General features: G+C 35.7%; 2 protein-coding genes across 2 annotated transcripts; one reads left to right on the forward strand and one right to left on the reverse strand.

Annotated features, from left to right (window-relative positions):
* The first annotated feature begins 41,347 nt into the window (after positions 1 to 41,347).
* Positions 41,348 to 101,562, forward strand: LOC150102457 (uncharacterized). Its single transcript, XM_090399281.1, has 5 exons — positions 41,348 to 41,742; positions 50,013 to 50,550; positions 69,945 to 69,979; positions 79,376 to 79,516; positions 101,065 to 101,562. Exons 2-5 carry the CDS (start codon positions 50,034 to 50,036, stop codon positions 101,134 to 101,136), a joined length of 765 nt encoding a protein of 254 aa, XP_090255407.1. The 5' UTR covers positions 41,348 to 41,742; positions 50,013 to 50,033; the 3' UTR covers positions 101,137 to 101,562.
* A 9,667-nt stretch (positions 101,563 to 111,229) lies between these two features.
* Positions 111,230 to 242,355, reverse strand: LOC150102458 (V-type proton ATPase subunit D-like). Its single transcript, XM_090399750.1, has 7 exons — positions 242,066 to 242,355; positions 205,532 to 205,649; positions 195,540 to 195,687; positions 165,457 to 165,501; positions 139,487 to 139,657; positions 123,058 to 123,136; positions 111,230 to 111,882 (listed from the first exon to the last, which is right to left on the reverse strand). Exons 1-7 carry the CDS (start codon positions 242,104 to 242,106, stop codon positions 111,741 to 111,743), a joined length of 744 nt encoding a protein of 247 aa, XP_090255876.1. The 5' UTR covers positions 242,107 to 242,355; the 3' UTR covers positions 111,230 to 111,740.
* Between the last annotated feature and the right edge of the window lie 1,438 nt (positions 242,356 to 243,793).

The raw sequence follows: 243,793 nt of genomic DNA on the forward strand, positions 1-243,793 counted from the left end.
CCTTTACTGATATGAAAACTGTTCTAACATCCTACTACTACTCTTTGGCATTACAGTCCATTTAGGACCTGGGCCTGTCTCAGGATAGCCTTCCATTCTTCACGATTCTGCGCCTTGCTCCTCCAGTTCTTTACTTTCATTTTCTTTAAATCATCCTGCACATCGTCAAGCCATCTCCTTTTTTGGTCGTCCTCTGGACCTAGATCTACCTGGTCCAGACATGAAGACCTTTTTTACGGCTCTATCATCTCCCATTTCACTGAACATGTCCTATCCATCTCAGTCTTCTTACCTTTATTTCAGTAATAATATCCACTTCATTGAATTTCTCCATTATTTCTTTGTTATTCCTCACTCTCCAAAGTTCATTCTCATTAATTGGGCCAGAGATCTTTCTTAATACCTTTCGTTCCCATATTTGTAATTGGTTTTGATTCTCTGGAACATTGTTCATGTTTCGCAGCCATGCAAAAGCACAGGTTTGAGGATTACTTTATATAGCTGGATTTTACTTTTTATCGAAATCAAATTCGATTTGATTTCGATAAAAAGTAAAATACTATAATAAGTTCTATTTGCAGCAGCTATTCTATAGGTAATTTCAACTGACATATCATTACTTTCTGTTATTACTGAACCCAGATATTTAAAATGCTGGACTCGTTCAAAGGTTTCTTCATCTACTGTGAAACTTTGGCTGTTTCCCAATTTTTGTTTATCTCTGTTCTAACATCCAGAGACATTAATATAGACACAAGAAAAAGATTAATAAAATACTATATCTGGTCAAGCCTTCTCTACAACAGTGAAACTTGGACTCTAAATAAAGAAGCAGAGAAAAAATTAGAAGCTTTCAAAATGTGGACCATCAGAAGAATGTTGAAAATACCATGGACAGAGAAAATGAAAAACAAAGGTGTTTTAGAGAAAGCAAAAATGAAAAGAACATTAATGAAAATATTAAAGAGCGAAACTTAAATATTTTGAACATCTAACTAGACAAGAAGGCATTCAGAAATTGATATTAGAAGGGAAATTGGATGGAAAAAGAGGGAGAGGTAGACCCAGGAGAATGTGGTTTGAAGACATTAAGGACTGGACTGGCTTGAATTACCATAAATGTTATAGAGCAGCAAAAGAAAGAAAAAAGTTCCATGACATGGTTGCCAACCTTCTTCTAGGAGATGACACTTGAAGTCATTATATGATTGCTCCCTATAGTGACTACAGGGTGTTACAAAAATATAACAGTAATTAATTTTTGAGTTTTGATGGCCAATTATTCCAGGTCCATTCTACTATGTCAGTTGCATGTCGGATCACTAGTATAGCCCAGAGTTTATTGCTCAAATTGTATTCAGTCCATTAAGTTTTGTTCTCAGAATACTCCTGACTCTTTGCTGTATTCATCTGCTGCTTGTTGTTTTACTCTCAAGTGGAGAATATCACTGGAAATTCCTTTTTTACATTTCTTGTTGTCAAAATTAACATTGCTACAGTCAGTAATTTTTCCTCATTTAATAGCTAAAATTGCACATTTATCCCAAGCAAATTCCATTTTGATGTTCTGACTTAAAAATATGAACCATGTTCAGTGCTGATTTTCCTTATAACAACAAGTCATCCGTGCACAGTAGATGGGAAATATTTATATTTTTAGGAATTTCATACCTAAGTCATGATTTTCTTCATAGACAAAGGTATTACAAAGAAATGTTGAAGAGTAATGGTGAAATGAATTACCTTGGAAAATTCATCTAATGCTGCATCTCCAGATTGTTCATTGTTGAATTATTAAAGTTGTTTACCATAATTTTTATAGCAGCAGCCAGAAACAAATGTATATGTTTTTGCTAATCCTGAATATTTCTATTGATTTTAGGACCTAAGAATGTAAGAGAGAGTTGAATGCTCTCTTGTAGTCTATCCATGCTATGTTTAAGTTTGATTTTGAATTTCTGAAGATCATTTTACTGATAAGGAGTAGTTGTTGTTGTTGGTGTTTTGCCATGATTGCAGTGAACAGCTTAAACATAGTTCACAGGCATATTATCAGACAATAGTTACTTGGATCTACATCCTTATCTTTCATGAAGAGAAATGTACATCCAGATATCATCCAGTCTTTCATTGAGCTTGGTTGTAACAAATGATTAAACTATTCTGCATTCAGTTGTGAACTGAATTAAATGTAATAATTCAATTTACAACTAATAATTAATGGAATAATTAAATGGAATAAATGTAAACTAAACTAGTTGTAAACTGCTAGAATCTAGCAGTTTACAACTAGTTTGGTTTAAAGCAGCTAGATGCCTTAACCAAAATCCATGTAATTTATCTTTACCAGGTGTGACCCAGTTTTTTAATTTTTTTTTTTATCTTGTACTTTACCATTTCTTTAGTAATAATGATATTTCGGGTTTGTTTTTCTTTCATTTTTGATTGGATTTCCAAAAAAACGTTTTTATTATAATCAGCAGGACTGTCCTAAATTGACTTCCAAAATTGAAATGTTTCTTTTTCTGGTGATGGATGGATGGATTGATTGATTGTATTTGTATTATCCTGTAGAGCAGTGTTTCTCAAACTTCAGATATCTGATCCCTTCTTAAATTTTCATTATTATCAAGTACCCCCCCCCCCTATCAAAATAATAATAATAAATAAAGTATATTTCATTGTAAATGTCTATTTTATTTGAATTTATATGTTCATGTAAACAAAAAACTATGATTTATGTTTGATAGAACAAAATTTGGAATAGGTTCCTTTTCATTTCCTGTCCATGAAAATTCACATTTCAAGTAATTCACATCGTACTTACGAAGATTTTTCATCTTCTTAGTTGGGTCTCTAGAGATGTCAGACGACACACTCTTATCAATTTCATTTGATCCAAATACAATATCAACGTTTTCTTATTGCTTACAGCTACTTGTATTTGCTATATTGCTCTCTTTTGTGCGTTTTATAAATCCAGTCTTAACCAATGATCCATACTTAAGAATTTGAAAATGCACTTCTTCATAGAGCATCTATGAAGAAGTGTATATGATTGGTGTGGTATTAACAAAAGATCTCATGAAACAAAGACAAAGGCAAGCCAACAGTTGATTTGAAATGCTAATTCTCTTCAACCGAATTCCATAATATCTGAAACACATTCACTATATATTTCTTAGTTTTAACACGTTGACGACAGGGTGGTGTCAAGCAAAACCATATGTTGCACTGACAACATATGGTTTTATTATTATTATTATGTGACACCTCCAGGGAGTCCAAAGACTCATCGAAGGAGAGTGTGCCAACAGCATCGAACAATTGAACCCCTTCCAACTACTAACCGCGCTCAAACTCGCTTACCATTTTGCGTGAGCCATTAGTAGCAGAGGCTCTACCAATCGACCAACCTTTGTTTTGCTTGAGTCTATACAGCAGTTTCTGTTGGAGGGGAAGATGTGATTCATTAGTTAGTGCCATTTTTATCCCTCTAATTGTACTATTTGTTGAGAAATATATTACACAGATTGCAAATGTCTCTGTACCTTATTCAGTGATACAGTAAAACTACTTGTTTTTCTTGAGTCTTCAGTATAGTGATGCTCTTGGGGAGGGCATGTTTGTTTAACGCACGGAGTGAGTTACTATCACCAGGACGTGGATGTCGTGGCGATAGGAACTCTCAATTTGAGTAGGAGAATTCATACATAATATATAATTTGAGAAATGTATATGTTTAAAATCATTTTTTTTTTCTTAATAATGATTCCATGCGTTAATGATGCATAGCCAAAAATTGTCACATACCCCTGGGAGTACGTATACCACACTTTGAGAAACACTGCTGTAGAGATTAGAAAAAACGATGGTGGTTTGGTTGAAATGGAATGTTTTGTATTGGTTATTTCTTGCTTCATATCTTTTATTTTTCTGTGCATTTGCTACAGTTCTTTGTGTTAGCTCTTAACTTCAGTAATTGTTTTGTGATGGTAAGTTGCTAAGATCATCAAGTAGTTTGACTTTTTCAGCTGGATTTGCCATGTAGCAGATTACTCTATCTTTGGCTTCTGCTCTTGAAATTTGCAACCAAACTTCACTGTAATGATACAAGCTGTGCTATATAGAAGCTGATTTTTTTTTCCTTTAAAATTTTAATTCTAGTTGCTTCTACAGCTTTTTGCATCTAATGGAAGCTGTTTTAGCTTACATTTATGTTAGGGTTTTTAATACTAGTAGTTTTAGATGCTCATTTATGGAGTTCATATTCATATGTTTCAATATAGCTGACTTCAGGTTACACTGCATTTCTGTGAACACATTCTGAAGTATGTTGTCAGCTTGATGATCACTGAGTTGTTCAAAACTAGATTCAGCTACCTCCTGATAGTCCATTTTTTACATTATTTGGTTTCTTCCAATCAGTTTGCAGCTTTCTCTTTTGGTAGCAAGAAGAGCCTGGTCCTGTAGCCCATTTATCACCCAATGCAATCCTTGATGAACTTGGTTCTGGCTGATCTGATATGAATTTTTTTCTGGTTTTTCACCATTAAGATGGGAATAGAACACTGTTAGTCTACTTCCTCTGTTGAGACCTGTCTGACTTATGTGGCCTTTCTAGTAGCTATGCTATCGCCAGCATACACGACACTATTGAATCACACATATACTTCTCCCTTGCCACAACAAGGCTGTGCTCTTTGGGGATAGATTATTATTATTATTACAGGAGACCTCCATGGATTCATTGAGGTAGGCTACATTATCACTCACACCACCTATCATACCCTCTCTTGAATTCATTTGCACTATCTATACTCATCACCTCCCAAGGCAGGCAGTAAACAGATAGCGAATGGGTATCCTGAAACCAGTTTGATTCTTTCTTCTTTTATTCTGTGGAAAATACATTAGTTTGTAACTTGTTTAATAAGCAAACAGCAAAACAAGACAATTCATCCTTGTCCAAAATGTGTCAGATGCCTTAAAAATGTATCTGGGCCATGGGAGACCAAATAGCAAATGCATTGTCAGACTAAAGGCTTGAGAGCAGATGTGTTGATGACTTTGGTCTCTGTGTTTTGTTATAGTGGAGTGCATTGTGTGTTCTATTACTATTATTTTTCTAGTACTCCAAAGATGCTAGTTTTGAAATCCATGAAAATATGAGCAGTTTAATAAATTATCACATATATTTTGTTTTTGTGTGGTATTGTGAGTCAATACCACAAAAATTTAACATTGATTTACTTGCCAGGAACTTTTTATGATTTTTTATTTTCCTGGACTGCTTTTTAGTTTCTTGAATTTGTGGTGATACAGTTCTAATTTATCTGTTCTTGCTGGCTGAGTCACTGAATGCTTTTTGGTGACTGATTGATTATATTATCCTGCAGAGATTAGAAAAAATGATTGTGATTTGGTTGAAATAGAATATTTTGTATTGATTAATTCTTGCCTCATATCTTTTAATTTTCTGTGAATTTGCTATAGTTCTTTGAGGAACTTTTTTGTTTTTTTTATTTTCCTGGACTGCTTCTTGAATTTGTGGTGATACAGTTCTAATTTATCTAATCCTTGTAACTTCGTCATATACTTCCTTGCTGGCTTAGTCGCTGAATGTTTTCTTGATTTTAGCACTGATTTTCTAGGTGGTTTTTTTTTTGTAATTAAATGAAAACACTTAATTAATTTCTAATTAAATAAAAGAATCAGCCTCAACTTTGATTCTTTTTAACAACAAAATGTAATCAGTAAAGTGTTGCATGTTTCTTATGTGTTCTCCTTGTGAATTTTTACATACCTTTATGTTGGAGCATGATATTAGTAATATTATGTATTACTTTCTAATGACTTTTACTTATTTGCTACCAACATGTTCAGTCAGACCACGGACAGAAGCTGCATTTTTCAATTTCCTTTGAATTTTAGCCACATCGCTGTATTTGAAATTTTTTGTCATTAAAAAAAAGTTTATAATTTTGTTTTGTGCTATATGCTGTAGCTACTTCTTCCTTTCCCTAATCGCTGTTGCCTGATTATATCATCTTATATTTGGGAAGAGCTAAACAGGATTTCACCTGTTTTGTCCTTTTTGCCATAGTAACATGAGTTATGTCAAGTGTTATTTCTGCAATTTCAATGTTAGTCCCTATTATTTTCTGTTGATATTTCTTATGTTGATAGTCTGTTTTCAATTCTACTGAGATTGTTCCTCTTGCAGACTTTTTTTAAGTGTCTCAGATAGAATGACATACGTTCGATTGTTATACCATTGTAATAAATGCCATTAAAAGCAATTTGGTCAGCTAAGTTCCAATTCCTTAACTGATGATTCATTCATCAATAATAAATCAGTCACGGATTGTAGGAAACAAACTTTTTTTTTTCCTATGGTCTATGCCTTTAAAAAAAAAAAAAAAAAAAAATCAGCCGATTGATCTCTGGAAATAGAGCAAAGCAACTCCAAAATTACTTTTTTTGGAAAAATACATTCTATTGAACTATCAAGTTTCTTACATTTGAGTTCTCGCTTAAAATCCAAATGGAACCTCTGAGAACAAAAGTAGAAAGTTTCAAACAATCAACTATTAAATGAATTAAATAAATCAGATATATTGGAATAAGCTTACTTTTTATGCTATCTGACAGCAGTAAAGACTTCTTGATAAAGAATACATGAAAAGAAGAAGAAAAAAATCTAGCCTTTTGACTTTTAAAATTTGTCTTCTTTGCAAATTTTAAGCCATGAGTGATTAATGCTCACTTAGTTATTGTTTTGTTTAGAGTATGCTTGACTGCCAATAGGGATAAGGTTAGGAAGCATTAAGAGAAACATATCTAACTATATAATATTGAAGCAACAAAATATATAGTAAAACATAAATAAAAATAGAAAAAATGGATTTAGGAACATATTAGTTTGACTTAAATTTTTTTTTTAAACTTAAATCTCAACTAGAGTTGCTTGTATAGTTTATAATTTCCTTTGTAAGTCAGCAGTTAGAATTGAAGGAAATAAAGGAAGATAGTTTGATGTAAAATCAGGGGTAAGACAAGGATGCACATTATCTCCACTCTTATTCATTAACTATATGGATCACATTATAAAAGACAGTGGCATCAAGCCTGGTATTAGAATTAGAGATGTGAGACTTAGTGCTTTGCTTTTTGCACATTTTGTACTCCTAAACACTTCTAGTGAGTCTCCAGGATTCTCAGACAACAGAATAAGCAAAGCTTGTATGGTGGGTAGCCAGCTGAGTAAATTTATATGGAATAAGAAAGAAATTAGCCAACACACCAAACTAGTAGTATACAAGACAGTGTTCAAACCAGTTTTAAGCTATGGATCTGAGACGTTGTGTTAGAAATAAAGCACTTGATCAAAGACTAGAGACCATAGATATGAGGGTTCTGAGAAAAATTAGTAATGTGAACCAATGGCAGATACATATTAAAAACGAAAATATTAGAAAGGAACTTGACACTATTAGCATTCAAGAATGCATCAGCAAAATAAATCTAAGGTGGTATGGCTACTTAAATAGAATGGGTGAAGAAAGTTTGGCAAAACAGGGATTTGATGCCAAGATGGCAATAAAGAGACCCACGGGAAGCTAAGACTAGATGGATTAATATCAGGAAATTGATGTTGAATGCTAGGCACATGCCTGATTGCTTCCTCCCTGTTATCTGCAGTTGATGGTAGTTGTGTGTAGTAGGGGGAGACATTGAGATATGTGTAGCCAAGTGGAGTAGAGTGCCCTCCTGTGATGAGTCCTTTGATTTCTTGAAGGTATCAAGTAATAATAATATATATATATATATATATATATATATATATGTGTGTGTGTGTGTGTGTAACTTTTCCTTTTTTTTTTTTTTTTATGAGAATGCTAGTGATTAGATAAGCCTAATCAATATTATCTTATGTTTCTTTCTTGTAACAGTTTTCAACAGTAATAATTCTATGGAGTAATCATGATGATATCACTTCATTGGTTAGAATGCCAGAGGTTGACTGCTTCCATTCAAAAACATAAAGGACGTTTAGGCCTTTTCAGTGACTAAGTTAACCACCTAGATGGGGCAGCAGGTTGTTTCTCCCTCTCCCTGCAAAAAAAAAAAAAAAAAACATTAACTTTTTCTGAATAAGCTAAATAATACACAGATTTTCTGTGGTCTTGGTCCTAACTTTAGAATACAACAGCAGTTTTATTTTAAAACCAAAATTTATGAGAAGTCATGTTTGTAATTCTCTTCAAAATCAAAAAGATTTGTCATAATGGCAGTAATCAGATACAAAGACTGTAAAGTTGAATATTTTATTGGATCCATCATGTTATACACATATGCTCAGGCTCATATTATACCATGTAGCCATTCAAAGCCAATCTAATGGAATAGGATAGCTAGGCTTTACAGTTTAATGTTATGCTGGATGAAAAAAAACTGACTGGACTACAGAGGTGGTGGCTGTACCACCACCTCTGTAGTCCAGTCGGTCATTTCTATACAGTGTGTAACCTCTTACTTTTGGATTGGCTGCAGGTCTTAGATGAGTTTCCAAATTTCTGGGAGCGAAACCTATCTTTTTTTTATGAAACCATCTAATTCAGTTGATTCTGTGAAGTTCTATGAAGAATCTTTGCACTATTAAGAGTAGATAGCCAGATACCTTCATCATGAGATCCTCATGGCTGAAGTGTGGAGGCTCTCATTGATTAGATTCAAGAATATTATTATTCAGGTCTCCATGGAGGCTTGAATAATAATAATATTAAGATGAGTCTTTTGACTACATGGAGTCAAAAGACTTGTTGTGGGAGGTCCTTCTTAGGAAACAGTCTATCATACCACTCATTGACCATTCTTGCTCTAACACTCTCTCTCTCTCAGGCAATGCATTCCATGGTTCAACCACCCTCCACACAAAGAAGCCACTCCTCGCCCTCTTGCTCACAACTTCCTTTCATAACTTCCATGGATGCCCCCCCCCCCTTGTCATCACTCCTTCCTGCTATTCCACCAAGTGAAAGAACTCTCTAGTGTCAACCCTGTAACTACCTCTCAACAGTTTAAAAGTCTCAATCATATCACCTCTCCTTCTATCTACCAAACTCTGCAGTCCACATTCCCTCAGTCGATCCTTGTAACTGACACTGTACAGTCCTAAAACATCTTTTGTTATCTGCCTCTGTAACCCCTTCCACAGTTAATTTATCCCTTTCAAATCCTGGGGACCAAATTTGAAAACAGTAGTCTGTGTGGTCTGATCAAGGTCTTATACAACAGAATGATAACTCTTTTATCTCTGCAGATAAGCATCCTTCTCAGTATTGCAGCAATCCTCTGGGTTACCTTCATCACCTTTGCAATATGCTCTCTGAATTTCAGTTTTCCAACAATCATCATCCCCAGATCTTCTCTTGTCTCCACTGAGGGAATGTGGACTGCAGAGTTTGGTAGATAGAAGGAGAGGTGATATGATTGAGACTTTTAAACTGTTGAGAGGTAGTTACAGGGTTGACACTAGAGAGTTCTTTCACTTGGTGGACAGTGTCAGTTACAAGGATCGACTGAGGGAATGTGGACTGCAGAGTTTGGTAGATAGAAGGAGAGGTGATATGATTGAGACTTTTAAACTGTTGAGTATGGGGGGGGGGGGAATATGCAGGTGTTGCATGTAAGGCATATCTGTGAACCAGGTAGGCACAGCCTACATAGTTTTATCTGGTTATAGATTCATTTGACATAGGTCCTTGAGTATCATAAAACTTTATAAATGTATCTGCAATTCAGGAGAAAATGACAGTGTTTCATTTCAGCTCATGAATCATGTCTGAAATAATCAAGAATGGTTTAATTCTGTAGACATACTCTTTACTATATTTAAATAGAGCACACCACTGAGCTGCATAAAGAATTAAAGACAAAAATCAGTGATATTTCACTAGATGACTTTCATAAGAAATGTTGACCACACTGCAGGTGTAAAAATTGCTTGTGTTAAGGAGCAATTGATTGCATTTAGCAGTGCTTATGTGCTTAGGCAATTTTAAGAATGTAGTTCATGAAATTAATATTAGTGCATAAATAGAATTCATATATACGAGAATTGCACTTGATAGTAAAGCCTAATTTAGAAAATACTCAAACATGTGGCATTGTTTCCTCTGAAGTCAGTCATCTTATGAGAGCTCACAATTTTATTGACTATATATGATTACTTAAGTATAACTCATGTTTTTTCATTAATTGTATTTCAGAGCATTTTTATATTAAAGAAATAAATTTTAACATCTCATTTGATGAATACTCAATATCCTTTCTACACTAATGGCTGAAATTTTTTTTTTGCTTTAGAAAGAGCATCAGCTTCACATTAGCATCTCACAGCATAGCCTATGAGTAGATATGAAGTGCCTGTGAAAAACACATTTAGTAATGGTTTGATCTACACTACATATTTTTCACATTCCTTCTGCTAAGTAAGAATTTTTATTTTCTTATGCAGTTAGGAACTTCAGAATATGAGACTTGCAGTCATAATCTTTTGAATGATTTTCAGAAACAAATATGAAATACATTGAAATATATAAATTGTGTGCTAATAAGTCATGAAATCAGTGGATTATTTTTTGAACTTAAGTAGTATATTTGCATTTGTTTTATCATAAATATGTTTCTAAAATTTCTAAATGATTATTTAATTTCCTATTACATATTATCAAATGATTACATAATTTGCAAACAGATATTCAAAATAGAATCAAAGTCCCCACACATGTTTTTTTAACTTGTGTACACTATTATAGGTTATTATGACATGCACACACCTGTGTGTGTGTATGTATGTATGTATATATATATATATATATATATATGAAGGGTGCAGGGGAAAAACAACTTCAGTCCATGATATTGAATTCTGAAAAAAACGTAATTAAATTTTCCTTGTTGTCAGAATGCAAGTAAACAGCATAACAAAATACTTAAATATAAAGAGCTAATAAGCTTCATTTCGGCATCAAAAACATTATTTAAATTAAGGGGATATTAAATCCCACATTGTTTTAAAACCGAATAAGAAACTCAAAGATTGGAATCAGAGAGTTTCTTGCCGAATATAGTATAGTAAACTATAAAGTATCGGCGATCACTAAGCGTCCGCTAAATGCAAGTGGCCCAGCACGTAGTGCAATACCGGAAAACTCGCAGCAAAGTCGGTAAAGTTCTGATCACTATTCTTAGGTATTTACCATAATGTAAAAACACATTTCCTAGGAAATGTATGCTGTTATTACATTATGGTGGTGAGGTCACTACCCAGACCGGAAAGTATCGGCGACGCTTAGTGATCGCCGATACTTTATAGTTTACTATACTATATTCGGCAAGAAACTCTCTGATTCCAATCTTTGAGTTTCTTATTCGGTTTTAAAACAATGTGGGATTTAATATCCCCTTAATTTAAATAACAAAATAAAAAAATAATAGATATGGTACATTCATGTATATTAAGCATAATTAATTTAAATAGTACTTAAAAATTAAAAAAACAAATGGCAAATAATGGCCTTTTTGTCGAAATGGCCGGACTGAAGTGGTTTTTCCCCAAGTAAATCCTATATAAAAAAAAATTGTTATGCACATTTTTTTATTAATCGGATTGGTAATATCTGATTTTTTAATTAATTATTTAATTTATAAATAATGATCAAATCGCATCCCTTGTTTTAAAGATAATAGGTACTAAGGGAATTATTATACTAACAAAGGTTGGTAAGTGCTTCTTTATTAAGTGAGCAATAATACACAAAAAATGAAATATGGTAAAAAGTAATAAAAATTTAAGTAGTTAAAATATTGTAATTTTAAAATAATCATTTATTTCAATCATCTATTGGATGGTCATCAATGTTGTCGTTATCGCTTTTAATAAAACTTTTAACTTTGTTCTTAGTCTCTTCTGAAATTTTGTGGGGGTCTGTTTTTTAGGTGTTTACTACGCCCATCTTTAGGTTACTGACCAGTATTTATCAAACAGTTTTTAATCCTTTTCACTCGTTCTTCAGATGTACCATGCAAAGAAATAAATGCTTTACGGCAAATTCTGACATAGCTGCCTTGCAGTAATCTGACACGAAAACCAATGAAGCCGTGTTCACCCTCACATCAACTCCTTTTCTAGGATGCTTTCTCATTACGGGAAGGATTGTAATTAGTCCACTTAAATAAGAGTTTTGGTCATTATTGTTCCCTAATAAGTTAAAATCACGAATAGTTATTTTTCGTTCAGCATCAGGAATAGTTTCAAAACAACGATACCTTTTGCATAAACAGTCAGGACCAACTTCGTGCATTGTTGCACGAAGAATTTTCATTACATCTCTAGTCCTACCTGTCTTTTTTGTTTCTTTGCGAGTTTTTCTTTAGTATCAGCTTCACTTTCATTAGAACTATTAGAATAATCACTTATCATTTTCACACTACTTTTTATTATTAAAAAACAATTAAAATACTCGTAAAACCAAAACAGTAAAACTATAATCAAAACTAGTAGTGATTCAACAAACCACTGATAACAAAATAATGGCTGATGCAATAGTGATAATAGTTGATGTGATTGGACTAAAGTTGTTTTTCCATACAACCACTCGGACTGAGGGTGTTCTTCCCAAGTTTAAGAAATGTTCTCCGTTCATTTGTCTGCACTGAGGTTGTTTATGCAGCAAGTTGTATTTATGAGATGAAACCTTCCTTTAATCCCCAACAGATGGCAGCATTGGGTTGAATTCACAAAAATTGGACTAAAGTTGTTTTTCCCCTGTACCCTTCATATATTAAATATTATCCAGTCTTATCAGAGCAAGATTCCAAAATGCTTCTTTGTATAAAATAATTAAGTAATTTCCTGTTCTCTATCCTTTGAAATATTCCTGTTCTTTTAAATTAGTTTTAAACAAATTAATCTTTAAATCATCATAATACCTCCTTTTTCACTGACATGTTTAGTTTGCATTTCAGTTTTTAAAGTGAGAGATTTTTTTTTTTAAATCATGTTCATTTAAATATATATATATATCAAAGACTAGATATTATATATATAATTTCTTAAGTGCTTTATTTCCTATAAAAATCAATGTTTCCAATAATATATTTAGTATTAGTGCAACACATTCCATAAGATCTGCAGATAAATCTTTCTTAATCCTAAAATATTGTTGTCCAAATAGAGATAACTAATGTAGATTACAACATGAAATAGAATAGTTGTCTCCTTTAGAGTAATGGAAGTAGGGTGTATTAGTATGTACCTACCTACTGTAACAGTGCCTTTAGTGTTTATGTCACAAATGTAGAATGCCAATTACTCTTGACCATTTTAATTCTACCTTAAAATGTGGCTAGATGTCAGTGCATATTCCATGTCATAAACAATAATTAAACATACAGAATTTGTGATAAATACATTGTATTTGTATTGCTTTGTATTTTACATAGAATAATTTAAATATTGCAGCTGTTCAGGGTGCAATTCATGAATACGTAGGTTTTTATGTCAGGAGAATCTTTTCATGGTGTGTATTCTATATGTAGTCCTGAGAATATAGCTAAACTTGTAAGCACTTTTTACACTGTTCATTATGTGCTACATAATTAAGATTAACATCAGACAACATGGTGTTGTATTTGCATATCACATAAGATTAAGGAAAAAAATTGAAGTTGCTTTTATTTGTACTCAGCATATCGAGTTGTCAGTACGTGTTTTCTTTTTTTTTTAATTAGAAGTCTGTCGCAAACATTTATTTATAGCAAATATATTTAAATTATGTAAATTATATGAATGATTTTTTGTTAAGATGTATTAACTGTGAACGTGTTCTGTTCTCTGTGTTGTAAACTTTTTGACTGACAGACTTATTTTGCCTTGATACTGTTTTCCAATTTGTAAAATGACTGTATATTTCAGAAATTGTGTACATGTGGTTTTAAAGTCTTCAGTTTTTTTTATATGTATGGTGAATGCCATATTTTAAAACTTGGATTACCATTATTTTTAAATGTTCCAAAATGGTTCAGGTTCAGACAAAGGATTAAAATTGATTAAAAGTGCTCTTTTAAATGTTATGAGGAGGTAATACTTTAATCAAATTTAAGTAGAAAAAGATAGTGTGCTTGAAGATTGTAGAATGAAAACTAAGTTTTATGTTATTCTTAGGTATGGTGCCCAGTCATTGTAGTTTCAAATGTTTAATGAAGCCTAAAGGTTCATAGCTACCAGAGGAAAAGTGCCTTACTTTGTATAATACTCATTTATTTGATATTAAATATTATTGATATGAAACAGAGAATATGTACATGTATTTTCATGCGTTTACCATAAAGTTTAGTGTTTCTTTCAAAAGTTTTAATATTAGCTTTTGGCTTACCTTCAAGTATGTATTTATATGCATCGGTATATGGAGTTAGCTTTTAGCAGCTTTTCTTTAAATACAGACATGCACTTATGTAATGGATACTCAGTTTTTCTTTCATAACATAAATATTTTTTAAAATAAGCTCTAGTATATATGATAAATAAAAAGGTTAAATACAAATTGAATCTATAAAGCATAGTGGTCAAATTTATAGTTGTCACTTTAATTATAATATTTTTATTTTAATAGTTCTTTCATGATCTTAACACGTATGTAAAAGTTAAGTTTAATGATTTTGCTTGTGCATATATGTATATCTAAATACACTCATTTCATATAAAACATTACTTCTACAAGAAGTATAATAAGATCCTGTTCATACCATTTGCAATGTTGCATGTGTGTGTAATAAAATTCCCAGTAGCATCTTATAGAATTATGCTACTAAGTTTTACCGAGACAATTAATTCTTAAATTTTGATTATTGCATGTAAATAAGAAACTTGTTTTTGTCTAGTGTATGAAGTAGCATTTATAAATAACTTATTTTGGAAACAATGACCAAAAAAAAAAAATCTCATTTGAAATTTAATTTAAAAGAAATTTTCTTAAAAATTTCTGATCTATGTAACATTCCATCCTGCATCATAACTGATAAGATAGCTTGCTCCGTTTACTGCTTTTCTGTACAATTAATTAAAAAGTTCCAAAATTCTGCATATAGAGCACCTTCCTAAAGAGCTTAGTCATAATGTAAAAAAATGTAAAATATACTAAAGAAATTCTATATTCTGAAATTAAAAAAAAAAAAAAAAATAGTGTAGTATTGTATATTAAAGTTATTTAAATGCCCATGGCAGTGTGTTGTTATTTACAAACTTGAAACTATGAAATAGTATTATAATTTAAGATATATGAATGGGCAAGTATCAATTGATTGGTTTTTACAGTTTAAATGTATTCAAATGTCAAAGCACATTCACATTGATATTACAGAATAGATAAATAAATGGTCCAAAGGAGACTGACTAAGGTAGTTTCTGACCTCTGGAATGTCGAGTATGAGGAAAGATTGAGAAGATGTAATTTGCAGAGTCTTGTGGACAGGAGGAAGAGGGGAGATATGATAGAGACCTACAAGTTGGTAAGGGGTTGTTATAGGATCAATGCTAGAGAAGTTTTACAGAGAATAGTGGGAGATCAGGGGAAAACCAGAGGTCATCCCTGGAAACTGTATAAAGAGGGTGTGAGTAGGGGAGTGAGAGTCAGGTTTTTTCGTGCAGAGTTGTGAATGATTGGAATGCCTTGCCTGAGAATGTGGTGTCTGAAAGAGTTTCAACGTGTTTAAAACACGGTGTGATGAGCTGTGTGTGTGATAAAAGGACCTCCCAGACGAGTCTTTGACTCCGTGAGGTCTTGGGGTGGTAATAATAATATTCCAACATACATATATGTTGGAATCCTTTAGCAGGAATTCAGCTATGTGTCCAAAGAATAGGTGCAGATTTCATTTTCACCTATTCTTCGGACATTTAGAAATTATATAAAACAGTAAGGTCTAGCTGGGTGAAATTAAATGTTACACAATAAAGTATCAAGTTTCAAGATCTATCTTATGTTTGAATATTGCTCTCCTCACAGTTCTCAAGTGGGAATCAAGATAAGCTAGCAACTTTTCATGCTATCAAAAGTATGGTTCTCTTATTTCACTCTCCCTTGCTTTTGATAATATTCCAATCTCTAGTCACAAATATTTAGTAAACAAGTATTTAGGCTTAGATACTGGTTTACACTATTATTATTATTATTATTATTATTATTATTAGACACCTCCAGGGAGTCCAAAGACTTTACAGTTTAATGGAATAACTACAGCAAAAAGAAATAATTAAACAGCAGGTTTAATCTTTATAATATTTCATCTGTCACAGAGACATCTTCAGGAATACAAAGTTAAAATTGTAATTAACACACACACACACAAGAAACCATAAGTGGAAGATATAATATAGACTCATGAAGACTAAAGTTCTGCAAGGCACACCCTCTGTTTTATCTTTTTCTTAATGATATTATATAGATTATTATATATATAATATATATCATACATAATATGATATCATATCATATTATATAGCAATTATCTTAATGAGTACAGCACTTTCCTCTAATCATGTAAGAACACAGGTAGCTACTGTGACATCTATAACACAAGTCAACTCTGAACTTATCAAATCTTATTCTCTTATTTTATCTACTTCCATTCTTTGGAACAGCCTTCACCATACCATTTTTCACAATGAATACAATTTCCACTGCTTCAAGAAGCACATAGTATTCGTTCTTTCTCACTAATCACTTGCTTATACATGGCACTGTTATAGGTTTTGTGGGTAGGGGGTATAATAACTTTCATTACATAAATCATTGACAGAACAATTCAAAATGATAATATTCTGCCACTGGGTGGATAGAATTTAATAAAATTTAGTATCTGTTAAAGCTGTCTCTGTTTTGTCAATAGTACATAAGCAAAAAAAAAAACAGCCAGGTGTTCAGTTCTGATAATAAATATCACTATACAAGAATAATGCTAAGAAGCATACCTTTTTATGATATTGTTCATAACTTCTCACAAATCAGCTTCCTTATTACACTAGTGTACCACCATCTATTGTTAAACTAGTAATTATGTCCAAAGAAACAAATTACTGGTAGTGATTTCATCATCACAAACCATGGGCACAGTGTTGCAGTTTCTGTAACCCCATTCCACACCAATCCTTTGTTGTCGCTCATTCTGCAGATGCGTCCAAATAATTGGAGCTTCCATTGTATAATTTTCTGCCTTAAATTCTCCTTTGGTTGTATCTTCTGACAGAGCTCTTATCATTTATGATTTTCTGTACCCATCCTATTCTTGGAATCTTCCTATAACAAGTTCTTTCTCTTGATTCCTTATTTATTAGCCAGGTTTCAGATCCATACAGCACACACAACTAAAGATGCATGTTTCTAGTACACAATCCTGATCTTTATTTTTTTTACAGTCCAATTCATATGCCATTTTACTTCCCAAATATGCAAATTGTTCTACATTTTCTATATCAATTCCATCCACTTGTTTTATGTTCTTCTCACCAAATATCATTGTCTTTGTTTTTTCCAAGTTCATAAGTCCAAATCTCTTCCCTTTATCATTTAGCTGTTTCAGTGTTTTTTTTTTTTAGTGATTTGCCAAATGGTAAAGACTCAATTCAATGAATAAGTATTCACAACTGTGCATTTTGTGTTATAAATGCTTCTGTTCATTGCAAGAGTACATAATGATTTTTTAACCTTAACTGCAGATAAAATAAACTGGGCCAAGTTTGGAATGCTTTGCAATTACTATAGGTGCTTGTGGAAATGACATTGTCTTCCATAGTACTAGATCACAACTCAAGAGAATCCACCATAGAACTTAATTCAGACACAATATACAGTGGTAGCAACCATGAAATAGCAGTAGTTGTCTGCTGCAATCTCCTTCCTTGATGCATGCGAAGATCATTGACAGTTTTGACCCAGCTATCTGTGATGGTTAAAGATGGAAATAAACTGCATATCAGTCTTCAAAAATTTAGGTTTAAATGACAAAGCTATTTAGTCTTCCCATTCCCTTTAAGAAATGCCAGTGGATTTTTCTCTAAGTTTTATTTTGCAAATGTTTAAGATCATCTATAACTGTCAGATTTTTCAGGAAAGACAATGTCTACAATTAAAAAAACTTTAATACTTCCTATATTTCAGTAATGTTACATTACCATCTTCAGGGAACATAAAAATATGTGCATGCAGTCACAGGAAGTATTAGGAATAATATTTAAATAAATAAAATTAATTAGGAAGTATTAATTAAAATTTAATTAATTTAGAACGTATTAATTGAAGTTTTTTAATTAATATTTTAGTATTATTGTCTTTCCCAAAAAATCTGACCAACATAAGTTGATCTACAAGAATTTAAGATTATCTGTCTTAAATTTCTTTTCTGGGCATGCTTATTATAATATTAATATGTAGATTAATTATTCACTCCAGTATTTGCAGACAACACATGCTTACTAATAAATGACTAATATTATTTTCAAAATTTTTAATAATTTGAAAGGAAAATATATATATATATTGAATGAAATTTTGGGATTGCTTAGCATTGGGTATTACTAAGCTTGGGGGGGGGGGGGGATCTCCTACTTGTGTTCTTTCTAGAAATGCATATATACATTATATAACCAAGTCACCTGCACAATTGCATGACTTTTGCAGGACTGCTTGAAGATCACACAAATATTTTTTTAGTTTTTCTATTATCGTCAAAATTATTCAGACTGCAGATTTGTTGGGATATTTGGTTTCTAAAATCAGATTATCTATTCCAAATTCATCTTGCCAGTAAGTCTATTGACTAGCAATCAGTAATTGGAATTCATAATATAAAAAGATTCAGCATGCCTAGCAGAAATTATCTCTAACAGAATGATATAATTTTTTGACTATCACTCAACCATGTTTTTATCTCAAAATCAGGATTATCACTCAGATTCAGAAACCTGCTAAAGTTTAGTAGCCCACAGAGCAAGTAATTCTGTTGCATGCTTGTTATGACACTTTCATAGTACAATGTTGTTTCTGTTGAATTCAAGTTTCCATTTATTTTTGGAAGTTGGGTGGGGCAAGAATGGTAGGAGGATTCATCTAAGCATGGCATAGCATAGCATCATCAAGTGTTAGAAAGCTGACTGAGTGTTTAAAGAAAGGAAATGGTCAATAGTTATTTATCAGTGCAGTCTGGAACTCCTTGTATAGATTAAATGTATACAAGGTGCTCCAAGAGGAGATGCCAAATTTCAAGTATAGAGTTCTTGAAATTTGGAGTGCTTTTAAGCAAAAAAATTTTATATCATCATGAGTCCAATTTCTAATTGCCATATGAAGATATAATTGTAACACAGAAACAGATCATTGCTCTCTTAAATGTTTATTTTAAAGCATTTGTATCATCTTGAAACTTTTTAGTTGCATCATTAAAACTCATAATAGTTACTGAAATATCTACCTTGTGTACACATTTCCACACACATAATCTCTTTTGTTTGTTAATGGTTTGTCATTTTGAATGTAGTCAGCAGTATCTAAAATTAATGGTGAAGTATACTCTTATTACATTTTCCACATACACTAAAGCTTTAACTATGACTTCCTTCTCCCTCTTTCAGATATAGTAGCCTGAATTGGTTGAGGGTGGTAGACTTAGCTGGCTAAGCTATATTTAGCCAAATAGACCAGCATTTGGGACAGTTCTGGTAAGTTAGAGACCTGCTTGAAAAAAAATTCTGTGGAGCTCCCTATTAGGGAAATGCATAACATCCTCCAAAAAAAAAAGTGACCTTTTCAGAGGCAAAACATGTACAGTTGTCTTCTGAATATGCAGTGCTCTTGATAAAATGGACTCAGTCAAGCCAGTCCCATCTTTCATTTGTGTTTCTTCAAATGGAGATATGGCAAAGCTGCCACTTCAAAAGTATGCCTTCCCTGGTTGGGAAAAAATTCCAACAAGCCTCTTTGCAATGACTTTCGTTTCCTGCAAAATACTGTTGCCTTGCCTATTGGAAGCCTGTGTATTTAGTCTGGAGATTAGTTTCTGATTTCTGTCTGCTACCTTCTATGCAGTGCAGATGAAGTGCATACCTCACACAAAGTAGGCACTTTAACTAGGAAGCACTCTCCTTTCCAAGGATAGTAAAGCAACTGGAAGATCCATGAAGTACTAATCAGCAAAAAGTGAATTTTTCTCCCAGCATACTAGATGGTACACATGACCAAGCATGATGGTAATGCAATAAGCTTTCATTCATCTAGTGAATAACCCTGCTGCCTCTTAACTCTATCTGGAGAGAGAGACTAAGTATAACCGTATGTAGGAATGGGCACTGTACACAAAAGGTGGCACAGGCTGGGTACTTATGTGGAAAATGTTCATTGTTCATCCCACACTTTGCACCTTGACTGTAATTAACTTTCTGATAACTAACAAAGAATACCTTCAAAATATACAGTAATACTGTTAATGTGTTTTTTCACCTATCTGTGTAATCCTGGCTCACAGATGCCTAGGAACCAGGTTCCACAAGGAGTTGAACTTCCACCTGTAACCATACTCTTTTGGTAATTAAATTAGAATGCGTGTTTGAAAAAAGATAACACGATAATTGTCACAAATAATGAAGGTAATATAACATTTATATAATATTTTTGATTAATATTTTGTTCTTTTTAGTACAAAATGTGACATAATTAGGAAGTAACTACAAATTACAAATCTTTCAAAATGGAGTGGACAGTGATATTTTCACTTGAAAAACAACTACCTGTTCAACTACGCAGTTTTACTAACATTCAAAGCTAAAAATTCACTTTTTGCTGATTAGTACATTGTGGGACTTCCTTTCGCTTTTATACAACTTGGCATTGTCAAAATCAAAATGAATGCAACTCAATTCATGATTCCATACCTTTATAATGGCTTCTTTTGTATTTCAGTCTCCATTTGGTAGACTGAAGACTACCACAAATTCTCAATGGGATCTGTGCTGTTTGCTGGCCATGGTAGTTGCTGAATCGAGTGTTCATTGAGCCACTTGTTAACCAGCAACAAAAATAAAGCTTTTTAAGTACTAAATTCAATTTGTATGGCACATTTTAGGGTTATAATAGCATTACACTCTCGCCCTATGGCAAGAGGCAGTTGGTCATTATCATAAAGTGGTCTCAAATAGTAGGTAATAATGGTGAAATTTTCTGGTGCACTTATGTATTCATCAAACCTTTTGTGAAATGCAAGCAACCATCACCATGATGTGACATGCAGCCCCAGATCATCTGATGGGCTAAGAATTTGTTGATACCAGACAGGGATGAATTTTTCCCCTGATCATCTTCGAATTGTCTGTCTACCGTTGGTAAAAATAAATTCCATGGGATGATACAGCATTCCCCCTTTATACGGGAGTTCAACGGTACCATCTATCCCCCCCCCCCCCCCCCAAATTTTATCCAGCCTCTGAAACCGGCATAGGCTGACGAATCAGACTTATGGCTGGGTCAGTATTCCTGACTAATCCGTGTGTGTGTGTCTTCAGACCAGTTTGCCTGCTTGCAGGGTGGAAAAAATCCTGCTGTCCACGCCCAAGACTGGCTAACTTGGCTATGGCTGAGGAAGATCCTTGAGCTCCTCACGTTGTTGACGGGAATCGAACCTAGGACACTCCTTCCCTAGGCATATGGTTGCAAAAACGCAAAGCCACTAGACTAACCGTGAAGACTACCGTTGGTGACCTGAGATCAGGAAAAAAAAAAAGTTGCCCTTTATTACGGATCCACGTACCCTTTACACCAGTTTTACCGAGCGAATCTTTTTTTTTTTGGTTAACAAGGGCTTTTCAGGGCGCCTGGCTATTAGTCCCTATCGCATAAGTCTTCTGACAGTTACAGAGCTTGCCACAACTCCCATTTCTTCCCAGTCCCGTTTCAGTTCACTGGACGACGCATGTTTATATTACTTTCATAGAACCTCAACCAGCAGCATCAGCTATTGTATATGTCAACTGACCAAAATACACTTTACAATTTCTTCTGCCATAGTGGGAGTACAGCAAAATTTAGAAATCCCTGGCTCCTTACAGCTATGTTTGTTGAATTCAGCTGTTGCTGTTATTGTTATCCAAATTCTGATAACTTTTTTAAATAAATATATATATGTATATACAATATACATACAAGACCGTTGCCATATTAGATCGCGCCCTGAGGCAAACAAATATCGCCCCTGATGGATTATAAGACAAAAACATAAGAAAATCTCCAATTGCTATTTTGTTTTTATTACAAGAGAAACGTTAATATTAGTTAATTTTAGAATGTATGACTGTTCTTTTTTATTATTAAAATATAAGCGCATAAACTATAACTAAACGCCGTATATTTGTAAAATATCTTATTGCCGTAATACGGCGCCTACAATATGGCTGAACGAGCGTCTTGGGCTAGGCTGCCTCTATATACTACACCCTTCTAACTTCTATGGCTGGATGGACATCAACCCCTTGGATTTTTATGACGTAATCGTTTTTTTTTTTTTTTTTTTTTTTTTTTTTTTTTTTTTTTTTTTTAACTGTTTAAAGAAAGTTTTGAGCACTTGGTTCGCTCTAATCAAGGCTGTGATTGAAATATTTCTTTGGGCGTTTATGCTTCCATCTGTTTTTCATTGTAATCTGATGACTTGCGAATGAGTAGGTTGGGATGGAGTGATGCCTGCACAAAGTACTTGGTTGCTATCTGGAGGAGAAACGTAGGTATGTCTCGCAGGTTTCCTTCATGGTGGAGGATAGTGTTCCATACAAACCACGGGGCATAGAAGATCATTCGGAGGCATTTGGTTTGGATTATTTGTAATCTTTTGATGTTGCTAGGGGAGGTGTCGCTCCATGCTGGTGAACCATAAGTTAGTATGGGTCTGATGATTGCTTTGTATATTCTTAATTTGTTTTCTGGACTGACTTTGGTTCTAAGGTTGAGTAGAGGGTAGAGTTGAGCTGTTGCTTTGTTGCAGGCATGAGAGATGTGGGAGTTGAAGCTGAGATGGTTATCTAGAGTAAAATACCTGGGAATTTAGTTTGATTCCCAGGTATTTTATTTCTTTTTGCCATGGGATATCAGTATTGAACATCGTGATTGCTCTATGATGGTCTGCTTTTTTCCTTGTAAATAGTATGGCTGTGCTTTTGTCTGCATTGACATCAGTTCTCCATTTCCGAAACCATTTTTCAAGATTCATTGCTGTGTTTTGTAGTCGTTGTGTGGATAGGTGTGGTCTGAGCGATCTGGTCAGTATCGGCATGTCATCTGCAATGAAAGCCATGGTGGTTAATGCTGTGCTTGGGACGTCTGAGATAAAAATGTTGAAGAGTAGCGGCGATAATAGGGCCCCCTGTGGGACACCTGCTGTGATACTTCTTGTAGTGGATCTGAGCCCACGGAGTTTCACTTGAAATTTTCGGTCTTTCAGGTAAGAGTATGATTTGGATGAGGTTTAGTGACTATTTTGCAGTTATTGGTTTGTGAATGAGACCTTTGTGCCACACTTTATCGAAAGCTTTCGCCACATCCAGGAAGATTGCACCTGTATGTTGTTTCCAATTAAATCCGATAGTTATGTATTCGATAAGTCTGTGGATTTGTTGAGTTGTGCAGTGACCAGTTCAAAAACCAAATTGCTCTTTTGGGATTAGGTCTAGATTGTCCGTTTCGTTTTGTAGGCATTTTAGTATTACTTTTTCAGCTATTTTCCCAAGACTTGACAAGAGGCTGATAGGTCTAATTCTGGGGGAACTGTGGTGCTTTCCCCAGTTTGTGGACGAGGATTATATCTGCCTGCTTCCAGTGAGTGGAGAAATAGTTGAGTCTTAGCATCGCATTGATGATAGCCACTAGATGCATTATTGCTTTGTGAGGGAGTGCTTTTATAATTTTGTTTGAAATCTGATCAGGAGCTGGTGCTTTTCTGTTATTGAGGTTCTTGATGATTTGGTGTAGTATAACTTGTGTTGTCACGGCTGGTGGTATGATGAAGTGCATAGTGTACTTGCCTGTGGATTTTTTCAATGAAGCGCAAGTGCGCATGAGTGTAGTTTGGTTGAAATTGCAGCTCCACGGTGTCTGCAAAAGCTGCTTTTTCATCATCCCAGTAGACTATACCTCTTTCTCCATGGATTAGTTGTATGTTGGGGCGATTGCTGCGAAGGGCTTTAGTCATTTTCCATAATGAGTTATCTACAGTGTTTAAGGAGCTTAGTTTCCTCTCCCATAGTTGATTCTTATAGTCTTTGATTGCATATCGGACTAGGTTTGTTGCCCTGTTAAGCTCTTGTTTATCCCGGGGTGATAGTGTTGCATGGTATCGTCTAATCCTTTTTTTGTTGCGAATGAGCTTTAAAATCTCTTCTGGGAGCAGGTTAGTTTGAGCTGGAGCGGTAAAGCAGAGGCTGTTGCAAGGCAAGGCTAGTTTGGATTGTGCTTTCCAGTTTATTGATCGCTGTGTCTACTTCTTTGGGTGACGAGATGGTTGGGACAGGGCCTGTGATGTTGAAGAGAGATGCACTGAGCTTCTTGAGATTTGTTTGGGACTGTCTGGAGATGGTTTCTGCTTCCCTGCCTAGGCTAAGCAGAACTGGATTGTGGTCGGAGCTAAGATCATTAAGAACCTGTTACTGGAATTGGTGTGGGGTGTTCCTGAAAATGGCTATATCCAGTACGTCAAGTTTGCCCAGTGGTCCGTAGTGTTTTGGTTCAACAGGACCTGCTATAGTGATGTTTCTCTCATAGCGAATTTGTATAGGCTCTTCCCATTATTATTGGTGTTTCTACTGTTCCACGCAGGATGTTTTGAGTTTAGGTCTCCTGCCACTATTGTTGCTTCGTTTGTGTCAAGGAGCTGGGAGAGGTCTGAGGCTAGGAGTGGTTTGCCTGGAGGGTTGTAGACTGAATATAGTTTTAGACTACCTGTTGTTGGTATGTATTTCAATTCCAGTTTCTTCCAGGTTTGTAGTTGTTTTCTTCATCTCATTGTATCTAATGCTTTTTTAACAAATATAGCCATTCCGCCCCCTCTGGCATTGAGTCTATCTGTCCTACGTAGTGTGTAGCACCTTATTTTGGGGTTGTCGCAAGGCTGAAGATGCGTCTCGTTGACTAAAAGGATGTCTATCTTACATCTTTCAGCAAATTCTTTTAGTTCTAGGAGGTTGTTGTTTAGTCCGTTAGCATTCCAATAAGCAATCTGTATTGAGTTAGTTATGGTAACTGTGTTATCCATTAATCATGGAGAAGATGACGTGTGTTTTTGAGGAATTTATTGGTGTCGGCCTGATTGGGATTTGTTTTGCGTTAACATCTCTCCTAGAGTAGCAGCTAGGATTGCTGTGGAGGTATGATTGCAAGAAGCCAGTTTGTTACTAGTAGAGACCACAGATGCGTATGATTTCTCGGGAGTAACAGCCCGCGTTCTGATTTCTGGTGTAGTTCGCTTCTGATTGGGCAGGGGTAGTGCCTTCTAGCCTTCTGCAGGTTGGATGTGTGGAGTGAACATCCCTTGTGGTTGGCTGGGTGTGGGCCGCCACAGTTCGCATACTTAGCGGGTGTGGTTCGTGGTTTCACGCAAGTGTGCGAGGGATGGTTGTCACCGCACTTGTAATCTGCTTTACATTGCTTTTGTGTATGCCCACTTTTGGCAGCAATGGCATTGACCAGCTGAAGCCTTTCTTCTGAGAGGTTCGGTCTTGATGACTAAGCTACAGACTATTTTAAGGTCGTAAATTTCTCTATGGTCTTTACTGATCTCGACCAAGACCAGAGGCATGGGGGCACTTGTCTGCTCGGTACATGTGCGATATGTTAATTGGCTCTAGGCCTTGTAATCTGAGGTCAGTAGCAATTTCTTCAGCTGGTATGGTTTCAGCCAGACCTCTGATGACCACTATTAGATTTTTTCACTCTTAAGCTGAAATGTGTGAAATGGAACTTTCAAATTCATCCATAAGTCTGGTGAGCTGGTGGTAATCCGAAGTTCTTTCTGGTTGAATCCGAATTCCTCCATGTGTACTCTTGGCTGATGTAAATTTGATATTTGCGTTCTTCATCGTTTCTGTAATTAAAGACCATTTTTCTTTTGTTCTTACAATTACTGGTGGAACCCTCTCTTTGGGTTGTGCCCTGGAGTCGGTCTCTATTCTCTCATTAGGTTGTGCTGTTAAGTCCATTGGAGTTGTTCTTTCCAAGGGTTGAGGTATTATTTCAGGTTCTGCAACTGGCGACCCTTTCTTGCGCTTCTTTCTGATGACAACCTGATAGTCTGTAGAGTTATTTGAGTCCACTAGGGACTGGTCGTTAACCGGCGATATAATCTCTCTGGTGTTATCTTGAGAAGTGCTCGGGAGAAGGTCAGGGGATTGATAGTCCTCTGTTTCAACCTCTTCTATTTGGTGGATTGCTACCTTTCCTGGCCATTTCCTTTGCAGCAGACCTCCTACATGTTTAAAGATGGCCAATAGCTGCTTGAAGTCGAGCTCATCATATGGAGAGTCCATAATTTGGCATAAGAGAAAATAGCAGTTGCTCGGGTTTCCCGAGTGATCCTGTAGACTTTTGAGAGTCCACTAGCAGCTAATCCCGTAAACAGCTTAGAGTAAGCGTCTACCAGCAAAAAGTTAGTTTATTATAGGTGACTATCCTAAAAACAAGGAAAAAGGAGTTTCGGGAACTTACTTGGACACAGTGCAGAGACCTACCTCCCTAATGGCCAGCAGGCCCCTCCCAGCGGGTGGGGCCTGCTGGCCATTAGACCTCTGCATATTTCAAACAGAGGGGGGGGGAGATAGTAGGTCTCGAACTGTTAGTTCCAGTGCAATGCGAGCTTCCCGAAAAACATTATATAAAATTCAACTAGGCAGAGTCTAAAGGAATACGTCCGATCACAACGACACTAATCAGCATTCTCAATCTATACTACACCCTGTCGACGGTACAGAATATATATATATTTCAGCTAACGACGCCTTTTTATTCCCGTATATATACGGGAGTAGGCGAGGCCATTTAGCCCTATCTAACTTTTGGAGACTGAGTGGGCAGTTCAATCTCCACTGGTACCCAATCAGAGACAGATGGCCCAAGGCTATCTGTTTAAGCGGTACGCAGTGAAGAGAGACGGCTCGAATGTGCCGCCATCTCGTGGTCCCTAACCCTAACACAATATATTTAATGTCTGAAATAATGTGGGTTCTACGGTCGATTTTCTTGAGTTTACAGGACGAAAAACCCGAGTTTCCGGGAGGAAAAACCTGCTTGCCCGTGCCAGATATATATATATATATATATATATATATATATATATACACACACACATACACACACATAGAGAGAGAGCCATTGTACATCTTGTGTATAGAAGTGAGACATATATCACTCCTACACCCACAAGATGCTGATAATCCAACTTCAAATGAAGGAATGATGGCAATTTGCTGAGAAGCTTCAATTCCGAACACTCAAATGTTTTGGAAATATAAAGCATAACAGACCGAATTTCTCCAAACCTTTCCATTGCATGTGTCTAGGGTTCGTGATATTGATGAGAGCTGCTTTGAATCTCGACTGCTGAAATAAATTTTATCAATACAATGTGTATTATGATATTACGACATGACAAAGTTACATCATTACTAACTTTCTATCTACAATTTTCTTCAAAAATCTTATCAAGACTCCAGTATTTTCAGATCAGGTGTATATTTCTCTCTTCTAAGACCTTTTTACTGTATCAATCTACCCAGATGTTGGTATTTTTCCTGCCATCCTAGCAAAGAGAACATTTCTCTACTAACATTTCCTCTCCCATTCTGTTTAAGTGATCATACCACCTGAGATGAGCTCTGTTAACAATGTGAAGCTCTTTCCTAATATTTCCACTTTTAATGTGATGCTGTCATTAATGCCACGTGTTTACTCTCCTAATCTTGGAACTCTTATCTGTGGTCTCCAGTCTCTGATCAGTGTTTTATTTCTAACCCAGCTCCCAAATCCGGAAGTCAAAATTCGTTTGAATTTCTTGTATACAACTAGTTTATTGTTTTGACTAATTTCTCTCTTATTCCATATAAATTTATTCAGTTGACTTCCTATTATACCAGGTTTGCTAATTTCTGCTGTCTATATTTCCGTATTTAATTTGCTATCTTCACTAAAATTTGTGCCTAAATGGCTGAAATATTTTTACTTGTTCTATAGGTTCTCCATTCAAGATGCAGTTAATGTTTTCAATAGTTCTACCTATTTTCATTGTTTTGTCTTTTTTTCTGAGATTAATATATCCATTTTGATATCAGATTTACCACCACTTTCCTTCATAATGTGATCCATATAGGTGATGAATAACAGTCGAGATAATATACATACACACTTGTCTCGCACCGTCTTTCTGTACCTCCTATTATAATTGCTGACTAGCAATTAGAACACACTCACTACCTTTCCTATCACACTCCTCTTTTATCCTTCTCAAGAACTTCCTGATATCTAATCTTGTATTCTCCTTGTTCCCAGTCAAGTCAAGTCATCTGTCCCTACTACCACTACTAATCCTTTGCTCGTTTACTCATATCCAAATCCGTTATATTCCTATGACTTCTCATTATTTGTCTTAAAGTGAAAATTTATTCCTGACAACCTGTATTTCGTATCAATCCATTTTATTTTCCTTCAAGCTTCCCTTCCACAATTTTTCTTAGCCGTTTTTCAAGTATAATTCCATAAATCTGACACGTGTTCCTGATTGCATCCCTGTAGAGTATTTTTTATGAGTGACAGAGATGCTGTCACTACTTGCTAGATTTAATAATTTTTCTAAAGTAATTACTCCATACATGTGGAACATCTTTATCTTCAGTTTTCATGTGACCTTTATCATTTCTGGTTTTTTATAGTACTGTTTTCTACATTTTTCAACTTTTTCAATAGCCTCCAGAATATTAAGCACTTTCTGATATTTATTTTCTATATCCTTAACAAAGTTCCAATTACCATACTTTTGTTTGGCTAATATTATATAGTACTTTGCTTTCTTACATTTTTCTCTGTATTCTCTAAGAGCACAAACTTACTTATTTTCCAGGAACTTTCAACAGATTTTTTTTCTTTCCTTGACTGCCTCTTTAACTTCCTGTGTCCACTAGAGTTTTGATTTTTCTATCAAGTTATAATCAGCTATTGGTTGAATATTAGTAGAAAAACCACCATAATATCCAACCAATAACCGAGTCTGCCTGTAACAACTGGGTTATAGATTTAACAATAGACCTAAAAATTAAGCAAATAAAAATCCTATGTTGTTATATAGCCAGTAAATGAAACTCAAGATCTCGATCTTGAGTTTCATTTACTGGCTATATAACAACATAGGATTTTTATCCGCTTAATTTCTATTAAGTTGCCAGAAAACTAGCCGTTTGGCTTTTCATTTTAATTAACAATAGACCGTCAACAAAAGAACTGAATATTTTGTCTAAAGGTCCAAATTTTGGCTCCTCTTCGACGTATACCTTATTTAAAAATTATGGTAAATGTAGAAAAAGTTATCAGAAAATAACATGCGGAAGAAGCGAATAAATTATTCTATATAGAGCAAAACCACTTTTAAATATACCTTTCTCAGAAGTACAAGCTCTTCGTTCCCTACTCCAGAATACTAATATTGTTTTCACAAAAAAAAGGTAAAACCACTGTTGTCATGAATATCACTGAGAATAATCGTAAGTTAATATCTTATTGAGATATAGGTCAACCTACAATGTGATCAGCAGAGATCCAACAAAAAATCAAATCTATAAAGTATTAGACAATGTATAATTGTCTAATACTTTATGGATTTGACTTTTTGGGATACCACTAAGATTAAGAGGAATTCATGCTAGTCCTCGTCTCTATGGTTTACCATAAGGACAGCAACTCACTATGCTCAATAATGGACTGTATTGGCTCGCCCACTTACTGTCTTGCAAAACATATCTTTTGGAATATCACTGGCCACACTTGCTCTAATATTAAAAACACTTGATTTTAAATAGAAAATTTAGAAGATTTATGTCTAATAATGAGATTATGGTTTCGTTTGATATAGTCTTCCTATTCACCAACTTACCACTACAAGAGATTCTTCTGTTTTTTCAAGATGATTTCCTATCAGAGACATTGTTAACTTATTTAAATGAACTATCAGTACTGACTGTTTTACATAGCGTAATAAGTTGTTCAAGCAGATCAAAGGAACGGCAATGAAGAATCCTATCACACCAGCTTTGGCTGATTATTTTATGGAGCAACTAGAAAAATAACTCTTTGTCACTGCATTTCCTCAACTTCCAATATGATTACGTTTTGTTAATGATATATATATATGCCTGGAAAGAAGTCAACGGACACCATAATGTAAGGAACAAACAGTCATAGCACCCGCCTTATTAAGTTGTAGAACCCCCCCCCCCTTTCGCTGCGATGACTAGCAACCCTAAGGGGATATACTTTCCACAAGCGTAAGATTGCGATCATTGGGGAATTTCGACCATTCTTTCTCTAGGCATATATAATGAGGGCCTAGACTGTTGTGTGTGTGTGGGGGGGGGGGGGTGCATCCCTTGACCTCACCCGATGCTCCCGTTCATCCCACATATGTTCAATAGAGTTATGATCAGGGCTCTGTGAAGGCCAGTCAAGCTTGGTGACGTTCATGGCCACAAACCACGCAATTACAGCAGCATCTTTATGACATGGTACATTGTCTTGCTGAAAGAGCCAATGGTCAGTTCTGTAGAAACTGAACAAAGTAGGAACCATTGCATCGTCCAGAACATTTAACTCTCAAAGTTAAAAGTTCGTGGCACCATAAAGAGAAGTCTGAGGCCAAACCAGGAAAACCACGTCCATACTATTATACCGCTACCTGCAAATTCATAGTTGGGGTTCCACACTCTGGGAAGAGACGTTCACTGAGCATCTTCAACATTCACACCCGTCCATCTGCTCGGTAGAGGGTGTAGCCTGATTCGTCGCTCCATAGCACAGTTTTTCTAGCTTCCAAGTCCCACTGTACACGCTTTTTGCACCACTGAAGACTGAATGTCGGTTCGGATAATGTGGGGCTTGCATATTATGGTCCTATCATTGAAGCAATGTTGTGAGCCTCGGATCTGAATGTTTTTGCGGAGATTTCTGTTCCATTCGATGCTCAGAACTCTGTATTCAACGTCGACTGACGACTAGTGATTTTTACATATTATCCTTCATAGCACCCTGCGGTCACTTGCGATGAGTGTGGTGGATCGATCACTGCGGCAGCACTTCCAGTTGACTCCCTGCGGTTCCATCTCAGCATTATATCGCTGATTGTTGACCTGGGATGGCCAAATTTGTCAACAATTTGCTGAACAGATACTTGCACTGACTTGGGAGCATCACGTTCCTCCAAGTTATACTCGACTACAAACACTTGAGTTGTTAAATGGCCCGATGCACCTTGCCCATCGGAGTTTTACTTGACTTCTTTCCAAGCAGTGTATAACACCCACTGATGCCATTTGTTCCCTCCCTAAATTTTTCTCAGAGGCGTTATACCTGTGGTCTCTAATGAGACCACCGATATGACATGCTTTATTTCTATCATTTTCTATCACTAACATGATCTATTTCTATCACATCATATCATATTAGATATGATATGATATGATATGATATGATATGATATGATATGATATGATATGATATGATATGATATGCTTTATTTCTTACTCAGATCCATAAGTTTAAATTGGCTTGAACACTATTTGTATGCTGCTAGCTTAGGATTTTTACTAATTTCTCTCATATTTCATATAAATTTATTTATTTCATTTCCTACCATACCAGCATTGCTAATTAAATTCTCCGTTTCCACATTTAATTTGCTATCTTCATTAAAAATTGTACCTAAATAGCTGAAACCCTTTACTTGTTCTATAGGTTCTTCATTAAAGATGCAGCTGATATTTTTAATGTTCCTGCCTCTGTCATTTTTATTGCTGAATTTCATACTCAATTTATTACAGTAGTAATTTAATTTATTCAAGGATCCTGCAGACTTTCAATGGATTTCATTAGAAGTATAGTAATCTCAACTGCATATGAAGTACAGCTGAGATTAATATCTTCAGTTTTTATAACAGGTTTAATGTCACTCACCTTCATAATGTGATCTATACAGACGATGAAAATTGCAGAGATAATGTGCACCTTTTTCTCATACCTGCAGAAAAGCGTAGGAATTTTTCTTTTTCAGATCTATAAAGCTTAGATGCAGATCACTGTTATATTCGCATTATTTCTCGTCTATTTGTTTAAAATTGAACAGCTGATTTTGACATTTTCTATCTGACTTGAAACCTCAGCTTGTACTTCTTCTTCTAGCTTCCCTTCCACAATTTTTCTTAGCCCTTGCATAAATTTTACAAAGAACGCCCAGTAGGGAAATTCTCATGTTGTTTTGTTTTTCTCTTTTTATAGATGAGTACTATGAGAGATCATCTAGAATTCCTACTCTCTCACCAAGTCTTTTGAATTATGCAGTGTGGCCATTGTAAAAATCAGCTAATGCCTTTTATTTTTATTCCCTTAAAGGGAGTAGGTGAGGATCTTTTACTCCTATCTTTTTGGAGGCTGAGGGGGGGGGGAGTAATAGCTTAATGGAAGTGGCATTTGCTGTCCTAGCTCAGCACTAGGGTGCCTAAAGAAAGACCTAGGTCCAATTCTATTCGCGACGAGTACCTCGCCTACTGCCGGTTCCAGAGTTAGTCAATCTCTGGCACCAACAAGCATGTTTTTTATCCCAGAAATTCGGTTTTTGTGTCCCATAAACGCAAGAAAATCAAATGTAGAACTCACACTATTTCAGACAGTAACATATCATGTTAGAGTTTGGATTAATAGATGGCAGCACTTGTTTTCCAGCCTCTTCACTGGATGCCACTGAAAATTAGTGAGAGTCTTGAGCCAGCTATCTCTGATTGGCTACTGATTGGCTACTGGAGATTGAACTGCCCATTCAGTCTCCAAAAGTTAAATTGGGCTAAAACAGCCTTGCCTACTGTTTATAAAGGAAATGAAAAAGGCGTTAGCGAATTAATGAGTGTGTGCTTGTTATCTTAGAGGTGATTGCCTATTGTGTGCTTGTTGATTATGATCTCGAAAAAATGATATTATAGATATGTTAATGTGTAAATATATATTATATTATACGCGAGTTTTGATCTGTCCTGTAGTGTCAGCAGCATACTCGTTCAGCAGAGCAGGTAAGACTTGTTTTCGGTAACGCAATTTTTCCAGAGTGGTCAGAAGGGACAAGGCAGGTCTTTTCCCCCACATTAAAGCTTTCACCTTGACATGGATTTTCCTTTTGACGATCTCAGTTTTAAAGAACTGCCCCCCCCTAAGTCCTGCTATGCTGCTTGACCGTGATGGGGGGGACGGCCCTGGGCGAAGCACGTCGGGAGTATCATTACTCTTGATAGGACCTCCCAAGGCGTGAAGGCCATCCCACTATGCCCAGCTAAATGCTAGCAGGCGAAGACAAAAGAGGAGATTGGCACCATCTGTCTTAATTTACTGCCCATTAGACATTCATGGTGAAGGATTTAACACAGCACAACATGCCAGCTTGGACGTCACCCGGTTCAACAAGGTCCGCGTTGCCATTTGGTAGCAGCTCCAGGGGTGACAATGCGAAGTTAGCGACTGGCGCTACCACTATCACTGACAAAAATAATGGAAAAACTGGATCCAAATTCAGACTCCGCAACCATTTAATGACCGGAACTTGAAATATTAGGACTCTACTACAATCAGGTCAACTCAAATTACTACAACACGAACTAAAAAGATATAAATGGACTGTTATGGGACTTTGTGAAATTCGATGGCCCAAAACAGGAGAGCTAACAACAGATGAAGGATATTTGCTTTTTTACTCTGGATGTGACAGCAGCAGAAAGGAAGATGTCAGGTTTTTGATACACAAATCATCACAAAATTCTGTCATGGAATTCAACCCTATCAATAGTAGAATTGCTCTAGTCCGTCTGAGAGGAAAACCACTCGATATCACCATCATACAGGTCTATGCCCCAACCACAGATCATGAGGACTCCGAAGTAGAGGAGTTTTATGGTCAACTTAATTCAACAATCACCAGAGTGAATAGAAAAGACCTTTTGATTGTATAGGGCGATTGGAATGCCAAAATTGGAACATACATCGGCAAGGATTATCTCCCATTTGTCGGACCATGTGGCTATGGGAAGACAAACGAAAGAGGTTTTGAACTGATCAATTTTGCCTCACAAAATGAACTTACCATTATTAACACTCTATTTCCCCATAAACCTTCCAGATGATGGACATGGACTTCCCCTGATGGTAAAACACACACCAAATTGACTTTATCCTTGTAAGCACAAGATTTAAAAACTCCATCAACCTCACAAGAACCAGATCATTTCCTGGAGCCGACATTGGCAGTGACCACAATATGGTCATTGCAACTGTGAATATGAAAATGAGGGAAAGATTACCTACAAAATCAACTCGTAAAAGATATAATATAGAAAAATTAAAAGATCCCCAAATAAATACACTATATAAATACAAATTAAAACAAATTTTTGACACAAGCTTCAAGAAACATAATAGTATCGAATCTAAAACCAAATTCTCACAAAAGATAACTGAGACAGCTGAAGAAATCCTTGGATACAAAAGGAAAATAAATAAACCATGGATAGCCAACAATATTTTGGACCTATGCGACGAAAGAAGATATATGAAATCTTATATTAATAGTGGTGATAATAGAGAACAGTATAAAAATATTACTAAGATTATTAAAAAAGAAATCAAACATGCAAGAAACTTATGGATATTGGATGAATGCAAAAATATAGAAGAGGACTTAAATAAAAATAATTCTAAAAGTGCTTTTCGAATTATCAATAAGCTAACCAAACCTTTTACCACAATTAATTAGAGCATAGAAGATGAAGATGGAACTCCTATTACGGATAACCAGAAAATAATTGATAGATGGAAATGTTATGCAACCAAGCTTTTTCAAAACGACCCTCAACTGACCGATGATATTTTGGACGGAATTTTGCCAGGAGGTGCGGAGGAAGGAGATTACCCGATATTAAAAAAAGAAGTTATTGTAGCAGTTAGCTCCTCAAAAATTGGAAAATCACCGGGAAGTGATGGTGTCACAGTGGAACTGATACGTGAAGGAGGTGACATCATCATAAACACCGTGCTAAATTTATTCTAGGACGTATGGAACACAGAGACTTGGCCTTCTGATTGGTGGACTTCTGTCCTTGTACCTATCCCTAAAAAGGGAAACAGCAATAAATGTAGCAACTATAGAAAATAAGCCTTGTTAGTCATCCAAGCAAAATCCTGTTAAAAATACTATTGTCAAGAATCGAAAAGAAAACAGAAAGCAGACTATCAGATGAACAAGCAGGTTTCCGGAAGTCCAGAAATACAATCGACCATATTTTTATAATGCACATACTAGGCGAAAAATACATAGAACATAACAAAATAATCTGTCACAACTTCTTAGACCTTCAAAAAGCTTTTGATTCAATATGGCACGAGGTATTATGGAAAATTTTAGAACATTGTGGTATTGACAACAAAATCATTAGGATTATTAAATCTCTTTATTCCTCATCTGATAGGAGAATTGAAATTAAAAATTACAGCAGTGAACCGTTCTGGGCAGAAAGGGGGGTAAGACAGGGATGCATCTTGTCCCCTCTTCTTTTTAACTGTTTTCTGGAATATGTCATAGATGAAGCTCTTTATGAATATGACACTGGAATAGTAGTTGGCGGACTAAGAATAAATAACTTACGTTTCGCTAACGATATCGATCTTCTGGCAGAAAGTGAAGAAGAATTACAAGAGATAACCAGCCGTGTTTTCGGAACATTAAACAAATGTGGATTATACATAAACCTACAAAAAACAAAAACAATGATAACCTCAAAATCAGACATTGAATTCTTAAAGATAAAATTGTCAATAAGCAAATTGAGAATGTAAAGAAGTTCACTTATCTAGGAAGCACGTTGAGTCAAGATGGTCGTTCAAAACCCGACATTAAATACCGAATTGCTAAGGCAACCGTGGCCCTACAGAAGTTAAAACCATTGTGGAGAAATAACAGAATAGCAATCACAACCAGACTAAGACTAATTGACACCTTGGTGAATTCTATCCTCTTGTATGGTTGTGAGGCCTGGACTTTATTGAAGGAAGATGAGAGGAGACTCCTGTCTTTCGAAATGAAAACTTACAGAAGACTTTTGAGAATTCCCTATACCGCTCACAAAACCAATGAAAATGTCCGAAAACTGATTGAATCAATAGATGGGAGAAAAACGGAAAATATTCTGACAGTCATCAGAAGAAGACAGATGAAATGGTTCGGACATGTGGAGAGGGCTAATGGCATTCCAAAGCAAATCCTAGAAGGAATCGTTCCGGGATCAAGGGTTAGGGGATGACCTCGATTAAAATGGACCAATAACATCAAAAAATGGACAAATTCCTCCCTTTCTCAACTGACATCAAGAACAAGAGACCGAGATGACTGGAGGAGGGTAGCAAAGAGTATCATCTACCAGCCATGAATGACCGAACGGTTCATTTAGGACTATGGGAGAAGAAGAAGCTCTTTTCAGGCATTTAGGCAACATACTAAACACAAAATGGCCCGATAAAATTGGAAAACACCAGGTTCTTGAAGTGGAGACAAAGGACCTCCAGTCCTCTGAACTTCCTCCCTCTTCACATGACAATGCCAGCGAGCAAGCAACAACAACTGAAGACATCACTAATTCAAACTCCAGTGGCTTTCAGGAGGTCAGAAGGAAGAAGAGAAAGAAAAAGTCCCCCACAGCAGATCCTGAAATATTACCCCAGCCCTTGGAAAGTACAGCTCCAATGGACACAACAGCACAACCTGTTGAAGAAAGAGCGACGGACTCAGGGGCACAGCCCAAAGAGAGGATTCCTCCAGTTATTCTAAGATCAAAGAAAAATGGTCATCAATCGTGGAGACAATGAAGAACAGCAACATCTAATTTATATCAGATAAGAACACAGATGACGAAATCCGAATTCAACCAGAAGGGACGTTGGACTACCGCCGGATCACCAGACTTATGGACGAACTGAATGTCTCATATTACACATTTCAACTCAAGAGTGAAAAAAACCTAAATGTAGTCATCAGAATCCATTACATCTGATGAAATAGCTACTGACCTCAAATCACAAGGCCTTAAACCAATTAAGATCTTCTGCATGTACCGCGCAGACAAGTGCCCCATGCCTCTGATCTTAGTGGAGATCACTAAAGACCACAGAGAAATTTAGGGCCTTAAGATATTCTGCAGCTTATCATCAAGAGCGAACCACTCAGAAGAAAGGCATCCGCCGGTCAATGTCACGCTGCCAAAAATTTGGGCATGCACAAAAGTTATGTAAAGCAGATTACAAGTGTGTAAAGTGCGGTGACAGCCATCCCTCACACAAAACCACGGTCTACACCTGCTAAATGCACGAATTGTGGCGGCCCACAACCAGCCATCTATAAGGGCTGCTCAATTTATCCTTCTAACCTACAGAAGACAAGAGCAGCGTTAGCCCCCGCCCACTCAGAATCAAGCCATGAAACCTGCGCCATATTTCACAGCGTGGGGTGTTACAGCCGATAAAACTTTCGCTTCTACGGTTTCCCCGCGAATTTTACCCGGAGCCTCGGCAGCTTATAGCCAAAACTCAGCACTGATTCTTGCTGCCTCACTAGGGAGAGATGCTAACTAACAGCCTTTAGCAAAATGAATCCTGGCCAAGCTGACACCAACAAATTCCTCAGGAATACCCAAGTCATCTTCTCCATGATCAACAAGTGACATGCTCTCCTACATATCGTTGCTGATATCTCAGATATTTCCTCGTTGCTCCGTAACACTATTTATTCACCTAAGCGGCTTTTCATCCCAAGCAACTCATTCATGAGTTTTCTAAGCGCCCGAAAGCTGCTCTGCTTTTCGGTTCAGGCGCTTCTGCACCGCCCTGAATAGGGTGAGCCAAATGCTCGTCAATCTTTAATACAAATCTATTTCCTAGCGATGAAGGGATAATAATCCATGGGATTGAGGTCCATCAAACCACAGAAGTTAACAGTTAACATTAGCGAATTATTATTTTATTCTTTTGATAACTGGTTCCTACATGGGGACCAGGGCGATACTTATGCACAGGCATGCGAGGATTTAGCTGGGGACCCAAACAATGAGGAAGGGCCCTGAGCAACTTAGCGCCTCGGGCCCAGTCAGACTTGGAAAAAGCGTAAGTATGGCCCTGATGGGGACATCAATTAGACTATTAAAATCTTGCAGTAACACAAATAATAAAAAGTTTAGTTTTACAAGCCTGCATAACTTGATAACTTCCATGACACTAAATCGCCAGATTACAAGCCGAATAGGTTCAGTTGGTCTTAAGAGAAACTTTTAATGCTTTTGTTTCAGCTTCTTCCAAAGTTTCTTGCATTTTTGGTAAGGTAAGTATCCTTTTTTTTTTCTAAAAAAGAAACGCACATTTTTGTTTCTGCAACTCAGATATGTTAACCATAGAATACACCGAATTATTCGGAAATTGCCTGCTATTAACACAAAAGTGTTAATATTTTTCCCTCTTAGAAACTTTTTTTTTTTTTTAATTCCGTATACAGGAAATCTGCTAAAGAACACGCAATTTACAGACAAAATGTCGATAGTGGACAATAGATGAAGATGGTGGATTAAATTAGTGTGAGCAAGGTGTTGTGTGGAGTGGATTGCTGCTCCGAGATGAGTCCAACATGAACTCTTTGGAGGTGTCACGTAATAATAATAATAATATAAGGATTGAGATTAAGGTTTCCACTGATCTATCAACTCTTTTTGGTTCGTACATCATGCCCAAAAAAAAGTGCATTTTCTAAGATAATGTCAGAAAAGTAATAGTAGGAAGGCCAAGCATATAGTGCAAAGAGCCCAGAAAGCGGACGCTTGATCTTATCAAGTCTTACATTCCATCCTGATATACTTGAATTATTCAAATTCATTACTCATGTTGATTATTTCATGAAAACAGAAAATGTAGAAACAATTAAGTCTGGATAAATTTTGATGTGTTTGTGATTTTTAGCATCTAAACAGGCAGAATCCAAAAATACACTTTAATGAAAAAAAAAAAAAAAAGAAAGAAAGAATTTGCTTTTCCTGGTTGCTTTAACAGTTACACTTCTTACAAATGGGTCACTATGTTTTTTTTTTTTTCTATTTATAAAATAGCATATATATATATATATATCCATCTACCCACTGGTTAGATGGGTATATATGTATAACCCCCCCCACACACACACACACTGGTAGATACATAAAAAATCCCAAACCTAACAAGTATTCTAAAAACATTAACACATATAGCTAAATCTATCTGCCTCAATACTATGCTCGTAGTTCTGCTGTCAGTAACTTCAATTAGTTTGCTATCCCCTTTTCAGCCAACAGCGCCAAATCATTGTCAAACTGATAACATTCTAATATCTGATGTAATGCATTAAGAAGAGTATCAGATATTATGACAGCCTGAAGCAGTTAAGATTTCATGAGTAGTTTCCTATCAACTTTTTTTACAAACTTATTTATTTGTCACGTCGCTAATTTAATGACCTCTCACATTTCGATATTCTGAAACACTCCGAACTCATCAACGCCTTGATCTGCCTGTGTGTAGTTCCCCAATCATTTTTGCTTCAGGTCACTTGTTTCAATTATCTTACTTTAATTATTATTATTTTCATTATTATTATTACGTGACACCTCCAAGGAGTCCGAAGACTCATCGAGGGAGGGCACCTAATCCACAACTCTCCATCTCCACCACTCAATCCACCAACTACAGCAAATCGCAACTTCCATCATGATTTATACCAACGCCATCTACTGCCCAGCACCATCACTAGTATTTGCACAGACAATCACAAATCCATGCCCACGGCGGGATTCGAACCCGCATCCTTTTTGCCTGGAGAGCGGACACGCTAACCACGCCTTTAATTTTCTTTAATATTATTTTTTTAAATTTAATATCAAAAAATTAATATTAATATTAATATTTTAATATTAAAAATTCCTTTAATTTTCCACAAAACTCCATACTAAAATCCAAAATTATTCTCATACTTATATAATGCACGGTACTTTTCATAACACAACCATAACTCTTTTAAACAGCACACAGAACAAAAAAAAAAAGGACGAAATCCCTCATTTGAATATCCAGGAGTGCATATAGACTAAATCTGGCGAAGAGCTATAGCAATTCAGATCTGGTAAACCATACTTTGAATATTCCTGCACTTAGGTCAGAGTAAAGAAACAACAATGCCGCATTAAAACTTTTAGAAATCTGAAATGGTATTTTTTCCAAAATTTGGAAGATTTTCCTTTTCTCCTCCCGTGCTCCTTAAAATTTCTAATTGGTTTTGCTTGGTTAAAGTACTTCGCGTTTCTCTCAAGTTTATTATTATTATTATTATTATTATTGGGGGGGCTTGAATCTAGCAAATCAGCAGATTTAATGACTTTATTCTTTCATAATGTAATTACTGATTGTATTGATACGACTTGAAAATATAATAGTAGTGAGGATATTATTTATCTATAAATTTAAAATTGCAAAAATACAAATAAGTTTATCTAAAAATTTCAAAGAATATTTGGATTTAGTATATGTGACATACAACATAGAAGAAAATAAAAAGGAGGGGTCAAAATTAATTATAACCATATGTGTAAATGTCGGTAAATTTCTACAATATTAGTACAATAGCTTATGTATGCAAATTCAATTAGCTTTTTTAAAGAAATTTTCTAGTTCACATAAAATTTTAAACATTCTGTAAAGAAAACAATCGATCCTAAAAGAGAAATAAATGTCTTATTCATTACCATTTCGCTTTTTGCACTGGACTCGCCTCTTCCTCTTTCCTTTACTCTCTCTCCCTCCTTTTTCCGGAATAATGGAATGAGATAATTGCTGCTATTGCCATTGGCTGTGTGCTTTTTGGAAAGCAATTGGCAGCGGCTTCTTCCTTTAACGTAAGGCACGTGGATTCTTGAATCGCCCGGCATAAATATACAGATGTTAGTGAATGTATTATCAACAGGTGTTGCATTTATACGGGCACATGACAGGTGGGAGAGTGACGCCACCCTGATGTCTGCTGTAAGTGTAGCATCTACAGTAACACTGTTGCTGAGCCAACCTCGTCGATGCATGAAATGCAAAACATATCGACGAATTTTATTAAAGTGAAATATCTGACATAGGTTTAAATTCAATATTCGATGACCGGAACTGCAAATGACTTCTGTGAACTTGCAACCAGTTGAAACAGATAATTTGTTTCATATATTTTAATCCTAATACTACAGAAGTGTGGTTTCGATATTTAGCAATATCACTGCATATATTAGTTCTCGCTTTTACAGTAGTGCAGCAACAAACAGTAAGTATACATGTACTTTAATGATTCGTATTCAATAAGTATGTGCGCTCTAAGCAACGGATGTGAATAGATCAATTGTTGAATGAAACTTTTATTTTTCGGAGAGCAGAGTTACCAAGAGTATGTAAGAAGTTGTAATCTTTACAATTCGTAAAGATTTACATATTAAGATAGTATTAGAACATGAAAGAACTTGTTTTATTATGGTATTCATAATGAACTAGTGCGTGGAATAATGTAACTAAGCGTATTCTTCCACAGTGTCAGATTTCCAGACTGAAGGACGCATGGGGGGGGGATTTTCGATTTAAATAATTTGTTTAATTATTTTCATTCGACGTTTTTAGGTTTTTTAATCACTTTTTCAGCAATACTATTGCAAAATAAACACCCGTTAATTATTAAACACATAAAAATGGAAGCACTAAGTTTTGAAATCTTAATGTTAGACTCCCTTGTGCAACTAGTTCCTTTTTAAAGCCAAATATTGTTTTGCTTCTGAGAAAGCGTTATATGTAAATGTTATTTATGCTCATATTTAGCTTACTTTCAAGTCAATGCAGTATTTTAATTAATTTCTTTCCAACACTTAATGTTTGATAAGATTTTTCGAAAACGCCATTCGAAGTGGATGTAGAGTTCTTTCCCTTACTAAAGATATCCAAGCAAATTGTGGTGAGACTGTGAAAATCAAATAAGTGCAATTAGTTATTGGGATAAACATTTCAAATATGTTGCGTTAATGGTTAAGCTGAATATACTGAAATGTATTTTTTCAGTATATTCAGCTAAATAATGATGTTAGATAAATAATGGAAAATCTCTCTCTCTCTCTCTCTCTCGTTGAATATTCCGGAGCAGAATTAAAATGATATTCGTTTTTGTCTTATCTCTGTAATGTGCAAATATGATCGCAGAAAAGTATATTTCTTGATAATTCCATGGTTCAATGTATGCAGTATATTATCTGCGAAACTATAAGTGTTATAGCTACTATAATTCTCTTAAGTGGCATCTGAATGACCAGATTCAAACCATCCTCCCCCCCCCTCCCAACGTAGCTTATTAATAAATGAGGTGCTACGTCTTCTCATTCCAGCAGTCTAAACTTCCCCAATGACAAAATGACGTCAATTCTAAATACAGTATTAAGTTTCTGGATGGAGATTTAACGTTTAATACATGATGTAGAGATAACACAGACACTCTGGCCACCTTTTGAATACTTCATAAGCAATAATACTGCAAGACACTACTCTGCTCCCTGAAATGCAGAACCCACCCTCTCTCCCCCACTTTCTATCTGTTTGAACCTTGGAAGGATTTTCCTAGTGAACTTCACACCGAAGATAATGAGGATGAAGATGGATAGGTAATTTGCCTATGCTCATAAAATCAATGCAGAGTGAATCGTAATAACTGCCAGTAGTGATATAATGATCTGAATTCAACGTTTTTATTTCGAACAGGAGTAAGCACCACTGACTTTTGGAAATCGGTTTGCAGACAGCCTCCGTTTTCGTCATGGTCAGAATATTAGTGCATCTAGAATCTGAAGTGAACTCTAGATGAAAGAGATACAACCGCCAAAACTTTTCCTAATTATGATTTTGAAATTGCAATTTCTATATCGATTTTTTTTCTTGAGTTCTGGGGGATAAAAACCAGTTTCACCTGAAAAGAAGGAAAACTCAACCCAGATCGTAAATCAAAATCCACAGGTGATACCGAGCTCAAAACATAACCACATTGACGAAAATACTGTCAAAGGTCGTCTCTTCTTTAGACTCATGGTTACTACATCTCTGTGTGAAAGAGACAGATGCCGGCAGCATCTGTATGCCAAGAATTTTTTTAAGACTAGTCTAAGCTTTTGTTATACTGTATATCTTGATTCACATGGCACACACTTGGACCGTGAAATAATGAAAATGAGTCTTTTGTAGCAATAAATAACACTACATACTCTTTTAGTGTGGGAAATGTTTTGGGTATGAAGGATATCTCCAGAGAAGGCTTTTTACCTCTATATTGTCCTAACAATTAAGTTTGAAGTTCGAAGTGTAATGATAGGGCATGTTTAATTTTTTTTTTTTAAATTATAAAATAATATGTCACACACTGCCATTTATTAACTTATCAAAGTATGGTAGCTGATGTAAAAGAATTACGTGAAAATCACTTTTTAATTTAGGATTCACAAAATTAAGTTGTGGCTTTATTATAAAAATACAAATTGTTTATAAATAATGAGTAATATCAAATTTTTAATACAGCAAAGTATACTAGTTTGAATACTAGTTTCACCCTGGGTCTTAATCAAAGCTCATTCATTACATTCACCTCCCTTGGTCTCAAAAATAACACAAGAGACTTGTAATAAAGTTTAATATAAAATATACACATTTAATTGCATCTCTTTTTTTTTTTTCTTTTTACTCTTATACACACGTTTGTATTCAGAATAAAAATAAAATGAAATCTGACAGACAAAACAAAAATCCTTGTCAATTCCTTCAGTTTACAAAATGAACTTTGCAGTGCACTCGTGCTGCATGAATTGATTTTCAAAATGCAAGTTCTTTTGCTCTGATTCAGTCTTTGCATCCATCTTCCAAAAATGAGTCTCCTTTTTCTTAAATTGAAATAAACATGACTCGCTTCGGTATGAAAGTCATATAGATTTACCTTGCTTCAAAAAACATCAAGTAAATTTTAGGCATAAAATTCTTGATATATTTAACCAGTTCAACTGATGAGTTGTTCTTAAATTCTGTCTCCAGAATACTGATCGAGAACAATTCTTAAAGCAATTGTTCTCGATCTGCAGCTTAAATTATTGGCCAGCATTGGCGCACCCAGGGAGGGGGTCAAGCCTCCCCCCCCCAAAAAAAAGAAAAAACACTAGAAAATTTTCTAAAAAATCTTTTACTAATTAAAATTATTTTTTTCATTTATATTGTGTCGTGTCTTCTATTTCTATGCTACTTATGAATTAGCGGTCACATAAGGTGGGAATTACCTTTTAGCATTCGAGAATCCTGGCCACTGTGAACGCAAAGCGAATGAAGTAGGGCTCGGGCGCTACTTCGTTTGCCCTAGCCTGGTCAGAGAAGATCACGGGTATCATGTATTGGAGATCACTGCAGATGCTCAGTCATAGCTCGTATGCAATGCGTAGTGTGTGTATTCTCAAATCGTCTACTCAACTTCCCCTCCAAGATTAAATCCTGAGTGAGCCACTGTTGGCCAGAACATCAGTATAGAGAAAAATAATAGTCCCGTTAGCACAGGAGAATAAATCGACATCCGTGAAGTTGACTCATCGTGAGAAGTCCCACTGGCACGCGCGCACACAGCATAGCACATCATACAGTGCCCTAAATACATGTATCATCTCTGCACTCGCCTCACTCTCATGCAATGCATTTCAATCGCATACCACACTCCATGTGCAATTCCTGCTCTCCACTTCCCCCCTGTTTAGACCCTCCTTATACGAATTCCAGGGATGGCCTCTTGTTCTCCCCTTCCCAGTTCTATGAAAATTCTCATCCATATTAATCTAGTAATAACGCATTACCAGCTTATGTCTCAATCATATATTCCCCCTTCTTCCTATCTGCAAGATTCTGCAAACTGTATTTCCTCTGCTTTTGTACTCGATACTTCAAAGACCTGAAACCACCTTAGCCAATTTTCTCTGAACCTTTCATAGTGTTTTTTCATACTTTTGAAAACTAAGCAATTAAATCTCTGCATAAGTAATCCATATGTGAACGTATCGAATCTCTCTTTCAATATTTCATTAGAATCTACATTTCTCAAGTGCTCTGTTTTACTAAAAGTACATACGTAATTTGCTTCGAACTGCTAAGTAAAGTAATAAGTTTTTTTCACAAATATAAAAGAAAAGAGTAAAATATGAACTTCGAGGTAGGAAAAATAGTTCTATTATTCAATTCATCCTGTTGAAGTAGAAAGTGAAAAGTTCTTAATATTTGCTAACCGAAATAGTCAATTTTTTGGAAATCTGAACACAATTCCGTGCGTTAGAACTCTCTATGGGCATTACGAAATGTTAACTTTCGCGATACTGTGTAAAAGTTTTAGATTTAACTGCCTACTCAGTCTCCAAGCCTTTTATGGTTAAAAAGGCTTTGGTTAGCCGATTTAGTTTATTTTTATAAACTTCAAGTTTACATGTTGTAACATAATTTTATACCATTCTCTTTGTGGAGACATGAATTTAATTATTCCTAGAAATTCACAGAGCAATTGGTAGGACGAGGGTACATTGCACCCTTTGATTGGAAAAGAACTGAAGTGCGTTTCTCTTATAGGACGAATCTTTATGGACCTTTTCAGTTGATGAGTTAGCTGATCTCATACGGTGGTATTGTTCGCCCACCGATTAGAGATCCTTCGACACTTCTGCGCATGTCAGAAAAAGGAGAATCCATTCCGACAATAGGGTAATCAGTCCGTATTGCGGGATGAGTTGTTTATTATTACCGGTCGGAAAATTAACTTCTCTTTTATGATTATTGTAGTTAACTATGTTGCTTGTATAACAGTTGGAAAATTTTACCTATAAAGCACGTGATTTCGCGTGTTCGCGACCAATTCGTACGTCCTTCATTTCTTTCTCCCCTTCAGCATGAATCGACTATTCTTGGCAAGACGCCAAGCAGAGACCTACAAACGGCGGGCGAACTATAGCAGAGTTGTTTTTTTTTTCCTTCTCGGAAACTTGGGTTTTTCATCCTGCATACAAGCTAATCGTCCATGAGAACACAAATTTACCGACATCATATACTACTAGTGGTGGTGGTGGTAGATGGCGCTGTGTGTTGAAGTGGAAGTTGTAGGATTAAGAGAGAGACGGCGAGTTGCAGTATGTAGTGTGCTCTCCCACAATGCGTCGTTGGACTCTTTGGAGGTGTCATATAATAATAAACTATATTACTGTAACCGAGGGATCATGCACGTAATTATCTTAAAATCTATTTTCCGAATTTATTTAATTTTTTTAAATAAAAGTAAGAATTATTAAAACTTGTACCTGAATGATATTCCACAGTGACTTCATTTGTGTGGTAAGTAATGCAGTGCTGCCCTTACAGACCCCCGCGTTTTGGAGGGCCAGCAAATTACAAACACAAAAAATTAAAAGGACGAAATGCAAATATTCAGAATCAATCTGATGATAAAATTTCGTGGAATAAATAATTTATGAATTATTATGTATTTCTATTTTATTACTCATCCTAACATAGCCGGTTCATCCAAGAACGCCCAGACATGTGCAATAATTAAAAATAATATTTAGTATTATTTTTAATTATTGCACATGTTTAATTTATTTAATTTAAAAATAAATTTAATTTAAAATGTAGCAGATCTATTGGTTTCACCGCATGGAATTATGACTGACAAGTACTAAACTTATGAAAATTAAGTGGATATTAAATCCAGTATTTATTTTAGTAAATACTAAACTTATGTTTCCAATACATTGGCGTAGCTAGCAAAGGGGAGAAGTCTGCTCCGGGCGGCACTTTTCACGCGACACAATTTTATTTTTCGACGATTCTTTTATTTGTTAACTTAGTAATCTTTATTACTTAATTTTTAACAACTATACTTGCATCTAAAAACAAACATAAACATAGTGTTTTAATTTATTTCCCTATACGTCGTTTTGACTTTTTGTAGTATTTTTGGTGCGTATTGAGAAGAGCGGCAAACTCAAACCGTCCCAGCTGACAAAAGCTACGCCACTGTTCCAGTAGTTACATTTGAGTCCAACACTGCGCCAGTTTCGTGTTACTGTCCACTCCGTGCTACAAAGCAATAATTAACCAGGTGGTTTGAAAAGAATAACAACGGAATATTTGGAATCGTCAGCATGGAACCGCGGTCTGAACTAGACAGAACGATTATGGGAACGCAGAATTGGAGTACTGTGCGACCACAGATGCGAGACCCCCTCGACTTGTACGCATGGCAGAAGGCGGTGAATCCATTCCGATAATAGGGTTATTATTATACGTCGGAAAATTAACTTTTCTTTTTATGAAAATTCTAGTTTAAAGTGGTAACTATTTTACTTGTGCAACAGTTGGAAAATGTTATGTATAAAGCACGCGATTTCGCGTGTTGGTGACGAATTCGTACATCGCCTTATTTCTTTCTCTCCTTGAATATGAATTGACTCTATTTGGCACATTGCCAGCTGAGGTTTTCGTATCTGTGATCGGACAGTACAATCAAGACTCGTGTCTTCGTTAGTGGAATTTGCCGATGACTTAAAGGAGAGAAGCACAATACTATTAACTTTGTACCAGAAAATATAATTTTTTTTTTCTACAAATGCTTAACAGTTATTAGGATTAGTGCTTAATTTTATCCAAGTCATATTTTGTTTATATTTTTATTTTATGTTACTCCCGCCCACAAAAAAGTTTATATGCAAGTGGGCTAAGACTTTTCCCATTTTTTGTATCTTTTATTTATATTTGTTGTATTTTTAAAAATTAAACCTATATTTTACATTGTCCGGAAACCCACTCTAGACACGAAACACGGACTTTTTCAAGCCACTTGTTTTTAGGCCTCCAGTAAGCATAAAGTGGTGGGCTCGCATCGGGCAATAAAATTCATCTCCCACCTAATATCTTAATCTATTTTCCGAATTTATGTAATTTTAAATTGCATTTTTTTAAAGTAAGCTAATTATGAAAACACATGTAGTGTATCTGAATGATGATCATCAGGTATTTGCACCTGTCTCCTAACTGTTGGTAGGATAGTGTGTATAACATCACAATACAGGTCATCCCATGACTTTTTTTAGCGGTGGGATCCTCAGTCTTTCGAGAAACTGATATTACAAAATTTTTAACATCCTACATACGATGTGTTGCAAGCTTCCTTTACATCAGATTACCGGTACTGACTTCTATTTGTCGGGTTCGATGAAAGATGAGCAATATGACTCTACATTCGTCTATTATAAATACCCATGAACAGAAATATCTAGCTGTTCATGAATGATGAGCAATGCTGCCTCTTTATCTCAATGAGAACCACGTTAGCTTATAGAAAAATTTTTAACATCTAACAAGTAGACACATGACAGGTGGTTTAATTCTCCTACTGTTCGCAGATAGAGATGTCGCTTACAAAATTAAGTAAATATTTTCTTTCTTCATTTATCAGAAATAGCGTAGCTCAAGATATCTCAAAGGGCAGTCGAACCTTTCAGTTTGACTGTGATATTAACAGGTGTCATTCTTTGTGAATTAGAGATAACGTGTAATTTTCTCTGTTAGACAAACTTCACTGGTATATTTAAAAGATTTAATGAATTGCAAATTGATGAGGATAATGGAGAAAAATTCAAAGATACTCTGACATTACCTCGGTTCTTATTTTCATCTTTTAATTTAAGAGAAGTGATATATTATTCGTCAACTTCTGATGTCTGTCTTCGGCATCCTTAACGTCAGCAAGAATTGAAACATTCAGCATTTAATCTGCTTCGAAATGAAAAGTTGCCAATGATTATCATATTCATTTACAGAACCCTCGATGTTAAACAATACTATTTCCATCCCCGGTAATATGATATGCTTTTGCACGTTTAGGTGGACGCAACCATGAGTTTATTGTAAACTATGTACAGAATCAGGTCAATATCCAGTGAATTAGTGAAGTGGGGGTGTGGACCCCGCAACAATCCACGACCTCGCTCATATCCAAATTCTCTGGTTAGTGATTGCTTACCAGAGAATTTAGAAATGAGCTAGGTCATGGATTGCTGCGAGGTTCACACCCCACTTCACTTCAGACACAAAACCAGTTCAACTGTCCATCGAGCTGTCGTATTTTCTATGCTTTTTTTTATGCAAATTATTTACAAACAAAGAGCATATCGCGTCATCCATCCGACTGTACTACTTATGCATGCTGACTATTTTGTAGGGGCTTTTCATAAGCCACAATTTCAATTATTGAAAAATACGTTTTTATTGTGCGTATGCCAATAACGGAGAATTTCAGAAGACGCATATTTCCTCAACCATCAAGGATGCGCCAACTTTAAAATGGGGGGGGGTCGGGGTTCTAACATTCCTAGGTGATAATTTTAAGTACGGTTAAACAACGTAGAGAATTTTTAATATATTGTAGATGTTCTTTTGCGTATAATATGCTTACACGTAACTGTTTTTATATTATCTGATTTGTTTTATATTTTGTTCCAGAAAGAAAAGTTTGAGATCAAAATGTTTGTCACCATCAAATACCAAATGTTTGGAATACTCGTACTTCATTTTTCTCTGATAGCTCAATTTCAATTTACGAAAGGAGATGATTCAATTAGCAACAACTCCACGGGAGAGTTCACGTTAGCGTCGTCATCATCACTACCACCATCAGATTTTAATACGTCGTCGCCGAATTCGGCAACATTACCCAATGATATTGATGTCGAACAGAGGTACATAGATACCTTTAAAAACAATGCTAATCAAAATAATGAAACTCAAGAAACAACGACTGAACCCGAAAAGTTAGAGGATACTGTCGCACTTAAGTCTTCCACCGAAACAAACTTTGCTGTTAATAAAAGTTTTTCAGAGTCTGTTGTCAGTCAGCCTGCTTTAAACCTTACTGGTACAACAACTGAAAATACTATTTACAGCTCAAAAGCAAATTCCAAGAATAGTGAAGCAACACGCACACCACTTGCAAATGAAGTCGACTTCCTTCCCAGTTCCTTAGAAAAACATCTGAAATCAGGTAGGTGTTAGAAATTAAACTTTTTTTTTCTTTTTTTTTTTCATGTGAAATATGTAAAAATATTTTAAAAAATATAATTAACTAAAATGTTCAGAACTAAGCACATCTAAAACATAAAACGTTTTATGTCCTGTGTACATTTCGCATGGAAACTGTTAAAATAATTATTCAGCGCAATTTTAATGATGTTCTGACAAGCGCATCTCTGCTGATCGGCCTGTTCTTTCAGCACAGCAAATTTTACATATCCACTATATTCCTGTTTGTTTTCCATTCATCTGTTAGAACATTCTTTAGGATGTCGTAATCATTTTTGCATGAATAAGACTGAAATATTCGAATTCTAGGCGTCTCTTCTCCGCACTGGAAATCAAAAATGATTCCATAAGGAGGATGGTTAAAAGCAGATAGTAGGAAGCCCATCGGTAGGCCTTCTTTTTGCTCGTAGAATTTGTCTTGTAATTGGACCAAGGTATTGTTGAAGGTACACTGGCGAACTGCTTGATGTCGAGGCTCGCTAGTAGGTCAAACGTTTAACTACCAGTTATGCGAAATTCGGAGAGAAAGAGGCCGATGAACACTTCTCCAATACACACAACTCTTTATGTGAAAGATTCTGAACCTGTCCTACATTAATAACGTAGGCTACCTTCTTATTTTACGCCTATGCGTAAACCAGTCAGGTTTTCGAAACTAGATTTGACGGAATGAGGTGGTCAATTCCTGTTCCCGTAATATTAAATGTAACTTGTTGTATTCTAACTACTTTGTCTGTTTTGCGAGACAAAAAAACCCGAGTTCCCGTGAAAGGAAACTCTGCCATCTCCTTCTGAGACTGGATAATTCACCTTCAATTGAAAAAACTTCAAAGTTCTTCGCATCCTAGATGGGATTCGAACCCAGGTCTTTCTTAGCCAAGGGCGTAGTGGAAACCTATTGAACTATAGATGCTCGACTGTGGATGGGTTGCTAACGTTTAGATAAACCAGAAAGCTTGCTCCAGACTAAAAATTGTTTCAAGCCAGTTCAGGCATTCATTATCCAGAGTGGTAGTCTCATACTGGCAGATGATATTCATTCGTTACATTGTTTTCTTTTTCCTTGCTTTTTTTTTTTTGCAATTATGATTGCAAAAAAAGTATTAAAATTAATTATGAAAAGGGAAAAAAATTTGAATATTCAGTTACATCTAATTTTGTTATCCACAGTGGCGTTACAATCGGAGAGTACTGTACTTTTTTTTCATCCACGAGAAGTAGGTCAACCTATAGTACGTTAGTACCGTAGATGGGCGACCTCTTGCCTTTTTTAGCCATGTATAAGAATTTATCTTTCCATATAAAATGCGTATCTTAGAGGCAATGAAAATGTTATAGAATTAGGGAACGAGACCACCGTTACATTAAGTTAGAAATGACTGCAGTAGAAACAAGTCTAGCCAATTCGACTTTGTATCTATCTACTTCAAGTGCGAAAGTGAAAACGTGTGAATGAATAGTTTATCTCTTTCTCCCTTCCTCCCCACTGACAATGCAGTTCACAAAGCTAAAACCCTATTCGTCTTCACAAGCGACGGACTGCAATGACATTTATTATCCTATTAGCATGTGGAGTAGGTAGTGGCACATTTTCTTTTAGAATTTGTCATTGCCAATTCTGTTTAACCGGCTCCAGTAAAACCCTAAGCGGATATCATACTTTATTTTATTTTTAGTTTTTGAACTGCTAATTGTAGTAAAAACTACACGATATTTGTTTTAATTTTCACTGCTTTTTTGATCGCTAAAATTGTATTTCATGTTTCATCATTTCGTCATTAAAAGCATCGAGCCCTTCCAATGTGGAGGAGTTAAGTCCAGAAGAGGACAGGTGGCTAGTGGTATATATACCGCGGAGCTCAGTACTTGGTCCTCTGTTGTTTAATTTGTACGTTAATGATGATAGAAGGATTAATTTGACGGAAAATATTCAGTTGTTTGCTGATACAAAACTGGAAAGAGCAATGGCAAAAAAAGGTGATGTAGAGGTCCTGCAGAATATAGACTAGCAGTATGGACAAAGGTAAATCCAAAAAAATGGATGCCGGTTTAATGTTAAGTGATGAACTTGGAGAAGAGATCGCAACCTATGTACGATAATGATGGAACTGAATTCAGGTACTTATGGGAGGAGATTGTGGACATGGAATTGAAGTTTAGAGGGCAGATTGCAAACGTAACCAAAACAGCACATCAGATTACGTGGTTATTGAATACACTAGCAAGTACGGATAGAGAAATTATTATTATTCACCTGTATAAGGCTTTAATAAAGCAGCATCTAGACTACTTCGTGCAGATCTGGTCAGTCGGATCAGGTGTGGGATGAAGTGGTAGAGGATCCACAGGCGAGTGCCAAAGATTGTGACAAGTCTATGAGATACTTCCTGTGAGAATAGATTGAGGAAAAGAGACGACATGATAGAGGCATAAGTTATTAAATGGGTCTTATAGGATTGACACTGAAGACATTTTTCAGTACATCTCAATAAGTTAGAGAGGTCACCCGTGGAAATTGTGTAAGAGTGTAGTTAGCAAAGGTTAGTGTTAAGACTAGATTTTTTGTTTGGAGGGTGGTGAATGGGTTGCCAAAGGTTGACTGTCTTCGTCAGCGAATTAGTTTAAGGAAAGGCATTATGTGCATAGTGGGTATTGCAACCTTCTTCAATCTTTTTACCCTGGAGGAACCCTTGAATAATTTTCCGGTCCTAGTGAACCCCATGCGTAAAAATTGTATCTATTTATTTATGCTATACGACACACACACTTATTTATTACTGTTTTTCAATCGTGATCTCTCGCAGAACCGCGGCTGAGAAACTCTGGACTAGTGTCGGAATAACGAATCTCCCGCGATGAGTCTTCTGACTCCATGGAGATAGCGGTATAATTTTGAAATTACGTTAAGCTAATTTAAATGATTTATCAAATGACTTTAATCCCAAATAAGCAGAATAAAATGTTCTCATTTACACATGAAATGTACTGTTTTATCACACTCATAGTGCTTTCTCACAGACATCTCATCATAGTTTAACTAATAGACTAATCATAATAAACTATCATAGGTAAGTGAATCTTTGTGGAAGATTAACTTACCTAGCAATGTCATCAAAATCAGTTCCACTATGAGTTGAAAAATTACGGATCCGCGTATTTGCATGCAGTGACAGCTATCGTCATACAGCGTTTCAAAAAAAAAAAAAAGAAAAAAAAAAGTTTCATGTGCTTATTAGGCCAGTGAAAGTACACTGGAAGCCATGAATAGGAAGGAATTAAGTGAACACTCGGTAGGTCTGGGTTGAAATAATTAGTGCTATATACATAGTTACTTCTTTTCAGCTTGGTCATATAGTTGTCAGCAGTGGCACTCGTACATAAACACTGCAGCACTGCCAAGGAAAAAATTAAATTTAGTTTGTATTTATAAATAATAACAATGTTTACAACATTATATAAATGCAGTACAACATGTTAAAGGTTACAGCCAGTGGTGTGTTGGAACCGGCTCGTGCGAGCCGGTTGCTAAAATTTTGAAATTTAGCGAGCCGGTTATTAAAATTCTTTATGAAAGAATAGATGATGAATGTTGGTATATACTTTTTCTCGTAAATATTTTTGAAATTGTATAATAAACACATTATTATTATTATTATTATTATTATTATTATTAGCAAAAATAAATGCATAAAGGAGAATTCACAAACTCGATTTACGAACGGGAATTTGGAAACGATTTTATTTACTAGACAATGTCTGTATTCATTAAAACACAAACACGTTATCAAAACTCCCGAACTGGGTATTTGAATAAACAATGCCTTATTTTTCGGCGAATTTCCAAGAACTTGCAATATTAAGTTCTTGGAAATGCAACATTGTTGCACTATCGATAAATACAAAAATTCGTCGCGATGGCTACAGTCTGGTCATTTGATCGACTACGAATGGTAATAATAGTGTAAATTTTTTTTGTTCAGGATTTCATTTGATAATAGGTAAGTTGTAGGTAATATAGGAAAATTTTCTTTAATGTTTTTATTTCGGTTTGTCTTTTTTTTTTTAATAATTAAAATAATTTTAATCAGTGTTAGAGTTTTGCGGTCGAAAAAGTGGATATCCGTTAGTTGAAAAAATGAAATAGAACGAAACTTCTTAAACGTTAAAAGGACAAAATTTGAAGAAGCAGAAACAAAGACATCTGAAGATACAATAGAACTTTCTGAAGAATCAAATTTTTCATAAAGCGAGCCGGTTGTTAAAAATTTACGAACATACCACTGGTTACAGCTTATGTTTAGACATTGATTGAATAATTGGAATTGTTCGATTAACGCTTTCGATTACGAAACAAATGCACTGCGATCTAACGCCGATATTCGTTTGCTCTTGTCATTGCACACTACGTCATTACCAACTGTAACTGCTCAAACGGCAGTGTATTTTTAGTAAGCTTACGCGCCTTATTTCTGTGAGATATGAAACGTTTATTATTGGTGTGTGCGCCTGGTGAACTATTTTTTTGTAAATTTTATTTTGTTAAAATAACATAATTATTTATTATAGATACAAGGCTGAATTATGGCGAGTGTCACTATTGAAAATATGAAAAGAATAATATTTTTTAAATTTTCGTTACACGAAACAAATGCGCTGCGATCTAACGCAGATATTCGCTTGCACTTGTCATTACTATTGATACGAAACTTTTTTATTATTGATGTTTTGTTCATGGTGAGAATGAAATATTTTTAATAAAGCAATTTTTAATATGTAAATTTATTTATTAATAAATTTGTTACTGATTAGGGAAAAAAAATGTTTATTTGTGTATGCAGCATCCCCACTTAAAATTTTCACCGGCTGCCACTGGTTGTCAGTCTCCAAATGTGCGATTACAGAAACCTATCGCTTCTCAACGAATGCGAACAAATAACTATCTTCTTATTACATCATATTGATTAACTTTTTTTGCTGATTAGTTTTCGAAAACAACATTGAATTAAAATAGGGGATATTATGAATCTATATTTCCTAGTCAGATGCAAAAAGAAACTTAAAGTTTTGGAATTTACTGAGAACTTAAGAGAATATAACCTTCGGCATTGGACTGCCTCCGTATGCTTACATTCTCGTCAGCTCTTGATAGATTTCGAAACTAAGTTTCTTTCTTCATTATTACATTTAGCTACAAAATATGGATAGGTCAATCATATCTGCTAATTTAATATCTTACTTATGCCAAACTGAAGCTTTTCGGCTTTATACTTTGTGACAGTAAAATTTTCATCCATATTAGCAAGATAATATAAATAGGATTATTCAACTTTCTGGAAGTAACGTTCATGTTGCTTCTTTGCTATAACATTAGATGGCATGCTTAAAAGGCAAGACGTCATGGTTTAGAGATAATTTAATAATTTCAGCAGTAGGTTACATTTCCTAATGAAACATGAAAAAGTGAATTCTATTATTTGGTAATCCGACGCTAACCAGATTTAACAACTTTAACACTCAAATCAATTGGAAAACTTACCTAAAAAATATGGGTTTAATTGAGGGTCATTAATGGACTGGTGACGAGCAATATTATTCGTGACACCTCCAATATATATATAGCGTCTCCCAGCCAAATCAACGCCCCCCGGTCCCTTTTATGCACACCATATTCCTGTGGGATGGCCTGTTTCCACAAACGGAACTCTGGCGAGAACGAGCATTAACGTCTTAAAAGCACACTCTTGTTAACTAGAAGAAATGCCAACTAGACCTAGGTGGTAGATGGCTTTCATTGTCGGGTGAAAAGCTATAACTGTTAACTGGCGGTAACCTTTCGGGAGGCCTCTCGATCAGCTGGCAGTCATACTTGGATTGGGATCTGAGCACTCCTTGTGTGAGATTCGTGTCCACAAGACAAATGTTCCTAGTATTCCACTGACATGAAAGGCAATAAAAAAAAATAGTTACCGTGGTTAAATTTACCAAAAAAAAAAAAAAAAAAATTGCAATAAACATTAAAAATATCCATGTTTATACTTTCCACGTCTGTGCGGTTAGCCTAGTGGCTTTGCGCTTCGCAACCATATACCTGGGGAAGGAGAGCCTGGGTTCGATTCCCGTTGACGATGTGAGGAGCTTAAGGATCTTCCTCAGCCATAGCCAAGTTAGCCAGTCTTGGGCGTGGACAGCAGGGTTTTTTCCGCCGGTTTATCTGGGGTTTTTTCATCCGCAAGCAGGCAAACCGGACCCATGAACACACAGGCTACTGCCATAAAAATACGGCAAGGAAGGCAACGGGAAACCACCTTGCGTCACTATCTCCCTAGTAATCAGCTGCAACCTTCTCAAAGAGAAGAAACTACAGGATCAGATCAGATACCTTCTATTCATACAGAATACCAGCAGCCGATTGTTCCATATACCATTCAGTTCCAAATTCATCGAACCAACTTCTCAACCTCTTCTGGTCCATATACCTATGTTCTGTGGAACAGTCTTCGTACCACTTTGCTTTTCCCAAAGCAAATGCAGTATGAGGACGACAGTAAGAAACCCATTAACAAATTCCTTCTTTCCAATCACCCCCCCCGCCAAAAAAAAAATGCACTATCATATTACAGGTCTCGACTTCTTTTTTTAAATATCTACATCGCAAACAAAGTCTGAGGACGACTGCTCGAATCGGTCCAAATACCACAATGCGCATTCATTGCCATATTACATCGTCTCCTGAATCTAATCCACTCATCGGCTTTGGAAATATCAAGTGTCCATATGCAAATTCCATCACTTATTTATCATATGGGTAAAAATACAAGAAATTAATGATCAAAACTGTCTATTTGTATAGATTGACAGTTCGGTTAATCAATCGATGGCACTATTTTATTTCGCCATAATCCGTTTTCGAAATAGTAACTTTTTCTTGAGACGGGTAGACGCCCTTAATTAGAGGTCACGGCGAATTAATGCAGCCAGCAAGCCACTCTTCTGCTGCATTCCCTAATGGGCAAGTTTTATGACTGTAGGTCACGGACCGGTTTGCTGTTTTGAGGGACTAAAACCCATCTTCGTATGAGACGGCTAACTCACGATTTGATTGAAAATAAAATGCCTCCCGTCATAGTTGATTCGAACCATGGTCTTTCCAGCCAAACGGCTTGTCTTCCCCAATTGCGCTACAGTGGCTCTCAAAATAGTATATAGGTTTTACATATACAGTACTTGAGTATTATTTGCTGAATTGTTTATTCTAGTTTACACATTTTATACATTCGGATGAATTTCATATTCAATTTGAAATCAACGAAACTGATCTGCTCAACTTGCTCTCACGATTGTCTGTTATCGATCTTCAAACAGAAGAACCAATAAGGCAAATGATCATTTAACCTCATCGCCTACAATCTTTTAGTGTTTTTACTTAACTATGCTGCATGTCGATGCTTTCGGTATCAACTATCACAATCGCAGTTCATTTACACTCAGCTATAACTTATTCCTTTTGCCATAAGTTACAGCTGAATGTTAATGAACAAAAGAAAGTAGCTTGACCACTAAATTACCGAACTTCATTCATTCTAGTGAATGAAATGTAGTAAATATTGGATAATGAATGAGGTATCCAGTAGTTACCATATTGAATGCTTTATCTTAAGCAACATACAGCATTACTAAATCCAGAAGCTTATAAAATGAGATCAACAGATCGTTACAGTCGCTTGACTCATCGTGGAAGATTTTACTACAGTCATCAGCTGCAACACCTTTTCCTTGTCTGTGTGAAGCACTTATAAGAATAGCATCTTGGTTTTTTTTTTTTGTCTGTTACCGGATACTAGTAATATAGTTATTTTTAATACAAACGTTGAACTTTGGTCTGTGGGCTGCTTGCTGTGCAAGGTTGGGAACATATAGCCTAAAAGTTAGGTTCACTTAAACCTAATAAGTCCAATGCGAGTGGAATTCTCTGGAAAAATGTGACGTTAAGTAGAATTTATATTGGTGCGAAGTAAGTATTTTTCCGATATTAAATCAGTACAGCCATATCGCACACTTTCACGATATAAACTATATAACACATCAGTATTGTGGATCTGGTTCCTACTGAAGAGATGTTAATGAAGGTCGAAACCGGTCTGGGTAGTGATTGAGCCTTCCCATAATTCATAGCATTATACATCTTTGCAAGGAGATGTGCTTTACATTATGGGATACTAAGGCAAGTGATGTGAATTAAGGTTCCAACTTTGTTTTCGTGCACTTGGATAAAGGATTAAACCAAGTATATAATTTCTTGGTATCTTTAATTTAGAGATATAGAAATGTTTTTGAAGTTTGGAAATAAAACACCTTTTTAAATGAAATTTTAAAACTATTTATTGAAATCAACAAAAGAAATATAAATTGCATGAATATAAGACAAAAACACCCATATATGGTACTAACGTACTATAGGTTGACCAGCCAACCTCTCGTATATGGGCCCAACAATAAAAAATGCATGAACTGATTAGATAAACTCGCCAGATAATCCTGTCCTAAAAACTAAACGTGTTCTTTTATGCCACTTCAGGCCTCTAGTAAACAAGGTATTGATCTTGTACTAGACAAACCCATCTACCACTTAAAGATAAATCCATATCACAATGGGATTTGGTCTATAGATAGCAAACAGAAGATGCTGTCCAGTTTGTGTCAAGGTGTGCATTTGAAATGAAATTAAGTGTCGCCAATTCGATTCAAAACTTGATTTCAGATAAAGGATCGTGGCAGTGACTCTTAAGCCAAGTTCTGTAGGATCACTGAAGAATAAGCTTGCTATAATTTTCAGGAGGAATACTCGAATAATGTCGAGCTCGGGGTCAGCAGTCACCATTGCAAATAACAGAACGCAGAAGACTTTGTTTGACCTTGACTATTCGCATATTTATAGTCCGTGTTTTAGTTTTGTCCTCACATTTATCTTTCTTTTACCTATTTATTGGCAAAAAATATTTTTTTTATAAAAAGTCGCAACTAAATAAATAAAACCATCGTTAATTCATAGAATATGAAATCAAACTGAAAGAAACATCGCGTAGCCAAAGAGCGAAGTAAGCTGTATTAGCAAATGACTTAAGAAGGAATCGATCATAACTTGTTGCGCTTGGACATACTAAACATATAAAATGCAGGGCCCTTAATGAAGGGAATTTGGAATTCTGGTTTGAAATCTGAACAGAATTCCGACTACTGAAACCCTGAAGTCAGGGAAGGACTTAAATTTGCTGTGATTTAAGAGGCCGCCTCTGCAGAGTGAACTGAACCTAGAGTTGCTTTTATTGCTTTCGCAAAATGGGTAAGTACGTATTTAAGAGTGGTTTTGTTCATCCTGAACTCAAGATTCAGAACTTCTGGCTAGACCGATTTTTGTCAAATCTGATATTTGGAATTCACACACAAATTATCAAGGTAATTCTATTTTTGTTTCAGACTTTGTAGGTGCACAACGTATCGAAATATCAAAACTCAGTTCTAGCTAGGTGGATTTTAAATAAAATTTAGGGAACACAAGATGTCCATGTTGTTCGATTTAGATTTCAATCTACACAATTTTCATTGGCAAAATGATCATAACCGATGTCAATAATTGCAATTCATGAAATAGGGCATTTAAGATCTCATTTAGAATTTGTAAAAATCGTTTTAACTTCTGTTAACCAGCCTACTTGTTGTGGCAAAATAAATATAGATCTAGAGTACATAAACTGAAAACAAGTAAAATAAAAAAAAAAAAAAGCATTTGGCCCATTCGCAGAATTTTTTGCGGAAGTACCACCACTCCCCCCAAACATCTTTTTAATAACAATTTTCACAGACATAATTTTTGCGAATTGCTGAATTATCGACAATAGATAATTCAGTAAAGAACTATAAGAGATGCTAATGTAGTGTAATGGGCACTCTAGTTGTAGCAATTTTTGTTTTTAAACTTCTTCAGTTGTTGCTTGAAGAAAGAATTATAATACTGTACGCCTCTAGACAATTCATTAATGTTAATGCATTGTCACTATGCAAGAAAGCGAAAGATCATGTGCGAGTTAATGTTAATCAGACACATGAGAGGTCATAAAACCTGTAAGAAAACGGTGCCGAATACATTCTGGTTAAGGAGAAAGAATGAATATATTAAGATTTTTCTTGAACAGCTAGAGAGTTGTACTCCTTTGGGTCACACACGCTCGCATCCAAATAGACTCACTGCGGAACATGGGGAAATACTATACGCCAACAGATGCGAGACCCTTCGACACTTCTGCGCATATCAAAAGGAGAATCCATTCCGAATAATAATAGCGTAATCAATGCGTATTGTGGGATGAGTTGTTTATTATTACACGTCGGAAAATTAACTTCTCTTTTATTTATGATCATTGTAGTTTTTAAAGTGGTAATTTTTCCACTTTAAATAAGTAAATTTTCCAACTGTTATACAAGCAAAATAGTTATTATAACAGTTGGAAAATTTGACGTATCAAGCATGTGATTTCGCGTGTTTGTGACCAATCCGTGCATGCCTCATTTCTTTCTCCTCTTACATGAATTGACTCTTCTTGGCAGTCTTCCAACGAAGCTCTCGCTTGTGGTCGGACAGTAATCGAATACTCAATTTTCGCCGAAATCGAGGTGTGGACAAATTTTAGTATAGGTTCTAAATCCCAGTCTAGCACATGGAAAAATTACTATATCGCTTATCGTTCTACCATTTTTTTTTTTTTAATAAAAAGTGAGCAGAGAAATTATATGCATAAACGCGTAAAACTAATCCTTTCTTTTAGGCTTACACGGTGATCCGAATGCATTTTTGAAAATTATGGAGACAACCACCGTGTTTGAATAAAAACTTTAGTTTAATATAACTAAAATCTACATTCGACGTTTCGACCTTTATGTCGAAGTCATCTTCTGGAGCGTACAAATATACACAGGAAACAAGCTATACTACAATCAAACTGGTTCGTTAAAGACACTGACCAACCGCTACCACAATTATTGGGTAAAACTAATCTTATGTACTTACGTAGCTTGTGAAATGCACCTAAACATACCTTACCTGATTATTTTATTTACTTATATATTCTGAAATTATACTGACAACGAACACGGCAAATGAGAAGAAATGCTCGTTTATTATTTAGCAGCGCAGAATTAATCTCAGCTCATTTGAATGGTTACTTTATCTATTATAAAGACCTGTTTATGAATTTCTACACATACGCTGCTCTGATAATACAAGCGTTAGCCAAGTTCAGTTACACGTACGCGAAGAATGTGTAACTGTACAAAAATAAGATTCCATTTATTTGCACTATACATATATCTAAAATATTTACTAATATATGGAAGCTAAAGCAGTAGTAATTTATCGCAATCTATATATTCCGAACTTTTTATTTAAAAGTAATAAATATATATTTAAAATTAAGAATTTTTATTGCTAAAAGACCATAAGATAAAATAAAATAAAATATACAAAGAGCCAACAAGTTTCACTAGCCACTGTCTAGCATTTTCAAGGTGTGAAAACAAATGCATCAAGTGACATGAAAAACATACACTTTAGTAACTGCTAGGCCGTTACATTTGATAATTCGTGTTTAATGGCGTGCATGCGTTCGAATGCTTCAGCCAGAATCCTGTATATGACCACGTGTTGTGTAGTTTTTTGCATATTGTAGTTCTGTTGAACTGAGAGAAATAAGATTTTTCCATATGTCTTTAATACCTTGATTTCTATATAAATTATTGCCTGTGCGTAGCACCACAGCTGCTTCTTTGAAAGTTAAATAAAAGTTCTTAATTTTAATACATTAGACCAAATATGTACAATTTAAATATATATTTAATTGTATTTATTTACAAAACTAGATTTTTTTTCCCCCTTTTCATAATGGTATGCTTAACGGGAATGTAACCTACACTGAGATTAGGAAAATTAAAAGAAATTAAATACGGCTGATAACATTATTTTTATACAGACACCTAGAGTCGAGACTCATCAAAGGAGGCAATAGTAAGATGCGTTCGTACTATTTTATAAACATTATCATACCTCATCTTAAAAATTGGTTTAATGTTTGTGACTCACCCACCTCATTCAGCAATATTTCACTCTCCATGCAAAAAAAAAAGTCATGCAGCACTCATATGCACCACACCATTTTATACAACTTCGAAGAATGACCTCTTGTCTCTCTCTCTCTTTCCCTTTTTCAACCCTTCTAAAATATCCTGGGTGTCTATTTGATAATCACCTCTTAATAATTTATTTCAATCATATGCCCCCCCCCTTTCGCTTATTTACCAGCTCTGCAATTTATATTCGCTTGACCTGTCATCATAGTCAGTATTCCACAAACCCGATACTGCTTTTGTTATCCGCCTCTGAACTTTTACCAGGGCTTCCTTCTCACCTAGGAACTCAGGTGACCAAATCGGTGTGCAGTAGTTCAGGCGTGATCTAATCAAAGCTTTGTACAGCGGAGTGACCACATCCTTATCTCTACTTCTAATTGTTCTTAGAATTTCTTTGCTGTTTTTTCTCTCTCTTTCAATATGTTGAACTTCAATTCTCTATCCACGAAGATTCCTCGCTTCTTCGAAGTCCTTTAATGCAACACCTCCAATATGATACACCGCTTTAGAATTTTGAGATCCAAGTGCAAAACCTGGTGTTATATTGATGTCCCCACTTGTCAACCCACATAACCACTTTATTCAAATTGCTCTGAAGCACCAGTATATCTGCATCGTTCCTAATAACTTTTCCTTACTTTGCATCTGCAAATAGCTGAATATCTGCTCGCGAACCACTCGCAATATCATTAATAAACAAATTAAACAGCAGTGTTCCTAGAACAGAACCCTGTAGGACTCTACTGGTAACTCTTCTCCTCAGAGATATAGCCCCTGTATACACTACTTCGATATCTATTAAAAAGCCAGTTTCTTATCCAATCAACCAACTGATTATCTATTCTCATTTGCTGTTAACATAACACCAATTCATTATGTGGAAGTCTGTCAAATGCGTTTGCAAAATTCTTAAGTATCCGTATATGAATCACCCATATCCAATACTTTAATCACCTTTATTTAAAATGTAAATTAGTAAAACAGGACTTCCCCTTTAACAAACCCATGTTGATGTCTATACGGAATATTTTCCTTATGTACCCAATCCTGTATTATATTCCTAACCAGTCTCTCCAAAACCTTAATCACTCCAGAAATGCAAGCATTTCTGTAATTGACAGTTTTGTTTCCACCATTTTATCCAATGGAACAATTTTGCCCTTGCCACTCATTAGGGATTCTTGATGACACGATTCTGATAAAATAACCAAGTCAACGAAAGTGTCAGTTGTTTATTACATTCTTTCACAACACGTAGTGAAATTCTATCCACTCCAATAGCCTTATTCACATCAAGATGACTTAAACAATTATGGACTTCTACCACATTCACCTTCAAAAAATTGGTATTGATTCCTCAACTTCTGCTTCCTTAGAATAGTATCGTTGCCACCAATATGAGAAACCTTAGTAAAATGGTTACTTTGGCCACTCTTTGCGCCATCTCGATCCAGCAGTTATTATTACATCACACCTCCAGGGAGTCCAAGGACTCATCGAGGGAGGGATGCATCTACTGTACAACTCTTCGTCTCACTACTCCACCAACCTTCATCTAATGTCATCTACCACCACTAGTACTTTCAGACAATTGCAAACATCCGTACCCATGGCGGGATTCCAACCCGCAGCCTTTTGGCTGGAGAGCGGATACGCTAACCACTCGGCGAACCAGGCCTTATCCTCCAATAATCAATCTTTCTTTTGCTAGCTTGATAACGGAAACTCCCTTGGATTTTTCTTAGCCTGTTTCGTGAGTCACCTCTCATAATCTAATTTCGCTCTTGTTATACTTGTCACTCTTCTTGCCTGCACTCTAGAGGTTTCATACAACTATTCACTTCTAAGTTTATTTTCTCCATAATCTTCTGTTCTGCAATTCCTACTTAATTCCCCCACTCAACACCCATTTTATTAATAGTTTCTGATTTAGGCATACAGTCTGTTCTTGCTATCATCACATCGTCACCAAATACTTAACTATGATCCACTCCATATTAATTATTTTCCTTCAAGCTGTTTTCTGAGGTTTTTCCATAATCTCCTGCCCTATCGTTCCACATGTATTCTCTCGTTCTAGATACCATTGCATGCCTTCGTACTACTCAGATTAGGACTGCATGATCACTGTCACTAACTGGTGATAATGTTGATATGTGACACACATATATATAAAAAATGTAAATTAGCTTTTTTACCTTGGGTGATGTATATTAGGGTTACTAAGTAATTTTATAAACTTAGTTATTTTACTCCTAATCCCAAGTAAGCAAACAGTTAAGTTTGCGCCTGAACGTAGTTCAAGTCTAAAGGTGGGAAAAGCTCTGATCACTATTCTTAGTATTTTCCATACTAAGAATAGTGCATTTGCACCACCTTTAGACTTGAACTACGTTCAGGCGCAAACTTAACTGTTTGCTTACTTGGGATTAGGAGTAAAATAACTAAGTTTATAAAATTACTTAGTAATACACACACACACACATATATATAAAATCTCCTCTAGTTCCACAAACGCATGGACACAGCTCGCTTGCCATCGTCAGTAATACAACCTCCTCCTTTTTTATAATTTGTCTTCTCTAAAAATACTATACCCTTTAACTTCAAATCCAATCAAGTCAACCACGTTTATATCTATTATGTGAGGCCTCACTGTAATAACATATATGGCGGTGACTTTATCCATGAAAGTAACAACTTTCCACCCTTCAAACATGCTCTTGCATGTATATCGTTAATTTGCGCTGGTAGAATATTATAATAGAACTTAAATATTACTCTTATTTATTACTTAACACGACTGCTTTCGACTTCCCTGGGTATGCAGACAACGAAGAGGGCAGGGGGATGATCGAGTAATAGACAAGAACAAATTATTGAACACGTGTAGAGAAGTTGATAGGTCCCCACCTGGATTACTGTGCTCAGGTCTCGTCTCCTGTAGTCCTTGGAGATGAGAAAGTGGCAGAAAAGATTGAGGTGAGTGACCAAGTTGGTGAGTGGGGGTAAGGAATGCTCCCTACTTTGAGAGATTGAATTTGTCGTTGCAGAAGTAGGTGGATAGGCAGAGAAGAGAGGTTGTGGTAGAAACATTATGTTACTAAAAGAGTTTTTTATAAAATTGATGCAGGGGAAATATTTTAACTCGTGGTGGAAGAATAAGGTCATCCCAGGAAATTAAGAGTGTGGTTAGCAAGGGCATGACGACTAGATTTGATGGGAGAGTGGTAAACGAATGGAATGCATTGCCTGACCAGTTGCGAGTGCTTCATCAGTTAATGAGTTCAATGAGAGGTATGATAGATGTTGCGTGAATAGTTTAGCCTCTCCCGCGATGCCTGACAATATCGATATTGTCAGGCTCGTGTTGCATGCGTACTTTGCTTATGTTATTTAGTCATGATGTAGTAATTATATAATGGCTAAATAGTATAAGTCAAGAGCAAAGTCTAGATTATTGAAGGTTGAATAAAATTATTGTACAATCGCAAATTTTCGACATGATAAAATGTCTCAGAAGTGGCAATAATTCCAAATAACTCGTAGTAAACAAGTTTATGAAGGGGGGAAGGAATCTGATTTTTAAATTTTTTGTAAACATAGCCAGATCTCTGGAATACAACCTCCCTCTCTCTCTCTCCTATAGAACTGAAGAGTGTGAGATAATATTAAAAATAATTATTTATCCTGCAGACAAATGTAACATTAACATCAACCTGATCCTCGATCTGAGAACTCGTAAAAAAATAAAATAAAAATGCTCGAGTCAAAACACTTGTTACGAACGTCTTCTAAAACTACACTGATTATCCCTCAGGGCTACAGAATTCAAAGGAAAAAAATCGCAATTTTCGGTTCTTTGGTCTCAAACTTTATTCAGCTTTTTAGAGAGTGCGAAAACCTAAAAAAAAAAAAAAAAAAAAAAAAGCAATACACCATAGATGCACCTTTTCTAAAATATCTCGATTCCTCAGTACAAGTTATCGAAACATCTAGCCCGACTACTGAAATTAATGACTTGCAGGTTGCTCTCTTGCAAAAAGAATTTGTAGCATTTTATCTCATATGATGGACATATCAAGAAATAGAGAAAAAATAATCAGTTTTGGTGTAATTTGCTGTTTGTTAATCTTCCTACAGAAGAACAGATGATCGTTTTACAAGACCAAGTTTCCAACAAAGTAATAAACCTACTGTAACATGGTATAAAAGACGGACTACCTAAAATATAAGCATATCTACGAACAATTCCCATTTGGCAATGGGCATAATTTTATTTCCCAATACTCGCTAATATTTGTATAAAAGCTTTTAAGCTTTTGACGAGGAAAAAGTTTATTTCCTCGTCAAAGAAGCTACAATTGTGGAAAAAGAAATGCATCGATGACACTCATAAGTCCACATACACCAGCCTGTAGATTCATGCTCGTTCTCACATTAAATCACAGTAACGACATAATTTTCACCCCGGGAGTTTGAGTCAAGCATTTTGAGGGAGCTTTTAGGAGCCCCACTCCAAATGTTGAGGGCAGTATTCGATAGCTGGGCGGATTTGCGATTTGTATAAGGTTAACAGCTGTTTAGAGGTCAAGTAACGTTTTGAGCGAAAAAGAAATCCTAGTTTTTGGGAGCTAAGAATGCAGTGGTTGTGATGTGTTTATGGCAGGAGAGGCCTGGTGTGATGGTAATTCCAAGAAGAAAAATCTCATCTTGTCTGGAAATTTGATTGTTATCAAAAATAATATTGGGGGGGGGGTTGTGCGAAATAACAGAACTGGGTTTTTCTAGCATTGAAATTGAGGTTATCTGAGCCCAAAGTCCTCCCCTGGATGGAGGATGGCTTTGGAGATCAGAATTAAGGGCAGTGGTGGTTGATGTTCTGCAGGTTGAAATGAGTTGTGTAAAGTAAGGTTTGTCAAATGAAAGGGAGCAGTGCAATGTGCTCATCTGCAAAACTGTGTATTGAGTTGGAGATCAGCTGAAGTAGGTCATTGATATATACAGAAAGAAGGTTGGCGAGAGAACAGAACCTTGTGGAGCTCTGGCATTAGTTAGATGGTGAGAGGATAAGGAACCATTTACCATCGCACAGTGTGCGTCCAGACACAGGACCGCCCCTAGGAATTTTGCTCCCCGTGCAGTAGCATATTTTGGCGCCCCTTCTCCCTTATTTTTCGTATAGTTTATGCCAACTTTGCCGCCCCAAAAAATTTATCGCCCCGTGCAAATGCACGTCTTGCACCGTCGGTAGAGTCGGCTCTTTCCAGACAGGAAGCTGTCAATCCAACTACCTTGAGACAGTCTAAACGATAGGAGTTTGCTTATTAATCATTTGTGCCAGACCCGGTCACAAGCTTTGGAGATATCAAGTGCAACCACTTGAGATTCGCCGAATTTCTCCAGACATTTGTCCAGAGATGGGTGATATATGAGAGTAGATCTCCTGTTGATCGGTAGCGACGGAATCCGTACAGGTGGTCGTTTAATAGCTGGGTGCCTTCAAGGTAGTGTAAAAGTTGAATTAATGGTTTTCTCCATCACTTTAGATAGGACTGAGGTGAGTGAGATAGAGCAGTAGTTAGATGGCAGTGATTTATCGCCCTTCTTAGGAATGGGTTTGAATACAGCCTGGAATATAGAATTTCCAGGCTGTGGGATAGATACAGGTGGAGTATGTACAGGCAACATAGGATAGGAGTCATTTCTGGTGCACAAAAACCTTCAGGACAATTGGGAAAATCCCACCAGGGCCAGGAGACTTTTTTTTGTTTCTACTTTAGGCAATAGGTTTCTGATCTTTTCCTGGCAAAATGATATAGGGAGCATTGATATAGGGAATGATATATATTGATATATAGAATGATTGCGGGACATTTACTATTGCCAGTTATGCATGCATTGGAGGCAAAGTGTGAAGCCAGGAGATTAGCTGTTTCTGTGGGTGATGCAATAGTCATCTGGGTATGATAAGGGTGGGGATAGTGTTGGGCAAAAGTTACGACCAATTGCTTTGGCAAGAGACCAAAAGGCACAGCTGCCCATTTGGGCAAGCTGCAAGTTTCCTGCTTTTTTGCCCATTCAAATTCTGTTTTGGAAGTATTGATTAGTTTTCTTCCATCTATTTCAGGCTTTGGTATAAGCATTGAAGGAGGATGGAATTCTTGATTTCAGCTAGTTGTGTGCTTCATTTTTACAGCCTTGATACATCTTTTAGAGAACCAGGGTTTAGTTGGGCGATGGCAGTCCAGAGAAGTGTGGGGAATGTGTATTTTCATACCAGTAAGAATTACTTTGGTGATACGTTCGGTGCATATGTTTCCATGGTTGGACTATTGTTTTCGGTCTTCCGGAAACAATAGTCCAACCATGGGAATGAAGCATAGAAGTCACAGAGGCTGTCCCGCTTGGCACTGTTATAATACTAAACTACTTTTGCGTGGGAGTAGCTGCGTAAGTTGTTGCATGGGGGAGGAGATGAGCACTGGATTGTGGAATTGCACAATATACTTTTTTTTCCGGTAACTTCCGGTTTCACAACTACGGCACTTCATATTTTCATTGGGTTTGTCGGCGATACGCTGACGAGACTCGAGGTGCTCTTTCGTTGTTGGCCTTTATTGCCGCCATCTTTACTTCGTACGGTAGGCATTGTGTGCGCTTTCACGTGGCTTTTTTTTTTTTTTTTTTTTTAATTGTAAGGATGACTGATTTGATGGATGGGTACTTAGTACCCTCTGTTTTCCGTTTACTGATTATTTTGCACGAAAAACAATTACAATAACGATAAAATTTGGAAACACGAGTTTAACCTAGTTTATTCACAGGCGCCACCTATCGAAGGTACCTAATTAACAATGAAGAGTTACTATTAGAACTAAATGAGATAATGATGACTACAAAAGAACTGTTTCTACACTTCTTTATAATCCTTGAACCAACCAGCCAGCCAATGATTTTCCACTCCCTTGGGATTTTTGTAAAATAGTTGACTAATTATTTAAAAATTTCCTTTTGGAATCATTATTTAATCTTTGTATCGATAATAATACTATTGATATTGGGACTCAAGATACTAATTGCATATAATGAAGTATTTAAAACCTAATTTTAATGATTAATTTAAAGATCTATTGCCACACTTTATAAACATTTATTTATGACTTTGTTTATTTATAGATGACGGCTTCCTCGGTGGAATATTCAAATGGATGGTAAAGTTGTTCTTTATATTATTACTGTATTTATATAAAATTGGGATTTTATAGATACACATAATTAAGGTGTTTTTCTTTTCTCTGAAACATCTTCGAGGAGTGATTTTTTTTTTTTTTTTTTTTTTTCTGTAATAATGGTGATATTCAACTGAATATGCGCATATGGTTCATTATAATTGTCGAATCAAATGATTCCTTAAAAAGAAACTCTGGCTATATTCCGTTTCGTTACTTAGCTGAAGTGTAGACTGCGATTGAGTATTCAAATGTGTGGAAGTGAGAAAGTTGGTTTCGGGTTTAGTTTTGGGGTTTTCTCTTCCGAACACAAAATCGGTCACTAACATGTTTTTCTAACATGATTACTTCAGTACGTAAAAGGAATTCGAAATCGAGTAACCGATGAAAGATTGAACTAATATTCATAATAGTTGGGTGTAAATTGGCTAGAAATATTCTTACTTCTTCTCCGGAAGAGGGCTTTCGGACTACGTAAACAATAAATTTTAAAAGAAATAAAAACTCAAATGATTTTTAAAAAATCTTTATCCTCTCAGTACTAATGTGCCATATGTTTTGAAACCTTTCGTGGGTGAGAGGTTTACATTAAAATAAACTGGAATATTGATTTCCTGTAAATGAGTGTATATAGAAAACTGCCAGTTTCCTAATGACTTCATATTTAATTCAGAATAAATAGTTTTCACAGATCAGCTACGGAATTGTTTTTTTAAAAAAATTACAATTAACACGGTATTCTGAATACTTGTTACTAATTTAAACACACAATACAATCTGACTTTTGCAAATTATTCTATAGTATTTTAATTGTGTTCCATCGTGTTTTGCTGGGTCATGTTTATTGCACCTTTTTTAAAGTGTTTAGAAAAAATGGCAGATTTATTCGTGACGTATGACCATCCTGGTTTTTTGACCAAATTAGAATTTAACATTTTAAACTTTACCTTTCTTTACCAGTGTATGCGAAAAGAATGGAGACCTAGGAATCTTTTTTTCCTCCCTCGCCCCATTTTGAAGTAATATGCATAAGTTTGTCTTAAATCGAAATGAGTGATAGTATGAAGTCAATTTTTTTCCTCCCCTCCAAAGCGCTTAATGTTGCTCTGTTTCTATGCTAACCTCTTATGACAGACATTTCGTAAGTTAACAGAAGCTTCAAAATATTAGGATTTGTGTGATAACATTCTTTTGTTCCTATTTTTTTATTATTATTTCTTAAAAAATGTTTGTAGCGAACTTATAAAACAAAGCTCCTTGTGCACGTTCATATTTTATTTTCTATATCTAAATAATTTTTATTTTTAGGTTTAAAGTTTAAGTCACGTTTGTCTAATGCTGCATGTGGAAGTTTCATTACAAACCATTACGAAATTCTACATCTCAACATTATTTTTAAATATTTTGAAGAAAACGTTTTCTACAAAAAATCATCCTCCTTATCGAAATACAGTAATGAACTTCATAGCGCCAGAAGCGTTTATCCCACAGGATTTCCTGGTATTTCTGTGCTTCTAGCACTTCCGTTCGATAGTAAGTCTTCCAGTGCCTGTTTCTCGAAACAGTGTATTCATAATATTTTTCAAATCTCATGAGAACTGTCACTGTGTCTATAGAATAAAAATTGCTTTGCTGGAGTAAAACAGCTTGAAAATGTGCTGAAAATATTCATTTAAATGTATCGTATTTATTTCTCTACTTATTTAGAGAAAAAGATGCGGATTATATTTTCATAAGTACAACAAAAATTATATACTCGAAGTTTAATTTTCTAGTGAACGAACTGTCTCTTACAAAATCTACGACAAACTCGATAACAATTTAACACGAGCGCGCGCACACACACACAAGAGAATCGTGCGATTTTTTTTTTACAGTCGCCGGCTGTTAACTGAGATAAATGGTCCGTAACGATATGAAATTAATGAATCATTTTAGTCGAAGATAAATCCATATTTCCGGTTAGGAAATCGGTTACAAAAACGAACCGTTTTAAACTCTAACAGGAAGGCCTTGAACACTGGCCTGTTAATTATAAGATGCGAAGCTAGCGCTCGAATTGTGCGGTTGAAGTCTGCGATTAATTCTTTATGCAGATAAATGTATTTTATAATATAATATAATTATCATTAAGAATAGCAAGCCTACGATTTAAAGAACTGCCAATTTTCCGAAATATCTGAGTTGCTATGTTTTTAGAAAAGTTTAAGATAGAAAAATATTTCACAACTGAATTTATAGAATTGTTGGCCAAACGGTTAGCGTATCCTCTCTCCAGCCAAAAAGGCTACGGGTTCGAATCCCGCCGTGGGCATGGATGTTTGTGATTGTCTGTGGAAATACTAGTGATAGTGGGCAGTAGATGGCGTTAATGTAGTGGAGACAGACGTAGAGTAGGTGTCCTCCCTCGATGAGTCTTTGGACTCCCTAAAGGTGTCACATAATAATATCCTAAATGGTATCCAATTACTGATTTAAAATGTTTCTGAAATTGAGTAACACGGCGTTTAGTTCGGTAGTTGGCTATAAATTCAAAAATGCTAAACCAATTAATTTTCCTTTTCATCCGTTGCCTAGGGTAGAGCAACTCCGAGAAGGAAAATGTTTTTTTTTTCTCCTAAAGTATTAAATGACACACATACTTAATAAAATAAATATTTATGACTAACGGAACAAGCCAAGAGGCTAAATAAAGATAATTTTCATTACCTGATTACATACAATAGTAATTCCATCTAGTTTTAATAGAATCATCATGTGTCGGTTCTGCCCTAATGTTAAAATAAAATTAAATTTAATTACATTAAAGTTAAAATTACTTGTGAAATTAAGCATGTAACTAAATTTGATTGAAACTAGTCTTTCAAGTAATGCTCAATGAAATATGCGCGAGAGAGCAAACAAATCCATCCGAATCTTGAAGTTGGACCATCAAACTGATTATCCCAAAACTATCTGGCGCTTACCTATACCAGACAAGTAGTTTTTCCACACTCCTAATAGGTGTGTGTGTGTGTATTAGATGGCAACATTTCTGTGCCATAATCTCGCCCTCTGACATCTTGAGCTCGCTATCCGTGATGGTAGTGGAGGCGGTCTTCCCACTCGTGATCTTCAGAAAGTTAGTTGGAGTTCAGGATACAAGAGTATAAAAGATATTTGAAATCGGAAATAATAGATGCTTATTTTTTACCAGGATGAAAAATGACTCGCAATGAAAAGAAAACCGTTTATCAAAACAATCGAAGCTGGAAGAAACTGCAATTATTTATTTTCAGAATGCTGAAATCGGACTACACTGCTCAGAAACTATTACAGGCTGCACTACCCTCGTGTTCCCAGAAACTAGATGAAATATCTCTTCTTTTCTCACAATGTAGATATCTCTTAAGAAACAATACAACACTAGTGTTTTGCTTGACGACTGATAACAAGTCCATCGAAACTGCCACGCAACGTATGAAATTACAGTAACTGGGTTTTTAGTATTGTATATTTGTCTGTTTTTATCGATTTTCCATAGTATCCCCAATGTTCAATTGGATCCTTTACCTTTTTATATTTATTTCTTTTTCTCCTGTTTTTTTTAATATTTTACAAAATTTCTCTTGCATAAAAGAACGTGTAATAATTGTTTTTTTATTGATTTGTAATTTTCAGTTTTGATTACTATATTCCCAGCATATGAATAATTTTTGAGAAATAGCGTAAAATATGGAGAAAAATTACTTAGTTTATCACATTTCGCAAAGAATTTAGTATTTTCAAGTAGAGAAATTGCAAAATAAAAAGTACCTACCGTTTTTCGTTTTTGATAAAAAGAACTAAATTAGGGGATGGTATTTTCCCCTGCCCACACTGTATGTGGGCAGAGTAAAATAGTGAACCCTTGACATAAGTAACTAATAAAGTTTTATGCTTTGAGATTATAATGTTTTAAGAATACTTCGGACAAGACGATATTACAATTAATCGATGCACGTATTAAACAGAGCTAAGGGATGGGCAGAGAGAAGAGAGGATTGGACAATTGTATCCTTTATGTATATCTTAATGTGAATTTTCAATTAAATAAGGAAACTATACTTTTTTTAATTACCGCACTTTAAAAAAATATGGGTTGAAGAAAGTCGCTTAAATTATATTTAAAAAACGAAAAACAAACTACTTTTCTTTAAAAAAAAAAAAATTAAATTAAATAAAAAATACAGTATGTTCAGTCATCTTTTTTCTTTCATTCACCTAGCAAGCTTAACAGACACCAAGGATCGATTTCGCAAGGTTTGGAAATATCTAATTCGATCACGTGACTTTTTCATACCAGTTATCCTGAAGGTTATCACTGCGAAACAGTTGACAACCTATTACAACACCGTTGCCATTATTCTCACGTTCGTTATTCTGGCAGTTTTATAATTGTTTATGTTTAAATCTTTTGCATTTGCAATTTTCTGTAATTACTCTAAATAGGTAACGATAAAATGTAAGTTTCATTTCAAAAAAAATATTCTGACAAACATCCTCTAATATTCATTATAATGTGAAACACTTGTTAACAGGAAACAATATTTATTTTCTTTTGCGAAATATAAGACCTGAGTTTCAAAATTTTCCAGGTTTGGATTTTATTCTCATTTTTAATTCAAATAAAAATGCGTATATCCCTCAGTTTCACGGTTGAATTTAAGAAAAAAAAAAAATTGCTTAGTGATCTTCGTAAGATGCTGCAGTTTCAACTAAAGGGTCTCGGCAAAGTAACTTCCGTATTTGATTTGACGGATTAAGATAAGACACTTTAGTCTTGTTAAAGATGTGATGAGGGAGTTGACATTAGCAAAATTTATGGCCACTTGGGTTAGTGAACTTTTCTTAGGAAGTATTTTATGCATCTGAAATTTATTGCCGTCAAAACACATCAACGAACAAAACATTATTTAAAATAATAATAAATAAATAAAGCTCAAATTATAACTTGTGTAGTTTGAGAACTTCAGGTAATTATTGGCAAACATTAATGAAACTGCTCAAAGTATTAAGATATTCGTTATAACAAATGCTTCCCAACCATTTCCTATTTTTTTAATTTCTTTTTTGCATAATATTTACTGCCTACATAGGTGAAAAGCGGCACATTCCTGGTGGTGATGTGTTTATGTGGAAGGGGGACTACTTTTGTTTTTGCATCTGTTCTTACTTTTTATGTACTAAAAAAAAGCTAAGAGCAGGCGCAGAAACTTTTTAAAATATGTTAAAAGACGCTTAGGCCTATTTGAAAAAATTTTTTCCACTTAATCAATTTTCATATCGCACTCTTTATAGGTTTTTCAGAATATTCAAATGAATATCATCCAACCCGTGGACCAAAACCGTAACACTATGTAATTGTACGTTAAAGATATCAAGTAATTTTATAAACTTGGTTTTAATCCTTTTTTCCCAAGTAAGCAAACAGACAAGTAAGTAAAGTTTGCTCCTGAACATAGTTCCGGTCTGAGGCAACTCTTGGTAAAGGTGGAGTAAGTTCTGATCATTTTCCCTTTAGTATCTCTCCTAATGCAAAGCACATCCCCTTCCGAAGATGTATGATACTATGGATTAAAGGAAAGGGCCACTACCCAGACCGGTTTCGACTTTTATTGAATGTTCAAGTACAGGTCAAACTCCAAAAACTCAGCGTTGTTCCCCTCAGTAACAGGCTCACTCTGCCACTGAGAACAACTCTCAGAACCAGTTGTCTCTACACCGAGCAGAGCCACTCATATCTCATCTGAGGGGTAACAGTAACAGCCGTGCCTCAGTTAACTTCATGGGGTACAGCATTGTTATTCATTACCCCTCCACAGACACAGGACCTGGGTGACAGCAACAGCCGAGCCTCAGTTAAAATTTTATGGGCTACAGCATTGCCATTCATCACCACTACCCAGACCGGTTTCAACCTTTGTTGAGGTCTCATTAGTGAGTAGGCAGACCCAAATTGTTGGTCTCGTTAGTGGAAGCCAGACCCAGAGATGCCAAGGTTGAAGTAATGCAGAGCTTATAAATTTTACCTAAACAATTTCCCACGAGGTTCTTTGATCTTATTAAATAAAAATCATCTCAGAATGAGAGAAAGATGAAGAAAAGTCTTTTACCTTGGGTATGCTATACGTTAAAGATACCAAGTAATTTTATAAACTTGGTTTTAATCCTTTTTCCCAAGTAAGTCAAGTTTGTTATAACTTGACTTACTTTGCGCCTGAACATAGTTCAAGTCTGAGGTAACTCGTGGTAAAGGTGCAGTAGCTCTGATCACTTTCCCTTAATGCAAAGCACGTCCCCTTGCGGAGATGTGCTCAATAAAAGTCGAAACAAGTCTGGTAGTGGTCCTTTCCTTTAATGCATAGCATCATGCATCTCCGCAAGGGGATGTGCTTTGCATTAAGGCAGATACTAAGGGAAAGTGATCAGATCTTACTTCACCTTTACCACGAGTTGCCTCAGACTTACCTGAACTATGTTCAGGCACAAACTTGACTTGTCTGTTTGCTTACTTGGGAAAAAGGATTAAAATCAAGTTTATAAAATTACTCGGTATCTTTTAACGTATAGTATATCCAAGGTATAAAAAACTTCCTACACTATGTAATTGTATTCTGAAATAGCTGAGTTCTATGACGGGTTTTCTTTTGTTGTTGTTTTGAGAGGGATAGTTAAAAACTTCTTTAAAATATCTAATCATCTATGCAAATTATATTTCTTGAAAATTACGCTCATCGGTTCGTCCCTAACGAGTGAGAATTTTTTAGTTGACTAGTGAAAGTTATTAGGCGAGAAATTTCAGTGTAATGGTCATTTTCGTTTATACAATGCCGATTTTGTGACATGTTATGACATAATTGGATTTCTTTTATTTATTTTTTTACTTATTGCGCTCAATAATCACTTGTTATCGCTGTTTTGTCAAAAAAAAAAAAAAAACGCACGCATCATTTTATCTTTCAAGGGCATACCACGAAGTGACCACCTAATTGCTACACGGTAACATGAAATGAATGTATAGCAAACAATGGCTAAGCTTATTTGGTATCCAATGATGAATAATATAGAAGGCTGGGAAGTTCGGAAAGTTGATAAAGAATTTTTTTCTTCAAATTAATTTTTCATATTGATTCAAAAAACGTAACCGACATCATTTTTCAGTTACTATCGCGTCATTAGACATCACTGGCCTTGTCCATTCGCCAAATGTTTTGGAACCAACCTGAATTCATAGTCTGCTAATGCAGTTAATGTATAGACCTAATAGTTTTATTTTAATTATTTTATGATTTTGATTTTTTACTCTCAATATTTGTTTATAATGGAAGAAAAATTGACTGTTTTTCCAATAAGAGTAAAGATATACTATAAATATTCTAATTGAAAACGTATGGAAATAATCATGCTCGTTAATAAATCTCATCCTCTATACCTCTGCTCTATCGAACATTTTTCCTCATTCTTTTTTCCTCAATGATTACAATCCTCAGCTCTTGAAGAAACACGTCAAATTCCTTTATCATCCCTAACCACTTGTAGCTCAGTAGGTTTCGATAATGCTCTTCAGTCAGAAAGATCCGGGTGCGAATCCCATCTAGGACACAAAGAATCTTTGTAGAAAGTTTTTTTTTTTACCTTGGGTAATATACTATGTTAAATATACCAACAATTTTATAAGCTAGGTTTTAATCCTTTTCCCAAGTAAACAAATAGACAACTAAGTCACGTTTGCGCCTGAACATAGTTCAAGTCTGAGGCAACTCGTAGTAAAGGTGGAGTAAGGTCTGATCACTTTCCTTAGCATTTCCTGCAATGCAAAGCACATCCCCTCCCGGAGATGTATGATACTATGGGAAAAGGATTAAAACCTAGCTTATAAAATTGTTTGGTATCTTTCACACAAAGAATCTTTATCACGACTTTTCAACTGAAGGTGAATTAGCTGGAAACGCGGGTTTTTTCACCCCGCATATAAGCAAACCGGCTAGGAAAACGCGCAATTTACATACAAGTATACTTACAAACAACTAGTTTCGTTTACATAGACTTCATCGGGTGTATAACTTAAAAATAAATGCAAAAGATATGACAAGAGAACGACAGCTATAAATCAAGTTGCAAGCGGATCGCTGATATTTGAAGGAGGATGCTTTGTTATTGTTGAACACGTTAACACGCGAGCATGATCTCGCGTATGCGAAAGTTGGATAGTGGAGGAGTGATAGAAGTTACAGTTGAGGTTAGCATTAAGGCTGACTGGAATGAGGATAATTTATTATTATACTGGCATCTCCATGGAGTCAGACTCATGTCATCTCCATGGAGTTCAAAGCACATCCGAACTATCCACACAATACACATATTGTGTGGATAGTTGGGAGACCCAAACTATCCACACAATATTTGTATCTTTCTTTAACTCATTGATGGACGGACGCACTCCCATGTTAGGCAACACATTCCATTCATTCACAACTCCGAGCAAAAAATCTTGTTCTCGCATCCTTCCATCACTATCCCACTGCTTAATTATTTCCCCTGCATCAATCTTGTAAAAAAAAAAAAAAAAAAAAACCTTTTTAGTATCTTGCATGTTTCTGTCATATCCCCTCTTCTCCGTCCATCAACCAATTTCTCTAACCTGCAATCTATCAGCGTAGGGAAGCATTCCTTACACCACTCGCCTCTAAATCATTTTCATCACTTCATCTACAAGGAATACAGGCGTCCAGACCTGATCACAGTAATCCAGATATCGAAGAAGACACAACTAGTTGTGCGTTTAAATAATTTCTATTTTGCTTTCTCTCGGCTTAGTCATATAGCGGAGCGAATCCGTTATATCAAGTGTATGCGTGCGTGTGAGGTGCACGCGCACATACAGGGCTTAACAAGTTATGCAAGATCTTATTCACCACAAGAGAAATGTACTCGTCCAAGATCCTTCCCGCATTCTCTTTATTTTTTAATGGTATGTTCCAATAAATGAATACGAGTTCCCGTGACTGATTGGTGAGGGCTTTATAGTTTGCAAAATATATCCTATGTCTGAGAACCCATTTCAAGAAGAAATCGATAAATAAGAATAGGAAGGACTGTAAAAATAGTTGCTTTTGGAATATATAATTTTTTACATTAATTTTTGTTTCTAGAATAGTCCTTTATATTACATACTTCAATTTTATTTCGAGTTTTAAAAAATTGAGTAGAAGGTTACTTTCATAAACAAAAATTTTAAATTTTCTGCAGCTGCTCGCCAAGGGCGATTGTATTTGTCAAGTGTGCGTGTGATTTTAATATGCTTGTGGACGTTCAATCATTTTTGTGTATATGTACTTTTTTTTTTTTCTTTTTCAGAATAACGCTTATACCCTGAGTATTCTTATGCCAGTGATAGCTGGGTTTGTTTCTGCTATTACGATTGTAATTCTCATAGCAATATTTCTTGCAATCAGGAAGCGTTGTTATAGGCGTCGCATTCGAACACGGAGGCTCCCGGTAAGTGACTTTAAAAAATCAATAGTTAAGTGTCTTCCACTCGGCTCTTCTTGTTGAGTCAAGTAGAATAAAATCGCTACCAATAGAAATAATTTAAATTTTCGCCCAGTAATGATAATAAATTACTAGTTCAAAAACTTATTAATAAAATTGTTGTTTACCATGTCAGAAGAATATTCAGTGTAAAAATCGGAACAAAAGCACAAACCTATAAATAAAAGGAAGTCAATAACGCCTTCTGTTCCCCAACCGATTAAGCGAGGCCATTTTAGCCCTAACCGACTTTCTGAAGACTGACTGGGCAGCTCACTCCATCCTTAGCCAATCACTAGCAGCTTGTCCTGGGTTACTGAAATCTGGCAGAGGAGTATGGCAGACAACTGCCGCCATCTTTGTCCCCTAATGCTAACAATCATAATTGCCTGCTACCTCCATGGAGACTCGGAGCTCTTAGAGGGAAAGCTCACTTTGCGCTAAGCAGCCTATTCCACAAACGTATTTCCCCCAGCTGTAGATTTTTATTTTCTGTTTGGCCTTTTTTCTTAAAGAAAAAAATTCCGTTAATAGACACAAGGATTAACAAATGTAGACATGAAAGCATGAGTTTAGTGGACAAGCACATTCTAATATGTAAATCCTAAGGAGGTGGGCAATTAACTTTTATTAGCCTGTTATATCCCACTGCTGGACAAAAGCCTCTGCCAATTTTTTCCACTTCTCCCTCTCCTCTCTCATGGGCCATTCTCAGTTATTTCTTGTTATTCCTACAATCTCATTTCTCACTTCAGTGACTTCCTCAGAGGATGGAGGGGGGGGGGGAGGGGAGAAGAGTTGTCCAACTCTCTTTTAGTTTGGCTTTGTGAATAACATCAATTTTTTGAGAAGTACAATGTCCAGTTTTCTTACCTTCTGTGCTCTTTTCATTCCTAACTTTGCTGTCTGGTATGTTGTGTTTTTGTGTCAAGGACCAGTGAATTCCAATATTTTATACTTTGGTTATTCTAGACTGTATTTCTAGGTCTCATGTATTGTTGAAAGATATAATGGTATATTCTGTCATATAATCAATGTTGATACTATTCAGCGCCAATTTTGAGCTATTAGTCATATTTTTTTTGTCTTTGTACAATTCATTTCAAGCCCAAGCAATTTGCTTTTGTTCAGTTCATTTATCGCTTATATCACTTTCTTCTTTTGAGAAGACGGCAATATCATTAACAAATTGGTGGCTGGTTAGTTTCATTCCTAGGATATTGATACATCGTTTTCTGAACACATGTTCAAGTGTAGCTGTTAAAATGTCTATCGGATGTTGGGTGTCATCTTTTTAATACTTCAGTGAAAAGAAGTATTTTCTCCTATTATAATCTCATAGCGATACTTGCAATCAGGAAGCGTTGTTACATGTAAGCATCTCATTCGAACATGGCACATAGACTATATAATCAAATGCTTTGTTATAGTTAATAAAGAATTTATAGATATTTGATGTATTATGTGGAAATGGCGTTCACTATCATAGTGCTAGGCCACTTCAAGAAAGACCATTACAGGCTGGTTCGATTCCAAAAAAGTCAGGGCTAACTTTTTGAAGATAGACAGGCAGTCTTCAAAGAGCGCCTTTACTCTCGCCTACATTCCAAAGAGAGCAGAGTATGTAGTGCTAAGAGAGCCTCACATACTTTCTTGGGGAATAAAAAGCGTTGAAGGGTGTCTTATTTTTTTATTTGTGTAAAAGTGCTGTCGAAAAGTTTTCCCATCTCTCCTAAATGTTGATTGCTTATAACTGGCTTACTGTTAGATTCTCTTTTGAATAACTCTAATAAACAACTTGTAGCTATGGAAAATAAACTGATTAGTATATAGCTAATTATGTGATTCACAATTTTGATTTTCAAATACTTCCCAGGCATTGCTAACTGTATTGCACATTCCTTAAGAATATGTGGTGATATGTCATCCATTCCCATAGCCTTGTTAACATCTAACTCTTGCAAGTCTAATTTTCCTCATCCTTGCTTCCTTTCTACATGTTGCACAGCATCAGTATGATATAAACTGAAGTGCCCACTAAATAATTCTCCTACATCCTTTGCAGTGGTTATTCTAATACCATAACTATTCACAAGTGTCACCCTGTCATAAAGCAAAAGAATTCCTTTGATTGGCAAACTTTCTAGTGATAGGACGCTTGTATTCGTACCACCTTTCGGACCTTTTCGCCAAACGTCTCAGCTGTGCAGTGTGTGGGATGGCCCGTGTAGTGTAACCTTTTCGGCCAGCAACTAACAACTGGCTCAGACCAGGGAAATTCAACTGCCAAATTAAAAGAAAGCATTAATATAGCCGTTGAGAAGTATGGGACTCAATGCGAGTTTCTCCTAGTATTCTGGATGTTGAAGTAAATGAATATCAATTGAGCAGCGGGCAGGTCTTTGATAGTGAGATTTCAGAAAGATAACCTAGAAGTGAAGATGTAGGTGAATTGATTCGATCAAAAGTGCTCTAGAAGACTGAAATATTAGATATGACAATATTAGAGTGCTGATAAATAATAGACAAGATCAATAATAATGTGAATTTAATCATGTAGTACTGTTATAGTAGACTGTACATCCCTTGAAAGTATATATCAGGAAAGCTAGCCAAAGCCAACTATTTGGGAATTATACCAGTTTCCGTTCATACAAACCAAAACTGGTATAATTCCAAAGGTAGGACATCTTCCTCATATGACTCTTCTGTGCGGTAGTGAGATCCACGGCGACTTTCAGGAAACTTAGGGGTGGTCGCTCACACTGTGCAGCTACGCACATATCCGTAGAAAACTCGTTGAGTGCCTCTCAAATAATAGTGCGCGTTAAGCCAAGTTGGGAGACTCGATGGATCATACATATGATTGTCGTCTGTAGAGCCTATGCATATAGGCTCTACAGACGACAAATTGGGGATATTGGTAAATGGACATTGAATGTGAACATCGGTGAGTGCACAGTTGTATCTAGATAATGTTAAATTTGGCATCTGAAGACGAGTTATCCAGTTTCATCCGGTAGTGGTATTTTACTTCCCGGTAAACTCGGGGTTTTTCATCCTGCAAAACAAACTGGCCAGAACACACGCAATATATAACAAAAGGACGCTAAGTGAATAAGGATTAAGTACGTCGGGTTTGGTTTCGAATGCCTACTTGGTATGATGTGGGACTACGCCATAGCGTAAGTTAATGATACGAGTACTTGTTGCTTGAGCAAGCACGGAACGATATATGGCTTAGAAGGAAGTAGCCTAATCTTAATAGTGATATTGTAACTGATCGCATGTAAGTTGCATTAAAACGGTTTAGGACTGAACGCATTTAAGTTCATCATCCGAACAATTAACTCCTCTAAGGCAGACTCTTTGCACCTATTGCAATGATACAGTTCGTGCCTTGCTCGTTGAAAGGCAGCAGTAGTCGATTTCTTTCCTCTTCTACGTTGCACCCAGTCTGGTGATAAGACAGCTGTTGAGACTATATCGCAGCTGCTTCCTATGCAGCATAATTCAAGCGTGACTGCAGGCACCAAATCATCCATAGATGAAATTATGATCTGGTGTTGAGAATAGCAATCCATACTGCGACCTTTTAAGACGTCCTCTGATTTCTTTTCTTTCTTTTTAAACCATTGTGCTTCTGTTTTTGGTAAGGAGTATTGAAATGCAGATTTAACTAATCCTATAAAATGTATTCAAGTTAAAACTACTTATCCCTGTCTTCTATACAGATTTTCCATTTCGAAGTAGTTATGTAATTTTTTCATATTTTCGTTTATATGAGCAACATGAAAGTTCTTTTAGGTTTCCTTTTGAAGAAGAATGTGTCTGCAGGGACAATGCATATTGAACTAACTTTTCTCCTTTGGAATTTCGAGATTCCAAGTGATATTGTTTAATTGAGGCCAGAGGCATAGGAATGCTTCGACAGTGGAATAGATGCAGAGGTGATAGTGGATGCATATTTTACCAACTATCGAAATTTTCCTTTTCATACTATAAGAGGCGCTTAGCTAAGAATTTGCCAAACGAGCTAAAAACCCCAGCTATGGTACTGATTGAGGCCTTTTCAAGTCGAAGCCTTCTGAATCACTGAAATCCGTTATAACTATTAATTGTGCGCGATTGCATTTATTTATTGAAGCAGCCATGTTATAGAGGTCAGCTTTATCACTGTGAGCTTGTTGGTGCAAAGATCTGGGTATTATTATCAGTACTGTGCATTCTGGTTTTTTAATGTGGCTACGCATTAGATATCCCTTCAGTTCTATTATGCTTAGTTATCATTTCGGTTTGTATGTGAACTGCATTTCATATTGCCCTTAGTTTTTCCATTAAATTTCCCTTCTAAAATCAGTCATCTCTTCTGATGATTTTTCCTTATTTCTTCGACGCTTAAAATGGATTTCCCATTTCTTGTAATAATAAGAAACGGTAATAATATGAAATGAGATTAACCCACACATGTTTGCCTTGACAATTCAAGTAAGTTTCTCACCACTGTGGCCACTGAATTTGGAAACCGATTCATATTTTTCATGACTTTTCTTCCGCTTAAACTACTCGTCTTTGATATCCTGGCACTGTGTGGACTTCATTTTGACCAGCCTAATTGGAGTGGCCATATCAGAACCTTAAACTCTGCCAATATAATATTCCTGGCCATCGGAGCACACTCAGATCTCCTCTCCAAGAGGATTTAAAATGTCTCGTGAAGCAAAACACTCAGCGGCAGAACCGAAGTTTAAATGTTTCGGGAAGGATTATATTAAGAGTAGTAGCTGATATACGGGGAAATGCTGATAGCAGAATGTTTATTTCATATCATCAGTGGAGTTCAATGATCATCGCGCAGGCCACTCGAACCACACAATAATTCATCAAGTGGTTCATAATAATCTTAACGTGTGTGATGTCTGTAAAAGCCTGCTCTGGAGGAATTTATAAAGCTATTTGAGTTTCTTTCTTAACACTTTCATTGCCAAGCTGAAAATTGGAATTTCGTGTGGTGGCCAAATTTTTTATTTTTTTTATTTAGTTAGCGACGTCCACGCGATAACGCGTGATCAGCCGTTTGAGAACTCGCATTGCGTGATTGGCAATGAACGTTTTAAATACAAATTACAAAAGCAAATGCCACGCTTTCTGATTCCAAGAACCACCATCATGGGGGAGGGGGAATAAAAACCGTTAAAGGAATTTTTATTTTTAGCACCATCACATCATCAAATACTCTCTCTGGCTTTGGGTCCTTTAAAGTCAGTAAAATTAACATACTATCACTTCAAACATGAAAACTTTAAGAGTGTTACAATCTCCAATACCAAAAACCATCATTACATCCTCCTACAGCATATTGGGCCAGTGACTCTAGATCAGTGGTTCCCAACCTTTTTCCACTTGTGTACCCCTTTTAAACCCATTTCTATAAATTGTACCCTTTGCTTTTAAAATAGCGATGATTCAAAATTAACATTTATTGTTTCATCTTGTTTTTCCGCCATTACTGATTATTTTTCGTGTACCCCTGAACGACCCCCCGATGGTACGCGTACCAGCGGTTGGGAACCGATGCTCTAGATCATAGGTTCCCAAAGTGGCCGCTGAAGCCTTCTAGGGGGGGTTGTAGGACCGCCCCAAAGGCTTCTGTGGGATCAGAAGCATTTGGGGCGGTCTAGGGGGTCGGTGGCGCTTTATAGAAGAAATTAATAATATATATTTAAAAATTAATTATTTTCGTGATTTTGCGAATAGATAATCATTTAAAATTTAAATATTACATTTTAATTCATCTTATGCCTGTCTTACACGATCAATTTTTTTATCAATTTTCTATTTCAACTATTTAATCATTTGAAAATTTACCATGTCATATAGAAATAGATCTCAATTTTCTATGTCAATGAGAAAATAGAGCATGTATATATGTGTGTATAATAGGTTATGTTTACAGTAGCAAATATATTCGTTATATTTCATTTCAAAATATATATAAAATATACATAAAACCACTTTTGTGTATTATACTGTTTTCTGTGGTTATGGTTTGTAGGTTTGCTTATATCTTGTGTAATTATTTTATTTATTAATTATTATAATTATTCGGACAAAACACGGAAAACTGTTATAATGGGGGGGCGTTACAAAATTTGTCTTGCAAAGTGGGTGGTGACCCGAAAAAGTTTGTGAACCTATGCTCTAGATAACTGACCAGGATTTTATTATTATGTTAAAGTTGGTAAAATAACAATACCTCCACTTCTAACATAATTACAAAACGGTTCGCGTAAAAGTCATCGCAAGAAAAACTCACTGCAGAAAATGTTAGATTGAAATGATATTGTATTGATTCCTATAAGTAAATGCAGTACAAGATGTTTCACAAAATGTAGTTTTTCAATGGGGCTAGGAGACTTCTGCACTTTAATGCACTCATGCCAGGAGTATTTGAAATAATGAAGAGGAATTTTTGGCCTTGGTTAGTTCTTCCTGGCCACAGGTTATTGGCATTATTGAGACATGGCTAACAGAAGATGATATAGTTAGCGGGATAGAATGTGAGGGGTATAGTGTGTTGAGGGAAGACAGAGAAAATAATGGTGGGAGGAGTGTTATTGATGAACTGCAGCCAAAGAGAATAGAAGTTCAACTTCAGGATAGTGAAAATAGCACATTTGAGGCTATCTGGTGTGAGATTGAGGTCAGCAGAACAAAATTTACAGTTGGGTGCTGCTAATAGACCAGGCGATGGAATAGATGGAGATAGTATGCATAGGCAAATAAACTCAATGGAGGACAGGTAATTATTATGGGGGATTTCAACTATGGTCACATTTGATTGGAGTGAGGAGAAGACAATGGTAGAAAAGAAATGAATTTTATGCAGTTACTCAAGATAACTACCTGAGATAGCATGTAATGTAATATACTAGGGGTTCGAAAGTGCTTGACCTAGTAATTGCATCTGAGAAATTGACTATTATGGATATGACCAGAGCCTGTGTAGTTCAGTGGATGTGGCTTTTGCACACCAAGGCGCTTGCCTGCATGAAGGATGACTTCTTGGTTTCGAATCTAGTCGGCAATTAGAAGAAAATTTTCTAAGCCTTTTTTCGACCGGTTCCAGAATTCGATCACTGGCAAGTGGGTTTTTTCTCCCTGTAAACGCAAGAAAATCGACCGTAGAACCCGCATTATTTCATACATTAAATATGAGTGTTAGGGTTAGGGACCACGAGATGGAGGCACTTGTTGAGCCGTCTCTCTTCACTGCGTGCCACTTAATTAGTGATAGCCTTGTGCCAGCTATCTCTGATTGGGTACCAGTGGAGATTGAACTTCCCACTCAGTCTCCAAAAGTTAGATAGGGCTAAAACGGCCTCGCCTACTCCCTATATACGGGAATAAACAAGGTATTAGCTGGGTTTTTTTATTTTATTTTTGCCAGCAATTGGTGAGAGTGATTAATAAGGTCTTGACTTGGGAAGTGGCTAAATGTGTGGAATTCTCAATTAATACACGGTACATGTGAAATTACTGGACTGGTAAGTATGACAAGCTTAGGAGATTGTTGGATCAGTGCCATGGCATGTTAAACTAAAAGGGCTGGATGTTGATAGTGCAAGGCATGTGGTAAAGGGCCGTTTGAGGGAGGTAATGACTGACTGCATACCTAGAGTCCAGAGGGTAAATGAAGTGGAAGTTAAATGGATGAATAACACCATTAAGCTTGAGCTGCAAAAAAAAGAAACAATTATGGATGAAATTTAAGGAGAAATGTGACCTGCAGGCACACGAACAGTACAAAACACAGGCCAGATGGGTAAACAGTGTGGTAAGGAAAGCAAAAGTAGATTATGAAAGGAAATTAGCAATGCAAGCTAAAGTGAATCCCAAGCAGTTCTTTCGATGTGTTGCAAGCAAAAGAAAAAATGTATATGGCAAAATGATTTTAAGTAATGCCGATGACAGAGTGGTAACTGAATTAGCTGAAATAGTAGAATTAATAAGCGAGCACTTAGCAAGAGTATATCATCCAGGCTGTAATATTGCAAGAATGAGAGAACGAATGGCTGATACAGGAATTGAAGTGAATAAAATCGAGGTGAATAGTATATTACAGAATCTTAATGTAAATATATCTGTGGGATGGTATACCAGCTTGAGTCTTACTTGAAGTGGCAAAGGAATTGTCAGTTCCCTTGAACATATTGTTTAATTTAAGTCTCAGCTCTGGGTTAGTCCTGAGGGGGTGGAAAGAGAGGAAAATTGTTCCATTGAATAAAGGAGGATCCAAGACTGCTGTTGCAGATTACCGACCGATCAGCGTATCGGGAATCGTTGCCAAGGTTTTGGATATATTAGTCGAGAACAAAATACAGGAATGGATAAATGAAAATTGGATACTGTATTGAGGACAGCATGGTTTTGTGAAGGATGGATCATGCCTGAGTAACTTGCTCACGTTTTATAATATAGTGACGGCTGAACTGGATAAGGGTAATGAATTTACAGTGATACTGCTGAAATTTGCTAAGGCCTTTGACAGGATACCACTTGGAATTCTAATCAGTAAACTGCAGCACATCGGGATGGATATAAGGTTGGTGAGATGGATAGGAGGGTGGTTGATGGAGAGATCAGAGTTTATTCAGGAATGGAGTTAAAAAGAAGGCCTGTGACTAGTAGCATGCCACAGGGTTCTGTTCTTGGACCATTGCTATTTAACAGTATAGGAAAGGATCTGAGAGGAACTGTTCATTTATTTGCTGATGATGCAAAGTTGGGTAGAGCAATAGTGAATGCACATGATGTCAAAATTTTGCAGAATGATTTGGATAGATTGGCAGTCTAGGCTAATGAGAATGGATGTCAGTTTAATGTTGTAAAGTGTAAGGTTATGCATTTTGGCGTGAAATAAAATTTAGCAGCAATATATCACATTGGAACTGTACTCCAGAAGGTTGACGAAGCCAGAGATTGGGTTCTGTTGGTGGATAGGGAGTTGAAGTTTAGTGGGCATATAGCAGAAGTGGCTAACTCATCAGATCACTTGGATGCTGAAGAATACTTTGACGAGCAGAGATAAACAAGTTATTGTACCTCTTTATCGTGCCTTAATAAGACCTTATCTTGACTACTGTGCTCAGATCTGTGCCCCTGAGTTTCTTCTTGATGGAGAGGAGGTAGAGAGGATCCAGAGGTGGATGACCAACATGATAGCTGGTCTATGGAATGAACCTTACAAGAACAGGTTGAAGATCTGTGGGTTACAGAAATTGGTTGGTAAGCGGAAAAGGAGTGATATGATTGAGACATTTAAATTACCGAAGGGTTTTTACAAGATTAATTCAGAGGAAATTTTTCATAACAGGTCTGGTGATGGGAGAACTAGGGGCCATCCATGGAAACTGAGCAAGAGTGTTAGAAGTAGGTTTTTTGCTTGGAGAGTGGTAAACGAGTGGAATAAGCTACCAGAGTTTGTTGTGGGTGCCATGACTGTAAATGAGCTCAGAGCAAAGTATGATGGATACCGTGCAAATGCCAAATAGTCGTTCTTGATGTTTAGGTCCTCCCTCGATGAGTTTGACTCCTTGGAGTTGCCCGTAATAATAATTGTTTATTTAAATTTTAATTTTCATGATAGTTTTATTCTTATAAAGAAAAATATTATTTTGATCGGTCAGTTTTCTTAATCTCAGTTTCGTCTTGAAAAGTTATATTCTTTCTTAGATACTACAGGTTCTGTTGATGGAATATTAATTTTTACAAAAATATGGTGCTCTAGGCAGAAAGGGTACCATATTTAAGAATACGTATTCTTCTAACCGTAAACTATTTTTCTGTGCACTTAAATACCCATCCAGATCCGATTATATATTTTCTCATTCAGAAGATGAGATGTCAGTTATTCAATACACATGTGCATTTTGAAAGTAACTCCACTTTTCCTGCATAGGAAAGATATTGTATGCTGTTATCGTTTACTGAGATAGTTTAAGATCATTTAATTTAATCTAGCATCCTTATTTATATTGTATGTCTGACAATATTGTTCAAATTTATTTGCTATTTAATTGGGTTACTTTTTGGTCTGAATTTTCTACATTGAAAATAATTAATTTGTTTTATTTTTAGCATAATCCACTACTTCTATAAGCTTTATCTGCTACTTTTCCTAACGTCTATTTCACAACCCTGGTTTGTTGTTAACATCTAGCCCGTGATATCGTGTGGGCACTTTCTTGATATTGTGAAGCCCATTAAAATGAGTGAAAAAAGTCTTCAATATTCAAGTGGATATTTAAAATATGGGGCTATTCTCTCTATAAATAATGAGCAGCTACTAATGTGCTTAATATGTGAAAAAAACTTTCTCAAACGAAGCCTTCAAGAACAAAGCATCCAAATAAAACAAAAAAGGATGTGGAGTACTTTCGCGAATTAAAGACTAAATTTAAAAATCGTCCGGGACAAAAAAGGTTGGTGACAAAACAAAGTAACCAACAAGAGACGGTACTTGTTCTGTCTTACAAACATTCAAAATTAATTGCGAAGTGTGGAAAGCCATATAATATTGGCGAAAATCTCATCTTCCCGGCTATAAATGAAGTTTTAGATACGATGATTAGCCAAGGTAAAAGTAATATGACGTCGTCAGTTCCTCTCAGCAATAGTTCAGTATCAACAAGAATTGACGAAATGGCAAAGGACATTGAATAAATAAAAAAAACAAAAAAAACTTTGATTTAAAACCACAGAATATTCTTTGCAACTCAATGAGAGAACTTTGTGACAATGAAGCTTTGTTAATGACCTACGTGTTATAAATAATGAAGAAATTATTGAAGAGCTTCTATTTGCTCAACAACTGAAAATTGATATAAAAGGTTCTACAATTTTTAAGGTTGTTAAAGACTTTTTAATACTAAAAGCATTCCTTTCACAAATATTATTGCGTGTGAACTGATGGAGTAACAGCTGTGATTGGTCGTCACCGTGGGTTTACAGCACATTTAAAAGCAGTTCCAAAACAAAATTGTAAAGATTTCTAATTGAAATATTAATAATTCAATGCATTCTTCATAGACGGCACTGAATAATGCGTGGCGTTTTGCCTAGTGCTCATACATATGATTCGCGATTCCGATATTTGATATAAAATGTGATTTAATGAACTCAACAAATATTTTTACTGGCAGTGAATAGTCCTACTGATATAGTCAACCGGTTTGGTTCTTGAATAGGCTCATAAAAACTAGTTCAGTAGGTAAGTTAACCTTTTTTCGAAACAACGGCAATACGCTAGGCTTACTGCCATCAGCATCGCCATTGTTTCATTGCATCAGTTATTATTTTAGAAACTATCTATTATCACAATACGGTAGAAATGGAAAGCATGTCCTGTTCTCCAGAACAAAACGTGGGTCCAACCACAGACCTGCCGTACAAGGAACTCACCTTCAAACAGCTCCTGGCTATTTTTAAGCATATTGGAAATCTGCTACACACAAAATGGCCAGGTAAGGTAGTAGTTCATGAAATCCAAGAAGTTGATACGGACGACGTTCAACTTCTTGAACTATTCCAAGACAACGCTACTGGAAAAACAACGGCTGAAGATCATTCCCGTACTGACCACACTGATTTTCAGGAGGTTCGCGCAAGCAAAAAGCGCAAAACTGCGACCTCCGAATCACCAATTATAGATGTCATGGAAGAAGATGGCTCTGCCCCAGACTCGCCTACCTCCGCAAGGGAAAAGATCCCCCCGATTATCCTGCGCGAGAGGAACAAATGGATGACTCTAAAGAACATAATGAACAACCTAAAGATCTCATATAACAATGCAAAGAATATCACAGATGGTGTAAAAATTCACCCTAAAACTCGCAGACTATCGTAGGTTAACAACAGTACTAAATTTCAGAGGAATTCAGCACCATACTTTTTCACTCGGTTCGGAAAAAAATCTCAAGGTTGTGATTAGAGGCGTACCTGAGGATGTCTCCACTGACGAAATCATCACAGACCTACACTCGAGATTTACCACCAATCGAGGTCAGCAGGATGACCAGGAGGACAAGACTCCAATGCCATTAGTGCTGATCGAGATCAGTCAAACCTATAAGCACATATGACTTGACAACCATCTGTGGATTGAAAATCTCGGTAGAACCGTTAAGGAAGAGAGCTTCTACTGGGCGATGCCATAGATGTCAAAAGTTTGGGCATGCCCAGAAAATATGTAGCGCCGAATTTAAATGTTTGAAGTGTGGGGTTGGTCACCCAACGAACACCTGTTCTAAACCAAAATCTACCCCGGCCACATGTGCCAATTGTGGCGGTCCTCACACATCCAACTACAGAGGATGTTTGTACAATCCATATAACAGGAAATCTGAAGAGGGATCATTCTCTCCTTCCATCAGCTCGCCTACATCTGCAGCTACTTCACAGCCTCCTAAAGTTCAGAATAAAGACTCAGAAGCCCATCTGCTGAAAACTGAGGTCCCTCAAAAAACGACTCTAAATTGGCAGTCCAGGACATATGCAGATGTAACCTGCCCTAAACAGACATCCTTAGAACAGTCACCATCACGCCCAAATTTGACAGCTATCATTACCGCGTCCCTGGCAAATATGCTATTAGATTTCAGCAGATCTAATCCGTCACAAAGTTCTACTAACAGATTTCTAAAAGACACTCAAGTTATCATTTCAGCGCTCACTAATGAACGGTCAAAAATTAAAACCAGAAGCCCTAGAGATAATAGCCTGGAATGCAAACGGCTTAAGAAATAAGATCCTAGAACTCCAAAATTTTGCCCACAGACATCGGCCAGATCTATTAATAAATGAAACGCATCTAAGACCAGCAGACAATCCCAAAATTTATGGATATTAGTCATATAGAACTGACAGATCAACCCACAGAAGTGGAGGCACGGCAATTTTCATCAAAAATTTTATCTCTCATCACTCCATAAACATTCCTACTACCTCCAATCTAGAGATCACTGGCATCGAGATTCTCACGAGCTCAGTAGACAAATTAAAAATTTTTGCAGCATACCATCCACCTCAAAAAGCATTACTACCTTCTGATTTGAACGCCATATTTGACACTGGAGAGCCTACCATTTGTGGCAGGTGATTTAAATGCCAAGCATTCTACCTGGAATAGCCACTCCACTAACAAAAATGGACAGATACTACAGAACTATGCTGATTTCAACAACCTTCACGTAATAGGCCCTGCTGAATCCCACCCATCACAACACCTATGGTTGGGCCGATGTATTGGACATAGCCATACTGCAGCACATCAGACTCCAATACAATTTAATAACAATCAATGATTTATCATCAGATCATAATCCAATACGGTTAAAATTAGGAAATCTTGAAAAATTTTCCCCACCCCCTCACTCATTTATTCCTTGGGAAAGGCTCTCCAAGGTGCTCCCAAAATATATTGGTCCTGTTCCCATCATTAAATCAAAAGAGGAAATTGACATAGCTGTCAAAAATCTAACAGAGCAGATTACAGCAGCCTGTGCAGCAGTTACTACCCCTGCAACCACCTGCCTGAAGATACTATGAATCTGATTAGGCAAAAAAATAAGGCTAGAAAAAGATACCATAACACTAGGGCGCCACAAGATAAACGAATCTTAAATAGGTTAAATTCTGCAGTGAGAGATGCACTCGCAGCTCATAGAACTCAACTCTGGGAAGAAAAGCTGACCATCTCCACTGACAGCCACTCTGTATGGAATCTTATCCGAAAGATCAAGAACAAAAATAAACCTCTTCCCCCTCTGCAAACAGATTCAGGTCTCATCCACACTGATGCTGATAAAGCTGAGGCAATAGCGAATCATCTTGAAAATCAATGCAAACCTGCATATGGTCACCTTGACATTAGTCATATCTACGAGATACACCATAATGTCAGATATTCGCTCAAGTCTGCTCCCATACATTCTACTCAAATCACACCCACCTCACCTGCTGAAATATATGCTATTATTCAGAAATTCAAAAATAAAAAGGCTCCTGGACCCGACGCATCCTAACAGGCTCCTGGACCCGACGGTATCTCCAACAAAGTTATAAAACTTCTACCTCGCAAAGCTATTGTTCATTTGGCAAACATAATCAACTCCATACTTCACTACAAGTATTTCTCTTCCTACTGGAAATTGGTGTACATTGTTCCAACTCATAAACCTGGAAAGGATCCCACTTTGCCACAGAATTACAGACCAATCAGTCTAATCTCGGAAAAATAGCTGAGAAGGTAATTCTTACTAGGCTTCAAGATTCTGTACTCCGGTTAAACATCCTGCCTGAGGAGCAGTTTGGTTTCAGACAGTTGCATAGTACCACACAACAAATACACAGATTGGTGGAACATATCATTACAGTTTTTAACTGGCGCAAATGCACTGGGGCTGTTTTCCTAGACTTAGCCAGTGCATTTGACAAGGTTTGGCATTATGGTTTACTATACAAGCTTATATCATCCGGTGTCCCAATCGGAATCATTCAACTCATCAAGACGTACCTCTGCGATAGGTGCATGCAAGTGAGACTAAATGGAGTAGTGTCCTCACAGAAACGCATCTTGGCTGGAGTTCCACAAGGGTCCTTACTAGCACCAATCCTATTCTCCTTGTACCTGCATGATATACCACACAACCCATTATCTTCAATTAAAGCTCTTTACGCTGATGACACAGCAATATTGGCCAGATCATTAAAGCCTCACTTAGCCATCAAGAAACTGCAAGAAAACCTACTGCAAATAGAGCAATATTTTGCCAAATGGCGACTTTAGGTGAATCCTCAGAAGAGCATAGCAGTCTTATTCTCTAGAAGATCAGTACTCCCCAAATAAGATATTCTCCTCTTTAACACAAAAATTCAGTGGAAAACCGAGATCAAGTATCTCGGTGTAGTAATGGACAGTAAACTGACTTTCAACTCCCATATCAAGACTCTCTGTGCAAACACATCCAAAACCATAGCCCAGTTCTATCCGCTAATAAACAAACAGTAAACTGAGCACCAGAATCAAACTTCTCATATACAAACTGATGGTTCGTCCAATACTCACCGGCCTGGAGCTATACTTCAAACTCAAATATCATTAAATTACAACGCATTCAGAACAAGTGTCTTAGAATGATCCTGGGTGCTCCATGGTTCATCCGAACTGTCCAATTGCACTGCGACACGGAGGTCCCCTATATTTACACCTTCATGCAGACTATAGCAACCAAATTCTTTTCAAAGGCAACTGTGCATCCTAACAGACTGATCCAACTGGCCGCTGACTATGATGCAACGGACTATTCTAAGCACAAAAGACCTAAAGCCATCCTAAACCCCCTCACTGAGGATTAATCTCCTAGCCCGCTCAGGGCGAGCAATATAGCTCATAAACCCTTTCTACTCAGTCTCTGTTAAGATAGCCGGGAATATGAAAAGCTTTTGCTTCACCCGTTAAGCCAGTAATGTTACTAGTATAGACTTAGCTGCAAAACATTTTCGCGGTCGACTACAAAAGACTTTGGATGATGTTATTAAAGATAAATAAAATAAAATCCGTCATTGAATGTTCGTATTTTTCGGGAACTTTGCCATGAAAACGAATTATTTGAACGTCTTTTGCTTCAGACTGAAGTTAGTTTCTATTTCAGAAATCATCTATCTGCAACACTGTTTTGGAATTTCTTAATTCATATGTAATGTTCTAAAAAAAGGAAAAGGATGACATCGCATATCTTTCCAATATTTTCACCAAAGTGGAGGGAAGCAAAGGTTGGCAACCAATGATATTTAAAAACTTTGCTTGGACGAAAAATATTTTGAATTGTTTCTGTGAAATCTCCGGGCTTGTCAGTGATTAAATTTACTTCATATTCTTCTGGATCTTCCTGCTGTGCATTTAAATTTAGCAGGTTAATCACCCAATTTCTCAGAATGAGACTTAATACTGTGTATTAAGTCTCATTCTGAGACTTAGTAATGTACTGTGTAGCTCAGTGGAAGTGGTGCTTGGTCGCTCTAAGTCAGACTTAAGTTAAAGTTTAGTTGCCGACTGGAAGAACTTTTTCTAAGCCTTTCTCTTCGACCGATTCCAGAGTTAGTCGATCTCTGGCACGGGACAGCAGGTTTTTAATCCCATAAACTCCAGAAAATCGACCGTAGTACCCATATTATTTCAGACAGTAGCATCTTGTTAGGGGTAGGTACCAAGAGATGGCAGCACCTGTTTGCCAGCCTCTTAATCGGTGGCTGCTATAATTAGTGATAGACATGGGCCAGCTATCTCTGATTGGCTACCGGTGGAGACTGAACTGCCCACTCAGTCTCCAAAAGCTAGATAGGGTATAAAGGCCTCGCCTATTCAATAAGGGAACAAAAGGTGTTAGCTGACTTTTTTTATCATTTGAAAAGCCTATAAAATCATTTGCACATTGTGGAAGAATGTGACTCTCATATTGCTAGCAGTAAGTTCATTCGACTTTGCACCTTTATAACCAGGTTGAGATTTCTTTGATTTGGCCAGAAGTCTTGGAAAGCATTCACTCCCAAAAACAGTCAGTTTCATCGACATTAAATATTTGTTGGTTACAATAGCCCCTTCTTGCACAATTTTCTTCAAAATCTCTGGATAATTTGCAACCACCTCCTTATCTACAATTGCATCTTTGCCTGTGATTAGAACATTATGTAGGCTATTTCTTTTTGAAATGCTCAAACCACCCAGCACTAGCATGGAATTCTTCTTTTCCATCATTGATAGCCCTGTCTGTGTGGTTAGCCTAGTGGCTTTGTGCTTCGTAACCATATGACTGGGGGAGTGTCCTGGGTTCGATTCCCGTCACCGACGTGAGGAGCTTCCACAGCTATAGCTAAGTTAGCTGGTCTGGGGCGTGGACAGCAGGGTTTTTCATCCCACAAGCAGGCAAACTGACCCCATGAACACAGATCTACAGCCATAAATACTTAACCCCCCATGAGGGGGGGCTCAACTCGCCCCAATAGGGACAGGGGAGAAAACTCCATGACGGGTTCGATTCCCATCACCGACGTGAGGAGCTTCCACAGCTATAGCTAAGTTAGCTGGTCTGGGGCGTGGACAGCAGGGTTTTTCCCTGTTTATCTGGGGGTTTTCATCCCACAAGCAGGCAAACTGGCCCCATGAACACACGGATCTACAGCCATAAATACTTAACCCCCCCATGAGGGGGCTCAACTCGCCCCAATAGGGACAGGGGAGAAAACTCCATATGAATAACTTGATAGCCCTTTCTTTCAAAGTTACAAAGAGACGATGCTTTTGATTTAATGTCAGTCTTTGTGGGATGTTTTTGGTAAAGCTTCGATCCATGTAGAAAGAAGTCTCTTTAATTAGCATTATAATACTTTGATTTCGAGTGCATGCATGAACTTGATGCAGCCTTACCTTTCTCTTTGTATTCAGCAGCTTTGCTTAAAATTGCTCTTATAGTTGATTCATCCATTTTGTGTTCTTGTTTTATCTTTGCTCTGAACTCATCTTGTTCATTTCTTTATTTAAAGTTTTTCTTCCAATGAGATTATTTTATGAATCATTTTCACATTTCCACTTTTTTGCTCACTAATTTTTTCTCATGAAAGCTTGGAAAATACTTTAAAATAAAAAAAAGTAAGGAAAACAACTGCATGAGATATGATCAGCAAAATGCTATGTAATTAGCAGAAGACAATTTTGGAAATAAATTCTGAACATAGTGTAAATGGAAATTGTGTAGTACTGTATGCCATTAAAAAAAAAATAACTGTAAAATGTTTTGAATCGGTAACTAAATTATTTCATCCTGGTGAGTGATTTTTAAAAATAGTTAAAATGAATTTTAACTAATCAGGGATTGCTGTATTAAAAATAGGTTAGGTTATAATACTGAATGAACCAGGAGGTACTCCATATTTCATTTCTGCTGTTATTGAGTTTCCCTTAGCTGATAATTGTATTCTATTATTTAAAAAAGATCTGAATCGATCATTAGTAAGATTGACATATGTAGACAATTTTAAAGCAGTAAATCATGATCTACACAGTGAAATGCTTCAGAAATATCAAGAAAAACAGTTGCCATATACATTCCTCTATTTATTCTACTATAAATTGCTTCATGAAACTCCAGTAGTATTTTCTCAGTATTTAAGTCTGGATCTTTAATACTGATTAGGTGCATAGAAAGTGATGGAATTTAGATAATTATTTAATTGATTTTATTAACATTTCAATAACCTTTGAGACAATATATAATGTTGATATGGGTCTGTAATTTCTAATTTGATTTCTGTTCCTCCTTTAAATAGCAGAACTGAAGCAACCTTTAAGTGATCTATAAATTTCCCATGTGCAAGATTTATGCATAATAATATGTAGCTTTTGGACATTTATTATCATATCTAGTTGACTTTTTTAAATCCCACCACTACATTCTTTACTTTATCTTCCATCTTCATTAAAAATGAACAAATTTTGAATTAATCTGGGTAAGGCAATCTACAGATGTTTTTTCCACACACAGACTATTTTCAGCAATTAAGAATCTTATGCTATCATTAAAAGAAACATTCTATTTAAAAAAAAAAAAAACAACTATTGCATTTTAAAATTAAAAGGTGAAAGAAAGGTCAATGTTTTGAAATTTTACTGAACACAAATTTTTGATATTTTAAAAAAAGTCTCAAAATCAGAAATTAATAATGCAATAAAGGAAGTAATGCAGGTGTGGTCGACAGTGGTTGGTGTATCCACTTCTAAACTAAGAGGACAATGGCTAAGATCCTGCACAGACATTTGATTTTCTTTTGGTTGATACTATCACTACTTATTGCAGGCCTGAATTTGCTTGCTTTCATGTTTTGGTCAGCAAAGCAGTGTTTCTAGCAGGGGTGAATGCTGGTCTTGAAATTCACTCTTGCTCTTGTGATCATTCATGGAGTGAGAGGTGTGATTGAAGTCTAATTAGGGGAATAATGAATTAGACCATTTAAAATTATATTTAGAAATTTATGTACATTTAATCATACAAATGATATTCTATCTTTTTCAATTTAGCTACTTGAATACAAAGTCTATCCTTTGGTTCTTCTTTATGAACTGGTCAATAACATTGTCATAAAAATTGGTTGTAACTTAATTTTTCAAAGCAACATGCCCACTTGTAAAGGCTGGCTAGAGCTACATACAACAGACTGCGTATGGCTCGTGTTTAAGCAACAGAGTGAGACTACGTGAAATGGCTATGCACGCGCATGAAATCGCAGTGCTGCTGCGAGAACCTGGAAGCTCCTACAACCGAGCAAGCCAAGGTAGCTTTGACTAGATGCGCAAGCATTGACCTTCGATACACAATGCAAAGCTTAAGGTGTATTCTGTCTACAAAAATAAAAGCTTAAATGGAATGCTAATATATGCATGCATTTATTAACAAAGAAATATTTCTTTCTCAATTAATGAGCTTGCACAGCAAGAATGGAGAATTCGCCCCTGGTTTCTAGAATAGGTAATACATAAATCTTCTTCCTTGTCCTCCTCAAGAATTAGGCATTTGACTATTCTGGTCACACTGGTCTTTATTTATGCACTTCTTTTGGTAGCTATCTTTCCATTTTACTCTATATTCTTTGATCTTTTCATTTACAGATGTCTACATTTCTCATATTTTCTGCATCCTTCAATTGCTCTTGAAAACTCCATTTCTGCAGCTTGTATTTTACTTTAGTCTTTCTTTTTAAATCCATATTTCTGACCCACATAACAGTTGAATTTCTCTTTTTTGTGATTTCCTTGTCTGTCTGTTCTAACTTACTTTATTAACAAGCAAATTTTTTTTTCTTTTGCAGATAGCACTACTACAATGTTGAAATATTTCTCTTCCTTTTACGCACCAACCTTCTTCTCAATGTGGGATTCTTTCTTTTGCAAGTACTACTTGTAAGAGAATCCGAAGGCCTCCGTGCTTTTACTGGCTAGTCGTGAAAATCTTTCAGGAATGAAAAAAGGTCTTTTTATTTTTAAGCAGAGCATATGAGTATCCTTCTGTCTCTCCAATTCAAAACCCTTGGGTTTGATTTTATCAGTAAAATGAAATTAAAGACTTTGTACCAGACTGTTGTGAAAGATCTTACAAGATGCAAATTACTTTCAACTTTTATATGCAAGATCAACTAGTTACCAATATGATAACCGGAAGTCAGGTATGGACATAAAAAAAATTCTGAGGTCATTTATGAAATTTTCTCTAAATAGGGTACAATCAAACACCTTTGAAGAGAAGAATGCCTTGAAGAAAAGGAATGTAAATCAGGAAGTGTTTCATTTTCCATGGAAATGAAACAGGAAGTACAGACTGGTATACGCAGGGTCAGCCAAAGTGCTAGTTAATTCCCCCCCCCCGAGTTTGTTGACAGTGTCTGGTCATTAGACTGTCCCAAAGCAAAATTCTTCTGCTGCTTAGGAATGGGTCATATTTCAGGACAATACTGTGGACCAACACAAGTAATATTTGCTTTGACAGACCTGTGCAGAAAAAAAAGTAGGTGCAGTAGAACCCAACTGCATAGTTCTAAAGAAAGTACAATTCTTGTCCTCACATCTGCTAACAGTGAGCATTCTGAATTAGAAAAACAAAAGAAAACACTTCCTGAAGACCATGACAAACTTTCCCAGTATTTCAAACCACAATAAACTTGGCAGTTCCTAACAAAGAGGAGGACGGTCCTCTGTTGATGATATGGGAATAAAAACAAAACATGTACTTGCAAACCTGACACAGATACAAAATGAACAGTGTAAAAGGGATGTGAGTACTAGAGAAACAGATTTCAAGAGTCAGCAAAATGAGGAGTCAATGAAAACAAAAAAAAATTACTCGACAGAAGATAAAAATTTTCCTCTAAAAAAAAGATTAAATATGTAGTCCTAGAAGGTGCTAAGGAAGGTTTTCAGAAATCTCTGATATCTGAACATTTAACCATCAGAGGAACAGTAGAGTTAAAAAGGACATAAGTCATCATCCTAACCTTATGTTTACTAGTATTAATAGTTTAATTCTGAAAACAGGAAACTCAATACATTTCATCTTGCACATCTGCCCTTTCATCAAAAGCTCATCTCACAGTGATCCTGCATCCCAACTCCACTTTGCACTCAGTCTATTGCCATATAAATCAAAATATCCAACGTATTATAGCACACTTCCTTATGGAAACAAGGAAAGCATATAGCAAGCTGTGTTCTAATGACGATCTACCAGCTTCATTATAGCGTATCTTTGCCACCTGTGGAAATGTCTGAATATGTCTATGACATCGCATCATTTTTGCAACTCTTAATAATAAAAAGAAGCAGTAAGTTAATGTATATTTACAGTAGCCACGTATTACTGACTTCAAATTTAATAATTTGAATAACAAATTACCATTCTGTTTTATTTTAGGAATCAGTTAAAAATATGGCAGCAGCTGATCGTAAAGTGCTATTAGCAGCAAGTTCTGATGATGAGTTCTGAAGAATTTTTAAAAAAAATCAATAACAGAAACTAACACCAACAATAAGTGTTTAGATGATCAGATAATCCTTAATCTCAAAAAATCTAGGATTAATCAGAGGTTTCCAATGGACATAAATTTTGTTTTAAAGGTCTTTGTGTTAAAATTAGAAACGTTTTGTTTTCTAATATTCTAAAAGTTATATCATGGTAACTTGGCAAACAGTATTTGTATTAAGCATATCAATAATTTCTTCCTTTTGCCAGCCATTTACCTTCCAACACCAGAAATGTTGATTGTGGGAAAATTAAGGCTATATGTAAATGAAGTTCTTTTGATTCATGATATGTGCAGCACAAATGTGGCTATACTGTATGAGGTAGACTCTATAGAACAATTAAAAGGTGTTTTTTACTTTTATTAGGAATAAAATAAATAAAAGTTGATTTTTTTTTTATATATATATATATTTGGTGTGTATTTCTCATCTACCTACACACAATTACTGAATAAGCAGTAACTTTTGTAAGTATGGGGGAAAAAGTTGATCGCTAGCATGTTCAAATGTATTTAATCTAAAAATCAGGCTTCTGTGCTGTTATGTTGAAACCTGTGTCTGGCAGACACAGCATGTTGAACAAGACATAATTTATCAGACTATAGGTATCTGATTTAATCAAGATATTCTTTTGTGTGAAAGAACACCAACCTTCTTATGTTTTTACACTGTTTAATTCCATTGCTTCAGTAGACTTAACTCTTTAGTGAATTTATTATGAAGCAAGGAGAAAAATGCAGTCAAATTAATGATAATTATAAACCACTGTGAAAATCACTACATTTCATTCCTTTGAAATAATTTGAGTATAAAGGGGAAAAAAAAAAGATATATTTTCTAACAAATACGTGTGCCATCTGCATCGGCCACTAGAGCAAAATTCTAAGAAACAAACTGCTGATACACAATGAAGTAATTTTAAAGCACTTGTGTATTTTACTTTAAATACACAAATGCTCGTGTATTTAAAATATCAAAACAGGCAAAAAAGATATTCTTTAAAATACAATCCCATGCATAAGATATCTCAAAATAAATATGACAGTTTCCATATTGCACTTCTGAGTGAGGTCATTGAGTATTGGAAGACTTAGCAGTTACTGTTTTCCTAATTTCTGATTCTCATTTTTAAAGTTAATCTTTCATCAATTTGGGAAAAAAAAACGTACATGAAGCAAAAGCAAGTATAGTTCAGGAATTGCTTTTATAGTATTATATAAACCAATAATTTCAGTAATTAAATTAAGAGGAAATGTCAATCCTATAAAATAAGTATACAGAATAAAAATATGACCATTGAAAGGAAAGTAATGTGAAAGAAGATGGGATGGGCAAACACTTTACTGGATACAAGAGATGAAATCTTACCATTTTACGGTGATGTTTCAGGTTGATCAAAAATGAATAATTTCCCACAACTTTCTAGGGATGCAGTTATCATTTAATACATAAAAGAAAATAATTTACATGTCAAAATTTAGTCAAGTGACCTTCACCAGTGGGAAAAACCTACTTTACCTATCACAATAAATTACATAGTATATTATTACTGAAGGATAATGAAAGTGCCAGTTTTTACTTTGTTTCCTGTCGATAACTGGCCATTAATCTTTCCAAAACATTGAAGTTTCACAATAACTACTGTTGAGTACACCAATCCATCTATGCTATAGGTACTGCAAATTTGAAGTTTATTCTGATGTTGGATTACTCCTAGTTGAGTGAGTTCTTATGGATAACTGAAATAGCTTTACCTAACAATGATCAGTGGTGGATTAAGACAATTGCAACAATCACAAAATCAAGCTTGGCCAAATATTGCTAATGTAGTAATTTGTAATATGTGAAAATCACAAGCAAGAAGATTAATGACATGCTCCTGAGAATGCACAAAAGGCCACAATTTTGTGTTTTATATATATAAAAACAGTTGGCCTTTTCCTGGATATTGCAATGCCCCCTCCCCATGATAGTGACATGCAGAGCAGAACCAGACAGGTGCAAAGGACGGGGTGAAGGGCACACTGAACCACACAATCAAAATAAAGAATTGTAGATTAATCCGCTAAACTTGCAAAATTATTCTACTGCATAATACACATGTTATTTCTTTCACTTTTTAATTACTTTACTCAAATATAAATAATTAAAAAATTTGCTCCATGCTCTGATGGGTGTGACATAAGTGAATGTTTATGCTCTGACATTTAAAAAAAATAAAAAAAAAAATCATTAATGAACTTCATTGTTGTACTGTTTTCAATTTATTTCTATAAAAAAAAAAAAAATTACGGGGCCCCAAAAAATAAAACATTACACAGGGTACAAGAAACACTAGTTACAGCTCTGGTAAGCACATGAAAGTGCCACTAAACTACTGCACCAAAAAACTAAAGGGGGGGGGAAAGGAGCATTTAAGTCGAGCAAAATTTTTAGATACCATAGTTGTCAAATTCCAATGTCTAAAAATAAAATATTTATTGAAAGTTTATTTTTCACTTGGTTAGAATATAATAAATTTAGTTTAATCCTTTATCCAAGTGTGAGCAAACAAAGTTTGTGCCTGAAAGTATCTTCAGGACTGGGGTAAGGTGGTAGTACAACACCAGGGCAACTCTTTGCAAAGGTGGAGCAAGATACTATCATCCTATCTCAGTATCTCCCACAATGCAAAACACATCTCCTTGCAGATATGTCTAATGTTATGCATTAAGGGAAGGGCCACTACCTAGACTAGTTTCGACCTTTATTGAAGTCTCTTCAGTGGGAGCCATGCCCAAGTGGAGATACCAGCCAGAAGCGTTAGCAAGGTCATCTCTACCTATAGGAGTTGCCAAATGATGTGCCACCTTTTTAATAAATTACTCTGGATTTAGAGAAAGATGTTGAAAGTTTATTTTCCCTGGTGTTGCACCAGGGAAATTATCGCCCTGGTGTTGCACCACCTTACCCCAGTCCTGAAGATACTTTCAGGTGCTAACTTTGTTTGCTCACGCTTGGATAAAGGATTAAACTAAATTTATTAAAATAACATTTAATTAAATAATTATCTGAATGTTCCAAATAATACCTGCTTTAATGTTAGATTCCATTTCAAATGGAACTAACTTTTTTTTTTGTACTGGTTTAAGTAGAAATGCTATGCATTAGAGTAGTCACCAAGGCATCCAGTGACAGGATATTCTATGACTTATCAAAACTGCCACACTAAGGGGAAAGAGAGAGAGAAAAAGAACTTAACTTCAAATTTGCCAAGGGCACCAAAAACCTACCTATGCTATGGCTTTTTATTGATAAAGTAACATAATAATAGTAGCATGTTCTCTTCCCTTTTAAAGCAATTCTACACAAGTTCAATTCATACATAATTTGGCACTTCCCAAATAAAGGCTTTCCCTTCTCACATAATATCTATCTCTCTTGAAACAGCAACCAGAAATGTCTTTAAAAATCTCTTATTGGTCTGCATTTTTTCATTAGAAGAAAGAAAAAATAAATTCAATCAACTGTTATGGTAAATCAAATTAATGGCAGCACATTGGTAACATGTCCTGGGCTCTTTAAAACAGGGTACCATAATAGCTAAAAACTGTAGCATTGTACTATATATGCTAATGCCCCCACGTGATTAGTATCTCATGTTATCAAATACTGCACATCGGACTCCCAGACCTAGTTATGACAGCGTTCAAGTCACATCCAGTAATGTAGCCTACTGCCTGGGCTAGACAAAGCAACATGGACAAAGTCCACTTGCATGCTTAAGTGCTTCAAAAGAAATATATAATTATCATCAGCCATTGTCAATCCACAGCTGGATGAAGGCCTTTGCAGATCATTCCAAAAGTATCTGTCAATGGCTTTCGTTCCCCATGTCACTTCTGCAAATCTGATACCATCAATCCACTGTGATTTGAGTCAGTGTTGTGGTTATTTTTCCTCCCATGGAATTCAATCTAGTACTTTTGTCCATTGTGATCTTGTTATCAAGCAATATGCCTATTCCACTGCACTTCAGATATTTTAATCTGCTCTGATTTCTTATCCACACAGATCTTTTGTGATCTAGTCTTGTGATACCAGGCATACTTTTTTCCATATTAAATTGTGTTCTTAATTTTCTTTTGTATTTAGTCTGTTTTACAGCCACATGCCAATATAGGAAGAATACATTTGGTTAAAAATTTCTTTTTAGTGGTAATGGTAATTGGCTTTTGAATCTTGACTAATTTTCCAAATGCTTTACCCAAGCACTGAATGTCTTTTAATTTCATCCATGATATTTTGTTCCATTGATATGTTGTTCTAAGTACAGCAATCTCAGATTATATTCAGAATATAAATTTTATTATTTTGCCTCTTAACAAAGAATTGAACTAACATAGTTTGGAGGGCATTCTGTTTCTTTTTTTTCTATCTTTGCTTATTTTTTTTCCATTGATATATCATGATATATCATCCATGATATTTTGTTCCATTGATATGTTGTTCTAAGTACAGCAATCTCAGATTATATTCAGAATATAAATTTTATTATTTTGCCTCTTAACAAAGAATTGAACTAACATAGTTTGGAGGGCATTCTGTTTCTTTTTTTTCTATCTTTGCTTATTTTTTTTCCATCTTTCTTGTCCTATCTTTGCTCTGGATTCACCTTGTTCATTTTTCTTTATTGTTTCAAGTTTTTCTTCCAATCAGATTACTTTACGAATCATTTTCAATGATTAAAGGTTAGGAAAATAATTTAAAATAAAAAGTATGGAAAACCATTGCATGTGATATGATCAGGAAAATGCTATGTAAAGCAGATGACATAAATTTTGGGGGCAAATTTGGAACATGGCGTACATGGAAATAGTGTAGTATGCCATTAAAAAATAACTAAAATGTTTCAAATCGGTAACTAAATTATTTCATCCTGGTGAGTGATTTTTTAAAATAGTTAGCCATAAAAAAATGTATAATCTAAAATTTTTAAAATCTAATATTTATTTTTAAGATATATATATATATATATAGGAGATATATATAGGCATGCTAATCAAATTTGGGTATCGAAAAAAATGATGCATTAATTGAGGGATTGCTGTATATGAATGATCTACTTGTTTAATTTCATCATTACTGATTTTGATTAATTCTGGTTGGACAGCTACTGAACATAACTTGGTCTTCTTTAGTCCAGCTGTTTTGCTAGCAATTTGGAGTTCATGGATACTAGTGTGTAATTCATGCACAGTTGAAATAAAGAACTGTCATTTGCAAAGTTTAATGGCTTTAAATAAATATCTTCCATTTATTTTGACTTTTTTCTTCCCTTATTAGTTAAATATTTCTTCTAGGCATGCTGTGAATAGTTTGAGATGTGTCACCTTGTCTTATACCTCTGTGTTTCCATTGAAATGAAATGCTATCATTGTAGTGCTATATGCTGATTTGATGGTCCTGACATATGGCTTTTCCACCTGCTGGTTTCATAATGCTTTAAGTATTGCACCAGCTTTTAATGAATCAAAGGCTTTCTCATAATAAAACCAAGATATAATGGTGGTTGACATTCATCACACCATTCAATAATATGTTGTAGAACTTGAATATGGTCATTGTACTAAAGCCACTTTGAAAGCTTGCCTGTTCTTTTAGTTGTGTTAGGTCTAGAATTGCACAAAGCCTATAATCCAAGACTTTGTAAACCACCGATAGTAGAGTGTGATGGATCTGTAGTTCATTGTCTTCTACTTCATCTTTTTTTTTTTTTTGTGTGTATTAGAATTAGGGTAGCCTTTTTCCACATTCTTGGTATATCATTTTTCTTTAAGCATTGGGAAAATCTTGTAGATCATTTTCTCGCCTATAACTCCACCCTCAAGAATCTTTTCCATTTTGCACGTTTTGGATGCTCCACATAACTTTATCTGATAGAATCTGTGGAACTTCAGTTATTTTGTAGTTGTCTTCATTTGATTCATCCTAATATAATACTGAGTAAAATTCAATTTGTTTTGCCATAGCATATCTATCTCTGGTTATGGTACCATCTCATAATTTGACTGCAACCATTTGTTTATTGCTATTCAGCTTTTTGGAGATTACAGTTGTCAATTGTTTGTTGTATGAATTTACAGTTGAATTTTATTTATTTCTTCTTTCATATGTTTTCTGATTGTTTTGCACAATTCAGTGTATTCAATTTTATTCTGTGGGTTATCTGCTTGTTTTGCACAATTCAGTGTATTCAATTTTATTCTGTGGGTTATCTGCTTGTTTCTTCAGAAATTTTGTCTTGTTCTATTATAGTACCAGCTATTTCCAGTAAGCATTGTAAAAGGTTTTGGGTAACAATATTACTTTCTGATAGATTAACATTGTCTATATAATAAGATTTTTAAATCTATTGTTTAGTTCATGTTGGAATTTTTTTTTTTTTTAAATGTAAATGTGTACATCTGTTTTGCTTTGATCTTAGAAATATTTTTCTTCTTTCTTTTTGGCAATTTATTTGAATCTTCTGCATACTACATGATGGTCGCTTCCAATGTTGAAGGTGTTCATAACAGAACAGTGCTGAGAGATGTTTTCTTTGTTGCTGAAGATAGTCAATTTTACTAGTTTTTTTATTTGGACATTTTCAATGTCTACTTTTTTTTTTTGGCATGCCTATTGACTAAAGTGGAGGATGAAAAGACAGATGGAGAGTAGAAGCTCAGCAGGAGGAGACAGGGATGAAGAAGACAGTACATTCAAAATTATCTGGTATGAGCTAGAGATCAACAGGATGAAATACAGCCATAGGCTTATAAGCAAGCAGGTAGACAGCATGAATCAGCAAGCAAACTAGCATAGTGATTGTGGAAAACTTCAAAACTGGGGGGGGGGGGGGTGTTACAGAAAGAAGAAAAGTCACATGGAGAAAATAGAATTCATACAGCTGATAACCAAATACTGATACACATGAAACACCAGGAAGTTAAGACATTTGGAAAGCATTAAGAAGCACTCAAAAATATTTGACAATTGTATACATTTGGTTATGATATATAGAAATAAAACACTGATTCTAATTAAAAAAATTGACCAACAAGTTGAGGACTACCCAGAAAGAAGTGAATCATTGCTTGGTATTACCATTAAAGATACGCCAGGGTCCAACCTTGTCTCTATTGCTTAAATCCGACATGGTTCTCTGTTTCATGGTTTACTATGGAAAATTACGTGGTGAGATTCTAGTCTCTTCCACAGTGACTGGCCACATCTGTTTTGTCTTGGAGTGTGCCCAGACTATGTCACATAGTTTGCTGTCATGCCTTCATTGTCAAATTAAATTTTGGTCATCTGCTAACTTTGCCATTCCAGCCTTCAAGTGCAACAAGGAGGAGATACTCTCCTTCACTACAGCATAAAATGCTAATACCCTCACTTAGTTTTGCATGCCAGTTGAGGTACGGTCCCAGGGTGTGGCCGCTGGTGCATCGTACCAGCTACTTGAAGCCATAAGTGAGAGTTACATGAGCAGTGGGGACTAATTCCACTCAGGCACTAAGTAATTTGATGCGACTGCTGAGTAAGCAGAGGTACTACCCCTACTGAATAGCAATGCACAGGTCATGTTGCAAGAAGTAACAGTCGAAAATGGACAAAGTTTATCTGAATGATTTCCCAAAGATGGAAAGAGCTACAGAAGACCATGTGAGTTCCAACCATCTCTTTAATCTCATTCTTCCCTAATAAGGGAAGAATGAGATTAAAGAGATGGTTGGAACTCAGTAGCAGAAAAAGCTCAAGATGTCTGAATGGAGACGTTGGGAGAGGTCTTTGTTCAACAGTGGCAAAATGGCTGATAATGAAGATAAGAGATTATTACATATAATGCAGTGAAATCAGAAGTTCAGAATGCTGATCTGGTGATAGCATCAGAGAAAAGGAGAGCAAACAGGCAAAACATTCTACAAAAATATTTTTTTTCTTTTCTCAAAATAATGCAGTGAAATCAGAAGTTCAGAATGCTGATCTGGTGATAGCATCAGAGAAAAGGAGAGCAAACACAATGGCAAAACATTCTACAAAAATAATTTTTTCTTTTCTCAAAAAAGAGACAGATGAGAAGTCACTTTACATGTCCGGCATAATTTCTATTTGCCTTGAAGTTCAATGGAACATAGAACAGATTTCAACACTTTCATTTCTGATTCCTGAAGGCTAAAAATTTCATGCTTCTCTTCTAAATAAATGTTAATACTTTTAAACTTCTTTAAAGATTTTGTATTCTCTAACTAATTTTCTTCTTTTCAGATATTTCTAAGGGCTTAAACATGTACTGCACGGTAAATTACAACAGTACGCTTTAACTGTAGGCTTGCATCTGATCCACCCACAGTGCCTTTTTTTTTTAATATGAAAAAATGTATGCTATATTTTGTGGCACAAAACTCACTCATTGGATAAAAAAAAATGTTGATTCAGTTATTAGAACTCATCCATATTAATTAAATGTTTTATTTGTGGTTGTAATTTGTTAGTCAGCAACCATGGATAGAAGGATATAACATTCGGAGTGCCTTGCTTCTATGGTACAGCATTTCATATATTCATAATGGAAAATTTTTACCAGTTGCAAAAACTAAGGGGGCGGGTTCTCAACAAGTGAATAGTCTATTTTACATCTTAAAAAAGGAGAAATGAAGTCATGCCAGTATTTTTCATTTCAAAAGGAACTGAAATAATTACTGAAATATTTTTCTTTTTTACCGATTAATAAATGATTAAATGAGAAACTTGACAACTTAGTATAAAAGCCTGAACATTCCTTGAGGATACATATCAGGAAATTAATGATGACTTTACAACATGTTGTATGAACATCTCTAAAGAGGCTTTGTGCAAAACTCAAAAAATAACTCATAAAAGTGAACTAAGTACTGAAGATGCAGAAAGTGGGCTGCAATTTAGAAGATACTACTTTACTGATATTTTCAATAATTTGTTCTGGTGTTAAGAGTACAGCATGTAGCACAGAGGGGAATTGATATCCAATGATGTCAAAGTAACTGCTGCTTCTAAACTGCAGCTAACCTGCTTTCTCAGTAATTTGCTCATTTACCTATGAGATGCCCTTTCCCCTTTAGATAAAGTATGTAAAACATTCGAGGAATAAATTGGTAAATCAGTTGAATGGTGTAACCTAAAACGTCTGTGGCATTTTTCTTCTTTTTCAAATGAAGGGTGAAATAGTCAGTCTTACATGGAGGCAGCAGTTTCCTCGCAGACATTTTTTTTCATCCTGCAAAACTGATCAAAACAACATGTGCTATCAACAAATGTTATATCAGCCTGAAACTTTACTTACTTTGGCTGTAATTACAACCAAATATTCTTCTTCATGAATTCTCTCCATTTTGGTTAATGTCAATAGATGATGGGTTGTGTATATAAGAAGGAAGCCATCTCTGCACCCAACATCATTTTAGTCTAATTAGACTGAATTTTCCACAGGACTTGAGTAACAGGAGAAATAACTACTGTACATGCCAAATTTGATCATTGTGAGGCCCCTACTTTATTTTTTTCTTTTTTGTCTGAAATTTTCATGGGTGGATAAACAATAGAAGGAATAATTAGTCTAGAATCAGCTGAATGATATGTGGAGAAAGCAATCGTTCCCTCTTTTCACTTTATTTTGATAAGGCTGGATTTGTCAGGGGAGTTTCAGCAAAGTAAGAAACAGTTATATTCCAAATTTGATGAAAGTCAGTGGAAGAGAAAAGGAAGAAAAATAGTGGTTTCATTATTTATTTGGTCATTTGCACTATTTTCAATGCTCAGCTTAGGCTGTATACTATTGAATACGTGTTAAATAAAAATGGCGATTGATAATACTCAATTCAGAAATGGAGTTACAAATTATTTGGGCCCTAATGATTCTTGTAATAAGAGTAATCAGTGATTCATAGTAGTACTTGTCTTAAGAGACACTGAATAACTCAATTATTCAAAGAAGAAAATAAAATTCTAACTTAGAAGTAATGTAATTCTATCCCATGAAATGAAACAAATATTCATTATCTAAAAATCAATTATAACATTTATTTATCAAGATACTTAGAGACACCTAGTAATAAATCTGATATAAATATATGCCAAGTTTTTTTCTCTCAAATATTATAATGATAAAACATAATCTGATTAGAAGTTATACTTTTCATGGGCCTAGCATTTAATTATCTGGCAGTTCTAAATTTACAATAAACTTATAAAATAAGTTGAAAACATATTCCTCTTAATAAAAGTGGTTCTTATGCTCAACCTAAAAAAAAAAATGAACATAGTACTGCAAATTTCCATTTATGAGCACTGTTATCCTCTAGATAAGAAAAGATAATCTTCAGTCATCTACTGAAAACTACTGACAAATAATTTAAATATACATGACTTAAACAAATATTAATAAATTTATATACAGTGACTATTCAACATACCACACTGATCTCATCAGTAATTAATGTTTATTTTACAGATAATAATTTCCTATAATGATTCCATCTCTGAGTATTAACAAAAAAAAACTATATATTAAAATAATATATCTTCATCAGATTCCTCATCCAGGAGATTTGGTACAGCATCCACTTCAATCCCAGAGGCCCGCAGTTCAGCTTTCTTTTGTTCTTGCTTTTCCTTCAACTGTTTTTTCTTTTCTTGTATTTTTTTCAACCTAAGGACAAAAAAAAAAAAAAAAAAACTATGAAAAATTTTAATTATCATTAGACTTCCATGGAGCAAAAAGACTCATTGTGCAAGGCCTCTGCACTTACCACACACTCAGACAATACATTCCAATCGCATACCACTCTCCATGCTCATGCTGTCCTTACTTAGCCTCTTTTTCTTCCCCCAATTCTATGATACATCTCATTTTCTACATTAATGTGGTAATAACTCCTTACCAACTTATGTCTCAATCTCATCCATCCCTTTTCCCCTAACCACTAGACTACATATGGTCAGTAAATTCCTAATTAAATAAGATAAGGTTACACAAGATTGATACAGTAATATTTCTGATATAAGATAAGGTTACACAAGATTGATACAGTAATATTTCTGATAAAGAGGATAACCAAAAAACCCTATGTTTTGGTGAGATAGTATGTTCTACTAGGCTGGACTGTTCAGGTTCATGATACTGGATAAAAACATTACTAAATGGAAAATCAAATTTATTTTCATTAATCACTTTCTCTATTTCAAACTGAACAATCAGTTAATTATCAACTTCAAACAAATAAAATGTTAGGTTTGTCAGAGGAACTTTGTTTCCTCTGTTCAGATCCTAATACTTCAATTATTTAAAAAAAACAAAAAAACATTAAATGACTGTAAACAGAGAGACAGGTGTAAAATACTGTTTTTAATTCAGCACACAACTAGTTTCATCATCAAGAAGACTTCTTCGGGTACACAATAAGAGAGAAAACAAAAAAATTGAGAAAGAATAAAATAGTCTAAACATCACAAAGCATTGGTGTAAAAAGTCTAAACATTAAAACATTGGTGTATGAACATATGAAGCTATTCTCTCTATCTCCTCATTGTTGGGAGTGTGCATGCGTTCAAAATCATGTGGATGGCAGCATAATGGCAGTCCGAGAGATTATAGTTGAGGTTAAGATGTATTTCATTAAGGACTATTTCTTTCGATTCCACAATTCTTCTTTCTAGTCCAAGTAGCGAAAGATATTTTCAGATTTGTCCCATAAGACTGGATGAATGAGGTTTTCCTCATTAGTATTAGCAGAATTCAGAACATGGTTCGACAAAGCACTATCGCTTCTTCTGCCGTACGTGATGTCTCCTTTATGTTCTTCAAGATGTAATTCGATGGATTTCTCCTTCTGGCCAAAATCAGGTTTATCGCAGATGCACCAAATTCGGTAAACGCCGGGATATTTAAGGTTGTCATGTCTTTGTTTGGGCCTACTTGGCAGGAACGAAGTTTCAGAAGAGGTATAATAAATTTACTTTAATCCTTTTATCCCAGTGAGAGCAAACAAAGTTTGCACCTGAAAATATCTTCAGGACTGAATATAGTGTTGTACTATCTTACCTGGGTAAGTAGTGCAACATCTTTCAGAAGAGGAGTGAATGAAGTCCGCATGTTATATTTCTTAAGATTTTTAAGACTGGCCAATTTTGACGAAACAGAGCTGATATATGGTAAGGAAATGTGGCTTCTTTCACTATTTGTATGGAGAGGAGGTGGACTGAAAAGTAACCTTACACACACACACTGTCTCCATTAATATTAAAGTTATCAATTAATTCAAATGAAAGTGTCAAGTAGAGTGATTTGGGCAAATTTCAGAATGGGGAACTGGACAATGAGACTTATTTGTGCCTATGAGTTGAACAGAAGGTTCTACTAAGGTAGAAGTAGAGGAATTTTTGAGGCTCCAGAGAAAGCTACTGACACAATGAAAAAGGAAAAGTTGGTCCTTGTTGGGGATCTAAATAGCAGAGTAGGAAGTGATTGTCAGACATACAAAAATATTTTGGGAAAATTTGGAGAAAAGAGCAAAGCTAATAATAATGGCAAATACCTGTTGGATTTCTGTTCAGGACATGGACTGGTTATTACTAACACCATGTTCCAACATAAAAATGTGCACAAATTCACATGGAGAGAAGAGGCAAGGAATAAGAAAAGTCTCATTGACTATGTTATTGTTGATAGTGACGTTTTCTCCCTGGTGTAGGACACCAGCATGTACAGAGGATTTGAAATTGGAAGTGATCACTATTTAGTCTTAAGCAGGATAAAATTGAATTTCATATTGAAAAGAATGACATGTAAGAAAGTTTTAAAGCGAATAAAAGTTGAGCAGCTCTCATATGTGAACTGTAGACTAAAATACACAAAGATTATTGAAGGAAAAATGAAAGAGTTTGAGAACAGGAACCAAACATTGAAGATTCAGTGGCAAGTCTTGAAGAAAACCATGATTGATTCAGCTAGAGAGGCATGTGGTGAAGTTGTCTAAAAGGATAGAAAAATTAGAACTCCATGGTGGACACAAGAAGTTAAAGAGGCAGTGGAGGAAAAGAAGAAACCATATCACAAGTTCCTGGCAAATAAGTCAGCTTGTGCTCTTAGAGAATACAGAGACAATTGTAAGAAAGCTAAACAGTATGTAAAACTAGCTAAACAAAAGTCATGGGAGGACTTTGGCAAGAACATAGAAAATAAATATATATAGAAGGTGGCAAAAATATTCTGGAGATTGTTGAAGAAGTTAGGAATGGAGGAAAGAGTGCTGTAATAGGAGTTAGAGATGATAAAGGTGAAATGAAAATGGGAGAAAAAGATATCCTTGAAGTATGGAGTAATTACTTTGAAAATTTGCTAAATGAAGCAAGCAGTGATGACAGCACAGTGATTAAAAAACACTGACCAGGCATGCAGTCAGGAATACATATCCATACTTGAAGTAGAAAAAGCCATCAAAGGCTTGAAATGTGGAAAGGCAGCAGGAGTAAATGATATTTGACCAGAAATGCTGAAGTATGGTGGTATAAAAGTCTTACAGTGGCTGCACTGCATAGTTCAGAAAGCCTGGACAGAGGGACGAATTCCCGATGATTGGAGTAGAGCTCTCATAGTACCCACATATAAAAAGGGAAATAAAACTGCATGCGAGAATTACAGAGGTATTTCCCTACTGAGTGTTCCTGGCAAGATCTATGCAAGTATACTTGAGAAACGGTTGAGAAGAATTTTGGAAGAAAAGCTTGGTGAAGAACAAGCTGGATTCAGGTCAAATAGAGGCTGTCAGGATTAGATCTTCACTTTACGACAAATAGTGGAGAAATCATGGGAATATAACAAAGATCTGTATTTAAGTTTTGTTGATGTGGAAAAGGCATATGACAAGGTTCCAAGAGAGAAGCTATTCAATACGCTACAGTTATATGGTGTCAATTGGATATTATATCAAGCAATACTTTGTCTTTATTTGAGTTGTAAGTCAGCAATTAGAATTCAAGGAAGTACAGGAAGATGGTTTAATGTTAAATCTGGTGTGAGACAAGGATGTACATTATCCCCTCTGTTATTCATTATCTATATGGATCACATTATGAAGGAAAGTGGTATTAAACATGATATCAAAATTGGAGATATTAATGTCAGCTCTTTGCTTTATGCGGATGATATTATATACTTCTAAATAAATCCACTACAAGTCTGCACGATTCTTTGACTAAATTGAATAACTATTGTAATAGATATGGTATGAAGGTCAGCACTACAAAGACAATGAAAATAGGCAGAATCATTGAAAATGTCAACTGTATTGTGAATGGAGAACCTGTGGAATAAGTAAAACATTTCAGCTACTTAGGCACGATTTTTAGTGAAGATGGTAAATTAAATATGGAAATAGACAACAGAATCAATAAAGCTGGTATGGTTGGAAGTCAACTGAATAAATTCATATGGAATAAGAGAGAAATTAGCTGGAACACTAAATTAGCTGTATACAAGACAGTGTTCAAACCAGTTTTAACTTATGGATCTGAGAGCTGGGTCAGAAGTAAAACACTTGACCAAAGACTAGAGACCGCAGATATGAGAGTCCTGAGAAAAATTAGAGATGGCATCAATGGCAATATCATATTAAAAACGAGAATATTAGGAAAGAACTTGACATTGTCAGCATCCAGGAATGCGTTAGCTAATCTCAGGTGGTATGGTCACTCAAACAGAATGGGTGAGGAAAGATTAGCAAAACAAGTGTTCTCTGCCAAGTTGGCAGGAAAACGACCCAGAGGAAGACCAAGATATAGGTGGATTGATACGGTACAAAGTGCCTTAGATGATAGAAATATAAGTTCTGGTAATGTTGGAGTCTTGACAAGTAACAGACTGATTTGGAGGAAAATTGTAGATAGGAAGTTAGTAATGATGTAAATTTTTCATGTAGTACTATCCTATCCTGTACTGTACACCCCTTGGTGGGTACATGGCAGGAATTTGATGTTGATGATGATTAATTCTAAGAGTTTCGTGTCGAATATAGAAAACTATAAAAGTTCGGCGAGTCCAAGCGTACACCAACAGGTGGTACATGCTGGGACAACTCGTAGTAAAGGTGGAGTAAGCTCCGATCACTCTCCTTAGTATTTTCCCATAATGTAAAACATAACTCCTAGGAGATGTATGCTCTTATACATTATGGAAGAAGGTCACTACCCAGACCGGTTTCAATCTTTTTTGAGATCTCGTCAGTGAGTTGGTAGACCAAGATGTAAATACTGAGGTTGCAAATGTAAATACAAAGCTAATTTCTTTACTGTACGAGTCACCAAAAGGTGCACTAATAAATTACTGAGATAAAGAGCCAATAGGCTTCACTTCAGCAAAGTAAATTTATTCAAATTAAGTGGATATTTACTTTGCCGAAGTGAAGCCTATTGGCTCTTTATCTCAGTAATTTATTAGTGCACCTTTTGGTGACTCGTACAGTAAAGAAAAGGTGCACTAATAAATTATCTAAAACTATTTAATAAATTATCTAACTACCCAATTACCAATTGCAATCAAAAAAAGATCGAAACCAGTCTGGGTTGCGACCTTCTCCCATAATGTATAAGAGCATACATCTCCTAGGAGTTATGTTTTACATTATGGGAAAATACTAAGGACAGTGATCAGATCTTACTCCACCTTTACTACGAGTTGTCCCAGCATGTACCACCTGTTGGCTTACACTTGGTCTCACCGAACTTTTATAGTTTTCTATATTCAGCATGAAACACTTAGATAGATTTTCTATCTTTGAGTTTCTTATTCGGCTAAGAAATAATGTTGAGTTCAATATCCACTTAATTTGAATAAATTTACTTCGCTGAAGTGAAGCATATTGGTTCTTTATCTCAGTTATCTTTAATTTTATAATAAATCCTTGTTCAGAAAACTGTCGGGGAAAAAAGGATTCCTGACAGTAATGCCTATTATGCCAATCTAGTACTTATCCAATTCTTCCACTAGTTCCATTTCTTTACAGTTGGTACCAATCTTGAACTCACTCTACTGATGTCCATTTGGAGTTTACACTTATCAGCTGAGTTTTCTTTTCATTTCTTCAGTTTTACACATTTTGCAACAGGTACATAAAGCAACTTTCACAACATATCCAGGAACAGGCCAATTACCAATGTGATCTGTAAGCTGAAATATTTTGTAATTCTGACTTATATTTGCCATTTTAAAGAATTCTTACCTCCAATTAGAATTATGATTTGCTTAAAAATACATTAAATAATAAAGTAACACATAAAAACCACAGTGAAATCTTTAATTAGTAAAAAGACAGATATTTCATACTAAAATTAATAGTACATCTTCAGTGTCTGTAACAGTAATAGGAATGGAATGCAGGCAAACGTTCGGTGGATCACCTATTTAAAATACAATTGTTACTGTGTGCTAGGAAATAATAGAAATAACAAATTTAATCTATTGAGATAAATGGTTTTTTACATAAGATAAAAGTCTCCCAGATCTTTGGGAGAGAGACATACAGTCATTTCTATTTAAATTCGGTCAGTGTAAGATAGTTTCACAACTTTCTTTGAATAAGCATTCATATTTGAATCTGCATCTATGGAGGAGAACTGCTTTATCCCACTGGACACTATGAGTAGAGTCAATACTGTGCTGCGCCAGACCAGACTTCAGAGGTTTGTTATAATCAATATAATATTGATGTTCTTTTATTCTTTTTTCCAAAGAACAGCCAGTTTGTCCAAAATAAGAGACATCACATTCGCAAGGTATTGGTAAATGCCCGCCAAAGATAGAGAAGACAGTTTATCCTTTGTAGAAGGTAATAAAGAAGAAATTTTGTTGATAGGAATATATGTTGGAATCAGAATTCCTGGAATGTACGGAATAGGAACTCTGCGGACTGTTGAAGAAACTGTAGGTGTTTGAACATAAGAGTCAAGTATCTGTTGGATTTGATTGGAGTTGTAATCATTTGATTCCATTAACTTTTTAATGATGGAAAGTTCTTGTTGTAAGATTATTGGGGAAGAGCAAACTTTATGTGCTGTATGAATTAGAGATTTAAGAATGCCAAATTTTTGGGATATGTGATGCACAGACTTTTTGTGAATGTATCTGCCAGTAAAAGTGGGTTTTTGAAAGACGCTTGTAGATAAGGTACCAGAAGATGTTCTAGTAAGGAGGATGTCCAAAAATGGTAAAGTACCAGAGTTTTCTTTTTCCATAGTGAATTGGATGCGTGGGTGAAGGTTATTTATCCATTGTAGAAAAGTGGAAATTTCATCTTCAGTGTGTGGCCAAACAACAAAAATATCATAGACGTAACGATACCAAAGGGATGGTTGAGGATGAATGGATGAGAACATAGTATCTTCAAATTGTTTCAAATAGCCATGGGTAGCCCTCTGTCTCCACCTTTGGCAAACTACTATTTGAAACAATTCGAAAATACTATGTTCTCATCCATTCATCCTCGACCATCCCTTTGGTACCGTTACGTCGATGATGTTTTTATTGTTTGGCCAGACTCCAACATTATCAGATCTTATATTTCTATCATCTCAGGCACTTTTTACCATATCAATCCACCTACATCTTGGTCGTCCTCTGGGTCGTTTTCCTGCCAACCTGGCAGATAACACTTGTTTTGCTAATCTTTCCTTGCCCATTCTGTTTAAGTGACCATACCACCTGATATTCTGCTAATCTCAGGTAGTATGGTCAAAATGCAAAATGATGGTACAACATGACAGAATTCTAAAGTCCTCTCATATTGAAATTTTCTTCTGGTCTTGTTCTGGTTGCTATAAAGGTTGCAGATGGGTCCTCCATATTCTCAGAATGATTAATCTGTCATTTTTGTTCAGGTTTGGATATTGTTTTAGCATTTCATAAGCTTCTTTGAATTTTCTCTCGAAACCTGGTTTTGATAGGGACTTAGTGCCTTTCCAATCAATTCTGTGGCATGTTTGGAGTGCATGGTCTGATAGGCCTGTTTTACCATAGTGGAGGTATTTAATGTGTCGTTTGTATTCGTCTTTTCTGATTGGGATAGTGTGTCCTGTTTCCCCTATGTCAGGTGTAAAAAGAGTTTCATGCTGAATATAGAAAACTATAAAAGTTCAGTGAGTCCAAGTGTAAGCCAACAGGTGGTACATGCCGGGACAACTCGTAATAAAGGTGGTTTCTTAATTAAATTCTTGTAAATTTCTTAACAAAATTAAGAAATTTTCTTAGCTTTTCCAGAGATCCTCTTCCATACCTGGCTCACCTAGGGGTTTACAAAATCCAATGTATAGTCTATTGTGTATTATATAAGCTTTCCCAATATGGACAAAAAATATTTATCCATGTGGGATGACCTGGCAGAGATTTTATTTTGGTTGAATATTGCATAAATAGTTCTATCATTTGAAACGAGATAGTGCTTCATATACTTTGACATAAAAACCAGGAACAGATGATATCCAGAATGCTCCAGCTGCAATTCTGATTGCTTGGTGGTCGACATATCTAACTACTGCAGCATACTTTCTTGGGCAGAAGTGTAGACTTAGACTTATAATCTAGTCTTGATTGGATAAGTGCTCAGTGGAGACAGAGCATAGAACATCAGTCAGCATCTCATGAAGTGAAAGATAGAGTGCAAATAATGTCCATTTCTCTTCAGCACTTATTTGAATTTAGTTATTAAAGCAGTATTAAGGCAAGAATTGCAAAGGCGTGGAGACAAGTAAGAGAGAAAATAATGATCAGGTGCTGAAACAATATGAGATGCTGATTAGAAAAGCGGAAGGTACAGTGTGAAAAGCAAAATTAAATAATCAATGGAAACTAGCATATGAAAAGGAATATTTCTGTTGAATGCAAACAAAGTGAATGTCTCGAAAACATATTATTTCCCAGCAGAAATAATTTGTCTATCAAATTATTTCTGCTGGGAAATAATGTGATAAACAGGATAGTAATAAACCATTTTGTCACCATAATGGTAGGAGATCACCAAATAACTTTAACCTGGAACTATGGCCAAAGCAATTAAGGCTTTCAGGCCAATGTATTATGTCTGTCAAGCATTGATTCTCAACCAGTATGTTTCACAGAATGAAAAACCTTACCATTTCTAAACTGAATGAATGACAGCTGCAAAGACCTTAAAGCTTCCATACATCCATGATGGGATTCAAATGCAGATGTTTTTAATTTTTGGAAGTTTTTTCCCTCCTGGTTATGATAAATTAAAGATACCAAGAAATTCTATACTTGGTTTAGTCCTTTATCCAAGTGTAAGCAAACAAAGTTTACACCTGAAGTATTTTCAGGACAACTCGTGTAAAGAAGCTAAGACTTCACACCACTTGCCTCCCATAATGCAAAGCACATCTCCTTGAAGACATGTATAATACTATGCATTATGGGAGGTACCCAGACCAGTTTCAATCTTTATTGAGGTCCCTTCAGTGGGAGCCAGACCCAGAGGTGATACTAAGGTTGAAATAATGCAGAAGTCATATTTTCATATACGAATTGCCAAAATGTGTCACACCTTATTATTAAATTACTCTGGATTAGAGAAAGTTGTTCAAAATTTTTTTTCACTTGATTATACCATAAATTAAAGATATCAAGAAATTATATACTCGGTTTAATCCTTTATCCAAGTGCAAGCAAACAACTTCAGCTGCATTACTTCAACCTTAGTATCACCCCTGGATCTGGCTCCCACTGAAGAGAACTCAATAAAGGTCGAAAACGGTCTGGGTAGTGACCTTCCCATAATGCATAGCATTATACATGTCTGTAAGGAGATGTGCTTTGCATTATGGGATACTAAGGCAAGTGATGTGAAGTCTTAGCTTCTTTATACGAGTTGTCCCAGTCCCGAAAATACTCCAGGCAAAAACTTGTTTGCTTACACTTGAATAAAGGATTAAACCAAGTATATAATTTCTTGGTATCTTTAATTTATATTTGCAGATGTTTTTAAATGACAGGTGAATGCTGCACAGTGCTACAGAGATGCTACAAAATGCAAGTACATGAGTTGGAGGTCAGAGATGAAAACACTTGGTGTAAATGCAGTGATGGGATCAGATCAGATGATACATCATCTTGTGTTGTATCGGAACATGAACAGATCTGGCAGTGACTTTAAGCTTGTTATTTGAGTTTTAAACTAGTAGTCCCAAAGTAGTAGGAAGATGATAAATTGACATGAGTGCAGAAGAGTGATACAAATAAACTAGCAATTATAAGCTAATTACTATTTATAAAGTAGGTAGTTAGGGTTTTGGAGAGTATGCTTAGGATAAGATTCAGAACTCAGTAGATAGCAATATCTTATTTTATTAATCTAAATACATTCTATAGTAAAAGTAACAATCACACCAAATAAAGGAATTAGCTACATGGTAATATTACCTCATTCTGTGAAAGCATATGGCATAATACATTATAACTTACTGTGATGAATCAGGTGGATCACAGAATGCAGTTACTGACAGGTCAGAGTAGTGGTGTAGAATTAAAGAGATGAAGGTGTTGCTGTTAATCTATCCTTGGCCTGATACTGTTCAATTTGCATGTTAATAATGTTTAAGGGGAAATATACAGTTTTTATCAATGAAATAAAATCGGAAAGAGGATGAATGATAGTTCCCCATCAGGAAGACATGAACAGAATGGTATCATTGGCAGAAAAGGATGGTTGCCAGTTCAGTATTTCAAAGTGTAAGTTTTTGCCTTTTGAAGAGAGTGAGGGCTATGTATTATACTGATAGCAATGCATTACAAAAGACTGAAGAGGGAAGGGATTTAGTTGTGGTTATAGCTAGGCATACTGTAAAAGCAGTAAAGGCAACAGAAACGTTAAAGAAATTCAACATCACTTAACAAATCCAATGCTTTTCAATGTATAGGCATTTAGTCCAAGTGAGCATCCTCAGATTCATCACAAAATGAATCTGATGATTTCTTTGAAGTACCAAAATAATAATAATCTCTTTATAATACCACATCACTATTGCAACTATTGTTTACTGCTAAATAATAAAACAGACAAAAATCAAACTGAACAACACAACAATAATGAACTGAATACAGTAAACCCTCGATTTAATGGACTAATAGGGACTAAGGGGTGTCCGTTAAATCGCGAATTTTTTAAAATAAAAATATCTGTAACATTTTACTGCAATTTTATCAATATTAGCACTGTAATAACAAAAAAAAAAAAATTGTTTTACACAAACACTTTTAGATAAATTAATGTGAAGTTAATGTCAGATGTTGAGGCGCTCCGCTTTGAAAAAACTATCAAGTTTTTTGTTTTTTTTGAACTTTTGAATTCTGCTGTTTTTTTATAATTAACTCCCTAAAATTACAAAAATGTGTGCAATAAAACTGCTGCAGAAAGTCACACCACATGACAAAAGAACCAATTACAGTGCGATTGGTGTGATCACATCCTAATCATTTGCTGAACATGTTTTATGAGCAGTGACTCATTTATGTCAGCTAAATTATTACAGTGTTTTTCCAACATATGATGGCCTATTTGCCAAAATTTGTAAAAAATAACTGGAAATTAATAACAAAAAATAACGTTAATTTAATTATAAGCAAATCTTGGTTAAAAGCATTTTAAAATTAACAAGGTGTTAATTTTCACGTGACATACAGACCAGAAATTTTGTTCGTTAAATCAAGGGTTTACTGTAATTCAATTTACTTTGATTCAAAGTAGCAATTTTAATAGTCATGATTTAAAACTAGATGAACCTTTTTATATAAAAAAAAACAAACTATTTCTTAACACAATACCTGTAAAACTCTTCTCTTTCTCGCTCATCTAGTTCTGATGTAATATACTGAATTGTCCCTTCTATACGAGGAATAACCACTATAAACAAAAAAACATTATGCAAAATGTTTTACATTTTGTTCATAAAAATTTTGATTACAGTAATTATGACTGAGTGATTAATTATCTCACTCTCAAATAACCACAACCCTAGTTGACTGATTCCTGAAGCTATTAGCATATCAAGTGATTTAGGACCAGTAGAACCATATATTCTGTTAACTGTATAGTAAACTGATTTCCTAAATAATATTTGACAAGAAATTATTATTCTTGTGTTATTACAAAATTGATGATGATGATAGTGTTAATTCTGCACCCAAGTATGCACAGTACGCATCTTTCTTTCAAATATGCACTGGAGAGTAATCCTTCCCACAATGTATGGGAAATATACACATCCAAAAAGGATGCTTCATGAGATGCTGAAGCAATCTGATGTGAAGGCAACAGCCTCTATATGCGGTGGCCCAGTCATTAAGATACTTCATGTGCAAAACTTTTGTAAACTTGAGTGAAGGATGAAAATATGAATATAATTTTGTCAACTATAATTTACTTTTTGACTAAGTAAAAAAAACTTGTTATAAAGTGATTTACTAACACGAACAGGTAATTGACAGATCACTGTATAATACACTGGTTTCCAAAACCTAAGGACAAACACCATTTGTGGCAATTTGCATAATTGATGATTTCAAGTAAAAAACGGGTACACTTTCAAATGGCATGCAAAGGGTCACGTGGTAGTACTCAACAGGATAAAAAGCAAAAGGCTTTGATAAACGAATTGTATTTGAAGGAAGCTCTTTTTGTGAAGGAATAAAGTTGCAAACTTGGATGTCTTGTAATGTCTCAAAGACATCGCTCGATGATTTAACATCGGGAAGAATTATTGATAAGCTTGAAGAAAGCCACAGAATTACTCATATTGCCAAAGAGTTTGGAATCTCACATAGTGTGAGATTCCAAACGCTTTGGCTTCTGTCCACTGTTTTGATTGCTGTTTGGATTCTCAACCATAGTAATAAATCGACACACAAAATCAGTTTTAATCTTGTTAAAACACTCCAAGCCCTGTTCCGAGATTTCCATGCAAGCGTTTTTGATCTGCTGTGAGCAAGCGCTGCACCCATCTTGCACAAAGCTTTTTCATATTCAATTCTTCATGCAAAATATATCCTACAAGTTCTTTTGAAATGCCTATAGTCTCATCCAATACCATATCGTGCACTTGATCAATGATTTCTGGTGTTGTTACACTTTTTGGATGTCCTTCACATGGATCATCTTCAAGGCTGGTAAGGCCACATTTAAACTCGGCAACCCATTTCTGAATTGTCGAAAATGGAGAAGAGTGCCCATAAGCTTTTATGAACTTTAAATGAATTTCTTTTGGCATAAAACCTTCTTTACATAGAAATTTATAACTGCACGATACTCAATTTTATACATTTCAAGGGATACAGACAACACTTTTGCTCCAGAGATTTTATACAGCTGCATAAAACATACTTGATAGAATGACTTGCAATTTCACATGGATGCTTATGACAGATGTAACAACTTAGAAAAAAAAATCTGGTCGATAGTGTTGCCATCTATGGTCGAGGCCGAGAACTTTTCAGACCACCCTCATATAATTAGCTGTTAAATAAATACATATATTCTATGCCTTTTTGTTTCCCAAAGGTAGGGTGAACTTCTAAAGCCTTAACTTTTGGCAACTAGGTGGCAGCTGGCCAAAAAATTGCAACCTCTGATGGTGAGTGCACCACAATGCAACTGTCACTACCTAGAATTCTATTCCTGAACTAGTATGATCACTCTGTGAAATAATATGTATGTTTTCAGTACTTCAGTTTTGTTGAGTCATGTAGTTAAAAACCGGGGTTCCTTTTTTTTTTACTTCTCCTGAGAGTTAAAAAACTCCCTATATATCTGTAGAGAGGTGCTGTAGAATTTTCAATTTTATCAAGAACAGACTGCAAAAAGCTTAAAAAAAGTTGCTCTTGTACTTATAACTGAACCTATAATGGTATTTTTACTGATCAGCATCACGGATGTTTGCATGTGTACAGAATGCGCACATGAGACAAATCATAGTGAGCAGTGTTACAACACTACTGTTTACCATTAAGTAATAAAACAGAAAAAAATCAAAACAAAACGATAAAATATTAACAATGAGCTAAGTAAGAGTACAGTAGAATCTTATTATGCTAAATAACATACTTAAATTCCAAAGTGAGAAAGTTCTCGCAATGCTAAACAGTGGATTCCAAGCATGCATGAGATCGTTTAAATTAATATTCCAAAATTGCACAAGTAACTTTAATAAACTTTTTTCACTTATTTAAGTTAAGGGATATTACATCCCATATTGTTTCTTATCCGAATATAGAATATTTGCTATCCAGGTATTTGCTTACGCTTGGAATCCCCAAACTTTATATATAGTTTGTATATTCGGCATGAAACTCTTTGAGTTTCTTATTCGGCTAAGAAACAATATGGGATGTAATATCCCTTAACTTAAATAAGTTCATGTCGCCGAATTGAAGCCTTTGGTTCTTCATATAATTAGTAATTCATTAGGACACCTTCTTGGCAATTCTCATAGAAGGGATGTAAGTTCTGTTCACTACAAACTTGGTATTATTAACTAGGTCTACCTACTCATTGATGAGACCTCAATAAAGGTTGAAACCGGTCTGGGTAGTGACCGTCTCTCATAATGTAGAACAGTAATACAACTCCTAGGAGCTAAGTTCACATTATGGGTAAATATCAAGAATAGTGATCGGAGCATGCTCCACCCTTGCTATGAGTTGCCTCAGCTTGCACTACCTAAAGGGTCAGTTGCTAAGCTATCCAGGTATTTGCTTATGCTTGGAATCGCCGAACTTTATATATAGTTTCTATATTCGGCATGAAACTCTTTGAATTTCTTATTCGGCTAAGAAACAATATGGGATGTAATATCCCTTAACTTAAATAAGTTCATGTCGCCGAATTGAAGCCTTTGGCTCTTCATATAATTAGTAATTTTTTCACTTAAATATTTTAATTTTAATGTCATTTGTTTTGGCCACTACTATATTACCATTTTATTTTTAAACTTCAATAAGGATTAAACAAATAGTTGTTTTTAATGAAAAGATTTTTTAATATCATATTTTTTAATATATGAAAATATCTTTAGTTTTGTTTGAAATTGATTTATATAATAAATAGAAGTTCACTGCACAACATCAACATAAGCCATGTTATCCTTTTTTAAGATTAGCCAGTAAAATTTATTTTTTTTGAATTTTAAAATTATTTTGAATGGAGCTGAATTTTTCACAGCACTATTTTCAATATAAACCACAATGAAACTACAAAATTAGTTTTCCTTGCAGTTTAAAATAGAAATAGTGCTATGAGCAATAATCAACAGAAACAGTTGAATTTTATTCGCCTTCAAACCCACTGTGAATACGATGACCAGACGTTATGTTTGCTTATATGCTGTTTAATTGCTTCAAAATAGATATGCAAGCTGTCATGTTTGTACAAATTAAAGCTGGAAACACATCTACTTGGAAATAATTTTAATCAATATAAAATTTTTAATCTAACGTATCCTAACGTATCAGTATGTTGACAATAGAACACAAAATAAAATGCAATATGACTATTAAATTATTTAAGGAATTTACAACATATACTGGGATATTAATTAAAAGAAACTTTAATAAATACATTCGGCAATGTCACATTGCCATCTTCATGGGAACATACAACTATGACACGTGCACACAAGCACTACAAAAAGCAAATGAGACAGAAGAGAGAAAACTACTGGTATTATTTATCATTATTACCCCAAGACCTCATGGAGTCAAAGACTCATCTGGGAGGTCCTTTTATCACACACACACATCTCATCATACTGTGTCTTAAACACACTCAAACTCATTGCAGACACCACACTCTCAGGCAAGGCAATCCAATCATTCACAACTCTGCACAAAAAAACCTGCCTCTCACTCCCCTACTCACACCCACTTTATACAGTTTCCAGGGATGACCTCTGGTTCTCCCCTGATCTCCCACTATTCTCTGTAGAACTTCTCCAGCACTGATCCTATAACAACCCCTTACCAACTTGTAGGTCTCTATCATATCTCCCCTCTTCCTCCTGTCCACCAGACTCTGCAAATTACATCTTCTCAATCTTTCCTCATACTCGACATTCCAGAGGTGAGAAACTACCTTAGCCAGTCACCTTTGAACCCTTTCCAACATCTCTTCATCCTTCTGAAAACCCGGTGACCAAATCTGGGCACAATAGTCCACGTGTGGCCTAATCAAAGCCTTATACAACAGAACAAGAATCTCCCTACTTTTACACATCAGTGTCCTCCATATCATTCCCAGAAGCCATTGTGTTGTCTTCACAATTTTGGCGATGTGTCCCCCCTAAATTTTAGATCCTTATCCATTATCACCCCCAGATCTCTTATTTCCTCTACCTCCAACAATATATTCTCACCAAGCATAAATTCTGCATCCCATCTTTGTTTTCCAAATTTTAAAACCTTACATTTTGCAACATTGAACTCACATCCCCATTTCTGTGCCCAATCACTCAACTAATTCAAGTCTTCTTGTAAGGCTACAACATCTTCACTACTCTTTATGGTTCGTCCCAACTTTGCATCATCTGCAAATAGCTGAATATCTCCATCCAAATCTTTGCCAATATCATTAATATACAAGTTAAACAGTAATGGCACTAAAACAGACCCCTGAGGCACTCCACTAGTGACTTTCCTGGATATTGCACCCCCATACATAATTTGTTGATACCTATCAGATAGTCAGTCTCCAATCCAATGCACTAATCTAATATCCAACCCCATCTGTTCTAGTTTGACTGTCAACTTATCATGAGGTACTCTATCAAAAACCTTTGCAAAATCCAAGTATATTACTGTGTATCCTTCTCCTCTGTCAAAGGAAGCAGTCACTTTATTGTAATAAGTAAGTAGATTACTAAAATATGACCTCCCTTTAGCAAATCCATGCTGTCCATCAAAGATAACACCATTGTTGTCAACCCAACTCTGGATCCTAGTTTTCACAAGCTTCTCCAACAACTTAACCACAACACCTGACACACAGATAGGCCTATAGTTTGATGCTTGAGTTCGATCATCTCCTTTATGAAGTGGCACAAACTTGCCCTCCTTCCACTCCTTAGGAACTTGACCAAGTGCAAGACTCGTATTAAAAAAATATGTCAAGGCAGGTGTCAACTCCCTGGCACATTCCTTCAGAATATGCGGTGATATATTATCAAGTCCCACAGCCTCTTCCTTGCCTCTTCTCTCTATGTGAATGTTTGCAAATTTTTAAGTGGTAACATTGTGTTAGTAATAACCATGCTCTTTTCTCCAAATTTTACCAAAATATTTTTGTATGTCTGACAATCCTTTCCTACTCTGCTATTTAGATTCCCAACAAGGACCAACTTTTTCTTTTTCATTGTGTCAGTTGCTTTCTCTAAAGCCTCAACTGAAGCCACAATTGGAATAATATCAGGATGTCCTCTCCAAAGATAAGATCTCTGTATTAGTCAAAGTAGTCATGAATATTCAGTTTCTCCAAGTAAATTACTTATTACAGATTTTGTTCATCTTATACATTTGTCTTATATTTATATGGCCTATTATCAGTTCAGATACTGCCAATAAAGTAAGTCTGTTTTCAAACTAACAATTCTAATCAAAGTAAAGCTACCACCTTCAAACCTAACACCTTAAGAATTTAAAGCCCTTAATTCTCTAAAAAAGAACAATAATCTTATTAATATCCAAGCTGACAAGGGAAAAGCTGGTAGTCATACAAGACAGGACAATATTTTAGAAAGATTTTCTTAATGCTCTGTGATCTCTCTACTTATCATTCCCTTTTTGTCTGATCCAACTACAATCCAAATTAATAAGGTTAATATATTGGGTTGATAATATCTCCAGTTGGGATGGAGAATTAAAGAATAAACCGAAATCTTTTATGCACATCAACCTAAATTACATGGTCTTGCTAAGATCAAAGCTGTATAACTGATAGAAGACCTCCATATAGCCTTTAAAGGAATGCGAACCATGGCTTGTAACCTAATGTCAAATGCTCACCTTCTCATGGTGCACCCTGCTGGGTATCTATTTGGATACTGAACGAACAAGGAGAGTTGGCGATTTGGGAATTAGCCGAACAAATTGTATTCTTATTGGCTTAAACCAAAATATAGAATGATGGCACAACATAACAGAATTTCATGCCGGCTGGGGAGTCGCCCGGTTAAACAAGGGCCCACTTTGTTTTCACCAGGGAACCAGGGCAAACAGCGAAAAGTCAGCTACTGGAACAAATCCTAAAATGCACCCCAACTCAACATGACCAGAGTTCAAGATCAGTACTATCAAAATAAGAAGTCTGAATGGGAAAGAAATGGAGCTAGCTGAAGAATTGGATAAGTACCAGATCGACATAATAGGGGTGACTGAAACAAAAAAAAAAAAAAGGTAAAAACCGGTGGGATCTTTCCGAGCAATAAATACAAAATGTTATATTCAGGAAATGACAATCAAGGAAAAGAAGGAGTAGCCATAGTAATAAACACTAAATACAAGGCTAATCTTCTTGAATGGCAGGCAATATCAAGTAGAATGATGTGGACAAATATCAAAATGGGGAACTGGACAATGAAACTTATTTGTGCCTATGGTCCCACAGGAGGTTCTACTAAGATAGAAGTGGAGGAATTTTTTGAGGTTTTAGAGAAAGGAACTGACACAGTGAAAAAGGAAAAGTTAGTCCTTGTTGGGGATCTAAATAGAAGAATAGGAAATGACTGTTGGACATACAAAAATATTTTGTATGTCCAACAGTCAATTTGAAAAAATGAAAAAAAATTTGAAAAAAAAAGAGCAAAGCTAATAATAATGGCAAATACCTGTTGGATTTTTGCTCAGGATATGGGCTGGTTATTACTAACACAATGTTCCAACATAAAAATGTGCACAAATTCACATGGAGAGAAGAGGCAAGGAATAAGAAAAGTCTCATTGACTATGTTATTGTTGATAGTGATATTTTCTCCCTGGTGCTGGACACCAGAGTGTACAGTGAATTTGAAATTGGAAGTGATCACTATTTAGTCTTGAGCAGGATAAAATGGAATTTCATATTGAAAAAAGGAACATGTAAGAAAGTTTTAAAGCGAATAAAAGTTGAGTAGCTCTGCTCTCAGATGTGAACTGTAGACTAAAATACACAAACATCATTCAAGAAAAAATTAAAGAGTTTGAGAACAGGAACCAAACCTTGAAGATACAGAGGCAAGCCCCGAAGAAAACATTGATTGATTCAGCTAAAGAGGCATGTGGTGAAGTTGTCTGCAAGGATAGAAAAATCAGAACTCATTGGTGGGCACAGGAAGTTAAATAGGCAGTGAAAGAAAAGAAAAGAAGAAAGCATATCAAAAGTTCCTGGCAAATAAGTCAACTTGTGCTCTTAGAGAATACAGAGACAAATGTAAGAAAGCTAAACACTGTGCAAAACTAGCAAAACAAAAGGCATGGGAGGACTTTGGAAAGAACATAGAAAATAAATATCAAGAATGTGGCAAGATATTCCGGAGGTTGTTGAATCAGCTCAGAAATGGAAGAAAGAGTGCTGTAAAAGGAATCAGAGATGATAAAGGTGGCACTAAAATGGGAGAAAAAGATATCCTTGAAGTATGGAATAATTACTTTGAAAAATTGCTAAATGAAACAAGCAGTGATGACAGCACAGTGGTAAAAAACACTCAACAGGAATATATATCCATAAAGCCATTCAAAAGCCTGAAATGTGGAAAGGCAGCAGGAATAGATATTCAACCAGAAATGCTCAAGTATGGTGGTATAAAAGTCTTACAGTGGCTGCACTGCATAGTTTGGAAAGCCTGGATAGAGGGACGAATTCCGGATGATTGGAGCAGAGTTCTCATAGTATCCATACATAAAAAAAAGTGAAAAAACTGAATGAGAGAATTACAGAGGTATTTCTCTACTGAGTGTTCCTGGTAAGATATATGCAAGTATACTTGAGAAACAGTTGAGAAGGATTGTGGAAGAAAAGCTTGTTGAAGAACAAGCTGTATTCAGGCCAATCAGAGGCTGTCAGGATCAGATTTTCACTTTACGACAAATTGTTGAGAAATCATGGGAATATAACAAAGATCTGTATTTAAGTTTTGTAGATCTGGAAAAGCCATATGACAAGGTGCCAAGAGATAAGCTATTCAAAATGCTACTGTTATATAGTGTGAATTGGGCATTACATCAAGCACCTTAGTCTTTATTTGAGTTGTAAGCCAGCAGGTAGAATTGAAGGAAGTACGGGAAGATGGTTTAATGATAATTTTGGTGTCAGACAAGGATGTACATTGTCCCCTCTGTTATTCATTACATATATGGATCACATTATGAAGGAAATTGGCATTAAACCTGATATCAAAATTGGAGATGTTAATGTCAGCTCTTTGCTTTATGCGGATAATGTTATACTTCTAAATAAATCCGCTACAAGTCTGCAAAATTCCCTGACTAAATTGAATAACTGTTGTAATAGATATGGTATGAAGGTCAGCAATAACAAGACAAAGGCTATGAAAACAAGCAGAAGCACTGAAAATATCAGAACCTATAGAACAAGTAAAACATTTCAGCTACTTAGGCACAATTTTTAGTGACGATGGTAAATTAAACATCAAAATAGACAACAGAATTAACAAAGCTGGTATAGTAGGAAATCAACTCAATAAATTTATATGGAATAAGAGAGAAATTAATAAAAACACTAAATTAGCTATATACAATATGTTGAAAACAATTTTAAATATGGATCTGAGAGCTGGTGAGAAGTAAAACACTTGACCAAAGATTAGAGACCACAGATATGAGAGTCCTGAGAAAGATTAGGGGCCAGAACAGCTTCTTCAAAAAACTAAAAGATGGCATCAATGCCAATATCATATTAAAAACGAGGATGGAAAGAACTTGCCATTGTCAGCATCCAGGAATGCATTAGCAGAGCTAATCTCAGGTGGTATGGTCACTTAAACAGAATGGGAGAGGAAAGATTAGCAAAACAAGTATTCTCTGCCCAGTTGGGCAGGAAAAAGACCTCATATAGGTGGATTGATACAGTAAAAAGTGCCTTAGAAGATAGAAATATAAGATCTTATAATGTTGGAGTCTTGATAGGTAACAGACCAATTTGGAGGAAAATTGTAGATACGAAATTAGTAATGATGTAAATTTTTCATGTAGTACTCATATCATGTACACCCATTGAGGGGATAAGTCAGGAATTTCATGATGATGCTAAGATCCATAAGCATGGTGTAGGTGTTGTAGTAAATTGCATCAGCTGCCTATGCGTATGGATTCTAAATAATTGGTTTCATTATCTTCCTTCACTAGAAAATCTGCTTCTCATTTTAAAAACTCTCTGGATTTTAAAACTAAAATTTGTAATCTTCATCGAGGCCTTTGGGTATTATGATTAGTAGTGATATAGTATCTCTTTTTGGAACATTCCTTTGACAGATACTATTAATTTACTTAAACAAGATTTCTCTCCAGACATTAACAAACTTTCTGATTGTTATCCACTCTAGTTATTTTAGTGTCCAACACAAATTATATCAGCAGATTGATGGTACAACCATGGAAAGTCCTCACTTTCCTAAGTTTGCAACGATCTTTTCCTTAATAACATTTCTCCTAAAATTGCAGTATGATACAGATATGCTGATAATATATTTGAATTTTTCATATTTGGAATATGAAATGGTTCTCCATCAGATTTGAAACTCTTTGTCACAAAATTAAATATGATTCATTCTAGAATTCAGTTTGCCTTAGATGAGGTAAAAACAATCAGATTTGTTGATTATTTGCCAGTCAGATGGTAGTATACAATTTACAGCTTTTCAAAAGGAAACACATACCAATCATTATGCCCATACTACTTCTCATCATCCCAATAAAAAAATCAGAACCATTAAGACCTTATTACACCGTGCTCATAACATATGTTCTACTGAAGACCTACAAGAAGAACTGAATTATATTGAATCTGCCTTTTCAAAAAATGGCTGGTTGTAATGAGTCCTTTATCAACAAGCATTTAACAGCTTAAGGCTACCAGTCTCTATATCAATGGAAGAAATCTCTCCAATTCCACTTTCATATATTAAATGAATTTCAGAATGCACTGCTAAAGACCTCATTACACCGTGCTCACAACATATGTTCCACTGAAGACCTACAAGAAGAACTGAATTATATCGAACCTGCCTTTTCAAAAAATGGCTGGTTGTAATGAGTCCTTTATCAACACAACATTTAACAGCATTAGGCTACCAGTCTCTATATCACTGGAAGAAATCTCTCCGATTCCACTTCCATATATTAAATGAATTTCAGAATGCACTGCTAAAGAGTTCTAAGATCTCTCATCACTACTTGAAACTGGTCGCTATTCTGGAAATTTATCTTTGTGTTGAGTATTGAACCACTACAACTACTCCTTTTCTCTGAGTGCTATTGCCCAAATATAACATCTTAGTTATTATTTAGTAGCATCTTACCTGTTTTATTAATTCTTCTTTGCCTCTAACACAAATTATATGATCATAGTAGTTCTATTGTCAGTCTAGCTTCATATTTGCTGATATATCCTAAGTTGATGGTGCCTTTCTTTAATTCTAGTAATGTTAATTTGTTCCAGCAGCTTACATTTCACTGTTCACCCTGGTACCCCGACAAAGACAGTGATGGCTTTGCTTAAGTGGGTAACAACCCAGCCAACATGACATTCCATCATGTTGTTTCTGGTTTAAGTCAAAATAGAATACAAATTGCTGGCAAAGTCAAAGCAACATTACCATACTACCCTCATTTGTTCAGTATCCAGGTGGATGCCTACTAATGGGACACAATGAGAAGGTGGGGAATGGACATTAAGTCAGAAGTCCTGATAGGTTCCACATTCCTTAATGAATGGACTAAAGGTTAGCTAATCTGTTTCCCATGCTCTAGAGATCAAACATGGTTCAACTCCAAGACCTCCAAATATCTAACATAATTAAGACCTAGTTTTTAGTATTTACACTGATGGAGAAATTCATTCAGAAATAACTGTACTATCATTAGATAGGCAACAAATGTTGCCTAATACTTTTGGATATATCATCCATTGAAGGCTGGCACTAAAATCAAGAAGCTTAAGGAACTGTCCTGTTAGTGTCTGACTAGTGAATTCTGAAATGAATTCGTTAGTCAGACACTGACGAATTTCAGAAATTCTGAAATGAAAATTAAAGAATGCAAGCATTCATTTAATTCATTCTCTATTGTAAATTATATATCCTAGGATTCCAAAGAAACTGATCATGATCTGCTATAGACTGATAAATACATTAACTACAGGACAGTCACAAATTGAGTTGAGTTGAGAGGAAGATAGTATTTTTGCAGTTGGCCTGGTCTGGTTGGCTGACTAGATAGTCATTCCACTCTCCAAGATGCTGTGGGTTTGAATCCTACTAAGGGCATGGATATTCATTGAACATCTTTAAATGAAAGATGATTTCATTACACAGTCTGAGAGCACAACCCTGCTCATTGGTTGCTCTTCAAGCAGCGTGAAAAATTTCCATGGTCTCAAGAACAAGGTCTCCATATTATCTAACCATCAGCTCATCCATAATTTCAATGTGCCATAACTTTACAACCTTCAATGGAATTCACATAAAAAAGATGCTCCATAACATAATTAAAGGAAGAAGTATATGATCCTTGCTTTTGACAAATGCAAGGATCATATACTTCAAAAGTGCACTAAATTGTTCACTTACACACATAAAAAACAACAATGAAAAAAAAAAAAAAAGAAACTGTAAATGGCAGTATTTATCTGAGCAGAATCACGTTGTGTTGATATTCACACTGAAGGAAATTCCACACTGATAAAAATCTTCTCTAGCATTTCAGTACGATAATTTTAAATTATTTAAATGGAATAAATGGAAATTAAACAGCCATATGAATTAAAAGTCAACCAAATTTCAAAATAAATGAACTGAACAGCATACAAAAAAAAAAAACCTATTTGTTTACAAATAAAGGCAGACCCTGACTTACGTAAGAATTACATTCTGCAAGCCTTTACGCAGCATAAATTTTATATAATTCAGATTTAACCCACTCCCTGCTGTTTACATGTTACAGTAGTATAATAAATTTAGTTTAATCCTTTATCCAAGTGTGAGCAAACAAAGTTTGCGCCTGAAAGTATCTTCAGGACTGGGTTAAGGTGGTATACACCAGGGCAACTCGTTGCAAAGGTGGAGCAAGCTACCAACACTCCTATCCTAGTATCTCCTATAATGCAAAACACATCTCCTTGCGGATATGTCTATTGTTATGCATTAAGGGAAGGGCCACTACCCAGACCGGTTTCGACCTTTATTGAGGTCTCTTCAGTGGGAGCCAGGCCCAAGTCGAGATATCAGGCAGAAGCATTTGCAGGTCATCTCCACCTATAGGAATTGCCAATTGGTGTGCCACCCTTTTTTAATAAATTACTCTGGATTTAGAGAAAGATGTTGAAAGTTTATTTTCCACTTGGTTAGAGTATAATAAATTTAGTTTAATCCTTTATCCAAGTGTGAGCAAACAAAGTTTGCGCCTGAAAGTATCTTCAGGACTGGGTTAAGGTGGTAAAAAAAAAAAAAATAAAATAAACTTTCAAGTTACAGTAGTATAGTAACATATTTTAAAGATTTCTATTAGTTTCATTCACAGGATGCACACATACACACACACAAATTAGATTTCAATATGTAATTATTAATGCAAAGCAATGCAACAGTATGACAAAATAGAAAAATAATAATAAAAAAAAAGTTTCATTTAGCTGTTCAACCTTCCATAAGTCCATAATTTTTCCATAACATAAACATAGAAGAACACTTTTTTATTATCACTGCTGAATTTAAGGAGGCAGATCCTTCACATGTTTCTTTATACCACATATGGGCAACACCAGCCAGGGCCGGATCTGGGCCTCTACTTCTTTTGATCCGGCTCTAATCTATTTCAGCGAAGTTTGTCTGATTCACAGTGGGAGAAAATATGGTGTGTTCTACTAACTCACATTAAGCTGACGTCATATGACTTGCACAAAACACAGTATGTTTTCTCCAACCAAGGTCTCTTTCTCACTTTGACTAGCGGCATGTGTGAACGTGTTACAACGTGTCAGTTTGGTACTTGCATTGGTGTTGTGCTTTGTTCAGTGCCTGCGGTGTAGGACAGTTTTGTTTGACAGTTCTGAATATCGCTTATAAATTTGGGACAATGTCAGGGGACAATTTATTGCAAAAAAAAGAAAAGTAGATGCAGAGAATCGTCAATTTCAAGACAACTGGACGGAGGATTATTATTTTATTCTGAATAAAGGATGCTGTGCAATGAATCCGTATCCGTCAACAAAGAATACAACTTGTAGAGACACTTTACTTTGAGACATGCGGATCACCCAAAAATTGATGGACAACTACAAAAAAATGAAATACAGAAGTTGAAGAACTTGGATACCCAGCAGCAAATGTTCAACAAGCAAAGAACGCAGCACCACAGCATTGTGAAAGCCAGCTTTGTGGTAAGCGAAAAAATTGCTACGCATTCTAAGTCATTTGGTGAAAGAGAATTTATCAAAGAATGTCTACTGGATGTTGCAAGTATAACATGTCCTGAAAAGAAAAAAGACTTTGAGAATATTAGTTTGTCGAGACGTACTGTTGTCTGACGGATTGAAATTATGTCTGATGATATCAAAAAAAGTATAAAAGAGAAGATTGCTATATTGGAAGTATTTTCAATTGCTTTGGATGACAGCACCGATGCCGCTGATACAGTACAACTAGCAATATTTATTCGAGGAGTTGATGCGGATTTCAACATCACAGAAGAATTATTTGCGCTTCGGCCGTTAAAAGGAACAACTACCCGTGAAGATATATTTGAAACAGTCAACACAGTCTTCGAGAGATTTGGGCTTAAATGGAGTTCACTATCTGGCATATGCACTGATGGATCCCCTGCAATGGTTGGTGCACAGAAGGGATTTATTGGAATAGTTCACGAAAGAGCAATAGAACTACAGATCCATCCGGAAAATTTAAATTTTCACTGCATTATCCACCAACAAAATTTGTGTGCAAAATCGATTAAATTCACAAATGTTATGGAAAGTTGTAGTAGCGAGTATTAACTTTATTAAGTCACATGCACTTAATTACCGCCAATTTAAGGAGTATTTGGCAGACCTATTTTCAGATTATGAAGATGTGTCTTATTGTTGTGAAGTGAGGTGGTTGAGTAAAGGTAAAATGTTAAAACGATTTTATGATTTGAGACAAGACATTACAGATTTTATGGACATAAAAGGAAACCCAATTAACCAAGTAAAAGATGATGAGTGGGTGTGATTTAGCATTCCTTGTAGATGTCACCTGATACCTAAACGAACTGAATCTTAAATTGCAAAAACAAGAACAACTGGTTCATGAACTGCATGGACATGTCAAAGCTTTCTGTAATAAACTAAGATTGTTGAAAAGTCAGATAAGAGCTAAAAATTGTTATCATTTTCCTACTCTAGCAACTCATAAAAATATCCCTTATAATTGTTATGGAGATGAACTGAAGGCACTAATAGAGCAATTTGATACAAGGTTTGCTGACTTCAAAAACAAAGACTCCACATTCACTATATTTGCTCGTCCGATGGATGCTGATGTAAATAATGTGCCAGAAAACTTACAGATTGAACTTATTGAGCTTCAGGCAGATTTGCTGCTAAAATCACAATTTAACAACATAGCTTTGATGGATTTTTATAAATTTTATTTGGTTGAAGAAAAATATACAAATTTATGCACCTTTTCAAAAAAAATCATTTGTGTTTTTGGCAGCACATATATGTGTGAACAGTTTTTTTTTTGAGGATGAAATACAATAAATCAAAAATTCGGACAAGAATAACGGACGAAAACCTCGAAAATTCTATGCAATTATCCTTAAGTAATATTAACGCCAATATTGATAGTCTTGTAGTTGAAGTACAAGGCCAATCTTCACATTAAATGTTATGTCGTTCATTATATTAAAAAATTTATGTAGAGCTTTATATCGAAGCATTATATTATAAATAAATGAAATATGAAGTAGCAACTTGTTTTAATTCATTTAATATTATTTTATTTTATTTAATAATTTGGTCCGGTCCTTGCCTCAGAGACAGAATGATAATTTGGCCCTCGAACTAGGAAAGGTTGCCCATGCCTGCTTTATACAGACATATCCTTCATAGATGTATTCAGTGTCAATGGTGTGAAACCATGATCCCATCCTAAGGTCATTAAGCTTTGCACACATCCGTATTTCTTTATAATTTTCTTTTCATCTCTAGATCAACTTTAGCATGTTAACACATGGGTTCACTTTGTTTTCCATTTCTATTTCTTTTTTCCCGTAATGATTGTACTTGACCACAGCAAACACAAACACTAAAAATTATTAAATATTTGATTTGGTCTGTACTATGAATACAAATACACAGCACATTTATATTTAACAGTAAACAAAGTGAGATGAGACTGAGAATAGCATATGCATGCATGTGAGCTGTCTACCTTGTGAAGATTGCTGTTAAGTAGCCTGTATTAACATAGGTGCATTAAGTAAAATTTTTACTCAATGCATCCTGTCTTGAGTAAAAGCACAGCATTTTTAGGATAATCTGTATATATCGGAATTTACATAAATTGAAATTATGTAAGTCAGGATCTGTACCAAAACATATTATTATTGAAAGCAGTTGCTGATAAATTTTGCTTGTAGCTGACTGACAGAAAATATGTTGCCATTTCCTCCTGCTTTCACCAATGATGTTGCTTTAAAAATTGTTCCACATCAATTTTTGAAAAGTCTAAAGTATCACAGGTAGTCAAGGGGAATAATTCAGGAAGAGAAATAGCTTTCTGAGGTTTTATGTTCTTGTTACTTTTGAATTATTTAAAACTGAATAGTCACTATGAGACAAAGATATGCTATGTCTCTCAGTGACCATTTATATAAGTACTATGCATGTCCTACTAATAACGGTTAATTCCAGTGTAAGCACATTGATAAACAGATTAACAGCAATTTAATTAAAATCAACAATGTTTAGTATTACTCAATATTTATAAAAATAGATTTAAATATTTTAGCTTACCATGTTCAAGAGCATTTACTCTTCTATTGGTTATTTTGATAACCTCATCTAAAGTTATAAATGATGTCTGAAGAGATGCTAGATCAACAAGAAGCTGCACTGCTTTTGCATAATTTTTCTTTAGTTTAGCCACCTGCTGACCTCCTCTTGCAAGTCCATGTAATTCATATGCTTCATGAAAAATAAACCAATCATTTATTACTATTCATAAATTCTGATTTCAAGATAATGCTAAAAAACTGCTTTCCTTACTTAAAATACATCAATTTTTTTTCATATTATATATTAGGACTGCAAAATTTCTAAACCATGAAACAAATCATTTACACACAAAGTTCAGATGAACTCTTACTGGAAGTCTAGATCACAAAAATAGTGTCTGTGAAACTATAGTAATTTAAATTTCCTGATTCTGATCAACAGTTTTAAATGACTGTAGTCACACATAATAAACAAACAGAACAAATTATATGACATTGAACCATGAGTTTTGCAGGAGCAGAGTATCATCAGTTGTTTGGAATAACTGGATATTAAGATAAGGGTTCAGGTCAAATATCAGCAAAAATGCCTTTTATTGAAATCAGAACAACTAGCTTTTGGATTTTTCAAATGTTGGTATGGATTTCATATTGAAATAATAAGTAAACTAAAATATCAAAATGATTGAATTTCAGACTTTTTGGTATTAGACAGGATTTGATATTTAAATAACGAATTTTCACAACTGATTTTGTAAGTCAGGTTGGCGATTAGGGAAAGAGATATCATATAATACACTGCACTTTAAAACTAAATGTATATTATATGAATAAAAATTTAAAGACAATAAGAAAGCTACACCTTTCAGTTAAAAAAAAAACAAAACAAGACTGCAAATATTGGTTTTATTCGCATCTATTTTCAATTGTCTGAATCATGAAACTAGCTGAACAAAACTTTTAAAATATAAATACATACAAATTAACTCTAGATCAGTAATAAGGCATCAAGCATATGCAGTTCAAGATTGACTGCTAGTCATGATTAACTGTTTTTTGGCTGTTCATGTTGGCTAATTATTCACAATAACAAGGCACGTAGAAACAGAAGTACCTGAAGCTTGATGACAGTATTTCACCAATTGCTTAGTTCTACACCATTTATAAAATTAAAATTGTTGGGATGTTTGATAACCTCTCCCCTCAATAGTTCAAGAACCCAGAGTCATGTTCTGAAATGCAAATACTAAACAAATTAATTTTCATACTTCTGCTAATAAGAAGTTATATGATTTTGAATGACCTAAATTTAGAAAAAATGTTGGAATGAGTAACAAGTAATTGCTGAATTTTTAAAATGATCAGAGTGAATTACAGAAATGAAGGTTAAATGTATTATTAAGATCACTAGTCTCCTTTAGAAGAGAAGTGAATAATACTTTTTAGCTATTTAAAAAGCAGTTTTAAGGGTTTTCACCCACAGTGACAGTAACTGTACTATAGTTCTGATAATGTTTTTTTTCTTCTTTTTTTTTTGCCAGAATATGATAAATAAGAACTGCAAATATCTGGCAGTGATTTGGGCTTCCTACAACAACAGAAAAAGAATTAAGAGACAAGAGTGTCCACGAAAGGCAGTGGTATAATCTACTTCAAAGAAATTATTACTCTAGTTTATGTTATTTGTGAGAGAAAAGTTGGATTTATGGTTTTCATGTTTTTGCTGTTTATGGCTAAACAGTAAAAACATCAGCATACCCAGTGGCATATGGTGGGTATTCCAGGGATTGTATAAGGCAACATCATTAAAAAACCCATTAAATTCATATAAAAAGTTACTTTATTTAAAAAAATAAAAGTTTTATTTATAATTAGTTCAATCCTTCTTTCTGAGATGGAAATGTTACATTAAACTAGTTGAACTCTTGATGGTTGCCTAATTTGAGATCTATCTCAAAAAAAAAAAAAAAGATTCCACAGTAATGGAAAGAATGTATGATAGTTCTCTTCTAACCTTCTTCAAGAGTGATACAAAAAACTAATGTCTAACTACTGACCTGTCAGTATCTCTGAAGTAGTAGTGAAAATCTCAGAAAAGTTAAGAATTTGCATAAGAAATAGCTATACTCTGAAAGGAACAGAACCACTTTACTAAACAGGGTCATGTGAGTCAGCAGTTTATATGCTAATCCTCATCAAACTCCTGACATATACTCTCATGGAGTGTACAGGATACTTATGATAGTACAACATGAAAAAGTTCCATCATTACTAACTTTTTATCAACAATCTTTGTCAAAATTAATCTGTTATCTGTCCAGACTTATATTTCTGTCTTTTAAGGCACTCTTTACTGTATCAATCCACTGAGATCATGGCCTTCCTCTGGGTCTTTTTCCTGCCATTCTGGCAAAGAACATGTTTCGTTAACCTTTCTTCTCCCATTCTGTTTAAGAAACTACCACCCAAGATTAGCTGTACTAACACATTCCTGAATACTAACAATGTTAAGGTCTTTCCTAATATCATTTTTAATATGATACTATCTACTGACTTCCCTATCCTTCTCAGAATGCTGATATCTGTGGTTTCCTGTCCTTTGATTATGAGCTTTATATTTAACCTGGCTCTCAGATCCATAACTTAAAATTGGTGTGAACACTGGCTTGTATATAGCTAGTTTAGTGTTTTGACTAATTTCTCTCTTATTCCATATAAATTTATTCAGTTGATTTCCTAGCACACTAGCATTACTAATTCTGCTGTCTATTTCCAAATTTAATTTACCATCTTCACTAAAAATTATACCTTTTGTCATTGTCATATCCCCACGTGTCCCGAGAGCACAGAGGTCTGACATACATCCGTTTACAGGCCGAAGTTAATCCTGTGAGAATGGCCAGTCCTCAGCAAAGTGCCAACAGCATCAAACGACTGATCCCCTTCCAACTACTAGCTGCACTCAGACTCTACCTATCGACCAACCTTTGCTGGCAAAAATTATACCTAATTGTCTGAAACATTTTGCATGTTCTATTAGGTTCTCCATTCAAGATGCAGTTCATGTTTTCAATGTTTCTTCATATATTCATTATCTCTCTCTCTTTTTTATTGTTGAATTTCATACCAAATACATTACAGCAGTTATTCAGTTTAGTGAAGAAATTTTGCAGACTTGTACTGGATTTATTTTGAGGTATCACATCATCTGTAAAAAGTAAAGCACTGAGATTAACATCTTCAATTTTGATATCAAGTTTCATATCACTACTTTCCTTCATAATGTGATCTATATAGATGATTAATGACAGTGGAGATGATATACACCTGATTTACCATCAAACTATCTTTCTGTACCTCCTTTAATTCTAACTGCCAGCTTACAACTCAAATATACACTAAGTATTGCTTGATATAATGTCTCATTTTACATCACATAACTTTAGCATTTTGAACAGCTTTTTTTCTTGGCACCTTATCATATGCCTTTTCCAGATCTACAAAAACTTAAATACAGATCCTTGTTATATTCTTATTAATTCTCAACTATTTCTCTTAAAGTGAAAATCTGATCCTGACAACCTCTAATCAGCATGAATCCAGCTTCTTCTGCTCCAAGATTTCCTTCCACAATTTTTCTTAGCCATTTCTCAAATTTACTTATATAAAACATACCAGAACACTCAGTAAGGAAATTCCTTTGTAATTCTCACATTTTCAGTTTTATTTCCCATTTTATAAATGAGTAATATAAGGGCTCTACTCCAATTATCTGGAATTCCATCCTCTGACCATGTCTTTTAATTTATGCAGTATACAATATAGAGGTATACAAGTTTTACAGTGTAGCCACTATAAAACTTGTATACCTCTATATTGAGCATTTCTGGTCAAATATCATCTACACTACTGCATTTCCACATTTCAGGTTTTTGATGGCTTTTTTTTTATACTTCAAGTACAGGTAGGCATTCAAAAATCCGAGCATCGATAATCCAGTTCCTTCAGATCTCTGACATGGATTTCAGAGCGCGCATTTTCAAATTTACCATGTTGGTGCACCACTGTTTTTCTGTTTATGTTTTGATGGCACTGTAGTCGATAAGCATTGCGATAACCTGCTTATTCCTTCTCATTTTATCATTTAATTGCTGCTGTATAGCTCCATTATGGATTCAGCAAAGAAAAGAGGTGGCGTAAAATGTAAACATCATGTGTTGTCGATCGCAGAGAGAGTGGAAGTGCTAAAAAAACTTGATAGCGGCGTGTCTGTGTGAACTATTTGTGAAACATACGACATTGGCTCTTCAACAGTGTATGATATTAAAAAACAGAAAAAAAAACTTAAAGTTCTTTTCTGACAGTGTATCAAAAAAGCAAATGTTTGTAAGGAAGTCAATGACGGAGGAAAAAAGTTCGGAACTGGACCAAGTTCTCATAACCTGGTTTAATTTTCGTGTAAGTGACATGTAAGTTTCAGAAAGCAATGAAGAAAATGAGGAAGATGTGAGAGAAAGAATCTCTATTGACAGGTTAATTATGTTGACAACTGAACTGCTGGCTGGACTAGAGTAACGAAGTTTTGTAAGTGAACAAGAAATCATGAATGTTTACTTGCTCCAAGATAAACTTATTAGAGAAAGACCCAAATATATGAATCAGCAGACACTGCACAATACATTCAAGGAAGCAGAAAGAAGCAGCAGTGGTGTCCACACTTGATAATCCACTGCCATTAACTTCAAGTCAACCAGATGTGCTGTCCCCACCATCAACATTTTATTAATTAAAATTCTGAGGAACTATTTTATTCAGTTGAACTAAAATTCTGTAGAACCGTTATATTTAGTTGGTGAACATTAAAATTTCATAAGCTTTTCATTTAGTGTTTAATTTTCTTTCTTTAAAGGAATGTACAGGTAGTCATTTTCTGTTAAAAATATACAGCATATATAACCATCCGAAATGCAGCACCCTTCAGGTCCAGAGGCTGCCGGATTTTTGAATACCTACCTGTACTGATATGTATATCCGATTGCATTCCTACTGAGTGTTTTCCACCACCATGCTCTTATTGCTTGTTTAATTTAGCAGTCTTTCAACAATCACTCCAGACATCTTTATCTATATCTTTATATTTCAACAATAAATGAACTTTCTGAATAGCTCTCAGAATATTTTACTACCTTCTTGATATTTATTTTCAATGTTCTTCCAAAATCTTCCTGCCTTTTGTTTAGGTAGTTTTACACACCACTTTGCTTTCTTACATTTTTTGCTGAATTCTCTAATATCACAAGCAGACTTATTCACCAGGATCTTCTGATACACTTTCTTCTTTTCAAGACATACTTACCATTAATATTAATACTGTCTCTTTTAACTTCTGTCATGGAGTTTTGATTTTTCTATTTTTGCACACAACCTCACCACATGCCCCTCTCTGGCTGAGTCAATGTTTTCTTCATGGTTTATCACTGGATCTCCAAGTTTTGGTTGAATTCAAACTATTTCATTTTTTCTTGAATAATATTTGTGCATTAGAGTCTATGGTCCACCTCTGAAAGTTGCTCAACTTGCATTGGTTTTAAAACTTTTTATGCACTATTCTTTTCAATATCTTCTGTGTACTCTTGTGGCCTGAACCAATGGGAAAACATCATTATTAACAATAACAAAGTTAGAGACTTTTCTTATTTCTTGCATCTTCTCTCCATGTGAATTTATGCACATTTTTATGTTGGAACATGCTATTAGTAATGACTTATTCATGTTCTGAACAGAAATCCAAGACGTACTTATCATTAATATTAGCTTGCTCTTTTCTCCAAAATTTTCCAAACATTTCTGTATGTCTGGTAATCATTTTCTATTTTTCTTTTAGCTCTCTGTGCAGGGCAAACTTTTCCTTTTTTGTTGTGTCAGCTGCCTTCTCTAATGCCTCAAAAAGATTCCTCCGCTTCTTAATTGAACCTTCTGTGGGTTCATATGCACAAATAAGTCTAACTGTCCAGTTCCCATTTATCCACATCACATATCAGAATATTTGATATTGCCTGCCATTCAAGACTGCACTCATATTTAGTGTTGAATACTATAGCTACTCCTTTTGCCCGATTGTTATTCCATGACTATAACATCTTATTTGTCGCACAGAGAAACTCACTTTTGTCTTCTTTGTTCTGTTCTAATCCTATATCCTCCAATTTATGCAACAACCTTTCACTGGGATTGGAATATAAACTAGTGATTTGGATAAGGCTGAACAGGTATCAGAAATCAGTATGTGGGAAGTGTGAATCAACAAGGTTTTAGGTGACTAGCAGTGTTGTCCAAGGGATCAGTCCTCTGAACTGATCCCTTGGATAACACTGTTTAATCTATACATTAATGAGATTGAGAAAGACATGACAGATGTTCAACTGTTTGCTGATGGTGCAAAGACAGGCACTAACATATATAGCACTTACAAAATGATTTGTATAGTCTGAAACTGTGTGCAAACGATAATGGCTATCAGTTCAATGTTAGTAAATATAAATTTATGCACTTTGATATAATGAAATATCCAATGATATATTATATTAAAAGATAGGAAGTTGAAGTTCAGGGGTCATGTGGCAAAGATTGCAAATACAACTCAAAAGATAATTGCAATGCTGAAACGAACGTTCGCATGTAAAGATAAGGATGTTATTTTGCCTCTTTACAAAGCCTTGATAAAACCTCACTTGGACTATTGTGTGCAGGTCTGGTCTCCTGGTTTCCGTTGTGATTCTGATATATTGGAGAGAGTACAAAGGAAAGTGTTAAAAATGATATCAGGATTGTGGAATACTGATTATGAAGACAGATTACAAACTTCTGAAGGGGTAACACAAAATTTCAGCTGATGGAATTTTTCAATTTATAGAAGGTGGGGAAAGGACGAGAGAGAGCATCCTTGGAAGCTAAGAATGAATGAAGGCTGCTAAGAAGGGTGTGAGAGTTAGATTTTTCTCTCATAGGGTGGTGCGTGATTGGAGTGGATTACCTTTGGATGTTGTGAGTGCAAGCAGTGTGAATGAATTCAAGAATAAGTATGATAGCTGGTGTGTGTGTGTGTAGTATGTGGCCTCCCTTGATGAGTCTCTGACTCCCTGGAGGTCTCCCTTAATAATAATAATAATAATAATATTGGTGGGATTATGCTTGGAGAAGCTGATAAGGCTCGGGAGTTTGAAGTTGTTTTAGGTAAGAACAACGGTCATATGGCAAATAAGTTCAGATGATAACTGTGATGGTGAAATGAATATTGACACACAAGGATAAGCAAATCTCTTTACAAGGCTTTGATAAAACTAAGACTGAACCACTATGCACAGAGTTAGTCTCCTGGTTTTATATCTCACCTGCAGTGCGATATTAAAAATGTTTAAACATTTTTGATATAATTTAAAGCTTCATTAATCTGTCAGCTATAGGAATGATTCACTCCAGGTCAAAGCAGTAATCTCAGCTTTGCTGTCTATTGTTGGTAACAGAGAGGAAGGGAGGATGAACAATTTGTTGGCTATATTAAACTTTTCATTCCAAAAACAAGATATGCAATCATTACAAAAAAATGTAAAAAACAAATCAGTGTCTACAAATTCTGATTTAACTAAGTCAAGCAAAACATGCCTCCAACTGATAAGCAAAGCATATCCATATATGTGTGAACTAACATCATTATCAGTGGTTTGCTGCTTTCGCATCTCACTCTCTCTGTAATGTTTATCATCTTGGTGATTTATGGAAGGTCTGCAGCTTAAGGATCTAGAGCCCTAGTAACATTTTTTTTTTTTAAATTGAGAACCCATTCATGAGAGAATAGTCAATCTATAGTACAGTAATATTATGGATGAATAAATACAGAATTATGAGAGCTATTCATTACATACTAACCATATTATGTTAAAAAAAATTGAATTTTATAAATTTAAAAATTAAGTATATTCTAATGCACATAAGTAAACTATGTAAACTACTGAAAAAAAATCACTAAACTCACATGTAACCCACTACCCTACTCACTGGAGGCTAAAAAGATGGTACTGAAAGCAGGATCTCTGCTTTATCTAACTCAGCCAACTAGGGTAGTAAATGATGGCATAAAAAATAATCTCCATAGACAACTCACTTCATCAATTGTAAACAGATATATATATATATATATGTTAAAAATACCAAGCTATTTTTAAACCTGGTTTTACTCCATATCCCAAGTAAGCAAACAGACAAATAAGTCAAGTTTGCATCTGCAAGTGTTGCAAGTCTAGCTGATCCTGCACGTAGTGCAAGACCAAGGCAACTCATGTAAAAGTAGAATAAGCTCTGATCACTATTCTTAATATTTACCATTAATGCACAGCCCATCTCCTTGAGGAGATGTATGATGCTATGTATTAAAGGCAAGGGGCCACTACCCAGACCGGTTTCGACCTTTATTGAGGTCTCATCAATGGGAGCCAGGCTAGAAATACCAAGATTTTAGTAATACAGAGCTTATAAGTATTTTACCAGAACAAGTTACCATAAGGTGTTTTATCATCATCATCATCATCAAATTCCTGCCATGTACCCTCAAGGGGTGTACAGGATATGACAGTACTACATGAAAAAATTACATCATTACTAACTTCCTATCTACAATTTTCCTCCAAATCAGTCTGTTACTTGTCAAGACTCCAACATTATCAGATCTTATATTTCTATTGTCTAAGGCACTTTGTACCGTATCAATCCACCTATATCTTGGTCTTCCTCTGGGTCGTTTTCCCGCCAACCTGGCAGAGAACACTTGTTTTGCTAATCTTTCCTCTCCCATTCTATTTAAGTGACCATACCATCTGAGATTAGCTCTGCTAACGCATTCCTGGATGCTGACAATGTCAAGTTCTTTCCTAATATCCTCATTTTTAATATGATATTGCCATTGATGCCATCTGTTTACGCCTCTCTTTGGTCAAGTGTTTTACTTCTGACCCAGCTCTCAGATCCATAAGTTAAAATTGGTTTGAACACAGTCTTGTATACAGCTAATTTAGTGTTCCGACTAATTTCTTTCTTATTCCATATGAATTTATTCAATTGACTTCCCACCATACCAGCTTTGCTGATTCTGTTGTCTATTTCTATATTTAGTTTACCATCTTCAGTAAAAATTGTGCCTAAGTAGCTGAAATGTTTTACTTATTCCACAGGTTCTCCATTCACAACACAGTTGACATTTTCAATGATTCTGCCTATTTTCATTGTCTTCGTCTTTTTATTGCTGACCTTCATACCATATCTATTACAACAGCTATTCAATTTAGTCAGAGAATCTTGCAGACTTGTAGCGGATTTATTTAGAAGTATAACATCATCCGCATAAAGCAAAGAGCTGACATTAACATCTCCAATTTTGATATCAGATTTAATACCACATTCCTTCATAATGTGATCCATGTAGATAATGAATAACAGAGGGGATAATGTACATCCTTGTCTCACACCAGATTTAACATTAAACCATCTTCCTGTACTTCCTTCAATTCTAACTGCTGACTCACAACTCAAATAAAGACTAAGTATTGCTTGATATAATGCCCCATTGACACCATATAACTGCAGCGTATTGAATAGCTTCTCTCTTGGCACCTTGTCATATGCCTTTTCCAAATCGACAAAACTTAAATACAGATCTTTGTTATATTCCCATGCTTTCTCGACTATTTGTCGTAAAGTGAAGATCTGATCCTGACAGCCTCTATTTGGCCTGAATCCAGCTTGTTCTTCACCAAGCTTTTCTTCCACAATTCTTCTCAACCGTTTCTCAAGTATGCTTGCATAGATCTTGCCAGGAACACTCAGTAGGGAAATACCTCTGTAACTCTCACATTCAGTTTTATTTCCCTTTTTATATATGGGTACTATGAGAGCTCTACTCCAATCATCGGGAATTCGTCCCTATGTCCAGGCTTTCTGAACTATGCAGTGCAGCCACTGTAAGACTCTTATACCACCATACTTCAGCATTTCTGGTCGAATATCATCTACTCCTGCTGCCTTTCCACATTTCAAGCCTTTGATGGCTTTTTCTACTTCAAGTATGGATATGTATTCCTGACTGCATGCCTGGTCAGTGTTTTTTATCACTGTGCTGTCATCACTGCTTGTTTCATTTAGCAGTTTTTCAAAGTAATTACTCCATACTTCAAGGATATCTTTTTTTCCTGTTTTCATTTCACCTTTATCATCTCTAATTCCTTTTACAGCACTCTTTCCTCCATTCCTAAGCTTCTTCAACAACCTCCAGAATATTTTGCCACCTTCTTGATATTTATTTTCTATATTCTTGCCAAAGTCCTCCCATGACTTTTGCTTAGCTAGTTTTACACACTGTTTAGCTTTCTTACATTTGTCTCTGTATTCTGTAAGAGTAAAAGCTGACTTATTTGCCAGGAACTTTTGATATGCTTTCTTCTTTTCCTTCACTGCCTCTTTAACTTCCTGTGTCCACCAGGGAGTTCTGAATTTTTTATCCTTGCACACAACCTCACCACATGCCTCTCTGGCAGAATCAATCAATGTTTCCTTCAGAGTTTGCCACTGAATCTCCAAGGTTTGATTCCTGTTCTCAAACTCTTTCATTTTCTTTTCAATAATATTTCTGTATTTTAGTCTACAGTTCACATCTGAGAGCTGCTCAACTTTTATTCGCTTTAAAACTTTCTTACATGTTATTCTTTTCAATATGAAATTCAATTTTATCCTGCTCAAGACTAAATACTGATCACTTCCAATTTCAAATCCTCTGTACACTCTGGTGTCCTGCACCAGGGAGAAAACATCACTATCAACAATAACATAGTCAATGAGACTTTTCTTATTCCTAGCCTCTTCTCTCCATGTGAATTTGTGCACATTTTTATGTTGGAACATGGTGTTAGTAATAACAAGTCCATGTCCTGAGCAGAAATCCAACAGATATTTGCCATTATTATTAGCTTTGCTCTTTTCTCCAAATTTTCCCAAAATATTTTTGTATGTCTCACAATCATTTCCTACTCTACTATTTAGATCCCCAACAAGGACCAACTTTTCCTTTTTCATTGTGTCAGTTGCTTTTTCTAAAGCCTCAAAAAATTCCTCCACTTCTACCTTAATAGAACCTTCTGTGGGACCATAGGCACAAATAAGTCTCATTGTCCAGTTCCCCATTCTCATATTTGTCCACATTACTCTACTTGAGACTGACTGCCATTCAAGAAGATTAGCCTCGTATTTTGTGTTGAATACTATGGCTACTCCTTCTTTTCCTTGATTGTCATTGCCTGAATATAACATTTTGTATTTATTGCTCAGAAAGATCTCACCAGTTTTGGTCTTTTTTGTTTCAGTCACCCCTATTATGTCGATCTGGTACTTATCTAATTCCTCAGCTAGCTCCATTTCTTTGCCAATCAGGCTTCTTACGTTGATAGTACCGATCTTTAACTCTGGTGATGTTGAGTTGGGGTTTATTTTCAGATTTGTTCCAGTAGCTGACTTTTCGCTGTTCGCCCTGGTTCCCTGGCGAAAACAACGGGGGCCTTGTTTAACCGGGCGACGCCCCAGCCGGCATGAAATTTTGTCATGTTGTACCATCATTTTTTATTTTGGTTTAACCAATAAGAATACAATTTGGTTGGCTAAATCCCAAATTGCCAGCCCATCCTCGTTCGTTCAGTATCAAAGTAGATACCCAACAGGGTGCACCACGAGAAGGTGAGGATTGGACATTAGGTCAGAAGCCCTGGTCGGTTCTCCGCATTCCTTTAAAGGCTATGTGGAGGTCTCCTCTCAGTTATACAGCTTTGACCCTTAAGCACCCCTTGGTGTTTTAACCTTATTAAATAAAAATCTCTAGATAAGATATAAATGTAGAAAGTATTTTACCTTGGGTAAAGGTCGAAACTGGTCTGGGTAGTGGCCCCTTGCCTTTAATACTTACCTTAATATTTAAGGGTAAATATTAAGATTAGTGATCAGAGCTTATTCTACTTTTACCATGAGATGCCTTGGTCTTGCACTACGTGCAGGATCAGCTAGACTTGCAACACTTGCAGATGCAAACTTGACTTGTTTGTCTGTTTGCTTACTTGGGAAATGGAGTAAAACCAGGTTTAAAAATAGCTTGGTATTTTTAACATTTATTATACCCAAGGTAAAATACTTTCTAATTTATATCTCCTCCTGAGATTTTTATTTAATAAGGTTAAAACACCTTATGGTAACTTGTTCTGGTAAAATACTTATAAGCTCTGTATTACTAAAATCTTGGTATTTTTAGCCTGGCACCCACTGATGAGACCTCAATAAAGGTCGAAACCAGTCTGGGTAGTGGCCCCCTTGCCTTTAATACAAAGCATCATACATGCATCTCCTCCAGGAGATGTGCTTTGCATTAAGGGTAAATATTAAGATTAGTGATCAGAGCTTATTCTACTTTTACCATGAGTTGCCTTGGTCTTGCACTACGTGCAGGATCAGCTAGACTTGCAACACTTGCAGACACAAACTTGACTTGTTTGTCTATTGCTTACTTGGAAAATGGAGTAAAACCAGGTTTAAAAATAGCTTGGTATTTTTGACATTTATTATACCCAAGGTAAAATACTTTCTACACACACACACACACATATATATATATATATATGAATAATGAAAGTGATGTTACAGGAATGTTTCACAAGTCATTATTTTGGAATCTTTTTTGAAATCTAATCTGGAAATCACTACTCTTATTATTAGACAAGATCCCAGAAATCAAGATTCCAGCTAGTGGGAATATTCACATTGCCTGGCAGCCTGCAACCAAACTATAGTGCCATTGCCCAACACGTGGAATAATGCATCAACAGAAACAAAGTAGTTAAATCTTATTGAGTTTGAAGAGAGTTTCCATGAAGATCATGGCAAATTACAATAATGAGAAATATGGGCACCACACTGTATTCATCTCATGAAAGAGAAATAGAATTTGGTTCATGTAGGTTTGATTCAGAAGATAAAGAATTTGAAGGCTTTCAAGTCAAAGAGATATGTCAAAAACAGTGACAAGAGTTACTAACATTAATCTGCCACCACCACTACAATCAGAGAGTCCAAAAGAAAGGAAGGAATAGTGAAGCAAATGGGAATGAAGGAAGTTTCTTCATTCCCATCTGCTTCACTATTTAGAAAAATATATTGTGCTACAGTGTTATGAAGCAAAGCTTATATAGCATCATCAGACCACAAACAATCCTTGAAGGCAAAATACTTTTGATGGTCTTATATTTAACAGTAAATATACATAAAGTAATAACTACTTTGAAATTACTAACTACTACCTCCTAACCACAGCAAAACTGTTGTTTTAGCTTTCTACCTAAATAACTAAGAAGCTTGTAGAAAACTAATACAGAGTATTGTTTCAGTTTGGGGCTAAAGTCACCATACAGCTTAACATAACAATGCGAACCATCTTTGGTATCTTGGTATCTACTCCTCTTTCATGGTTGCCTGTTCTTTCCCACATCACTCCTCTGTGCTTGAAAAGAGAAGAGGCTACCATCAAAGAAATAAATAAAATCAGAAATAACATGTACCTTCCTATATATCAGGGATGTTCGACCCATCGATCGCAGAGCAATTTTTGGTCGATCTCTTGTGTATTCCTCCTTACTTACAAATTTAATTAAAACTGAAAACAAAATATTTTATTTATCATTATTTTGTATTATTTTTAATTCGTTTTAAGTGTATTGCTATTGTTTATTTATTTTTTGTTAAATTTGTCAAATCGGTAATTTTCTTATAAGTCCAGATAAATGAATTAATTTGGATCAGTGGAAGTCAAATAGCGAGCCGAGTGAATACGATTATAAGCAAAATGTAAAAACTCGATTGTAGCTTAAATATTAAATATTCCAAAGCATATTACATCAATTTTTTACTTAGGTTAAGTCCCACGTGAATATTGTAAAAAAATAAACATTGTTTATCTCGGTATAGTTTGTATTAGATGTTTTTGTAAATAACTCTTTTGAAGCTAACTGTATATACTGCTTTAATAAGAATATGTTAGTGTTAAAAACAAAGGTAATGTTTTTGTCACCAAAGCTGTACATGGCGGCATTAGAAAGATTGTTATTGAAACTTGTATGTATGAGAAAGGTTTGCAATCTCAGAAGTCAGTCAGAAAGAGTTCAAACAACTTTCCGATGGCCAGCAACTTACAATCAAAAGAAAGCGGAGGAGAACAAAAGGCATGCCGAACTTGAAACTTAAGATGAAAGACTCATACCGATTCTTTGGGGGTTGCCAAACTTCATGCGAGGTCTCAGAGGAGACCTAATAAAAAGAGACTGAAGCAAGCAGAAGGGGTCCTGGTTCCAGAATTGCTGTCAGAGAGGAGGCCGCCATCCAGAGTCGCTGTCAGAGAGACTGCCCGGATCCATGTTGCTTGAGAGAGGAGGTTTCCCGCTTCCAGAAAGGAGCTTCTGGGTTCGAGACATCACTAGAGAGAGAGACTACTTCTAGGCCACAGACAAGGTTTCAAATTGCCGAAAGGAAGAGTTCCAATTGCCAGAGAAAAGTTTCCAGGCGAGGTTAATGTCAGCCATTCACAAGTGTGTTGTGTTTTCATTATAATTTGATGAATCAAACGACTTCACTGATATTGCTCAGTTAATGGAATTTATTCGCATGGTATTTCAAGATTATTAAAGTAATGAAGAACTTTTGAAAATTATACCATTATTGGGAAGGACTAGGGGAGAAGACATTTTTTCGGCATTTGATGAATTTGTGAAACAACACAAACTTCCGCTTTTTAAACTTGTGTCTATTACTACTGATGGTACTCCTGCAATGATAGGTAATAAATCAGGCTTCATTTCATTATGTAAAAACAATGACAAATAGCCCGATTTTTTTAACGTACAACTGTATTATTCACCAACAAGTACTGTATAGTAAAAGATTAAACACAAAAGATGTTTTGGATATTACATTTAAAATTGTAAATTCTGTTTGAGGAAAAGCCCTGCAACGGCAGTTATTTAAATTACAGGCAGATGATGATAGGGAACTTCTGTTGTACAATAATGTTCGCTGGCTCAGCAGAAGTCAATTTTTAAAAAGATTTCTTGTATTAATTAACGATATAAAAAATCTTCTTGATGAAAAAGGAGATATTTATCCACAATCGAGTGATAAAAGATGGTTGTTACACTCATCATTTTTAGTAGATTTCTGTACGAAATTAAGCAATTTAAATTTAGAGTTACAAGGTAGAGATAAAAATTTAATTGACATGTTAAGTTCAATAAAAACTTTCCAGCAATACTTACTTTTATTAAAGAAAAATATAAATGACGGCGAATTTAGACATCTCCCATATTTATTAAAATTTTTTGAACAAAATCAAGAAATGCTTCGCTATGATTTAAAAGAATTTATTCGTGAAATAGAATTAGTTGAGGAAGAAATAAATTCAACATTTAAAGATTTTAATAAAACTGAAATGATTGTAACTTTTATCAATAATCCACTTCAAGAAAACTTGAACATCACAGAAATTTCAAATAAAATTATGGGCTGTTTAATATAAACCAAGCTGAAGTTGAACTTGAGATAATAAACATTCAGAATAGTTTACATTTAAAATCAATAAACAAAATGAAATCATTTGGAAGTATGCACATGAAAAATTCCCAATATTAACTAATATTGCGTGAAAAATTCTGTTCTGTTTCGGAAAGACATACTTGTCAGAATCCGCTTTTTCAAATATGACCATCATAAAAAATCAATTAAGAAACCAAATTACAAATGATTATTTGGATGATTGTCTGCAACTGGCCACTTCTTCATATCAATACCAAATTTCACATTAACTTTTTTTTTTTTTTTAATCAACCAGCATTTGCTGTAACTTGTGAGTTTGTAATCAATCTGTTGTTTTTTCTAACTTTGATTTTCCAAAATAGAGAAATAAATGTTTTATTCCAATATATTTGTTTGTTTTTTTGTTGTATTAAAATAATTAAAAGTGATAAATAAATTTTTAAATACACAAAGTTTTTAGTTGTGTATTTTTTTTAATTGTTTATTTGTGCGTAATCAGATATCAGGTTGGGGGAACGTGATCTATATGAGAGTAGATCACCGAATAACTTATATATAAGAGAGTAGATTGCCGAATAACTTATTATAGAAAAGTAGCTTGCGTAGTAAAAAAGGTTGAACACCACTGCTATATATCAAGATACCCCTCCACTTCCAGCCCACCGCTTTACTCTAGATCTCTCATCTGGATTGTGGAAATATCAGATGATGGTCCCCAGAACTGGTGAAAAAGACTCTGGAATGAACTACAAACAAGTACTTGATTATACAGATCCAACTATCAAACCTCCAGGATTCAATCAACCTTGACATCTCTGGAGCCAGCTAAACAGATTTAGCATGGGACTAGGCTGCTGTGCCCACTTATTACATCTGTGGGGAATTTCAGTCTTTTGCACATGCATGGTGCTATTCAGGCTATTTATCATATCACAGATGACTGCCCCCCCCCCCCTCCCCACCACACACACACACACACACACACACACACACATCCTCTTTCCTGAAGGTCTCAGGAATTTGCATTTACTCCCAGATAATGCCATCAATTAACTGAGTTGTCAGTCTGTATATAGTTTTACTCATTAATTTCTTGTGTTTTTCCCCATATTCTAAATAAATACAGTTGATTCCGCTTAAATGGGATACGTTGGGACTAATCCATTTTGGCCCAATTCAGGGGCTGCCCCAATTAAACGAACTAATAATAAATTCTAAAATAAAATATGTAATATGCAGGTAAATATATAAGTAGGTCAAAAAATAATAATTAGGTATCTATTTTAATGGGTTATTAAAACCAAAATACAGAAAATATTTGTACTATAAATTGTGCAGAAAAAATAATGCATGCATGATAACTTTTACAATTTCAAATTTTAATTCTGCAAAAATGCATCAAGTGTAGTCTGTCTTTTGCTTTTGAAATTTTGCAGTTCTACAAAATCAGCACAGATATTCAGTGCGGATGTAGGGCTTCCTTCATTACCTTCCTGCATAAAATAACGCTGTAACACGACTATAAATTTTTTGGCCTCACGATTAGTTACAAGCACAGGTGAGTCATCATCCTCATCATCGCATTCTTTGTCAAATTTTTGACATTTGAATTTAACATGTTCACTGCCAACTACGAGTATACTGGTAGTTGGTAAACCAGCTACACAAGCCAGCTACAAGTATACTCGTATGATGCTTACCGCCGGCAACGAGATTACTGTACTGACTTGAAGAAGTGAAAATGATTGGCTTGTGGAGCTAGCATCAAAACTGTGTATTCTCATAGATAGTATATGCTCTGCACAAGCCAACTACGAGTATACTCGTATGACGCTTTCTGCCGGCAACGAGATTACCATACTGACCTTGAAGAAGTGAAATTGCTTAGCGTACGAGAACAGACTATGCCGAAGTTGCGTGGCAGTGAACATGTTAATGACTTCAACAATTGCGTCTTCAAAGTTTTCATTTTCATCGTAACATAGTAAATTGTCATCTATTGTTGAAAATTCTTCATTATTCATGATAGGAGCTTGCAGAATGTCTTCATTTTCATCACTACTAAAAATTTCAAGAACCTCCAAAGATTTTAAACCACAAACAGCAAAGCAGTTTTGTATTGTGCTGCTTTTTATAGCTCACCAACTGTCAGAGACAAACTGTATTGCTTGCAGAATAGAAATTTTTGCACTGATCTCTCTGGCTGTTGATGAACTTGTTAATAGGTTTTCATCAATGGATTCCAGTATATAATTAACCAAGTTTCCTCGATACAACGTCTTTAAATTTTTTATTATCCCCATGTCCATTGGTTGCACTAAGGATGTTGTATTAGGAGGAAGAAATTCCAGCCTTATATTTTTTAGATTATCTAAATGAGGGTGTGTAGCACAATTATCGAGAAGCAACAAAATTTTCCTCTGCTTACGTTGTAATTCTACATCCCAACTCGTAAGCCAATTCCAAAAAATTTCAGAAGTCATCCACGCATTACTATTGGCATGGTACTCTACTGGCAAACTCTCTATTCTTAACCCCTTAAAGCATCGAGACTTAGCATTTTTTCCTATGATTAGTAGTTTTCGTTTGTCCGTACCTGACATATTTGCACAGCATAACACAGTCATGCAGTCCATTGCCCTTTTATACCCTGAGAGTGCTTGCTTATAACAAAGGAAGCCTTCTGGCATAGCACGATAATAGAAGCCGGTTTCATTAACGTTGTAAATATCATCTGAACAGAAATTCTCTAAAAAAGTAAGGATTTTAATATTTTGCCATTGTTCAGTGCTTACATTGTCGGCACTGCCCTTTTCGCCGTGCGCTTTTTTAAATTTGATATTGTGTCTCGCTTTCCATCGAGACAACCAACTAGCAGTTGCTTTAAAATCATTGTGGTCCAGCTTTTTAGAGATCTCCTCTGACTTCGCCTTCAACACTGGGCCACTGATATTCATGCCTTGCCTGCTAACTATAGAAAACCATTCATCTAATGCTTCTTCGACTTCTGGATCCTTTCCATCACGCTTTTTTTTGGATGTTCCTGGAATTTCTTTCTGTAATGTCCACTCCTCACACAGTTGATTTTCTTGTTGTAGGAGACGTGCTATGGTAGATTTTGGTACACCAGTTATATCAGCAAGTCTACGATGGCTTGTATTTAATGGCTGGCTTTTAATTTTATCCAGCAAAGCAATTTTACGTGAAAGTGTAAAATCATTTCTTGGCATCTTGGCAAAGATTTAAAAATTTTAAATAAAATTGCCATAATAAATCGATATCGCTAGGTACAGTATATAGTAAGGGTAGATTCTTAAGCAGACACGTACTTGCCAGACGCACAACGAAGGGTAACTGAATCGCATCACGCTAGTGTTGCCAAATATTAGTGTACGTAGTGTTGCCATATTTTCGAAAAATCCATAAAATATATCAAAAATTGCTAAATTCCTTTTCAGCTACTGTCCCAATTAAGTGTTTAAATTATGTATTAATACGTTGGTTTGGTTTCCGTTCTTTGAGATTTGGTACAAAAAAGTGGCTGCCACAATTAAACAGAATAGACTGCAATAACTTTTTGCAGGAAGTTATTGTGTACTGAGTCAAGAAAACTATTTATTAACCATTCCATCAAAAGTATTGTACCTAAGCACAAACTGCAAGAAATAGCAGTTACATTAAATCAATTTTTCCCAAATACTTTTCTAGGGCATCTTTTGAAGTTTTCTAAAGCATCTGTTACATTTGGGAAGTTTATTCCAGTGGTTGAATACTCTTTCAGTAAGTTTTAAGTCTGACCTTGACAAATCTTTTGTTAGTTTGAACTCCAAGTTAAATACGTTTTACTTCTCTTGTGAACAGTTTAAAAATAAACTATATTCTGAAATGTCTGTAGTTTTAGTGGAATAAATATTCTCCCCAAAGCACTCCACCTCTAAAACATTGTTGAATGTCTATATGTGTGTGTGTGTGTGTGTGTGTGTGTGTGTATTCCTGAGCTTCTACTTGGTTGTAATGGTACATTTTAAAGGATAAATATTTAATGACTTAAACCGAGATAAAATATGAAGTTTTAATGAAAATGATACAACTAGTCTCAGCCTTTTACAACCTTCTTCAGGTATCCACTAAAGGTAGAACACAGTAATAAAAATTGAAGTTACAAAAAACTGAGAATTACAGGCAAAAAATGCAATTCATAATTGACACCAAAATGTTGTGGAAAGACTTTTAATGGGATTATACTGATCAAGTGCATATAATAAACAACTAAGTTATACCAACTAGTTTCACCAACTAAGGCTGTTGGCATCTTCAGGGTACATAATTGATGTAACGCACTAAAAAGTAAAAAACTGTTACAAACTATAATCAACCGATTCCAATTATATTAACCAAAGAACAGAGTGCGTACAATACATTCATAGAGTGTGGATGATATCACTTGTTGTTATTTAGGAATCTTCTATAGTTGGCACTATAATTCAGTTCTGGCGAGTTGAAGGATCTGATAAGGGTCTTCCAGATCACGGGCAAGATTAGTCGTTGGTTCCTGTTAAGGTTTTGTATACAGTGGGCAACTGTTGTGGCCTCCTTAAAAATTCGGGAGCGGAAGTCCTCCTTCATGTAAGGAATTGTGCTTCTATCTCACTCTATGGTATGGTTCGTTCTTGAGAAATGAAAAGCTAACCCCGATTTTTCTTCTCTGTTATTATTCACGTCACCTATGTGTTCTTTTTGCCTAATTTCAAGGCTCCTTGAAGTTTGGCCGATGTAATTCAAGCCGCATGTGCAGGGTATGTTATAAACTCCAGCATATTTGGAGAAAGGATGGCTATCTTTTGGAGATCTTAAGAATTGTCTAATCATTTCTGCAGGTTTAAAGGCCACTCTTATTTTATGTGGTCTAAGGAGTCTAGCAATCTTATTGGAAACTGTCATTAAGTATGGAATGACGATGGTAGAAATATAACGTACATCATCTTGTTGTCTTTGTCGGGGTTCAGAGAAAAGTACCTTGTGGACGAGTCTTCGAGGAAATCCATTCATGGTAAGGTTGGTGGATATCAGGGTTAGTTCTTCCTGGAGGTCTTGTTGATCTGTTGTAAGGAGAGAGGCAAGTTTCTTCAACATGTGTACAATCCTAGGAAAGAATGACACCACATTTCTGAGAAATGTGGTGACAGGAAGTGAAATGTAAATAACGTCCTGTATTGGTAGGTTTGCGGTAAACTGAGAGGTTGATACCACCATTCGGAAGCTTCTTAATTAAAGTGTCCAGAAATGATAATTGGTTATCTTTTTCAAGTTCTAGAGTGAATTTGATTGTGTGGTGTAGAGTTGATTTGTTAAGACAGTCGAACAGGTCCTATTTTGTGTGGTTCCAAACGATAAAGATATAGTCCACATATCTCCACCATACTGTGGGTTTAGGGTCTGTTTGAGTTAAGATTTTACTTTCAAAATCCTCCATAAAGAGATCAGCACAAGATGGAGAAGAGGGGCGGGCTACCCATTGCAAGGCCAGTCAATTGCTGATATATGGTTTTATTCCATAAGAAAAAGTTTGATGTTAAACAATGACGGAACAGAGAGGTAATGTCTTGTGGGAGCAAACTTCCTAAAATGTTGATGACTTCCTCCACAGGGATGTTACTGAATAGAGATGTAACATCCAGGCTGGCGAGTAAATCCATATCGGAGATAGAGATGTTGTTCAGTTTCTCAATGAAATGTTGCTAATTTCGTATATAAGTATCCGAATTATGAATGTGTGGTTTGAGGAGGCCTGCCAGGTGTTTAGATAACAGATAAGTTGGTGAATTGATTCCATCCACAATCGGGCGTAGTGTTATTCCATTTTTGTGTACCTTAGGAGCGCCATATAGTCTTGGTGTTAGTGGATGCATGGATTTCAATCTATGTTTTAAGTCTATAGACCAGTTCACCATATGACGTATTAAATCGTTGGTATCATTGTGGTTCTTTAGTGTTGGGTCTGTGACTAGGACACGGTAGGTTGATGTATCCGACAATAAGCTGTTAATCTTATCTTCGTAATCACTGGTGTTTAAAATCACTAAACTCGCCAGAACTGAATTATAGTGCCAACTATAGAATGTTCCTAAATAACAACAAGTGATATCATCCACACTCTATGAATGTATTGTACGCGCTCGCTCTGTTCTTTGTTTAATATAATTGGAATCGGTTGATTATAGTTTGTAACAGTTTTTTACTTTTTAGTGCCTTACATCAGTTATGTACCCTGAAGATGCCAACAGCCTTAGTTGGTGAAACTAGTTGGTATAACTTAGTTGTTTATTACATGCACTTGATCAATATAATCCCATTAAAAGTCTTTCCAGAACTTTTTGGTCAAGAAAAGTAAACGTTTTTTAACACAAAAACATTGTATTTTTCAAGTTGTTCTATCTAATGCGCTATTGTTTGTTGCATGCGAGCTTGCAAGTTCTCGTGAATGCCAGTATTGAACAACTGCAGCATGGCTATCAGGGATGTTGTAACTCAAATTGCTGTTCAAATGTTCAGGATTTAGGAGGATCTCCCTGGACTCCACGATTTCATCACAACCTGAAATATCCAGGTGTTTACAAGTTATGGTGCAACTGTAATATTCCTTATTTTGGAGAGACTAACAAATCTGCTGAACTTTGTATTGAGGAGCATAAGAGAGACATCTCCTATAAAAGATCACATGCATCTGCCCTATCCAGTCATGTTCTTTTCTCAAACAATCCTCATGATGATCTACAGAGTCACTCAGTTTGCTGAGATAAATCCGAAAACGTTTTCCGTTGCAGTGAGGAGTTTGAAAGGAAAATCGTGAAGTCCAGAGAAATCCTCCTAAATCCTGAACATTTGAACAGCAATTTGAGTTACAATATCCCTGATAGCCATGCTGCAGTTGTTCAATACTGGCATTCACGAGAACTTGCAAGCTCGCATGCAACAAACAATAGCGCATTACATAGAACAACTTGAAAAATACAATGTTTTTGTGTCAATTATGTACTGCATTTTTTGCCTGTAATTCTCAGTTTTTTGTAACTTCAATTTTTATTACTGTGTTCTACCTTTAGTGGATACCTGAAGAAGGCTGTAAAAGCTGAAACTAGTTGTATCATTTTCATTAAAACTTCATATTTTATTTCGGTTTAAGTCATTAAATATTTATTCTTTAAAATATATGTATATATATATTTTTTTTTTTTACAAAGAAAACATATGCTACTGAGAGTGATTAGGCAGAATTAATTTTAACAAAAATACCATCAGTTTATGAAAGAAACATCAGCATTTCAGTTTAGAAAGTTGGCTAATCCATCAAAAGGATGAAAATTAAATTCCTGATGTATGCTGGGCTATTAATTAGGTCTTTATGTTCCTTCTGGGATGTGTTCTATCTTTTCTTTCTCAAGAGTGGTGGGTAACATCAGCTTTCAAGGTTGTTCCCAAGGCAGAGAGCATTATGGCAATCGAAATGAACTCTTTTATAACAAATGATTTTTTATAATCATTTGTTATAAAAAATACAAGTAGAATATAACAGAAAATCTATTTGTAAAAATCAGAATACTTTCAGCCATTTGCTACTCTAAACAACTGATGCTAGGCCAGAAGTTTAAGCAGCCGATGTAATCAAATAAAAAAAATAATAGTTTTAGAAACGCCTGCTTCAGAAGACAACTGTTTCTTCAAGAAATAATTTTGTGGAGAAATTGTTTCTCCAAGCAATACAATGAAGTAATAGATTTTCTAACACTGAAATGTGGAATAACATCATGTTTTTTTGTATTTTAAGATAATTATTTTAAAATAATGACTAGTCTTCCCCTCCCCCCCCCCCCCAAAAAAAAAAAACCGGCCATCAAATTACTAACAAATAATACTGCAAAAATGAGAACACGTCCTGAAGTATGTGTGTGTGGGGGGGGGGGTATAATAAGTACTCACTCAAACCCAAATGTATCACACTCGGCAATCACTGAGAGGGATTTGGTTCCAGGGTGAAGGAATCTCCACACACACAAAAAGAAAAGTTTTTTTTTTTTTGTTGTTTGATAAGCATCATAGCTAAAAGTATTGAGTATATAGAAAGATAGAATAAAACTAAGTATTTTCCCACAATTAGTATCTCTTTAAAAATTGTACTGTGACAAAGAAGAAGGGTATATCCTAAATGATGAAGTAATTTCTTAGAACATTTTGACGTTTCCAGATTAGAAACACAACAAAGTAACATCTTAAAAATACTTTGATGTTCAAAAAACTGCTGAATACAAATACAATCCAGTTAAAACTTAAATATCAACAGTAATTATTGAATGTTATAGCAATAAGTTTTTTTGGATGTTTTGAAAGCAAACTTTGTGCTATATATTTTTTAATTTGATGTGACAGTGAGGAGGAAAGGAGAAAAGAAGATTTAATGCTGAGTAAAAGACTTTTCCAGCATAATTTTATGTGCTGGAAAAGCCTTTCATGCACCACACACATCATATGCTAAACTTCTTCCTCTTCTCAATCACATTTCAGAATAGTCTTAGTTCTTAATCCCTTTCCTTTGCTTTACCATTTGAAAAATCTCTACATTCAGTCAATACCTCTCAGCAACTTAAACTCTGCAACACATCTTCTATCTACCAAACCATGCAAACTTCATGCTTTCAATCTATCCTCGGTCCTGAAATCATTTTTGTCAACCACCTCTCCCAAGTCTTAATGAGAACAGTCCAGATGTGGTCTGATCAGGGTCTAATACAATGGAACCACTGCCACTTTGTCTTTGCTGATTAATGTCCATAGTATTACAGCAATCCTCTGATTGGTTTTTATCACTTTCTACCAGGAACATGGTATAGCATTATAGTAATCAGGAAAGGGATGTATCCGATCAGCCCTAATGAATCAGTATTTTTTAAGCCTTTGAAGTACTCCCTACAGGCATCAAGACTTCAGGAAAACATTTCCCATATCATGAGACTGTTGCTTCCTGTCTGTTTCTGCTGAACATGACATTGGGATGATTCTTCTCCACAGGTTTTTGCCTAACCCTCCACCTACTATCCACAAAGCAAGTTGGCAGTTACATTCATGTTAAAGGATATTTTTTTTTATCCCCCCACCCCAGTCTTCAATGGTGTCTCTCCTACAAATCATATACATATCATAAGTGATTAGGCATAAACATGGGTACTTTTATAGGTACCTAATTTGGAGACCCATATAAAGAGGTAGGCATGTTGGATTGTGGTTTGTTCATCCACTGGCTAAATTTCACGATTTGCTGTTCCATAGTTTTTTTTTTTTAATCAACTGGGGTGTACAAAACAGAACAGCCACCTGCATTCACCATGAGCATCAATGAGGAATGGGCACCCATCATTGGCATGGCCACTGATCTGCTAAGTATCCTTCAACTATTAAAACATTTTTAAATAGAGCACTCTAGGAACAGCCTAAAAATTGGCCGTTTCCTGGATTATATCACTGTTTAACCAGTATCCTACAATCATGAAAAAAAGCATAACCACAGGATACTAGTCAATCACAGTCACTCTACCACCATAACCATCTACCAATGTCACCCTTCCATATATATGTCCTCTTGATTGCTTGAGCATAAAACTTCTCATGAATTTTCTCTGGCTTGACTAGTCAACCTCCTCTCATACTGCACTTTTCTCTACGTTGTTTGTTGCCTTTCTGACCTGCATTTTATACTCCTCATGGGCTAATCTTTATTCCAGTATTTCAGCTGGACAGATCTACTCCTAGAGGCTACAATAAACAGACTGAAAGAATTTTGTTAGAACCATTGTTAGTAACAAGGAAGAAAACTCAATACAGATAACAGTGATTCTCAAAGGAAGAAAGTAGTGGATTTCTAATGAATGGAAAACAAATTGTTTATAATGTCATTCAGGATGCATTAATCGTGTCATATTTTAAGGCAAGTTTCAGTAAATATTAAGTTAGATATAGCTCTAATATACATTATCCAATTTGGAACATCATGATGAATTTTAACGGTTGCCTTTTTTTCAGATGCAATCTAAAAAACATATATAAAATAATTCTTAAATATGTTGTGATGCCATCTACTAAAAACAAAATTTATTTTGTTGTTTTCTGTAACAGGTACTTACAAAAGATGATACTCTTATAAGAACCAAAACAAATAACAATGAGTTGTAACTCAAGAAGCAACTGCTACACTTTAGTCAATAAGCTTTGCATTTTCAATTTCAACAAAAAAAAAAAAAAAAAGAAAGAAAGAAAGAAAAGAAAAAAAGAAAAACTTACTGTCTGTTCCATCTTGATAACTTTCAAATACAGGCAAATTCACTCCTGAAAATAAAAGAAAATTATTTCAATAGCAAAAAAGGTTAAGCCAACAAACACCCTCAAGTATATGTTGATTAGAAGAATAACTTGTTTTGTAAGTCATGGTTTCTCAACTTTTTTAAGCTCTCATATAAAAACACTTTAGCTGATTCAGGATGAATAATAGATAATGGTAGTGGATGGAATTACGGTTGAAGCAACTGAGGCTATTAACTTTCTCTCACTGGATTTGTTTCTTGGGGCCACAAAACTGAATAATGGTTGGCTCATCTTCAGCTGAAAAGTCTTTATAATGATATTTTGTGTTCTACTAGAGGAAGTCAAAATCTAGGTCATTTCATCCAAAGGACAAATGTAACATCATTCCTGCAACAGCACTACAGATGCACTGAACATGAACAATAAATATAATTTATACAAACTAACAAAATGAAAACAAAATATTTCCTTGCATTTTGAGTATACATTAAATGTATGTAACACAAATTAAAAAATTTTAAACAGAATAAGTTCCTTTCTAGAAGATGAACACCACACATATATAAATCAGCACATTTCAGATATATATGATTTTATTTTTCATGATAATTCTACCTATTAAATGTTGTAAAACTTATAGTACATTATTAACTTGGGTGGACTACCACTATGCAAGATAGTTGTCTTACACAGGACAAAGAAACTCATTTATCACCTTTTGCAAATGTGGGATTCAAACATATCCATACATCTACATGGAATTCAAACCCACAGTCTCTAAGTTTTAATGAAATAAAAATGGATGGAAACAGTTTACTAGAAAAAAAATTTCTTAATGATTTAGCAACTAATATTTCTCAAGTTATACTAGAATCATCAAAGAGAACACAGTGCCAAGCAGCAGTTAACATTAAATGAAGTTAATTAGATATACTGAAAAATGCAAGACAACCTCAAAAGATTGATTTACCAGAGTATGAAAAGCATGTTTTAAGAACAACAAATGTTCAGAGTTTGAATAACAATCTCCAAAATGCAAGAACTGACATAGCATCAAGCTTGTTCATATTTAGGCAGTGGTTATGCCATGGTCAACCAATCTGGACAATGCAAGTTTTCAGAAACAGATATAATCCATATGGTCTTCATATCTAGCATCATGGTTTTGGATATAAGATGGATATGTTAATATTCCTAAACAGAATCAATTTTCTGGTGTGATTAATAATGAGATGCTTTGTGACCATCCTGCTGAAATTGCTAAATACATTAAGATATGAAGTAGTTTAATTATTGTAAAGGGTTAATATCCACAAGTGTAATATTTGCTGAACATGAATCTTTAGCTATTCAAAGGCAGTCTCAAGAAATTTTATTACTAAGGCTGACAAAGAGAGAGTGATTGCAACTATAATTGCTCAGAATATCATAGGAAGATATCTTTGAATGTGTAATAGACTACTTATAGGTTGCCCTGATTTCTAATGATTCTAATAAGCTGTAAAGAGATAAATAAAATTTTAGACAGCACAACATACTGGTGTAAAGATTCTTTGGCTCAACTTCCATACCTTTCATGGGAGACTTCCATGAATTTATGAATGAAAAAATCCATACAACTGAAATACAACTCAGTTTTATTGGTGCTATCAAAGCATATGTCATTTACTTTAATGAAGATCTGCTGGCCCATGAATATGATTGCATACAGACTGAACTTTCTTTTAATGGTTAGAATATATCCATTATTAATAAGATGCTAAATAACTATTTGCCTAAACAATACTAATGAGAATGAAAGTGATAACTGTTTCTTATGTCAAAGGTATTTCCAAAAGAAATGCTCATATTATAAAAATTCAACTTTTCCACTTCCTTCTCTTGTTCAGAAAATGGATTACTTTTTTAAACCCTTCTATTAAAGGCAAAGTGTGTCCCTAGTCTCTTCTTGTATAAGAATTCCTTGTTCATGTGATCACAATTAGTATGACCAAATTAATTGATCTGCTGAGATGTGAAGAGCACATGGATTTACATCTTCCAAAACATAAAGAATGTCCAAGATTATGTGACCACATTATAATTACTGACCACATATCAAATGGCAAGAAATGTACTTCAAATATTTGTTTTATCCTGTTTAATTGATTTTATTTATTTAATTATTAAGGAAAAGGCCAATTTGCTTTTCTAATTTAATTATCTACTGACTCGATTTTAATGCTTGTTAACTGTTTGATGAGACACTGTGTTTGCTCTGACAAAACTAGAGAAGTATTTGATATTAATAAACTTAGTTTTCTAATAAGAATGTTTCTATCTGTTTATTAAAATAACACTACCTAAAGCACTTAAGTATAAATAAGCGTATATAGATTAAGCTAATCTATATAGGCTTATATAGATTAGCTTAATCTACATAAGCCTATATAGAAGCTCTGGACGAACAATATCAATTTTTTAAACATCTGTTCTGCACACATTTTCCTTCAGTAGTCCTAATATTATTCATTTTTATTGAAAATTAATGATTTTTAGATTTAGCAATCATAATACTACATCTCAAAGAGCCTCCATGGCTCAGGTAGTATCAGCGATGCCTTTTGGTTGGAAAGACTAGGTTTGAATCTTTCTAGGACAAGCAAGAACCATTATTAGGATTTTTCAAACAGAGGTGAGTTAGCTGGTCTCATAACAGGCAATCTGGCCAGAAGAACATATGCAATTGCAACAAGAACACAAACAATGCAAATAGCATTAATTGCTCTATCATAAGTATCAGGTTTCTAAAGAAATCCAAAATATTTACATAGATACAAAATTAAAAATATTTAATGCATGTATTAAATCAGTTATTTTATATGGATGCAAAACATGGCTGGTTTCAAAGGAACTTTGACAAGAGTCAAAGTTCTTGTTTTCTTATTTAGGCTTCTCCATTATACAGTATTTTTCCTTTAATTTATAACTTATGTTATTTATAAGCATTATGTAAAATAATTAAAGAATAACCACAATTCTTTATAAAAATTATTAACTTGTAGAGTTTAGGATTCATAATAAAGGAACCAATCTCATTTAAACATGTTATAATTTTCATTCCAGGGCGAGCCTCAACTACTGGGCGGGTCCACAGGTGATGGATAGCAGAACGGCTTGCAGATATATAAGCTACTTGCAATGAGGGGAAACCTGAGAAGCCTGAACCAAGATAGTAGTGCTAATAGGATGCTACCAAACACTGTAACATGGTCAAGTTATCATATAATGGTCATACTGCATCGTCATTCATGCAGGTTACCAAGGGACGCATTCAGGTTTTAGGCAGAAGGACCCATTCAAAAAATATGTTACAGTCTCCCTTAGACACCATTCCTTAGCGCTCTGCTTGAGGAAACTCCATCAATGGGCCCACTACCTGTTTGGGGAGGTGTTTAGGGGCAGCACAAAGAAATGGTTCTGCAAAGGGACAGAAATGGCAACGACAACGGCACCAGACTGTGGCTTTAGGCAACTGGAACATCTTTTCTCTGACAGGAAAGGGAAAAGGAACTGGTCGAGGAAGCCAACCGCTACCAACTAGATTTAGTCGGGCTTTCTTCGGCCAAGAGGAGAGGCTCTGGAACTGTCGACCTGGATGAGGGATGGAGGCTCTACTACTCTGGTGTGAGCCCGACAATGTCTTCTCAGGCAGGTATGAAGATATTCACAAGTCCCCAGCTGTCAGACTGTGTTGCTGAATGGATCCAATTTGGGGAGACGGATATGTATGTGTTAAGCTCCAGATGAAAAACCACAACTTGTCTGTGGTGCAAGCCTATGCACCTAATCTGGAGTCAGAATACTCTGCCTTCTTAGAGGAAGTGGATGCTGCTTTAAACAAGGTGACAGACATGGAACCAGTCCTGCTAATGGGTGACTTCAATGCACATGTTGGAACAGATGACCAGACATGGAAAGGTGTGGTTGGGAGGAACAGAGACACTGACCTTAACACGAATGGGTTGAAATTATTGCACTTCTGCTGTACAAACAGCTTGACCATAATGAATACCTTCTTTCAGCACTTGGACAAAGGTCTCTGATTGACTCTTTTATAGTCTCAGCAGACCTATTTTCCTCAGTACTGGACATTCATGTGAGGAGAGGGGCAGAACTGTCAACTAACCACCACCTTGTTGTCTGCACTGTACGACTATAGAAACCAAATGCTACCATCAACACTGGTAGACCTAAGCAGCTTACCATGCGAAATGGGAGGCATTGGAAAATGAGGCTGTGAGGAAGAAATTTACAGATAAACATCTCCTCCAGGTTCAAAGAGATTCCCAGACATACTGCAGATGTTAAGGAGGAGTGGGAGCTGTTCAGAACAGCTGTCAATAACTCTTGTGCTGTGGCAGAAAGCAGCTCGGCAGGGTGACGGGCAGTAAGAAAAGGACACCTTGGTGGAACCAAGAGGTCCAAAAAGCTGTGGAGGCAAAAAAGAAGGCTTACCTAACATGACTTACGGTCAGGTCACCTGAGATGCATTTCCGGTACAATAAGGTGCAAAAAGTTGTTGCTGAGGCAGTAAAGACAGCAAAGCAGAGGGCTTGGGAATCCTTTGGAGAAAGATTAGACTCATCCTATGCAAATGCAAACAAGGTATTTTGGCAGATCATCCGCTGCCTTCAAGGGAGGAAATTGTGCACAGCAAGGCAATTAAGACCTCTGATGGTGCACTTTTAACAACCGAGAATCTGATGGTGCACTTTTAACAACCACAGATGGAGGGAATACTTTGAGAGCCTTCTTAACCCAGGTGGCCCAGCAGTTGTGCATCCAAGAGGTGCAGATCAGGGCAATGACTAGTTTCACAGCAGAAGAGGTCCATTTAGCAATAAAATCGCTAAAATTGGACAGGGCTGCTGGTGATGATGAAATTCAGCCCGAAATGCTAAAAGCCTTAAATCGAGACAATGTTCTCTGGCTGACTTGAGTGTGTCAGGCTGCTTGGATATCTGAGTGAGCACCAAAGCAGGCAGATAGGCATGATAATACCAGTCTTCAAGAAGGGAGACCAGAGAGAGAGAGATTGAAGCAACTATTGTGGCATCTCTCTCTGCTCAGCCTGCCTGGGAAAGTATATGCTAGGTGCCTAGAAAGAAGGTGCAGGAGCATACTTGAGTCAAAGTTCCAAGAAGAACAATGTGGCTTTCATCCTGGCAGAAGCACAGCTGACCAAATCTTCACTTTAAGGCAAGTCATTGAGAAATCTTGGGAATATGCCAAGAATATCTACACACTTAGAGAAGGCATATGATGGGGGTTCCTCAGAATAAACTTTGGAAAGTAGTACAGGAGTATGGAGTGGATGGCCAACTATTAGCTGCCATCAAGTCCCTGTATGAATGCCTGGAGTTTTGTGTCAGGGTAAATAGCACAAAGTCTGAACCTTTCACAGTCTCCGTTGGTCTCCACCAAAGGTGTGTTCTGTCACCCCTCATTTTCATAATATTTATGAACTGGACTGATAGGCACAGCTGAGGAAGTGAGCGGGTCAGAATTGGAAATGTAGCATTGGACGTCTGCTTTTTGCAGATGACCTCCAGCAGACCATGGATAGGTTTGTAGCTGTTTGTGCAGAAGCCAGGATGAAGATCAGTGTGGCCAAATCGGAAACATTTGTGGTCTCAAGACAACCATTCCAGTGCACTCTACATGTGAGTGGAGTCCCAATGAGGCAGGTGGAGAAGTCTAAATACCTTGGGTCCATATTCACGAGTGATTGAAAGTGGGACATAGAGCTAGATACTCGAATTGGATCAGCAAGCGCAATATTGCGGGAGCTTGGCCGTTCAGTAGTATTGAAGTGGGAGTTAAGCCAGAAGGCAAAGCTGGCTTCTTCAATACAGTCTATGTCCCCATCCTCACCTATGGTCATGAGAGCTGGGTGATGACCAAAAGAATGCGGACACAAATCCAAGCAGCTGAATTTAGGTTCCTTCGAGGGGTTGTGGGGGCTGAGACTCGATAGGGTCAGAAGCTCTGCATTTTTTAAAACCCTCAATACTCAACAGCTGCTTCTCCATGTTGAGAGATCACAGTTACGATGGTACAGGCACCTAGTCATAATATCACAAGAGAGGCTCCCTCAGCAGGCCTGCTTTGCCAAGCCAGAGGATGGGAGATCAAGCGGAAGGCCAAGGACTTGATGGATAGATTATATCCAAAACTTTGGGTGGACATATCTGGGAGTCCCACCAGAACACCTGAGCTTGGTGGCAGAAGATCGTGACCATTGGAAGTCCCTCTTGCAGCTGCTTCCCCCACAACCCAATTAGGAAAGGTGGGCCTTGAAGATGGATGGATGAATAATTTTCATTAAAGATACCAAGCAATTTTATAAACTTGGTTTTAATCCTTTTTTCCCAAGTAAGCAAACAGGCAAGTAAGTCAAATTTGCGCCTGAAGTACTTTCAGGTCTGAGGCAACTCATGGTAAAGGGTGAAATAAGCTCTGATTACTTTCCTTAGTATCTCCCAAAATGCAAAGCACATCTTCTTGCACACATGTAAGATGCATGCATTAACAGAAGAGCCACTACCCAGACTGGTTTCGACCTTTATTGAGGTCTCCTTTAGTGGACGCCAGATCCTGAGATGTCAAGGTTGAAGTAATGCAGAACTTATAAATTTTACCTATACAAGTGATCAGAGCTTATTCCACCTTTACCACGAGTTGGCTCAGTCCTGAAAATACTTCGGGTGCAAACTTGACTTGATCGTTTGCTTATTTTGGAAAAAAGGATTAAAACCAAGTTCATAAAATTGCTTGGTATCTTCAACGTATAGTATACCCAAGGTAAAAAACTTTCTACATCTTTCTCTCATCCTGAGATTTTTATTTAATAAGGTCAAAGCACCTTGTGGCAACTTGTATAGATAAAATTTATAAGTTCTGCATTACTTCATCCTTGGCGGCTCAGGATCTGGCTCCCACTAACGAGACTTCAATAAAGAGCCACTACCTGGTCTGGATAGTGGCTCTTCCCTTAATGCATAGCATCATACATGTGTGCAAGGAGATGTGCTTTGCATTTTGGGAGATACTAAGGAAAGTGATCAGAGCTTATTCCACCCTTTACCACGAGTTGCCTCAGACCTGAAAGTACTTCAGGTGCAAACTTGACTTACTTGCTTGTTTGCTTACTTGGGAAAAAAGGATTAAAACCAAGTTTATAAAATTGCTTGGTATCTTTAATGTATAGTATACCCAAGGTAAAAAACTTTCTACATGTTATAATTTTACCTCAGTTTACGAATGATTCACTTTATGAACAGCAGGCTGGGAACCTAACCCCTTCGCAAAACGAACCTGTATCTTATTCTAAAGGGCATATACACTAAAAATGGTGAGTGGCATGAGACAAATATGTGAAAAAAGTATACACGTGTGTGGCAAATGGAGATAAAGAGCTCATGAAATTTCAAAGTGTTAACATGTCAAAATTTTCCACTACATGGCCAAAACAAATGGTTGAACTTTCCCCAACTGTGCAGCAAATGTGAAAAGACAGAAAACCAAAGATGATAAATTGGTTGTCCAAGGAATATTAGCATATGCAGAATTTAGCTTAAGTAAACGTTGATAAGTGATGACTTCACTGTTTCCTTAAAACAGTATATCAAATGTCATTACCAGTAAAGCCATAGTAGTGAAATTGTATTTCCATGCTCCAGAAACTTTGACATGAATGAATAATGTAGTGAACTTAATATATTACCTTTAAAACTTAATTTAGGAAACAAACCAAAATTCTGTATTATGATGACTTTCTTAAACAACAAGGAGCAATTCAGAAGAAGATACTTTCTGATTAAAATAAATACATTCTAGGAGTGCAACAAATATCATAAAAATATGAAGTTATTTATAAGTTGCTTCACACACTATAAAAATTTTAACAATTAAAATGTTTGCAAAAACTGATTAATTACATTTCCAAACATTACAATTTTTTAATATTTTGTACTAGAGAAAACCTGCTAATTCAGAAATATTTAAGTGTAGATCCTTGGACTTCAAAGACCTGGATTTGGAGATATAATCAGTTTTATATGATGAATGATGATGCAAATCATTGGCTTGATTGGCCAAGTGGTTAACATATCCACTCTCCAGCCAAAAGGCTGCAGGTTCGAATCCCACTGTGGGCATGGAGGTTTGTGATTGTCTGTGAAAATACTAGTGGTGGTGATGGGCAGTAGATGGCATTAATGTAGGTGATGCAGCTCGCTGTAGTTGGTGGATTGAGTGATGGAGACAGAGAGTTGTAGAGGAGGTGTCACGTAATAATAAAAATATAGTTAATAAATAACATTAACGAAAATAACAAACATACATTTAAAAAACAGAAAATAATATAGATATTAGATGTATCTGTGAACATGACAGACTTATTTTTAAACAATTTCACTTCAGAGGTGTGCATGTGAGGGGTGCTTAAGGGTCAAAGATGTATAACTGAGAGGAGACCTCCACATAGCCTTTAAAGGAATGCGGAGAACCGACCAGGGCTTCTGACCTAATGTCCAATCCTCACCTTCTCGTGGTGCACCCTGTTGGGTATCTACTTTGATACTGAACGAACGAGGATGGGCTGGCAATTTGGGATTTAGCCGACCAAATTGTATTCTTATTGGTTAAACCAAAATAAAAAATGATGGTACAACATGACAAAATTTCATGCCGGCTGGGGCGTCGCCCGGTTAAACAAGGCCCCCGTTGTTTTCGCCAGGGAACCAGGGCGAACAGCGAAAAGTCAGCTACTGGAACAAATCTGAAAACAAACCCCAACTCAAAATCACCAGAGTTAAAGATCGGTACTATCAACGTAAGAAGCCTGAATGGCAAAGAAATGGAGCTAGCTGAGGAATTAGATAAGTACCAGATCGACATAATAGGGGTGACTGAAACAAAAAAGACCAAAACTGGTGAGATCTTTCTGAGCAATAAATACAAAATGTTATATTCAGGCAATGACAATCAAGAAAAAGAAGGAGTAGCCATAGTATTCAACACAAAATACGAGGCTAATCTTCTTGAATGGCAGTCAGTCTCAAGTAGAGTAATGTGGGCAAATATGAGAATGGGGAACTGGACAATGAGACTTATTTGTGCCTATGGTCCCACAGAAGGTTCTACTAAGGTAGAAGTGGAGGAATTTTTTGAGGCTTTAGAAAAAGCAACTGACACAATGAAAAAGGAAAAGTTGGTCCTTGTTGGGGATCTAAATAGTAGAGTAGGAAATGATTGTGAGACATACAAAAATATTTTGGGAAAATTTGGAGAAAAGAGCAAAGCTAATAATAATGGCAAATATCTGTTGGATTTCTGCTCAGGACATGGACTGGTTATTACTAACACCATGTTCCAACATAAAAATGTGCACAAATTCACATGGAGAGAAGAGGCTAGGAATAAGAAAAGTCTCATTGACTATGTTATTGTTGATAGTGATGTTTTCTCCCTGGTGCAGGACACCAGAGTGTACAGAGGATTTGAAATTGGAAGTGATCAGTATTTAGTCTTGAGCAGGATAAAATTGAATTTCATATTGAAAAGAATAACATGTAAGAAAGTTTTAAAGCGAATAAAAGTTGAGCAGCTCTCAGATGTGAACTGTAGACTAAAATACAGAAATATTATTGAAAAGAAAATGAAAGAGTTTGAGAACAGGAATCAAACCTTGGAGATTCAGTGGCAAACTCTGAAGGAAACATTGATTGATTCTGCCAGAGAGGCATGTGTTGAGGTTGTGTGCAAGGATAAAAAAATCAGAACTCCCTGGTGGACACAGGAAGTTAAAGAGGCAGTGAAGGAAAAGAAGAAAGCATATCAAAAGTTCCTGGCAAATAAGTCAGCTTTTACTCTTACAGAATACAGAGACAAATGTAAGAAAGCTAAACAGTGTGTAAAACTAGCTAAGCAAAAGTCATGGGAGGACTTTGGCAAGAATATAGAAAATAAATATCAAGAAGGTGGCAAAATATTCTGGAGGTTGTTGAAGAAGCTTAGGAATGGAGGAAAGAGTGCTGTAAAAGGAATTAGAGATGATAAAGATGAAATGAAAACAGGAGAAAAAGATATCCTTGAAGTATGGAGTAATTACTTTGAAAAACTGCTAAATGAAACAAGCAGTGATGACAGCACAGTGATAAAAAACACTGACCAGGCATGCAGTCAGGAATACATATCCATACTTGAAGTAGAAAAAGCCATCAAAGGCTTGAAATGTGGAAAGGCAGCAGGAGTAGATGATATTCGACCAGAAATGCTGAAGTATGGTGGTATAAGAGTCTTACAGTGGCTGCACTGCATAGTTCAGAAAGCCTGGACAGATGGACGAATTCCCGATGATTGGAGTAGAGCTCTCATAGTACCCATATATAAAAAGGGAAATAAAACTGAATGTGAGAATTACAGAGGTATTTCCCTACTGAGTGTTCCTGGCAAGATCTATGCAAGTATACTTGAGAAACGGTTGAGAAGAATTGTGGAAGAAAAGCTTGGTGAAGAACAAGCTGGATTCAGGCCAAATAGAGGCTGTCAGGATCAGATCTTCACTTTACGACAAATAGTCGAGAAAGCATGGGAATATAACAAAGATCTGTATTTAAGTTTTGTCGATTTGGAAAAGGCATATGACAAGGTGCCAAGAGAGAAGCTATTCAATACGCTGCAGTTATATGGTGTCAATGGGGCATTATATCAAGCAATACTTAGTCTTTATTTGAGTTGTGAGTCAGCAGTTAGAATTGAAGGAAGTAGGTTTCTTGAAGGATGTGAGACAAGGATGTACATTATCCCCTCTGTTATTCATTATCTATATGGATCACAATATGAAGGAATGTGGTATTAAACCTGATATCAAAATTGGAGATGTTAATGTCAGCTCTTTGCTTTATGCGGATGATGTTATACTTCTAAATAAATCCGCTACAAGTCTGCAAGATTCTCTGACTAAATTGAATAGCTGTTGTAATAGATATGGTATGAAGGTCAGCAATAAAAAGACAAAGACAATGAAAATAGGCAGAATCATTGAAAATGTCAACTGTGTTGTGAATGGAGAACCTGTGGAACAAGTAAAACATTTCAGCTACTTAGGCACAATTTTTACTGAAGATGGTAAACTAAATATAGAAATAGACAACAGAATCAGCAAAGCTGGTATGGTGGGAAGTCAATTGAATAAATTCATATGGAATAAGAAAGAAATTAGCCGGAACACTAAATTAGCTGTATACAAGACTGTGTTCAAACCAATTTTAACTTATGGATCTGAGAACTGGGTCAGAAGTAAAACACTTGACCAAAGACTAGAGACCGCAGATATGAGAGTCCTGAGAAAGATTAGAGGCGTGAACAGATGGCATCAATGGCAATATCATATTAAAAATGAGGATATTAGGAAAGAACTTGACATTGTCAGCATCCAGGAATGCGTTAGCAGAGCTAATCTCAGATGGTATGGTCACTTAAATAGAATGGGAGAGGAAAGATTAGCAAAACAAGTGTTCTCTGCCAGGTTGGCAGGAAAACGACCCAGAGGAAGACCAAGGTATAGGTGGATTGATATGGTACAAAGTGCCTTAGACGATAGAAATATAAGATCTGATAATGTTGGAGTCTTGACAAGTAACAGACTGATTTGGAGGAAAATTGTAGATAGGAAGTTAGTAATGATGTAATTTTTTCATGCAGTACTGTCACATCCTGTACACCCCTTGAGGGTACATGGCAGGAATTTGATGATGATGATGATGGTGTGCATGTGCACACACACACACACACACATCTATTTTATATGTGACTTCTACTCTTCTAATTTATTTATTTATTCCTGTGGAGTTTCCTTCCTTTTCTCCCCTGTCCCTATTCGGGCGAGTTGAACCCCCCCCCCTCATGGGGGTTAAGTATTTATGGCTGTAGATCAGTGTGTGTTCACGGGGCCGGTTTGCCTGCTTGCGGGATGAAAAACCCCAGATAAACTGGAGGGGAAACCCTGCTGTCCACGCCCAAGACCGGCTAACTTGGCTGTGGCTGAGAAAGATCCTTAAGCTCCTCATGTCGGCGACAGGAATTGAACCCAGGACACTCCTTCCCCAGGCATATGGTTGTGAAGTGCAAAGCCACTAGGCTGACCATGCGGACACTCTTCTAATGAAAGGTTATAAACCTATAGTACATCAGTATCACGGGCAAGCTATGGATTTTCTTTGTCATTTATTATTATTTTTTTTTTGAATTCTTTTGTATTTAGTATGGAAATCTAGTCTAGAGACCAAATATGGAACTTTTTCAAACCACTTCAGGCCTCCAATGGTCAAAAAAAATTTGACCATTATAGGCATGGCTCTCGGGGATTTGGGTTGATAATCTATGATGGTCCCATAGTGGACAACGGAATTCATCTCTCACCTAATGACAATCATGAACATTCATGCCTAGGTAAGATTCAAACCTGCAGCCTGCTGGTTGAAGAGTGAATATACACCAACCAGGCAAGCAAATCTGCCAAGACAATATCTGTAAACTTATTCCCTAAAATTTTTTAAATTGTTCTTTTCCAGTTTCTACTAAAACTGCCCATTCTCCAGCACCATCTCCAAGATTTTGTAAGTTCAACACTATTTATAGCACTCCTTTGTAATGAAACAGGATGCTGTAGGACTATGCAAAATGACAAACCTGCATATCTTCTTACTTTACTTCTCAATTTAATCTCTCTCTCTCTGATTTGCACTTACTTCTTGTGAAAACTTTAGAGCCTCCATAGCGCAGTCAGTATAGAAGAAGCCCTTTGATCGGAAAGACCTGGGATCGATTCCGTCAGTGATGTGAGGAACCTTTATCTGATTTCTTTTGTCTAAAGGTCAGTTAGCCAGGCCCATACGAAGGTAGGGTTTTTTACTATACCTCAGCATCCACATATTCCCCCTCCTAGTGGTCCATTTTGATAAGGTTTCACTGGCCTGACAGCTGTTTCATATTGGTTGGTTTTCATCAGAGACCAGGCAGAAACCATAAGAGAGCAAAAACTCTCTTTCAATACTAAGGAACTTGAAATATTAGAGAGGTGTATTTTTGGTAAGCAAACTCTCAGTCGGTGAATAAAAGTATTTACTAAAATAAAGAGCCAAAAGGCTTCACTTCGGCGATGCAAAAATCATAAAAATCAAGTGGATATTAAATCCAACATTATTTCAAAGCCAAATAAAACTCATCGTGGGAGGTTCATTCAACTGACAACATATTTATCATATAGAATCTTAAAATCCTTAATATTCCTTGCATTAACAATACATTCTGGTATTGTGTTCCATTCACTGACAATTCTCCATGTAAAAAATCCACTCCTCACCCCCCCCCCTCTTCACCATACTTTTACATAACTTCCAGGAATGACCTCTGGTTCTTCCCCTCTTACCTTCTGCTCATTTTATAAACCCCCCCCCTCTGGATTAATCTGATAAAATCCTCTCACTAACTTAAATGTCTCTATCATATTACATCTCTTCCTCCTATCCACCAAACTCTGCAATCCACATCTTTTCAACCTCTCTCCATAGACAAGATTCCAAACTACTGATATTGTCTTGGTCATTTGTTTCTGGATCCTCTCCAATGTCTCCACATCACACTGAAAACCAGGTGACCAGATCTGAACACAACAGTCCAAGTGTGGCCTGACCAGTGTCTTATACAGTGGCACAACCACTTCCTTATCCTTACATGTTAGAGTACTTCTTATCATAGCTGCACTATGATGTGCAGCTTTTGCAACACTAGCAATATGCCCTCTAAACTTCAGTCTACTGTCAGCCATCACTCCCAGATCTCTAATCTCATCCACTTCTTGGGTACTGCACTCCAAAATGCAACACCTTCCACTTATTGATATTAAAACTACAAACCCACTCTTTTGTCTAAGTAAAAAGTCTATTCAAATCTTCCTGAAGGGATTTAATATCAGCAGTGCTACTTATAATTCTTCTCAACTTTGCATCATCAGCAAATAACTGAAGATCCCCAGTCAGTCCACATGATATATCATTTACAAACACGTTAAAGTTAAGTAATAGTACTACATGAAAAAGTTGCTTCATTACTAATTTCCTATCGCTAATTTTCCTATAAACTGATGTGTTATCAGTCAAGACTCCGATATTATCAGATCTTATATTTGTGACTGCTAAAGTACTTTTTACTGTATCCAATCCATCTATATCTTGATCTTCCTCTGGGTCTTTTTCCTGGCAAAGAACACCTGTTTCACTAACCTTTCCTATATCAGCAGTGCTATAGACTGTTTAAGTGGCTACCACCTGAGATTAGCTTTGCTAATACATTCCTGAATGCTAACAATGTCAAGTTCTTTCCTAATAAATTCATTTTTAATATGAAACTGTCATTGATGCCATCTGTTCACTACTCGAATCTCCATCAAAATTCTCATGTCTGTGGTCTTCAGTCTTTGATCATGTGTCTTATTTCTAACCCAACTCTCAGATCCATAGCTTGAATACAAATAGTTTATAGTGTTTGGCTAATTTCTTTCTTATTCCATATAAATTGATTCAGTTGATTTCCTACCATTACCAGCTTTGCTAATTCTGGAATTTCCATATAATTTGAAATCTTCACTAAAAATTGTGCCTAAATAGCTTAAATGTTTTACTTGTTCTATAGGTTCTCCATTCAGGATGCAGGGTACGTTTTCAATGTTTTTTTGCCTATTTATTGCTGATTTTCATACTAAATTTATCACAGCTGTCATTCACAGTTCAGTTAGAGAATCCTGGACACTTGTACTGGATTTGATTAAGAATATAGCATCATCTGCATAAAGCAAAGAGCTAAGTTTGACATCTGCAATTCTAATATCACATTTAATATCACTTTCCTTCATAATGTGATCCATATAGATGATGAACAACAGTAGAGATAATGTACACCCTTGTCTCACACCTGATTTAACAACAAATCACCATCCTGTACTGCCAACTTGCTACTCAAATATAGACTAACTACTGCATGATACGATGTCCCAATTACATCATGTAACTGTTTTGAACAGTTTTTCTCTTGGCACCTTGTCATAGGCCTTTTCCAGATTTACAAAACTTTAATACAGATCCTTGTTATATTCCTTATGGATCTGAGAGCTGGGTCAGAAATAAAACACTTGACCAAAGACTAGAGACAGCAGATATGAGAGTCCTGACAAAGATTAAGGGGCACAAACAGATGGCATCAATGGCAATATCATATTAAAAATGAGGATATTAGGAAAGAATTTGACCATGTCAGCATCCAGGAATGCATTAGCAGAGCTTATCTCAGGTGGTATGGTCACTTAAACAGAATGGGTGGAAAGATTAGCAAAACAAGTGTTCTCTGCCAGGTTGGCAGGAAAATGACTCAGAGGAAGACCGAGATATAGGTGGATTGATACAATAAAAAGTGCCTTGCAAGATAGAAATATAAGATCTGATAATGTCGGAGTCTTGACAAGTAACAGACTGATTTGGAGGAAAATTGTAGATAGGAAGTTAGTAATGATGTAATTTTTTCATGTAGTACTATCATATCCTGTACACCTCTTGAGGGTACATGGCAGGAATTTGATGATGATGTCATATTCCCATGATTTCTCAACTATTTGTCTTAAAGTGAAAATCTGATTGTGACATCCTCAATTTGCATGAATCCAGCTTGTTTTCCAAGCTTCCCTTCCACAATTTTTTTTAGCCATCTCTCAAGTATACGTTCACAAATCTTACCAGGATGCTCAGTAGGGAAATTTCTTTGTAATTCTTACATTTTCAGTTTTATTTCCTTGTTACAGGTAGGTACTATGAGAGTTCTATTCCGATCATCTAGAAATCAACCACCTGACCAAAAATCTGAATTCTGCAGCGTAGCCACTGTAAAACTTTTATACCTTTCTATTTGAGCATTTCTGGTTGAATATCATCTACTCCAGCTGCCTTTCCACACTGCAGGTCTCTGATTACATTCCTGTTCAGTGTTTTCTACAATCACGCTCTCATTGCTTATTTCATTTAGAAATCTTTCAAAGTAATTATCCCAGACATCTATCCATTTTCATGTCATCTCTAATTCCTTCTAAAGTACTATTTTCTCCATTTCTAAGTTTTTTCAATAGCATTCAGCTTTAACACCTTTCTGATATTTATTTTCAATGTACTTTTGACATGCTTTCTTTTGTTCCTTGACTGCCTCTTTAACTTCCTGAGTCCACCACAGAGTTCTGATTTTTCTATCCCTGCAGACAATCTCAACACCTCTCTGAATCTTCAAGATTTGGTTGATTTCACTCTTTCATTTTTCCTGAATAATGTTTGTACAGGGTGTCCCAAAATTCATGCAAGAAGTAATTTTGATAGAAAACACAGGTTTTTAATTAAAAATTGTAATTTCTTATTGATTCATGAAGTATACAGTATAGGGTTATGCATGGACTAGCATATCGGGTAAATGGCCTCCACAGCTTTTGCTGGCACATATGCACTCTTTTTCGAAATTTTCCATGACCGTTTTGCATAAATGTGGCCTGAATTTCGTTGATGCAGCGCTCAATTTCCTCCTTCAAGGCATGGGTGGTCGTGGGCTTGTTGGCATAAACCTTAGACTTCAAAAAACCCCAAAGAAAAAAGTCCAACAGCATTAAGTCACATGATCTGGGCGGCCAATTCTGATCACCAAAACGGGAAATGACTCATGCAGTAATTGAATTGTTTCTCGGGCTGTATGGCATGTGGCACCGTCTTGTTGAAACCACATGTCGTCCACATCCATATCTTGCAATTTAGGCACAAAATAATTGGATTATCATGTCGCGATAGCGAGCACCATTAACTGTTATTGCCTTACCAGCCACATTTTCGAAGAAGAATGGACCGATGATGCCTCCAGCCCAAAATCCACACCAAACAGTGACACGTTGTGGATGCATTTGTTTCTCAACAATCACTCGTGGATTTTCTGAACCCCAAATGCGACAATTTTGCCGATTAACGAAGATATCAAGATGAAAATGAGCCTCATCGCTGAAGATGATTTTGTTCGAAAAATAAGCATCCACTTGTTGTTGTTCAATAATCCATTCAACGAACTCTCTTCGCTGTGTGTGTGTGTGTGGTCAGTAGGCTTCAGTTCTTGGGTCAATTGAACTTTGTAAGCATAAAGATGCAAATCTTTCGTGAGAATACGCTGTAGAGAGCTTCTCTTCTCGAAATGCCCAAATCAAGATCATGGCGCCAAATTGATGTTCCTGAACTCTCAGCAACACTCTCACGAACTGCTTTGATGTTTTCTGTTGTACGACTTGTTGAAGGACGGCCAGAGTATATAAGATCACTAATTGATCCAATTTCCTTGAATTTTTAAATTAATATTTTCACAGTTGATGAAGTTAAATCACTATTTTGACCATATTTTGTACGAAAATTGTGAACTGTAGCTGCCAAACCTTAATTATTTTTAAAATATTGCTCAATAATGAAAATGCATTGTTCATTAGTGTAGCGCTCCATTTTTAATAACCCTGAACTGTCAGCTGTCACGCTGTCTTTTTTTTTCTCATTGGCAACACTTTACTGCACAAATGGCACTAAATTTAAATCTTGCATGAATTTTGGGACACCCTTTATATCTCAGTGTACAGTTCACCTCTAAAAGCTGTTCAACTTTGATTCATTTTAAAGCTTTCTTACACACTCTTCTTTTCAATATCAAACTCAATTCTATCCTGCTCAACACTAAATTGTGATCACTTCCAATTTCAAATGCTCTGTACACTCTTATCGGCTGAACCAGTGGGAAAACATCGCTATCAACACTAACATAGTCAATGAGACTTTTCTTATTTCTTGCATCTTCTCTCCATGTGAATTTGTGCACATTTTTATATTGGAATATTGTGTTTGTAATAACTAATCCATGTTCTGAACATAGCAGATACTTACCATTATTATTAGTTTTGCTCTTTTCTCCAAATTTTCCCAAAATATTTCTGTCTGATAATCATATCCTATTCTGCTTTTAGACAAGAAGGACCAATTTTTCATTTTTCTGTTGTGTTAGCTGCCTTGAAAAGTTTCTCCACTTCTTTCTCACTAGAGCCTACTGAGGGACCATAAGCACAAATAATTCTCATTCTCCAATTTTCCATTCTGATATTCTGCCCACATCACTCTACTTGATATTGCCTGCCATTTAAGATTATTTTGTATTTAATTTTGAATACTATAACTGTTGCTGTTTAGAATACATCAGAAGAAGGTTAGGAATGGCTAAAACAACATAGACTTGTCTAAAATCTGGAAGGATGGATCTATCTCCATGGGAACAAAGTTGAGGATTTCATCATCAAATTCCTGCCATGTACCCTCAAGGGGTGTAGAGGATATGATAGCACTACACGAAAAATTTACATCATTACTAACTTCCTATGTACAATTTTCCTCCAAATCAGTCTGTTACTTCTCAAGACTCCAACATTATCAGATCTTATATTTCTATTGTCTAAGGCACTTTGTACCGTATCAAACCACCTATATCTTGGTGTTCCTCTGGGTCGTTTTCCTGCCAACCTGACAGAGAACACTTGTTTTGCTAATCTTTCCTCACCCATTCTGTTTAAGTGACCATACCACCTGAGATAAGCTCTGCTAATGCATTGCTGGATGCTGACAATGTCAAGTTGTTTCCTAATATCCTCATTTTTAATATGATATTGCCATTGATGCCATCTGTTTACACCTCTAATCTTTCTCAGGACTCTCATATCTCCGGTCTCTAGTCTTTGGTCAAGTGTCTTACTTCTGACCCAGCTCTCAGATCCATAAGTTAAAACTGATTTGAATACTGTCTTGTATACAGCTAATTTAGTGTTCCAGCTAATTTCTCTCTTATTCCATATGAATTAATTCAGTTGACTTCCTACCATACCAGCTTTGTTGATTCTGTTGTCTATTTCTATATTTAATTTACCATCTTCACTAAAAATCGTGCCTAAGTAGCTGAAATGTTTTACTTGTTCCACAAGTTCTCCATTCACAACACAGTTGACATTTTCAATGATTCTGTCTATTTTCATTGTCTTTGTAGTGCTGACCTTCATACCATATCTATTACAATAGTTATTCAATTTAGTCAAAGAATCTTGCAGACTTGTAGTGGATTTATTTAGAAGTATAACATCGTCCACATAAAGCAAAGAGCTGACATTAACATCTCCAATTTTGATATCATGTTTAATACCACTTTCCTTCATAATGTGATTCATATAGATAATGAATAACAGAGGAGATAATATACATCCTTGTCTCACACCAGATTTAACATTAAACCATCTTCCTGTACTTCCTTCGATTTTAAATGCTGACTTACAACTCAAATAAAGACAAAGTATTCCTTGATATAATGCCCCATTGACACCATATAACTGTGGCGTATTGAATAGCTTCTATCTTGGCACCTTGTCATATGCCTTTTCCAAATCAACAAAACTTAAATACAGATCTTTGTTATATTCCCATGATTTCTCCACTATTTGTCATAAAGTGAAGATCTGATCCTGACAGCCTCTATTTGGCCTGAATCCAGCTTGTTCTTCATCCAAGCTTTTTCTTCCACAATTTCTCTGAACCGTTTCTCAAGTATACTGGCATAAATCTTGCCTGGAACACTCAGTAGGGAAATGCCTCTGTGATTCTCACATTCAGTTTTATTTCCCTTTTTATATATAGGTACTATGAGAGCTTGACTCCAATCATCAGGAATTCATCCCTCTGTCAGGCATTCTGAACTATGAAGTGCAGCCACTGTAAGACTTTTATACCTCCATACTTCAGCATTTCTGGTCGAATATTATCTACTCGTGCTACTTTTCCACATTTCAAGCCTTTGATGGCTTTTTTCTACTATAAGTATGGATATGTATTCCTGACTGTATGCCTACTGAGTGTTTTTTACCACTGTGCTATCACTGCTTGTTTCATTTAGCAATTTTTCAAAGTAATTACTCCATACTTTAAGGATATCTTTTTCTGCCGTTTTCATGTCACCTTTATCATCTCTAACTCCTTTTACAGCACTCTTTCCTTCATTTCTAAACTTCTTCAACAACCTCCAAAATATTTTGCCATCTTCTTGATATTTATTTTCTATGTTCTTTCCAAAGTCCTCCCATGACTTTTGTTTAGCTAGTTTTACACAGTGTTTAGCTTTCTTACATTTGTCTCTGTATTCTCTAACAGCACAAGCTGACTTATTTGCCAGGAACTTTTGATATGCTTTCTTCTTTTCCTTCACTGCCTCTTTAACTTCCTGTGTCCACCATGGAGTTCTAATTTTTCTATCCTTGCAGACAACTTCACCACATGCCTCTCTAGCTGAATCAATTGGGGTTTTCTTCAAAGCTTGCCACTGAATCTCCAAGGTTTGGTTCCTGTTCTCAAACTCTTTCATTTTTTTCTTCAATAATCTTTGTGTATTTTAGTCTACAGTTCACACCTGAGAGCTGCTCAACTTTTATTCGCTTTAAAACTTTCTTACATTATTCTTTTCAATATGAAATTCAATTTTATCCTGCTCAAGACTAAATAGTGATCACTTCCAATTTCAAATCCTCTGTAGACTCTGGTGTCCTGCACCAGGGAGAAAACATCACTATCAACAATAACACAGTCAATGACACTTTTCTTATTCCTTGCCTCTTCTCTCCATGTGAATTTGTGCACATTTTTATGTTGGAACATGGTATTAGTAATAACCAGTCCATCTCCTGAGCAGAAATCCAACAGATATTAGCCATTATTATTAGCTTTGCTCTTTTCTCCAATATTTTTGTATGTGTCTGACAATCACTTCCTACTCTGCTATTTAGATCCCCAACAAGGACCAACTTTTCCTTTTTCATTGTGTCAGCTGCTTTTTCTAAAGCCTCAAAAAAATTCCTCCACTTCTACCTTAGTAGAACCTTCTGTAGAACTATAGGCACAAATAAGTCTCATTGTCCAGTTCCCCATTCTCATATTTGCCCACATCACTCTACTTGAGATAGCCTGTCATTCAAGAAAATTAGCCTCGTATTTTGTGTTGAATACTATGGCTGCTCCTTCTTTTCCTTGATTGTCATTGCCTGAATATAACATTTTGTATTTATTGCTCAGAAAGATCTCGCCAGTTTTTGTCTTTTTTGTTTCAGTCACTCCTATTATGTCGATCTGGTACTTATCTAATTCCTCAGCTAGCTCCATTTCTTTGCTATTCAGGCTTCTTATGTTGACAGTACCGATCTTTAACTCTGGTGATGTTGAATTGAGGTGTGTTTCAGATTTGTTCCAGTAACTGACTTTTCGCTTTCGTCCTGGTTCCCTGGCGAAAACAACGGGGGGGGGCCTTGTTTAACCGGGCGACGCCCCAGCCAGCACGAAATTTTGTCATGCTGTACCATCGTTTTTATTTTAGTTGAGGATTTTGAATGCAGTTATTTTTCCAACAGCAACTTATGGATGTGAGACTTGGAACCTAAAGAAGTTCAGATAAGAAAAGGATAGCTGCTTTTGAGATATGGTGCTACAGAAGGCTGTTCGGAATATCATATACTGAAAGGTGTACAAATGAATGGGTGTTAGAAAAGATCAGTAGAACTTTAAGGCTCCTTAAGGATATTTACAAAAGAAAGTTAAAATATTTTGGACACATTGAAAGGATGGAAGGAAGATTTCTCAAAACAGTAATAGAAGGTAAAGTTCCTGGAAAGAGAGGAAGGGGTAGACCATCAACAAGATGGATGGATGGTGTGTGTGTGGAGCAACTAATCTTCAGAGAGTTGAAGTCTCCAGAAAAGCAAACAACAGGACTACATGGCAAGGCCTGGTGTGGCACATCGCCAAGCATCAGAGTGACCATATGGTATCTGTGGATGCCAAGTGAACATGCAGATATAGATACTATAACTACTCCTTTTCTCTGATTATTATGGCCTGAATATAATACCTTGTATTTGTTGCTTAGAAAGATCTCACCTGTTTTTGCCTTCTTTGTGTTGGTAACACCTATTATGCCAATCTGCAATTCTTCCAGTCCCATTTCTTTTCCATTGATGCTTCTTATGTTGATAGTGCCAATCTTAAACTCTGCTGATGCTGAGTTGGGATATCATCTGGGATTTGTTCCAGCAGTTGACTTCTCTTTATTTTTTTTTGCTGTTCACCTTGGTTCCTTGGCAAAACAATGGGGGGGGGGGCCTTCTTTAACCAAGCAAAATTTTGTCATGTATATTATCACCTTGCATTATGGTTTAAGCTATAAGAATAAAATTTGGTCAGCTAAATCCCAAATTGGCAGCCCATCCCAGTATTCAGGTAGATACCTAATAGGGTGCACCACAAGAAGATGCAAAATGGATATTAGGTCAGAAGCGCTTTGGTTCTCTGCATTTCCTAAAAGGCTACGTAGAGGTCTCCTCCCAGTTATCCAGCTTTGACTCTTACGCACTCTTCAAGATGTAATGTTTTATTTCTAATTTCATAACCAAATCTGTCAAATTTACTTGTCTAAAGATGCTTGAAGACTTATAGCAGATTTAAGATATTGTCGTTTGCATAGAGAACTAAGTTTAATATCTATTTGAATGTCACATTTAATACACCACTTTCTTTAATAAATTAGTACACAAAGATTCATCAGGTCTAAATCAAATGATCTTTCAATTCGAACTGTCAATATGCAACTTAAATATGAGCAATGTACTCCTATGTATAGGATTCTATACAGATTTAGTGCTTTGAACAGTTTTTTTTACCTTGGCAACCTTGTTTGTTTGTTTTTATTTTTCAACATCAAAAAGCTTAAATAATGTTATTTATTTTTATTATTTTTTAAATTTAGAAATTGATATAAAATAAGGGCTCTACTCCAATCATCTTTGACACAACTTCTGACCCAGCCTTCTGAATTATGCACTGTAGCCATTGAATAACTTCCACGTTTAATCATCTCAAGTTCAATTTCATACACTCCAGCTGGCTTTCCACATTTTGGATTTCTTAAAATGTTTCTGCTTTTAGAACTCATGAATATTTTTTCTATTACAGTTCTGCTGCCAGCTACCTAAATGCTTCAGACATTCAAATATCCTTAACTTCAGTTTTTTGCAATCTGATTCATTTTGTGTCACTCTTTCTCTTTATTCCAAGCTTTAGTAAAAGGTCACCTCCAAAACATTTTGTTGCCTTCACATGATAGTTAATATCTATAACTTACTTTTTCTGCATTTTTCTGTATTTCATAAGAGCACTTAGTAATTTATTGTTATGCTGACCTCTCCTCCACAGTAGTTCAAGAGTCCCTTCTATTATCTCTCTCTCTCACAGTGCCTATCAGGAGATGAATTTCAGCACACAGCATGATATCAATGTCTCACTTATTGGAGGCATGAAATGGCTTGAAAAAGTTCCATTTTGTCTTGAGCAGGGTTTCAGGATTATATAAATATAAATAAAATAAAATGAAGCTACTAATGTCTGTAGTTTTATAACCTTTCCATGGGTAAAAGCCACATAAAAACATTCCTAAACTGCATTCTTAGTAAGTTGTCATGGTAATCCTAAGTTTGCTCTCCACCTGCCATGAGTTGTAACTATGAGATTTCCTTATCAATTTGTATGTTTCTATTTCTATCTCTTCTCCTGCATCTATTTTTCAAACTTTGTAAACTACATTCTTTCAACTGTCCTCATAGGATAAAATTCCTTAGGTCTTGTCCAAGATGTGAAAAATCTTTATAAGAGATGTTTTTCAACTGACGGTAAGTTAGCCATTCTCATACAGAAGATGGCAGGCCTTTTCTTTCTAAAAACGTTTTTTTTTAATCCTTCAAAATAAAGGCAAACCAGCCAGAAGAAGACAAGCAAGTTACAGACACAGTACACTGGTCTTATAGCTTTAGGTGCTTCAGCTATAATTCCAAACCACCACAACACACCTTTAGATAGATGCAGGCTTAACAAGCCTCTCAAATACTGTGATGACCACTCTATTGGTTTATAATCGCCTGCATCAGTCTTTGTATAATGGAATTATTTTGGCCTTCTTTTTCTGATTAGGAATATTGTTCATGCTGAAATTAAAATTGAACAACCAAGTCAAGCACTGTTAATTCTCTCAAGCATTTCTTTAACACCTATGCAAGTATCCCATCAAATCTCACTATAAGAAAAGGTCTTGTCATCCAGAAAGCTAATGAGTGCCTGAAGCACATACCTTACTAAAGTGATCACTTAACATTTTCCTACTATCTGTATTCATTGAAGTTATTCTTCCATGAGCATGCTTCCTTTTACTTTCCAAAGCTCCTAGCAAACAAGTCGGCAGATGTCCCAGAAGAATACAGAGAAAATGTAAAAGAGCTAAACTATGTGTAAAAGTAGCTAAGCAAAAGTCATGGGAAAACTTTAGTAAGAATTATCAGGAAGGTGGCAAAATGTTCTGGAGGCTAACAAAGAAATTTAGAAATGAGAAAAAGTACTGTAAAAGGAATAAATGATGATAAAGGTGATATGAAAACTGAAGATAAGGATATCCTACAAGTCTGGAGTAATTACTTTGAAAGACTGTTAAATGAACCAAGCAGTTTTCTGGTACAATAAAACCATACCAGAAAATTTTCAAGAGGAATGAGAGAAGTTCATATCGATACTTGAGGTAGAAAAAGCTGTCAAAAATTTGAAATGTGCCTGATATTAGAATTGGAGATGTCAAACTTAGCTCTTTTCTTTATGCAGAGGATGTTGTGCTACTAAACATATCCAGTGCAAGTCTCCAGGATTCTCTAACTGAAACTAAATTACAGCTATAACAAATTTGGCATGAAAATTAGCAATAAAAAGACCAAAACTATGAAAACAGGCAGGAGCATAGAAAACTTCAACTGCATTCTGAATGAAGAACAAGTGATATATTTCAGCTATTTAGGCACTGTTTTTAGTTAAGATGGCAGGTTAAATCTGGAAATAGATTAACAGAATAAGCAAAGCTGGTATGGTAATAGCCAGCTGAATAAATTTATATGGAATAAGAGAGAAATTAGCCAAAACACCAAACTAGCAGTATACAAGACAGTGTTCAAATCAGTTTTAAGCTATGGATCTGAGAGTTGGGTTAGAAATAAAGCACTTGATCAAAGACTAGAGACCACAGATATGAGGGCTCTGAGAAAAATTAGTAGAGTGAACTGATGGAATCAATGGCAGAATCATATTAAAAATGAAGGTATTAGAAAGGAACTTGATATTATTAGCATTCAAGAATGCATCAGCAGAGCTAATCTAAGGTGAAATGGTCACTTAAATAGAATGGACAAAGAAAAGTTAGCAAAACAGTTGTTTGATACCAAGGTAGCAGGAAAGAGACCCAAAGGAAGACCAAGGTCTAGGTGGATTGATTCAGTCAGAAGTGCCTTAGAAGCACAGAATGTCAGATATGACATTGGAATGTTCACAAGTAATAGATTGATTTGGAGGAAATTTGTTGACATGAGATTAATAATAATAATGTGAACTTAATCAAGTAGTGCTGTTATAGTAACCTTAACATCCCTTGGGGGTATATATCAGGAAATTGATGATGATAAAATAGGTGAGATCTTTCTGACCTATTTTATCATCATAGTCTCAGTAACATCAATGCCAATATGGTATTTCTGCAATCTCTGTGCTAGAAATAACTCTTTTTCAGTAATACCAAATTTCAATTCTCTGCAGTTAAGATGTCCAGTAGTTGACCTTTGACTGTTTAGTCTAGTTTCCTGATGAAAACAGCTTGGGTTCTTATATGATCAAAGGAACTTCCCAATCACTATTTTGACATTCGCTGTTAATATGAAAATACTCATGTACTTATGTAATAATAATACTATATACTCTACATTTTATTTTATGTAAATCCCACTTACAAAAGGTTGAAACCTGCTGTATATTAGTAGCACAGGTGGGCTAAGGACCTAGATTAAATCCAAAAACACTGCTCTAGAGACTAAACATGGAATTTTTTCAAGCCACTACAGGCTTCCAATAAGTAAAGCAGTGGTCTCGCATTAGGTTGATGATATTCATCTACTATCTGAAGACATTCACAAACATCCATTCTTGTGTAGAGGCTTAAGTGCTGTGAGGACATTATGTTGGAGGTTTAATGGATTTTTTACAACACTCAAAAAGAATTAAAATAGAATTTAATACTTCCTATATTTCGTCCTAGTCACTAGGACATCTACGGGGATTACAAAAACAATTAATGTAACATGCACACACAAATCTTACAATACTAAGCCCAACCACGTGGGTGACAATAAAGTCCTATCTAGATGGAGCGCCCTCTAAGGGCAGTTGTAGGTGGCCTGGAATGTAAGGTGGGACCTCTGGTGATGAGTGTTTCCCAAATCTTCGGAAGCTTAATGCAACCGTATTTATTAAGATTTGGTTAGTTTCTGAGAGCTGCTGCTGCTGCTTCTAAGAAAAGTCTCTCTTTCTTGAATTTGCTGTGGTGGAGCATGGTGGTTTTCTTCCATGATACTCTGTAGGTGGTGTCCATAACATGGTCAGCCAAGCCTGAATGGCCATAGTTGTGTTTACAGATGTGAGACGTGTTCCTCCAGGCGGATGGATGCTGATCTGCCTGTTTGTCCAAAGTACGCCAGCTTACAGGAACAGAGTACTTTGTAAACTCCAGGTAGCGAGAGAGGAGGGAGCTGATCTTTTGTAGAACGGATAAGGGTAGCAAGTTTGTGGTAGGGCTTATATGCTGTGTGTAGGTTGTACTTTTTTAGTATCTTGGCTATTTTTTCAGATGTGCCACGGATGTAGGGTATGGTGATGGCATTTTTAAAATCTTGTTGATGAGAAGGACGGGGAATGGGGGAAGAACTGATTATTTTTTTGATACTGTGTTCGCTGTAGCCATTGGAGAGGAAAGTGTTGTGTATGTGGTTAAGCTCAGTAGTAAGGGTGGTTCCACTGGAACAAAGATTGTGGGCTCTCTTAGTAAGAGTTTTGATGATGCCATATTGTTGTGAGGGGTGGTGGTGGGAGAGTTTGTGAATGTATCTGCTGTGTGTGTGGGTTTTCTGTATACAGTGAAGGCAAGTGTATTATTAGGCAGGCGTGTGACTAAGGTGTCTAGGAAGGGTAAACAGTTGTTCTTTTCCTTTTCCATAGTAAACTGGATTCTTGGATGTAGGCTATTAAGATGACTGAGGAAGGAGTCTAACGTGTCTGGGCCATGAGGCCAAATAGAGAACACATCATCTACATATCTTAGCCAGATAGAAGGTTTGATTGGGGCTGAGTCTATGGCTCGTTTTTCGAAATCTTCCATATAGAAATTGGCAGGGGGAGGGGAACCCATAGCGGTTCCCTCTATCTGCTTGTAGATTTTGTTCTTCCAAGAGAAATACCCAGAGTTAATGGCAAAGGAAAAGAGATCTAAGATGTCAGAGGGAAAAACGTTTTCTAAGAGAGATAAGGTGTCGTTAAGGGAATACTGGTAAACAAAGAAGAGATATCAAAGCTTACCAATATGTCTGTATTATTCAAGGTTAAATTTTCTGTGAGGGCTTTAAAGCGGGTCGAGTTTTTTATATAGGAAGTGGACCTTCCGGTTAGGGGGGGGGGGTCAGAGAGTTGGCCAGCTGTTTGGACAGTCTGTAGCAAGGTGCATTGGTGGCATCTACTATAGGTCTGAGTGGGGAATTGGGTTTGTGGATTTTTGGTAAATCGTATATTTGGGGGGGGGAGTGGAAAGGTTTAAGTTTTTTCGTGACGTCAGGGGGCCAGGAGGTTACTTTTTTAAGTAAGATTTTTAATTTCTTAACTTGTGTTTTTGTGGGGTCATGTTCTAGAGGGATGTAGGTAGTGCGATCGTGGAGGATAATGTTCATTTTACGATTGTATTCACTGGTATTAAGAATGACTGTGGCATTACCCTTATCTGCTCTGGTGATGACGATACTTTTTTCTTTGCATAGTTTCAGGAGAGCCATGCGTTGGGCATACGATAAGTTGCTTTTCGGAGGTGAAGAATGAGCGAGGATGTCGGCTACGTCAAGTCTGATGTTGTTGGCTATCTCCGACAGTAAGCGACCGATCCCCCGTTTGATATTAACCATAACATCGAGCACCGGTACTTCCTTCGGAGCGATGGCAAAATTACAGCCGAGGCAAAGGGTGCTGACGGCATCGTCGTTGAGCCTTTTGGAAGAGAGGTTTACTACTGTTTGGAGCAGTTGAATTTGTGGTTGTGGTTTATCTTTAACCAGGTTGCTAAATTTCTTGACGTGTTTATTTTTTATTTTTTGAAATTCTCTCTGTGCGGAGGTTTCCAAAATGCTAGAGAGAATCGACCAAAGTTCAGGGTTAAAAACGGCGGAGAGCTCCGAATGTAAGGAGCCAATGGTGGCGTTCGTCACTGAGAGGGTGACATGAGTAGAGGCGATTTGCTCGCGTAGTAATGCCTGGCTGGCATGGTTATATATACGGAGTGCTTTTTAGGAATGGAAATTGATCTTCATTTTAACGCAGTTCGGTATCACTCTTGTATCCTGACATCTTTTTAGAAAGGCCAGCCTATTTAGTTGCCTAGATAGTCGTAGTTTTGACTTACCGTATTGCTTGGATTTGCGTGCTAAATCTTCTCCATAAATGATTAGAATTCGTGTGTAGAGGCTTCAGTGCTGTGAGGACATCATGTTGGAGGCTTAATGGATTTTTTACAACACTCAAAAAGAATTAAAATAGAATTTAATACTTCCTATATTTCGTCCTAGTCACTAGGATATCTACGGAGATTACAAAAACAATTAATGTAACATGCACACACACAAATCTTACAATACTAAGCCCAACCACGTGGGTGACAATAAAGTCCTATCTAGATGGAGCACCCTCAGAGGGCGGTAGTAGGTGGCCTGGAATGTAAGGTGGGATCTCTGGTGATGAGTGTTTCCCAAATCTTCGGAAGCTTAATGCAACTGTATTCATTAAGATTTGGTTGGTTTATTTTAAAAATGCCATCACCATACCCTACATCCGTGGCACATCTGAAAAAATAGCCAAGATACTAAAAAAGTACACCCTACACACAGCATATAAGCCCTACCGCAAACTTGCTACCCTTATCCGTTCTATGAAAGATCAGCTCCCTCCTCTCTCGCTACCTGGAGTTTACAAAGTACCCTGTTCCTGTAAGCTGGCGTACTACTTTGGACAGACAGGCAGATCAGCATCCATCTGCCTGGAGGAACACAAGTCTTACATCTGTAAACACAACTATGGCCATTCAGGCTTGGCTGACCATGTTATGGACACCACCCACAGAGTATAATGGAAGAAAACCACCATGCTCCACCACAGCAAATTCAAGAAAGAGAGACTTTTCTTAGAAGCAGCAGCAGCTCTCAGAAACCAACCAAATCTTAATAAATACGGTTGCATTAAGCTTCCGAAGATTTGGGAAACACTCATCACCAGAGATCCCACCTTACATTCCAGGCCACCTACTACCACCCTTAGAGGGCGCTCCACCTAGATAGGACTTTAGTGTCACCCATGTGGTTGGGCTTAGTATTGTAAGATTTGTGTGTGCATGTTACATTAATTGTTTTTGTAATCCCGGTAGATGTCCTAGTGACTAGGACGAATTCTCCTTCTGTGAGTTGTCTACTTTTTTCAGTTTCATTTGATGTTTTGAAGAAATTGCATTCTCTTCAAAATTCACAATGAGATGTAGAATTTCTTAACAGGTGCTACATTCCCACATCAAACCTCAACGTGTAATGCTAAATAACTACATCTAACAACAATGGAAACTCCAGTCAGTCCATACTTATGGATAACAGGCTTTCATTGACATGGAAGCCTTATAAAGAAGCTGTGCACATTCCTAAATGCTATAACTAATGATATGCAAAAAAAAAACCTTACCTGCAACATTTTCTCTCTTACTCCTAACTTTAATCTGTGCTCTTGTAACATTCTGAAGAACTACCTGGTTGAAGTCACCTGTTGTAAATTTGGCTTCTGCCAAAGAGAATGCAGCTTCCTTCATCACTTCTCCCATCAATGATTTGGTCTAAAAAAATTTAAGAAACATCAGGGGAAAAACAGATTAAATGAGATATTCATTTTTTTCTTCTCCATTGTTACATAAAGTATCGATTAAAAAAAAAGAGCTTAATACCATCTTTAAGTAAAGCATTATAAATAAACTTAGCTGCTGAAAATTGATAACATATCAAGGTCGTGTTTCTGAAATATATACACACATAAGAACATCTCACTACAATAAACTACAAAACAGCAGATTTTGCCAATAATGAGCCTAGTTTGACCTCTGATGCATTTATGTGCTTAGAAGACAGTTGAGGAATGCTGGTGGCCAGCTCAATAGCACAACACCCATGAAAATACCTGCAGAAAAGGCATAAGGCAAGAATGGAAAATCTATGAGAAACTGATTGGAATGAATATGTGTGAACGAGAGAGCAAGCACACTTATTAAGCAGACAGATCTCTTCTGAATAGTATCAGGAAGGTTTCTACAGAATCATTTCAAATGCAAGAACAGCATCCTAAGACTGAAAATCTGGGATTTGTACAGCAATAGGAGTTTGGAAAGGTGAAAAGTAAACTCTTGAACAGAAGAGAACACGTTGTTTGCTGGCAATAAGGTTAAGGAAGTGATATACAAGGTGTGGCTATTAAATAACGAGACTGGTTGAACAAATGTGGTTTATTATTACAAGTGTACAACTTAATTGTTATCCTCTCTAACATACTCCCCTCCTCTATCTATACACCATTGCATACGAATTTTCCATTGTTGGAAATAGTGCTGCAAGTCAGGTGTTATCTGCTTCAGCAGTGCTGCCATTTTCTCCTTTACCTCATCCACTGACTGAAAATGGGTGCCTTTCAATGCAGATTTCAACTTTGGAAAAAGGTAAAAGTTGCATGGAGCTAAGTCTGGTGAGTAAGGTGGATGGTCCAACACTGGGATCTTCTTATCAGCCAGATACTGCTTTACAGACAGTGCACTATGGGCTAGAGCATTGTCCTGATGGAGAATCCAGACGTTGTTCTTCCACAGATTGGGTTTCTTCTTCCTCACTCATTCTCTCAGGTTGGCCAGAACCTGAAGGTAATAATATTGATTAACTGTCTGAGCCTCTGGTACCCATTCAACCATTACCACATCCCTGATATAAAAAAAAATGATCAGCATTGTTTTCAGTTTTGACTTGCTCATTCTTGCTTTTTTCATTCTCGGTGACATGTGAGTTTTTCAGTGCATTGATTGTCTCTTTGTTTCTGAATCGTACTGGAAAATCCACATCTCATCACATGTGATGATCTTCTCCTGCAAGTTTGGATCTGCTGTCAGCCGTTCCATAATGTCAGTGCAATTTGTTTCTGGCAAAGCGACTTCACATGTGTTTCTTTTATAACTGCTTACAGACTAACTACAAGCGACAGCGAACAATACTTATCTCAACTGCTTCTAGAACCTTCAAGGTCATTCACAGCACAAGCGCATTCTACTGTTACAAAGACATGATTCACAGCGCACCTTGTCTCGTTATTTAATAGTCGCACCTCGTATTTATGCCAGGAAATGCTAAAGGTGTAAACTCAACCCAAAAAGAGAAATCCAAGTTCAGCTAGAGATCTCGGTACAGCAGTCTCTCCTTATCCACGGTGAATACAGGTAACTCTTACATAACGCGGTCTACAAATTGTAGTAATCCTTGTTCAATGCGGTTTCGATATAATGCGGTCTGCAAATTGTATTGCGCATGTAGTTATAACTAGCGAATTTACATTAGGGGAAATACCCTTCAGCACACATATATGTCAATTGTTCACAGTAAACAAAGACAATTTCAATTGTCTTCATTTTCTATCAGGAAAGTGCATTAAAAATCATAAGTGTGTTAATCTCAAGCTGAGCACTTTATTTTCTGGTGAGTTACATACAATATGTAATGCTTTTTTATGTAAAAAATTTACTTTCATAGTAATGGCCACTTAGAGAGCTTTTGCGATATGGTTGAAAATGAAATTAGTAAATTAAATGATGAGAAAATAGATTTAAATGAGGAGGAACTGGTACTTTAAATAGATGACGTCGAAATGAGGAAAGTTCTGCCGAAGATTTTGATTGGGATGAATCAGTTAAAGAAATTAGCAGAAGTTATTTTACGGATAATGATCCCTCAATGGAGCGCTCCGGAAAATTCGCAAGATGATTGAATATTTGTTTAACTCCATATCATGAACTTAATAAAAAAAAATTGCAGCATAGTGGTAAGTAAAGTTTTATTACTGACTTCTTGATAATTAAACCAGCCGATGTATGCAATGAGAATTATATAAATGATGAGTCTTTGACTCCATGGGGTCTTGGGTAGTAATAATAACAACAATAATGTCCAAGAGATTTCAAGTGATGACAACTTCTGGCCACTCGTAAATAAAGAACATCTATGAAATGTTAGTTTTGAAGATGTTTAAATGGTGACGATTAAAGTATGCACTTTATTTTATTTTGCCTAAAACATTTGTGCAATACAATTTTTAATTTTATAAGTTTATACTATGTATTTGTTTCATAGTTTACATATTTTCTTAACTTACATGAATTACCTGATTAAATAAAAATATTTTTTGTTGGGTATGTTATTGTTGTTTATATATATGTATATATATACAGTAGAACTCGGTTATAACGATGACGGTTACAGTAAATTCACGTTTATAACGAATAATTTTGAAGGTATATTTGAATTACATTTGATTTAATGCATGTATTTAATGTTTATTACGAATTCGTTTCACAGGAATAACGAACGAATAATACACGTTAGTCGTTCCTTTACTGACATGTCGTACGTACGCATTTTCTGGTTGTGGAAAAATGTCGGGAGTCAAACAGAAAATTTTATTGGTTTCTGAAAAAGTAGAAATTATATGGGAGGTAGAAAGTGGCCAATCAAATCTGACAGTAGCAAAGAAGTATGGTTTGTCCCCATCTACAATATCAACAATTTGGAAGAATCGCGAGTTAACTCTGAAAGCTTTTGAAAACAATTTATCGAAGTGTAAAAAACTTAAAAAGTGTAATAAAAGTGACGTTGACGAGGCTCTTCTTTAGTGGTTTAAAGTGCAAAGAACCGCTGGCTTACCTATTAGCAGACCAATTTTGAAAGTTCAAGCTGAAAAATTTGCTGTTCAACTTGGTTATAGTGATTTTAAATGCAACAATGGGTGGATTGATCGCTTTAAGAACAGAAACAATATTGTCTACACAAAAGTAAGTGGCGAGGCGTTGTCCATTGACAAAAACGTTGTTTCTGACTGGATCAAGAATGTATGGCCGGACATCAAACGAAGGTATGGATACAACAACATTTATAATGCAGACGAAGCAGGGTTTTTTTATAATTTAACGCCCGATAAAACTTTTCAATTTAAAAACGAAAAGTGCACTGGCAGAAAACTTATCAAAAATAGACTCACAGTTTTAGTTTGTGCGAACATGACCGGTAGCGATAAAAGAAAGCTTCTTGTAATTGGAAAATTGGCAAAGCCTAGATGCTTTAAAAACATAAAGAAACTTCGCGTTGATTATACAGCGAATAAGAAGGCCTGGATGACATCTTCAATTTTCGAAAATGAAATTCGCAAGTGGGATAAAAATCTTCACAGTGAAACCCGGAAAATTTTTGTTATTGATAGGCAACTGTCCTGCCCATCCTGTAGTGGCTAATTTAACAAACATAAAACTTGTTTTTTTGCCACCAAATGTGACATCTGTCTTGCAACCACTTGATCAAGGCGTAATTAGATGTTTTAAATCCCATTTTCGTCATCTGTTAGTCTTGGAACTGATAGAACGCAGAGAAAAATCTGCAGAAAATGCTTATGACTCGAAGATCAGTGTACCTCACGCAATACATTTAATGAGTGATGCTTGGAATTTGGTGTCATCGTCTACGATACAAAACTGTTTTAAGAAAGCTGGTCTTTCAGAATACGAGTGCGAATCTGAAGAGGATAACTTACCGTTATTAGCGTGGTTAAAAGCGCGAAACTTGAACAATTTTGAAACATGCGCAGAGATTGATAATTTAATAGCCAATGATAATGCCGTCGCAATTTCGGGTATACCGACAGACGCTAACATCTTAAAACAAATCTCTCATACACCAGAAGAAGATAATAGTAGTAGTGACTCCGAGGAAGAAAATAGCAATGATGAGAAAATCGTTACCTGGTGTGAAGCAGAAAGTGCTTTACATATTTTAACAAGATTTATGGAATCGCGATCTGTAAGTTCAGACGACATATTCAAGCATCTTAGTGGTATAAGGAACAATTTCAAACGTATGAAATATGCGTCTTGTGCAAAGCAAAGCACGCTTGATGATTTTTTATGTAAAAATGTTTTAAAAATAAATTTTTGTTCTTTATATGTATGCACATATGTATTTATGTTACCCAATATACCTATACCGAGAAAAATCTGAAAACATTTTTAATTCGCTCAAATTATGACCTTCTCAGATATAACAAATAACGGTTATTATGAACAAATATATGCAGTCCCATGGAATTTGTTATAACCGAGTTCTACTGTATTTAAAAATACAAAAAACTATTTCAGAACCTAACCCTACTTTTTCTATGTAATCTGAGTCTCGCATAACGCGACATTTCTATGGAACCTAACATCTGCGTTATACGAGGGTTACCTGTACATTCCAAGACCGCCCCTCCCAAGTGTGGATACCTGAAAGTGCAGATAGTACCAAACCCAATATATATACCTACCTATGATAAAGCTTAATTTATAAATTAGGCATAGTAAGAGATTAGCAACAATAACTAATAAAGGAGAACAATTATAACAATATATTGTAATAAAAGTTATCTGAATATGAATGGAATCTTAACAATGATTTTTTTTTTCTTTCCAAGTCAAGAACTTTCACCTTTTCACTTAACGGAAGCACTTTACAGCTTCTCATTGGCATATCTGAATTGCCAGCATCACTACTCTTGTGCTTTGGGGCCATTATTAAGTAAAATAAAGGTTACTTGAACACAAACACTGCGATACTATGACAGGAGATCTAATAACCAAGATGACTACTAAGTGACTAATCGTTGGGTAGTGTTTACGGTATAGCGTGGATATGCTGGACAAAGGGATGATTCACGTCCTGGGTGGAATGGTGCAAGATTTCATCATGCTACTCAGAATGGCATGCAATTTGAACCTTATGAATTGTTTATTCCTGGAATTTTCCGCTTAATATTTTCAGACTGGTGTTGACCACAAGTAACTGAAACCGTGAAAAGAGAACCCACAGAGATATGGGGGACTACTGTATTATCAAGAAAAGTATGGGAAATGAAAATAAGATCTTTATTATAAGAAAGAAAACAGTGTTGTTTTGATAACATTTAAGTGAGTAAACTGAATACCTACAGTTCGTTACTTCCAGTGACTAGAGAATCTTTCTGAACATATATAAATTAATATAGAACTTTTGAGCATTATGTTACTAGTGAATTCTCACCTTTTCTTAATCGGCTATCCCTCCAAGTAATACTACAAATATCAGCTTTCATCATCATAAATCATATCAAAACCTTGTCCAAGCACTTCATTTTCTATGAAATGTCCTTCCCTCAGCCATTCCCAGCCTTGTGTCCTTCGGCATGACAATGGTTTCAAACAGGATGACTTCTAACTTCTATTACTAATTCTGAATATTATACCTTTTAAGAGCACATGAGATTCAGATTTTCTTCAAGCCCTACCAAAAACTAGCTACCATTATTCATTCACCAAAAGATTCTTTCCATCACTCCTGGATCATATAGGCATCTACAATATTTCTTGCTCTTGCAAACTGACATTTTAGTGAGACTGGAAGAACAGTCAAACAGATGAACATGGAAAATAGTTCAACATCTACACTACAGTCACTCTGCAACTGCAGAACATGCAAATGATACAGATCAGATTATGTGGAAAAAATCCTCTGCTATACAGATATAAATACACATCTGAGAGACTCTGGAATCAGCCAGAGCTCTATAACATTAGCCTTATTCAAGCAAATTTGGCTGTCTCACTCTACAAAAATCAGGATATAACATGAACAGTCAAGATGAATCACCTCACCATATCCAAAATGTTCATCTGAAATTAGCATCCAAAATTCCTCCGCTCAGTACTAAGTACATTGGAACACATGCAGTTGCCACCCAACACCCCTTCACAGTACCCTTGAAACCCACAGAACAAGTCTCTTTTCCTCCTCCTTCATTCCTGTTATGGCCATGTTGTGGCACAGTCTTACTCCCCCTCATGTATTTCCCAAGGAATACAATATACAGGTTTTTAAATCAAATGTAAACAAGTTTCTCCTTTCCCAACCTACTACCCATACACAATACTAACATACTATAGGTTTAATTAACCAACCTCCTGTATGGGCTCAACAAAAATCCATAGTGGGTGCCAGTTAGGACATAAGGATTATGTTATATCGAATCCAGTCTATTTGCTTTTCTATTGCACATACATGCACAAGTATATCATACGCTTATGCCTATGAAAATACCTTGGTGATAGTGAAATATCAGTTAATAATTTAATAAAAAGTTATGTAATTGTTATTCCTAGATGCCTGTTTCTTCCTTAAAGCAAAACACTAAGTGATAGCATTTAAGTCATAAGCATGCTTGGTTAGAAAATTAAAGCTTTCTAATCATGTCTTAGATAATTTGCCAAGAATTACTAAGGTAGTATCCAATACCTACATGGTTGAAAGTTTATTTTTCACTTGGTTAGAATATAATAAATTTAGTTTAATCCTTTATCCAAGTGTGAGCAAACAAAGTTTGCGCCTGAAAGTATCTTCAGGACTGGGGTAAGGTGGTAGTACAACACCAGGACAACTCCTTGCAAAGGTGGAGCAAGCTAACATCACTTCTATCTCAGTATCTCCCATAATGCAAAACACATCTCCTTGTGAATATGTCTAATGTTATGCATTAAGGGAAGGGGCCACTACTCAGACTAGTTTTGACCTTTATTGAGGTCTCTTCAGTGGGAGCCAGGCCCAAGTGGAGATACCAGCCAGAAGCGTTAGCAAGGTCATCTCTACCTATAGGAGTTGCCAAATGGTGTGCCACCTTTTTAATAAATTACTCTGGATTTAGAGAAGGATGTTGAAAGTTTATTTTTCACTTGGTTAGAATATAATAAATTTAGTTTAATCCTTTATCCAAGTGTGAGCAAACAAAGTTTGCGCCTGAAAGTATCTTCAGGACTGGGGTAAGGTGGTAGTACAACACCAGGACAACTCCTTGCAAAGGTGGAGCAAGCTAACATCACTCCTATCTCAGTATCTCCCATAATGCAAAACACATCTCCTTGTGAATATGTCTAATGTTATGCATTAAGGGAAGGGGCCACTACTCAGACTAGTTTCGACCTTTATTGAGGTGTCTTCAGTGGGAGCCAGGCCCAAGTGGAGATACCAGCCAGAAGCATTAGCAAGGTCATCTCTACTTATAGGAGTTGCCAAATGGTGTGCCACCATTTTAATAAATTACTATGGATTTAATCCTGCTAATGCATTTAATCTTGCTAATGCTTCTGGCTGGTATCTCTACTTTGGCCTGGCTCCCACTGAAGAGACCTCAAATAAAGGTCGAAATTAGTCTGCGTAGTGGCCCTTCCCTTAATGCATAACATTAGACATATCCGCAAGATGTGTTTTGCATTATGGGAGATACTGAGATAGGAGGGATGTTTGCTTGCTCCACCTTCCACCTTTGCAAGGAGTTGCCCTGGTGTTGTACCACATTCTTGAAATCTAATACACTTGGATAAAGGATTAAACTAAATTTATTATATTCTAACCAAGTGAAAAATAAACTTTCAACATCCTACTACCACCTTACCCCAGTCCTGAAGATATTTTCAGGCGCAAACTTTGTTTGCTCACACTTGGATAAAGGATTTAACTAAATTTATTATATTCTAACCAAGTGAAAAATAAACTTTCAACATCCTTCTCTAAATCCAGAGTAATTTATTAAAAAGGTGGCACACCATTTGGCAACTCCTATAGGTAGAGATGACCTTGCTAACGCTTCTGGCTGGTATCTCCACTTGGACCTGGCTCCCACTGAAGAGACCTCAATAAAGGTCGAAACTAGTCTGGGTAGTGGCCCTTCCCTTAATGCATAACATTAGACATATCTGCAAGGAGATGTGTTTTGCATTATGGAAGATACTGAGATAGGAGTGATGTTAGCTTGCTCCACCTTTGCAAGGAGTTGCCCTGGTGTTGTACCACCTTACCCCAGTCCTGAAGATACTTTCAGGCACAAACTTTGTTTGCTCACACTTGGATAAAGGATTAAACTAAATTTATTACAATACCTACATTATACCAAAATTGTATGAATGCAAATTTAAAAAGACTTGTAAGGTACTAATCAATCAACCTCAATAAAAATAATGGCTTAAAAATTTTTAAATGTAGATAGCCAACATTCAGTTTATTTGAACTCTCTCCAACATCAAGTGCAGCTGACCAATCTCAATACGTGAACATCCTTTTCATAGTTATAGTATATCATTATTTTTCAACAGTATATATATTCACATAACAGCAAGAATGAGAAGACCAACACCAACCAGAACTCTGGGCCACAAAATATAATGCTCATCAAACACAGCTTTAAAGTTGAATGTTTTTGCACTCTCCACACTAAGGCAATGCATATCACTTACCACTCTTGAAATTCTAAAAAACCTGCTCTCATTCTCTTGTTCACATTTTATACAAATTCCAAAGGCTTCTTGTTTCTGTTTCCCTCCACTCCAAGAAAAATATCTTCTGCATTAATCTAGTATTAACTACTAACTTATTTGATTCATATCACTCTTCAGTCTCCTCTCCACTAGGCTCTGCAGATGACATTCCATCAATCTGTCCTCATATCTAACATTTCAGCAATTCAACTACCATAGTCATTCTTCTCTGGATGCTTTCCAAATATCTTCATCTACCTGAAAACCAAGTGACCAAATTAGCATACTCAATATGTGACTTGATCAAGGCTTGCACAGTGTAACTATAACCTATTTCTACATATTTATGCCCTCATCATTGCCATAAGTAACAATTGATGTCCTGACATTTCTCATAATGTGGTACCTGTTTGTTCCTCCCTAATCCCCTCGTTCACCTTCTTCAATATATTCTCCACCAAATTAGTACACTGAAGGCAATTTAGAAGACAATCCTTGCCTCCTAAATTTCAAAACCTAACACTTTACAACATTGTGGGTAGCTTCACTCATCTGTTCACCCAGTCGGTCTATCAAATACTCCTGGAGATCCACAAAATCAGTTTTGCTACTCGGTTCTTTGCTACCTTGTATAATCTGTAGTAACTGCACATTCTCATTTGAACCTCTTTCAATATCATTAACATATAAGTTATTGCCCTATTTCCTCTCCCACATATGGGTTTGACCTATACTCCTAACTACAAATAAAAGTAGGACACTAAGCCATCAATAAGTTCTATATCCATTATCATTATATTCAGAAATGTTTTCATGCATTGAACATTGGAGGTAATAGAACAGTGGACATTTGATTTACCCATTAAATTAGCTGATTTGATTAATTCTGTTAGTTAATTTTTTTCCACCTGAAAAAAAAAAAAATTAATTAATTTGACTTATTTGATAAATTTATTCTTGTGTATGTACTCCAAATGATGATTGATATGAAAAGTGAAATGATGATTAAATTTATTTTAATAGTTATTACTCAAACATCACTTCTTGATCAATTTATCTTACGTCAACAAACCTCAACAATTTTCTTAAGAATTTGCCGAAATCTCATCTGTAGAGCATCTGCTTTCTTCTTCAAAAGACTGTGGCCTTTCTGTGCTGCTTTCAGACGACCTTTCATAATAGCCATAGCCCTAAAAATGAGCAAACAATCTAATAAATGCAAGTAGTTCATTAGTTTGTCGCTAATTGAAATAAGGTGAATATTGTAAACCATACTTTGTGTAGAAACTTTATTTGAATGTTTTTGCTCCAAAACAAGCAGAAGAGAGGGTTAAATAAAGAACACCTTGGTTTGAATCCCATTCTAGATGCATAGAACTTTTATAAGGGCTTTACAACTGAAGGTGAGTTGGCCAGTCTTATAGGGTGGGGGGACTTGGTTTTTTCGTCCTGTAATACAGCAAAACCCAGCCAGAAGAACTTATGTAACTAACAGAGACATTAAGACCTCATACAATGGCCTCCTAGCTTTAGTTGCTTTGGCTGTAATCCTAATAACAATAACATTAATGAAGAAGATGAACAGATAGTGACTGTTCATTATCTCAGATTTAAAAGAAAGAGGGATAATTACTGATGTGAATTCTGATGAGAGGTGATGATGGAAATATCCGAACAAATATGCAGCAGTAACTGTAATAACAGTGAAAAAGTGAAGCATGTCTTGTCAACATCATGAATTAAATAATGGTTAGCACAATTAAAAAATGTTTTAAATTATTAATTCCTACATACACTGACACTGGTATCCAACAGCTAAGGACAAACTACATTTTTACCTGTATATGAAAAAATTTTCATGACCACAGCCAAATGTGGACATAAATTTATTGCCAGCATACTAATTATATTACACAAAAAAATTGTTATAACTTTTGTACAAATTAAATTGCAATACATTTTTGGCAAAGTTACAAAATTTCCTATAGAGGTAGTTAAGGAATTAATGTACAGTGCTTACAGAAAACTGCGGAGAGACATTTCAGTATGGAATATGTCTCCGAGTATGACTAAACTGCAAAGTAAAGTTAAATACAAAGTTGAGGAAAAATGGTACTGAAGAGCTGCTTTTCAGATGTTCCATACAATAGTTCACCAAAGCTGGTGAGAAAGGACTGACCGGCTCTTTCCTCAACTAGTTTGTAAAACTTTTTTTTCCATGTGAAATAGTTCACATTTATGGTTAACTTTAAAGAACTGAAGACTTTCTTGGAGTGGTATGTTGAACAGGGAAACTAATATCAAAAGAATTTTTTTTCTTATATTAGATTTATGGACTCTGTTTAAAATGTATAAAAAATTTTTAAAAAAAACTTAACACCATTAAAAATTCTACATTTCAATCTTTACATTAAGGTCATCCTCAAGAATATATACATATACAGTATATTAAAGCAATACTAGCACTGTACTATGGTAAGAAACTAAAGTCCAAAACTAATGAATCTGCCCAGCCTGACCATATGTGGCAAAAAAATAAATAAAAGTAAAAGAGGTCAATAAAGAACCATTAATTGCAACAGCCACTCAGAAAATTCTTATTTTTGATATCTAATTATTAAAACTCTACAGTTAATCTTGGCACTTTGTATTAATATTCAATCATTGGCTGATCTATAGTTATTGTACTTGGCCTAGAGTCCTTTTCTTTATTGAAGTTATTGGTCTATTTTCAAGTAGATATTAGCAGGTGTGATTTTCATTATTATTATACAGGGCATCTCCATAGAGAGTCAGAAGACTCACTGTGGGAGACCGACACTAACCTTTATACACACAACACATATAATACCTCTTCTTAAACTCATTCACTGTTGGGGAACTGACAACTAATTCTGACAATCCATTCTACTCACTGACCACTTTCCAAGCAAAATCGCACACCCTTACTAACCACACTCTTACATAACTTCCAGAGTTGACCTCTATTCTCTCTCTCTATTTGTCATATACTGAAAAATTTGCTTTGTGTCAATCTTATAGAAACCTTTCAATAACCTATAACTATATATTGTGTCCTAGTCTTTTCTGCCTATCAACTAAACTTTGCAACCCACACCTTCAATTGGAATTCTCCCTGTCCTCACAGGGAGAATTCCAATTGAAGAATTCCACAGACTTGGTCAATCATCACAAATCCTCTCCACCACTTCCTGATCTTTAAATAACTCGGACGAATAAATCTGTGCACACTAGTCAAGATGAGGCTGAATCATAGCCTTATAAAGAGGAATAACAACCTCCCTATCTTCTTGTCAGTATGTTTTTTTGACATTGAAGTAATCATTTCAGGTATTTTACCAACTTTTGCAATGAGTCCTCTCAACTTCAATTCTGTCCACCACTGCCCCAAGTCCCTAGTCTCATCAATATCCTGCAATCCAATACCATCAATATGATAAACAGTATGCAACCTTTTTCAACCTGAAGTGCATAACCTTACATTTTACACATTAAATTGACAATCATTATCCTTTGCTCACAATGCTCTCTATGTTCACTGGGCATCTACAGATGCCGTATGGTCACTCTGATGCTCGAAGATGTTCCACACCAGGCCTTGCCATGTAGTCCTGTTGTTTGCTTTTCTGGCAGCCTCAACTCTCTGAAGATCAGTCACGCCACACATGCCATCCATCCATCTCATTGATGGTCTACCCCTGCCTCTTTTTCCAGGAACTTTACCTTCTATTACTGTTCTGAGAAGTTCTCCTTCCATCCTTTCTATGTGTCCAAAATATTTAACTTTCTTCTGTCAATATCCTTAAGGAGCCTTAAAGTTCTACTAATCTTTTCTAACACCCATTTATTTGTACGCCTTTCAGTATATGATATCCTCAACAGCCTTCTGTAACACCACATCTCAAAAGCAGATATCCATTTCTTATCTGACTTCTTTAGGTTCCAAGTCTCGCATCCATAAGTCGCTGTTGCAAAAACAACTGCATTCAAAATCCTCAACTTTGTTCCCATGGAGATAGATCCATCCTTCCAGAATTTAGACAGGTCTCTGACTGTTGTTTTAGCCATCCCTAACCTTTTTCTGACATCTTCTGAACAGCAATTCTTCACATTAATAATGGATCCCAGGTACTCAAACTTGCTGACTTCCTCAATTCTTTCTCCATTAAGATACACTTGTTTCTCAAGAGCTTCTCTGTTTGTTTTTCCTTTGAGAACCATGATCTTTGTCTTGCTAGAATTGAGTTGAAGTCCTCTGTTATTACTGATCTTGTTAACTTTGTCAAGAATTAGTCCTAGTTCTTCCATGTCATTACAAAGAAGTACTGTATCATCAGCATACCTCAGATTACTTATCAATCTACCTCCTATCGTAATTCCTGTCCTGAGCTCATCCAATGCTTCACGCATGATGTCCTCTGCATATATACTAAACAAGTGAGGAGAAAGTAAACATCCTTGTCTAACTCCTTTTCCAACTTGAAGCCAGTCGGTCAATCCAACACCTGTTCTTACTGTGGCTTTTTGCTCCTCATAAAAGTTGGCTATCAACCTGATAGTGTGTTGAGGAAAACCCATTCTTTTCATTACTTCCCACAGTTTCACATGCTCAACACAGTCAAAAGCTTTAGAGTAGTCTAAGAATGCTCACAATGCTAATTTATTTAAATCAAACCTGTAGGATATCTATCTATATCACCATTATCAACTAGTCCTCCCTAATTTTGCATCATCAGCAAACACCTGAATATCCCCTTAAACCATTTCCTATATCATTCATATACAAATTAAAGAGTAGTGGCCCAAGTACAGAACACTGAGTCACTCCATTACTTATCCTCATTCTCTTAAATTCCACTCCACCATACACTACTACTACTTTCTGGTATCTGCCTGCATGTCAGCCCCCACCCTATGCAACTACCTTCATATCCATTCCCAATTGCTCAAACTTTTGTAATACAGTGTTCTATCAAATGTTTTTGCAAAGTCCATCAGTAACATGGTGTAGCCATTTCCCTTATCTAATTCTGCTGTCCCTAAAATATGAGAAAATAATTACTAAGGCCGGACCTATCTTTTATAAAGTCATGCTGCCCACCAAAGAGTATCATATTCCTATCTATCCACTGTTGGATTTTTATCTTTAACCAACTTTTCCAATATACTAACCACTACTTCTGAGATATTAATTGGTCTGTAATTTGCTCCTTCTGTCTTGTAGACACTTTTATGTAATGGAACTACTTTACCCTCTTTCCATTTCCTTGAAATCTTGTCAGAGCTGAGACTTAGAATGAACAACTTCATCAGAAGCACTGCCAATTCTCTTGCAAATTTGTCTAGTACACAGGTCAAAAAATAAAATGAGATTAGTGTTAACTGTAGTTGGATATGCTAGGTAATCTGAGGATGTGCACTGCTGTCAGAGTTGGATATATATTGGAAAAATAAAACACAGAAATTTTGAGACCCTCACCATTTGTAGTTGTTTCATCTCACAGGCCTCTTTAAATTTTCTTTCATACCAAGTTCTTGTTTGGTTGCAAGAGCTGTGCACCTTTCCAATCAATCCTATAAAATGTCTCCAGGGCATGATCAGAAAGGTCTTTTTCCATGGTAGATTATACAAATATGTTTTTTGTGATATTCTTTTCTGATATCTACTATGCATCCAGTTTTTACCAATGTACAGAAGGTTACAGGTATATTTAATCTGGTATACACTTGGATGTAAGTGGAGGGAGGGAAGGGAATCCTTGGATGTACTGAATAAATGTTTCAGTTTTACAAGAGATTAAAGGTAGTCTTGATATTTTACGTCCTTAAATTTCTACTCCCCCCCCTTCCCCAATAGACCTTTAATCTAACAGAGATAAAGCTTTGCTGAAATTATCATTTTGGTGTGCCATCTTTTTTTGCTCAGCATATTGTCTTTTATATATATATATATATATATATATGTGTGTTTCTCACAAAGGTGGATCTAATCCACTGCAGTAAGATCATTTTCAATGGAGCAAATTGTTACAACTGTTTTTTTTTTGAGAGGTGGAGGGAGGGAACAGGATTTATTATGCCTAGGTTCTTTACCAGTATGGTGCTAGTTGCTTTAATGTAGTGTGTGCATTGTATTGTATTATGTACATATATATATATATATATATATATATATATATTCCTGAAGATGACCTTAACGTAAAGGTTGGAGCATAGAATTTTAGTGTTATTAAAATTTCACTGAATGAATTAAAAAGAAATTATTGTTTCCATGTGCAGCAAACATAATCTTTAATTTTAAATCAACGTTGTTTTTAATACAACTAGAGTGGCTAGTTGCTTTTATGATCAATATGACCAATTATTGTGCAATGGAAACCTTGCACAATGGAAATCATGCACCTTGGGAATACAGTAGATACATGGAGAACAAGCATGATTGATTCACAATTTATCAACAGTGCATGTATCCCAATAATGTATATGGTCCAGTAATTTATCTGGTTTGTTTGGGTATCTGCTGATTATACTATAGGCTGCAGTGTATGAATAAAAATCCCTGAGTAAAATATTGAGTTTACAATTGTAATCAGCATTCATCAGAACAGTGGAAAGATATTATGAGAAGGGTATATTCAAAGGATGGGAGTATAGGTTAGTATAGAACCTGAACAACTTCAAACTTTAATTTTTTTGATTCATCTGTTGAGAGGTAAAAGAAATCAGACTTTTTTTTTTTTTTGATAAGACATTCAATTTATCTTTAATAAACGGTCTGTTCATTTAATAACTAACTTGGTAAGAATAGAGGTGGATAATAGCTTAACATTGTTGCAGCTCTTTTGTTGTAACAATTCAAACTCCCAAATCAAAGTTTCCATTTAAAGAATTTCAAGCCAGGCAAGCACATTTTATAAAAACATCACAAAAATCAACACACACACACACAAATAGAAAGACTAATGTGTATAGAGATAAAAGGAGACATTAATATAAGCTATTGACAGTTCATGTCTTTTGTTCCAAACATTATGTTTATTATCAGCTCTCTTTAACACATGGTCTTCCAGTGATGGCTGGAATAACTGAGAGTGAGAAGTATTACAGATCTAATAAGCAACTTCTATGTGAATATCATGTCAATACTATACTGGGATCTGACTATTATAAGTCTTTATAACAGGATCAATAGCCATGTTTTCTGAGACAAATAACTGTGGCTCTGTAAAGAATAAATGAACAGTCACCAGAATTACAGGGCAAAAATGACTTGGAAGGTGAGAAAAAAAAAAAAAAAAAAGCAATGAAAGGAATCTAAAGAAGTTACACCTGAAGGCAAAGAATAATAACATAGTAGTTGAGAAAAGTAGTTAACATATGTCCCATTTATGATAGATAAGCTAAGGAGAGCAGAAGTGAACAGCGCAAAAGCTGAAATGCGAGAGGCAAAGATAGGAAGTAAATTGGAAGGGAAGCTGGAATAGTTAAAAAAAAAAAAAAAAAAATAGATATTTAGAGTAACTTTATTTAGATATCAATCAGAAAGAAACCAAAAAAAATCACCACACACACTTTTATCACAAAGATGTTTTATTAACGCTTATATTTCGCTGATTTTCAACTCAGCATCATCAGAGCACAACACACTTGTAAACGCGACAGTGAGTGAGCGAAACAATATAATTGTAAAAGACAAAAGATCTAAAGTCCTGTTTTTTTGGCGCCCTCTAACGAGAGAAAAAAAAAGCAGCTATCCAGGAGTTTTTCTTAGGATAACCGTCTCCCAAATTTTTGGCAAATTAAGGCAACCATATTTGTTAAGGTTGGGAGAATTCTTCAAAGCCATTGCTGACTCAAAAAATAATCTTTCAGATCTATAACGACTCTTACGTATAACTTACCAAACCGTCGCGCTTTGTATATAATAAAACATCTTTGTGATAAAAGTGTGTGTGGTGTTGTTAATACCGTGAAAAATAAATCACGAATAACCATTGACCTAAGCTTATCTGTTAGATTGATGATTCTGCATGGAGAAGATATTGTATACAAAGCGCGACGGTTCCGTAAGTTGAAACTGAAATTGTCCAGAAAATTGAACAGGTAAATCTTCCTTAAACGATGCCGCGACAACGATATCATTCCATCTTTTCTGAAATTCAAAGAAAAGTTGCAATCGGCAAAGGCACATCGTATTTATCGACGGGCGAGTTTAGCGCTTCTTCGAGAACAAATCGCCGCTACTCGCATAGAGCTTAGTAAGCTAAACAGCTCTACAACAAGAACTAATCAACGTGTTAAATCCTCAAATATGGACTGTCCTACAGCACATCTCCGAAGTTGCAGCAAAAAAAGAATTCACAAAAGTAAAAAGCAAACACCTAAAGAAATATGAACTCCTACAACAGCGCCAACATACGAAGTCCCGACCGCAACTTCGACGAGACCACGTGGTCGTAAACCTATCGTCGGAAACACTCACTGAAGGCATGAACGCTCTAGAGAAGTCTAGAACATAACTTTGCCGTCACGCCCAAACAAATTCCTAAACTAGAAATTATGATGAAAGTAGAACAGGGTATCCATGATCTTCCACCAGCAATGGCTAATAACGTGCGACTAGATATAGCAAGTATTATAAACAAGGCTAAGCCTCCAAAATGCAATATGCCACGTAAGCAAATAACTGCCCTAAAAAAGTTATATAATAATAAAAATATTATTATTACAAAAGCCGATAAAGGAAATGCAACAGTTATCATGAATAAAGAAGAGTATAACGGAAAAATGCAAGATTTCATATGTGACAGTTCCACATATCAAATTATACATCGAGACCCTACGATGTCTCAAAAGAAAAATGTCCGAAAATTACTGAAAAAAGTGACATCATGGCCCAAAGAAATCATCAGGAAAATAAAACCAATTCATGTTAAACCACCTCGTATTTATGGATTACCAAAAATCCACAACTAATATTCCCCTACGCCCCATAGTTGATAGCATAGATAATCCCACATATAAACTGGCCAGGCATTTGGCCAAGTCGCTTGCCCCACCCTTACTGGCAACTCCTCTACTTTTGTAAAAAATTCAAAACACTTCAAAACACTGGTTAAAAATCTAATCCTAGATTTTTAACACTGTTTAAATTCAGGCATGATGGTTAGTGTCGATGTCACCTCCTTATTTACCAATGTACCACTTATAGACACTCTTGATTTAATCAACTCTAAATTTCCCCCAGATATTTTTGAATTATTTCAATTTACCATGAATGCAGGTTACTTTACAAGGGGAGGAAAATTCTACAAACAAATTAATGGCACTGCTATGGTCCCCCCCCCCTCTCTCCCCCGTTAGCAAATTTTTACATGGAACACTTTGAAAACAAAGTACTTACCACAGCTACATACAAGCCACAAGTGTGGTTACGCTATGTAGATGATGTGTTTGCCATCTGGCCCCATGGACAAGACACTTTGGATGCTTTTGTCACCTACCTAAACAGCCAACACCTCAAAATTCACTTCACAGTAGAAAAAGAATCAAATAACTGTTTACCATTTCTTGACACATTAGTCACCTGCCCTTTCAGATGGATCACTATCTTTTTCTATTTACAGAAAGCCTACACACACACAGGAAGATACCTACATAAACAATCACATCATCATCCAGTCCAACAGTACGGCATTTTAAAAACACACACAGAGCCATTTGTTCTAACGATACAGCTCTGACCACTGAACTCCAATATCTGCGCCATACGTTCTTAGCCAACAGCTACAATCCCTACAAAATAGATAAAATACTACATAGGCGCATTACTCTGCCCTCCCCTAATACACAAGAATACAACATGACCATTTCTATTCCCTATATCAGAGGTACATCGGAAAAGATAGCCAAAGTATTGTTGAAACATGGCCTTCGTTCCACTTTCAAACCTCATGTCAAGCTGGCAACTCTGATCCGCTCGCCTAAGGATAAACTTCACCCCTTAGCACACCCAGGAGTGTATGAAGTGACTGTGACTTGTCCTATTATGGGCAAACAGGAAGATCAGTGAACATCTGCCTGGAAGAACATGAAAGATACATTTGCTACTATTACTATGGCAAGTCAGGACTGGCAGACCATGCTTTGGACTCTCCTTCACACAGGATTAGATGGAGGAAAACAAATGTGCTATTTAGGAGTCGTTATAGATCCGAAAGATTATTTTTTGAGTCAGCAATGGCTTTGAAGAATTCTCCCAACCTTAACAAATATGGTTGCATTAATTTGCCAAAAATTTGAGAGACAGTTATCCTAAGAAAAATTCCTGGATAGCTGCTTTTTTTCTTTTTTTTTTTTCATTAGAGGGTGCCAAAAAAAATAGGACTTTAGATCTTTTGTCTTTTACAATTATATTGTTTCACTCACTCACTGTCGCATTTACAAGTGTGTGCTCTGATGATGCTGAGTTGAAAATCAGCGAAATATAAGTGTTAATAAAACATCTTTGTGATAAAAGTGTGTGTGGTGTTATTAATACCGTGAAAAATAAGTCATGGATTAGAGGGTCATTGAGAATAGCAAAATGCATGACAATGAGGAAGACAAAGATGAAAGTAAGGAACAGAGAAGTGATTGGTCAGAATAAGGAGAGAAGTGTCATATAGCAACTAGGATTAAGGAGAGATGGTGTAAATGTAATAGCCTCCAACAAGGCAACAATAAGTTTACACATCTTCACCACTAGGCTACTAATACTCAGAACAGCTCATCTCATCAAGTTGTCCTGGTGTCCCATAATGAAGAGCACACTCCCATCTCAGGTTTGTACCAAGTAGCATGGGAAAGGACAATGCACAGTATAAACACCAAGGGAGGAAAAAATAAATTTATTGAACTTACTAATATTTTCTTGGTTTTCTATCCAGCATCTTTTAGAGCACCAATTGTAACTGACAAATACACAAGCACTAAACATTAGAAACAATTCAAACTGTAACTGAAACAGAACTGATGTCCTAACATGCCATTCTATATACTAATACACACACTAGCCAACCTCGACATGGAACATTTTGAAAATGAATTTGCTATCTGGCCTCATGGCCCAGACACACCAGATACATTTATAGCACATCTCAACAGTTCAATTCTTAAATAAACTTCATGACAGCAAAAGAAAGTAACAACTGTCTTCCCTTTTTAGATACATTAGTGACATGACTTTCTAACAGCTCATTACCCTTATATATATATATATATATATATATATATATATATATATATACACACACACACACACACACACACATACAAAAAAAAAACCACATACAGGAAAGTATTTACATAAGCATTCATACCACCATCCATCCCAACAGTACAGTATCCTCAAAACACTTACTCACGAAGTCAGACTATTTGTTCAAATGACATGGCCCTTGAAACTGAGATGAGGACCTCTGCAACACCTTCTCAGCTAATGGCTACAATCCATATAAAACAGATAAAATGTTAAATGCAATCCATCCCTCCTGCAATCAACACAGGATCATAGCAAAACTATTCCCATTCCATATGTTAAGGGTACGTCAGACAAGAAGTTAAATTCTGTGCAAATATGATCTCCACACCCTTTCAAACTGCTCATTCAGCTAGCTACCTTCATTCATTCTCCTCAAAATCAACTTTATCCTCTGGCACATCCTGGAGTGTATAAAGTTCCTTATGCCTACTTTGGACAGACTGATAGATCAATCAACATCTCCTATGAAAAACACAAAAATTATATCTGTGGTCATCTGAATAGCAAGTCAGGACTAGCTGACCATGCTCTGGATACTCCTTCATATAGGATTAAATGGAAGAAGATATTAGTATTACACAGAAGTTGCTATTGATCAGAGACTATTTTTAGAATCAGCATCTGCTATGAAGCACTACCCCCAACATCAACAAGTATGTCTGCATTAATTTGCCAAAGATCTGGGAGACAGACATTCTGAAATCAGATAACCTGACTTCTCCAAATTAACTTTATAGTTATCTGGCCCATAATGGGTGCCACATTAGAACATTAGTTCTGTTTCTGTTGCAATTTTAAATGTTTCTATTTAGCTTAGTGCCTGTGTGCTTGTTACAGTTAATTATTTGTGCTCTGAAGATGTTGGATAAAAAAATAACAAAATATTAGTAAGTTCAATAAATTAATTGATTTTTTTCCTTACTTATGTTTATACCTATGTTTAAAGACTTTTTTTTTTCCAATGTTTATACCATGAAGTGCTATTATGAATAATCAACACCACTTAAGTCTTTCTATATGAGAAGGGAAACTGGTGTCCAGACTACTTTCAACCTTCTGCTGAGGTTTTATCAGCAGAAGGTAAGATGATGAGGCCAATATGAGAGGTCATATTTCCGATATTATGATAGTACTACATGAAAAAGTTACATCATCACTAACTTCCAATCAACAATTTTCCTCCAAATTAATCTGTTATCTGTCAAAACTCCAATATTAACAATTTTCTATTTCGATCTTCTAAGGAACTTCTTACTGTATCAATCTGCCTAGATGTTGGTCTTCCTCTGGATCTTTTTCTTGTCATCATGGCAAAAATACTTCTTTGCTAACTTTTCCCTTCCAATTCTGTTTAAACAACCATAACACTTGAGATCAGCTCTGCCAACACATTCCGGAATGCCGACGATGTCAATGTCTTTCCTAATATCCTCGTTTTTTTAATATGATGCTGCCATTAATAACATTTATTCACTCTCATAATCTTTCTCAGAACACCAATATCTGTACTCATATCTAAACAGAGCTGTTTCTCCTTTCTGGTCATTAACCATACCTAGGATAATATGAATCACCACTATGAACAGAAATGGAGATAACACACTTCCTTGTCGCAGTCCATTTTTAAGTGTCAACCACTTCAAATTATCAAATTTAGTCTTCACACAGTCCTTAGACTTAACATACATATTTTTTATCATGACTATTTCTTTTTTTTTTCTAAGCCAATCTTTCCCAGACTTTTTCCAATTGAACCCAAAGACTTTTTCCCAAATCAAAAAATGGCATAAAGTGGCTTTTTTTTTTTTCAAATTTCCAGTGTCTTTCTATCATTTCTCTTACAGCAAAAATCATATCAACAGTTGATCACCCCTTTTCTAAAACCAAACTGTTCTTCTCTAAGACATTCCCCTATTTTATCTCTTATTTCTTGTTGTCATTATCCTTTCATAAATGTTTGCACAGTGATGCAATAATGTCATTCCTCTATATTTATACACTCCTTTCTTGAGCCTCCTTTATATAATGGAACAATAATTCTCTTGGTCCAATCATTCATTTCAATATGGCTTTCATCTTTATTTAACAGATCTCTAAAATAACACTGCCACATCATCCTATTCTCTATTCCAATAGTCACAAGATTTCCATAAGATACCAAATTTATTACAGCATTTATTCAATTAATCTGCAGACTTCTAGAGGATTTATTTAGAAGCATAGCATTATCTGCATAAATTAAAGAGCTGAGATTAACATCTTCAATTCTGATATCAGGTTTAATGCCAATTTCCTTCATAACGTGATCATATATATGATCAATAACAGAGAAAATAATGTACATCCTTGTCTCACAACTGATTTTACATCAAACCATCTTTCTGTATCTCCTTCAATTCTAACTGCTAACTTACAACTCAGATATAGACTATGTATTGCTTGATATAACATCCTATTTACATGAAATAACTGGTGTGTTTTGATCAGCTTTTCTCTTGTAACTGTGTCATAAGCCTTTTCTAGATCTACAAAACTGAAATACAGATCTTTATTATATTAGTAAGGGAGGGTTATTAGCAATAATACTGATGTTTTTGACTCATCTTCAAGAGAATTTGAATAAGCTGGAAAGGTGAGCAAATGAATGGTGATATCGGTTTAATGTAACTAAATGTAGGGTTTTGAAATTTGGGATTCTTCATATCCACTTAGTGAAGTTATAGTGGAAAGAAAACAAGGAATCTTGGGGTAATTGTAGATAGAAATTTGAAATTCAGAGAGCATTGGTCCCATTCTATAAAGCTTTGATCAGATCACAGCTGGATTTCTGTGCTCAGATCTGGTCACTGGGATTTGAAGGGGGATGAGGTAACCTTGGACAGAGTGCAGACAGATAACAAAAATGATATTAGGACTGTACAACGTTCATTATGAGGATAGACTGAGGGCAGACTTTGATATAGAAGAAAAATTGGGGATATGATCGAGACATTTAAGCTGATGAAAGATTATTGGTAGAAACAAGGATGAGGGACCATCCCTAGAAGTTACAAAAGGAAGTAGTCAGTAAATGGGTAAGAAGTAAGTTTTGTGAAAGGAGAGTGGTAGGAACATGGAATGCATTGTCTGAGAGGTTAGTGAAAGTGCAAATGGTAGATAAGTTTAAGGAGTAGTACTATACTTTGTATTGATATCTGACAAAGAGTCTTGTGTCTCCATGGAAGTCAAGAAGATAACAACAATAAGTCCCATGATTTCTCAATTATTGGTCTTAAAGTGAAAATCTGATCATGACATCCTCTATTTGACACTCTTCTCCAAGCTTCTCTTTCACAATTTTTCTTAGCCTTTTCTCAAGTATACTTGCATAAAACTTACCACAAACACTTAGTAAGGAAATTCCTCTCTCTCTCTCTAATTCTCAGATTCAGTTTTATTCCCTTTTTATAGATGGGTATTATGAGAGAACTCTGCTCCCATCATCTGGAATTTGAACCTCTGAATAGGCATACAGAATTATGCAGTGGAGTGACTGTAAAATTTTTGTACCTCCATATTTGATTAGATGATATACAACCATTTCTGGTTGAAAAGTATCTACTGCATCTGCTTTTCCACATTTCAGGATTTCTGATGGCTTTTTCTACCTCTAGTACTGATATGTGTACTCCTGACTATCTTGTTTCATTTAGCAATCTTTCAAAGTAATTACTTCAGACATCTAGAAATATCTATCTTCAGTCGTCATGTCACCCTCATGCTTTGATTCCTCCTATTATACTCTTTCCTCCATTTCTACATTTTTTTTTCAATAGCCTTCAGAATATTTCACTACATTCCTGATTTTTTTCTGCTATATATTTCTATTTATTTTCTATGTTCTTACCAAAAAAAAAAAAAGTCTTCTTGTGACTTTTGTTTAGCCAGTTTTACACACTGCTTTGCTTTCTTACATTTTTCTCTGTATTCTCTCAGAGCACATGCTGACTTACTTGGAAGGAACTTTCAATACATTTTCTTCTTTTCCTTTACTGTCTCTAACTTCCTGAGTCGATCATGAAGTTCACATTTTTCCACCCTTCCAGACAGTCTTACCAAATACATCTGTGGCTGAATCAATCAATGTTTTCTTCAGGGGAAATCTGTCACTGAATCTACCGCATGATATAATGCCCCACTGACATCATATAACTGTAGCATATTGAATAGCTTCTCTCTCTTGGCACCTTGTCATATGCCTTTTCCAAATCAACAAAACATAAATATAGATCTTTGTTATATTCCCATGATTTCTCCACTATTTGTCGTAAAGTGAAGATCTAATCCTGATAGCCTCTATTTGACCTGAATCCAGCTTGTTCTTCACCAAGCTTTTCTTCCACAATTCTTCTCAACCGTTTCTCAAGTATACTTGCATATATCTTACCAGGAACACTCAGTAGGGATATACCTCTGTAATTCTCACATTCAGTTTTATTTCCCTTTTTATATATGGGTACTATGAGAGCTCTACTCCAATCATCAGGAATTCGTACCTCTGTCTAGGCATTCTGAATTATGTAGTGCAGCCACTGTAAGACTTTTATACCACCATACTTCAGTATTTCTGGTCAAATATCATCTACTCCTGCTGCCTTTCCACATTTCAAGCCTTTGATGGCTTTTTCTACTTCAAGTATGGATATGTATTCCTGACTGCATGCTTGGTCAGTGTTTTTTTATCACTGTGCTGTCATCACTACTTGTTTCATTTAGCAGTTTTTCAAAGTAATTCTTTTTATCCCATTTTCATGTTGCCTTTATCATCTCTAACTCCTTTTACAGCAATCTTTCCTCCATTCCTAAGCTTCTTCAACTACCTCCAGAATATGTTGCCACCTTTCTTGATATTTATTTTCTTTGTTCTTGCCAAAGTCCTCCCATGCCTTTTGTTTAGCTAGTTTTACACACTATTTAGCTTTCTTACATTTGTCTCTGTATTCTCTAAGAGCACAAGCTGACTTATTTGCCAGGAACTTTTGATATGCTTTCTTCTTTTCCTTCACTGCCTCTTTAACTTCCTGTGTCCACCATGGAGTTCTGATTTTTCTATCCTTGCAAATAACCTCCCCATATGCCTCTCTGGCTGAATCAATCAGTGTTTTCTTTATGGCTTGCCACTGAATCGCCAAGGTTTGGTTCCTGTTCTCAAACTCTTTCATATTTTCTTCAATAATCTTTGTGTATTTTAGTCTGCAGTTCACATCTGAGTGATGCTCAACTTTTATTCGCTTTAAAACCTTCTTACATGTTATTCTTTTCAATATGAAATTCAATTTTTTTATCGTGCTCAAGACTAAATAGTGATCACTTCCAATTTCAAATCCTCTGTACACTCTGGTGTCCTGCACAAGGGAGAAAACATCACAAAAAGAGACCCGAGTGTACTAAGAAAGTTTACCTCCTCCAAATGGGGTGCAGACCCTAACACACTGAGATCTCCTGCCTTGGCCCTTTGCTATTCTGCTGATGAATATGCCTGCCTGGTATGGTCCAGATCCTGCCATGCAGGAAAACTTGATCCAGCATTGAATGGAAGCTGCCACTTAATTACAGGATGCCTGAAACCAACACCACTAAGAGGCCTGTATACTTTGGCTGGTATTGCACCCCCTTCAATTCGAAGATCTGCATTCTCAGCTGACAAATGAATGAATGAATGCCACCCACTATTCGGCCAGATCACAGTGCCCCAAAGACTAAGATCCCAACATAGCTTCCTAGCAACTGTTGAACCACCTAAAAACCCTCCAGAGACAAGACTTCAACAATGGCCTGCACTATACCCAGAGAATAATACTGGTATTCCAACAGCCGAACATCTTCCACATGGTGCTCACTTCGACCGGAATACTTGGAAAAGCCTCAACAGACTTCGAACAACAGGATGCTGCAAACAAAACCTCATCAAATGGGGCTACCTCATTGGACCAGACAATTGTGAGTGCGGGACAACCCAGTCCATGGAACACCTTCTTTCTTGTCCCACAAAAGAGGACCTTATTATCCTGCACAGAAAGAGCAGTTTATTGCACAAGATACTGGAGGAATATCTGACCATATTTATTATATATAATATATGTATAGTTTCTTTTTAGTCCCTGTGTAATGTATCTTAATTTGTTGTAAAATGTACCATTTGTGTTTGGATACAAAATAAATAAAAATACCAAATTGCCTAAAAATTCATCACAGTTTTTGAGTTATCATGAAAAATCTCTTTGTTCCTTAATTTATGGAACCTAATGAATTTCTTATGCTTGGTTAAATAAGAATGATAATATAATTTCTTGTTGAGTATAGTATGATTCTCACCTCAAAGGTGGCATTTTTGAACAGATTTGCTCTGATATATCAATTTTTAACTTTAAATTCCCTCTTTTTGATCTCCTTTGCTTAAAAAAATCTTGTCCCATTTTATCAAATTCATGTGCTGCTGTTGCTATGCTATTCTAATGACAACTATTCTGAACTTTTTGATTTCCTTTCTTTAAATGATTTTCTAATAGTGAAGTCATCATCCTTGGAGAATTTAACATTCACAACTCCAAAGTAATAACCTTTTCCAGCTACAAAGATTAAGCTTTTAGAAATGCCTAGACATATGCAATATCACCAATTATCTTACACAATTTGTTCACATGCTTACCAAAATATCACCAACTATTCCTCATATCTATCTCACTATGATCCTTCTGAGCATATTCTGAATATTCTTTAGATATTATCCATATTTTATAACCAAATATAGAAAGGAACTTAATTGGAAGCTACCAGAGCTTATGAGAATATAACCTTCAGCATCAGAGTTAACTTGGTTTGCACTACTTAAATGGTGTCTTTTTTGTGTCCTTGGAGCTTGTGTCTTTTAAATAGTGCAAACAAAGGCAATTCTGATCAAAGGGTTATATTCTCATAAGTGCTATGGTAAATTTGGAAACATTTTAAGTTTCTATCTGGTTATAAAATATGGATGGATCCATAATATCCTCCATTTTAATATCTTACATAAGCCAAATTGAAACCTTTTGGCTCAATACCTTTGTAAATGAGAGATTGCTTTTTTATCATGAAAAGCAGCAAGAGCATGAAGCACTGTCTGAGAGGGTGATGAAAGTACAGACTATATGTCAGTTTAAGGAGTAATATGATAGCATGTTGTCCTGGATAATAATATTCACCCTTAAAATATTAACAGGAAAAAAAAAAAAAGAGAGTTCAACTTAGAAATACAGTATATTGAAGTGTATACTGAAATATAAAGAAGGATATAAATCATTTACCTACAAATCTATTACCACCACATTACAATCTAACATGGAAACATTAATAAACATAATAAGATAAGAACACAACAAAACATTTAAAGAGAGAAGAAAGGCAGAATTTTATTTCTAGTTTCATTTGGAACATTCATGAATGAAACAATTAAAGAATGAAGGACAAAATCAGATATCTTGCTTGTTGCAGATAACCAAGTGATATTTGATGAAACTAAAGATAACCTGTCAAAAAGTTGTATATAAATTAAATTTAATAAAGCAATATATATATATATATATATACAGTGGTACCTCGACTTATGAACTGCTCGACATACGAACTTTTTTCATATCCTATTTTGACCCCTAGATAGGAACCGTGATGCTTTTCTTTTCAAACGAACTAAAGCCTGTTTTACATTACACTTTTTTTAAACTTTTTTATGCACGTTTAGCTCAGTGTGAGCTGAACCGTCTCTAGTGTAATGATTGTTGTTACTACATCGTATTTATCTTAAATACGACGAACACTGCAAGTATTTGCTTTTTTTGTGTATCTATTTTGGTATTTGTGTAAACAAACAATACACTTCATGAAGATTTTTTTAGGTTTGTATTTATTATGTGTACTATATGTATTTCTTTTTATATGTGATGTGTTTTATTGTAGCTTCACGTTTATTTTCTGAATAATCTACCAGATAAGCATCATTTCACTGATCAGCATATTATTTTCAACATGGGGCCAAAGAAAACTAAGAAAGAAGAGAAGAAGAAAATCACAATAGAAATTAAGAAAGAGATTGTGCAAAAATATGAGAAAAGAGTCAGGCAAAGTGATCTGTGCAAGCAGTATGACTTGTCCAAATCCACCATACCTGCAAATGTGAAGAAAGCAGATTTTTATAAGGAACTGGATGTGGCCAAAGGAGTATCTATCGTGTCATCTCGAAGAAATGGAAACTTTACTACTCGACTGGATTAATGACATGCAACTGAAAGGAGATAGTGTATCTCAAAACATGATCTGTTTACAAGCTCAAACTATTTACAAAGATCTTTCGTAGAACTTGCCATCCACTAGCAGTAGCAAAGACATCGGCGAAAGTTTAAAGCTAGCAAAGGATGGTTTGAGAAATTCAAGAATAGAATCTGTATCCATAGTGTTGTTAGACATGGAGAAGGTGCTAGTGCTGACAAAGAAGCCACTAAAAAGTTCGTGAAGGATTTTCAGAAACTGATGGAGTCAGAAGGTTACAGACCAGAACAAGTTTTCAACTGCGCTGAAATTGGGCTTTTTTTTTGGAAGAAAATGCCTAAGAGAACGTTCATCACTAAGGAGGAAATGGCATTGCCAGGACACAAGCCAATGAAAGACAGGCTAACTTTGCTTTTTTGTGCCAATGCCAGTGGTGACCTGAAGATAAAATCTCTGTTGGTTTACCACTCTGAAAATCCTAGTCTTTAAAAAGCAGAAAGTTAACAGGCACAAACTCAGCATTATGTGGTTATGTGGAGAGGTAACAGCAGAGCCTGGGTAACCATGCAATTCTTCTGTGCATGGATGACAGAGGTCTTTGCTCCCACAGTGAAATGGTATCTACAAGAAAAGAGTCTGCCTGAGAAAGTTATTCTTATAATGGATAATGCTCCAGCACATCCACCACAGTTGGAAGAAGATTTGGATGAAGAGTTTAATTTCATCAAAATTAAGTTCTTGCCTCCTAATACCACACCACTCCTACAACCAATGGATCAATATGTTATTTCTAACTTCAAAAAGCTTTATACCAAAGCTCTTTTTCAAAGATGTTTCGAGGTTATCACCGACACAGAATTAATCCTCAAGGAATTCTGGAAGAATCACTTCAATATTCTTCATTGTTTGTGTCTTATTAGTCAGGCATGGGAAGCTGTTTCTGTGAGAACTGAAATCAGCCTGGAAAAAGTTATGGCTGACTGTGTCCAAGGAACTGCATTGGAAAGACCCGAGCGCGAAATTGACATTGTAGATACAGTTGTCTCCCTGGGCAAGACCATGCATTTGGAAGTTGATGAAGCAGACATAGAGGCACTAGTAAAGAAGTACAACGTTGAGCTGACCACGGAAGAGCTATAGGAGTTAAGAAGAGAGCAGGAAAAGCAAATGTCTTCAGAGGACGAAGAAGATAGCAACAAAAAAGGGAGCAATTCCAACAAGTGATGTAAAAAAAATCTTGCAGCACTGGGGCGAATTGCAAGAATTGGTTAACAAGTGGCATCCAAATCATCTAGGGCCACCAATATCTTCAATGACAATGTCATTAATCACTTTAGAAATGTGTTGAGGAAACGACAGATTCAGTCATTGTTGGATAGGACTTTTAAACCTCCCTCACCTAAGTTCCTTCTTTTTGTCTCTTATCAGCAAATCGAAAACTCCTGAACCACAAAACCAGCCACAAGAAAATTGATTTTTTTTTACAATTTAATGGAAGATAATTTTCATACTAATCATGTAAAACCAAAGATTTCATAAATAAAAATTAATATGTAATGGTATACAAAATGCATATTTATAGTGTAAAAATGCTCCTCGCTCTTCTCCATTTAGTTGAGAATAGTTTTTTTTTTTTTTTAATTTTTGAATCTGAGAATGGATTAATTGATTTCCCATAAGATATAATGGAAAATTGGGTTTCGAGGAACGAATTAAGTTCGTAAGTCGAGGTACCACTGTGTATATATATAAGTGGCATCGGATGCTCATTTCGGTTGGGTGTGCTGTCATATGGATTATGCAACACTCGCTACAAATTTCACATCAATTTGATCATATGGATGGCGTGTGTCCGCAGAAAATTTTTCAGGAGGGGGTGGGGGTTAATAAATAATGATTTAATTAAATAATTACATCAATAAATGTCTTTCAGCATTTTTTGATGTAATTATTTATTGATGTAAACTATAAATACAGTACATTATTTTCATTTTACATCAATTTTAATGATCTTTAATTCTTGGGGAAAAAAAAGAAAGCATTCAGAATTAATACAGTTTTTAGTACAATTTCATATATAAAAAAAAATTGACTAGCATATTTGCCATTGCAAAAATCAACTAATTAATTAATCCTAAAATCCTAAATTAAATTATTTCAGTTTAAAAGCAAAAAAGCATAAAATTAACAAGTAAAATAATATTAAATTACATACACTCATTTTTAAAAATGTATATTTCTGTTTAAATTTGTTTCACTATAAATTTACAATTTACACTTCACTTAGTGACTCACTAGACACAGACGGCAAACAAACTGGTCTCGCTGTTCACAAATCAGAAAAAGATGAACCAAAAACAGGAATACATGTTTTATTGCTGAAATAAAACAGGTATTTTATGGCTACCCTGCTGTGGGCCAAAACAGACCAACTCATAATAAAATTTTAAGACAGACAAAGCTTTCCATGGTCAAGGGTTAAAAGTTACATATCTCAATCACATTTACGATTATAATTTGTGGAATTTTTTTACTCGAGCCCAGGGGGAAAGAAAGTTCCCCATTTTCCCCCTCCCTCTGCAGATGCCCATGACTGCATGATTGCATTTTTATCGATGTATGAAAGTTTTGAGCGTGCATAGAGCTCATCTTAATTGGTCCAATGCAATTAATTGCAGGATAACTTTGAATACTTCTGCATAGAGTGGGGGAACAATCTGTTTGTTTTAAGATTTATTAGAAAACAACAATGAAGGAGAATGCTATAGTTGGTTAGTATATTTGAAATACTTAAAGATGAAAATATGTGAATGAAATTTATAAGACATGTAAGAATAAGAAAGAATAAGTGTGAGTAGAAACACTTTTATTAATGGTAAACGAATTATTAATAATTAACATTTGTGATGTGTGTGTGTCCTATAAGTTGCTGGGTAGAGTGAATAGCACGATCCTATAAAGTCTAGACATGAATAAGTGAATTTATGATGGCATAATTAAAAAAAAAAATTACGAGGAGACAGAGAATGGCAGAAATAAATATCGTTTGATGGAGCAGTAAATCATATCATAAAATTTGTTGCCCATGTTATGTGTATTTCTCTGGTTTGTGTGTATTTCACTCCCTTTTCCAAAAAATTTCTTTTGTTTACTGTGACTCAGTATACATAACATTTGATCATTATCGGAATTATCCATGCTTTAGAGAATCCTACATTCATCGGTTTTTTTTTTTTTTAGTATCAGTGGTTCGTCTGTCTTACCAATCTCACATCTGCTGGTATTTTTTTGTAGATCAACAACGTCTTATAATACACAGAATATTCATTTTTTATTCAGGAAGAGATATTTTTTACTGTCGGTTGTTTCCAAAGACTAGAATAAAAATGCTTCTATACCGTTAAAAAACTTTGCAACCTCAACAGATGCTATTATACTGCATAGCAAGAGGAAACATTTAGGTTTTTTCTCCTGACATCCATTTTCAAATTTTCAGTTCCAGAAAACATGTGTAACAGCTGTTTGTAATATAGCCATCATACAGAAAGTGCTCAACTTATGAAAAGTGATAGCATTCAATTGGATTGGTTGACACAATAACCAATCACAGCCGCTAGATGCTAGGTGAGCTCAAAATGTTAGCTCACCTGTCTCGCCTTGTCAGCAGTTTAAAAATACTAAAATGCTAAGAATTTGACCCGCTGCACTCTCTTTACATCTTTTCGAAGGGCTCAAAGGTGTATGCATTTTGAAAGCACACCCGAGTCATTAATGCGAATGTAACGCAATGTTTATGCATTGAAAAGTGCCCTCTTCAGGAAGAGGGCACTTTTCAATGCATAAACATTTTCAATGCATAAATCGAATATATTGATGCTTTAATGGCCTCGTGAAGAGGACAATGAAGCATCAGTATATTCGATTTTAGGAATCACGATAAGTCTGCAAACAATTGGGGGAGTCTTTAACGGGAATAAATGCAAAAATATAATATTGGTGATACTCATATTTCGTGGATGAGCACCGCACACCTGGAATATTTGCCCCTGATATATATATATATATATATATGACTAATCTTTACTTGTCTAATTAACTGTCTGATTTTTGTTATTTTAATATATATATGTGTCATTTTCCCAAGGAGAAAATGGCAAGCAAATTATACTTGCCAAGAAATTATACTTTTGTTTCATCCTTTATCCAAGTGTAAGCAAACAAAGTTTGCACATTAAGTACTTCATGACTAGGCAACTTTATTATTATTATTATTATTTTGGTAATTTCCATGGAGTCAACAGACTCATCATGGGAGGCCTTACTCAACCAGCAACATGTCTACCATAATAAACTTTGAAGTTATTTACACTTTTCTCATTAACTTCATTCACAATGCACTCTGCTCACTAACAACTCTCCACATAAAAAATCTACTCCTCAAACCCTTCTTTTCCGCATCTTAATACAACTTCCAGAGATATCCTTTCATTCTTCCCGTCTTAACATCCATTCTTTTTATAATTCCTTTTGTAGTAATCCGATAAAATCCTTTAACTAACTTGAAGGTCTTTATCATATCTCCTCTTTTCCTCCTATCCACCAACCTCTGTAATCCACATTCCTTCAAACTCTTCATAACCAACGCTCCAGAATACCAAAATCACTTTGGTCATTCTTCTTTGGACCCTCTTTAGTGTTTCCACATCACAACGAAAACTAGGTGACCAAATCTGAGTACAACAGTCCACATGCAGTCTGACTAGTATAGAGCTACCACCGTCACCTCTTATCCCTACATGTCAATGTACTTTTCATCATAGTAGCAATACGATGTCAGTCTTTACAACACTTATGATGTGCCCTCAGATCTTCAGTCCACTGTCTACCATCAGTACAAAATCCCGAATCTCATCCACTTCCTGAAGTACATCAATCCCGAACAGATAGCCTGATATATCTCTGTATCCCAAAGTGTAATACCTTGCATTTATTAATATTAAAACTGCAACCCCCACTCATTTCTCCAAGTCAAAAGTTTGTTCACATCTTCCTGTAGAGAATTACCATCAGCACTACTCTTGATAATTCTCCCTAACTTTTCATCGTTGACAAACATTTGAAGATCCCCAGTCAATCCACATGAAATATCGTTAATAAATAAGTTAAACAGTAGGGGCCCCAAGAACAGAACCTATATACAGGCTGATGACTTCACATCAATTATTTAATATCCCATAATGAACAGCATGCTTTCTTTTGGGAAGTGCATAATGCCATGCATTAAGGAAAGGTCCCTACCCAGATGAGTTTCAACTTTTATTGAGGTCTCATCAGCGGAAGCCAGACCCATGAAGATACCAAGTTTACATTAATGCAGAAATCATATTTGTTATATTCAAGTAGTAATACGTATAAAATGGCATGTAAGCACAAATAATCTATCAGGAATAAAACAGTACATATAAAAAAAAAAACACTTGAGCAACTCATAATTTAACTACTTCAAAATAAATTAAAAATGAACATACTAGAAAGAAAGTTATATTTATGCTGGTTATGCTAGAAAGAAAGAAATATTCTAAAGGCAACTTGAATTACCAAAAAGAACACATTATGAATGCATAACATTCTATCTAAAGTAACACTGATGGAGTGAGGCATGAAGAAAAGGTATTGCAGCAGGTATAGAAAACCAGACAAGAAACAAAATGAAGACAGTAAAAAAACTAATGTCACATTCTAAGAACACTAAAGAAAATGCCATACAAAATAACACCTAGGAATATCAATAGATTATTATTATTATTATTATATTATTATTATTAATGAAAGGTTGATTAAAGACTGAACCTGGTCATCTGATTGAAGTATACTGAAATATAAAGATGGATATAAATCATTTACTTACAAATGTGTTTAACACAACACATTTAAAACTCTACACAAGCAATTTAAAATAATTTTAAATTTTATTTAAAACATGGTATAAAATAAAGCATTGCCATCCTGGGTAGTCAAGTGGATAACATCTCTCCAACCTACATATATGAAACAATGGGATATGAATCCAAACCTGAGCAATGGAATGCTTTATTTTATATTTTCTATGATGTTTTTAAGTGATGTATGATTTTTATTGCCAAGTGTGAGATTACGAATGGATTAGATGACTAGATGAATTATGGAAGAAACTGGCTTAGGTGTTTTAAATTACAGCAGAAGTGGAAAAGGTTATGAGACCAGTGTATTATGACAGTCAATTGTGTGCGAATGCACATGTGTGCACACTTCTGGCCAATTTGCTTGTTTGCAATATATAAAACCAAAGGGAAAAAATCCTACCAACTCTGTGTGAGGGTGGCTAATTGACCGTCAGTTAAAAACACTTGACAAAGTTTCTTCTTTATGAAGAAACCATCAACCAACTTATTGGAAACATCAAGTGGCTTAAAAGGAAAAAATTCGATGCCTGGTCACAAAAAAGAGGGGTTTCTGGTTAGCTCTTAATCCATCCACACTGCTACACCTACAAATCTGTACATTCTTTGGTCCTGGAATAATGGTCCGTGCAAATCTTGGAAGAAAATGGAGCAAACTTTCTCAAAGGTGGAAGGGATAGAATAAGACTGCCTAAGAAGAAACATATTGGAAATTTTTTTTCCACTTGGTTAGACTATAATAAATTTAGTTTAATCCTTTATCCAAGTGTAAGCAAACAAAGTTTGCACCTGAAGTACCTTCAGGACTGAGGCAACTTATGGTAAAGCTGGACCAGGCTCTCATCACTCCTTGTCTCAATATCTCCCATAATGCAAAGCACATCTCCTTGTGGACATGTATAATGCTATGCATTAAGGGATCCAGACCAGTTTAGATCTTTATTGAATGTTCAAGTACAGGTCAAACTATAAAAACTCAGTGTTGTTCCTCTCAGTAACAGGCTCACCCTGCCACTGAGAAGTTTAGAACCGGCTGACTCTAAACCGTGGCAGGCTCACCACCCCACCACCGAGCAGAGCCCCTCATTTGCTCATATGTCATCTGAGCAAATATGTCATATGTCGTCTGAGCTGTTGCTGTCACCCAGGACCTGGGTGACAGCAACAGCCGAGCCTCAGCTAAAACTTCATAAGCTACAACATTGCCATTCATCACCCAAGCTTCCAACCAGTTTCGACCTTTATTGAGGTCTCGTCAGTAAGAGCCAGACCCAGAGGTGGTGATACTAAGCGCCTCCGTAGCACAATTAGAAGAACGACGGCACATTGCGCCTTTCGATTGGAATAGGCCTAAGTTCGATTCTCGTCACGACGGGAGGAATCTTTATCTGGACGATTTCAATCGAAGGTGAGTTAGCCGATCTCATACAGAGATAGCAGGGTTTCCCCCCCTTCCCGGAAACTCGGGTTTTTTATCCCGCATACAGGCAAATCAGCCCTTAAGAACACACGCAATTTACAGACAAAAAATACTAGTTGTGGTGGTGGTGCAGGAAGGCGGTAGATGGCATTGATGGAGATGATTCATAGTAGAGGCTCGGTGTAGTGGTTGAGACAGTTGTAGGTGTCCTCAAGCGATGAGTCCTCAGACTCCTTGGAGGTATCAGGAATAATAATAATAATACTAAAGCAGAAGCAATGGAGAAGTCATATTTAACTATACAAGTTGCCAAAAGGTGTGCCACCTTATTATTAAATTACTCTAGATTAGAGAAAGATGTTGGAAGTTTTTTTCCACCCACTTGGTTAGACTATAATAAATTTAGTTTAATCCTTCATTCAAGTGCAAGCAAACAAAGTTTGCGCGTGAAGTATCTTAAGGACTGGGGCAACTGATGGTAAAGGTGGACCAAACTCTCATCTGACGAGACCTCAATAAAGGTCAAAACTGGTCTGGGTAATGGTCCTTCCCTTAATGCATAGCATTATACATGTCCACAAGGAGATGTGCTCTGCATTATGGGAGATACTAAGCCAAGGAGTGATAAGAGTTTGGTTCACCTTTACCACGAGTTGACTTCAATGACTTCTCCATTTGCTTCTGCCTTAGTATCACCACCTCTGGCTCCCACTGACAAGACCTCAATAAAGGTCAAAACCGGTCTGGGTAGTGCCCCTTCCCTTAATGCATAGCATTATGCATGTCCGCAAGGAGATATGCTTTGCATTATGGGAGATACTAAGACAAGGAGTTATAAGAGCTTGGTCCACCTTTACCACAAGTTGCCTCAGTCCTAAAGATACTTCAGGCACAAACTTTGTTTGCTTACACTTGGATAAAGGATTAAACAAAATTTATTATAGCCTAACCAAATGGGAAAAAAAAACTTCCAACATCTTTCTCTAAATCCAGAGTAATTTAATAATAAGGTGAGACACCTTTTGGCAACTCATATAGGTAAATATGACTTCTCCATTGCTTCTGCCTTAGTATCACCACCTCTGGGTCTGGCTCCCACTGATGAGACCTCAATAAAGGTCGAAACCGGTCTGGATAGTGGCCCTTTCCTTAATGCATAACATTATACATGTCCACAAGAAGATGTGCTTTGCATTATTGGAGATACTAAGACAAGGAGTGATGAGAGCTTGGTTCACCTTTACTACGAGTTGCCTCAGTTCTTAAGATACTTCACCGCAAACTTTGTTTTCTTACACTTGGATAAAGTATTATTTATTTAGCATATGATGTACAGGTCTCAGGTAATACATACAAATTATTGTATTTGCTGGCGTATAAGACGCACTTTTTTTCTTTGAAAATAAGTCTGAAAAACAGGGTGCACCTTATACGTCAATACTCAGTTTTTTTTATTACTTTCATTTCTGGAAATTTTCTCTGTTCCGAGTTTCTCTGTTTCTTTCTTGCTTTCTTGCGGTGTGTGTGTGTGTGTGAGAACATTTCAGTTACATAGAATTCAGTGGATGTGATGCACTGTCATCAACGATCACAGCTGCTAAATCACAGATCTGCCGTTAAATTTTCTCTAAATTTCTTGGCAAATTATGGCTGAAAAATGTCAGTATTGCTGCAATGTTGCTACAAGAACATGCATAATGCGTATGGTTTCATATGCCAAAGAACATGGAAACAGGACTGCATTTTCTCAGTTGGGCCATTCAACTGAGAAAATGCAGCCCTGTTTCCATGTTTGAACTTTGGGGGAAATCAGGAAGAGGATCTAATAAAAGCAACTCACAGTAAACATAACCTACGAAGTGGAAATGCAAAATGGCCAGAACTGAATACATGGATTTTAGACCACAGAAAGGGTGGACTTTCAGTGTCTACAAACATGATTATTCATCAAGCAAAAGCGATAGCCACTAACAGAAGGATCACCAACTTTACTGGATCAATGTCATGGTGTTCAAGATTCATGAAGAGAAACCAGCTATGTATGCGGACTAAAACAAAAATATCACAAAAGATGCCAGCTGAATATGAAGAAAAAATTGAACTTTATTGATTCGTCATTAGTTAAATTAGGTATTTGTTGAAAGTAGACCTACTTATTATTTTATATTTGAAATACTGCAAATTCATTATAATATTCAATGAAAGTTTTTTTCCGAAAAAATGTGTACAAAAAATGGGGTGCGTCTTATACACCGGCAAATACGGTACATAAAACAGCATAAAAACAATTGTAAAAATCATATTAAAAGGGGTACACTAGGTTGAAGTGATTAAACATCAAAATTAAGAATCAGGAGTCAGAGCTTAATCCTTAAATCCCTGATCCACTCCAGGGATTCTGGGGTCAGTTTAGAAAAGTCCTCTTTAGAACCTGAGAATGAGTAGATAGGGCACTCAAGCACAATGTGATTGATGGTCTGGATCCCTCTTCCGCATTCACAGTTTGGAGTATTGGACGCTCCATTTATGCAAGAGATGCTTACATCTCCCATGTCCTGTTCTGATCTGATCTGATTTAAAGTGGTCCAGACATGTCTAGGGAGATTGAAGCCCTCCAGACGAGATGTTAAATTTGAAATGGGAATTTGAAGATTGGAGATACGTTGAAACCGATACTCTCCCCGTGACTCGCATAGGTCGAAGTTCTGGCCATTTATTTGTATTGCACTCCTCCAGGCAGGATGCCTGGATTTCAATCTTTGCGAAGTATGGAAGGAAATGTCTTGGTGGATAGGCAAGGAATTGTTTCCAATTATTTTTGTTCATAATTTGCTTAAGGCTTGGGTCTTGCAGAGCAAGGGAGGGGCTATATTACTGAGAGTTGGGAGTCAGTAGCCAGGAGTAGATCTTAAAGTTCCAGAGATTATCCTCATAGTTTGATTCAGCTAGACATCAACTAAAGAAGCATGTGTGCTGTTCAGCCACACAGGAGCATAATACTCTGCTGTAGAATAGACCAAAGACAGTGCAGTAGTACGCAGTGTGTTGGCATCAGCACCCCAAGTAGTACCAGCAAGTTTAAGCATTATAATTATTACGAGTTTTTAATTTTCCAGCAATATTTTCTAGATGATATTTAAATGTCAAACTTCTGTCTAGGGTAACTCCTAGGTATTTTTATGATTGTTAAATTTCAGATGTTTATTTCTGAAGTAAACTTTTGGGATATAGTTGGCCTGGATATTGCTTAAATTAAAGGATGCTACTTCAGTTTTGTTCAAGTTAGGTTGTAATTGCCATCGTCTAAAGTATTTATCAAGTACAACCAAATCTTCAGTTAAGGTGTTCTCAGCTTTTTGGGATGTTGAATTGCAATGGCAATATCGTCAGCATACATGAATCTCCGTGATGCTGTCTCTGGGACATCACTTATATATAAGTTAAAGAGCAATGGGGCAAGAACTGATTCCTGAGGTAGGCCATTTTTAATCTTAAAGAATATACTTTTGGATTCGTTAAGAGATACTTGTATCCATCTGTCTGCTAGTATTTGATTATTCAGGTTGGCTAGTTTTGGTGATGGGGTAATTTCTAGGAATTTTAAGATAAGACCCTCTCTCCACACTGTGTCATAGGCAATTTCTCTATAAAGGTTGTCAAGGCCAGTACTTGATCGCAACAACTTCTGTCAAGTTTGAAGCCAGCCTGTTCCTGTGGAGTTCTGTTATGTATACTTGAAGAAATTCTGTTGTATAGCATTCTTTCGACAAGGCGATAGGACAGTAGTTGGAAGCAGTTGTAGGGTCTTTGCCAGGTTTTGAGACAGCAATGATTTCAGATCTTTTAAAAATTGATGGAAGTATGCCAAAGTCCAGAATATTATTATACATGGCAGTAAGCCATTTAATAGTTTTTGCGGCTAGACTCATTTAATAATGAGTCTAGCTGCCTTCCCAGTTCTCAATGAGTTAACTGCCTGGGTAAGTTCCTGGGAAGTGAAAGCCTGAGATAGTGATGATGGGGGAAGATCTGTTTTAAGATTTTTTAGTTTTTGTTTCACCTCTCTCATAGCTACTCTATCTTGAGGATATTTAGTCATCGAGACTATATGCTTTGCAATGTGTTTTGGATCTTCTATGGCAGGTAGTTTACCAGAAGGTCCTTGTATTAGGGTCAAGCTTCCTAATCAGAGACCAAGCTTTTTGACTGGAATGAATAAAATTAAAATTGTTCATTGTTTTAATCCATTCGTCTTTTCTAGCATTGTCAAGAGACTTCAGTAGCTGTGGCAACTGTAGGATTATTATGAGTAGAGAATTCTTTATGCAGTTTTAGAAGAGGATATAACCTCTCCTAAAACCTCTTGGAATGGTTCATTTGGCAGCACCAGTAATAATGCCAACAAATCTATTGTAATTGTTTACAGTGGGCTTTATGAATCTTATTACAGTGTCAACCTATTTTTTAAAAGAGTCCCAGTCAGCTTTGAGAAAGTTCCACCTAGGTTTTAATACTGTTCTTACGACTGGAATATTTAGGCCTACTTTATAGATTATAGGTCAATGTTGGCTATTTGGGAAACTGTCTAATACTTTCCTAGATATGGGAATTTGGGTGCCATTATCATCTGCAGTACAGAAGCACAAATCAGGGTTATATCCTCTTTCCCATCTAGAGGAGAGAAAGCTCAGTTTATCTTTGGCATCAAAGATTAGATAGAGGTTCTGATTTTCCATCCAGTTCACTAGTAGGGTACCATTTAGGTCATCCTTTCTATAGCCCCAAAGGGAGTGATGACTATTGAAATCTAGCAGAATTATGCATGAGTGTTGTTGCTGGGACAATACTTGATCAGGCCATTTAGCTAAGGGAGGTTTATACACATTGGTTATAGTATAACCAGATATTATAATAGATTCACTATATATGTCCTCGCTGGTGCTTGGTTCACAGATCTTATAATTAGAAATGTTATTTTTCATATATATTGCCACACCATATTTGGGATGGTTTATGCAGTTAATCATATTGTAACCATATATTTTCCCTCTCGTTAGTAGATCTAGATCATCCTTAGTGTGAATTTCCTGTATTACAACTGCATCGATTTGATGGTAATTCAGGATCTTAGTAAGAACTTCGCATTTAGCCCTACTTATGCCTTCTATGTTTAATTGACATATTTTTAAGAGTGAGCCCATATTTTCGCTGTAGACTATTTAGTGTTATCCAGGGTGCACCACGAGGAGGCAGTCTAAGTTACGCCCTTGATAAAGTATTAAACTAAATTTATTATAAGAAAAAACATCTTCATGAGAGTCACTATCAACCACTGTGACATTAATGGACTCACTATGGGAGATTGCACTCAATGAACAACACTCACACTGCTAGCATTCACAAAATTATTCCAGCAATGCAGTCCACTGACCTGTTGCTCTTCCCCTCTGTATAATACCTTCTGTATTATTCCTGTAAACTTTCCCTCACCAACTTAAACAGTGAAAAAAAAAAAAAGTAATGGGATAGATTGAGTGGTGGAGACAGAGTTGTAGAGTAGGTGCCCTCCCTCGATGAGTCCTTGGACTCCCTGGAGGTGTCAAGTAATAATAATAATAGACATTTATCCACTAAATATCTGTAATTTACATTTACTGAATCTCTCCTAATAACCAATATTCCAAATACTGATACCTTAATCACTTGTTGCTTGCTTTACCTGCTCCAGTACAATACAAACCAAGTGACCAAATCTATTCACAGTAGCCTACACATGGTTTAAAGAAGACTGTGTATGGCAGTAGAACCATCACCTTATCTCAACTTGGCAGTATGTTTCATATCACAGCAACAATGCATCACTGCAAGTATTGTGTTCCTAATCCTTGCAATATGCCCTCTATTCACCATTATATCCAGATCCCAAATATCATCCATCACCTCCTAAGGCAAAAAGTAGTTTCACTAATCCAGTATGTTTTACACCTCTGAAGTGCAAAAGACTGCAATTATTAACATAAAAACTGCAACCCCACAAATTCAAGTCTACTTAATCCTCCTGAAAAATCAGCAATTCTTTGTCTTCAGCTTTTCTTCATCAGCACAAGCAAATAGCCTAGACAAGTGGGAATCCCACTAGTCATGGATGTTTGTCTTTAGGTGGTGGTTTTATTTTGCTGATTGGTACAAGACTGATACCCTACTTACCAGAGACCTGAAGTAGCTTGAAAAAGGTTTTTTTTTTTTTTTTTTTTTTTTTTTTTTTTTTTTTTTTTTAATGTTTGGTCTGCAGAGCAGATTCTAGATTATCTAACCTTACCTAGTTCAGAGCACTAACATAACTACAAGCTTTCATAAGTGGGATTCTCATAAAAATATTAGCATAAAAGTGTATTTGCCCAAGAATAGAATCACACAGTAAGGCACTAGTTATCCTCCTTTCAGGGACATTGATTATACAAACTGGTCTATAGTCTGAAGCTTCCATTCTCCCACCACCTGTAGTGGCACCATCTTATCTTCCTTCCACTCCTCGAGACATTCCCTTAAGACACATGGCAAATTTCATCCACTCTCACCCTTGCTGATATCCAGAGTATTTAGTATTGTAAATGCATCCACTTCATTTCTAATTCTTCAACCCTCTTCATCCCCTTTAGAATAAATCTTGCTTCACAGAATGAAACACTAATAAAGCATTCATTAAACAGCCCTACTATATCAATCATCTTAGCCACTTGACCACTTGTTCCGTCTAACAAGACCATTCATCCACAATCATTCCTTCTCTTACCAGCCACATGATGAAAAAAATTCTTCGCAAATGATTGTCCCATGTATGTAATACTAGTCTCCTCTAATACTCTAATAGTCACCTTTCTCACTTGAACTTCGTATTCTCCATGCAACTGTTCACCACCTCTCACTCTATACTTTTTCCATAACCTCTTTTACAACTGCAATTATTTTTTTAATATCATTAGTCAAATATTTTACTTTTTTTTTTTTTGCTTCACTAGTATACACTACCAGCGCTGTTAAGAAATGCTCCTTAACTAGCTTTCATACACTACTGACCTCTACTTTCCAATTTCTCCATCCATTGCACTGTCCCAAGTTGGTTTCTAAGACTCTTAATATTGCCTGCCTTGTAATACCACTCCAGTTCCTTTCTTTTTAAGACTGTTCACATGTCTATGCACCACACAGAGGGCAAGCATAACATTTCAGTCTCAACCAAAGCCAAAACTCTTGATAGTTGCAGTCCTGCCAACACACACTATTTAGGAAATTTGTTCCTCAAGAATTCCAAAAACTAGGTTTCCTTATTACCACTGGCTAATTCCTCTTATCCAGTCTATACTGGCATAACTGAAATCACCCACCTTCCACTCACAAAGAAAATCTGCCTTAACATTTCCTATTCCAAGCCTATAGCAACATCCAACTATCTACCTGTTCCTGCCCACCTCCAATAAATACCACACTCACCCTCAAAACCATTAACTCAATCAATGCCACTGACATTGTGTATAAAAAATGGTGCGCATTCCCGATCGTTTATATATATGCCAGCTGAGTCAATACTCTTAGTTCCCATACCTGTTATATTCTGTTATAGTCTTCAATGTACTTAATATTGTCTCCAGAAACATCTTTCCCACATGAGCCCATCTCTCTCCTGCTTTCAATCCCATCAATTCTAGTTCCCCTGCCCAAACACTTTCACTTCAGAGAACAGCAACATCTTCAAGCACTATGTCCTTCCATGTTCAGATGCAACCCATCTCTTGCATGCAGTTCTCTTAATAGATGGGAAAAAGAGATGCAAATATTTATGGCCTGTCATGATGAGTTTGGGACCACTACAAGGGATAGAGCATGTTTCTTCTTCTCTTTAAGGATTAGGCAATTGCCTGTTCCGGCTTCACTGGTCTTTCCATCTTGTCACTGGTCTTCCTCTCTCTTTCTCTCTTTACCTTTGGTCTATACCTATCCACCTCTTTTGGCAGTCAATATTGTTCCATCCTACATAGATGTTCTTTCCATTTCTCTCTATATTCCTTGATCTTTTCATTAATGTTATAAATATCTAGTTCTTTTCTAATGTCTTCATTTCTTTTATGGTCCAATTTTGTGCATCCTTTAATTGTTCTTAAAAATCTCATCTGTGCAGCTTGTATTTAACTTTCATCTTTCTTTATAACCATCCATGTTTCTTAAATATATAACAGAGTGGGAGTGGCCATTACTTTATAAAATTTTAGGCGGGTTTCTTGTCTTGTTTTTTATTCGGTGTCCTTTTAATTGTTCTGCAGATTGAAATTTCTTTATTTTTTCATCTACATCTTTATCTTTTGGATATGTTATTATGCAGCCTAAATAATAAAATTCTGTCATCTGTTCTATCATTTTATTTTCTATAACTATTTTTGATCTAACATGATCCCAACATTTAAATGCCATGACTTTTGTTTCCTTTTGTGAAATTTTTAAATTGTACTGTCGGCTCATTTTAATTTGTAAACAGATTTTTGAGGGTCATCTTCATTGTTTGGTAATATAATCTGATCATCTACATACAGCATTGTATATTGATAAAAGTTCTTCTGGTTAACTGGATATCTTGTTTTATTGTTGTTTTCCATATTTTAATAATCTGATCAATATATATATATTGAACAGAGTTAGAGATAAGCTACATCCGTGTCTGACACCCTTATTTATTTTAACCTCTTCTGTTAATTTATTACCTAACTGCATTTTTGTACCTTTATATAAACTTTGTATTGTACCAAATGTAATGGATATCCTTGTTTTTTCATTTTTTATCACATTTCATAGTTTTTTTTTTTCTCTGTGTATTTTATTAAAAGCTTTTCTAAGTCAGTGGGAGCCTTTAATATCATTAGTTATTAAAGGCTCCCACTTTCATTTTTCATTATATTTCATAGTTTTTTTTTCTCTGTGTATTTTATCAAAAGCTTTTTCTAATCTATAAAGGCCACATGAGTCCCAATTAAATTCTCGTCTTTTTTCATTAATTATTTTTAGCACAAATATTGTCTATAGATGATCTTCCATGTCTGAAACTAGTTTGTTCTTCTGAGAGTAGAGGATTTTACTTAAATTTTGTAACATGTATTTAATAAACCTATTCCTCTGTAATTTCCACAATCATCTGTCTCCTTTCTTAAATACAAATATAACCTTAACTTTTAACCAATCTGATGGAATCTCATTCCCACCAAGTTTTTATTAATTTTAAGAATCTGTGATGTAAATATTCTCTTCCATATTTCCAAAGCTCTGTATTTATGCCATCTAATTTGGTTAACTTCCTATTTTTTGATACCTCTATTGCTTCTTTTAGTTCTTCCAATTTTAATGGTTCTATATCAGTGCTGAGTTCTTCATTATTATTTCAGTTATTAAATTTGTCATACCATAAATTCTTATAATGTTCTATCCATTTTTTTTTTTTTTGTATTACGTTGATTTGTGCTGTATCTCTTTCTTCATTGTTTAATTTTCTTAATATTTTGTAGGCTATATCTTGTCTTCCATGTTTGTCTTCTTCTATCTTATTAATGAATCTGTCTCAAGAATCTTGGTGAGTTTTCTGTACTATGCTTTTAGCTATTTTTCTTTTGTTTTTGTATATTTCTTCTGTTTCCTTTGCATGATTCTGAAGGAGTGATTTGTATTATTATTATTCAGGCCTCCATGGAGTCAAAAGACTCATCATGGGAGGTCCTTCCTAAGAACATAAAGTTTGTCAAGACTCATTGAGGGGCGGTCCCCTCGATGAGTATGCCATTTGTTTTTCTTTTATTGCATTTTCTATATCTGTGTTCCAGATTTTTTATGTTTTTCTTTTATTTTTCTTTTCAAGTACTTCATGGATTTATGGATTATCTTTCTTAAAGTTTTCCATTCTTCTTCTTCTATATCTTCACTGATTTGGGCTTCTTTTAGGTAATCGGTTAATTGTGATTAATATAGCATTAATAGATATAATTTGTATACTTGTTCTATTTGTTTTTTCTTATTTACTTCCTTTCTCCATCTCACTAGCATTTCTATTTTAGAGACTACTAATTAATGATCTGAAAAAATTTCACTTCCTCTGTAAACATGTACATCTCTCACACATTGAGCTAGTTTCTGATTAGTAAGGATATAAGCAATGATAGATCTTGTTCCTCTGCCATTCCAAGTATATTTATTTATATTATTTTTTTTAAAAAGTATTGGCTATTTTAAAATTATTGAAAATACAAACGTCTAATAGTTTTTGACCAGTTATTCATGCAGCGCATGTAGTAATAATAATAAAATGCAATACAACAAACTTAAGAAATCGATGCTATTTGTTAAAGGCAACACGCAACGTATGCCAATACTACATACAATACAAGTTTTTTTTTTTCTGGATTAATTCAATAAATCAATAAAAGAAAGAAAGAAAAAAACTGCCGTAAATAACTGCTTAGGATAATTTTGCAACTATTATAGCGGATTTTATATATACTGATATAATTACGAAAATGACAAATTTCATCCCATGGTAAATTCCCATTCAGATTAAACATACTAACAGAAAAATCATAATTCGATAAAGTGTACGATGTAAGAACCTACATTCTGGAAGGAAAAACTGGAATTCTATCCTTAGTACTCATGTTGTTTTAATTACAAGCGTAATATCTCTTAACCTTCTTTATTAATCAGACTGTCAGGGCGTTTTCAGTGGTTAAGCAAATAAATTGCACACGCGCACTGTATATGCAATAGCATAAATGGTAGTGGTCATGTGACTTTTTTTATTACTAATAAACACAGATTTGTTCAGTGGCAAATTTAAGCACATAAAACACTAAGCTCAAGAAATGGGATCCTAAAAAAGCACGATTCACATCTTAATAATTTACGGTTTTGTTATTCTTCCCACCCTAGCGGCAAAAGACAGAGAGAAAACATGCTCTGGTATTCTTTTCTCTGGAAACAGAGAGCAAGAAATTTAATAACTGTAGCAAACCAAACAAATAAATGAAGCAACCACCTTCTTTTTCAAAGTTCATTTAGTAGTGTTACAGTGAAACAGTAATATTTATACGTATATTAAACAGTGCCTGTATATCACTGTCTGCAGAAATGGCTCAATTCTCTCCCTGCGATTTAAAAAAAAATATTTAAAAAAAAAAGAAAAGAAAAGAAAGAACCAATTAGAATATTCTAACTTCTTTTGGGGGATACCTGTTTGAAGCAGAAAATCAGAGCATAGAAAATTAAGTAGACACCAAAGAAGAGAAATGTACTCCAAGCTCATCAGATCAACTTTTTCCATACTGGAGCCTGTGGAGCTCAGTGGATGTGGCGTTTACACACCACGGCGCTTGACCGCACGAAGGAATACTTCCTGGTTTCGGATCTAGTCGGGCGACTAGATGAAATTTTTCTAAGCCTTTTTTCGACCGGTTCCCGAGGTAGTCGATCTGTGGCAGGGGAAAGCGGGTTTTTTTCTCCCAGAAACTTGGGTTTTTCGTCCTGTAAACTCAAGAAAATCAACCATAGAACCCACAGTATTTCAGACATTAAATATATTGTGTTAGTGTTAGGACCACGAGATGGCGGCACTTGTTGAGCCGTCTCTCTCTTCACTGCATGCTGCTTAATTAGTGATAGCCTTGGGCCAGCTATCTCTGATTGGTTACCAGTGGAGATTGAACTGCCCACTCTGTCTCCAAAAGTTAGATAGGACTAAAACCGCCTCGCCTACTCCCTATACGGAATAAAAGGTGTTAGCTGATTTTTTTTCTTTCTCCATACTGAGCACGAGAATAAAAAAATGAAGTAAGATCATACTGAGCCCATTATTAAAGAATGTATCCCGACTTCCAATCTACAAGTCCAATTTACAACACGTTATCCTAAAAAACACTGACTATCATAATAGATAACAATCATAAATGAAAACATAGCATAGCATTCTGGCTGAGGAGAAGGTGTGTGTGTGTGTGTGTGTGTGTGTGTGTGTGTGTGTGTGTGTGTGTGTGTGTGTGTGTGTGTGTGTGTGTGTGTGTGTGTGTGTGTGTGTGTGTGTGTGTGTGTGTGTGTGTGTGTGTGTGTGTCTCCATAGAGTCAGTGACTCATCGCGAAATGAAGTGACTTTTCCTGGTCTTCGAGATTTATGGAAAAGAACGCTCCTGTTGTTATTCACCACTTTCTACTGCACCCTTTCGATCTGTACGCAGTTGTGATTTTAGAAACACGTTTCAGATATTTCTGCCTTGACCTTCCATGCAGTCTCTTACCTGTCAACTTTCCATAAAAAAAAGATGGTTTTAACAAAACTGCTGTGCATGAAAA

The sequence above is a fragment of the Typopeltis vanoorti genome, chromosome 10, assembly GCF_054136105.1.
Source record: "Typopeltis vanoorti isolate ZY-2024b chromosome 10, IOZ_Tvanoo_1.0, whole genome shotgun sequence".
NCBI classification, from domain to species: domain Eukaryota; kingdom Metazoa; phylum Arthropoda; class Arachnida; order Uropygi; family Thelyphonidae; genus Typopeltis; species Typopeltis vanoorti.

Excerpts from the sequence above, each read along its gene's own strand:
- LOC150102457 (XM_090399281.1), top strand. The coding sequence starts at position 50,034 with ATGTTTGTCACCATCAAATACCAAATGTTTGGAATACTCGTACTTCAT. Across the intron at positions 50,551-69,944 it reads AGAAAAACATCTGAAATCAG|ATGACGGCTTCCTCGGTGGA; the intron begins GTAGGTGTTAGA and ends GTTTATTTATAG. Across the intron at positions 69,980-79,375 it reads GTGGAATATTCAAATGGATG|AATAACGCTTATACCCTGAG; the intron begins GTAAAGTTGTTC and ends TTTCTTTTTCAG.
- LOC150102458 (XM_090399750.1), bottom strand. The coding sequence starts at position 242,106 with ATGAGTACTAAGGATAGAATTCCAGTTTTTCCTTCCAGAAT. Across the intron at positions 195,688-205,531 it reads TTCTTAAGAAAATTGTTGAG|ACCAAATCATTGATGGGAGA; the intron begins GTTTGTTGACGT and ends AAATTTTTTTAG. Across the intron at positions 165,502-195,539 it reads TAAGAGAGAAAATGTTGCAG|GAGTGAATTTGCCTGTATTT; the intron begins GTAAGGTTTTTT and ends TTTTATTTTCAG.